Source organism: Nycticebus coucang, chromosome 7 (genome assembly GCF_027406575.1).
Source record: "Nycticebus coucang isolate mNycCou1 chromosome 7, mNycCou1.pri, whole genome shotgun sequence".
Lineage (NCBI taxonomy): Eukaryota > Metazoa > Chordata > Mammalia > Primates > Lorisidae > Nycticebus > Nycticebus coucang.
In genome coordinates, this window is record NC_069786.1 from 116336074 (window position 1) to 116614422 (window position 278349).

A 278349-nucleotide genomic window follows, 5' to 3' on the forward strand; every position below is an offset into this window, starting at 1 on the left:
AGGAAGGCTATGTTAACCAGTGTGATGAAAATATGTCAAATGGTCTATAAAACCAGTGTATGGTGTCCCATGATCGCATTAATGTACACAGCTATGATTTAATAAAAAAAAAAACATAAAAAAGTAAAATATCAGTGTAACCACAATGAGTCCCGAAAAACAAAAAAAGAATAACAATAAAAAAGTAAAATATACAGATGCTCCTTGACTTACAATGGGTGTATGCCCTGATAAACACATTGTAAGATAAAAATGCATTTAATACACCTAACCAACTAAATATCATAGCTTAGCTAGCATTCCTTGAACATGCTCAGAACACTCACATTAGCCTACAGCTGGGCGAAATCATCTACCACAAAGCCTGTTTTATAATATAGTGTTAAACATCTCATGTAATTTATCAAATACAGTACTGAAAGCGAAAATCGGAATGGCCATATGGGTACTTGAGATACTGTTTCTACTTAATGAGTATCGCTCATCATTATAAAGTTGAAAAATTTTAAGTCAAACTATCATACAATTGGGGACCATCTGTAATAATAATAGTGTGTCAGAAGGTAATAAGGAAGAACTATTAGTGAAACACGTAAAACAGGGCGAAAGAATTGGAGTTGCAGCCAGCTTGTTGAGGGAGGGGGATGCAAAGTCAGAAAGTAGGTTCCATTAAGTAGAATGGTCAGTCTGGGTCTCACTGAGAAGGTGCCATCTCATCAAAGTCTTTAGTGAGGTGAAGATTTCAACCAAGTGGATACCTAGGGAAATTGCATTCTAGGCATACAGGACCATGTAGAGCAAAAGCCTTGACAGGCTTGGTATGCCAGAGAAATAGCAAGGAGACCCTTGTAACTGGAGAAGATAAAAGGGGTGATTGCAGGGAGGGTGCAGGATCATCAGGGAAAGAAAATAAGTGAACTTGACTTTCAGCTTTCTGAACATAAGGATGTTTTTCAAACTTTTATACATATGTACAGCTCAAAGTGAAGATAATTTACCCTTTAAAAAGATTTATGTATTGACATGTAAAGACCCAAGGTCATAGTTAAGTAAAAGTAGGTAACAAAACAACATTTATACATAGGATTCTTTAAACTTGAAAAACAAAGAGAGACATAATGTCATGGCTCTATTTCATACACCTGAATAAATTGGAGGGAAACTCTATCCTTTAAATATCAACTTTAGACTGTAGGCTTATTGAAAACAAGGAGTATGTCCTTGCATCCATCCAGTGAGCATCATGCTCCAGTCGGTGGGGATGCTAGTGAATAAGCACTCAATAAGTATATCACTTGAGTTCATGCCTATTTAGTGCTTCCTGACTCCTGTTAAATATGGGTTTCTCTATCTCATTCCCAACCTATCTCTTACAAGCCTGTGTCATTTCTTTGACATCTGGAATGTTTTCCTGTTGGATTTTTCTATTTGCAATTCAAGTCTGAAGTTTAACCAACCAGTGTTGGCTTCCTAGATCCCTTTTCCAGGTCAGTAAATGGCTCATTTTCTGGAGTTTCCAGAGAGGGTTGTCTTCCTGTAGAATTCTTCCTGTTCATTATCCCAGGTGTTTAACCATTAAACTATTGTCCACCGTCTTTAGATCATTTTGATACCAGTTTCTCTACCTGCTTCTATTCCATTTGATGACTACCAGTAAGTTATTTTTTGAGATTGCCATCCAGAGCATGCAGGCCTCTTAGATTCTCACTCCCAGGAACTGTTTCCCAGCTGCCTGTCTGCTGTGAAGCTCTGTTCCCACCAAGCAGTCCCTGCTTCAGAATAGCTTTGATGAGTGACCCGCAGGAGCCATGCCAGAGCCTTAACAGTCACGTAGCAGTCTAGGTGAAAAATGTCTTCAAGTATTATCTGCTGTTGCTCCACCCCCACCCTATATGAAAAGATTAAGTAAATAGTTTCGTTTGGCACGGTTCTGCTATTTTCATTCTTCACATCCTAAAAATGCACATATACTTTGACCGTTCAATAGTCCACAGTGCTAGTAGTGGGGCCTCACTACACTTCGCCTCATTGACTGGTGACACCTCCAAAAGCAGTGTGGCTGCACCTTGTGCCCAGTTCATCCTGGGTGCACGACAGCCACTTACAAACTCAAAGTCAGCCACTTCACACGCACCGTACCCTGGCAAGACAAATCTTCTCTGCTTTTTGCTGAACATATCATTATGTTAAATTTCCCCTTTAGCACAATCCAGACACTGTGTGGTTTTTTATTCAAAATACCATGGTACAGCTTTTCTTTCTTTAAAGATTATTCCCTTTGTCTTGCTATTCTAATTATGTATATTATCCTGCCACATTTAATTCATACCTATTAAAGAGAATGACACAATGGACATTACCACTACCAGAAACCCACTCAAATTGTTGGTTGGATCATCAATATCACCTTCATCTATCATCCCTCAATTATTATTGATATTGCTGTTAGGTTACTCATGAAACAGAACATGTTTATTACCAGCCAACTAGTGCATTCCCATTCCTCCCATATGTAACATAGGACCAACTGGTATTGCTTTGTGCCCTGAAAGCACCAGGTAACAATAATAAATGAAACTGCCAGTCTCTCCTTCTCATGTGGCATTTGGCTGCTTCTGTCTTGAGTAAGGAACTCCTTATCACCCAGGATTCCCATCAGTACTGCTCTTGACCCCTGAGTGGAGACCCACCCACTGTGGTGCTTCCCTACCAGCCTCAACCCTTCTCCCTACCCCCTGATCACCTTTCAAAGTCTGAGGTGGGAGGGGAAGGCAGGATGGAGTGCCAGTCAAGAGGATTACCCTTCCCCTACTCCATTCCCCCTCTCTTGTCACCCATTTCTGACTGGCCCTCGATCCTATCAGGGGTCCATAAAGCTGGGAGGACTCTGGCCCAGAAGAGGGGGGTAGGGGTTAGGCAAACAGGCCAGGGAGGCAGTTGGTTGAAATTTAACCACAATATTCTTGGTCTCTATTGTTCTGAGTGAGGCCCAATATTTCCACAGCAGGATTATAGGATCTGATTAACCATGTTAGACAACAATGCCGAGCTGGGATGGGCTTCCCCTTCCAGCTGCCAATATGAAAAAGTAAATACAACACCCAGATTTCAGAAGGGACTCTCAGCAGCCCCCATGTCCTACTCCCCAATTCTAACCCTGCTACTGATTTTGGCCCCAGAGTGGGGGAGGGAGGAAGAGTGTGGCACTGCATGCTCCCTTAACTACTGGCCCTTGCCCAGCAGGGCAAGTAATCCTGGCACAATCTTCCCAGGTGAGTCAATGGCTGTGTGCTCCCCACACCCTGGAGTTCTTCCAATGTCTCTTCCGGGTTCCCCTAGTAGGCTAGCCTAGATTCTCCAGAACCCATGAGAGCTGGGTGCCGGGGGCTAGCACTCATTCAAAGCAGCCTGTAGGGCGGAAGGCTAGCAAAATCTGTTGGGCTCTAGTTAGAGAAACTGAGTGAGGGTGGGGCTTAATAGCTCAAAAGAGCAACTTAAGTCTTCACTAGAATACTTTGGTGTTACCTAATGACTTCCCATGGGCCAGGGTAGAGAAATGAGGCCCCAGAACTGAGGGGACACAGAAAACAGCACCATAAAGAAAGTCTCAGGAGACAAAGTATTCCTTAGTGGGTTCTGGGATGACAGAACAGAAAGACTTCTCATTCCTCAAATACGAGAGATTCCCTCATGTCCCTCCCCTCACACACTGACAAGCTACCTCATACCCTCCCCTCGCTACACGTTTCCCCTTATGGTGGGACCTCCTGAGACCCTGGGCAAGAGAACAAGGAAGAAACATGGAGAAATAAGGAGGCCTGGATGAGAGTATCCTATGGCAGCTTCCAGGGGGTCACAGCAAGTAGGGAACCTCCTTCCTTCTAAAGTGTGGTGCCCTTCTCTTCCGTCCTTTCCCTCTGTATCTAAGGACCTTGTATAATCCTTAACAACTTGCCAGCCCACACATCTCTGGACATTAGCAACAGGGGACTGGGAACCCAAGGTTCCTGAACTCTGAGTGTGGGGGCTTCCTTGTAGTATGTCACTTAATCCTCCTGAAGTTTCTTCTTCAGGCAAATTAGAAGATAGAAATGACTTCAGAGCAGAGCTTAGAAAAATATACCCTGATTATATCAAAATCCAGTTAAAGTTTTTCCCTTTAGTAGTATAATACCACCACAGTGGTATTTTCTGAGTTAGGGTTAAAAACTGACCCATTGGCTCGGCGCCTGTAGCTCAAGCGGCTAAGGCGCCAGCCACATAAACCTGAGCCGGTGGGTTCAAATGCAGCTGGGACCCGCCAAACAACAATGACGGCTGCAACCAAAAAAAAAAAAAATGGCCGAGTGTTGTGGCGGGCGCCTGTAGTCCCAGCTACTTGGGAGGTGGAGGCAGGAGAATAGCTTTAGCCCAGGAGTTGGAGGTTGCTGTGAACTGTGACGCTACGGCACTCTACCCAGGGCGACAGCTGGAGCCTCTGTCTCAAAAAAAAATGACCCATTTTTTCATAATCCAATGAAAGAATGAAAACAAAAAAAGTGCATAGGAAATGTGTCTGTTAGCACAGACTACATTAATAGCATTAGTGACAGGGAAAGCAGAACAGATAGAGTGAGTTTAATATATTTTTGAGGAAGGGTTATTGAGAGGACTTGGGCTGCCCCTATACTCTCTGGAGCAAATCTGCCTAGTTTTGTAAGAAGGAGGAAATAGGGTGGTGCCTGTGGCTCAGTGAGTAGGGCGCCGGCCCCATATACCGAGGGTGGCGGGTTCAAACCCAGCCCCGGACAAACTGCAACCAAAAAATAGCCGGGCGTTGTGGCGGGCGCCTGTAGTCCCAGCTGCTCGGGAGGCTGAGGCAGGAGAATCGCGGAAGCCCAAGAGCTGGAGGTTGCTGTGAGTCCTGTGACATCATGGCACTCTACCAAGGGCGGTAAAGTGAGACTCTGTCTCTACAAAAAAGAAAAAAAGGAGGAGGAAATAAGAACAGAACAAGTGGAGAGAAGAAAATGCCCCCAGTGACAATGTTAGAAATGAGACCAAATCCAGAGCCAGGAGGAGAGGCATAGCCTTTTCTACTACCCACTCTACCTGCCATCTTTGTACAGAACGGACACATGGGCTGCTGCTTATCTCTCAACAGGCCTGGACTAAGGAAAAGGCAAAAGCTTGGGAAAATGGGAGGTTTAAGTGATCAGGAAGGAAAGAAAAGGGAGTCCAAATGTACCACAGGATAAAAACAAGCAACAGTAGGGCCGAGGATGTGAGCACTTCTTCCCCCAGTGCTGACTGGGCGAGGCCCATGGAAGGGTCTGATGAGGCTAGATGCTTTCTCAGTCCCAAGCATAGGAGCACACATCTCACCCTTTGCCACTGTACACCCCAGGAATTCAAGGGCTAGCTCCTTGGGACTCAGGAGAAGATGGAAACAAGAAAGTTTCTTTGTCCCTTCTCAATAACTTTACTATCCTTTGGAAATACTCCTTGATCCAGGAGACTGGCTGCCTGGTGAATGGAGAAGAGAATGACCCTGATGGGATTTTCTAGGGCCGGGCTTGGGCTCTGCTTTTAAGAGTTGCTTTGGAAATCCCACAATGAGGCATGAGAAAAGGAGGTGCAACTCGGGTAAAGTGCAAAGGGATGAAGCTTTCTGTCCTAGCAGTGTGTGCCTGTCCTAGCTGACTGTGGGGGGACCAGTCAGCAAGGCCAAGTAGGCCTTGCAACCTAGGTGGCGCTATTTCTCTACCTTTTAGGTCAAATTCCTGCAAGAACTTCCTCGAGGTCCTCAGTCCTACTCCTGGTTTGCTGGCTTGCTCGTGTAAACCACCTTATATTATTTTTTTTTCTAAAAATACTCCAAAGCAATTGAAAGAGTCCCTTCTCCCACCAGCCAGCCCCTGGCCCCAGCCCCGGCCCCGGGGAGCGGGTGGGTAGGCGGGGAGGTGGGCCACTGCTTTATTAAACACAGGGAAAACTAATATTTACGGAATAAAATTTATGGAGCAGCCACGAGAATTCGACCCTTTTATGTGCATGTGGAGTGGGGGTTGGGCCAGGCTGGGGGCCTCAGGGAGGGGCCCAAGCCAGGGGGCAGGGCTGGAATACAGTCTGGCTAGGCCAATTTGTCAAAGCAGGGATTTCCCTGGAGTTGCCTTGGGATGAATGATTCTCAACCACCACTCCTAGCTTTGGGGGATAAAGGCTTCAGGGGCAAGAACGCCTAAGTCAGAGCCTCAGGCTACAATGTTTCTCTAAGGACCTATTTAAGCAATGCCCCAGTGGAGGCAGTGACCCTTGGGAATAAAGTGGGCAGCAGTGGGAAGGTTCCCAGTTATACTTTCACTTAATCTTTTTAAAAATTCTCTCTTAAACACACTCTTTTGACAACATGAACAAAGTTATGCTCTTAGGGTTTTACTTACAATTTTAGGGATTCACAAGCCCCTGGTTTCCCTAAAATTAAAAATGCCTGCTCTTGAGACTGTGGTCTTAGAGAAGAGGGATTATCTAGAACCCACATTCTCTTCACGCTTGCTGGGGAGGCCTTTCCATTTTCCATACGGTCTCATGCCTTGTAGACACTGAAATGTGGTTATCCAAATTATGCTGAAAAGAAACTAAAGAAGAAAGTGAGCCAGCTGATGGACCCACAGGGCACACTCTGGGGGTCTATGGTCTAGTGGCAAAGAAAATTTAGCAGCAGCAACTGGGGATGAGCCCTGCTGTAGTTTTCTGACTGTGCACGCAGGAGAAGGGATAGGGGTTAAGTCCTGGAGTCTTCGAAGGCCCACAGGGAGTATAGCATCCTATTACAAGGAGGCAGGAGCACAGGACAATGATGGGTACAGTAGAAGATTGGAAAGAAGGACCTAACATCCTCTGGGAAATATGTTCATTAACATATATATAATAATGCTGTATAGGTTCAAATTCTGGATGTCACTTATTTATTACCTTTGATAAGTCACTTAATCACTTAAAGACTCAATTTCCTAGTGGGTAAACATTGTCTTCCTGATATGACGTTGTGAAGATTCAATGTCAGGTGCATATTACAGTAGCTGGTATACATTAACTACTCAATAAATTTTAAGTTTTTTATCATTATTTTGTTTTTGTTTGTTGTGTTACTCTGTCTCACTTTGTCACCCTCAGTAGAGTGCCATGGTGTCATAGCTCACAGCAACCTCAAACTCTTGGACTCAAGTGATTCTCTTGCCTCAGCCTCCCTAGTAGCTGGGACTATAGTATCTCGCCACAATGCCCGGCTATTTTTAGAGATGAGGTCTCGCTCTTGCTCAGGCTTGTCTCGAACCTGTTAGCTCAGGAAATTCACCTTCCTCAGCCTCCCAGAGTGCTAGGATTATAGGCATGAGCCACCGCGTCTGGCCCATTATTGTTGTTTTTAATTATAATTATTTGATTATTGTTTGATCATCCTTTGCCCATGACCAGGACAGAAACATCTATCCTTTCAGCTAGAGAGGATATATATGAATGTGGAGGCATTTAACCATCAAAAGTAAATAAACCAGAGAAGTTCTCTGTATTATACTCCTGACCCTTTCTTCTACTTAACATTTCCCCAAGAAGGAGTGCTACTTTGGTTCCTATGTCTCCAGGGTAAAGTTTCAGATGTTCTCACCTATACAGGAAAGCCTAGCAGAGGTCAAGGGACTTTGCCAATCCTAGGGTGCTGAAGAGCCAACTTTCCTAAGATTCTGCCTATCTCATGCAACCTTTATATTTTGTCCTGCTAGGCTCTATTAGCTCTGGAGGCCAACCTGTTGTCCCTATGAACTCCTGCAGTTATTTCCTGTTCCTGCCATCCTTTCCTACCTTCCCTAGTTCTTCTAGTTACACGTTATTTGAAGTGGAGTAGAGAACAAGAAAGTAAAAGTTCCTTTTTCTCCCACCCCAGTGGGAAGCTACCTCGGCCTAGTGCTTGAAGCTCTTTGTAATTTCAACCCATACTGTGGTTTAACCTATTGTCTATGCCTTGGGGAAAAAAACAGAAAAACATATTCAAGTTTGGCAAAGGAGAGCAGCAGTCATTTGTCTGTTTTGTGCCCATGATGAAGACAGTTCTTGAGACCAAAGTTTCTGAATGGAGACTTAGCTCAGGCCACAGCAGAAAAGTTTAAGAAGAATCTGAAAGATTGTACTGAGGACACAGACTTCATCCAAAGATAACAATGAGGGGTGGCCCGGTGAAGTGAGGTAGGTTATGAGTTCTACAGAGTAAGTAATCTCAAAAGCAGGGATGTATGAGTGTGTTTTATTATATTCCACACTACAGAGAAAAGTGGGTCTCTCTGTAGAGGAGCATATGGGACTGGCTAGAGACTCTTGAGAAAGACAGCCATAGCTTCCTGAGCATATTGTGCCTAGAGTTCATGGTAGGGTGGTCTCGAGAACTAAAATAAAGGAGAGCACAGGGTTTTCAGAATCTGGCTTCCACTTAAATAGGGAAAGCCAATGCCCAGTGGGTTGAAGCCAAGCTTCCTTTGGTTAACAGTCCTCATTCAGGTGGCCTGTCAACATGAACTTCAGTTCTCTTGCCCTTACAGTGGCCCTCTGACTATATAACTCTGTTTTAGAGGTGTTGCTGTCATGTGAGCTCCTTTAAAGGAGAAGCTTGGAAGCTATGCTCCAAGTCCATCCTCAGCAGCTGAGACCATGCCAGGTTAACTGAAGAGCCCCGTTGGCTTCTTCCTCTTGAGCTTTGACAGCTGAGGTCTCTGCATAGAGCCGGAAGTACCCTAGAAAAAAAGGAATCCAAGTTAATAGGAGTTTTGAAGCAGTTTCACTTAAATTTAGAAAGGAACTTTCTTCCTCTCATGGCTCCTGGTTAGAATAAGACCTTCTTGAAGTATCTGACCTGGGTATTTTGAAGTATATGTCAGGCAGTAATTGTGATATAAATTCTATAAGGAGTATAGAAGTAATTGTGATATAAATTCTATAAAGATTCTAAGAAGGAGATGGCGTATGTCCCTTCTTCCCCAAGAAACAACCTCAAGACCAGCACTGAAAGTGGGATAAGGTGAAAAGGGAGTCAAGGTTCATCATTTAGTACTAGAACTGCAGAGTGGAGGCAGCAAAGAAAGATGTGGCCAACTATGACTGTCCATCCACACATCCACAATTTGGATGCTGGTCACAAACGTCCCTCAATATTGCTGAGGCAGTGTCAACTAAGTGGCAATTCCAGGAGCCACTGGCTCAGAGGCTGCAGATGTCAACCCCTCCAACTCTCAGAACACTATCCAGGAAGCTACTCATGACTCACTGTGGGCTCTTTCTGAGGTGCTGAGAAGGCTGGTGCTGAGGAGACCGGTTGTTCTGGCTGGTTTGGAAGTTGGCTTTCAATTCCTTTCAGGAAGGCACTGCTTGAGGTCTGAGGGTCTCCTGAAATCAGAAAGATCAGTAGGAGATAGCAATAAATGCCTTCTTCTTACTAGGAAGACATTAGCATTTATTAAGCATTCAGATAAAGGCCAGGGTTTGGTACTAATACATAAGCAGATAGAAGCAGCTGCAAATCCAATTCCCAGCTGACTTTCAGAAAGCCCTGTTTCTATAATGAAGATTCCCCAGGGCTACATTCAGCAGGTAGAATAAGAGTTTCCTTGACTAAAATTAGCCTATTGGGCTGGGCACGGTGGTTCACTCCTGTAATCCTAGCACTCCAGAAGGCTGAAGCAGGAGGATCCCTTGAGCTTAGGAGTTCAAAACCAGCCTGAACAAGAGTAAGGCCCCATCTCTACTAAAAATAGAAAAATTAGCCAGGCATTGTGGCAGGTTCCCCATTTCAAGCACCCCATTTCAAGTACCTAGGGTAGTCACATGAGGCTAGTGGCTGCCAAGTTGGACATTGCTAATATAGAACATTTCAAGTGTTCTAGCTCTGTGCTGTTCTAGCTCTAGACAGCACAGAGCTAGACCCTCTAACACTAATCTAGGCAGAACAGATACCTCTGGATACTCACCAATGTCTTGATGCTTGTGTCCCACTTGGAACTCGTGTTTGGTGACTGCCATGTACAGACCCTGCAGATTCAGGACAAAGGGTCTTCCATCGCTGATGCTGCACGCCTCTGGTAATTTCTGTAGAGGAAGGATTCTATCATTGGTTATACTGTATAGCCAGAGAAGAGATCTGATCCCACTGGCAGAAATGACATCCCTCTAGACAAATTTATATTAAGCAGTTAGATCCAATAGAAGGCATCCATATCCAAGCCTGTTGGGACCAATATAAAGACTTCTTGGGGAGTCTTCTCCTCTGAAAGGCAACTCTAAACATGTATCTTTATTTCCTCCATTCCCAACTATGTTTTCCCATGAATACCCTACAGGTCTGTAGGCTCTTTCTTCCAAAGGGGTGACTTCTCAGAGGGCTGTTTGAGGAAATCACCTTCCTTACATTGTCCCTGAGTTGTATAGATTCCTAAACTTCTGTACTTGAGAGAGAAAAAGGATAAAGTCCAGGATAGGGGAGAGAGAGAGAAATGGGAATGACAAACTGAGAGACAAGAAAAAGAATCATGGAGCTGTGATGGTCAGAAGAGATGGGAGACGTAAAGTAGACAGAGCTTTGGAGGCCCGCCTGCCATTTTACGTTCCCTACTGCAGGCCCATTGTGCTTTACCAGAAGCCACAGACTCTCTATGGGGGTGGTATTTCCCTCAAGGGGGTGAAAACTAGTTCTAGAGGGGTGAACAAACATACTCTTTCAAAGTATGAAACACAGATATATATAGTACACATAGTACATAAACAGATTTTTGGTATATCTGTGGCATTAAAATTTCCTGAGAGGGCATGATGGGAGGAAAAAATCTTAAAAGATTTCTTAGGGAAGTAATAATGAAAAGAGGACTGAGAAACACTGCTATAATGATTATTTATCTGTTTCCTTCACTATGGAATGAACCATGGGTTTATATCCACAGCAAAATGCTCGGTCTGGTTGAAGTTTCGTATACTTGGCTGAACTGAGTTGAAGCAATAGCTGAAGACTGAACAAAGTGCAATAAAAACAAGATGAAAGCATACGGTGTCCTGCAGTCCCAAACCTGGCTGTACTTTTGAATTCTGGAAAGGGACCAGAACTACTTCACCTGTCCCTGTGCATGCAAATTATCATGGTTCACACCCAGTTAGAAGATCCCCAAGAGATGGGGCGGCGCCTGTGGCTCAGTGAGTAGGGCGCCGGCCCCATATGCCGAGGGTTTGGCCGGGGCTGGGTGGGTTCAAGCCCAGCCCCGGCCAAACTGCAACAAAAAAATAGCCAGGCGTTGTGGCGGGTGCCTATAGTCCCAGCTGCTCGGGAGGCTGAGGCAAGAGAATCATGTAAGCCCAAGAGCTGGAGGTTGCTGTGAGCCGTGTGATGCCACAGCACTCTACAGAGGGCAGTAAAGTGAGACTCTATCTCTACAAAAAAAAAAAAGATCCCCAAGAGCAGCCATGCCAGTAGCTCCCATGGGAACCCACCCAAGAATCTTGGATTGGCCCTTTTTTGTGCTGTAAGAGCATTCATTTCTGAAAACTCTCAGTGGGAGAAGAATGAATGAGAAAGTATGAGAGACAGGGAAGTAGGTGCTGAAGCATAGTCAGGATTGTGTGTTATCTTTCCCTGAGTATGGAGGTAGCTGAAAAGCTTGATGATCCCCAGGAAATGTGACATACTACTTCAACCCTACCCCAATAAAGACTGTATCAGGCTTAGACTGTCCCTGGAAACTACAGACAACACACCAGGAACCTTGAGTCAAGCTTTGCCGCTAGCCGGCTATGACGGGAATAGTACAGAAGCCCTCTTCCACAGTGTTCTCTGAGGAATGTACTGCAATAGAGAAGGCAACCTCTCCTTCCTTGGTTCAGCTCTCTAGCCTCCAAGCCTCCCACTGCAGATGAAGGTCTTCTCATCTGTAGCCAGAAAGCCCTGAGAGTAGAGAGGCATGCTGCTCGCTGCGCTCCTTTTTTATATCTGGAGTTTCTAGACTCTCACTTCATACTGCCCAAGAAATGTAGCCTTTCTTAGGGTCATTCATACATTGCTTGGTAGGCACTGTGGTGTCTTTTCAAATTGATTAGGCAGAATGTGGCAGTCTAAGGTCATTTCCCCCGTCTACAGAACTGAACAGATACATACATTTGCCAAGGTGATCTTTACCCACCTAGTGTATTTAACCTCAAAATGAAGCACCAGAAATGAAAGGACATTAAAGCCAGTGCTATCCTGGATCTAATGGCCCTTTCTTTATCCTTTCCCTTCTGAGAAAGCTGCTCCTGCAGTTGCTGGCAAAGGTTGCTCACCAGAGTATCCACATGGTCTGACAATTAAGTCATGAACTGATCCTAGAAAAAGCGCTACATACCTCATTGCTGAATATCACTATGGTTACCTTTGAAGCGCTCCCTATGGGAAGCTATGCACTAATGCCCAGCACCTAGTCCACCCTTCAAAGAAATTTTGGAACTCTTTTTCTCAAATGACCGTCAGAGCTGTTGTTGTATGAGGTCTGGCAATTAAGTTCGCAAACTTGCCACCATGCACTTACATTGGCAGCACTGTACAAACAACTCGGTAAGGTTTCGTAATTTTGTTGTATCAGTGTCTCACAGCTGTGTTTGTGTTGACATGTGGCAGTATCTTGCTTAGTTGTATTCATTATTGCTATTGAGTGTTTTTGTGTGTCGTACACTGACAGCTCTGATGGTCATTCGAGAAAAAGAGTTCCAAAACTGCTCTGAAGTGTGGACTAGGCATAGGCATTGGGTACATAGTTTCCCAAGGGGAGTACTTTGAAAGTGACCATAACAATGAAATAGGTAGCAATTTTTCTAGGATGAGTTCATAAACTTAATTATCAGAACTCATATTTTCAGAAAAATACTGGGAACAGAATATTACCACATTTGCTGAACACTCACTATGTGCTAGGCACCACCTTAAGTACTTTGAATGTATTAATCTGTTTTTGTCTTATTCGCTACTCCTTCCCTGGGCTTTAGTACATCCCCCAGGGCATGATAGAGGCTTAATAACTATTTGGAAATGAATGGATGGTGGCACTAGCTGACCCGGTTTGGCTGAGGTACTTAGTCAAAGCTAGTAAGAGGTGGAGCAGGATTAGAATCCAGGCAGTCTGGCTTCGGGGCTTACACATATAATAACAACTCTATGTACTTCTCTGAACAACAGAATTTTGGTCAAAAGGGCAGTCTCAGCCTCTCCCAGGATCACAACCTACAATCCCTCATATGACAAATCATCTGCCATCCAGCTAAGGAACAAACTCTCTAAGGTGACAAGGAAAAAAGTAAATAGATAAAAAGGAGGCAGGTAGTCTGGACGGGAAACCTTAGGGGCTGAGAGGCTAGACCTTTAATCCAATTCTAGCTGTTTCCTATGACCACGGATTTCTTGGGCACCTTTCTCACAATATGCTAGCAGGCAGAGAGCCTGAGCTTGGGAAACAGAAACACTAGTTCTCGGGGCAGGACAATGGCAGGGGCTGGTTGGGGCAGGCGGCACAGATCAAAGAGAGAATGTTAGAGTCAGGACTAAGCAAAGCAAATAGTACCCCCTGCTATAAGTATGATTGAGCCAGGAGCACAGTGTACCAGCCACAAAGCGGGTCACTGCCCAGAGCGGGGAGGGAAAGAGACTCAGGTCAGCTTACTCACATAAAGTGTTCATCTAATTAACCCAGAATCAATTCTAGTCAGCAGAAAGGTTACTGAGATTCTACTACATGGCAGGCATTGCAGGACTGGGGGCAGGAGACACAGATGAATCAGTCCTTCCCTCCTCCTAACAGGTCTGAGTTAATGTAAAGATAAGTCAGAGTTCCTATCTCAGAGTTCGTATTTGCATGTGGGAAATAGGTAGAAACATGTTGTTTTGTTTTTGTTCTGTTTTCTGCGACTTGCTAAAATCAAATGACAAACAGAAGGTAATGGGAATCAAGAGAAGAAGAAAGGGATGAATTTTGACCAAGAGTCCTACAAAAAGCTTCTGAGATACTGATATGAAGGTAAGCCTTGCAAAGTTAGACTCTGCGTGTGCTACAAGTTTGTGAGGCACAAAAGTGTGAAAAGATAGGATGTGTGGCTATATCTCGTGGGAAATGAGACTAGAAGGCTAAGGTCACATTCACTAGATTGATTTTTTGCAAAGGACTTTTTGTTGTTTTCTGAATTAAGGTTGCACCTCTGGGATTTTCCTTTTGTTTCATAAAGTGGCTTTCTCTACTGTATAACTAACCGTTTGCCAAAGCTTCCTTGGCTCCAGACTAATATTGACAATGATGAAACAGAAACTTCCTCTAGGTTTCCTTTTCCAGGAAGTTACACTCACTTAAACTTCTTTAGTACTTCTTCACTACTTCTAGTATAAAGGCACAAGAGCTATTTTACTCTCCCATCTCTAATTCACTAAGACTTTGGATCCTGCTATATAGCCATATCAGAAACTGTAGGAAAACCAAAGTTACAGAAATCCTATAGGGCACTGTATTACCTCTTCTTGTCCCTACTGCAGCCCATGTTGGTTCCTAGGGCCTATAATCCCAGTAACTCCCGGACATCTTCATCATGTCTAAAACTCATTCCCAGTGGTCCAGAAATTCTAAAACTCCCTCAGCATTTGCTGGAGAGACCCCAATGGCCACTTTCAACTAGAATTAAGTGGGTAAGTTTCTCACCTCCTGACTCTCACCCCTCCTTTTCCTCTTGAGACTGTTCCAGAAAAGAAACTTTTAGGCTTGTGCAGTGGCTCACACCTGTAATCACAACACTTTGGGAGGCCAAGGCAGAAGGAATTCTTTTTTTTTTTTTTTGTAGAGACAGAGTCTCACTTTATGGCCCTTGGTAGAGTGCTGTGGCCTCACACAGCTCACAGCAACCTCCAACTCCTGGGCTTAAGCAATTCTCTTGCCTCAGCCTCCCGAGTAGCTGGGACTACAGGCACCCACCACAACGCCCGGCTATTTTTTGGTTGCAGTTTGGCCGGGGCCGGGTTTGAACCCGCCACCCTCGGTATATGGGGCCGGCGCCTTACTGACTGAGCCACGGGAGCCGCCCAAGGCAGAAGGAATTCTTAAGGCCAGAAGAAGTTGGACACCAGCCTGGGCAACACAGTGAAACCTCGCCTCTAGAAAAAAAAATTAGCTGGGTATGGTGGCGAGGACCTGTGGTTCCAGCTGCTCAGAAGGCTGAGACATGAGCCTCATTTGACCCCAGGAGTTGAAGGTTGCAGTGAGCTATGATCAGGCCACTGTACTCTAGCCTGGGCAATAGACAGACCCTGTCTAAAAAAAAAAAAAAAAAAAAAAAAGAGAGAGAAAGTTTTAGAATCCTGGGTAAGGAAAGGCTAGATGCTGATATACTTCTGCTCACCCTATAAGTGCAGGCTCACAGTCTGAGGATACAGATTTAACAAACAGAAGAAAAAGGGAAAACAGATTAACTGGAGCTTTTAGCATCAACCTTTGATTCTGGCACCAGCCTCAGAAACTGGCACTGCTCCAAGGGCCTGGCACTGAATGTCACAATATCACAACTGCCAGGACAGGGCCCCCAACACGTGACTTCCCTAAGGGTAAAAATTCCTCTCCTCTCTTGCAATGTGGCAAACACTGCTGGTCTGGACACAAAATTCCTTTGCTAGGCAGCCCAAGTCTCAGTTTAGGGAATCGTGGTAATGCCCATCATTAGCATCTCTCAGGGATAAGAGCACATTAGAAAACTCCTCTAAGGTTTCAAATTGCCAGAAGGTTTGCCAAAATAAAGAGAAAGGAACAACAAAAATGAGGAAGAGAACTTTAATGAGAAAAACTCTTCAAAAAATACAACTCCCCGGGTGGCACCCATAGCTCAGTGGGTAGGGCGCCAGCCACATACACCGAGGCTGGCAGGTTCAAACCTGGCCTGGGCCAGCTCAAAAAACAACAATGACAACTGCAACAACAAAATAGCCGGTGCTCGGCACCCATAGCTCAGTGAGTAGGGTGCCGGCCACATACATTGAAGTTGGCGGTGAGTTTGAGGAAGAGTTTGAGGTTGCTGTGAGCTGTGATGCCACAGCACTCTACTCAGCTCTACCCAGGGCGACACCTTGAGACTCTGTTTCAAAAAAAACACAACTCCCCCCTCTGCCAACACATTCATATTTTACACGTATTTACTAACATCTATGGTGTTCAAGACTATTTAGATGCTGGGAATATAGTGTGGTGAACAGGAGATAAAAATCCTCCCTTCTTGTTCTCCCTGTAGAATGGGAGGTCAACAAGAAATATACAGCTAATTAAAACTTGTACTCTGTCAGATGGTGATAGTACCATAGAGAAAAATAAATCAGCAAAGGCATATGGAATGAGGGCAGTGATGTGCTACAATTTTAAATAGGGATAAAGTAAGGCTGCACTGAGAGGGTGACATTTCAGAACAATCTGGAAGTGAGAGATGATCCATGTGGTTATCTGGGTCAAGCGACCAAATTTCCACTTTCCCAAGACAGTCCCAGTTTATGTTTATTGCTCCAATTTTATTATGATTATTATTATTATTTTGTAGAGACAGAGTCTTACTTTATCACCCTCGGTAGAGTACCATGGCTTCACACAGCTCACAGCAACCTCCAACTTCTGGGCCTAGGCGATTCTCTTACCTCAGCCTCCCAAGTAGCTGGGACTACAAGGCACCCGCCACAATGCCTGGCTATTCTTTGGTTGCAGCCATCATTGCTGTTTGGCGGGCCCGGGCTGGATTCGAACTCGCCAGCTCAGGTGTATGTGGCTGGCGCCTTAGCCACTTGAGCCACAGGCACCAGGCTGCTCCAATTTAATTATTAATAAGGTTCCCTTTCTCTCCCATAAAGGTCTCGATTTTAATGATAAATTAGATGGTTACCCTATATTAGAGGAAAAGCAGGGCAAGAATGTGAATATGTGTCCATGTTTAGGTGGAATCATGAAATAATATAGCATATTACCTTTTATTCTATAAGATGGGAAACCATTAGAGCTTATGAGTTTGAAATGATCTGATTTACATTTTAAAAGGATCATCCTGAGTGTAAAAGGGCAAGTGAAAAAGTAGGCAGACTTGCTGAGAGGCTGCTACAACACCCAGGTGAGAGATGATGGGGTATGGAGTGGTAGCAGTGGAGGTGGTGAGAAGTAATGAGATTCTAAATATATTTGAAGGTATGGCCAATATACCTTCAAGCTGATGGACTGGTGTAGGGTGGGAGAGGAGTCAAGGATGAATCCACTCTAGAGAGTAAGGTAGATGCTACAAAGGAATGACTCAGAAACCTAAAAGGAGGCTGGGTGCAGTGGCTCATGCCTGTAATCCTAGCATGCTGGGAGACTGAGGCAGGTGGATTGAGGATTGCTTGAGCTCAGGAGTTCAAGACCAGCCTGAGCAAGAGCACGACCCCATCTCTGAAAAATAGCCCAGCATTGTGGCAGGTGCCTGTAGTCCCAGCTACTTGGGAGGGTGAGGCAAGGGGATTACTTTAGCCCAAGAGTTTGAGGTTGCTGTGAGCTATGACTCCATGGCACTCCACTGAGGGCAACAAAGTGAGACCCTGTCTCAATAAATAAATAAACAAAACCTAAAATGAAATTCCTAAATTAAAGGTAACCAGAATTGGCCTCTGAATCTATAACACAGACCTAGCTTCATTAGTAAAAGGAAGAAGGAAAGAGAGTCAGAAGGAAAGGTTAATCCAATGCCCAAGGAAAGCATCAACATTAAAAAAAAGAAAGTTGGCTGGGTGCAGTGGCTTATTCCTGTAATCCTAGCACTTGGGAGGCTGAGGCACTTGGGATTGCCTGAGCTTACAGGTTCGAGACCAGCCTGACCAGAGCGAGACCCCATCTCTTAAAAAATAGCTGGGTCGGGCGGTGCCTGTGGCTCAAAGGAGTAGGGCATCGGCCCCATATACTGGAGGTGGCAGGTTCAAACCCAGCCCCAGCCAAACACTGCCAAAAAAAAAAAAAAAATGTTCCTTTAAAAAAAAAAAAAGATAGCTGGGTGTGTGGCGGGCACCTTATAGTCCCAGCTACTTGGGAAGCTGAAGTAAAAGGATAACTTGAACCCAAGATTTTAAGATTGCTGTGAGCTAAGACTCCATGGCACTGTACCCAGGGTGACCAAGTGAGACTCTGTCTCAAAAACAAAATTGAAAGTAGCTTCTCACTCAAAGGAAGAATAAAGACTATCTAGGAATTAGGAAAGAAATTCTTTTTTGTTTTTTTTTTTAAGACAGAATCTCACTTTGTTGCCCTTGGTAAAGTGCTGTGGCAAGATAGCTCACAGCAACCTCAAACTCTTGGGCTTAAGCAATTCTCTTGTCTCAGCCTCCCGAGTAGCTGGGACTACAGGCTCCTGTCACAATGCCCAGCTATTTGTTTGGTTATTTTAGAGGCTGAGTTTTGGTTTTGCTCAGGCTGGTCTTAAACTCCTGAGCTCAGGCGATCCACCCATCTCAGCCTCCCAGAGTGCTAGAATTACAGGAGTGAGCCATGGTGCCAGGCCAAGGAGAGAAATTCTTAGGAAAAAGGGGAAATAGAAATGTACTTAAGTTCTGTCTTTAAAATCTCAAATTATTGGATTTATACCTAAGGTGGTCTTCTATTTGCTAGCTATGACACTTTGGGCAAATGATTATACTTAATGTCTTATTTTGAGGGAAAGAGGAAAAGACAGAGAAAGAAAAATATTGGGAGTCAGGGGAAGGGGGCCTGAGACTAGCAACATTTTCATGGTAAAGTCTGTGAAAGGATTAATGAGAGAATAGAGTAAGTTCCCAAGAAATGTCTGCTTTTTCCCTTTGCAAGGTACACTGAGCCAAGTAGGCGCAAGAAATGTCCTAATGCTAAAGCACATAGAGAAATCAGGTCTGATCCAGCCACAGGTGGTCCCTAACTTAAGATTTTTCTCTTTTACTGATGACACAAAATCGATAGACATTCATTAAGCTCCTTTGACTTACAATTGGGATAACTCTAAAATTAAATCCATTGAAAATTAAAAATATCATAAGACAAAAATACACTTTGACTCTGAATATTTTCAACTTAGGATGTAACCCCGGTGTAAATCGAGGAACATCTGCATTAATTTTTCTCTACTGGCATCTCAAAGCATATGATATTTTAACAATTCAGTGACTAGTCAGGGCCCAAATCAGGGAGACAGGATCATGGAAATCTAGCTAGTAACCTGAAGGTAGTGCACTATCCAACATCTCCACTCTAGTCTACTCTTCAGTCTCTAGGAAAGACCAAGCATCATGGCTTTTGTATCAGAAGGCCTGGTTTTAAATCCTACTTTCTTTTAGCCTACCTCACCAGAAAAACAAGACCAATACCCAAGCAAATGGTGCATGCTCAGTATGCATCATGTCTCCTTACCTCCTCAAAACGGTTTTTGTTGCTTCTCAAAAATCTCTATTATTCCCCAATTCTTCAGGATCTATCCAAGAGGCCAAAGTTTTACCTTCATTCTATCCACCCTCTTTTTTGGAAAGCAGGTGTAATAACAGAGGTAAAGCTACTACTCTCCGCAGAATTGCATAAAGCACATGCAGGTTGCTTTCCACAACATTTTAGTGCAAGTATTCTACGTGGCCCAGCTTCTCCACCGTTGATTCACCAGGAACTCCTTCTCATCACTTCCTCCTTCCTGTTGTGGCTGGTGCAAAACACTCTGCTATGTCATTTCCATTTTTAAGTTATACAGATTCAATTTGGGCTATTTGGAAAATAGTAAAACATGACCTGGGGATATATCATCCAAAAAGTTAATAGCCAAATTATTTCTGATGGGATTACTTTCACAGTTTCTTCAGGGTCTGAGAGAAAAACAATTAACAGGACAGAAAAATCTGAGAGTGATCTCTAGACTTTTAAGAAACAACCATTTCACTTTCCTTTCTCTTCATTTCCTCATCTAAGTTTTCACTTGGGTGAGCTGTCTCTGAATTCAACACAAATCCAACCCTGAGAGGGTCCTCTCTTTGTCCCTCACAGAATACCCCCCATCAGTTCACCTATCAGTGAACTTTGTGATTAGGGAAAGAACACAGTACCCTAAATACACAAGGCACATTGCCCTTGAAGGGCCGTATGTGAAATCAACGAGACAGCTGACCCCACTCCTGTGTTTGGTCTGATTCAGCTTTGTTTGGGTCTATCCTGCAACTAGGCTTTCCCTGACCATTCTGCCCACCCATGCTGGTCTTGCCATGCTCTGTGACCAGCCCTTGCCCCCTGAGCATCTACTCAGTGCTGGGGTAGAAGGAAAAAGAACATGGAGAAGCCTGAACTTGATCTTGTGTTTAGGAACCTTGCAGATTAATTATGGCATAGGACCTTATAAATTAATTATAGTTTAGGGACCCTGCAATTAAATAAATTTTAGTACAGCTCTTATAGTCCCTCCCCCCTTTTAAAACAAGGTGGGAGAATGAGCATATGCACGTATGCAATCTAGTCAAGTCACTACACTTTCTTCGTGTCCTCCCTCCGGATTGGGATAATCTTGCTGCTTTACTCTCTCTGGAAGAGAGGCTGGAAATACAGTGGAGTAAGATAAAGTGCAGAGTTCAAAACAATTTGAGATAAAGTCCAGGTCCTACTTACATGATTCAGATTTTTCTAGGTCAGCTTGGGGCCTTGCTAGCTCCTTGGACTGCAGAGTCAAAAGAGAGGCGTGGGAAGAAAGGCCAAAAAGAGGGGTCTAAACAGAAGACTCGAATAGTATTGGTGAGATTAATTGACTTGTTTAATGTTTTCTAAGTGCTAGGTACTAGGATATAAATTTTAATACATAATCTCAATTAACCTTCATAGTAATCCTATCAGCTAGGCATTAAAATTATTCTCACATTTTGGATTGTATATGAAACCCGCACATTGTACCCCTTGATTGCACTAATGTACACGGCTATGATTTAACAATAAAAAATAAATAAATACATAAATAAATAAATAAATAAATCTAGATTCTACACACAAAAAAATAAATAAAAATAAAAAATAGATTTTATATCATTAAAAAAATAAAAATAAAATTGTTCTCATTTTATATACAAGAAAACAAAGACTCAAAGACATTAAGTAACTTGACAAAGAAAACAGCAGAATGGGAAGCAGGAGACCCGGGAAGTTGAACTCTAAAACCTACACTTGAACCGTTACACCAAAATGCCTCTTAGACTCACCCAATGAGACATCCATTCCTCCCCCTGCCCTTGACCCCATAAGGAAGTCGGTCCCTGCGCTGAAGTCTAGCAGTACTAGAAGTTAGCTCTCACCACTTTCTTAATCCTCCAAATAGCTCAACAGGTGAGAGAGAAAAAAGACAAAATGCTCCCTAGAGAAGGAAAGCCTTACTTCACCCCTTGAGTATCCTCCAAGTGTACTGGAAAAATCAGAAAAATGAATCTCTGGTATGGGGAAGCTCTAGACTCTGAATCTCCTTTTAAAATAAGTACAGCCCTACAGCCCCTCAGAGTCATAGCAGGAAGGCCCCTCAGCTCTGCCCCAAAAGAAAAATAATGGTAAAGGGAGTGGAAGTGGAGGTGGGGGTAGGGGCAGCTGCTCTCATAAGAGCCCTTTGTGGTGGCTGCCTCTGAAAGGAGGTTTTGCTAGACAAGGTGGAACTTCTCAAGGTGACAAGCAAATGGTACAGACTGAGCTGTGACCCTCTGCTCACTTCTAACCACCCCCTCCCCTTTGGAGGGCCAGAGCCTAAACTGTCCCTGGAGCCCCACCCAGCCCCAGCACAAACCATGGCTTTCTAGTCTGGAGAGCAACTAACGAGTAGCAGAAGGGCTCAGGGGACGAAAGTGGTTTCCGGGGGGGACGGATCCTCACAGCCCCTCAGAAAGTGCAGTAGCAACTCTCATTCCTTCTTTTCTCTACTCCCACTCCTTCTCCAAAAAGAACAAACAGCTCTGTCAGCTCTGGCTCAAGGAGGGGGCTCTGACCAGCCTAGCAGGGGGACAGTGGGTCTGAACATTGGGCAACCTCTCTGAATTCAGCCGCCTCAGCATCCTTTTCCCAAATGGAAATAAAAAAATGTGGTAGAAATCAAAAAGAAAAAGGCATCAGGTTTTTTAACAGAAAGAAAACCACGGCCATCAGGCAGGCATTCTGGCTCTGAAAGCTCTTGATCCCTGCCCTGTGCCACTAGCACTGTATAGGAGCACAGGTTTCTTTTTTTTTGTTTGTTTCCTATTTAGTGGAAAAGAAAAGGCAAGGATAGTCAGCTGGGACTGTAGGGCACAGAGGTGATTTAGAGGACTCAGTAGTTTCCATAGGATCTCCACTACCAAAGGGATTCTCTTTCATTCCAGATTACACGCTTGACAGCTGGGAACACAGCCCACAGCAGCTATGTTCCCCTGGGATCCCTACCCCCCTCCTGCCTGCTGCCGGCCTCTCTGGTGACAGTGTCTTCTCTGCCCTGAGAGAGCTTACTCTATAGCAGTGGTTCTCAACCTTCTTAATGCCATGTCCCTTTAATACAGTTCCTTGTGTTGTGGTGACCCCCAACCATAAAATTATTTTCGTTGCTACTTCATAACTGTAATTTTGCTACTGTTATGAATTATAATGTAAATATCTAATATGCAGGATGTATTTTCATTGGTTGCGACCCACAGGTTGAGAACCGCTGCTCTATAGGGTGACACATCACCTCCCTATACATATACATATAAGGGCCTAATCTTCATGACCTTGAGTAGGTAAAGATTTCTTTCTTTTTTTTTTTTTTTGAGTAGGTAAAGATTTCTTAACAGGACACAAACCATAAAGGAAAATATTGGCAACTTAGATTAGATTAAAATTGGAAACTTCTGTTCATCAAAAGACACATGGAAGAGAGCAAAAAAGCAAGCTACAGAGTGGGAGAAGGTATATATAATGAACAAAGGACTCATTTCGAAAATTTATGAAAAACTCTCAGTAAGAAAAAAGCCACCTCAATAGAAAACCGGTGAAAGACTTAGTCATGTCTAAATGACCAAACATTAGAAAAAATGTACAGAACCTCACTGGGGAAATTAAAACCACAATAGGATATCACCACATATTAACCATAATGACTACAAGGAAAAAAGCAGAAAATAATAACAAGTGTTGGCAAAGATATGGTACAACTAGAACTCTCATATACTGCTTATGTGAGTATAAATTGATGTAGTCATTTTGGAAAACAGTTTGGCAATATCTACTAAATCTAATCATATGCACACCTATGACTCAGCCATTCCTTTCCTATGTATATACCCAACACAAGTCGATAAATAGCTAGGGTTAGTCTTAAAAATGAAATAGTATACACAAATGAAAATTCAAATAATGCTGCTACATTCAGCAACATGAATGAATTTCATTAACACTTTATTGAGTGAAAGAAATCAGACGCAAAAAAATGGTATACCCTATGATTCCATTTATAAGAAGTTCAAAAACAAACAAAATTTATGATCATATTAGAAGTTAGGATAGTGATTACCCTGTGGAAGTGGTAGGTACTGAGAGAGAACAAGGAGGGTGTTTCTGACTACTGAGAATTTTCTAGTTCATGATTTGGGTACTAGTTACACAGCTATGTTTATTTTGTAATAATTCCTAAAGCTGTACACTTATGGGCACTTTTCTATTTGCATCTTATGTTTCAATTTTAAGTTTATTAACAAAAGAAAAATCACTATAGAAAACAGCCAAAAATTTAAACATAAAGTTACCAATACTAATATGAACCTCATAGAAAAACAACTACATGACCATACAAGAGAATAACACAAGTATATTCAAGTGGGGGGAGCAGGGAGGGAAAGGGGAAAAGAGAGAAGGGAAGGGGGGTTGGTAAGCTCTCACCTGATGGATACATTGTGACAGTATATAGCACACCCCCAACTTGAACTTTACCTTAGCAACACAAACAATTATTCTAATTTGTACTTTCATATTAATCTGAATTAAAAATAAATAAATAAGTCAATAAATAAATAGTAAAATAAAATAAACACAGTTACTATATGACCCAGCAATTCTACTCCTAGGTTTATACCCAAGAGAAGTGGGGTAATGAAAATGTTCTGGAATTAGACAGTAGTTAAGATTGTACAACCTAGCTTGGTGCCTGTAGCTCAAGTGGCTAAGGCGCCAGCCACATACACCAAAGCTGGAGGGTTCAAATCCAGCCTGGGCCTGCCAAACAACAGAGAGAACTACAACCAAAAAGTAGACAGGCATTGTGGCGGGCGCCTGTAGTCCCAGCTACTTGGGAGGCTGCGGCAAGAGAATTGCTTAAGCTCCGGAGTTGGAGGTTGCTGTGAGCTGTGACGCATGGCACTCCACCAAGGGCAACAGCTTGAGGGTCTGTCTCAAAAAAACAAAAGATTGGGCAGTGCCTATGGCTTAAAGGAGTAGGGCGCTGGCCCCATATACCGCAGGTGGTGGGTTCAAACCCAGCCCCGTCCAAAACCTGCAAAAAAACAAACAAACAAACAAAAAAAGATTGTACAACCTTGTGAATATACTGAAACCACTGACTTGTATATTTTTGGTATACACTTTTCAGCACATTTCATGGTATGGATTATAACAATTTTTTTAAAGGACAAAAAAAAGATAAAATCTCTCCTCTCCCATTCTCCTTTGTCTATTCTCCATTCTGTTTCCTCTTTTAGGAAAAGACTCTCAGGCTCCCAACAGGCTTCAACTACTTTAAAAGGACTTCAACACAGTCAGTGGAACAGATACCTGTCCAGTGAATGAGCGACTAGTGTTAGCATAGAACGGTGAAAGACCACACGATCTACAGTCAGACAGACCTCATTCTGAAAATAAGTCCACCACATACATGTTCATTTTATGATCTTAGCCAAGTGACTTAATTGTGTTTGAGCCTCGATTTTTCTCACTAAAAAATGAGTAAAATAATTCCTATCAATGAGGGTTGTGACAAGGATTGTTAAAATGAGATAATGTATGTAACATATTAATTCTGCTCTCTTTTTTTATATTTATTTTTATTTTTTTTAATTCTGCTCTCTTGAGAGTTCCTATCTCAGCTACTTGAAGGCAACCAGGAAAAGCACTTTATTTCAGGAAAACAGTATGGATTCTGGAGCTAAACTGCTTATATTCAAATCCCAGGTCCACTGCTTCATCTCTCTAAGTACCTTAGTTTCTCTGTTTACTGGGAATAATACTAACTGCAAGCTCACACCTGTAATCCCAGCACTTTGGGAGGCCAATGCAAGAGGATCATTTGAGGCGGGGAGTTTGAGACCAACCTGGGCAGCATAGTGAGATTCTATCTCTATAAAAAAACAAAAATTAGCCAGGTGTGGTGATGCACGCCTATAGTCCCAGCTATTAGGGAGGCTGAGTGGGAGGATCAAGCTATGGTTATAGTGGTTATAGTGACAGCCTGTCTCTTTTCTTTTTTTTCTTTTTTTGAGACAGAGCCTCAAGCTGTCACCCTGGGTAGAGTGCCATGACATCACAGCTCACAGCAACTTCCAAATCCTGGGCTCAAGAGATTCTCCTGCCTCCGCCTCCCAAGTAGCTGGGACTACAGGCACCCGCCACACCACCCAGCTATTAGACAGCCTGTCTCTTGAAATAATAATAATTTTACTTGTATTATAGAGTTATTATAAGGATTAAATGAGATAATGCATATAAAATGCTCATTATAGTGCCTGGTACATGGGAGGTGGTCAATAAATATTAACTGTTATTACTAATTCAAATCATTAAACAAAATTGTTGAGTATTCCAGATAGTGTGCTGTGCCCTAAGGATAAGACAGGGTTCACTGCCCTCAAGGAGCTCATAGTCTGGTTGGGGAGTCAGACACATAAACAAATAATTGTTCTTCATGGCCAGCCACACACTGGAGCCTTTGATTCCCAGTCAATAGCGCTAGGTCTGAGGCATTACAAACAAAGCTGGATATGTACAGAACAGTGTGGGGTGGGGGCAGCAGTGAACAGACTAACCATGAATCAACAGTAGGTCCTTCTTTTTCCACAAATACCCTGTAAAAATCTAGATCAATAGGCATGCAGACTTTCAGCACTAACTGGCTAAGGGGTTATGGGTGTCTCCTACATTATCTGTGTAGCCCAACTCTTGAAGTGGCTGGTTCTTTCAGGCTTCAGTTTAAACATGACCTCTTGTAGCCCACTGACCAAACCATCACAAGTATTTGCTCTTATAGTAAGTATTCTATTCTTTTTCCTCAAATAATTATGTTAAGTGTCAATTATTTGTTTACTAGTTTCCTATCTGAGACCCTATGATCCTCTAGAGTTCAGGGTCACTCATCCAGCATATATGTACCAACTATCCAGGCTAGGCACTGAAATATGTGCTAGAAATTCAGTTTGAGGGTAGAGACGGGGCCACTACCTTCATGGAGCTTACGGTCTATATTTGTGGAAAAGATTTGGGATTAAAGTTTATCCTAATATTGGCTGAAGACCCCCTTCTAACTAGGCCAGTTAGATATGAGCCCTTGATTGCCAGTCTCTTGCTGAGTCCAGAAAGCAAGAAGCTGGAACTTTGGGAGCTTCTCAATTCTTTCTTCTGTAGTCCTATGTTACAGTGCCTACAGCCAGTGGAGTTTAAGCTAGGGCAAAACCTCAGGTCATTTCTGCAAGTTCTTCCTTATAAAGCTATTTGTATCAGCATTTTAAGGGCAAGTGTGTTCAGTATCAGGCAAAGTATATGTGTGTACTAGCTGGGGTAAAGCGTGGGGTAGGGGATAGACTAAGGGACGCAAGAGTCTTCCTAAGTCCTGTGAAGATGAAATTACTGAACCTGAAAGTGATGAGTCCTTGATACCTTTCAAATTTCAAATTTAGTGCCCTGAATTTGATGGCTCCTCCCCATTGTCTGAACTTCTCTACCCTTGAGTCTCACTTCATCCTAAACTCTGCTTCCCGCTAAGTCAGTCTGAGGTTTAGCGACGTTGAATTAGACCCTAGGAAATATATTCTGCACAAAATCTCTGGGGAAAGGCCAAGCGAACACTCTTTTCCAGGACTGGGAGATAACAAAATTCAAAGGGCTACTGAAAAAGCTGCCTTAATTTTTTTTATTAATCAAACAAGGGTGTATGTATGTGTGCATAAAATTAATGAATAAATACTAGCTTGATAGCAGGAGATAATGTCTCTAAAACCAGAATTAGGGATAAAGCCTCAGGCCACAGAAACAAACACATTTATTCATTTAAGAATCACCTGGTACCTTCGCTGAGCTAGATTATTCTAGATACAAAAAAAATACATGAATGAATGTAGGCTTATCAAAATATGTTCATTTCTCTGATATAGGTCTACATAAAGTCTGCTCAGAGAAAAGAGCAGAAACCAGATGGAATTTTTTTTATCCCTATCAGAGATTTTTTAGCCTCAGCCGCTAACAAACCTATGCTAGAGGCAAACAGAAGCAACTGTATTCACTTGGGTCGGAAGGATGGGCCTGAGGTAAAGGTATGTCCATAAAATCAGAATATATTGAATTGAAAATAGGAAGGAAATCCACAGAAGTAGCCAACCATTAGCCTTGGTCCAAATCATTGCCACCAATGATCTATCAGAATTAATGATGTGACTATAGGAAAGCTGGGAAGAAGAAACAGCATTATGTGGGAAATGATGTTTTGCAACTAAATCTGTATGCAAATGTCCCAGGAAAATGAGATTCCCTGGAAATCTCTGCACTCAGATTGCTAACTCACCCTTATGTTAGAAGAATGCATGTCCTCAGCATTAGTCTTCTTTGCCCCTCTTTGAGCAGGTAAGTATCACATTGTTCTCCTAGCATAAGGACATTGCATATTCTGTAAATATACCGAGGCAATGATCCATGACAGGTTTACCACAGAACAATCTATTATTTGGAGAAAATGGATGTAGAAGAATAAGAGCTCTCCCCGAATCCAGTAATCCTGGGGGAGGGAGGAGGAAACGTATTTTTTCATTCAACATCAAAACGTTGCTATTCCAACCCCTTAATGTGTATTCTAACCATAATAATGTGACATCACTTAGTACCAGCAGTAGGGCTCATTCTGGAATCATACTGATCCAGCCACACTATTACCTTGTTCCTTTGATGACTAGATGGACAGTACAATATAACTACAGAAGGAAACCGTTCTCTATATGAAATACAAATGACTACAAAGTAAACTAAGGGGGCCAGCTCAGTTATGCTCCCTTAATGTCCCACATATCCCATATGTCCCACAAGAGGAATGTCTTCCTGTGGGTGACTATGTCCTGGAAAAGTCAAGAAATGGGGGAACAAATCTGTACTACAAGACACTGACCCCCTGGTCCCAGCCAGTTAGATTAAGGGTCGACATATGACCCAGGAGAAGTCAATCCCTATGCCAATCAGATTCTCTCCACCAGGCATGTGATCCAAAAGCCACGGTGCATGGATGCTAAGCCTTTCTATGTGCCATCGACTCTTCTGGAAATCCGATGAAGGCTAGAAACCCCTTTTAAATGCATAAAACAAAATTCATAGGATTACAAAGGAAACCAATTAATTAAAATACTATTATCCAAATATTAAAAAACAAGTCTGTAATATTATATGTAGTTCTTTATTAACACGTTAAATCATAAGTTCTAATAGTGGGTCTAACAACTGCCATAATTTCAAGTAGTAATGAGCATAAATTATATTTCAAGATATCTGCAGCAAGTATAAAATGACATGAAAATATCTGTGATTTCTACTGGTGACAAAGTCAGAGATACTGCTAATACATGGTGACTTTTTGCTCACATTTATAATTGAAGGAAATGTTAAATTCCAGTCACAGGTTAATGAAAATAAAGATGTAACTTTCCCCCTATTTGATTCATGAAACCCTGAACTCTAAGCACAGATTCCCAAAGGATCCACAGACTCCAGGGTAAAAACCCCTACTCTAACAACTTGTTGGGTAACAGTGGATGCTAAAATGGAAATATCAACCAGAGCCAGCCAAGAGTTAATAACAAGGGAAGTCAAAACCTTTTGTCAGCCAATGGTCTGTATGAATAGAAACAAAGCTGAGAGGGCGGCGCCTGTGGCTCAGTGAGTAGGGCGCCGGCCCCATATACCGAGGGTAGCAGGTTCGAACCCAGTCCCGGCCAAACTGCAACAAAAAAATAGCCGGGCACTGTGGCAGGTGGCTGAAGTCCCAGCTATTTAGGAGGCTGAGGCAAGAGAATCACCTAAGCCCAAGAGCTAGAGGTTGTTGTGAGCTGTGACGCTAAGGCACTCTACCGAGGGTGACAAAGTGAGACTCTGTCTCTAAAAAAAAAATTAAAAAAAAAATAAAAAAGAAACAAAGATGAGAGATCATGAGATCCCAGAGAAAGGAGCTGCCTGTCCAGTTCCTGTGAGGCATGGATAGATATATGAAATTAGGACTGAGAGATGTCCCTGTACCTTTTCAGTAAATCTCCTTTTTACTTAAGCTAATTAAGGAGATTTTCTTCCTGACAATTTGTGAGATAATACTTTAAACAATGTATTCACTAGCACATGTTTATAGCATACTGTGTATATTGATATGTATTAAAACCCTGCCAGATTATAAATTCCTAAATATTTCAGGGCATATTTACCCTCAATTCTGCAAAGCCCATAGCTGCTAATGTCCATCAACCTGCTATAGGAAGTACTATTAATGTCAAATACCTCAGGGAAGAGGGAAAGTTGACTGTCCTCTGCCTGTGTGGCTACACCTGGCAAACAGAGTGATTTATTGGTAGATAGTGAGCTCATCAGAGCTAGATGAAATGGAGGAGGATGAATGATCAATAAAGAAGTCATGGCACTATCTGAAACATCGTAGATCTTTAGGTTTAGGGAAGGCAAGGGCAAGAGAGAGATATAAATGACCAGAAGAAGAAACCGAAGCTGTTAGAGGTCCTTTTGGAGGATGTGTCTTAAATAGATTTTCCATTTTATTGACAGGGCAAAAAACCCAAAGAGCATATACTGTGCCCTGAACAGCTTTTCTGTTATGAAAGTAACACAGAATGGTCAATACCTAAACTCCCACAAGACAAATGTAAATCTGGGGAACAGAATGACCCTCAAGGCTTCTTCAGCTGCTCTTCCCACTCTTTTTAATCCCACTAAGAGCAAACAGAAAAGGAGAAGTGAAGGAATGAGGGATTGAATATTACTATTCATGAAGTGTTTTAAAATGTAATGAGCATGGGATGTATGGTATTTAGTATTTGTTATACCATCTATATGTCATATATGTTCTTTCCGTATATTAAATATTTTATAGTAAAAATATTGTAAGAGACACAGTGAAACTGAATCAAACCAAACATCCAAATGAGAAATGAAAATTATTTAAAACAACCATCAGCAGTGACTAAGCCCAAGGTCCAAGCATGGACAGTCTGTTAAAGGCCACACACTCTCCAGACTTGTGCTACTGCCTGGCAACACTGGACTCCATGTTTAATGATGGGCAAGGATTCTGAGGAGAGGGTCTGGAGAAAAATAAATAAGTTCTGCATACACAGTCACTCTCCAGGAAAGGAAACCCTGGCAGGTTTCAAGGTTAGGAAGTTGAAGTGACAGAAGGCCAAGTGACAGGCCTGAGTTATCTGCCATCAGTTTACCTCAAAATACTCATTCTCAGCAGGGTATCTGCCTAATCCATGGCTGACATGGTGATAGAGGGACCTGACCTGAAATTGCTCAGTGATGACCCTAAACTCTAGTACCTGTGGAAAATTAAACAGGCCTGACTAGGAATTAAGGAGATTCCAGAAAAAGACAGAATATAAGGAGAAAAGAAATAGAGGTGAAAAGATACACTTCAATTCAGACATCAACTCAGACCAGGAGTGTGGTGGTACCACGGCAGAGGTGTGGGTGGGTGCTGCGAGAAGGAGCCTGGAGAAAGATTAAGTATGTATCTGCAGAGGAGTCAAGACAGGCCTGATTGGGAGGAAATTTTCCTAAATGGACATGATCAGGCTTGAGGTAAAGAGCTACTTCCTGAGACTTCTAGTTCCTCAGTTCAGAATTTCTATACTCCGCTGCCCTCATTCCTGGCTACAGTCCAGGTAGTCTGAAATGCCCAGATTGTTTCCAGATAGAGTACATCTCACATTCTTTTGGATCTAGGTTTCACTAAGCAGGAGAGTGACTTAATTTAGCATTTCTTAACTGATAAACTCTTTACTTCCTTGCAGGAAGGCATGGCTTGTGGGAGTAAGTTTCTTAAGTTTGCTAACCCCTACTCAGGCTTGGTTAGGAGGCTAGAACAGGCAGCCCTGACACTGGGCTGACCCTAGGCAAGAGAACAGCTACTCCAGAGTTCATCTCCAGGTGAGGGGATGAAGGAAGGACCAAATCTAGGCTCTGGTTACAGGGCATCTTGAACACCTGCTGATAATAAAACATTATCTGTCAAGGCCTTGGCCCTCCAACCCACCAAAACAGAGAAAAAGGGTGGGAGAGGAATTTTATTTCCTTTGATTTCCACCTCAGAAAATGACAACCCCTTACTCCACCCCAAAGGCAATGAGCCAGAGCAGAAAATCACCTAAGGGAAGACCTAAAGAAAAGACTGACCAAGAGATGTTAAAGACTGTACAGGTCCCACCCTAGAAAGGGAAGATGCGCAGTGGGTAAGGACAAAAGCTAAGGAAACACTTGGCCAGATCAGCTTTCATCCTTTCCTATTTCCACTGAGCCTAACTACCACAGTGGCTTTTGTAAGATCTGTGGGAAAATGAAAAGAAGAGAATGCAAATAAAAAGAGACCAATGTGGTGTATAGAGTTCTAGCCCAATATGCCAGGTCTCCAGTTGTGAGGGGAATATTTTTTACTTAGAAATGATCAATTATTTGGTTACCAATAATCCTGACTGTTAAAAGATCTCACCACCAGTTCTTCATATGTGTTTTTGTGCAATATAGTACAATCCTTTATACCTACCTAATGGTCACTTCACTGCTATCCTCTCTCCACAACATCTCTCACACGATTCATACCTTAGTTTATTAAGACTCCTTAGCCTTTGCCAATCCCTGTGCTGAGGACCAATCTGGTTCAAGAGAGCCCTTCCCACAAGGATGAAAGCTAATAGCCAAGGGGATGATACCAACCATGGTAGGGATTTGTTTCTCGATCGAATTCTTAATAGCCTGGAATCTAGTTCAGGGAGGAGGAGTATGGGCACTATTATAAATGCAGTCAGAGAGCTAGGTTTCAAGGTAGACAGGAAGTACAAAACATTTTCTTTTTCTTTTTTATTGTAGAGACAGAGTCTCATTTTATGGCCCTCGGCAGAGTGCCGTGGCATCACACAGCTCACAGCAACCTCCAAATCCTGGGCTTAAGCGATTCTCTTGCCTCAGCCTCCCGAGCAGCTGGGACTACAGGCGCCCGCCACAACGCCCGGCTATTTTTTGGTTGCAATTTGGCCGGGGCCGGGTTTGAACCTGCCACCCTCGGTATATGGGGCCGGCGCCTTACCGACTGAGCCACAGGCGCCACCCGTACAAAACATTTTCAATGATTTAATGAGGTGGACCAAAGGTAGAAAACCAGATAAAAGCTAGGAGAAGCAATAAATGTGTCAATTAGACTATATCTAAGTTGGGCCTAGGCAGAGAAACTTTTAGAAACTGGCAACAAGTAAGTGGTTCAATAAACCAGAATTTAGATTGCAGGACAGTGGTACAGATTTATTTATTAAGGGGCTTCTTGGTATAAAGCATTTTGCCTCATCCTATAGAAATATTTCCTAAAACCGACCACCAAAGCCTAGAAATCAAGGAACCAAACATAGGAACAGGCCCTGGGAGAAAGAAGGAAACATAGAGCTCCTAAGAGCTCCTTCTTTTTAAATAATTCAAGGCTGGGGGGAAAGTTAAATGACCTACCTTTTGCTATTTATGTCTTTTTTAACTCTTTGAATATTTTATTATATAACGTTGGTAGAATTTTATAAGACTAATCCCCAGGAGACTATCTGAGCAAGCAGGAGAAAGAGAGTTGGTAATGACCTGGGAAGGAGTCTAAAAATAGAAGGTACCACAGAGATATATGAAATTACCACTCAATGGACTCAAATTTTTGGTCACCTGTGCTCTGAAGTCATGCCTAAAACTACATAAGTATTAATTCAACAGATTTTTTTTTTTTTTTTTTTAGATAGAGTCTCACTATATCACCCTCAGGAGAGTGCCATGGCGTCACAGCTCACAGCAACCTCAAACTCTTGGGCTTAAGTGATTTTCTTGCCTCAGCCTCCCAAGTAGCTGGGACTATAGGCACCCACCACAACGCCCAGCTATTTTTTGGTTGCAGTTATTGTTGTTTAGCTGGCCTGGGCCAGGTTCAAACCCATCAGCCTCGGTGTATGTGACTGGCACCCTCACTAAGCTATGTTGTCAAGCCTCAACAGATTATTTTTTGAGGGTCAATTATGTCCTAGGTACTGTTCTTGGCTACTAAGACATAAAAGTAAACAAAGCCTACAAAAATCCTTGCCCTTGTGAAGCTTACGTGTTAGTGGTAGAAGACCCTCAATATTGAGTATCTTACAGGATATTACATACTATAAAAAAAGAAGAAAAAGGAGTAGGGTAAAAGACTGGAAATGTAGATATGGAAGGGTAGGTTGTAATTTTAAATAGGGTAGTCAGGGTAGGCTTTGATGAGAAGACATTTGAAGAAAGATTTGAAGGAGTTAAAGGAATTAGCCCATGGATATTTGGAGGACAAATGTTGATGACAGAGGGACTAGCTAGTGCAAACAACTAGTTAGTGCAAACGCTTAAGGCAAGAGTATGGCCAGTGTATTAAAAGAATAGTAAGATGGCCAATGTGGCCAGAGTGAAGTGAGGATGACAAAGACTGAAGGACATGGGGTCAGACAGGTTATGGGGATCAGACAATATCGGGCTTTGTAAGCTACTGTGAGGGAGCAGTTTTACTTGGTGTAAAATGAAATCCACTGCAGGGATTTGAGCAAAGCAGAGGTATGAACTGACTTAGAACTTTAAAGAATCACTCCAGCTTCCAGGTTGAGAAGAGATTACAGACAGTTCCTGGCCTACAATTTTTCTGCTTTACAATGGTGCAAAAGTAATATACATTCAGCAGAAAGTGCACCTCAGTATTCAATAAATTACACAAACTATTCAACACTTTTATTATAAAATAGGCTTTATGTTAGATTATTTCTTTCAAGTGTAGGCTAATGTAAGTGTTCTGTGCACATTTAAGGTAGACTAAGCTAAGCTATAATGTTCAGTAGGTTTAAATGTATTAAACGCACTCGCAACTTACAATATTTTAAATGTGCAATGGATTTCATCAGGACATAATCCCATCATAAACCAAGAAGGATGTGAATAGGAGAACAAGGGAAGAAAGCCTAGAGACCAATTAGGGTAGAAGCCCACAGACAACTGTAGGTATGTAAGCAAGAAATGATGGTGACTCAGATCAAGGTAGTAGAAACAAAGGCATTTATTGTATTTGTTTTGAAAGAAGAGGCATTAGGGATTTCCTGGTGGATTGGATGTGGGGTATGAGAGAAAGTTAAAAGTCAAACTTGACTACAAGATTGTTAACCTGAGCAAGTAGAAGGACGGAGTTGCTATCAAATGAGGAGACGTTTACAGGAGAAGCAGGCCTGATGAGGTGGGATGGGGAGAAGAAGCAGAAGAAATAAAGACGTTTAATTTGAGTATGTTGACTTTGACATATCTATGAGACTTCCAAGTGGAAATATTGAATAAGCAATTGGATACACAACTCTGGGGCTTGGAAGAAAAAACTGAGGTGGAGATATTGGTATAAAGATGATGTTTAAAGCCATGAAACTGAATGTGATCATTAACAAAGCAAATGTAAGGAAAGAATAGAAGAACTGGGCCCTGGAAGTAGTGCAGAAGAGAAAGAATTCACAAAGCAGTTTGTGAAGAAGTAACTGATAAAGTAGAAAATAAAGCCAGGAAAATGTATTGCTCTAGAAGACAAATGAAAAAAAGCATACAAAATGCTGCCTGTAGACAAAATAAGATAAGAAATAAAAATTATTTATTGGATTTTGCAATGAAAAAGTCCTTAGTGACCTTTTCAAGAAAATTTCAGCAGAGTTATGAGACTCAAACCCTATTTGGAATAGTTTTAGGGAGAACTGAAAGAGAACATAGTGAAAATAGACAACTCTTGTAAGGAGCTTTGTATAAAAGGGGAGCAAAGTAGAGTGGTAGCTGGTGGGCAGATTGGGGTATCAAAAGAAGTATTTTTACGTGTATGTGTGTAGAATTGGGGTCTTGCTATGTTGCCCAGGCTGGTCTCGAACTGCTGACCTCAAGCAATCCTTCTACCTTAGTCTCCCAAAGTGCTGGAATTATAGGCATGATCCACCACGTTTGGCCAGAAAAGGGGTTTTTAAATGGAAAAATAATAGTACATTTGTATGTTAATATAACTTATAGAAAATAAAAATCAAGAACAGAGAATTACTGGAGCAATTTCCTCGACAGGTGAGAAGAAACCTAACGCAGACAGGGCTGATTTGTCTATGCAAACAGGTAGGAAAGCCATGTCTAAGGTATCTATGTTAGCAGGAAGTAGAAGTAATGATTTATGCCTGCAAAAGTACATTTCTAGATGATTCTTCTTTTTTAGGGAAATATACTATGATTTGCTTTAAGGACATATTTGAGAGACACACTCAAGAATTTAAATTGAAATTAGTCTGCCTGGTTGTTATGTTTTGTTTTGCTTTGTTTTCTGACTACATTTGGTTGCATATGCAGATATGGAGGAGGCAGAAAAGTTGAGTTTAAAAGCACACAGCACAAAAGATGGGCAACAGCATCAGGAGTGATTACGACTTACCACAGAAGCTGGGTAAGGAGGGAGGCAAGACATCAAAGGAGTCAAGACAATGAAAAGGAAAGTCAGATTGATGATGGACTGAATCTCTCTGTGGAATTAAAGGAATACTGAGATCAAGTAGAGAAAAAAAGCTGGAAAGACAGGAGAAAGATGTGGTCAGAATGGAGGGTATATAAAATTGAGATGATGGAGGAGTTGCAACTATGGGTGATGGCGAAGTCTAGAGTAGACTCTAGCACAGGGTTTCTCAACAATAGCACTGCTGACATTTTTTTCTTTGTCTTTTTTCTTTTTTTTCAGGCTTAGCCTTTCTCCACATGTTATAAAACTATTAACATTTTAGACTGGACAATTCTTTGTGGTAGGAGCTGTCTTGTCTTCTATAAGATGTTATGTAACATCTTCGGACTTAAGCCCACTATGCTAGATACCAGTAACATCTCTCAAGTTGTGATGTCCAAAAATGTTTCCGGACATCGCCACAGGTTCTGTAGGGGCAAAATCTCCCCTTGTTAAGAAGCACTGCTCTAGAGTATTCTTGGAGATGTCAGTGAATGAAACAGAGCAGGAGTCAAGATAATCAGAGAAGAACTGGTGAAAGTGGCAGTGAGTCAGGTGCTAACGTCCTCAAGAAATGAGTGGGAATAACTCAGAGCCAGTGCATTTCAATAACAATGAAGAGTACAGGATGATATATTGTGATAACATGAGATTCAAAGCCAGGGCTTTCAGGGAGGAATGAGGGAGAATGGTGAGAAAGCACAATAATAGAAAGAAGGAAGACTCAGTGGTAAGAGAACTAGGAGAGAACTTCAGTGCATTCTCACCATGTGAGAATACAGCACAGAAGATGTGTGAAGAGCTTTTAAAGGAAAGGCAGGTTTCTGACCAAGAAGGAGAAAAGTAATGCTCAGAGAAGAAACTGAAGATAAGATTTTGCTGATAATGAACTATAAATTCCAGAAGGCACAGTGGAAGGGTTCAGGAATTAGGGAAGGATAGGGAAAGAGAAGAGATTGGGGAATGCAAGATGTATTTCTCAAACTGGAAGGCAGAATCCACAGGGCAGTCCACTAAGGAGAGGGGTGGGATAGTGGAGGCAGATCTTTAAAACTGGAGAAGAATAAAGATGGATAGAAAGTAAGAATCTACCAGGAATATGGCGCATGCCATACCACACTGTAATCAGGAGTCACACACTGTAATTACCAACCCTACACAAGAACTAATCTAAAATCAAAGGATAGGTTTCTAAGCTTCACCAGCTTTAATACAAGTAAGTCAACCAAACAGACACAAACTGGGGTTTTCAAGGGTCGAGGAGCTAAGGAAACCTTTAAGAAGGGTGAAGTTTATGTTGAAGTTAGTGCAGACAGTACCTAAAGCCCTAAGTAGAATCCTTGGAGCTAGTTAGAAAAGGGCCTTCCTTGTTAGAGAGGATCGGAAATTAGGCTATCTAGGAGGGGCAGAGCAGCTCTAAAGAAGCAATGAAATATGACCGAGAGTCTAGATAATCTGATTTAGTGCTTATACACTCCAGAAAATAATTAGAATGTGTATTCTCAGAGGGACTGAAAATCACTCCAAGCCAGATAGAGTTGAGAAAAAAAAAACTTGGACTAGTGAGGCCAGGAGCCAAACCAATCGACCTAAAAAATGGCAAAGAACTACATCAAGATAAAGAATCGGTGCTGGGTAAATTCATCCATTTCCCTTATTGGCATTTCAGAAAATTCAAAAAAATACTTGACAAATTTAAACACTATAGAAGTATATAAAGAAAACACCTGACTTCTTTACCTCTAACCGACTCCTCCGAGGAAACTGCTGTGATGTGTATTCCTCACAGACTTTTTTCTATTCACACATCAACATACATACACAGAGGTATAGTTTTTTTCCTCCAAATGGGATCATATTACATACATTATTAAGCATCTTGGGTTTTTTAGTTTGTTTGTTTGTTTTTGAGACAGAGTTTTACTATGTCACCCTCAGTAGAGTGCTGTGGCGTCACAGCTCACAGCAACCTCAAACTCTTGGGCTTAAGCAATTCTCTTGCCTCAGCCTCCCAAGTAGCTGGGACTACAGGTGCCCGCCACAACTCCCAGCTATTTTTTGTTGCAGTTGTCATGGTTTAGCTGGCCCGGGCTGGGTTTGAACCCCTCACCTCAGTGCATGTGGCCAGAGTTGTAACCACTGTGCCATGGGTGCCAAGTAGCATCTTGTTTTTTTTTTTTACTTACATTATGTGTGACTATCTTGTCAAAGTATATACGGGGCTCAGTGCCTGTTACTCAACGGGTGAGGCACCAGCCACATACACGGGAGCTGGTGGGTTTTCAAACCCAGCCCCAGCCTGCCAAACAACAATGACAAATACAACCAAAAAATAGCCGGGGGTTGTGGCAGGCACCTGTAGTTCCAGCTACTTGGGAGGCTGAGGCAAGAAAATTGCTTAAGCCCAGGAATTTGAGGTTGCTGTGAGCTGTGATGCCACAGCACTCTACCAAGAGCAACATTATGAGACTGTCTCAGGGGAAAAACAACAACAACAACAACAAGTATACACAGGGCAGTGCCCGTGGCTCACAGGAGTAGGGCACCGGCCCCATATGCTGGAGGTGGCAGGTTCAAACCCAGCCCTGGCCAAAAACTGCAAAAAAAAAAAAAAGAATGTATCTGAGGGTGGCGCCTGTGGCTCAAAGGAGTAGGGCGCCAGCCCCATATGCTGGAGGTGGTGGGTTCAAACCCAGCCCCAGCCAAAAACTGAAAGGAAAAAAAAAAAAAAGAATATAACTGATACTGTCAAAAAAATGTCCTCAAAAATGTATCAATTGGCTTGGCGCCCATAGTACAGTGGTTACAGCACCAGCCACATGCACCGAGGCTGGCAGGTTCAAACCCAGCCCAGGCCAGCTAAACAACAATGACAACTGCAACAAAAAAATAGCTGGGCGTTGTGGCGGGCACCTATAGTCCCAGCTACTTGGAGGCTGAGGCAAGAGAATTGCTTAAATCTAAGAGTTTGAGGTTGCTGTGAGCTGTGATGCCATAGCACTCCATAGAGAGTGACATAGTGAGACTCTGTCTCAAAAAATAAATAAATAAATAAATAAATAATACTACGAAATGTCACATGGAAAGTGTTATTAAAAAGTATCAATTTATCTTTCCATCAAAATTATATAAAGTGCCCAATTCCCTATATTCTTGTCAAAGTTATAATAATCTAAAATTTTCTCAAATGATAGGAGAAGAGGATCTCTTTGTTTCAATATGAACTCCTTTGTTTTTTTTTTTTGTTTGTTTGTTTGTTTGTTTTGGTGTGGGAGATGAATATGGCAGTTTAAGAATAAGGAAAACTATTTTTTTTCTCAATGAGACAGTCTTGCTATGTTTCCCATTCTGATCTTGAACTCCTGGGCTCAAGTAATCCTCCCATCTCAGCCTCCCAAATACCTGCAATTATAGGAGCAAGCTACCACACCCAGCTTGAAAACTATTTTCAAATTCACTTATATGCCTAAACATTGAACCAAGAGGATACCATTTTTTATTAAACAGACTGATTGCTAAATGGAAAGAAACCTGGGAATAACAATATTACACACATATACTTCTGAATGTTTATAATGTGCCAGACACTATGAAAAGCACCCAAGTATATTATTTCATTGAGTTCTCACAACTTTATAAAGTAGAGAGCATTATCATCATTCTACACAAAAAGAAACTGAAGCCAGATAGGTTAAATAACTTTCTGAAAGTCACATGGCTAGTACTTGGGTAGAGCCATGTTTTAAACTCAGACCAGCTAACTCTGGAGCCCCTATGTAGATCAAAGTCTGCTCAACCAAAATTGAATAGCCAGTGAGTACAGTCAGGATTCAAACTCAGGTCTGCCTAACTCTAGAGCATACATATATAAGGTGTTTGTTTAACAGAATTTATATTTCTGCATGAATAATGTAATGATAGCATTGAAAAAAGAATGTATTCCTATCCAATCTTTTTTGGCTCTGCTTTTGGTATTTTTGGTTCTGTTTTGTCTAAGGTTTAAAAAAAATACTGACATTGCCTTGGTTGAACTAACGGCAGAGCTGCTTAACTGTATAACTCCAGTAGAGAGTTGGAGTTGTGAAAATGGAACCAGAGTTGTGCAGAACACAGTCTCCAGGGTCAAACCTGGTAGCCCCAGGACCAGATACAGAATGACTAAAGGAGAAGGGAGAAATTTCTACCAGCAACCAGGCCAAAGGTGCCAAGGAAAACTGAGTGTCCCCTAGTGGTTGAGAACAGCATTGACAACTGTGAAAGGCTAGCTAGATCCCCAGGAGAATTGAGAGAATTAGGGTAGCTGCTGAAGTGAGATCAGAAGACATGAAAACTTTAACTGATGGACTCTCAACTCAGTGCGTTCTCCTGCAAAAGGGTGCAAGACCTCTCAAGGCTACTCTTTGGAGAATCAATGGTTACTTAGGAAACCAAACAGAACAGAGGATAAGTATCACCCAAAACTGAGGTCTCAAGAATAGGATGCCTACACAGTAAACAAAGAAAGCAAAGGAAAACAAGTCCTACTATATGAGAGAAGGCTGTAGAGGATGGGGGAACATACATCAATAAACCCAAGACTAGATAATCAATCCTGGAAACTTCTCAGTAATCTTCCAAAAAGAACTCCCCCCGCCCAAAAAAAAAAACCCACTAGAAAATTAGGAAAACCTTGAAAATGTTCTCAAGGGGGAAAATGATGCTAAAAGAAACCCAGATGTGGTGAATATAAAATGAATGGAATTTTGGATTCATTCCTACTGACAGCCTCTCTTAGAATTGAGGCAAAGGCAATTGCAGACTTGGGAAGAAAGGCTTAAGTTGACCAAATTAAAATGGCCTAAAGCCATGAAGAGACCAGGGGTAAAACAGAAACACACATCAGCTGGGGCCAAAGATAGGCACTCAGAATCAGCACAGTAAATGAAGGAAATGGAGAAGATTCAGCCAATGCATATTCTGGCTAATCACATCTTCTAGTTTAATATTCACCATTTTTTTCTTATACCAATTTTCAAATAATTAGTATGTTACAAAATTAAAATAACAATAAAATGTAAGATACTTCATAAGTTTCTAATAACATACGGTGTTCACCAAAAGTATCAATTGCCAGTATTATCTAAGGTTTGTGCTGTATCTGGTCTCAGTTATTGACTTATAAAAGATGTGACTAAGAAAAAATATCTAGAAAGATGTAGATGGCACCAAGTAAGGAGAGAGTAATGTCCAAACAGGAAAAAGACATTTGTTTTTTAGTTAAAAGGATTCAGTACAGTAAGAAGTATGGAAAATTATAATAGCAAAAGGACGGGGTTGGGGGGGAAGCTACATTCATTTTAACAACTCATTAGATTGCAAACTCTATGAAAGCAAGGACTTTGTTTTGGTCATTATTATGTCAATGCCTTGAGAACAGTGACTGGTATATGAGCATTCAAAGACTATTTAAAAAAGAAATAAGTGCTATTCTACTTAATATACCCTTTCCCATTCTTTTAAAAATATTTCCTGAAAGAATGAATGCTGTTCACTCTAATAGATGTTTTTCCCAATCTCTAAGTAGGGAAAATTATCCTTCAAGGTCTAGTTTAAATTTCTTCTCTTCAAAGTCTTTCCTTATCCTTTCCTGCTGCCCACAGCCCTGCCCTTCAAAAAGCCAAAATTAAATTTTCTTTATTCTTTTTCCCATAGCATGTCACTTAGACCTATATTTGCTCCCATTTCATTCTATATTGTATTATAATTCAGTATTTACATGTCTGACCCTTCCACTGGGTTATAAGCTCTTTGAGAGCAAGGTTTTGGTTTCTGTTATTCTTGAGGCCCCATCTTCTAACATAATGCATTGCGAATAGTAATTATTTAAATAAAAGATGCCAACAAATACTAAGTGACAAATGTTTATTACATAAATGAATTGAAAGAAAGATAATACCAACAAAACTAAGTCCCCTCAGCTCAACGCCTGTAGCTCAAGCGGCAAAGGCGTCAGCCACATACAGCGGAGCTGGAGGGTTTGAATCCAGCCCGGGCCCACCAACAACAACTACCACCAAAAAAAAGGCGGGCGTTATGGTGGGCACCTGTAGTCCCAGCTACTTGGGAGGCTGAGGCAAGAGGATCACTTAAGCCAAGAGTTTGAGGTTGCTGTGAGCAGTGACACCACGACACTCTACCAAGGGGGACAGCTTGAGACTCTGTTTCAAAAAAAAAAAATTAAGTCCCCTCAAATCTCAAGGATAGGAGGCATCATGCCTTGAAGATGGAGAAATGGTCTCCTCTTCTTTCCTACTGGTTCTAAGGAGACCTTAGGTGGTCCCTATGCCAAATGTCAGGCACTGTGAAACCAAAACCATAGAGATAAGTCTGAAAAAGTTCCAGGAAGAGTAACATAATTGACTTGGGGTGGGGGAGGAAAGGATAAAAAAGGAGCGGTTCGGGGCTTGCACTAGGCAGATGACCTAAGAACATCTGAGACTAGACATGATAACCTTCTGCTAACATTGGGAGAGTGTAAACACCCAAGAGGGGAGGAATTGTTTAGCCTGGTCCACAGAGCTCAAAGCAGGAGAAAGGATGAAACCAGGGACAGATCAAAGCCCTGTGACAGGAAAGCCTTCCAAAAGAGAAACTGTTCTCCTTGGACTCAGAGAAAACAATGCCATATACATTTCCACAGATATCAACAAGTGTTATTATCCTCACCTTCAGGCATAAAGGAAGTCTACAACAAATGGATTATTGAAACCTAACGCAAAGAGCCTATGCTTGCAACAGAAAGTCCTTTTACCATTAGTCAAAATATAGCCCCATGCTCAGTGCTATTAAAGCAGTATCCCCTACAAAAAACACTGATATAGGCTCGGCGCCGGTAGCACAGTGGTTACAGCACCAGCCACACACACCGAGGCTGGTGGGTTCGAATCCGGCACAGGCCAGCTAAACGACGACAACTGCAACAACAACAACAACAACAAAAATAGCCGGGCATGGTGGTGGGTGCCTGTAGTCCCAGCTACTTGGGAGGCTGAGGTGAGAGAATCGCTTAAGCCCAAGAGTTTGAGGTTGCTGTGAGCTGTAACGCCACAGCACTCTACTGAGGATGACATAGCAAGACTCTGTCTCAAAAAACAAAAAGACAAAAAAAACAAAAAACACTGATTCAGACTGAACCCACAAGTAAAAGCACCTCATCTTTCAAGAGAAGATGACAGAAGAGAAAGTAGAGAGAGAATCAGCAAAGCAGTGGAACTGGAATCTCACTACTCAGTAAAATGCATGAGCTCTCCCAGTTTCTCAAACTGTTTTTCAGTTTGCTCTAAACAAAAACACCTCTCAAACTGGAGTTTGCTGAACAACTTTTCACTTCTTCCTATTTTCCGTTCTACTCCGAGTCTGCCTGTCTGCCTTCCAGTAACTTTCAGTGGGCTGCAACTGCTAGTGAGTGCAGCTGAGTGATAGTGATATAGGAGATACTCAGGTGTCTTGCTTCAAAGAACTTGTAACCTACTTGAGGGGACAAAATATAAGTATGTGAAAACAGCAAGGAAATAATTGCAAAGAATCATATGACATGCAAGAAAAAACAGGATAGACTATTTATAAACTGCTAATGGTCTGTGAAGTAAGGGTATGATAAGATTGAACTGATAATTCAGTGAGGGCTTCCCAGCAGAGGTGAATTTTCTTCCTAAAGAGGAAAAACAGAAATTGATTGATTGAAATCAATTTATACTTTATAAAAGGTATAAGGAACCTCATGGTGTATTCTATCAAAATTGCTCAGTTAATAGCTGAATTAAATAAAAACCCAGAAAGCTTAAATAATATGCCCAAGTGACAAATCAAATAAGTAGAAGAACTGGGATTCAAATCGCAGTATTCTGATCTCAAAATCCAGTCCAGATGATGGGAACAAGTGCAGGGAAGCAAGAAATAACAATGTCTGTAAGAAAGGTCAGCAGATAGCCTTGGCTGGGACAAAGATACTGTTTCAGTGAATAATGAAAAGATGTCCCCGTCTTCTCCCAAATTATCTCTCTTAAGGAACATTCGCCATACTTACATTAGCAGCAGGGGCCCTACAGGGCACTATCTGTATTTCCCATACCACACACCCTACTCTGGGACCATATCTTCTTCAAAGGTCCACAATTCTCACTCGCAGATGCCTTATTGGTTCTGAAGGCCCTAGAAGCATCAAGATACACATACGGCAAAACTAACCAAGAAGTTATTCCACATATGAACTTGTTCTGCTCACGGCCCCACCCTCCTCCTTTGCCCCCACCAACATTGAGGAAACCAGATGTACAAATGGTTAACAGAGAAAAAAAAAAATCCCACCCAGACCACTTGAAACGCGGCTAGATTGGCTGGGCTTCGAGTCCGCTCAGCAACTGCACCATGACTGCTATTTATAGCCTCTGAGTGCCCAGCCCAGCTTCCAGGTCACTAATTGTGGCCCAGCCCCAAGCCAACCCCCCATACCACCTCCCCCGCCCTGTAACACAGGGAACAAGAAGCAAATTCAGCCTGTCCAGCCCAAGAACACCAGCCAGGAGATCTGAATCCAAGACCCTGTACTATATGATTTGTGTAAGGTATCAGAACAGTCCAGAAGGCTCTGCCTTCATACTATATGTCTTGGAGAATTGAGTTGGGTTCTCCTTCTATAGCAGACTCCTTTTTTGAATTCTCTAAATTCATCCAAATTGAATCCTGAGTTTAGTCTAACCCGTTCACATACTAGAGAGGGGAGATAGGGGTTTTGGCTACCAAGCACAGCCAGCCAACAGCTCAGTAAAGAGCATATCTCTTTGAGTAGGCATCTAAACACCCATGGACTGGTATGTTTGCCTCCTCTTGGGGTTTATGTGTTAAATTATCTACCCATTTATTTATATTACTACTCCAGTCATCCATAGAAAAGTACCCAGGAAGGAGGCAAGCTCAGAACTAAACTTGTAAACATTTTTTCTAGTACCCACTGAATACAATTTAAATGCCCCGTATTCTTAGTTTCAGATATAAGCCTTGAACTTGATCGTTTTATGCGAGTGCTATAAATAATCCCTTCTGATTCCAAGATGCTATTATTTGAGCATCATTCTGTTTTCACCCCTAGAGATGGAGATTTACTAAGATGGGCAATGACCATTTTTTTTTTTTTTTGGCATATGAGTCTTTAGGAAACTCTCCTAAATGGAGAAAAGTTTTTTATAAGGCACAAAAGTTAATGGCAAAAAGACCTCACAAAAAGACACAATGAATCTATCCCCGTTAGTTCTGAACCCATGCTACACTGGGCCAACCGCCTAAGGACCACATTCTCCCCTGTGAATTCCATATCTGAACCCTTGTTCCTACACCAATTAAAATGGACCACTGTCAATGATATCCATATTCAGACCAAAGCACTGGGGCTAGAACTGAAGGAAGAGTTAAGAGGCTTAAACTAAGAATGAGACGTCTCCTTCTTTTCCCAGTGCCCCAACATCCAAACTGTGGTTACCATTCTTCTTAAACTGTCCAACCAGCTCCCAGCCCTCTATATCTTTGACCCATGCTGCCCAAGGACTACATATCCCAATGTCAGTCTTCTCATTCTTGTTATGGGGTTCATTTGGGCCACTGGATAATATGCTAGGGATTCTGGTTATTGGAGCCAGAACCAGAATGCTGCTGTGCTATCTCATCATCACCCACAAATACCAATTCCCAGCCCCAAATGGTCCCAAATCTTTCCTCCCAAGACCACAAAGGGAAAAAAGTTTCCAAATTAAAAAACTAAAACTGGCAACAAAGGTGCCCCATGGCAGTAACCTTTAAAACTGGCCATTAAAGTTTATAAGTCAGACGGGCACCAACACGAACAATCAAGAAGAGAAAAACAGCCCCCTCCCTTGGGGACCTGGAGCCACAGCCTTCCCCCTAAAGCCACAGAGCTGATGTCACAAGAAGCGCTTGCTGCCATCAAGGGCTCTCTGTGTCCCCACTGCAACTATTCACATTGTAGGCAGCCTTTGTGTGCTTGTGTGCTGGAGGCTGTCTGGCAAAGAATAAAGGAAAGGGGAGGGGCAAGGAGTCATGGATTGGTGCATATATGAAGTAAGGAAAGGTGAGGAAGGGGAGAAAAACAACAAATCCCCTCTTAGCCATGAGGATTGCCTGCAATTCACAGGTACTATGAGACTGCCTATGACAGTAGTTTTCAACATTTTTTTCCACCTAACACACAAGAGGGATACCACAGATTCTCATCAGTAACCTTGGTGCAGCATATAATGCTTTTTTAAAAAATTTTTTTATTTTGAGACAGAGTCTCTGTCCCCCAGGTAGAGTGCTGTAGCTCACAGCAACCTTAAACTCTTAGGCTCAAGGGATTCTCTTGCCTCAGCTTCCTAAGTAGCTGGGAATACAGGCACCTGCCACAAAGCTCAGCTAGGTTTTCTATTTTTTGTAAAGATGGAGTCTCCATCTTGCTCAGGCTGGTCTCAAACTCTTGAGCTCAAGTGATCTATTCACCTCAGCCTCCCAAAGTGCTAGGATTACAGGCATGAGCCACCACTTCTGGTCCATATAATGCTTCTTAACTATCTTGGGGTAAAGAGAGAACATATCAGATTTTTTTTTTAGTAGTTTAGTAGTTTGAAAAGACTTTCAAATCATTCTATCTCCCCTACTGAGTATGTACCGCATGAAGAATCATGAGTTTAGGGAGCCTACTTCTCCTTCCCTCCCTTCCTTCCTTCCATGTATTCAACTAATATATTTTGAAGGCTAATATGTGCCAGGCATTGTTCTACGGGTACTGAGGAGACAGCAGTGAACACACAGACAAAAATCCCTGCCTTCATTGAGAATCCATGCGTTCAGAAGGGAGAAAAACAACATAATAAAAAGGTAGAATCTGTGGCATATTGGATCATGATAAATGCCAAGGAGAAAAACAGAACAGGGAAGGGAATAGAAAGTGAGGTGGGGCTGAAATTATAGATAGGATGGCATGGAAGTAAGTCCTCAATTAGGAAGTAGCATTTGAAAAAAGACCCAAAGGAAGAGAAGCAAGGAGGCATGCAGCTATCTGGGGAAAGAGCATTCTTGGCAAAGGGAACAGCAAGTGCAAAGTCCTAAGGTGTGGCACATATGTAGTATGTTCAAGGAACAGTAAGGAGGTGGCACTAGGGTTGGAACTCACATGCCACTGTTCATCACAGAGCTCCCCCTCCATTTTAGGAACTATAGCTCTGAGGAACCTGGGCTGACTGCCTGGTGGACTAAACATCCAGGCCAGGCATGCTCACAGCAGAAAGAACTTAGTGAAAGGGGATATGGGTAGGTAAGATGAGCTTAGTATTAAAGGATTTCTCTTTATTGGAACAGCTCAAAGTTCCTTTGGAGAAAATCTCAACCATACTCACAAGATCCTTGTAAAGAACAAAAGTCATATCCCCTAACTCAGCGGTTCTCAACCTGTGGGTTGCGACCCACAGGAACTGTATTAAAGGGTCACGGCATTAGGAAGGTTGAGAACCACTGCCCTAACTAAAGATGAGAGGGGAAAACATCATTTTAAAAATGACTTTAAAGGGCAGCGCCTGTGGCTCAGTGAGTAGGGCGCCAGCCCTATATACCAAGGGTGGCGGGTTTGAACCCAGCCCCGGCCAAACTGCAACAAAAACAACAAAATAGCCAGGTGTTGTGGCAGGTGCTTGTAGTCCCAGCTACTCGGGAGGCTGAGGCAAGAGACTCACCTAAGCCCAAGAGCTGGAGGTTCCTGTGAGCTGTGACGCCATGGCACTCTACTGAGGACGACAAAATAAGACTCTGTCTCTAAAAAAAAAAAAAGACTTTAAAGCTAAAACTAGAATAGAATTTACTCTCAATACCCAGTGCAATGCTCTGTTATTCATAAAAGTATAGACTATTAAAAGCTGGAAGACAGATTACCTTATCCATTCCCCTCATCTTACCCAATCAGCAGCTGCCAAAATTAGAACCCAGGTTTCTTGCATAAGGAGTTAACACTCCTTAAAAAGCAAACTGGTGAGACCAGCTCTCTCAAAAGAGTCAGATTTTTAAAAGAGGGAACCAGTTCTCTGAAATCCTGCATTCTAGAAATTCTCCTGCAAGGCAAAGATATAGTCATTAGGATTACAGAAGACTAAACAGTGTTCTCTCTGTCCCCTGACCCCTAGAAAAAGTCCAATTATCTCCACATGCAAGGCCCACTGCCCTTTATCTAGATCCTTTCAGCCTCAAATGTCCTTCATGAGACAGAGTGTGGCCGAGCCAGTGGGCTGCAGGTTCTGAAGAATGAACTAAGTCTGCGGTGTGAACAGACATGCACACACACAGACACACACAGTCAGTAGGAAGGAAGGGGCAAGGAAAGCACACACAACACAACACACCAGGGCAGCTGCAGAAAACAACTGCTTGTTAAGTTAAAATTAAACTCTGTACAAATATTGACCTTTGGAGGGGACAGAAACCGGTCCCATATTTACCAGCTTTATAAATGGGACTGACCACAGCTGCCCCACGCGCTTGGCCAGCTTGATGGCAGGATGGGGCGAGGCCACGCTTTGGAGGTGGGGGATGAATGAGAGGGGCAGGAGACATTTTAAACACTCTCTTAAATGTAGTTACTACTGGTAGGTCAAAGTTCCCAAAAGCCTTAAATGAGGAATTTCTAGGAAAGCAAATAAGGCAGTCGCTGAAAAGTAGGGGTCTGAGAAATAGGAATAGAGAGGAAAAAAAGTTTCAGAAAGAAAAGAATTGCTAAAAAGAATGAGAAATATAACAGAGATTGAAACTGAATAGAAAGAGCACTGGGGAGCTTATCCTTTTGAACCCTGGCCCTTGGTCAAATCAAGAGTCATAAGGTAGAAGACCAGGTGACCAATTTAAGTAACCTAATGGAACAATCTAAACTGACCTTACTTAAGTCTTGGCTCTGCCACTTAGTTGCTATGTCACCTTGGGAAACTCAGGCACCTCCAGTTATATAGGAATAATAATGCAAAAACATTTCCCCAATTCACAAAGACCAGAACTAACCATATATATCACACAGAAATAAATTATTATTATTATTAATTCTAACTCAGCTAACTATGCACCTTTACACTTCATACTAGCCAAGAAACTTCAGTCTCCCTAAGAGTAAAGTTAGGGGCGAGAAAGAAGAGCTTGAACTTGCCTTGCAATTGTTAAAAGCCTCCTAAGGGCACACACCTAAACAGGATAACAGGGAGGCCAGCCTTCCAAAATAGGCTTCCAAAGCCATATTCATGTTGCAAAAGGTCCAGATGTGAAGGGGGAGAAAGGACTTGTCAATACCACTGCCCTGAAAGCTGATCTCTGGCAACCCAAAGTTTTTCAGGAACAAACTTCACAGATGCTGGGCAACTTAGCTCTTTTCTGAACCTCTAATGCAGGGGTCCTCAAACTGCGGCCCGCAGGCCGTGTGATTGTATTTGTTCCCGTTTTGTTTTTTTACTTCAAAATAAGATACATGTAGTGTGCATAGGAATTTGTTCATAGTTTTTTTTTTTTTTTGTAGAGACGGAGTCTCACTGTACCACCCTCAGGTAGAGTGCCGTGGCGTCACACGGCTCACAGCAACCTCTAACTCTTGGGCTTACGCTATTCTCTTGCCTCAGCCTCCCGAGCAGCTGGGACTACAGGCGCCGGCCACAACGCCCGGCTATTTTTTTTTTGTTGCAGTTTGGCCGGGGCTGGGTTTGAACCCGCCACCCTTGGCATATGAGACCAGCGCCCTACTCACTGAGCCACAGGCGCCGCCCAGTTTTTTGTTTTTTTTTTTAAACTATAGTCCGGCCCTCCAACGGTCTGAAGGACAGTAAACTAACTAGCCCCCTGTTTAAAAAGTCTGAGGATGCCTGCTCGAATGCCTTCACCCCCTTTTTTTTTTTTTTTTTGCAGTTTTTTGCTGGGGCTGGGTTTGAACCCGCCACCTCCAGCATGTGGGGCCGGCACCCTACCCCTTTGAGCCACAGGTGCCGCCGTGCCTTCACCCTTTTTTGTGCCTTCCTTTACACTCATAACTTTCACAATGAATAATAATAACCATAAAAAGTCTGGATCCATTGCTATATGATAGGAAATCTCTCATACACTCTCTCACTGACACATACACACCACTGTGTCACCAAGAATCACAATTCTGAAAGGATTTCAATTAAAAATACATGAAAAGATTTTGCCAAAATTAGTTGTCCAGTTTTATAGAAAGCCCCTGTGCTTTTATGTGGTACACAACTTATACTATACATCTTAAAATCAGAAGGCAGAAAAAGAAAAAAAAAATCAGAAGGCAGATAAGTGATTATCATTTATGGCACAAGAAAAAGACAATGACTAAGTTAAAGTCGTCTACTCCCCAGCACTAACCAAACACATGTCATTAGTATCTTTCTTTTGACTCTGCTTCACTTGTTAAATGTTTTACCTTAATATATTACAGTTTATATTGTTAAACGTGTGTCATAAAACATAAACAATGTACAGCAGAACCAGGTCAGCAATTCAGGAAGAATTTCCAACGCTGCAGTCTCTGTGGTCACATGACAGGAAGGTGTTTTGCATTTGGTGCACCAAGGAATGGAAAAGGGTAGGAAAATGGGGAAATTATACTCCAGGTGGGGAACCAGCTTCCTTGAATTCTGGTATAATCATTATTAATTTCCATAACCCTCTTTGTCCTTCTTCAGGAGCTCCAGGTAAGTGATAGGGCTCCAGCTTCAGCTAGCAAGCCCCTGAGGCTTTTGTAATTCTTTTCGTTTTTATTTTTTTTGAGACAGGGTCTTACTATGTTGCCCTCAGTAGAGTGCCATGGTAGAGTGCTATGGCATCACAGCTCACAGCAACCTCAAACACTCGGGCTTAAGCGATTCTCTGGCCTCAGCTTCCCAAGTAGCTGGGACTACAGGCGCCCGCCACAACGCCCAGCTATATTTTTGTTGCAGTTGTTTAGCTGACCCCAGCTGGGTTGAAACCTGCCACCCTCGGTGCATGTGGCTGGCACCATAACCACTGTGCTATGGGCACTGAGCTGCTTTTGCAATTCTAACATACAAAAGAGTCCTTTCAGCTTGGTGCCTATAGCTCAGGTGGCTAGGGCGCCAGCCACATACACTGGAGCTGGCAGGTTCGAATCAACCCGGGCCAAAAAATAGCTGGGTATTGTGGCTGGCACCTGTGGGAGGCTGAGGCAAAAGAATTGCTTGGGCCCAGGAGTTTGAGGTTGCTGTGAGCTGTAACACCAGGGCACTCTACTCAGAGTAACAGCTTGAGACTCTTGTTTCAAAAAAAAAAAAAAAAGAAAAGAAGAGTCCTTTCCTCACTCCACCCTTTCCTTACCTCACTCACCTTTCTCATCAGCAAATGAGTCCCCCTCCAAAGGTCTTAGTTCCATCTCTGTAAACTACGGACAAGGAGAGCCAGCTGTCTTTACCTATATGACCCTTAATTTCCTTGCCAAACCTATTATGCTATACCCAGACCAGATAGTATCTTCAAAATATTCCATATTTCTAAAAAAAAAAAGAGGGTTACCATAAGACGGTCATCCATTTAATATTCCCCAAAAAGTTCATCCCTCTCATTCTTAGCACCAGAGAAGCTGAGAACAGAATTCACAGTCTCACTCTTCAAGATCTTCTTCCCAAAAGCTTTGATGAAAATAAAATCAATGGCACAGACAAGGAAGTTTCTAGGCTAGGAAAATGGAGTAGGGGTTGAAAACAAGCATCTTCAAAAACAAAATATTCTTAAGGAGAAATTCAAAGCTTTGAGCAAGCTAAGTAAATCTCTAAAAACAACAACAAAAAAGCCCAAAATAGAACAAGCAATTATAATGCGGTAATTAAACCAGACATGTCCAAGGGATGCTTTGCTTGTGAGGGGTGTCTTGGCTCAACTCAGAGATCCATCCATGAGACCCTGCTGATCCTCTCCCAGGCTAAATTCAGGCTGCTGAAATTCAACACAATTCCAGCAAAATGCAACCCCACAGATTTCTAGTTGAATATTGTTTTGGTGATCTCCTGTTCTCTTCTAGCCAAACTGTTAGATTGGTCTCTCAAAGAAGTCCTTAAACAGATAATGTGCCAGGGCTGATTTCTGTTCATAACATCTAAACAAGCAAGCAAAATATCGTTCTTAGGGGCTGTAAGACAGTAGGGCAGGCCGAGCAAGGTGGCTAATGCCTGTAATCCTAGCACTCTGGGAGGCTGAGGCAGGTGGATTGCCTGAGCTCATGAGTTCGAGATCAACCTGAGCCAGAGTGAGATCTTGTGTCTAAAAATAACCGGGTGTTGTGGCAGGCTCCTGTAGTCCCAGCTACTTGGGAGGCTGAGACAAGAAAATCGCTTGAGCCCAAGAGTCTGAGATTGCTGTGAGCTATGAGGCCACGGCATTTTACCAAGGGCAACAAAGTGAGACTCTGTCTTCAATTAAAGAAAGAAAGAATGAATGAATGAAAGACAGAAGGGCATTTGAATATTGAAGATGACAGCAACATAAGCATTCCATAGGCATATAAGAGGTAATGCTCACACAGGCCTAAGAAATAGAAAATGGAGTCAAGATCCCAGGAAAATGCTCTGATGCAGCCCAACATTAAGGATGAATAGGGACTCTTAACACAGAAACTGGATAAGGTTGGGGCAGGGTGCAAGCACAAAAAATCGACCCACAGGCCTGGAGAACATCTTCACACACAGTGCCCATCTATTTTATACCTGAGGCCCAGACAATACAGAAGTTTCTGATTTTGTAAGAATCATGTCTGCAATCTGGAAACAACTAAATTTCAAGCCTACTGAGAAGCATCCCTCCACTGTAGTCTCTGAAGCCCCTAGAGAAGCAAATAAGGAAACACTGCTACCGGGTACCAGTGAGTGCTGCCGACTTACCAGGCCTAGGAAATGTCTGAACAGAGTCTTATTCAAGCCAAGGGAAAACGCTCTTAAAACACACAAAACTCCTTTGACTAATGTGAGGGGGGAAAGAACCTCTATAATTAACAGAAACTGTCACAGGCATTGGGGGCCTCCGACGTGTACAACGCAAACCACTTGAAAAGGCCTGGTCTTCTAGTAGAAGGCTGGGGTTTGTGCGTGGGGCTCCAACAGGCTGGGGACAGCTTTTCCCAAAGAATCCCACCATATTAAAAAAAAAAAAAAAAAGAAAGAAAGAAAGAGAAGAAAAGGGGGTGAGGGGAGAAAGGAAAAAGCCAAACCTCAGCTTAATGTTTTTCCACCACTGGAACTAAAAAGCAAAAAAGAAGGAGAAAAGTCCAAATGCAACCAGTTTTCAATTAGGGCCTAATTAGAAAGAAAAGTGGCAGTGCTATTACAGATCTGGGGAGGAAGAAATGCAGTCAATGACTTTAGTTTGGGCTGAGCCATCCACTTGAAAGCTGTGATGGTTAGAGGGACAATTTATGGTGAGAGATGGTGAAGGGGAAGGGAGGGACAGAAGAAGAGAGCCTGGGGGCTGACTGATCATGCAAATCAAGAGCCAAAGCAGATAGTCAGAAATACGAGTTGACTGGCTCTGTCATAGAAAGCATCACACAAAGGGCTGGGAGGAGAAATAAAGATCACAACAGATAAAAATCTGACCGGAAGAGGCTTATAAACACATCCCTCTTAACACTCAGGCACTACATAGTACACAAACTATACACAGAGAAAATTTAATCCTGACATTTTTTATATGTAAAGTCCTCTGACAACTTTATGTGGTCTCCCTCTGCATTTCTCCAGCTCCCTACTCATTTCCATTAATGATACACAGAGGCCCAAGAGGAAATGACGCTATCATCAAATATAATTCCTGAATGAAGTGATTTGGATTTGCCTCAGTCCCCAAAAGCAGCCAGTCAAGGCATACCCTGGCTCAGACAGGCTGAGACACCAAATCAAGACAGAGAATCTCAGAATAGCTGGAAGGGCATTTTCTGCTTTCTTTATGACCCCAAAGGACTCAGGTCAATTTTCTATGCAAAGCCCATAACACATAAGAACAAGCAGAAAGGAACTAGAGATGAGCACCCTTATGCATGGCTATAGGAAGGATGGGATCAGCTGGTTCGATTCCACATTTGCAATAAACAAAACAGTTAGATTGGTAGACATGGAATACTTTCTTTCCTTTGCTCTTGCTCTCAGGTACCCTCTCCCTTGTTGATTTAGTTCAGGCAACTTGGAGGAGGGGCAGGAAGGGCCAGGGCAAACATGTCACAGCCTGTAGTGAATAGGGCCAACAGAAAGGAGAAGCAAAGAACAGAGCTGAGAGGAGAGGAAAGGAGGAGAGGCCTCTCTTCCCATCCCACAACCTGGGCTCCGTCCAACACAAAGTTAATTCCTAACCTCGGCATCACCACCCTGCCCACTGCTTGCATGATTTATCCCCCTATCTGCCTGCATCGCCTTTACAAGCCTCCCAGCCCTGCACACCATTATAAAAGCTGTCTGTGCTGCTGGCTCGACCTGGCCTGGCCCAGGCTCCTGCCACGGTAACCCTTCCCACCCCTTCATTTTACAAGCCTTCCGCCATCATGGAAATCTGAAATCCCACGAAAGAACAGTAAACATCACAGGGGAAAGAAAATACCTAGCCAGGCTACTCTGGACAGCAGAGTCACAAATGAATTGATGTCTCTAAGCCAAGTATGAAGGCCTCTCAGCAACAGTGAGCTGCCTTCTTGCCTGGAGTCACCTAGACAGTGACAAAGAGATGCACACACAGATGTGCCAATCCTTTTATGGGGCACAGCCAAGCATCCTGGTGCCCTGGGAATTCCCAGGCTCAAGGAATTAGCCAGAATGTCGGGGCAATTCACAAGTAAACACAGGTGTCAGGTTTAAAGAACCACGTGGAAATGTGAAATTTTAAAGAACGGAAAGAGACTAAACATTATTCAAACCACAAACTAAGAATCAGCTCTTCCACCTTCTATGGGCTCCATTGGGAGGCAGCATGATGCAGTGGAAAGAGCGTGGGCGTTGGATTCAGCTGTTTGGGTCTGAAAGCTGGCTTCATCATTTATTTATTAGCTATATGACTTTGGGCAACTGACATTTTCTAAATCTCTATTCTACTCTCTGTAAAGTGAAGGAATATCAACTTGTAAAAAGGTTCTGAAGATAAGTAAGATTTTCCGCCAGATTGCCTCACATGCAACAGATATAAAAATGATAGCTATTAAGATTATTTGAGATGATCTTGTTGCCCATAGATCAGTGGTTAGGGCACCAGCCATACAACTGAGGTTGGAGGGTTCAAACCCGGCCTGGGCCTGCTGAACAGCAATGACAACTACAACAGAAAAATAGCCAGGCATTGTGGCAGGCACCTATAGTCCCAGCTACTTGGGAGGCTGAGGCAATAGAATCACTTAAGCCCAAGAGTTGGAGGTTGCTGTGAGCTGTGACGCCACAGCACTCTACCAAGGGCAACATAGGTGAGACTCTGTCTCCAAAAAAAAAAAGATTATTTGAGATGTCAGACATCCTAAAATTGGGGGTGAGAGGAGGGGGAGGACCTATTCCTTCCTCATGCAAATTTAGCCTTTTTAATAGATTTTCCCTTTATTCCACGTAAACTTCCCCTTTCTAAATCAGATTCTACCGTTTGATCTCCTGGCCAGAGAATAAGCCAAAGGGAGTACCCAGGGGAACTTGCCCATTATCTTGAGTAACCATGTCCCTTTATAACTCTGAACTCATATAGCCCAGTTCTGCTCGTGGTTCTCCTTACAAGGACCCCATTGGCTCCTCTAGCCTCAGTTTACAAAGATTGCTCTTCTTTCTCTTCATATGCCTCAAGAGAAACTTCCAGCACCCACTAGATTCCATTCTTTTCATGTAATGCTGGACTGCCCTATTACAACAGTCTTAGCCAGAAGTCAGAGTTCATACCTTCCTCAACAAACTCAATGGAGAACAGACACTGGGGAATTCTTCATGAGTCTCTAAGGGTCCAAAATGCTCTGCCAATGAGACTGAGTGCTCCCTAGAGCACTCAGAGTTATTCACTTGGGAGTAGGTAGTGGGGAGGGGGTGGGAGAGGGCAGGAAGAGAAGAGAGCCTTGATTCAGGGAGCCAGACTGAGCCCGCTATAGGCCAGGCTCCGCTGAGGTTTCTCGGGTGAAACACGCCTCTGTGATGGCTATGTCTGTAAAGCGGATGGAAATGCCCATAAAGCCGTATCAAACCCTGTGCAGAGAAGGACAGGGATATATATAGAACCAGGAACCAAAGGGGCCACAGGGGATTCAGGCGGACAGCTCCGCCCAGCCCTTAAACCCGCCCCAGGGAAGAGGGGGAGGCCCAAGGAACAAGCTCAAGAAATGAAGGTTGGAGACAGCCCGGCGGGTTTACGGAGGGAGTGAGGAAATTAGGGGCGTCAGGGACAATGCTGGAAGAGAGCTAATGGCCAGGTTGTGAGAATCAGTGAGGGCTGGAGGAGCCTGGGCCCACTCCAGCACAAGGATGCTGAAGAGCACACTCTGAGTGTTCACAGATCCTGAGATGACTTATAAACCCTCTGCTTTGGTGTCCCACAGTCTTGACAGTACTCTGCTTCCTTCTCAGAACCAATGAGCCTCTAATAAACAGGCTTTCCTTGTCTTCTTCTGCTGTCTCAACTGGCACCTCCAGTTTAAATTAGTCCAGAGGCTGAAATTCTCCATTCCTCACTCCCTTAGCCCTACTTCTAGGCTCCCAGAGAAACCGGATTTGGGGACAAGTGAAAAAAAAAGAAATCTATCCATAGAGAAACATCCTGAAAGATGGAAATCTGTCAAAAGATGAAAAGAAATTCATGGAAAGGAAAGAGAGCCTAACAGAATGAGATAAGAGCCTTAGAAACCTTGGCATATGATAGAATCAGCACTAAAGGAGACAGTGTCACCAAGGATAGAAAGTAAACTAACTGGCTCTTCTTCTACTCCAGTTTTCTGGGATTCCCTCCTCTCTACCAATCTTCTTGCCAAAGAAGGATGTTAGAGGTACAGATCCGGGTGATGGGATGTTAGAAGAAGAATTCTCACTCTGATTACCAGCCCAGTACTACCAATCCCCTACTGTCCTCATCCCCAATTCAGAGAATCTTCCTCTCTGAATCCTGATTCTTTTCCCCAGACAGCACAAGTATGACAATGTTTTGGCGCCACCTGCTGTCCTTTCTTGACAGCTCAGTGGATCCTTGAACTAGATGGGTGACATTTACCTTCCTTAATTCATCATAAACCCTAAAGGAATTGAATCCAAGAAAACAGAAACTATAATATAGGGAATATTCCTACAGTACACATTGGAAAAATCTGATGCCTGGGTTTTCCTCTTTCCTGGGACAGATAACATAAGAACTCCTGTTAGCCAGAACCTTCTCGTGAGATTTTTATTTGGACAGATAACATAAGAACTCCTGTTAGCCAGAACCTTCTCGTGAGATTTTTATTTCCAATCTTGGTCTTTTGAAGTTCCTTTCCCAAGAGTCTTGTTGATTTGAGAAAGCAAATACTCAAAAAAGCCTTTCTGTACCTTAATAGGGTCCATATACATTTATACATATGTGTAGAGACAGGATCTTGCTCTGTCGCCCAGGCTGGAGTACAGTGGTGTGATCATAGCTCACTTGAATTCCCTGGGCTCAAGTGATCCTTCCATGTCAGCCTCCAAATTATCTAGGACTACAGGTATGCACCACCACACCCAGGTATTTTTTTTTCTTTAGAGACAGGATCTTGCTATGTTGGCCAGGCTGATCTTAAACTCCTAGCCTCAAGTGATCCTCCTGCCTCAGCCTTCTAAAACATTGTGACTGCAGATGTGAGCCACAATGCCCAGCTACTTTTTCTGTTTCATAGATAGGGGGTCTTGACCTTGCTCAGGCTGGTCTTGAACTCTTGAGCTCAAGTAATCCTCCCAGTTCAGCCTCCCAGAGTGCTAGGATTAGAGGTGTGAGCCACTGCACCCAGCCTCTATTTTTTAATTATTTATATATCACACTGTTTTCATTTTCTTGTTGTTGTTTTCTGAGACAGAGTCTCACTATGTCACCCTTGGTAGAATGCAGTGGTGTCACAGCTCATAGCAACCTCAACTCTTGGGCTTAAGCGATTCTCTTGCCTCAGCCTCCCAAGTAGCTAAGACTACAGGCACCCACAATAGCCTGGCTATTTTTTTGTTGCAGTTGCCATTGTTGTTTAGTTGGCCTGGGCTGGGTTCAAACCCGCCAACCTCGATGTATGTGGACAGAGCCATAACCACTGCGCTACAGGAACTGAGCCTCATTTTCTTGTTTTTAAACAGAAATTCTAATTTTGCAACTAGATAAGGCGATCTAGTGTTTGTTAACTATATTAAACACTATAATGAAAACAGTGTCACCCAACAAGCAATGACTTGAATAGTTTATACTGCTCTACCATTCCTATGGCCCTTACTCTGGGAAAATATTCTAATATGTAATAAGCTCTTTGAGATATCGGTTCATCTCACAAATACAGACACTTGTTCATTCATTTAAAAATATATTTCTGTACTACCTACTATGTACCAGGCATGAACTGGAGTGGAGGTACAGTGGCGAATAAGTTGTATGAGTTCATACCCTCATGGAGGCTACATTCTAACATCATTTATCTGATTCATAAAGGTGAGTACAGCAATTTCTTACTCATCTTAAAGAATACATTTGTGAACAGCAAAGATCAAGACAAAAATAAAGAGGAGGCGTGGTGGCTCACACCTGTAATCTTAGCATTTGGGGAGGCTGAGATGGGAGGATCACTTGAGGCAAGAGCTCATGACCAGCCAGAGCAACAAAGCAAGACGTGGTTTTTATTTTTAAAAAAATTAAAATTAGCTAAATGTGGTGGCATGGACTGTAGTCCCACCTACGTCGGAGTCTGAGACAGGAGGATCACTTGAACCCAAGTTTGAGGCTACAGTGAGCTATGATCAGACCACTGCTCTTCAGCCTCAGCCACGGTGAGATTATCTCTTTAAAAAATACACACACACACAAAAGAAGACTTTATAAAAAAGGCAAAAATGAAGTAATATAAGAGAAAGGATATACAGAGTAGAGGGCAATTAAAGGGTATATAAAAGGAATTGTTAATATTCATCTGGCTGCATTTTTTCCCTAAGTCATTCCCAAACCTACCTCTAGGAACTGTATGCCAGCTTCCAAGGTCAGCTTCCTCAAACCTCAAGATTTACAAGTTGTTAGTGGAAAGAATGAAGGAGAGGTTATATTTTATTCAATACTTAGTATTAATAGCTTAAATTATATGCAAGTATTTTCCCAAATATCAACTCAGGAAGTACCTGGGGCCCCACAAAATGTACTGTCATCTTGCAGACGAGAGAAAAGTTTCTGACAGGCCCTCCTATGAGCCAGGAAATCAGGTGGAATAGTCTGCCATGGAATCTCAGGGTTGACCATGCATTCTTCCTAATCTTGCTCTCTAACTGTTCCCAAGCAGGAATATACTATACCAATAATTAGGGAAAGAACCTTAAAGAATTCTAGAAAAGAAGTTTCCAGAGCTTCCCTAATAACATATTCTAGTTAGGTAAAAGATTCTTCTCTCTATTTCAACTATATCCTCATTGCTACAATTTAAGTTTATCCTTTCTTGTACTATCTTGAATGAAATATGCAGGAAGGCTGTTTACCATCCCACCTGTACTAATTACTCATACTTAAAAGAAAGAGCTACCATTCAATCTAATATCTGAATTAAATAAATTCCATTGTCCTTGGATTTTTCCTTTTTATTTTATGTCCATCTCTTTTATTACTGTCCTGAGTTCTCTATGGGCACTAAGACCCGATGCATCTTTCAAACATGATGCCAAAATCCTAGGAGCCCAGCTAATGCCAAATACAATGGTAGCATGGCCTGGGGTCCTCATGTTATTCTTCTAATTACAGTCTGGAATTACATTCATGTTTTTAAATACTCAAACTATGCAACTATATCACAATTGGGAGCTCTTACTAGTTAAATCTTTCAGGGGAAAATAGGGGGTTGGGAGCACAATTTCCCACCAAAGGAGCAGAAGACTGTTTTATAGGAAAGAAGTCCTGTTAAACAAGATAGTAGACCAGAGCTAAAGGATCTCAAAAGGGAGTAGCAAACAAGGCCGCTAAGCAGGGAGCCCAGGAAAGTGTTTATAGGGGCTTTATGCTTTGTTGATGGTTATTAAAGAAGTCACAGGAAATTTTACTTTGCTTTCCTTAGATCCACCTCCCTTTTAAGAGCTCCCTGGGAATCCCTCACTAACTTGCCCACAGACAATGACTTCCTCATCTGTCCTTCAGCACTTGGTGTTTATCTCTATTACAGCATTCTTACCTAGGTAAGGTAAGTGTGTGTGCGCTGTCTCCTCTTCTGAGCAATACGCTTCCTGTGGCAGGAATCATGTCAGTTACCTTTGTTCCCCTGGCACGGTAAGGACTTAAAAATGCCAATTTCCTATCCTCTGTGGTACTAGTACAAGAACGTAAACCCAGCGGTATTCAGTAAATGCTGTATAATGATAACAATAACAGCCATCCAGCATGACTCTACTAAGTTATCAGACCAGTTTAGGATATTGGCATGGAAACTCCTTTTTTTCCTGGCCCAGACATTTACTCTTAAGATCTGCCTACTCCTCAACAGTCTCCAGGAAATAGGGTTAGTTTTAAGTTCTAGAAACTCTAACTATTCCTGTTTTCTCCAAGCTAAGGGCCTGAAGGAAGACTGTAGATACCTCATGCATATTGATGAGCCTCTGCGGTCACATGAATATTAACAACACCCTGTGGCTTTCGGGAATAGCAGCCCTGCTAGAAGGTCTAATATTAACCTTGGCTAGGCTGAAAAGGTGGGAAGAGTATATGTCCATACGTCCCCATGGGGAATAATGAGTGGACAGCAAAGTCCAGACTGGGGGTCAGTCTTTATGCAAACACTAGGCACGCAGGCAGTTAAGAAAAGACTAAACATTGTGCTCTATATCCTTGGCACCAGGGGCTCTGTTAGCCCTAAGCAGGAATCCCCAGTTCTCAAGCTTTGCAGAAGTTTGGATGTTCAATTTAGAAAAAAATCATATTCAATTCAGAAAAAAACTAGGAGAGACATTGCCCTAGTTCAATAGCTACAGCAGATGGGGAGGGAAGGTTAAAAGACCACATTGGACAAAAACCAGAATCAAATCATAATGCTTAACTAGATAACAAAGACATATTTTGTCAGTGACACATTAACAGTACTGAAAGATCAGACTGTGGCCTTTCTAGCCCTATACTCTCCATGTCAGTAGTAGACACAGAGAACAATGACTCAGGTTGAAGAGGAAAGCTATTCTAGGACTGAAGCAGTAAGAGACAGAATGGGTCAGGTTCTCCCCTTAGCTACAGATTCTGAATCCAGGTGACATTAGAAAGAATAATGACCATTATTAAAAACAAACAAAACAAAACAAAAAAAAGCCATCAAACCAACAAGTACTGTGAATCAGAGTCAACCAAAGAAACCGCAGCCCTGGAGCTAAGTTCAAAACCTACTTCTATGCCAGAAGACAGAACTATTAAAAAGAAAAGCAGGTTAAGTGGCCCCATGCAGTGGTTGGAATTAATGCTAATAACCTCCCCTACTAATACAGCAGGACAGACTATCCTTACAACTAGAAAAGCACCTCTTTACTATTCTAACCTGATCTTACTCAAAGTTCTTGATCTCTTAGCTCTGCCTGAAAAGCTGACCCAGTCCCTTGCACCCATCTCAGGAGCAACAGAGAGGCCTGTGGGCCTAGCTGAAGTGGTGAGAGGCCACACCTAGGAAGAGGGTGGGGGCTGCTCCTGGGAGCAGTGTTCTGTCACACAATTACCATATTATGTAGCTGTAATAAAAAGAAATACTTGAAGTTTTATTAGTGCCATATAATAAAGTATTTATAGAATTCAGATGGGGGGAGGCAGAGGTAGAGAGGGGGAGAGAAATCGGAGGAATCAGAATTGTTAGCCCTGGCAACAACAACTCCCAGTATTCACCATACTTAGTAAACTTCAAAGCCTTCAGCTGGGACATCAGGCCAACTCTCACTAACCCAGATGAAGGGGACCAAATGTCCACTCCCTCTCCATTACAGAATGTCTCTGACTTCTTCCTGGTTAAGAAAGAAAGAGGAACTAGGAGGAACAGACAGGAGGAACAAGGAATATCAAGAAATCCATGCAAAGAAGAGGTTGAATATGTTGGGGGAGAGGAGAGAGACGGCATCGGTTGAAAGAATGAGTGGAATGTGAGCTTTTAAAGGTTCCATTCTAAAGCTAAACTTCTAAGTTCTCAACATCCAACCTACCTGACAGCTTTGAAATTTACCAAAACAGGTTTTCCATCCTTGTGCTGACCCCTCTGAACACCTCTCACACTCCCCACTCCAACCACACTCTGCATGCATCACCACCACCACGAGAGCAGTGCACCCCACACCTACTCCGACCACACAGCACACACCCATAGCTTCTCCCACACGACCTCCCCCCCATACACACACATGGTTTTCACAGCCACAGTGCACACACAAACAGCATGTTCACCACAACACACTCCTTCCCAAGGCCAGGGGCTGCCTGAATTCCCTGAGCATCTTCCCAACTTAAGACACCTCGAAGATAAAAACATTTTCTGAGTCTACAACCCATTTTAACATTTCAAAATTCTCTATTACCCAGAAAAATCTCCCCAAAGACAGAGAGAGAGAGAAGTGAGGGCTGTGACATTATTACAGAGAAGACTATAAACGGAACAAATATAGTGCTGCTTTATTACAAGGCAGTGTGGGGTTGGTGGCTGGCTGATTACAGGGACACTCCCCAGAACGCTCTGCAGTCCCAGACCTCAATAAAGCCCTTCAACTGAGGGGCAATTCGATCCAGAGGCCCCATAGAATCCCTTCAGACTCCAGTCCAGGATATGGTATCTGCCTTGGTTGAAGATAAGGAGGAAAGCAAACACAATCTAAGAACACCCATGCTTGGCAAAGAACCACTAGGCTAACTTCTCACAGGCAAACACAATTAGTATGATCTGGGTTTTCTGACATCAATAGATTCTAAACTTCAGAATTAAAAAAAAAAAAAGCCCTAGAGAAATCAAGAACAAAATTGATAGATTTACAACTCCTACATGGCCGAGCATGGTGGCTTGCTCCCATAATCCTAGCTGTCTGGAAGGCCAAGGTAGAAGGACTGCTTGAGTTCAGGGGTTCAAGACCAGCTTGAGCAATGACAAGACCTTGTCTTTACTAAAAACAGAAAAATTAGCCCAGCATGGTGGTAGGCCCCTGTAGCCCTCACTACTCAGGAGGTTGAGGCAGGAGGACGACTTGAACACAGGAGTTTGAGGTTGCTGTGTGCTAGGCTGACATCCCGGCACTCTAGCCTGGGCAACAGAGTGAGACTCTCTCAAAACAAAACAAACAAACAAAAAACCACACACACATATCAGGGATAGTGCAAACTGAGGAGTAAGAATGGATTAGAAGATAGAAAGAGAAGCAGAGCAGCTTAAGTAACTAAAGCAAACCATATTACACATAAAACCATAGAAGGAAAGAGTGGGAAATCCACAAGTCCTCTCCTCTGGGCTCTGGGCACACTGCGTCCCTTCTTGGGTGACTCACAGTGGGATCACCTTCACCCCCTGCTTCATGTGGTAAGGGCCTCTTTATAAGGAGACACACCGCGAGCCTTCTCCTCCACCATCCCTGCAAGCCAAGGGAATTGCGTCACTGACCTCCACACACACTCCCTCCCTCCTCTTTCTAGCGGGCCACCACACAAGGGATCTTGTCTTGTGGTCCCTGCGATCCTTTCATCTGGGCTCCAAACCCACTGTCACCTTGGCCCTGAATCACTCCCCAGGAGACACTGGGAAAACAAAGCCGGACAAAGAGTGTCTGGGTCCTATATGGCTAGAATTTACTGATCCCTGCTGGTGAGGGAACCTAAGCTATGCTCTTCCTGGGCAGAGCACAGGAATAATTTTGAACCTGGCATTGGCCGGCCTTAGGACTAGGTTTTCACTGATTTGGGAGATACTAATTCACTCTAGCTCCCAAGAGCTGAAGGATAAAAAGGGTTGAGAGACATTCCCTAAGATTCTAGCTCCTCTGCCTTACTTATTCAGTGGCTGGGGAATTGCTAGGGTTGGAAGAGGGCCAGCAAGTACCCCCCCACCCCCAGCTCTGTTCTCATTCCCTTTGGCTATTCTGTTTTGAGGGTAGCCCCAAGGAAAACATTTTGGCAGCTGAAAATGTCACTGTTTCTCAGATCCCTTTCCAAAACAGAGGATTCCCTCCAATTTAGTCTCAGCTCATTTCCATGTCTCATGGTCCTGACATTTTTCCTTGACCTTCTATGTGATGATACTCCGCTTTGGGGCTTTGCCATTTTTATCTAATTTCAGAACCTGTGTTTTGATGGGCAGATGTAAGATGAGTTATAGGAATGCTGTTTACTTTCTGAGTTTCTCCCTTCTCAAATACATTTCATTAGAACAACACTTCTGAGACCATGTGGGATAGTGGGGGAAACTGTTGTACTAGAAAGTCAAAGGATGAAGTTCTGGTTTCTACTGCAATTACTTGTGGGACTCGGGGTCACTCAATTTTTCTGAGCCAACCCATCGTATCTCTTCATCCTTAAGTAGCCCTAAAGTATGCTTTACGAAAAAAATAACTATGTCAATTCAGCCTTCTTTTCATCTGAGTAGGTAATCAATATTCAATTTGTGTTGAATTTTACTCAATGAATCTAGTTAACAGAGCCAGAAAAAATATCAGTGGTGATATGGCCTGTGATAGAGCAAACAAAGCAGCACATGAGGGCAACTAAACTGAACTCAGAGGGCCCAGGAAAATCTCCTTGAGGATATAACATCTTCACTGGAATCTGAACAATGAATAGGAAGAGACCCAAGGGAAAAGGTAGCCAGGGGTTTCCAAGGATGGTTCTAGGAACTGACATCAGTTCACTGTGACCAAGGGTAGATTTGGAAAAGCAAGGTAGAGTGTGGATGGGAGTAGGGGGTGAGTGTTGCCTAGCAGAAGAGCAGGGGATGAAGATGGGATGTAAGTAGTGGCCAGATCATAAAGGGCCATAATGGTTTATTAAGAAATGTATACTTTACCAATCAGAAGTCATTGAACAGTCCTAAATAGGGACACATGGCCAGATTTACTTTGATCAGAAGCTTCAGCTTCTTTTCTTGATTGCAGGATTAGTGGGGTATTAGAAAGAGAAAAGAAGCAGAGGTTCAGACCAGGCCTACTTCTTACCTTTCTATGGATCCCAGCATGTCCCTTTTCTTCCTCACAGGACTCCCCAGTCCTTTAAATTCTTGGCTTACTTTCCAAACAATCTTCCCTCTCAGCAAAGAAAAACCTTTCATTGTGTGGCAAGTTCTTTCCAGCTAGCTCTCTATTGACCTGAGGTTTTAGTCTCCTTTCTTTAATATTACTCCCTCACCAGCATCCTCCAAATAGGGCTATCAACTAACACAGACAATAATCCACATTTTTAATCCAAGGCCCATTTCTTATCTCTTTCTCAAATTCCATTAACTCTCTCAATATTTACCTTTCCCTAAAATCCAAGAACTCTCAATCTCTGAACAATATTGTTGGCCTGCTAACGAAGACTAAGATAATGCTGACCAAATAGGTCATCAATCTATACAAGAAAGACTTTCTAGATGATAATGACAGACTAGCAAATGAACTCTTCGAAAACATCCATTCCTTTTCTTTCTTCTTTATCTCATAAAGTCCTCTAGAGCTACAGTTTAAGGTTTAGAATCAATACCCTACATGGAAATCATCATGGTCATTATTAACTTTATCTCTTGGCCTTATACGATTTAACTAACCTTAAAATTAAAGAATCTTGGCACTGGGGAAGAAAGCATTCTACTTCAGTGTCAGAACTCTTTGGCATGACTTGGCAATTGAGATCAAATTACGTCTTGCTGCCTGAAATTTCCTTAAGAACCTTATTCTACTCAGCCCCACTGAATAGGTTTAGAGTAGGACCTCTATATCCAGTAGGAAATAGCTCAACTCACTAGGTCTTAAGGTTCTAGAACAATACTATTCAAAGTATGATCAGCAAACTGGCGCTGGTCTGTGAACTCTTTGTAATTAGTCCATGATCAGGTAACCATTTAAATAGAAATTTAAATAGCATTTCATAGAAACACAATGAAAGCATTTAAAAACTTTTATAGCAATTTAACATTGTCAGAACATCCAAACACATGTTCAGAGGGCTTATCTCAGTAAACAGGGCATAAAACAGATTCAGCATTGTTGAACCTGTACATGTACAGATGGTACGTGCTACATACTAGTTATGCACGGTAAGATCATGAGTCAGATTGCTTTGAAAAGCACCGTTCTAGAAGGGAAGAGAAGGGAAGAGAAGAGAGATGCTAGGAGGACTAGCTTTCGTCTTTTTTACCTCTTCTGGGTTCAAGAGAGTGAATCTGCTGCCTATGAAGAACAGGAAGCTGCTCCCACTAAGCCACTGACGGTATGGGGTGAAGATGAGGGCAGGAGTTGGTGGCCAGGTTATCAGGCAATAACAAACTCAGCATCCAAGCACGCGACTTCCAGCAATGCAAGGAGTTTCCTTTGTTTTGGGAAAACAAGAGCTGCAAGAAGCCTCTCCTTGACACGTTCTTGCCTGGCCTCGGGAGGAACCCAACCACCCCTGACACACAAATAGGACAGTCCTGGCCAGTGACCAACAAGCCAGTACCCTGACCACAACCCCTGTTTGCTTTTCCTTTTCCACCACTTCCTCAATTCAAGGGCCACTGTGGGGCCATAGGTAGCTGCCAGCCTAGGTCACCCTTCAAGAACTTCACCCCCCATGACCCACTACCTAGTCCATACAACCCTTCTAATATCCTTTCTACTGCCTACTTTCTCACTATGGTTTGGTCTGAGAGCAAGGGCTTCTGGCCCCTTCCCTAGAGTTGTAGGTAGTTACGCCTCAGAATACCATTCCAGCAAAGGCCATGGTATGCTCTAGCAAACTAAACCCAAGAAGATCAGCATGTAGCCAAGTACCCGAGAAGAATAATATTTGAGGTTTCAACAATCTCAACTATTCTGAATAACTATTTTTACGTTATCTGAGTAGTCACTTGATTACATTAGATCCTCAGCTTCAAGAATCCAGTTATCACCAAGACTAAAATAGATGAAACAGGCTTGGTACCTGTGGCTCAAGCAGCTAAGGCGCCAGCCACATACACCTGAGCTGGTGGGTTCAAATCCAGCCCAGGCCCACCTATAGTCCCAGCTACCTGGGAGGCAGAGGCCAGAGAATCACTTGAGCCCAGGAGTTGGAAGTTTCTGTGAGCTATGATGCCACGGCACTCTACCCAGGGCAACAGCTTGAGGCTCTGTCTCCAAAAAACAACCAAATAAAACAGTCAGCACCGGTAGCTCAGTGGGTAGGGCACCAGCCACATGCATCAAGGCTGGTGGGTTCAAACCCAGCCCGGGCCAGCTAAAACAATGACAATGGGTGTTGTGCGGGGCACCTGTAGTCCCAGCTACTTGGGAAGAGGCTGAGGTAAGAGAATCGCTTAAGCCCAAGAGTTTGAGGTTGCTGTGAGCTGTGACGCCACAGCACTCTACCATGGGTGACACAGTAAGACTCTGGGAAAAAAAAAATTGATAAAACAATGCCCCTACTCATGATGCAAAATGTCAAAACTAAACTTCCAAGGAGTTAACTAGGAATCTTAGGGCCAAAGACCAAAAAAATACACCACTACCTTTGAGCCTATCCCTTTGAGGTATAAACTGAATAAATGTCTCAACCTCTCAGACTCACATGAAAGTGCCATCTAGGACCCAAAATTTCAGGATACTTTTTCCAAGAACTCTGAGAAGTAGGGCTAGCAAGTCCTGCTTATGACTTTACTATGATAAATCAAGAGCCTGGGACCAGCAAACCTTCCTCCGTCTCTGATTAATCAAGGAGCTTACTCTTTACCCTGATGGTACAAGTTTCTATGAAGACTAATTTGTCCAGTAAGGGGAGGGATTTAGAGGTGGGACTCCCCCCACTCCAGGCCTCCTTCGTGCCAAAGAAGGAGGAAACAGAATAAGCAAAATAAAATTCATAAAGTGAAGCAGTAATTACGGTGTGGTCAACAAGAGGCTGCTCCTCAGGCCCATCATTATGTGGCTAAATTTAACACCCTGCGTGGCCAGGGGAGCTGTGCGCCCCGGGCACCGTGTGTCCACACAGACGCCAGCTCTGCCACCTTTACCCGCTCGACAGCCGCCAGGGCTGCCAGAAAGCAGGTCACAATTTTTTTTATAGTCTGTTTACCAAGATGCTGTTTTTACTGCCGAGGTTTCTCTCATTTTATCTTTTTCCCTTTTCCCCAAACAGACTGGCCTGTATTTTCTGTCCTGTTTTTTTTTTCTTCTTTCTCCCTCTCTCAGTACTATTTTCAGAACTCTAATTTTATATGGTATGTCCCTTTTTTTTTTTTTTTTCAGTAAATATTTGCCATAACTAAGCCAGGCACATCCAGTTTAAAAAGCTCTGTCCCACAAAACATCAGGCCTTTAATGATACGCATCTCATTAGCTCGTTCTATGAAAGAGGGTATAGAAAAAAAAAGCAATTACAGACTCTCTCACTTTTTATATCTAGAGAGACCTATACTTATATATGAGGACAAGTTGAAAACTGACATTCTGAGCCCCAATATGAAGCCAGTACAATGGCCATTTGATTCAGGCCTTTAGGCCTCAGAAGCAGTTTCAGGAGAGAAGGGCTACTGGGCTGTTTATCTTTTCAGGTCCACCCAGGGGGTTCAGACACAATCAGTACAGTACATAACTCTGATGTATTAGGGTTCTGTATATCAGAGCAATGAAATTCTGGGAAGTCCTGACACTAAATTTCTAAAAATGGCTGTAAGAAAACAAAGAGGGACAAAAGGATACCAAAATTTCCCTCCTTCAATGGCCACTGAAGTTAAAGAAAGTTAAGAAAATGATCAAAGAGATCCCTTCCAAGTTAGAACTTCCACACCTCCCACACATCATCCAAAGGGCTTCTCCAGTTCAGCAAAGCCCCAGAATTGAAGGGAAGATTTCTTTCTGTACATGTTAGGTTTTTAATGCCCTGAACATAAGGCACAAAAGTACTCTCCAAATACTTGTCTGTGATGTTTTTAAACCCTGCTTGATACTCTTAAGATGGTGAGAGGAGTCCTCGGTATTAAATGTTTTTGATAAGACATGTTAGGAGGAGGAAATAGGTACCTGGATTGAAAGACCCTGCCTGGCTATTCAGGTAGCACATCATGGGGAGTTTGTACATTTCGGGGACCTACATAAAGGTCCAGACTCTCTAGCTTGGTTTTCATTAGATCATTTAGCAAAGACAAGATGATAGAGGATTAATTGATGCTAACTACACTGAAATTGGCATAAATGTATTTATGATCTATGTACAAAAGACTTAATAAAAACAAATAAATAAGGATAAAAAAATTGATGCTAACTAAAAATCATAAGACACTACTTCCTTTTTTTTTTTTTTTTATAACAGAGTCTCATATCTCACAGCAATGGCGTCATATCTCACAGCGACCTCAAACTCTTGGGCTTAAGCAATTCTCTTGCCTCAGCCTCCCAAGTAGCTGGGACTACAGGTGCCTGCCACAACACCCGGCTATTTTTTGGTTGCACTTGTCACTGTTGTTTAGCAGGCCTGGGCCAGGCTCAAACCCACCAGCTTCAGTGTATGTGGCCAGTGCCCTATTCACTGAGCTACAGGCGCCGAGCCATAAAACACTACTTTTGAAATTAAAATGCCAATTTATTAGTTTACAAAGTGAAAAATATCTTCAGCTGCTTTTTCCTGGGAAGCTGACTAAATACTGATTGCTACGTATTAAACATAGAAAAAAGGCAAAAATCAGCAAATAGCTTTAGGGGATAGTTCATATACTTTGCACAAACCAGACATTCATCCTATTCTACTAAACCATTGCTTTTGCATTGTGCTAGATAAATTAATAAATAGAAACTCCTTGGTTTTTCTTTGTTTCTGGATTCTATAAAACTCTGTTACTCTGTTAGTACATCTCCTCAAACATCATGAATTAATTACTTAGTAGTTTTTCTTTAATTGCTTATAAGAGCCTAGCAGTGTACAAGACCAAGAGTTGCAAGAAAGTGATGTGAAGTAAAAGAGAAGCCAGAGTTATTTAGCTTTGAATCACTTTCCTTTTTTTTTGTAGAGACAGAGTCTTACTCTATTGCCCTCGGTAGAGTGATATGGCATCATAGCTCACAGCAACCTCCAACTCCTGGGCTTAAGCAATTCTCTTGCCTCAGACTCTTGAGCAGCTGGGACTACAGGCACCAGCCACAATGCCTGGCTATTTTTTGGTTGCAGTTTGGCTGGGGCTGGGTTTGAACCCGCCACCCTCAGTATACGGGGCCGGTGCTGAGCCACAGGTGCTGCCCTCACTTTCCTATCTTTTAAGTTAGACCTCCATACTGCTCACGAATTGGCCTCAATCTTGCCTACTGCCCACATAAAGTTCCAAACATGGCTGTATCACATGTGATAAGGTAATGGGAATATGATGTAAGAATACTAGACCATAAAGTCAGAGTCCTAAGCACTGGTACCAGATCCTATAACTCTTTGTCTATAGAAGACTTATTTTGTCCTTGTGGACCCTATTTCTTCATAAGTGAACCAAAGTAGCTTTGGTTTCTCTAACACCTGGTCATCCTTAAATGATCTAATGAAAACCAAGCTACAGACTCTGGACCTTTATTTGGGTCCCTGAATGTAAAACTCCCCATGAGGTGCTACCTGAACAGCCATGCAAGGCTGTTAGATTGATAAAATCCCTTCAAGCTCATAAATTCTATGCCTCCAATCTTCTGGACAAGATATTTGAGATTCTGCAATTTCCTTCTTTGAGGTACTAGCTCAGGCCCTTGAGATTGTAACCTAGTCTTATAAGCAAGATGTTTATAAACTGCTGGATGAATTACTTCTGTAGATAGCTAATTTCATCCATTTTATGTTGATTTTTCTTTACTTCAGTATGAGAGGTTACCCCAAATTGGGGGGCGGGGGGAATACTTGCAACTAAATTTAGCAATTTTACTCTGTTCTTCTCCCAGCTCCTGAGGGCTGCAGAAAATAGAATGCAACTTCTATCAACTATTTCTTCTTTAATACAAACAGTGTTATCATCCCATCTAAAAGTTCTTCCTCATTTATAACTTCACCCATACTAAACTGGAACAGGTTCTTTAGAGTAAAGGATTCTAGGAGGGCAATGTATAACATTAGAATTGGTCAGCTTTCAAGCATAAGATTGACAGAAGCCAAAGAGCTTTTGAAGGATTCCCTCAAACCACCACACCTCCGGAAAGCCTATCAGATTGTGTAACAGAATAAAACATCTAATTGTGTCTTTTTCTTAAGCAGCTATTCACCATTCTTTATCCCTCTGAACTCTGAGCTCAAGATCAATCTCTTCCAGAAACACCTTTCCAAACTATCTTGGTAGGAACACCAGATCCCATTCAAGTGAATCTGTTTCTTCCTCCTCTCAGGTAACATATGTATTTTATGTATATATGTAGATTTATATATTACAGTGGCTTAATCTTCCTCAAAAGTCCATCTTTCAAGGGCAGAAAGGATGTTTTAACTTTTAAGTACATCTCCACCATATTTATTATTTTCAACACTGCTTAATAAGTATCACCCATGTAGAGTTTAAACTTATAAAGAGAAAAACAAATAGACCAAAGATCTCCCACAATGAACAAAAAATACTCTTCCTGAGACCTTCTGGTAATTTCTTCCTTAATGGGAGATACCAAGGATGCCCAAGAATCCTGCAGTCTCATTTCCTGAACACTGTGCAGCTAAGCTGACAACCATAAGCTGACTTGTAAGGACTCAATCTCTATAGAATTCTCACTTTTCAATGTGGCTCACTATTCTAAGGAAATATTAGCCATAAGTGAAGTATATAAGAAAACGGTTTATGTGTAAGTTTAAGATTACAAAGCCAACAGACCAGGTAAAACTTAAAGGTAAGGTGTTTGATACTTTTCTTTTCTCTCTTAATTTCTATAACCAGAGACATGTAGGAATGTGAAAGACTCCTCAATGCTAAGACCTTTAAGTTACAACCCCTCATTTGCATACCCTGTCTACAAGATGGTGAGGTAGGTTTGAAAGAGGAAACAAAATGAGCAAGACAGTTCTGCCTTAAGGACTCTATAAGCTCACAGGGAAGGTAAGGTAAATTCTTACAATATAAGACAAAAGTGGTAAGTGACACAGGAAAGATACAAGGCCTTGTGGGAGTTCAGAAGAGGAAACTAATATAGCTTATACTTTTACTTCTGTCCATTTCACTATTTCTATCACAACAGAAAGGTCAGGTAATCATCTGACCCTATTTCTAAGAGGGATTGAATGCCCTTAGAAGAGACCCTAAAATTCTTGGATGAAAAGGCTACATCTCCTGGGGGAAAGAGGTTGAAAGTATGCAGTAATCCAGTCATCTACCTTCATAATATCACCTATCCCTTAGTGCTCTCCACAAATCCCAGAGGAAGGACTAATACTTCCACCACTTTGCTCAACTCCACAGATCTTCATTCTCACACTACCCATTTCCCTTCACCACCACAAGTCTCTCCTTTTCCACTGGCTTCTCATTTGCCTTCAAACACATGTGTCTTTCCATCTTGTTTTGCTTAAGCCACTTCTAGCCATCTCTCATTTCCTTTTCATTGTGAAATTTCTCTGGAGACAGTTCTACATTCATTGTCTCAATTACCTTATCTACTGATCCTTCTTTAACTAGCTAAGTTATTTGAGATGTAATCTGCCTTATTGCCCAAGATCATGAATTGCCTAATGATCTTTTCTGTGTCAGTCAACCACCCTTCTCTTTGGTCTCTCTTCTACATGTGGCACTGTGGGCAGACCTCCCCAGTGATGGAAACAGCATGTGATTTGAGTCAAGAAAAACATGGACAAATCAGCTGAATGGCTTTAAGCAAATTACTTCACCCCCTGAGCCTCTGATTCTTTACCTTTAAAATGCAGATACTACCTCACTCACAGGTTTGTTGTAAGGATTAAAAGTTATAACTTAGATATGGAACTCGGAACTGTGTCTAGCACACGTACGTTATGTACTTTATATCTGTTAGTTCCCCTTTCTTGGCTAATCTACTACTACTCTATTCTGATTCTTTTCCTGTCTCACATTTCCATCACTGGCTGCTGTTGTGATTGTTCCTTAAGTCTATTCATTGGGCCTTTGTTCCTTTCTCCCAGCAAAAAGATACAGCCATTGTCACGGCTTGAAATATCACTCCTTTGGAGAAGATTCCCAAATCTATTTCCACAGGTCCTTTTTTCAACCCAACCTTCAACTCTACTTTTTCAACTCTTTCCTGAGCATTCCCACTTGGATGTCCTATAATCAACTTAAATACAACATGTATTTAAAAAGATTTTCATCTTATGTCTTTAAATTAGCTCTAATTATAAATAAGCCATTTTTTTTTTTTTGTTTAGGCAAAGGCATTATTAAATGGCCATACTGTTATGAATGGACTTGTATGAAACCCTTTCTCTACTAAGGAAAAGAGGAGGGAGACTCAACTGTTGTGATGCACCACAAAATACCCCAGAAATACATGAAGCTTATAGGTTAAGACGAAAAGGGTTAGACATTTACTAGAAATAAGACATCAACCAACAATGCTTCACAAATCTGAACCAAATAAATTTCTCAGACTGAAGATTCAAACCAAATGAAAGAATAATAGTGGATTTTGTGAAGCAAAACAGAGAATAAAAAAGTTTTCATTTTAAGAGAGTTGGCAACTTGCTTTGATTTAAGTAAGATACACGGGCCCCTGAAACACAGTCTGTTAAACTGTGCTAGCCTATCTGGACCTAGATATGGGGGAATGATTTCATTTTTTACAAGCTCTTATAACCCTCTATTATCTTATATCTTACATGCTTGGCCCCTCTAGGAATCTGAGTTTGTAGTTTTTTTTTGTTTTTTTTTTTTTAGCCAGGCCTGGGTTTGAACCCGCCACCTCTGGCATATGGGGCTGGCGCCCTACCCCTTTGAGCCACAGGTGCCACCTGGAATCTGAGTTTGTAACAGCTGGTTTTGAGATTCTTAGGATAAGAGAATTTGAGATATGGAAAAGTCCTTCACTGTTGGGGTTCTTAGAAGCAGAAACTCATCCCTGGGTAATGGATAATTTTATACCATTTGTATTCTCCATATTGATTTCCTTTTTGTTTTCCCTCAAAATTTTTATGAATTTTTTTGTGAAAGCCTGCTGCTGCAGAGCCTGGATCTTGTACTTTACCTCCTTGACGGTGGTGATCCAGGGGTTCACCTCTGGATCCCGCTGGAACTCTAGTTCCTACCTCCTCCCCTCGGCCACTCTTTTTATTTTTTTATTTTGGAGATGAGTCTCACTCTGTCACTCTGGATAGAGTGCCATGGCATCATAGCTCACAGCAACCTCAAACTCTTAGACTTGGGCAATCTTCTTGCCTCAGCTTCCCAAGTAACTGGGACTACAGGTGTGCACCACTATACCCCGCTAAGGTTTTTAGTTTTTCCTATTTTTAGTAGAGATGGGGTCCTGAGCTCAAGCAATCTACCCTATTTTTTGTTGCAGTTGGGCCGGGGCCGGGTTTGAACCTGCCATCCTCGGTATATGGGGCCAGCGCCCTACTCACTGAGCCACAGGCACCGCCCAGGTATGTGTCATTTGAACAGAGACATTATTGCAGTTTGTGGAGATGGATGCAGTCTATGTAGATATGTTCTCAAATTCTTTGGCACATCTCCTAGCTTAATTACACTCCCCTTATGTATGAACTGGACTTAGCAACTCATTTCCAATAAAGAGAAGACAGCCAAACAGTTATGGAATGTCATCCTGAAACTAGGTTACAAAAAGACTACAGCTGCATTCAGTCTTGGTGTCGCTCTCTCCTTCTCTTGAATCACTGGCTCTGGAGGAAGTGCCGTGTGAGCAGCCCTATGGAGAAGCCATGTGGCAAGGAAATGGCTCCTCCTGCCAATAGTCACTTGAGAGCTTGGGTACGAATTCTCTAGATCTTGCTGCATTACCAGCTGACGTCTTAGGTGCCACTTCATGAGAGACCCTGAGGCAGAGTCACTCTACTAAGCTGCTCTGGATTCCTGACCCTTGAAAACTGCAGAATAATCAATGACTGTGATTTTAAGCCATTTCATTTTGGGGTAATTCGTTACTCCATAATAGATAATAATACAGACTTGAAGGAAGTTATACAGACTGACTGGAGCTGCAGTCTTTTTATAACCTAGTTTCAGGATGACATTCCATAATAGAGAGAGCTGGCCATACAAATACATGAAGAAAGAACCTTCCAAGCAGAGGGAACAGCCAATGTAAGGCCTAAGGGCAGGAGATGCTTAGAGTATTAGAAAAACAGCAAGAGGCCAGTGTGGCTGCAGTGGAGTGAGGGAGGGAGAAAATTACAGGAGATGAGGCCAGAAAGGTAATGGAGTCCAGATCACATAGGGTCTTACAGTCCATTGTAAGGCCTTTGCGTTTTACTCTATAAGTGAAACGTTAACCAATGAAGGGCTCTGAGCAAAGGAAGTCTCAGGATATGACATACGTTTTAATAAGATTGATCTATTAGTAATGGGCCAGCAGAAGGTAGGAGGACCAGCAGAAATACAAGTTGAGAAAGCTTTGGCAGGTAAGAGATGATGGTGGCTCAGACTAGTGTGGCAGCAGCAGAGGTGAGAATATTTTTAAGGTAGAGCCAAAAGGATTTCCTGCTGGACTGAATGTAAGATTTGAAAGAAAGACTGGAGTCAGGATGACTCCCAGGTCTTTTGGCCCAAGCAACTGAAAGGATCAAGTTTTCATCACCTTAGATGTGAGAAGGTTGTTGGAAAAGCAAATCTGGGGGCAAGATTGGGAGTTCAGTTTTAGACATGTTGAGTTTAAGGTGTCTATTAGACTCCCACATGGAAAGATTGAATAAGCAGCCTGGAGTTTTAGGATAAAGTCTACAATGAAGATTAAATTTGGAATTCAATTGCTTCTTGGCCTTTTGGCTAAGATCAAGTATTTGGAATTTATCAACAGATAGTATTTAAAGCCACAGTGCTAGCTGTGATCAATAAAGGAGTATGGAGAAAAAGATAAAAGCATTAAGTACTGAGCCTTGGGGAACTCCAACATTAAAAGTAAGAAAGAAGAAGAACCATCAAAAGACTCAGAGAAAGAGGAAGAAAAACAAATGAGTTAGGAAGAATGAGTTAGGAAGAAGAAGGTTGTGGTATAGAAGCTATGTTTAAAAAGCATACCGAGGCTGGGCACAGTAGCTCACACCTGTAAACCTAGCACTCTTGGAGGCTGAGCCAGGAGGATCACTTGAGGTCATGAGTTCAAGACCAGCCTGAGGAAGAGCAAGATCCTTTCTCTACTAAAAATAGAAAACTTAGCTGGGCGTGGTGACAGGTGCCTATAGTCCCAATAACTCAGGAGGCTAAGGCAGGAGGATTGCTTGAGTCCGCGAGTTCACGGCTGCAGTGACCTATGATCACACCACTGTAGTATATATCCTGGATGACACAGTGACAAGGTGAGACCCTGTCTTTTAAAAAATAAATAAATAAAAAGGAAAGAAAGAAAAAAAGGAAAACTGAATGGATAATGGTACAATTCCCCCATATAAGGAATGTTGGGGAGTACACATAGATAATTCATTCTGGACGTGTATAGGATGTGGTATGTGTGGGACATCCAGGTGGAAATAATCAAATATGCAGAAAGAAATGTGGGCCTGAAACACAGTGGAGATATAAAATTGGTACTCAGTGATGTAATAATGATGGTTGACACTAGCTTCTCAATAAGACAATCCAGAAAGAAGGAAAGTGAAGGGTGAGAGGGCCATGGATACAATCTTAGAGAACATTAAGGTTTACGGGGCAGGTTAAGAAAATGGAGAGCCAGCCAAGGAAACCGAGGAGAACTATCTGTGAATGAGCTTAACAGGATGGCAATTTTCAGGTTAAAGGGCTTTCCATCTTCCCCACATCATTGATATAACCCCTAGCTTCATAAGAACAGCAACAAATATCTTCATAGTTTAAAGTATCTGCTACAGAATCAGACTGCCACCAGACAGGGGATGAACACAGTAACTAAAACTAGACAGGATACAATGACCATGGCTACATTTAGGATGCTGAGTCAAATGTCAACTATAGCCCCCAAATTTCTTGGCAACATATTACAGTGAACAGATTATTTAAGTCTTATAAAACATTCAGAATGCAGTAGTGGGGACAATTATTATGCTGCATACCCTCCTATCAAGAGAGAAAAAGAGAATTGCAAAACCTAGCTCTCTTTGCTAAGGGCCCCCTCCCAAAGGAAGCCAACTTCATGCAACTGCCCTGATTTCAGTGTCAAGGGCTGATTCCTAGCCAGGGGTTGCCAGCTGTAGAGGGCGGGGCTCTATTTTGGGCTGCCTGCTGTCCCTGAGCCTAGCCGCCTCTGGTTTGAGCAGCATGCAGCCCCAGTGACTCACACACCCATGCAAACCGCCTGTGGCTCAGTGGCATGGCCTCGGAATGCCAGCCTTAGGCCAGCTCCCTCCTCACCCCATTACACTGGGATAAATAAATAAAGAGCCAGCCAGCAGCCACACAGCCTGATGGCAACCAGATGGAGAGAGAGAGGCAGGGGCAGGGCCATGGGAAGGAACTCCCTCCAGTGGACTAGTCTGAGAATGGGTTACGCCAGCCCATTCATCCTAAACTTCCTCTTTAATACGGTTCCTCTCCCATATAAGAACAGTCCCCAATTCTCTGACTTTTCTTCCACTTCTAGAGGTGCTGCTCAACATTAATCCTAGGAAATGCTCTGTAGGGATCTTGCCCTATTTAAGGATCATGCCAACAGCCACCTCACCCAGCCCTGACTTAAACAGATATTGCCAGTAGTTAGGCCATTGTTGTTTGGCCCCCTTGAGTTCCCTGGAAGTCAGAAATGAGAGACTCTTAGAGGGAGAGGAAAAATAAAAAGACCAAATGTGGGCAAGTAACCCCTGCTCAATCCTTATGCTTCCTCGCCTTAGTATCCTAGAAGCCTGCCTGTCCTACTGCCCCCTGTGCCCTATGTCTACAACCTCTTCCCTAGCAAAAATCCCAGTGAGAATTTTTATAAAGTGACCCCAAGCAATGACCGCATGGCCCCCTGACATCAGCCCTGGCCCCCCTATGCCTTCATCCCAAGCTCTCTCCCTAGTTTGTTTATCTTCCTATTCTATGTTGCTTATTTTGATGGCACATCCTTTCAGTTCAGTCCTAGGTGAACCTATGACCCTTCTGTGTCCTGTTTGTAGGACCCCGGGAAGCAGAGAAACTGAAAAGATGCAGCAATCATAAGAAGTCCTTCAGTCCCAGTAGGAAAACTTTCAGTTCCATGCAGGACATTCTGAGGACAGACAGTGTGCAGTGACCACAGAGGTCACAAGAATTCCATGTTATCCTACCCTTGTGTCTCCCCTAACTTTTGTGTACAACCAGTTAAAGTAGTTAAACAAAACAGGGATCATCCTAGCCGTTGAGTCGAGAAATATGGGAAGTCCTAAACTTAACAGCTACCACTACATGACCTTAAGGCAAGTCGCTTAATCTCTGTGAGATTTCTTCATCTATAAAATGGAAAGCTACACCTACCCTTCTCTCAGATCCTTTCCAGTTATAATAAAATTCGTAAGTATATGAGGCTGACCCACCCAGAACATAGAGGACCAATACTCTTGAAGTTGGTTCAGAAAAAAACCCTTCCTGCACTAGCACCTGGATTCTATATGCTTATAATTTTGCAAGGCTCCCTCCCACCCCAATAGTATGAAAGAGTGAGCCTCCAATTTGACAAATGAGACAACAGTAGCTCCAAAAGAAGTGATTTATCCAGGACAGGCACAGAGGTTCACACATTAATCCTCACACTCTGGGAGGCCAAGGCAGGCGGACTGCTTGAGCTCATGAGTTCAAGACCAGCCTGAACAAAAGTAAGACCCTGTCTCTACTAAAAATAGAAAAACTGAGGCAAGAGGATCTCTTGAGCCCAAAAGTTAGCGGTTGCTGTGAGTTCTGATGCCATAGCACTCTACCCAGGGTGATAGCTTGAGACTCTCTCTCAAAAAAAAAAAAAAAACAAGTGATTTATCCAAAGCTGCAAAATAAACCATAAGAATAGCTGAAGACCCCAAATACAAATCTAACAAGCAACACTGGATCCACAGGCCACCTGCTACAATTTACATAAAATCCCTCTAGCATAGATTTACCACAATGTTCATCCACAAACTTATTGAGAACCTACTACTTCTAGGAACCATGGTCAATGCTGGGGATATAGAGATAAATTCAACATGGTCCTTGCCTCAAAGAGTCCACAGATCAGTGGAGGAGAAAGCCATACTCTTGCAGACAAATAGTAATATAACAAGGTTATAAGTGGTAAAATAAGAGAGAGATATAAATCAAGGTACTATAGTAGCAGAGAAGAAGCATTATCTTTACGAGTCCAGAAAGGTCTCTCAAAGAAGCTGAAGCTGACATTTAAAAGATTAACAGAAGTTGACTTGGCGCCTGCAGCTCAAGCAGCTAAGGCACCAGCCACATACACCAGAGCTGGCAGGTTCGAACCCAGCCCAGGCCTGCCAAACAACAATGACAACTACAATCAAAAAATAGCCGTGCATTGTGGTGGGCACGTGTAGTCCCAGCTACTTGGGAGGCTGAGGCAAGAGAATCACTTAAACCCAGGAGTTGGAGGTTGCTATGAGCTGTGATGCCACAGCACTCTACCCAGGACAATAGCTTGAGGCTCTGCCTCAAAAAAAAAAAAAAAAAGAAAAAGATTAATAGAAGTTTATAAGATAGATAAAACCAGGGCACTGGGCAGACTAGATAAAGGGAATTATGTATATATAAAGGCAAGAGAAAATAGCATTTGAGGAAATTAAAAGCCATTTCATATGGGTGAAGCATAATATATACAGAAAAACATCAAGAAATCAAGCTGAATAGGTATGTAGCTGCTTTATCAGGAAAAGACCTTTCTGCTCAGCCAGGAATAAGCCATGCATTGTTTAACTAAAGGCATGAGATGGGGAACTAGTCCTCATCCCCAGCCTATGGTAAGCTCCCTTAATACCCAAACTTATAGGCAAGTGAAGCGATCTGACAGAAAAATGGTTTAGGAGATCTCTCTCTGTCACAGGCTTAGGTTTAATGGTATCTCCATCCCTAGAAAGACTTGACACCTATTCTGATTCAGGACATAGCAATCTATGTTTTCCTCTCTAGAGTTACAAATCCTTCAGTGGATGGCTGAGCACCCACCTCACGTTTTGTGCTCACAATGTTCAGACTGTAAGCATTACAGCTCAGTCAATGTACAGAGGGAGAACAGAAGGTTTCAAATCAAGTGTTCTGCTTTATGTCTCTCCCAGTGAAAAGTGCTCATTTAAGGTTCAGAAGAAATATGAGACACAGACCCTGTCCACAGGAGCTTACAAATTACTCTGGTAGACAAGACAGAATTATATGAATAATCTCACACAATATTATTACAGCATTATTCACTCACATAATAAAGTACCAGCTTGGGTAACGTATATAATTAGAAAATGGGGCAATAATACTAAGGTACTAACTGTACAACCAACAAGTCCCAGAAGAGTAAGAGAAGGAGAAGATCAATATTGACTGGTATTATCAAAGGTCACTATTATTAATAAACTCCCTGTTTTGGCATTTAATAGATGTTTACTTTGGCCAAACTCAATCCTTAGAAAGGAAACCTAGGCAAGGAGCTTCTGACAGGCCACAATTATCTACTCCCTAGTCATTCCTTTGCCAGTCCCCTTGTATAAACACTGTGATTTTCCACAGCTTACTGTGCCCACAGGACAGTCCCCAAGTGGTAACCCTGAGCTTTTTACCTTCCTCTACTGTTGGATGCTGAAAGGACCTGGACAAGTAATAAGGACTACCCTTCCACTCTGCAGTCCAGACTTTGTGACCAGATCTCAGCAAGCAAAATTTTAACAAGTGGTCAACCAAGCTTTCCAAGGTTAGAGTATTCTAAATGAAATCCCAGGCTACTTTAACAGAGACAGTTTTTTAAACATTAATCAACCCACTCTCATCTCTTACATTCCTTCCCCGTTCACCTCCACTCCATCCTTCCAATGTACATCTCAAGCTTTAACAGACTTTCTATAGACAACTATTTCAGACAAAGGGATTTTTAACCACACAAGCCACCACAATTTGCCATTCAGGCACCTGGAAAGAGAAAATAAAGCAAAGGTGTACAAGGATGTAACAAATACCTTACCTCTACCATAAATTGTTCCAAAAAGGAATTTTCTTCAAATGGCTCTGTCTTCAATCGATCTATAAGGAGAAGGAATAAAAAAAAAAGAAATATGAGTGTTACGATAAGCTTCTTACCTATGAGATGGAAAGGGAACCCAGGACTTCTTGAGAAAGAGAAGAATGATGCAACATCCAAAGACACCTAGTCGAGGAGGGAAGAGTTGAGTACAGGTGGGTAAACAGTTGGAGGAGAGGACAATTAGCAACAAGTGCCAGGTTCACTGGCAGCATCCACTCCAGGAGTTTTTCCTGCCACAAAGAAAAGGTCAAAGTGTATTTTTACTCTGAAGTTGGAGCCATGCAACTTCCTAAACTCCCAAGTTTATGTTGCCTTAATACAATTTGTACAGCTGTTGGCCCCTTTGCAAAAATCTTTCCTTGCCATTTGCCTAGGGCATGTCTGGACTCAGTTATGTATTTTGGTCACCTGGGGTCCCAGCCAGGTACTTAAAGCAGAGAAAACTGTTGCCTAGCATCAAGTCTCCAGTTTCTGGTCAGTACCCAGCACCAATACTGAGGGAAACACCTCTCTAATGCAAATGAGTCTCCTCCTTTCCTTGGCCCTTTGACTATCTATACCACTACCTACCCAACTCCTCCAAGAATGTCCTCTTACCTCGGCTCAATGTAGCCCCACTCTCCTGGTAGTCCTGGATCTCTAGATCTTTCATACGAAGCAATTTTGCTAGCTCCTTCACTTGACACTGCAATGCTAGACTCATGCCCATCAGAGGACGAATCAAATGTTGGGAGACCTTTGATGGAAGAGATATCAATTAGCCAATAGATTCTTACAAAGTACTCCCTAATATTATATGAGGCAGAGGCACTAGAAAGAATACTGAAGAACATGCGTTTTCAAAGAAACTTACAGTTTTACAGGTAAACAATCCACTTACATGAATGTAAACACAAATACAATCACTAAATAAATATACATGGTATTAAATATGTTCAAGGATTTTCTTTGCGGCTCAGATAAAGCATAGGAAGAGTAAAAGAGAGCACCTATGGAGAGAGAACCTCAAGTTGTAATTGAAAGACAAGGATGTGACACAGTGGATAAACGGAAAGTGCCGACTATTCAACTCTCAGCAGAGGCTAAGAGACAAAAGCAGAAGATCTAAGTTACACATAGCCTTCAAGAAAGTAGGTTTGGTGAAAACAGAGTATCCTAGCGGGAGTGAAAGAGAAGACAAAAAGTAGAGAGCTTTGAAGGTCAAATTAGATTCAGACACTAATTAAGACTCATTTCAAGGCTAATGATAGCCCAGAAGGAGCCCAGAGTTTTATTTCCACACATGGAGCAGAGTCTAAAGTTAACATTGTTACAGAAGCCAGCCAACCATCAAGAGACAAACCTAAGAAGGTATAAACCAATGCTCTCTACATATACCTTGCTTTTGTCAAGAGGCAAGAGGAATGCAAGCACAGCCACACTGCAGTACAGCTAGAGTAATGCTCTCCTGTGATAACAGAGCTATGCAGAATAATAACTTAATTCAACTACATAAGGTGTCCATTAGCCTACCCAAAAAAGTAATTAAAATTAATAACCTATTTGTGGCCAGGGGAATTTTTTTTCTTTTTTTTTTTTTTTGCAGTTTTTGGCCAGCTACCACCTCCTGTACATGGGGTCGGCACCCTTCTCCTTTGAGCCACAGGCGCTGCCCTGGCCAGGGGATGTTATTAGAGCTCATCCCCCAAAGAGATGAACTAAAAAGAGCACTATGAAGAAGAAATGTGCAGGCCAGGCTCATGCCTGTAATCCTAGCACTCTGGGAGGCTGAGATGGGCGGATTGCTCGAGCTCAAGAGTTCAAGGCTAGCCTGAGCAAGAACAAGACCCCATATCTACTAAAAACAGAAAAATCAGGTGTTGTGGTGGGTACTTGTAGTCCCAGCTACTCAGCAAACTAAGGCATGAGGGTTGCTCGAGCCCAAGAGTTTAACATTGCTGTGAACTAAGATCATACCCCCTAGGAGGCACCTGTGGCTCAGTGAGTAGGGCGCCGGCCCCATATACCGAGTGTGGTGGGTTCAAACCCAGCCCCGGCCAAACTGTAACAAAAAAACAGCCAGGCGTTGTGGCGGGCACCTGTAGTCCCAGCTACTTGACAGGCTGAGGCAAGAAAATCACCTACACCTAAGAGCTGGAGCTTGCTATCAGCAGTGATGCCACAGCACTCTACCGAGGGTGACCCAGTGAGACTGTCTCTAAAAGAAAAAATATATATAAGATGATACCCTGGCATTCAACCCCAGGGTAACAAGAGACTCTGTCTCAAGAAAAAAAAAAAAAGAAAAAGAAAGAAATGGGGCACCCCTAGCTCAGTGGTTAAGGTGCCGGCCACATGCTCTGGGGCTGTGAGTTTGTACCTGGTCCAGACCTGCTAAACAAAACGAAAAAGAAAAAAATAGCCAGGCATGGTGGTGGGTGCCTCTAGTCCCAGCTACTAGGGAGGCTGAGGCAAGAGAATCATTTGAGCCCAAGAGTTTGAGGTTGCTGTGAGCTATAACGCCATGCCACTCTACCAAGAGTGACGAAGTGAAACTGTCTTAATAAAAAAAAAGTCCTAAATCAGAAGTCAGCAATTTTTTTTTCTGTAAAGAACCAGATAGTTAACATTTGGGCAATGTGGATCATAGTCTCTATTGTATTCAACTTTGCTGTTGTACCATGAAAGCAGCCACAAACAATACATAAACAAATGAGGTGGCTGTGTTCCAATATAACTTTACAAAACAGGCAGCAAGCCAGATTTAGCCCATGGGTATCGTATGCCAACCCCTACCCTAGATCTAAAAAGGAGTACTTTAGACAAGATACCCCCATGCAGACTTGAAGTGAGGAAAAGGAACTACACTGTCCCCATAACATGTACAAGCCGGACTCCTCTGGATCAGAATATGGTGTCTGGATTCTTCAGACTTCTGTGTTTTTATTTTCCATTAATTTTCTAGGTAAATGCTACTACTAAAAACTCTAATCACACTGTAGCTCAAATTAAGAGGAAAAGACTGTTTCCCACATTTCTTTAAGGATAGATTACAAATGGAAAGACAATGTGGGGAAGTGGGGAAGTTTGCACCAGCACCAAGACCCAGGAAATGTAGTGGTCCTGGGACAGAGGGGAAGGCGAGAAATCAAGCCCAGCAACAGATACCAGATACTTTTTTCCATCACATAGCACACTCCAACCTGGCACTATCTCCAAGCTCAGGTCCTTAGAAAAAACTTAAGCCTCCAGGAAATACTGTTCAGAATGTAGCAGAAGTTTAGCTTTGAAAAATGTATTTGCTCTAGACCCAATCTTCTTTTTCCTAGGAATTGTTTTGACTTGGTCCTATTCAAGGAAGATTGGGAGGAAAATTAGGCAAATACTATAGGCCAGTCAATGAATGTGTGGTGGGTTGAATTGAAAATAAAATCCATTGCTAATCAAGGAAGAACATCATCCATTTGATGGCAGTGTTCAAATAGCAGACTCCTAAATTTTTTTTTTTTTTTTGAGATAGAGCCTCAAGCTATCGCCCTGATGTAGAGTGCCGTGGCATCACACCTCACAGAGACCTCTAACTCCTGGGCTTAAGCGATTCTCTTGCCTCAGCCTCCCAAGTAGCTGGGACTACAGGCACCTGCCACAACGCCTGGCTATTTTTTGGTTGCAGTTGTCATTGGTGTTTGGCAGGCCTGGGCTGGATTCAAACCCGCCAGCTCTGGTGTATGTGGCTGGAGCCTTAGCCGCTTGAGCTACAGGCACGGAGCCCAGACTCCTAAAGTTAACAATCAGCTTCTCTCAGGTGGTGGAGGAGGGAGCAATTTAATAGCAATTTCTTTGAGTGATGGTAACTGTAACAACATGAAACATGACAAGAAATAGTTTTTAATTAATGCTATGTCTAATTAAATATGATAATACTATTCTAGGCAAATGACATATTCTATCAGACTCTAATGTCCATACAGAAAAAAATAAAATTTTACCAGTAAGTATTGTAACTGATACAATAATTTCATAGGATTAGATTACATCACTCTGAATTATTGAAGTATAACTCATCCCAAAGTTACATGAACACTAAAATGATTTCCCTCAGATAAGATAGCTTTGTTTTTATCAGACTTAAATTAATGCTGAGTAGAAATCTTGAAAATATGTGTTAACGTGTTAATAAGTAATGCTGGTTAAAATGTGTAAATGATCGAAGCAAATCCAGATACATGATAAAGAAAAATCTTCAAGTACTTTAGGAGGTCAGGGAAGCATCCCCTAACTTACAGACAGCAATATATAAAGAAATACAGTTTATCAAGTCCATTGAACTAATACCTACCTGGTGCCTAATCTGTGCTTTGACCCTATCAGGCCTCTCTGCCCTAAAACAGCTCACACAGTAACAGAGGTCAGGAAGCGTGGTGGATACAGAAGCAGGAGTTGCCAATCTTTCTCAGAGGAAAAGCTATTTATAATTTTCCCCCCAGAGGCTTCAGATTTCCCATAGGAATGTTCACAAGACATCGGCAGGAGAACAGAACAACCGTTTTCAATCTCAACATGAAACATGATGAATGATATAACAGACTGGGAACTAGAAGAGCGGGACGCTAGTAGTCCTGACTCTGACGGCACCTAGATACGAAAATGATTTAATCTCAACTACTCTCAGGTTCTTTGTCTTTGGGGGGTTTTTTGAAAAATCCTAAGAAAAATCAATCTATCTTTTTTAAAAGAAAAATTATATATTTAGAGTTGGAATATTTGTTCTCACAGGTCCACTATAATTCTAAATAGAAATCATATTACATATATTCTCTTATTTAATCCTCACAACCCCACAATAAGGTTGTATCTGGTTTCTCCATTTAACGGGCAAAGAAAAAGAACTATAAAAACTCAATACTTATCTAAGTTAATACAAGTTGTCTGAAAGTGGTGGGGCTCTGTTACAAATTCAAGTCTGCTGGTTTCAAAGCCTACGCTCTTTCTACCACTAAACCTTTGAACGTGACTCCTAGGAATCACAAAATGACCAAAGAAGTGACAAATCTGAAAGTCAAAATACAAAATATCAAGAATTAGAAACTAGCCAGGCTCAGTGGCTCATGCCTATAATCCCAACACGTGGGAGGCTGAGGAAGGTGGATTGCCTGAGCTCACGGGTTCAAGACCAGCCTGAGTCAGAGTGAGACCCCATCTCTAAAAAGCAGCCAGGTGGGGTGGCGCCTGTGACTCAAAGGAGTAGGGCACTGGCCCCATATGCTGGAGGTGGCAAGTTCAAACCCAAGCGCAGTCAAAAACTGCAAAAAAAAAAAAAAAAAAAAAAGCAGCCAGGTGTTGTGGTGGGTGCCTGTAGTCTCAGCTACTCAGGAGGCTGAAGCAAGAGATGGCTTAAGCCCAAGAGTTTGAGGTTGCTGTGAGCTATGACTGCACAGCACTCTACTGAGGGCAATCAAGTGAGACTATCTCAAAAAAAAAAAAAAAAAAGAATTACAAAGTAGAAATAATAGACAACTAGAAAGAGAAAGAGATGAACTTTTCCATAGTGGAGATGGGCTCTGTTAGAAATCATAGACCAGAAGACCTACATATTCCTTAACGTTCTGCAGAGACTTATAAACAATTAGCTTATTAACATGTAGAGGGTGAGGGGAAACTCTCCTGCTCTCCTGTATGGCTAGTTGGAGTTAAGCTACATAATGCCTCTAGAAGACAAGCTGGCATTACAATTAGCAAGACTAAAAAATACAAATATTCCAGGGTCAGGCATGGTGGCTCACGCCTATAATCCTAGCACTCTGGGAGGCCAATGTGGGTGGATTGCTTGAGCTCAGGAGTTGAGACCAACCTGAGCAAGAGAAAGACCCTGTCTCTACTAAATGTAAGGAAAAAAAAACCAAAAACTAGCCAGGCATGATGTAGGGCACCTGTAGTCCCAGCTACACGAGAGGCTGAGGCAAGAGGATTGCTTGAGCCCGAGAATTTGAGGTTGTTGTTAGCTATGACATCACAGCAGTCTACCGAAGGCAACAAAGGCTCTATCTCCACAAAAAAAATAATAAAATAAAATAAAAACTAATAAAAGATACAAATATTCCTTGACCTATTTCACTTATAGGAATTTACTAACATTTTTGTATGCAGAAAAAGTAAACACAAGAATATTCACTGTAAATAACAACAAAAAACTTAGGTATCAGGCAGCTCCTGTGACTCAAAGGAGTAGGGCATTGGTCCCATATGCCAGAGGTGGCAGGTTCAAATCCAGCCCCCGATAAAAACTGAAAAAAAAACAACAAAAAAAAAAACCTTAGGTATCTATTAATTGCAGATCAAATACATGTTGATACATTCATTAAATAAAATGCTATATTGCCATTAAAAATATTAAGGTAGGTTACTGGGCATGTTAGCTCACATCTGGAATCCTAGCTCTTTGGGAGGCTGAAGTGGAGGACTGCTTGAGTTCAAGACCAACCTGAGCAAAAGCAAGAACCCCCATCTCTACCAAAAACACAAAAATTAACCAGGTGTGGTGGTCCATGCCTTCAGTCCCAGCTACTTGGGAACTGAGGCAGGAGGATCATCAGAGCTCAAGAGTTTTAGGTTGCTATAAGCTAGGGTGAGACCAAGGCACTCTAGACCAAGTGCCAGACCAAGACTCAAAAAAAAAAAAATTAAGGTAGGGCTGGACATGGTGGCTCACACCTATAATCCCAGCACTTTGGGAGGCTGAGGCAAGAGGATCGCGTGAGCCTAGGAGTTCAACCAGCCATGGCAACACACCACGATTCTATCTCTACAAAAATTTTTTAACTTGGCCTCCTCCACCTATGCGGTCGCTGCTACCGCTGCCGCCAGGAGGACCTGGGGGAGGACGATGGCCCATGAGGCTCATCGTAGACAACAGGCGGCGATGTCCGCAAGCCAGACCACAAAGTTATCATTGTTGGGTTGGATAATGCAGGGAAAACTACTATACTTTACCAATTTTCTATGAATGAAGTTGTACATACATCCCCTACAATAGGAAGTAATGTAGAGGAGATAGTTATTAATAATACACGTTTCCTCATGTGGGACATCGGTGGCCAAGAATCTCTTCATTCTTCCTAAAACACTTACTATACTAACACAGAGTTTGTAATAGCTGCTGTGGAAAGTACAGACAGAGAAAGGATTTCTGTAACTAGAGAAGAACTCTATACAATGTTAGCACATGAAGACCTAAGGAAAGCTGGATTGCTGATGTTTGCTAATAAACAAGATGTTAAAGAATGCATGACTATAGCAGAAATCTCCCAGTTTTTGAAGCTAACTTCTATCAAAGATCACCAATGGCATATCCAGGCATGCTGTGCTCTTACTGGTGAAGGATTGTACCAAGGACTTGAATGGATGATGTCACAATTTAAGATTAGATGATCTCTCCTGACCTGACCTCTTCTCATAGACTTTGCATAAATAAAGTGCTGGACTTTACCTGAAAGTTGCAAAAATTAATGGTTTATATATATATTTATAATAAACTGATTTAAACTTTTTTTATAAGAAGATAAATTAAGACTACTTATTTGAAAACAAAGTTGAAATCTCACCTTCTAATTTGCTTTCCCATTAGCTCCTTCCACATTAAGTTATTAAAGCTGTGATTAAAATTCATTACATTTTTCCTGTAATGAATCCTCTCAGGAAACTGTGTAGTTTGTGGAAGTATGAAGGGAGAGGAAGATGTTTTAAACTTTAAGAGCTTTATTATCAGTATAACCCTCCCTAGTTAAATGTTCTTTTCTTGTTCCATTAAGTCAAAATACAAGTCAGCACAGATATTCAGTTTCTAATATTTTGAAATGTAATGTTACTTATGAAAAGTATTTTGTGGGCGGTGCCTGTGGCTCAGTCGGTAGGGCGCCGGCCCCATATACCGAGGGTGGCAGGTTCAAGCTCAGCCCCGGCCAAACTGCAACCAAAAAAATAGCCGGGTGTTGTGGCGGGCGCCTGTAGTCTCAGCTGCTCGGGAGGCTGAGGCAAGAGAATCGCTTGAGCCCAGGAGTTGGAGGTTGCTGTGAGCTGTGTGAGGCCACGGCACTCTACCGAGGGCCATAAAGTGAGACTCTGTCTCTACAAAAAAAAAAAAAAAAAAAAAGGTATTTTGTATCAGGTCGTGTATGTATTGTGTATATACCTCACTTTCAAGTTAGTGGCTTTGATTCACATTCTACAGAAAAGCAAATAATACAAAAATTAATAATATCCTTAGTTATAACCATAATGAGATAAGTACTGGCATTGGTGTTAAATGCCATTTTGTACTCTTCTTTATGTTCTCTGTATTATATTAACCAACCCCCAAAATCATTGAGCTACTCTTTTAAAAAAAAAAGGAAAAGGAAAAAGCTTTAAAAAGTTTTTTTTAACTTATCCAGGCATTGTAAAAAATGTCTGTGGTCTCAGATGCTCTGGAAGCTGAGGTGAGAAGATCACCTGAGCCCAGGAGTGCAAGGCTGCAGTAAGCTATGATTGCACGACTACAGCCTGGGTAACAGAATGAGACACTGTCTCTAAAATAGTGTGTGTGTGTGTGTGTGTGTGTGTGTGTGTGTGTGTGTGTTTAGGCAGGTCTTCTAAATGTATTGATATGAATGATCTCCAAGTTCTGTAATTAAAAGAAAAAAGCAAGGTACTAAAAAGTGTGTACAGCATGATACCACTTGTGAAAATATACATATATAATATACACAAAGAGACATGCATTTGATTGTGTGAGGATACACATACAGCATATTATAGATGTCTGTATATAGGCATATATAGTTTTCTTTAAGAATGCACAAGACGGCTCAGTGCCCATAGCTCAGGGAATAGGGCGCGGGCCACATACACCAAAGCTGGCGGGTTGGAGCCCAGCCTGGGCCTGCTAAACAACAATGACAACTGCAGCCAAAAAATAGCATGGCGTTGTGGCAGGCGCCTGTAGTCCCAGCTACTTGGGAAGCTGAGGTAAGAGAATCACTTAAGCCCAAGAGTTTGAGGTTCCTGTGAGTTGTAACACCACAGCTCTCTATCAAGGGTGACATAGTGAGACTCTGTCTCAAAAAAAATAAAAAATAAAAAAACAAAAAGAATGCACAAAACACTGATATCAGTAGTCACTTTAGAGAAGGAAAATAAGGGACTAGAGAAAGGGATCGGAAGGAGACCTATTTTTTCACTGTATATACTTAAATGTTATTTGAAATGTTTGCCTTTTGCATGAATTATCCATTTAAAAGAATAAAAAACAAAAATGTGTAGCAAACAAAAATTATGACTGTGTGACCTCACAGACACGCACAGAAACCTGAGATAGTATCCGCCTACATCCTTGCCAACGTCCACTGGCTCTAACTCTTTCCTTTGCAAAGCTCCCTTAAGGTTCAGGGGTTTCCCTGGGAGTACACTCTTTTTCTGGTAAATATTTTAACTTAAAGCAAACTTGTTAATCAATTGTTCAAAGCTAATTTCTCCCCATGGCCAACCAAGACTCATCCTTCTGTAAACACTATTGCCTCTTTCCTTATTATAGCTTCTCAATTAGAAGAATTTGCTTGGAATAGCTAGTTTTTCTTCACATATTTTCTTCAATTATAATATTAACATACAAATGTTCCTTACAGTATTCTTTTAAAAGAAGAAACTTTTAGAGCCTATAAGCCAAGGAAAACTACTTCTGTATTCACGCTACACATTCTGAATTTCCAGGTCCATGTAAAAAAAAAAAGGAGACTAGCAAAGTCTGCCCAAATGGTTTGGTCCCAGAACGATCATTACTAAGGGAACACTGCCCTCTGGTGTTACTTAGAAAGCTGCAGGGGTTCTAGGGAAAACAGGTAAATTCTCTAAAGCACACGGAAATTTTCACCAGAAATTCAATTAAAATCAACAAATGTGAGTGACTACTATATCCTAAGCACTATTGATAGGCCTGAGAAACTCAGAGATGAATTAGAAGTAGTTCTTCCAGCATTCAAGACTGGCTTTACCAGGTTCCAGATAAAAAGTAAACATTAGTGAACAGTTTCTCAAAGTCTTCCTTTCCAGTCATATATTGATGCCAAAGGTAGACTAAAAAAAGGAGATAGCCTAGCACTTTGGGAGGCAGAGGTGGGAGAATTGCTTGAGTCCAGGAATTTGAAACCAGCCTGACCAAAATAGTGAGACCCTGTCTCTGCCAAAATTAGAAAAATCAGCTGAGCCTGTTGGTATGGGCCCATAGTCCCAGTGACTACAGAGGCTGAGGTGGGAGGATCACTTGATCCCAGCCCAGGAGTTTGAGGCTACAGTGAGCTATGATGACACCACTCCACTCCAGCCCAAGCAACAGAGTGAGACTCTGTCTCAAAAAGACAAATAAATAAATAAAGAAGGGAAACAGGAAATGAGGCCCATTTGTCTTCAGCTCCCTCTGCTGATAAAACTATATCATAGGCTGGGCACAGTGGCTCACGCCTGTAATCCTAGCACTCTGGGAGGCCAAGGCGGGTGCACTGCCTGAGGAGTTCAAGACCAGCCTGAGCAAAAGCGAGACCCTGTCTCTACTAAAAATAGAAAAACTGAGACAAGAGGATTACTTGAGCCCAAGAGTTGGAGGTTGCTGTGAGCTATGACACCACTGGGGCAACAGCTTAAGACTATCTCAAAAAACAAACAAATAAATAAATAAATAAATAAACCATAGGCCTCCCACAGAAAACCTATCCTCTGAGTACTAGTGACCGAAGCCCTGTCTGTTATTCTAGCAAACTAGTTCTTAATGTCAACTCTAAGTTTCTAATAAAACCTGGGATACACAAAGCTATCAGTGAGTATAGGACATTACCTTCCTAGTCCCTGAAAATATGCTTTCAGGCCAGACCAATCTAGGGTTCAAATTCTAGGTCAGGGGTGGGGAACCTGCAGTCTTAAGGTCACATATGGCCTTCTAGGTTCTTAAGTCCTGAGTTTTGATTGAATCTAAATTTTACAGAACAAATCTTTTTATTTTTATTAACACATTTTTATTTTTTATGTTTTTATTTTATTTTTAAAATACCAAAGAACAAAACAAATTTTCAGTGAAATAATCCTCCCAGATTGAGTAAGCCATAAGAACTAAATTGATAGATGCAACGATCATGATTTAGTTCTAATTTCCCTCATTGGGCACCATAAGGCCAGTTGGCAATAGTTTTTGTTTGTTTGTTTGAGACAGAGCCTCAAGCTGTCACCCTGGGTAGAGTGCTGTGGTGTCACAGTTCACAGCAACCTCCAACTCCTGGGCTTAAGCGATTCTCCTGCCTGGGACTACAGGTACCCGCCACAATGCCCAGCTATTTTTTAGTTGTAGTTGTCATTGTTGTTTGGGGCAACAGTTTATAAGGGTCAAGTTCACCAGTCTGTTATCAGTTTTGTTTTGTTTTGTTATCAGTTTTTGACAATACTGCACTATTTCTCTTTGAAGTGGAATTTGAGAATAGTTGCACAACTCAATAGTATTTTTTAATTCTGTCTACTTAACAGCCCATCATGTCCATCATGTCAAAGAAGACCAAGAGAATGGTGGAGGAATAAAACAGATTTCTTCATGAGGATCAAGAATTGCAATACCATCTTGTTTCTGCTGAAAGTAAGATGATTTGTTTGCTCTATGACATGGCAACATCAAAATTAAAGAAATTCAACGCTCATATAAGAACTACAAATGCTCTTGTAAGGACTACAAATATTTTTAATTAGAGAAAAAAGTTATACTGCAGAAATTAAAAGACAAAAAGGAAAAGCAAAGACAATTCTTTTAACAGCAATAAAACCTAGAAACAATACCCCTGAACCAACTTATAAAGTAGCTTATGTACTTGAGAAAAAAGGAAAGCCATTCAGTGATGTAGAAATTGTAAAAGAATACTGTAGGATACTTAGACCCTAAAACACTTCAAAGTACAAACAACTGCCTCTTTTTTTTTTTTTTTTAGACAGAGTCTCACTATGTTGCTCTTGGTAGAGTGCCGTGGCATTTCAGCTCACAGCAACCTCAAACTCTTGGGCTTAAGCAATTTTCTTGCCTCAGCCTCCCAAGTAGCTGGGACTACAAGCACCTGCCACAATGCCCAGCTATTTTTTTGTTGCAGTTGTTTAGCTGGTCCGGACGGGGTTTGAACCCGCCACCCTCAGTGTATGTGGCTGGCACCGTAACCACTGTGCTACGGGCGCCAAGCCACAACCACCTCTTTTAAGGAAAACCATAACTGACCACCAGCATGAATTAGCCTTCAACTTAACAGAACAACTTTATGCAATACTTCATAAGGAAAATCATTACTCTATCACTTTGGATGAATCAACTGTTACTACTGACTCAGCACAGGTTTTATACTTCATTCAGCTCATAACAGAAGATTTTTTTTTTTTTGCTGAGAAGAGTTATTTCCTTTGGGCACTCTTGCAAACAGAACAAGGGGAAGAGATAAATCTTCAACAACTTTCAAGATAAATATTGTAAAATTGGACTGAATTTGGTAAATTTAGTATCTATATGTACAAATGTTGTACCTTCAATGACAGGAAAACATGAAAGGTTTATTGCTCAGATAAAAAAGTATTAACAGATCCAGATACTCTCCTTTCTTTTCATTGTATCTTGCATCAGCAAAATCTGTGTGCTAAAGTTACCATTTTAAGTGACACTTTGCAACATGTTGCAAGTATCATCAACTATATTCCTACAAGTGCAATAAAGCATGCTCTAGTAATATGCTAAAGTTGAATAAGGAGGTATTCGGTGTGGATTTGTCATATCATTTTTAAGTGCATTGGCTATCACAGGGGTAGGTGTTAGCAAAATTTTATCTCTGTGAGAACACATAGTTAAATTTTATGAATAACAGGCTTGGTGCTCGTAACACAGTGGTTATGGCCCCGGCCACATGCACCAAGGTTGGCAGGTTCAAACCCAGTCTGTGCCAGCTAAACAATAACAACTGCAACCAAAAAAACCAAAAAAATAGTTGGGCATTGTGGCCAATGCTTATAGTTCCAGCTACTTGGGAAGCTGAGACAAGAGAATCGCTTAAGGCCAAGAGTTGGAGGTTGCTGTGAGCTGTGACACCATGGCACTCTACCAAGGGTGACATCTCAAAAAAAAAAAAAAATTATGAAGAACAGAATTAGCAATGTGAATCACTAAAAGAAGATTTCTACAGGAATACAGCATTTCTGTGTGACATTATGTCAAATCAAAATAACTTGAATATTTCTCTGCAAGGTAAAACTAAGTCTACATATATGATATGTAGCAAAAAATCCAAGCATTTAGGGAAAAAAACTATCTTTTTTCAAATATTTCTTCAAAAGGAAATTTCAGATGAATAATTTCCCCAGTTAGCAAAGGCCACTAATAAGCAGGATGATATGTGTCAATCATTTGAAGACTACCCAGTTATTATAGACCTATTAATTGCAGTGAACAGTGAAAGATTCATTGACATTGAGAATCATGACATCACATTCAAATTAGCATTTCAGCCCAATGAGGCACCTGAAAAACTACAGATGAAATCAATTGAGCTCTCAGTAGATGCTATTTTAAGGACATTGCTTGACGTTAAGGAAGATCTGATTGAAATATGGAAAAATGCAGAATACCCATGACTTTGACAACATGCCCCAGAAATGCTTTCTTGTTTTTCAACCACTCATTATCGCCACTCTACATTCTGTTACCTAACCAAATCAAGATGCCTTCAAGGTCACAAATGACTGATATCCATCTAGGGATCAACCAAAACTGATGACCTCTGTGCTGCAATCAAATATTTAAATGTTTTCCGATAAAAAGCAGATACAATAAACTAATTAAAAGGTTGTTTAGCCTTAAAATTAACAGTTTTCATTTTTTGAAATTACTAAGTACACAGTAGTTACATTTTTATAAAAATAATGTACATTTTTAAGTATATCTAATTGAAGTTTCTCAAATGTGGCCTTATTTGATTTTAGCTAAATCAATGCAGCCTTCCAACATGAAACGGTTCCCCACTCCTGTTCCAGCTCATTCATGTATAAGCTGATGACTTTGGACCTGTTACTTTTCTTTTCTTTTCTTTTTTTTTTTTAGAGACAGAGTCTCATTTTGCCGCCCTCGGTAGAGTGCCATGGCATCAAGTTCACAGTAACCTACAGCTCTTGCCTCAGCCTCCCAAGTGGACACGTTACTTTCAATTTTAGTTTCTATTCTGAAAAACAGGGATAATAATACTTAGGCTAATATGAAGGTGGTGAGTTATCTTATCTTAGTGACTGCTCACAGTTAGTTACAGATGGAACTCCTTGCTCTACTTTTTCTCCTCTTCTCACTACTGCACTTGACTAGTCTTAAAAAAAAGAAAAAATAATAATACTTATCCTTCAAGACAGTCATGAATTAAACGATGAGATAATGGTTTCTTTTGTTTTTATTTTTTGAGACAGAGTCTCAAGCTGTTGCCCTGGGTAGAGTGCCATGGCGTCATAGCTGACAGCAACCTCAAACTCTTGAGCTCAAGCAATCTTCTTGCCTCAGATTTTTTATTTTTAGTAGAGACAGGGTCTCACTCTTGCTCAGACTGGTCTCAAATTCGAAAGCTCAAACAATCCACTCACCTCAGCCTCCCAGAGTGCTAGGATTACAGGCGTGAGCCACTGCGTGCCTGGCCAAGATAATGTTTAGAAAGGAACCTAACACTGGTACATATTCTCTACCCTGTTACCAGAGTGATCTTGATAAATTACAAATTGGATCACATTAAATCCCTGGGTAAAGTTTTTTGATGGATTCATGTTGCCTTTGGGATAAAAATCTAACTTCATTAGAAACCTTCAAGATCTGTCCACTGCCTACCTCATTTCTCATACTTTCCTATAGATACTTTAATCATGAAGTTCCTGAACTTGCCCTATCCTTACACATCTCTGCATATCCTACCCAGAGTGATTTTTCTCTTTACAGGAAGTCCCCAAGTTACAAATATCCAACTGACTTGCTCTTACGAACAGAGGTTATTACAGGTAATAGGTAAATGAACCCATTCCAACTTACATACAAATTCAATTTAAAAACAAACTAAAGGCCAGGCATGGTGGCTCAGGCCTGTAATCCTAATACTTTGGGAGGCCAAGGCAGGTGGATTGGCTGAGCTCACAAGTTCAATACCAGCCTGAGCCAGAGTGAGATCTCACCTTTAAAAATAGGTAGGCATTGTGGCAGGCACCTATAGTCCCAGCTACTTGGGAGGCTGAAGCAAGAGAATTGCTTGAGCCCAAGAGTTAAGAGGTTGCTATGAGTTGTGGTGCCACTACTGAGGGTGACACAGTGAGACTCTGTCTCAACAAAAAAAGAAAAACAAAAATCTTTTTGCCCTCTGTCTTGTTAAAGAAAGTTTTCTGACTGGAGAAGAATTTCAAACAAGGTCTGCAGAAAAATAAGAGCACCTAAAGCTTTCTCTCAAAAGAAGTTGGTCTCCCTCTCCCCATCCCGTATTCGAATTATACTTACCAGAGAAGGACGAGCTTGGATGCAATGGAAATTCCAATAGAAGGGGAGACCAGACAGCTCACTCCGCACCCGTAAAATCAGTGCCTCTACCTCACGATCACAGGAGAAGGTAGCTTCACTATGGTGAGCATTGTCCTTCAACAGTGGGCGAAGCAGATTATCCAAATGACAGAGAAAAGCCGCAGGGGGAGCAGACAGCCGCTTGTTCAGCTCCTAAAGGGACAACAGGTGTACAGAGTGGGAGTGATAGAAGGAAAATGACTCCTTTCTAAGTAATAGCAAAGGAAAGCCTGGATAACATGAAGACAATGGCATGCAAGGAAGGAAAGTTAAAAACATCAGAAAGGGAAAGAAGAAAACAAAGAGAGACACAAAGATCAACTGGCCTACTTCACAATTCTGTCTTGTGCAAGACCAATTTACAGAAGGCCTGTATAGATTAGATAATAGAAATCACAGCATGCATTATCATGCATATGGAACAGAAACTCTCTTTCTCCTGCTGCACTCACAGAGCCTCATGGGCCCCGGTATGTGCTGGTCAGCCCCTACTTCCCCAGCACCTGTGCCCCTTACACAGAATCTGCCTCATTCGACACCCCTTCTACCTCACTTGGTGTCCATGCCTCCATCACAGAGGCTGCCCTGCTGATCCTGACTGATGTTGCTCTTCCACCCAGGCCCCTCTATGCTGCCCTGATGGTACTGACAAGCCCGGCAGCCACACTCTTAGGCAGCCTGTTCCTGTGGCGGGAGCTGCAGGAGGTACCTGTGTCCCTGGCTGAGGGTTGGCAGCTCTTCCTGTCAGCCCTGGCCCAGGGTGTGCTGGATCATCACACCTATGGTGCCCTGCTCTTTCCAAGGATAGAGCCCTGGGCCTCTATCCTTGCTGGCTGCTCTTTTGGAACATGCTCTTCTGGAAGTAAAGTCTGCCTGCTGGGGCATGCAGGTTAAAACAGGGACTCCCCAGGCACCCTATTCTGCCTCTTCCTGGGAAATAAACAAGTATTTGTTTTCAGCTAAAAAAAAAAAAGAAAGAAAGAAAGAAACTCTCTTTCTCATAAATGTAAGCCAGCACACACACAAGAAAAGATCCCAAGGCTATGGCTAGAAGTACAGGGTATTGATCGGAATTGTCTTAACCCAATTCGGCCTTCCTTGGCAACTACAGGCCAGCAAGCTGGCTGATGTTAATGTCCTCTAACACTCACAAGATAAGAATATTAGCCCCCAACACCCCACAACAGCACTTCCCTTTCTACTTACCTTGGCTCGCTGGTTGATCACACTAGTGTCTACCTGTTCATACCACACCTGTTGAAGATCTGAAACCATCAAGGCATATCCCTGCTTGGTGATATAAGCCTTGACCAAGAGGGAGTTCTCCGCAAGCTGCAGCCATGCCCATGGCTGCATCAACAGGCCCTGTTCCAGTTCCTCCATCTGCAGGAAAGTTCTAATTTAGCAGAGTACCTTCAGGGTCATGTAGGCCTAAGAAGAGCACCACTCAAACAGCTCTCTGTCAACTGAAAATCTCTTGAAAATGCTCCCTGATAAAACAAAAGGCATGAATTAATGTTCTCCCAGTACATACCTAACTGAGCACTGACCTCTTAGGCACTAAAAACCTATTTAAAATCTTGATGGGTTTTTTTTTTCTACATTAAGTTCCTAGAGGGCAGAAAATCTTTCTTCCATAAAGTTCAAGGTTCAGCATATTGCTATTAGTATCTCTATTAGAAAATATAACAATGTGGAAACTTAAACCATGCTTGTTGCATCTTTACCACATTCTTAATAAGTAGTCAATACTACCCTTTCCCAAAACTAGAAGAGAAGGAATAGTTCTTGTGCTATAAAATATTAAGTGTCATGGCCAGGAAATTCAAATTATTTGATCATTATCTAAAAACAAAGCTTTAAGGACGGGCACAGTGGCTCACGCCTGGAATACCAGCACTTTGAGAGGACGAGGTGGGTAGATCGCCTGAGCTCAGGAGTTCGAGACCAGCCTGAGCTACAGTGAGACCCCATCTCTAAAAACAGCCAGGCGTTGTAGCAGGTGCCTATAGTCCCAGCTACTCAGGAGGCTGAGGCAAGAGAATCACTTGAGCCCAAGAGTTAAAGGTTGCTGTCAGCTATGACGCCAGAGCACCCTACTGAGGGCAACAAAGTGAGACTCTGTCTCAAAAGTAAATAAATAAATAAATAAAATAAGATAAAAACAAAGCTTTAGATATGCTCAGGATAAAAAAAGTAAATCTCTAAAACAAATCCTGATCAAATTAATGCATGTGAATCCTCCGGTATATGAAAATTTTGTGTGTACATGCATGTATGCATGGGATGGGGAGAAGAAGTCCATAGCTATCATCGAATTCTCAAAGGGATTGAGACACAAAAAGAAAAAGAGCTAAAGGTGCAATAGAAAAGACCCAAATCCCATTTAAACAAGGACCTGAATAACTAGGAAGTCATGAATACAAGGCACAGCATATCACTGAGATAGAGAAACTAAATCAAGTTCCACTTAACTCATTCCCCCATTTCCCCACCCCCACCAAAGGTATTATACACTGCTGCACTGTCTGGAACCCCTGGAAACTAACTTTTCTTTGTCAATAGCTAAAGTAGACTTGGGCGGCGCCTGTGGCTCAGCAAGCAGGGAACCGGCCCCATATACCGAAGGTGGTGGGTTCAAACTCGGTCCTGGCCAAACTGCAACAACAAAAAAAATAGCTGGTTGTTGTGGCAGACACCTGTAGTCCCAGCTACTAGGGAGGCTGAGGCAAGAGAATCACCTAAGCCCAAGAGCTGGAGGTTGCTGTAAGTTGTGATGCCACGGCACTCTACCGAGGGCAACAAAGTGAGGCTCTGTCTTTAAAATAAATAAATAAATAAAATAAAATAAAGTAGCCTTAACCTAGTAGATGTTCAGTAAATACAGCTGGTGACAGAGTTTTATTACTTTTCCTAAAGGGGAAAAAGTGATTAAATTCCCTTCATTATTCCCATCTACAAATACACAACAAACAGAAGTGCAGGGGTGAGAGGTGTGGAACCTAAAATACAAAATTCTAGACTTACCAAATTCCTTGGTAAGTCTGATTAACATTGTCATAAGAATGGAAGATTTTTCCAACCATAACCCAGTTTTTGATGCACTGCCTTGTGACATAACTTGATCTGCACAGTAACTGCACAGGTGTAATACTACCCTGTTTCCCCTAAAATAAGACATCCTCCGAAAATAAGACCTACTTACAGGAAAGATAAGACGTCCCCTGAAAATAAGACCTAGCGCATCTTTGGGAGCACACCTTAAAATAAGACACTGTCTTATTTTCGGGGAAACAGGGTATGTATTAACCTTGTATATATGTTGTATATTTGTATATATATGTATATTTGCAGCAGCCTCAAAACCTTGCATTTGGAAGATGGTATTTCCCTCTTTTCCCACGTGCTGTTCCTACTGGGAAGAAATGTTCTTGGAAATGTTCTTCACTGGACAAGAGATCCACATTGCCTAAGGTGACAAACACAAATCAAAGTCACAAATCCCTTTCTGTGATAGGGACTCCCCAGTGTACACTGTAAGAGTCATCAAAATTGGGTTTATCATTGGGTGTGGTGGCTCAGACCTGTAATCTGGGAGGCCAATGCAAATAGATTGCTTAAGCTCACGAGTTCTAGACCAGCCTGAGCAAGAATGAGACCCCATCTCTAAAAACTAGCTGGGCATTGTGGTAGGTGCCTGAAGTTCCAGATACTTGCAAGGCTAAGGGAAGAGAATCGCTTTGTGCCCAAGAGTTTGAGGTTGCTGTGAGCTGTGACGCCACGCACTCTACTGAAGGCGACAAAGTGTGACTCTGTCTCGAAAGAAAAAAAAATTGGGGCTTATTATTCTAGTCCATTCCTTCGGAAAGCAGGGAAGCATGGAACCCTCAAATTGTTGGATTTTTTGTTGGGAGAGGGGGAGACTGGGGGTGGGGTGTGTACTTAAAATGTGGCCAGGTGCTGGGCGTGGTGCCTCACCCCTGTAAGCCTAGCACTCTGGGAGGCCAAGGCAGGTGATTGCTTAAGATCACGAGTTCGAGATCAGCCTGAGCCAGAGAGACATTGTCTCTAAAAATAGCCGGGCGTTGTGGCGGGCGTCTGTAGTCCAGTTCCAGCTACATGAATGGCCAAGGCAAGAGAAATGCTTAAGCCCAAGAGTTTGAGGTTGCTAAAAGCTGTAACGCCACGGCACTCTATCGAGGGCGACAAAGTGAGATTCTGCCTCAAAAAAAAAAAAAAAAAAAAAATGTAGCCATGAGCAACTAGCCCTACAAAAAGGTCTGATACATTCAGCATCAGACCTGGCCGGCTGCTCTCACCATGAACCTCCGGTTCTTGTGCCTGAGCCCTTTAAATGTCTCCTTTTCTTTCTTCCTTCAAAATAGCCTTTAATATTGACTCACTGATTTAGTACTCTTGAGTGAAGAGGTGGGGCTCTGGGTGGCAACAGCGAGGGTAAAGTTCCCTTAAACGAAGTTGCTCAGTCCCTCTCTTAGGGCAGTTCCTCCACAACCCTGCAGAGGGCAGCAAGACCCCAAAGACCATCAGGCTGGGCCACGCCCTGTCCCTGGGGGCGCATCCTCTGTTCCAGTACCACAGCCCCACCTCAGGAGCCCTGGCCTGGCGTCCAATCAACATCAACCCTGGCTAGAAGTCCGTCCGTTTGCAGGACCGACTGCACTAAGGTAAGACTCAGGACCCTTCAAGGGATAACAAAGCCAACCAGTCGCAGCTTTGTCACACCAAGCAGCCGGCGGAAGAAGACTGTACCCGAAACCCCACAAACCCCGCCGTGTCGCCGGAAGCGGTCTGCGCACGCGCGGACCCGCCCACTCCCGGAGGCCTGCCCCAGATCCCTGGACACACGCGGACCTTCCTGGGAGAAGGCGCCCGCGCCAAACCAGACCCGTAGGTTCTGAGCATCCTCTCGCTGCCCAGCTCCTGCCCCTACTCGAGCTCGAGCCCACCTACCGTCCGCTACCGCGAGGGCTCCCTCCTTCCTCGCGACAAATAAGCCCGCCGGCGCAAATCGAAAGGCCAAGAGTAAAGCCAGATTACCCCCCACGTGGGAGGCGGGTCTTGGGGCACGGGGCGGAGCGCAGGCTCGACTTGGGCGGGGCTTTTGGGCCCAGGTAGTGAATTAAAGCGGCGCCCTGAGCCGACCCAGTATCTTGCTGGCGGAATAGAAAAATCACAGGAAAGAGGTTCAGGAGAGGGAAGCCAAGGTTTGGGTTTGTCAAACTTGTTACTTCTCTTCTCTTCCCTCCTCTATAGGTCCGGTTTTGTCTTGTTTTATTTTAAGGTCCTCACAAGCACTATAGCCCTTTTTTTTTTTTTTTTTGAGACAGTTTCATTTTATCGCCCAGTCTCCCCCTCTCCCAACAAAAAATCCATCAATTTGAGGGTTCCATGCTTCCCTGCTTTCCGAAGGAATGGACTAGAATAATAAGCCCCAGTTTTTTTTTTCTTTGGAGACAGAGTCACACTTTGTCGCCTTCAGTAGAGTGCGTGGCGATAAAGTGAAATTGTCTCAAAAAAAAAAAAAAAAACAGCTCACAGCACCTTCCAATTCTTGGGCTTAAGCAATTCTCTTGTCTCAGCCTCCTGAGTAGCGCCCGCCACAACGCCCGGCTATTTTGTTGTTGTTGTTGTTGCAGTTTGGCCGGGGCTGGGGTTGAACCCGCCACCCTCGGTATATGGGGCTGGCGCCCTACTCACTGAGCCACAGGCACCACTCCTGCTTTGCATTTTAATTAGTAATTACATGTTTTTTTTAAAAACTGTAAATGAGGGCTAGGCGCAGTGGCTCACACCTGTAATCCCCAGCACTTGGGAGGCCGAGTGGATTGCCCGAGCTCATAGGTTCCGGACCAGCCTGAGCCAGAGTGAGACCCCTGTCTCTAAATAGCCAGCGTTGTGGTGGGTGCTTATAATCCCAACTACTTGGGAGGCTGAGGCAAGAGGAACACTTGAACCCAAGAGTTTGAGGTTGCTATGAGCTGTGACATCACAGCACTCTACCATGGTTGACCAAATAAAACTGTCTCAAAAAAAAAAACCCAAAAAATTATAAATACCTCAAAAAGGCAGGGACCTATCTTATTTCATATCTGTAGTTCCAGGATCTTGCACGTGGGAGGAGCTCAATAAGTACTTGTTAAGTGAATGAATGCTGGGGTTCAAGTGGCATTGAGTAGTTCACAGGCAAAATCTCATTCATTTATTCACAGTCCATGTCCTTTGCTCTGAAACAGGCCGAATTAAGAGAAGGAAAGGTAATACACCGTGTTGGGGAAATGGGCATTCTATGTGGACTCATGTTAGACACACACACTCATACACCCTCTCCCTAAAGGCAAGTAGAGCCTGGGAGGTAACTCCAGCAAGCTAGGAATTAGACTAAACTAACCAGAGCAGAAAAAGGAGTCCTAGTAATTATTGGGACCTAAGCCCTTCTCTGCTAGATTCAGGGCATGGTTCCCTAGAGCCAGGCAGCAAATCTGACATCTCTCCTGGCTCAGAGGACCCTCCTTCCTCATCCGCATGGTCTTCAGGCAGCGGGCAGAGGCAACGGAGAAGCTGGGGGATGCAGGGACACAGATTTTGGATAGGGAAGGGAAGCTCGTACTCTTGAGCAGCCTTCTCCCTGGACTTTTGCAGCACCTGAGCCTCTTGGGCAGTGAAAGGCGATGGCAGCCCTTGACCCAGGCCTCGCTCAAACAGTGTGCCTGCAAAAGAGAGGTTGATTAGGCCACTGCCCAACCCAGGGAGTGTGACTTCCAGACCACTCACCAATTTGCTAAAGCTTGACCTCAACTTACCAGGAATGGTGTTCTCTAGGAGGAAGCCCAAAAGTCCAGCCAGGAAGATGGGCTCTGTCAGCAGCGAGTGCAGTAACACATCCAAGGGGCTCCAGCCTACAAAGGGTTGGGGCCAGGCAGAAAGGGAACTCATCCTATATCTAAGGCTAGGAAAAGTTATCCTTCCAGATCTAAACCTAAGTCTTAGACTAGGCGTTCTTCTGTACTCTTTCCTGGCTTTCTTAACTTCTGTACTACTGCCATTTTGGAGCTGATAATTCTTTGTTTAGGACAGTCTGTGCATTATAGGATGTTTAGTGGCACCTGTATGTACTAAACACTAGTAACAATCACCCCTTCTCCCAATAATAGCAGCAAAAAATGTCTCCAGACATTGTCAAATGTCCCCTGTGGGCCAAAATCACCCCCAGTTGAGAACCACTACTCTAGATAAACAAAGCTATTTGCTGCTCTCAGGATATATCTTTTTTTTTTTTTTTTTTTTGTAGAGGCAGAGTTTCACTCAGTAGAGGGCCATGGCATCACACGGCTCACAGCAACCTCCAAGTCCTGGGCTTAAGCGATTCTCTTGCCTCAGCCTCCCGAGTAGCTGGGACTACAGGCGCCCGCCACAACGCCCGGCTATTTTTTGGTAGCAGTTCCGCCAGGGCCGGGTTTGAACACACCACCCTCGGTATATGGGGCCGGCGCCTTACCAACTGAGCCAGAGGCGCCGCCCCTCTCAGGGCATATCTTATGGCTTCCTATATCTATGTCTTTGTTTATGATGGTTTCTCCATCAGGAACTTTTTCACCAAATACTTTTAAAACTTACCATCCTTCAAGACCACCCACATTACTGGATTACCTCAAACAGAAGCCATCTCTCTTGCCACTAAGCACCACAGCTCTTTGAACCTTTCTTGTTATTTTCCTGCACATCCCATCTCTTTTACTAGACTGTAACTCCTAGAGGCACCTTTGTATCCCAGGTGATTAGCATGATCCTCAGTAAATATTTGTTAAGCAAAGGGATGAACTACTTACACCAAAGCTCAGACAAGGGTGTGGGGCCAGAAGTCCAGAGAGCCTGAAGCCCCAGCCCCTTGCTTTCCCACTGCTGAGCAACTCTTCTTCCCCTCCCCACTCCACCCACCTGTGCTGAGTAGAACTGGGGCTTCCCGAAACCATCTTGGTAGCAGCAGGGCCATGAAGATGGAGAAGCCCACAATGAAGACATTCCGCCCAGAGTCAATGTCAGCCAAGTGGAAGCTGGAGAATCCAGTGGACAGAACCACTGCCTGGGTCACCCCCAGTACCCCACCTGTCTCGTGCAAAAGAAATCAAGGGGGGTTGGAGAGGGCATGTGCAGCACAGGGCATTGCAGGATGGGCAGGTTGTGATGAGTAGAGAAAACCAAAAGGCTAATTTCTGATTCTACAAGAAGCCAGGTGGCCAGTCAAGAGGCCAACATGCTGGACTGAGAAATTGAGGGCAGCTGACCCTTCCATCCAGGGAGGCTATTTAGAAAAAAAGAATGGGCCGGGCGAGGTGGCTTATGCCTGTAATCCCAGCACTCTGGGAGGCTGAGGCAGGTGGATTGCCTGAGCTCATGGGTTCAAGACCAGCCTGAGCCAGAGTGAGATCCTGTCTCTAAAAATAGCTGGGCATTGTGGCAGGTGCCTGTATTTTCAGCTACTTGGGAGGCTGAGGCAAGAGAATCGCTTGAGCCCAAGAGTTTGAGGTTGCTGTGTGCTATGATGCCACATCACTCTACCAAAGGAGACAAAGTGAGACTCTGTCTCTAAAATAAAATAATAGGCTCGGCACTGTAGCACAGTGGTTACAGGACCAGCCACATACACTGAGGGTGGCAGGTTTGAACCCAGCCTTGGGCCAGCTAAACAACAATGGCAACTACAAAAAAAAAAAAAAATAGCCGGGCATTGTGGCAGGCACCTGTAGTCCCCACTACTTGGGAGGCTAAGGCAAGAGAATTGCTTAAGCCCAAGAGTTGGAGGTTGCTGTGAGCTGTGACGCCACGGCACTCTACCAAGGGAACAAAGTGAGACTCTGTCTCAAAAATAAAATAATATAAAATAAAATAGTGCAAATCTGCACAGCTTGTTGGGCCACAGTAGGCAGCACTAGTTCAATACCAGGCCTCTTGTTACATCCACTCACCAAGCACAGGTTGCGGGATGGTGGTGAGGAGCTGAGCCAGTCTGGGGGAGAGCCCAAGCCCCACACAGAGTAACCCCACTAAGTGGGCCACTCGCCGAGATCCAGCCTATGTGAAGAAGAGACACTAGAAACAACTACTTCCTCGGACTGTTTCCAGGTCTTTGCCTGGCCAGCTCCTTTTCAGCATTTAGATACCAATTCAAGTGTCACCCTCCCAAAAAACATTCCTGGCCACTCTATCTAAACTTGCCTCCTTACTCACTAGCCTGATTTTTCTTAATAGCATTTATCACTCTGAAATTTTCTTCACTTTCCCTTCAATTGTCTGCCTCTTCCTCTATGAAGTCCCCAAGAAAACTGGACTTTAGGAGACTTGTTCTTTAGCCCAGCCTGATATAATGCCTGATGACTGAAAGAATCAGTACCGATTTATTCATATCCCCACACACTTACCACTTCTAGGTATCTCCCTTAGATAATTGATGTGACGTTTCTGACCAGAGTTCTGGGCACAGCTGGTGATCAATCAGTGTGTGTTCCTTCTCCTGCACCCCTAGTTCCTGCCCTCCACCCTCACCCCAAGTCCACCTACCTGGATAAGACTCACTGTGCCCACATTAGGAAAGCTGGATGCAGTGCCCATGGGGCTGCCCAGAAGCCCAGCCAGCACACTGCCCAGCCCCTCCAGGCTCAGCCCTCGACTGCAGGCATGTGGTGGAGGAGGAGGTAAGTGCAACAGCTGGCCACACAGGGCATAGCAGCCCAGAGAGCTGGTGGAAGCTGCCAAGGCCATGGAGATGCCTGCAGCCAGAGCCCTGGGTGTCAGCAAGGGCCAGTCCCACTCACCTGTGGAGGGAGAAGGCACCAGGTTGGGGCCAGACTCAAGTCAGGAACATCCTCCTGCCTCTAATAGCCTGTGCTACATGATTGCCACAATGTGTTTAAAGATAATGTCTTAGAATAAAACCACTGAATTCTTTTTAGAGAAATTAATCCCTTTCCCATGGTCTACAGGGTCTTCTGACCCTTCCCTCTCTCTCCAGTTTCATATCCTACCACACTCCACCTCACTTCTTTCACCAAGACACACTGGCCTTGTTTTAGGCTCTGTACTTATGTGCTCCTGACCACCACAGGGCCTTTGCATATGCTATTCTCTACCCAGAATGCTCTTCTGTCCTGCCTTTGTCCAGTTAGCTCCTACTTATCTTTCACATCTCAGCTCAATAATCACTTCCTCAAAAATGCTTTTCCCAACTTCCCTGCTGAAGTCAAATTCCCTATTATAAGCTCTCCTCACACAATGTATCTCTCTCCCCTTGGTTACACTTACCATAATGGCAATTTTTTTTTTTTTTTGAGACGGAGTCTCACTTTGTCACCCTCAGTAGAGTAGCTCACAGCAACCTCAAACTCCTGGGTTCAAGTGATCCTCTTGCCTCAGCCTCCTGAGTAGGTGAGACTAAGGCACCCACCACAACACCCAGCTATTTTTTTAGAGACAGGGTCTCACTCTGACTTAGACTGGTCTCAAACCTGTGAACTCTGGCAATCCACCTGCCTCAGCCTCCAAGTGTGCCAGGATTACAGGCATGAGCCACCACACATGCCCCCATGATGGCAATTTTACATTTATTTGGGTGACTATTTAATTAGTATCCGTGTTCCCCAACAGACTGTAAACTCCATAAAAGCAGGTTCGGTGTCATGTTTATAACTACATCCCCTGCCACATGCCTAGCACATAATCATCGCTCAACAGAGCCTTATTAAACTGGTGAATGAGCAAATTTCACATACAGTGCCTCAAAAACAATCTTTCTCCATAGGTTACTAACTCAAATGCCCATGTGTATGGTAACATAAGTGTGTAAGTTGGGTTAGGAGTAGCAGTAGTGAGTGGTGGGTATGTGTTAACTATAGATGTCTGTCTCCCAACACTGTCCCTAATAAAACACCTGTGGTAAGGATCTGAAATTTCCCATCAGATTGGCAGTTTCTCTCTGTGTTTTGAGAAAACACAGGATTTGACTCAGGAATGAAACCCTTTAAATCTTGAGTTCAAAGAAATAGGCATCTTTATTTGAGTAAGAGGGTAGACTAGGATAAAACCTACCTGGGTGAGGCAGCCAAAACCACGGTGCCTTGGTTGGGGCAGACAGCTCCAAGGGTATAGCGGTAAGACCCAGAAGGGCAGAGGCAATCCATACACTGGCCACAGGGATCAGCACCTGAGGGGCAAGACGAGTCAGGAGAAGAACTCCTCCCCCAGAACATTCTGAGCCAGCCTCAGAGAGTGAGACAGAGGCCAAAAGGTAGGGGACAAGCAAGCATTCCATGGCAGCCCTTCTTGACCTCCACTGCCCCTACCCAGACTCCTACATACCGAGAGTAGCCGGAAGGTAGGAAAGTGAATGTGAGTCGAAGAGGTCAAAGCTGGCTTCCAGGGGCACCGGGGTAAGTGGCAGGAGCCCAGATGCTGAGAACAGACCACCATGAGCAGGATAACCCTAGGAGAGAGAGAAGGAGCTTTAGGAGTAAGAGGCAGCAGACATCCTAAGGGTGGTAATGGAAGTAGGAATGGGCAGAATACCAGAAAAGGGGATCCCAGAGAAGAAACCCTCCACAGATGGGGTAGAAGGCTCCCTGGGGAATAGCAGAAGCAGTGTGAAAGTCAAGACCAGATGAATTAAGGAAAAGTCCTGGATACCAAATATAAAGTGTTGTCCCTCTTTAGGTTGCTGCTGACTGACAGGGCCAGTAGCTCTGCCCTCCCCTAGTCCCACACTCCACCAGGCACTGTCCCATGCCTCTGAGGACTCACGTACATCAGGGCCAGGACCCAGTGGGTGGAGCAAAACTGGGCCACCTCCCTGTAGGCAGACATCCCTGCCACAACAAGGCTGGGGGCCAGCACCAGGGGCCCACAGTGGGGGAACAAGCAGCCCGGACTCCCCAGCAACCCCAGTGCGCCCTGCAGCAGCCCAGACACCACCACTGCCCCGGACACCTGGGAGAGGAGAGGATGGAGAGAAAACATTCTGCTCAGTCAAGCTGACCTCAGCCTGGACTTCCTAACTAACTAGGTACAGGTCCCTTCCCAGACTCCTTACCCAGAGCATCTCGGTCCCTGCATAATGAAAACAAGAGCCTCCCCAGGCCTGGCCACTCTTAGCCCTCCTGCTTCCTATCTCATGTGCTCACCTCTCGAAGAGAAGTGTTCCAGAGCTCCAGGTCATGGCAACCAGGCCCCCTACACAGGTGCAGCAAGAGGGAGGCTGGGGAAAGTTCAGGGCATGGAGAAGAAAAATAAAGAGGATGGAAACCCATTGCTCTATAGTCCCACCACTGCCCAATCCCAATCCTGTGCCCATCTACACCTGTATGGTCAGATGAGCACCCAATCCCACCTTTACCCCTTGCCCTTGTTCTGTGCTCACAGTTTCCAGGTGTCTCTATGGCCAGAGGCAGCTTTTGGTTGGTCAACACCAGAGCAGGAATAAGGAACTCTAAGGATGGAGCTTGGACAAGAGGCAACCTGTAGGAAAAGCAGCCTCAGCAGATCTGGAAATGTGGCAGCCAATAGGACTTCCCCATCCTTCTCCCCAGAGCAGTTCCCCTCACCTGCTGCCCATCCAAGTTTGCAGGACAGTAGACACACCACATGAGAAGAAGCTGGAAGCCAGAAGCTGAGAAGGGGAGTAAGAGATTCCTCCTGGGGCGAGACTGTGAAGCAGGAGCAGATGGGAGGCACAGAGCAGACAAGCCAGGACCAAGATATGCTGCAGGTGGAGGAACAAGGAGAGGGAATCTTCAGAAAGAGGTGGAAATACCTGTTTCTAGAGGCCTTCTCATGACACACCTTCTCCCTCAAATACCCTCTTCAGCTGACACCAACTCCTGCACCTGTGCCTCTTACCTGCAGAGCCAGAAGACAGCTGAGGCCCCAGGGTGGAGGCCCACAAAGAGAGGCCCAAGAGTAGGAGGTACTCTGAGGAGCAGGCAGCTGCAGGGGAGCCAGAACATCCCTGGAGCCCACCGATCGGAGTTGTATGGGATGGGGGAGTGATCGGCTCATGCTGCCCTGCCTTTTGTCTTGTCTTGGTTGCTCTGGGCCAGAGTTAAGTAGAGAGAGTAAGAGGTCAGAGTTTGGGTGAAATTAGGGAGGGGGTGGGAAGGCATGGGGGTGTCAATGAAGCAGAGCAAAGGGATGAGGAATTCGGGGCAGAACACAGCTCTTTCACCTTTGCCCAGCTCTTGTGCAAATTCCATCAGCCATTAACTGGAAAACCAAGTTCTGGACTCCTCCCCCAAGAATCTTCATCCAGATTCCCTGCTTCTAGACCAGTTCTGGAAAGCAGGATAGGAAGGGTGGGGAGGACACCCGTTAAAACAACCTGGGGAAATTTTGCAGGCTGTATCCCCTCTCTCCCACCACCAACATTCAACTATTGCTATTAGATCCATAGTTTTGTTTTTTTTTTTGTAGAGACAGAGTCTCACTGTACTGCCCTCGGGTAGAGTGCCATGGCATCACACGGCTCACAGCAACCTCTAACTCTTGGGCTTACGCGATTCTCTTGCCTCAGCCTCCCGAGTACCTGGGACTACAGGCGCCCACCACAACGCCCGGCTATTTTTTTGTTGCAGTTTGGCCGGGGCTGGGTTTGAACCCGCCACCCTGGGCATATGGGGCTGGCACCCTACTCACTGAGCCACAGGCACCACCCAGATCCATAGTTCTTAACCTTTTTAGACCAAGCCCCCTTGAACTACATGACAACAACAGCCACAACACCATATAATGTCCTCACTGTAATGTAGAAACAAAAGTAATTTACAATAACATGTATTTTATTATATGAAATTTGGCACAATTAAACAGAAGATAATGAAGTAGTCCAATCCCCACATCCATATGCAGAATCGCTGTGGATACAACAGCTACAATGCCAGCTGATGCTAGTGCTTTGTCATCACAAGCAGTGTTTACACTGGTAATCTGATTTTCCAAAATGGAGGACAAACTCTTGGTAAAGTGCTGAGCAAAATGAATTTGTTCTAATTTACATGGAAACCCATTCCTGGCAAGCTGAGTCTTTTTCCAAAATGTACAAAAATTAATTATTTTTACATGTTAAAACTACTCCTAGGCTTAAACAGACTTTTCATATACATGATCACCAGCCATTCAAACATTTTAGCAGGTCCTGAGCATTTTAGGATGTCTAGTATTCTGCCTGGGCCAACTACAATAACAATAGGATCCCCTCCAAACATAAATTTCCAAAATGCCCCCTACAGGGCGATACGACCCCTCCTGTGAGTGATCTTCAGCAGTTCCCTGTACCCTCAGCTGAGCTGCCCAGACTGTTTTTATTTTTCCAGTAATGACCCAGGCTTGGAGTTCTTAACAGTTCTTGAAGTTGTTAAACAGATATCATGTGACTAACCACCATATGTCAGGCTGGTGAGGCGGTCAGGAATAGGAAGAAGCGTCCTTGGGGCTTCCTCTCAAGGACCTCATGGGCCACTGCTGGATATACAGCTGGGCCACTCCCTGCAAGGCCTACTTCAGGATCCCCAATGAAGGTGCTCACCCAGAACACGACAAATAGTGCCAACCCTAGGCACAAGACAGGCACCGTTTACGTCCCACAACACCTCAAGTTGAGCAGCACTAGGGCCCCATGATGTTGGGAGCAGGGATGACGGGAAGTTGGAAATAGGAGCCTTTGACAATAGGGAAGTTCTGAAATGGGAGTCAGAGAAAATGGTTTGCAAAATGACAGGATCAAGAAGTATAGAGGCTTGGAAGACAGAAGAAGAAAAGATCTTTAAGGACTGCTGCAGAAGAAAAAGTCCAGGCCATGCAACTGAACCTTTTATTGAAACCTCAGTTCTACAAAAGCGTGAAAAACCCAAATACAAAGCCAAGGCCAGAGGGGCCTGGGAATAGATCACCCAGGACAGGAACCAGAAGAGAGGGAAGCCTAGGAGCAGGGCACTAAGAAGAAAAGGTTGGAAGACAAAAGGTCAAGGCTGCAGGCCCCAGCAGTCCTTGGTTCCATTAGACTACATCTAAGGGATGGGAACAGAGAGTTTCCCATCTCACTCGGCCTTCCTTCAGTAGCTCCCACTTGACCCTGTCAGTCCCTGGCTTTCTTGCCCCAGGGACATCACACAGGCCATGTCAATTATTTCCTTCCTCCCCTGACCTTACTTCCTGCATCTCCCAACTGAACTCAAAAGCAAAAGTCTAGAAGAGCCCAAGAGAGGCAAAGAGATGGGCTTCTCCTATGTCCATCATAACATACACCTGGTCACTGGGCGCAAGTTTTCCCTGGCACCATCAACAGTCCTGGGCAAGCAGCCAGTCACTGAGGTCTAGGAGAGTGAATGACCTTCAGTCCTTCTGCCCCACCACCCCTTAAGCTTCTACCCAGGACAGGGGAACCCTCCAAGGACCCAGAGAGGTAGAGGATCTAAACCAAGCTTTGCTCCTCCAGGTTCTCAGGGACTCCCAAATCCTCTTAATGCATTCCTCAGAGCCCTACCTAGCCTGGGAAAATAAAAGACTTGAGGCGTGCCAGCTCCATGACACTGAAAAGGGAACATTGCTCGGGCTGGGGTAGGGGTGGAAGCCCTGGGCTCCAGGGCCAGGGTGCAGTCAGGCCATGGGTGTGGTACCAGGGACTGGGAGGCGCAGTGGGGACTGTATGATTGGGGTGGTGGCAGGCATGGCAGGTCGGGGAATCTCTCTGGAGCTTCTGACAAAGGGGACAGTTATGGAGAAGAATGGAAGGGGCAGGAGGTTCTGGGGGAGGCAATGGAGGGGGAGTCAGTGAGGCCAGAAGACTGCCCCAGAGTGAATGCAGCCCTATGTTGCCTTCTGGGCAGCTGGAGATATTAGCAGAAGACAGCAGGCACTGTGGTACAGAAGGTACGCAGGGTTCCAAGAGGCACCAGGAAGTCAGTCCAAGGTCAGGGGGACCAGGTGGAGGGCTACATGACAGCCCCAAGGACTGGTGTATTACAGCCACTGATGCCACAGCCAGGGCCACACTGCTCACATATGCCACGGCTAACAGGCAAGACAGCTGCAGGAGAAGAGATAAAAAAGAAACAGGATTCAATTAGTGTGTCCTTAACACACTAACCCCTTATCTCAGACTTGTGTTCAAGTTGGAACTCTCCATAGACATTTACAGCCCAACATGCCCATCTATTCCCAAATGCTATCTACTTTTAAACCCCATCTTCTGAGTCTTTCAGCAACTGCTTAACATCAACTCATCCTACATACCAGCCCACAAAAGCTACCTATCCTTCCTAGCCCTTCCTCACCTTTACCAACCGCTGACAGAGGGAGCCCAGGGCCAGCTGCCAGGTTGGTTGCTCCAGCAGCACACACAGGTCTGTGTAGGTGTACCAGCCCCGCCGCCGTCCCTGCTGCTCAGCCACACTGGTGGAAAGAGAACAATGACAACAGAGAGTCACAGATCTCCTGCAGCCAGGCCAGTGTCACGCTCACACTCCTCAGGGCCCACCAGAAAGCATTGGGAGCTTGTTAAACATACAAATTCCTAGGCTACATCATGGTCCAGAAAATGAGAGGGAGACTAAGAGATGCATTTTCAATAAACAGCTCCCACCTTCCCAAAGATTATTATGAAGACAGATAGATTTGAGAACCACTACCTCGATGATTATCTTTTTTTTTTTTTTTTTTTTTTTTTTTCAGATAGTCTCACTCTGTTGCTCAGGCTAGAGTGCCATGGCATCATCCTAGCTCACAGCAACCTCAAACTCCTGGGGGGGTTCAATCAATCCTTCTGACTAAGCCTCCTACCCAGCTAGGACTAAAGGTACCCACCACAATGCCCAGCTAATTTTTCTATTTTTAGTATACATGGGGTCTTGCTCTTGCTCAGGCTAGTCTTGAACCCATGAGCTCAAGCGATTCTCTCACCTCCACCTCCCACAATGCTAGAATAACAGGTGTGAGCCACTACGTCCAGCCTATCTTTCTTGTCTCCTCCTTCCCCAATTACACAGATACCCTGCTCACCTCCTACAGCTCAGGCCTCAGTTCCCAAATCCCTTGAGCTCCTCTTCCCAACTCCTAGAACCTACCAGCTCTCTAGCCAGCTGAGCACCTCAAAGATCTCCCGAGGGTCAGTGTAGAGACGCCAATCCTATGGGTAAGAAGAGAGAAGGATGCCAAACTGGAACTGAAGATATGAGCCACAGACATTTTATAACAAGAGCCATAGCAGAAAACTACAACCACTACTAAGGCTAATGTTTATTTGGCACTAACATGTGCTGGATACTGTCCCAAGAGCTTTTATGTATTAACTCATTTAATCACTACCTACCTGGCTTCACATTATACACTCTGCTGTTAAGGGTTAAATGACCTTAACATGAGAAAAGCCCATGCCCACAGAGAACTCAGAGTGTAAAGATAAAGAAAGTTTGAAAACAAATACTCAAGAGCCCAGCAGGATAAGCTCTGACTCAAGAGTGTGCCCTAGGGGGGGGCCTTGGCTAAGAGAGGAAGGGAGGAAATGTTCTACTATTGGCCTCACTGCCCTAGGAAGCCCTAAAAGTTGTGCTTAGTTCTGAAAGGGTGGGAATAGAAGATACTAACAAAAAGGTACAAGGAAGACAGTCAAAGAAAGAAGAAACAATGGAAGTCTGAGAACAAATGATGCAAGGAAAGTAAAGATGGGCCAGGGCGATGGAGAGAGAGAACAGCTAGCTACTCACCATGGCACTCAGGAAGCCCCTCTCCAAGGCATTAAGAGAGGGTACAGCCATACCCCCAGCAGCTCCCCATTCGTCATTGAAGACCTCCTCCTCCTCCCCTTCATCATAGAGGTACTTACTGGCCACCATCTGCACAGGAATCAGAAGTGGTGTCAAGAGAGCTCCCACCAGGCTCCTGGCTCACTAAGGAGATGAAGGGGTAGGGGTCATCTCACCATTGAGATCAGGAACAAGTCAGAGGATGACACATGCTGCAGGTAGTCTGGGTTTCGATGCCGGAGCCGTTCAATGTACACCAAAGCCAGCATCATAGCACAGGGGGAGATGCATGCCTCCCTGGATATTGCAAAGAACCAATAATTAAACCCAAGGGTTCTTTGGCTCTTACAATTCACACTCATTTCTATCTTTACATTTTCTATTTAGAAATAACCATTCTTCTCTCTCTAGGACCCAAACAATCTCATCCTACCCTCCTTAATTCCAGGCTCACCGGGACACATGCGCTACATATTTCTTCTGGAGTCGGCGAATAGGGCTGGGGGCTGCCTTCTGGAGCAGTTCCACAGCAATGTCTGCACAGGACAGAAAGAAGGCAGAGTGATTGCACGGCTCCACCCACCAGTCCTCACTGCTATCAGTAGTCCTCCCCTTGCATCTTTTCTGAGGCCTTGAAGAAAGGACCATGGGAACAAAATAGAGATCAAACTCTCCCACACTGAGACAAAAAGGCCATTCCAAGTCAGAATTTCAGCTCATTCTAGCAAAAGGCTTATTTCCCTGTCACTTAAAATCAATCCCAATTTGTCTTTTACTGTTGTTCATCCTGAGAAATAAATATGCCTTTTTTACTTGGGGAACACGTAATAGAAATCTGTGGAAATTTTAAAGTTTCAGACATGCGGGCAGCGCCCATAGCTCAATGAGTAGGCCACCGGCCACATACACCGGGGCTGGCAGGTTAAAACCCAGCAGCACCAGGTAAAACAATGACAAATGCAACAAAAAAAAAGCCTGGGATTGTGGTGGGCGCCTGTAGTACCAGCTACTTGGGAGGCTGAGGCAAGAGAATTGCTTGAGCCCAAGAGTTTGAGGTTGCTGTGAGCTGTGACACCATAGCACTCTACCCATGGCGACAGCTTGAGACACTGTCTCAAAATAAATAAATAAAAGTTTCAGATATGTAAATCAAGAGTGACAGACTTGTGAGACAGCAATGTTTTATTACTCATTTGGGCTATAAGAATGAATGTAAACTGTGCTCTTGACTCAAGTATCAACGAGCTAACTATGAAAAACAGTGCCACTCGTGGGGTAAACCTCCAGTCATTTGATGTCTACTGACACCCAATTTTCATGCTCCTGGCTTGCCCAGGCACACAACACTGCCTGACCTGCCACTGGGCTGGAGAGTTCCTCCAGGCTACAGTCGGCTTCCCAGTCCCAGCCATAGTAGAGTCTCCTGCGAATCCGGGCACTTAGCTTCTGGTGTCCTGGGAGGAACTGAAACAAGGCAGGAGGGCGGTGGAGGGTGAAGGATAGAAAGGGTATGGAGATCCTGGCTCCTGGCTGGAACGAGGTGTGCGAGAGGCAGGCCCGGTTCACCGAGACCAGCTCTCTGGATTATCTGCCAATGGCAGCCTGGTCCTAAAAGAGAGAAATAGCCTCATCCCACCGAGAGGTCCTGTGAGAGGTTCTCCCAGGAGGGTCCCGGTCTGGCCACCTCTAACCCCGTTCCTATACCCGGCAGCTCTTCCTGAGGGCCTAAGAGACCGGGGCCTCGAGTAGGCACTGCTCGAGCGGCTGCCGCCCAGTCCTGGGCACGGCAGTCAGGGGAGCCCGCAGCGCGGCCCCACTCGGGACGGGAGGGGAGTGCCCGGGGTCTCCCTGCTCCGAGCGCCGGGAGGCTGAGGAGGGGGCGGGCCGCGCGCTCACCGTGAAGTCCTGGAAACCGGTGAGAGAGAAGGTGACTTCTTCGTCCAGTAGGAGTCCGGCCACGTCCATAGCGCCGCCAGCTGCGGCCCTGCGAAGGTGAAGGAAAGGGAACCAGTTGTAAGTGGGCCTCAAAGCCGTCCTCGCCCGCCTGTCCTCCTGCCCGCCGGCCTCCCCGCAGCGGGCCGCCGCCCTCGCAGCCCCCTCCCCTCGCGCTGGCGGCGACAGGCGGGGCCCGGCAGGCGGGTGCTTCTTCCTGTTCCGCCCTGGGCGCAGCGCGGGGTAGGAGGCCTGAGGCGTCGGACGTCGGTGTGGCGCTCAGCTCAGCTTGCAGAGTAGAGAGGAGCCGGACTGCCAGGCTCAAGTTCTGCCCGCGCTGCATCTACCCAGCGTTTACAAGCCGCGGGGGTGTAGCCGGCGAGTCAGCGCCTGGCACTTCCTGCCGCCCGCTTGGCCCAGCCTCTGGCTCCTGCCGCGGGGAAACAGCCGGACCCGAACTACTGGTCTCACAGAACTGAGCCCCAGGCGCCCTTGTCTGAAAAATGGGGACAGTTTCCAGGGACCACGCCGCACTAAGGATAAACGCGCCAGGCACGCCTTTTTTGTAGCGACGTAGATGTTAATGTGCATAAAATGAGACTTAGAACGAGTTGATCCCAATTGTTTTTTAAAAGGGAAGACAAATACACAAGAAAGGCGGCGCCTGGCTCAGCGAGTAGGGCGTCGGCTATATACACTGATGCTGGCAGGTTAGAACCCGGCTCGGGCCAACAAAAACAACTGCAACAAAATAATAGCCACGCATTGTGGCAGACACCTGTTGTCCCAGCTACTTGGGAGACTGAGGCAAAAGAGAATCGCTCAAGTCCAAGAGTTTGAGGTTGCTGTGAGCTGTGATGCTACAGCACTCTACTGACGATGACAAAGTGAAACTGTCTCAAAAAAAAAAAAGATACACAAGAAACTGTGGACAAGATGGAAGAGAAACTTATTTTATGCCATACTTTAAGTATGGTTTGAAATTTTAAACCCAATTACATATTTTGTAGGGCTCCTGCGATGATAGTAAATACAAAGGGTCAAAAGTGTTAACACGCCCCCCAAAATAAAAAGCATCTGACAGGGTTTTATTTTTAAGCTCACCTCCCGCCTCCCATCTCACATTTGAGGAGGGGAGAGTAAAGAACTCTTGACACGCGAAGACTGGAAAGAAGTTTATGGAAAGAGATGAGTAGGTGAAACTGTTTTCGAGTCTGTGGAGTCACGCGCTGGTGTTTGTTTACTCGTTGAGGGGGAGGGAACTAGGAGAACGAGTGCGCTGAGTAATGGGATGGCCACCGCCCTTCCCAAAATAAGCAGATTCAACCCGGGATACCCAGCATCTGGAAGCCCACTTCCTGCCCGTCCAGTCGGAGATCACTCCGGAGACACGGGGCCAGCGCCAGATTTCATAGCCACCCTGTCCACTCTTCCAAAAGAAAACGGGCCCGTCTGCTGGACCCTGACCCGGGATCACGACTACAACAGCCAGAACACGTAACAGCTTAGGCGCAGGGGCATTAGCAGCCACCTGTGCGCACGCGCGGACCGCCCTATCCAGGCAGTTAGGTCGCGTCACGCGACGCGCCCGGCGCCCGCCGTCACGTGATTCTGGTCTGCAGCCTCTGCTTTCCTCCGCTTGCGCCCCCTTCCGCCTGACGCGCCCTCGGCGGCGGCCGCGCAGCCCTGGCTCCTCGCGGGCTCGGGCGGCGGCTGCGGCGGGGCTATGGCGAGCGGCGGTGGGGGTGGTAACACCGGCGCGGCTGGGGGCCCGGGGATGGGACTGAGCATCGGCCTGGGCCTGGGTTTGGGCCTAGGCATGGGTGAGGCCACCGGCGAGGCGGAGGAGGAGGCGGCCACGGCCGAGGCGGTGGGACATCTGGCCACGACGTTGTGGCTGCGGCTCCGCGGATGGGAGGCGGTGCTGGCGGCGGCGCAGCGGCTACTGGTATGGGAGAAGCCGCTGCACAGCCTGGTCACCGCGGCAGCTCTCAACGGCCTCTTCTGGTAACGGCCGCGGAGGAGGGGGGCGGGGCCGGGTTGAGCGGGGGCGGAAGGGGCCGGAGTACCAGTCCCCATTCTGGGCTGTCACTTGGCCTGTGGGAACGATCCATCCCCCAGTTTCTGAAGGCTGGTGTCCGCCTAGATTATCCCAGTCCTGTGTCTCTCTGTTGGGAGTTAGGCCTAGAGGTGCTATTCCCTCATCAGTGGGCGCTTTTCTGCCCTTTGAAATGGATGTAGGTGCCTCTCACCCACACACCGCTGAGGTGTGTGTTTCTCCCTAAGGTTGCTGTCTTCGTCGTCCCTCCGGCCCATCTTCCTACTCAGCGTCTCATTTTTGGCCTATTTTCTGCTGGATCTCTGGCAGCCTCGCCTTTTCCCTGATGTTTCAGGTTAGTGTTTCTCAGTTCCTTCAGTAATCACCGATTAGGTACTTGCTTGGTGCCTGATCCCGCAAGATGGGGTTGAATGATGATGAGGGGATGTCCAGAAGGCCACCTGCCTCCTAGGCACACCCTCGCCCCTGCTCCCATTTTAGGAAATTACCAAAAACAAGAATTTCCCCTTTTCCAAAATTAATATTATGGTGTGCGTATTGGTTAAGACTGTGGTGTCTGCACCAGATTGCCTGGATTCCATGCCCTGCTCTGCCACTTACCCATTTGAATGACCTTAAAGTCAATCTGTTTGCCTCAGTCTCCTTATGTATAAAAGAGGGGTGATAGAACTTACTCCATAGAGGCCAGGTGCAGTGGCTGGCACCTGTAGTCCCAGCACTCTGGGAAGCTGAGGCAAGTGGATTGCCTGAGCTCACAAATTTGAAACCAATCTGAGCCAGAGTGAGACCCCATCTCTAAAAATAGCTGGGCATTGTGGTGGGCACCTGTAGTCCCAGCTACTTGGGAGATTGAGGCAAGAGAATTGCTTAAGTCCAAGTGTTTGAAGTTGCTGTGAGCTGTGATGCCACAGCACTCTACCTAGGGATACAAAGTGAGACCCTGTCTCAAAATGAAGAAAGGGGGGGGACTTATTCCGCAGAAAGGTGAAAATTAAATGAGTTAACACACATTATATGCTTATTGTAGCATTTCACACAATAGGAGTTATATAAATATGAAGTCCTCGTTTTCCTTGTTATCTACATGTTTACTTAATAGTTATTTTGGAGCAACTAGAGGCCAAGCAATGTATGAAATGCTTGGCATACTAATATGAATAAGATGTGTTCCTATTTTTGAAAAGGGTGAAGTCTAAAGAAGGAGACAGAGACACAAATAGCAATAACATATAGTACATCCTGCATTTGGCATCTGAAGAAAGTGCTCTGGGACTGCAGAGAAGAGACATCTATTTCCACCTTGGAGTGTGTTTCCGTAGGCCTCTATCACTCAATAATCTGTCCCCCTTCTCTCTCTATAGCATCATCCCCAGAGGAGCCACACTCTGACAGGTGAGTCAGGCTACCTCTTGAAGACAAATCCTGTCTTGTTCGCTGGTGCTGATGTCACCATGGAGCAGGGCAATGCTGCAGTTTTTGCAGGCACAGGCCCCAGCATAGTGAATAAACTGGTAGTAAGCCATAGAGTTGTCTTGGTCATAGACTCCAATGTATGTGTTTATGTGCCTGTTCCTTTTGTAGGAGAGGGTTGGGTCCTCCAGTCTTGCTTCTGAGACCAGGACAGCCTGCTTTGGGGAAGTGGGGTTATCTACCTTTTTAGACTGAAGATCTCATTGCCATTCTCAGAGGGATTTGAGTGTTTAGAAAGCTGGTGTCTGAGGCCTCCAGGGGTCATGTCATGTCTCCCCAGTGAGGGTGCGGGGTCAGGAGCCCGGCCGCACCTGCTGAGTGTGCCCGAGTTGTGCAGATACCTGGCTGAGAGCTGGCTCACCTTCCAGATTCACCTGCAGGAGCTGCTGCAATACAAGAGGCAGAATCCAGCTCAGGTAACCTCTTCTATGTAATACAACAGTTCCCTGCACTGGGGGCAAGAGAAGAGGGTGATAAGGGAGGAGTGATGTATCAACTCTCTTGTTGGAGTCCCTGAAGGAACTCGGGGAGGCCTGGGTGCTTCTTTGAGGGATCATTCACAGTTATTCCTTGGTGCAGGAGATAGGCTTGCTTAAGAAAATTAGGTTCTGGGCAGCACCTGTGGCTCAGTGGGTAGGGCACCGGCCCCATATTCCAAGGGTGGCAGGTTCGAACCCAGCTCCGGCCAAACTGCAACAAAAAAATAGCTGAGCATTGTGGCAGGCACCTGTAGTCCCAGCTACTTGGGAGGCTGAGGCAAGAGAATCGCCTAAGCCCAAGAGTTGGAAGTTGCTGTGAGCTATATGACGCCACGGCACTATACTGAGGGCAATAAAGAAAAGAAAAGGTTTCTTTCTACAAAAAGAAAAGAAGATTCTGAGGGCCTGACACTTTGTCCTGCTAAGGCAGATTGGGTGAATTATAGATGTTTGGCAGTGTCTTTTGCAAACTTCTTGAATTGATGACCTTGAACATCTTGACTAAATTGGATCACACAATTCCTTGAAGGTGTGTCTTGTCTTTCCACTAGCTGAACAATAGTTTCTTACCCAGATCTTGTGTTGTTCTGTGCAGTTCTGTGCTCGAGTTTGCTCTGGCTGTGCCGTGCTGGCTGTGTTGGGACACTATGTTCCAGGAATTATGATTTCCTACATTGTCTGTGAGTAGAGTCTAGCCCAACCCTTCTCAAAGCTCGCTGGTGTGACTTGGGGTGGGGGGACTAGCTCTGTCGGCTCAGTTACTGATTTGTGGAGGTCTTCAGGGATGTTGTAGTATTGGTAACAGAGGAAGAGTCATCTGGGGAGGAGAACAATGGGTGTAGAGGGAAGAGGTTAGCACAGCCTTGGAAAAAGACTTTATCTTCCTTCAGCCCTTTCTATTTAAGAACTAGGTGAGGGCGGCGCCTGTGGCTCAGTCGGTAAGGCGCCGGCCCCATATACCGAGGGTGGCGGGTTCAAACCCGGCCCCGGCCAAACTGCAACCAAAAATAGCCGGGCGTTGTGGCGGGCGCCTGTAGTCCCAGCTACTCGGGAGGCTGAGGCAAGAGAATCGCTTAAGCCCAGGAGTTGGAGGTTGCTGTGAGCTGTGTGAGGCCACGGCACTCTACCGAGGGCCATAAAGTGGGACTCTGTCTCTACAAAAAAAAAAAAAAAAGAACTAGGTGAATGAGGGCCCTTAGGAAGTTTGTATAGGGAATTCTGAGTGGACTTTCTAACCCGTAGTGCTGAGTATCCTGCTGTGGCCCCTGGTGGTTTATCATGAGCTAATCCAGAGGATGTATACTCGCCTGGAGCCCCTGCTTATGCAGCTGGACTACAGCATGAAGGCGGAAGCTGATGCTCTGCATCACAAACATGACAAGAGAAGTAAGGGGCTCCTTAACCCAAAGTGGTAAAAGTAGGAGTGGGAGGGTCTTAGCTTTTGGCTTATGAGATGCCGTGGAATTGAGATCTCCAGGTCCTTGACCATGTTTGTCCCCAACCCTTTTCCATACTTGGTCACTGCCCTACTGCCCTTAATTCTCTAGAGCGGCAAGGAAAGAACATTCCTTCAGGAGGTGATGAGCCACTGGCAGAGACAGAAAGTGAAAGCGAGGCAGAGCTGGCTGGCTTCTCCCCAGTGGTGAGGTTTGGGGAGATGGGTATGGCAAACAGAAGGCTGGGGGAGAATCTGTCTGCTTTAGAGTTGCCACTTCTCAAGGGTGTGTGAGCCAGAGGTTTTGGGAGAGAGCACACCCCTGAAAAATTGGTTCTTTTATCACCCATTATGTTCATCCTGTCTCTCCTACAGGTGGATGTAAAGAAAACTGCACTGGCATTGGCCATTACAGACTCAGAGCTGTCAGATGAGGAGGCTTCTATCTTGGAAAGTGGTGGCTTCTCTGTATCCCGGGCCACAACTCCACAACTGACTGATGTCTCTGAGGGTATGGGTGCTACTTGCTCCTCCTTAGCTTCCTGTTCCCTGCTATGGGGTGCTGGTTCTCTGGCGCCCTGTCAGTGTTTTCTCTGGGGAACCAACTCTCTAATTCTGCTTTAAGCTCCTGAAACACCCTAATAAGATTTTGTCCAGCATTCCCTATCTTGAGTTCTCATCCTTGAAGTGCTTAGTTGTTTTGGCCAATTGGAGTAGCAGGTTTATTCCTAACCCTGTGTTCTCTGCACAGATTTGGACCAGCAGAGTCTGCCAAGTGAGCCAGAGGAGGCCCTGAGCCGGGAGCTGGGGGAGGGAGAAGAGGCAGAGTTGGTACCTCCCGAAGACCTACTGGGCACCTCTCAGACCTTGTCTAGGCAAGCCCTGGACTCAGAGGAAGAGGAAGATCTGGTAGCTAAGGAAACCTTGCTTCGTCTGTCATCCCCCCTTCATTTTGTGAACACACACTTCAATGGAGTAGGGTCCTCCCCAGATGGAGTGAAGTGCTCCCCAGAAGGACCAGTGGAGACGCTGAGCCCAGAGGCAGTGAGTGGTGACATCAGTGCTCCACCCAGCATCCTGTCACCCCCAGTTTGCCTTGCTGAAAGTGACCCTGTCCCCTCCTCCTCCGTGTTCTCACCTCTTCCCCAGGACTCACCCCAGCCCCTGCCTGCCCCTGAGGAAGAAGAGGCACTCACCACTGAGGACTTTGAGTTGCTGGATCAGGGGGAGCTGGAGCAACTCAATGCAGAGCTGGGCTTGGGGCCAGAGAGACCCCAAAAACCCCCTGATGCTCCACCCCTGGGGCCTGACGACCATTCTCTGGTACAGTCAGACCAAGAGGTTCAGGCCATGGCAGAGCCATAAGCCATGGGGAGGGAGCTGCAGGCATAGCAGGGCTTCCTGGCTAGTGGTGTCGCTGTCTTCTCCTTTCCCTACTATGGGAAAGGGCGATGCATGGGGAAGCTGGCTGTCAGACAGTAGCCAGTCCACCCTCTGCCTGCCTGCCTGCTGTCCCGGGCATGGTGCAGAACCTGTGCCTGGGATTGGTTTTAAGTTTGTAAATAATTTTGCATTTGGGTTAGTGGATGTGAACAAGGCTAGGGAAGTCCTTCCCACAGCCTGCTCTTGCCTCCCTGCCTCATCTCTATTCTCATTCCACTATGCCCCAAACTTTGGTGGTCTACCCTTTTCTTTTTCCTCCTATCCTCAGGGACCCGTGCTGCTTTGTCCTCATGTCCCATTTGGTTGTTTAGTTCAGGCACTTTATACTTTTTCTTTCCTGTCTCATGTTCCTTTGCTTTATTTCCCTGCTGTGTCCTGTCCCTAGCAGCTCAATCCCCACCCCTTGCCAGCTCCTCCTTCCTAGTGGGCACTGGCTAAGCTGTAGGGAGTTTCCTGGTCTGGGAGGTAAAGAGTAAACATAGGGTGGTGGGTCAGGCCAGTAGTTACACGCTTCGGTCACCAAAGTCTGTGTAACCTCCGCTGCACCCTTGCCCAAGTCCAACCTGGCCTTTCATGATGGAGGAGGAGAGTAGGAACAGCACATGCACCAGCCCTTGATTAGTGAGCACATTCTCTGTCTTGTTGAGATAGGGGGTGTCCTTAATGTCCTAGGGAGAAAGGAGGAAACCTCCTCTGGGCCATGGATGGTCCAAGTGTGGTAGAACCACTTAGGAAGTGGACAGTAACATCTATATGGGTGTCAACTGGAAAAATAAAGTGTTGATTGGCTAGAACTGTTGCTTGCCTACCTGCCTGCCTCACCATGAGCTTCTTCCCACACTGCGCTTTATCCCCTTTTCACCCTTACCCTCTTCACCCCAATTGTGTTCCTGGCTGTTTATTTACCTCGGTGCAAAACAAGGCCAGAGCAAGGATTACCCAACAACCCTAACTTCCCCTTAGCCATCTTTCCTGACAGTGTGATTTGTTTAGTGAGATTTAGCATGTGCGAATAAAGCGTATGGAGGAGGAAATTGCCTTGTCTTCCCAATCAGTAGAAATTTGGGGCCATAACAACTGTCTTCTACCATGTTGCCTACAATCCTAACACTGTTTTCTTAAGTCTTTACCTATCTACATATTAATAATTAGCTCACTCAGCCCCAATTTATCTATACTAGGGAAGCCAAACAAGCAAAAGAGGTCCTATACATATATTGGAACTGATTTGGGGCCAAGGAACAGTAAAGATAGTATCTAACACTGAATACATAGTAGGTGCTTAGCACTGTTCTATTTGTATATATTCACTTTTTTCTTCACAATATATCTGGTATACATTATTAACTCCATTTTACAGACAGTACTTTCCCGAAGGCCACAAGTCCTAGTCAGAATCCAAGCTGTTTGGCTCTAGCAAACACGTGGAACAGTAAGCCCTTGTCCATTAATAGGACACAAATGGGAAAATGCTCAAGGAGGTGGGGAACTATAAAGAACCATTTTGGGGGGCAGGGTCTGTGGCTCTGAGTGGCGGGTTCAAACCTGGCCCCTGCCAAACTGCAATAACAACAAAACAGCTGGGCGTTGTGGTGGGCGCCTATAGTCCCAGCTACTGGGGAGGGTGAGGCAAGAGAATCAACTAAACCCAAGAGCTGGAGGTTGCTGTGAGCTGTGATGCCACCGCACTCTACCAAGAGTGACAAAGTGAGAATCTGCATCTAAAAAAGAAAGATGCAGAGTCTCACTATGTTGCCCTCAGTGGAGTGCTGTGGTGTCACAGCTCACGGCAACCTCAAAACTCGGGCTGAAGTGATTTTGCCTCAGCCTCCCAAGTAGCTGGGATTACAGGCGCCTGGCTATTTTTTTGTTGCACTTGTTTAGCTGGCCCCTCCAAATTCAAACCTGCTGCCCTCGGTGTATGTGGCTGGCTCCATAACCACTGTGCTATGGGCGCCGAGCCTATAAAGAACCATTCTGATATCCTGATTTCATGATGTCTGGACTCTTAGCAATCCTTTCTCTTTGGGGAAGAAAAGCCCAGAAATGAGCAAATGGGCTCTTTTATGAGTTCATGTCCTCAGCCTTCAGATAAGCTACCATGTGGCAGTGCTGCCTTTATTTATTTTTTTTTTTTTTGGCAGTTTTTGGCTGGGGCTAGGTTTGAACCCACCACATCCGGCATAAGGGACCGGCGCCCTACTCTTTTGAGCCACAGGCGCGCTCTGCCTTTTTTTTTTTTTTTTTTTTTTTTTATTGAGACAGAGTCTCACTTGGTCACCCTCTGTAGAGTGCTATTACATCACAGCTCACAGAAACCTCAAACTCTTGGGCTCAAGTCATTTTCCTGCCTCAACCTCTCAAGTAGCTGGGAATACAGGTGCCCACTACAACACCTGGCTGTTTTCAGAGATGAGGTCTCACTCTTGCTCAAGCTGGTCTCGAACTCCTGAGCTCAAGCAATCCACTCATCTCAGTCTTTCAGAGTGCTAGAATTACAGGCATTAGCTACCATACCTGTTAGCAATGCTACCTTTTTGAGGTTGACTTATATGCCATGTCTTCTATAAGTGTGAGAAATTTTCCATTTGTTTTACATTTGCCTGAGAGAATTTTTCAGGGTTGGCTGAGGCCTTGACCTGTGCCATTAAGGTTGAAGGAACATGTAAGTCTGCAGGGGTCCTCAAACTATGGCCCACGGGCCACATGAGGCAGTGTGATTGTATTTGTTCCCATTTTATTTTTTTACTTCAAAATAAGATATGTGTAGTGTGCATAGGAATTTGTTCATAGTTGTTTTTTTTAACTATAGTCTGGCCCTCCAATGGTCTGAGGGACAGTGAACTGGCCCCCTGTTTAAAAAGTTTGAGGACCCCTGATACAGAATTCAGAGAATGGAAAAACAGTTTTTTAAAAAATATTCACAAAGGAATGAAGAAAAACAGTTCCAATCAACAAATAAGCAGTTTAAGAAAAAAATAGAATTACCCAATCAAAAGACAATGGTTGACCTGTGCCCTACCTTTAATCCAGTTTCTTGTTAGATGTGCACTTTGAAGATAGAACCAGAAGACTATGGCTGGAATAAAACTTTGGAATTCCAGGCAGGTCAGTTCTTGGCATTCAACTGTGATCTGACAGTTGCTACATATTTGTGATTTTTTTCCATTATTAGGTATCTAGGCTATTTCATGCCCCATGATGAAAGGGACAAGTAGAAAGTTTTCATATTGCAGTAAAAGAAAAATAAGCAGAAATGTGAAAACTGGGCAGCATCAGGTGGCTCCTGTGGCTCAGTGAGTAGGGCGCCGGCCCCATATGCCGAGGGTGGCGGGTTCAAACCCAGCCCCGGCCAAACTGCAACCAAAAAATAGCCGGGCGTTGTGGCGGGCGCCTGTAGTCCCAGCTACTCGGGAGGCTGAGGCAGGAGAATCGCCTAAGCCCAAGGATTTGGAGGTTGCTGTGAGCTGTGTGACGCCACGGCACTCTACCGGGGGTGATAAGGTGAGACTCTGTCTCTACAAAAAAAAAAAAAGAGAAATGTGAAACCTACAAAATCATAAAAGTCCAGCCTGAAGGAAGAAGAGTTGTCCACAGTTTTACATTGGGGGAGGAGCAACTGCACCTCAGTTCACTATGTGTTCAAACAGCTAATAGTGTAATAAGGCTGCTCATAAAATTAATTTTAGGCTTCATTAAAAGAATTGTCTCCAAAACAAAGAAGGCAATACTTACTAGTGTACTGTGCTCAAGTTAGAATACTGCCAGAGGACCGCTTGCTTTGCTCAGAGAAATTGACAGACTGCAGTGTGTCCAGGAGAGGACTACAACTGATAAAGGCTGAAAATTGTCATACAGCATCTTGTTGAAGAAACTGGACTCTTTAATTGAGGAAAAGAGAACTGAGCTGGGTCAAGTCATCTGCCTTCAGACCTCAAAGGTTTGTCCATGGGAGGGCAAGAATTTAAACTTTTAAATTGAGTTTGATAATATTGCTTGATAGACTTTAGTTTCTGATAAAAGGATATTGCAAAATAGTAGATTTCTTTCTTTCTTTTTTGAGGTAGAGTCTCATTTTGTCACCTTCGATTGAATGCCATGGCATAACAGCTCACAGCAACCTCAAACTCTTGGCCATAAGGGATTCTCTTGCATCAGCCTCCTGAGTGGCTGGGACTATAGGCACCTGCGACAACACCCAGCTAGTTTTAGAGATGGTGTCTGGCTCTGGCTCACGCTGTTCTGGAACTGGTGAGCTCAGGCAATCCACCCACCTCAGCCTCCCCAGAGTGCTAGGATTATAGGCATGAGCCACTGCACCCAGCCCAAAATAGATTGAAATGATCTTCACAAATGCAACATCAAAAACAGTGATTCTAGCAATAATTCAATTATGGCAGGACAACATATCACCAAGTTTTGCTGTTACTGTCCAACTAAAGTCTGCTTGAACTTGTCTTCCTCCATCTAGGTCAGTGGTTCTCAACCTTCCTAATGCCGCGACCCTTTAATATAGTTCTTCATGTTGTGGTGAACCCAAGCCCTAAAATTATTTTTGTTCCTACTTCATAACTGTAATTTTGCTACTGTTTTGAATCGTAATGTAAATATCTGATACGCAGGATGTATTTATTCAACCCCCAAAGGGGTTGCAACCCACAGGTTGAGAACTGCTGATCTAGGTATTTTGTTGGGTGTCACTCACTCACTTTTTTGGTACTCTGTTCACTCATCCCCAGGCAGTTTCACCCATTTACTTTCCACTTATCTACTAATAACCTCCAAATCTTAGTTCAGTTCTTTTCCCAGAACTTTCAAGTAGGCATCTCTACTTGAATGCCCCACGGGTACTGCTATGGTTTCAATATTTATTCCTTCCAAAAATCATGTTGACATTTAATCACTAATGTGCATGTATTGAGAGGTGGGGCCATTAGGAGGTGGTTGGGTCATGAGGTCCCTGCCCACACGAATGGATTAGTGGATTAAAGGGTTATCATGGGAGTGGGACTCATGGCTTTATTAAGAATGGGAAGCACGCTCCCCTCCTTTTGTAATGCCCTACATCACCTCAGGTCTCTGTAGAGAGTCCCCACCAACAGGAAGGCCCTTACCAGAGGCAATCCCTTGACCTTGTACTTCTCAGTCTCTATAACTATAAGGAATAAGTTTCTTTATAAATTACCCACTTTCAGGTATTCTTTTATAAACAACAGAAAACAGACTAACAGAGAGTGCCTTCTGCTCTATATACCAAACTGAACACATCCTCTTTCCACTCTGTATGACATTTCCCACCTCCCCCAAACAGAAGATTTTTTTCTGTGTTTTCCATCTTCTTGTTGGCACCACTAATCACGAAGGCCTACTTCTCCCTCTTCCCATACCCAGTCAGTTGCCTGTTGGCTGCCAATTTGGTATCCTGATGATTTCTTGACTCTGTCACCTCCATCACAACCCTGACACTCTCCTCATCTCTCCTCTGGTGTGCTGTGGTAGTTTCCCTGCCCACATTCTTGTCCCCCACCCAAGCTTTGGGTGATGGCTAATGAAGTAGTTAGTGTATTTATCTTAAAATACAAGTCTAATGACTTTTCTGCAATTTAATATTAACTAAAGGCTCTCCACATGCACTGGAGACTGGCAGGTTCAAACCTGGCCCGGGCCTGCTAAACAACAATCACAACTGCAACAACAACAACAAAATAGCTGGGCATCGTGGAGGGCACCTATAGTCCCAGCTGCTTGGGAGGCTGAGGCAAGAGACTCGCTTAAGCCCAAGAGTTAGAGGTTGCTGTGAGCTGTGAAGCCATGGCCTTCTACTGAAGGCAACATAGTCTCAAAAACTAAAAATAAAAAAGAAAAGAAAAGAAGTCTGAGATTCAACCCTGTCTTGTCTTGCCTGCTCTTTGCAGCAAAAGCAACCCCCAAACAGCTTGTCCAAGAGGCTGCTCAGCTGTGCTGCCCTTCTCCACCCCTGCTGGATGTACACATCTTTGCTTAACAAAAGCTTCACTTGTCTTTTAAAACAAGTAAATAGAGTTTGGCAATTGGTACATGTCTGATTATGGTAAATATGTTACCTTTGTTCACTAGAGGGAATAGTAGCTAAAAGTTACAATAATCTACAGATTTGAGAGTTCTTTTTTCCTAGCTAGTTTAAAGGCAACACAAACAATTACTTTTTTTTTAATTTTTTTATTAAATCATAACTGTATACAATGATATGATTATGGGGCATCATACACTCACTTCATAAACCATTTGACACATTTTTATCACAGTGTTTAACATAGCCTTTCCGGCGTTATCTCAGTTACTGTGCCAAAACATTTACATTCTACATTTACCAAGTTTCACAAATACCCCTGTAATATGCACCACAGATGTGATCCCACCGATTCCCCTCCCTCCACCCACCCCCCCCTTCCCACTTCCCCCTATTGTTAAGTTGTAGCTGGGTTATAGCTTTCATGTGAGAGTCCCAAATTAGTTTCATAGTAGGGCTGTGTACATTGGGTATTTTTTCTTCCATTCTTGGGATACTTTACTAAGAAGAATATGTTCCAGCTCCATCCATGTAAACATGAAAGAGGTAAAGTCTCCATCTTTCTTTAAGGCTGCATAGTATTCCATGGTATACATATACCACAATTTATTAATCCATTCGTGGATCGATGGGCACTTGGGCTTTTTCCATGACTTAGCTATTATGAATTGGGCTGCAATAAACATTCTGGTACAAATATCTTTGTTATGTTGTGATTTTTGGTCTTCTGGGTATATGCCCAGCAGAGGAATTACAGGATTGAATGGCAGATCTATTTTTAGATCTCTGAGTGTTCTCCATATATCTTTCCAAAAGGAATGTATTAATTTGCATTCCCACCAGCAGTGCAGAAGTGTTCCCTTTTCTCCGCATCCACGCCAACATCTCTGGTCTTGAGATTTTGTGATATAGGCTAGTCTCATTGGAGTTAGATGATATCTCAAAGTAGTTTTGATTGCAACACAAACAATTAGATCTGTAAATTCAAATTTGCTGGGTTTGGACTAAAGTTTTTCTGAGTTTAAGGTAAGATTGTCCAAGTAGCTTGAACTTCTGTGATTGCATCAATTATCTTGTTATTTGGAAAATTTTTCACACAGCTTACAGCAACCTCCAACTCCTGGGCTTAGGCGATTCTCTTGCCTCAGCCTCCTGAGTAGCTGGGACTACAGGCACCCGCTACAATGCCCAGCTATTTTTTTGTTGCAGTTTGGCCGGGGCTGGGTTTGAACCTGCCACCCTTGGTATATGGGGCCGGTGCCCTACTCACTGAGCCACAGGTGCCACCCATACATGTGTCATTTTATTTGATCTTCACCACTGCACACTGATGCAGGAATTCACTTTTTCCTCATTTTACAGAACAGGAAATTGAGGCTTACTGAAGTAAAATGACTTGCCAAAGTCACACAGCTGCTTGTGATTACAGTACTGTTTTTTAGTATTCTGGTATTCCCACATAGCTTCATATTTTAAAGTACCAAAATAGAATTTAAGTTTGGGGTAAAATCCTGTCTACATTAAAAAGAGGAATCTGAATTCTGGATCGTTTATAAATGATAAGCTGCATTAAAATTTTGAACACATGAACGTTTATTTGTTTGCTTGCTCACATTTTTTGAGACAGAGTCTCACTTTCTCACTTTGTCACCCTTGGTAGAGCGCCATTGCGTCATAGCTCACAGCAATCTCAAACTCTTGGGCTCAAGTGATCCTCTTGCCTCAGCCTCCCCAGTAGGTGGAACTATAAGCACCCACTACAATGCCTGGCTATTTTTAGAGATGAAGGACTCACTCTTGCACAGGCTGGTCTCAAACTCCTGAGCTCAAGTGATCCACCAGCCTCAGCCTCCCACAGTTCTGGGATTACAAAAGGGAGCCACTGCACCTGGCCTATGAAGCTTTAAAACATTGTTGCATTTCATAGACTTGAAGAGAAGGAAAAAATGTCAATAGACAAAATAAGCTTTTGTTGGAAGAATAATTATTCTAGTTCAAAGACTCTTTAAACAAGTAGATGCAGGAACAGGAAAACATAGAAAACTAGTATGGGTTCTCTGCATCAGAATCTCAATCTATATTCATTGAAATTAAAAAATAGTGATACAGACCAGTGATGTTCCTTTTGAAAAAAATTAGAGAGGCAATTGCAATGCCCCAATTCTTGGCCCCAATTCTACCTGAATGTTATTTAATGGTATCTGTCTTGGTGGTTTTCCTCCACAATGGATTCTTAGAGAAACAGTACAGGAAGAAAGGGAAGGAAAAACTAAGACTTGTTAAGTGTCATGTCCTGTTCTTACTCATGTTTTAGCTTATTTACTCACCCATGAAAACCTTTTAAAGTAGATATCAAGTGCTACCATTTTCAGAAAAGAAAACTGAGTTTGGGTGGTGCCCGTAGCTCAGTGGTTAAAGCACCTGCCACATACACCAGGGCTCGTGGGTTCAAACCCAGCCCAGGCCTGCTGAACAACAATGACAACTACAACAACCAAAAAAAAAACAAAAAAAAAAGCCATGGGTGGTGCCTGTGCTCAGAGGAGTAGGGCACTGGCCCCATATACCGGAGGTGGCTGGTTCAAACCCTGCCCAGGTCAAAAACAAACAAACAACAAAAAAAAACAGGCATTGTGGTGGGTGCTTATAGTCCCAGCTACTTGGGAGACTGAGGCAAGAGAATCGCTTGAGCCCAGGAGTTTGAGGTGGTTGTGAGCTATGACGGCCACAGCACTCTACCTAGGGCAACAAAGTGAGACTCTGACTCAAAAAAATAAAAAGAAAAAAAGAATATATATATATATGCCCTCTGAAGATAGTGTATTAATTATTTTTATATGTCATATCCATTATATTATTATTAATTTTGTTATATCAATTAGATGTTTATGTTTTTTGCTTGTGTTTATTTCCACCTCCACCCCCATTTGTGTCTTTATTTTGGTCTCTGTCTTTCATGGAAGAGACTTCCCTCAAACCTTGATTTGCTTCTTCATATTTGAGCAGAGGCTCTTAAAGGGCGACTGAATGATCACTAGAACTCCTTGGCTGGTATCTTCTTTGTAGGGTGACAAGGCAGAGGCACCCATCTTCTTGGGAACCCCCAAAGCCAATATCTGTGGAGCTTTTAGGCTGTTTTCTCTACTACAGAGAAGAACCAGTAGTGTCCATCCAGGGGAGCATAAGCTGGCTTCCAGAGCTCTCGAAGCCAGGCAGAGGAGGCTAAGGTTTCTCCTCCTCTCTACCCTCAGTGGTGTCTGAGGACCTGAAGCCCAGGGTCCCTCTGACTCATTCTCTCCACTGCCTGCTCTTTGCTGGGGTATGACAGGGGCAGTCACTTGCTGCTCAGGCTAGAGGAGGGAATCTGGGATCTAACTGCTCCCTACATAGACTTTAAATTTAAGCTCACCCTTCTGTTTCTAACCCTTCTTTCATCCCCACCTTCACAGGCACTGGACCCTCTAAGTCCTGAGCATTTTTGTGTCCCTCCAGTACTCATGGGCCTGCACCTGTGCATTGCATTTATTTATTATTTATTTATTTTATTTATTATTATTATTTTTTTTATGCAGTTTTTGGCCGGAGCCAGGTTTGAACCCGCCACCTCTGGTATATGGGACTGGCGCCCCACTCCTTTGAGCCACAGGCGCCGCCCTATGGTTTGCATTTAGATTTTAGCTTCCTCAGATCCTTGGTCATCTACCCCTCGTCTGTTAACTTTGTAGCTTTCAAATGTTTTTGTCATATCTCCATGTATTATTTGGCTTCTGTTTTCTTTATTCTCTTACTGTTTCTTTTTCTTTTTTTTGAGACAGAGTCTCACTATGTCACCCTCGGTAGAGTGATGTGGCATCACAGCTCACAGCAACCTCCAGCTCTTCGGCTTAAGCGATTCTTTTGCCTCAGCTTCCCAAGTAGCTGGGACTATAGGTGCCTGCCACAACACCCGGCTATTTTTTTATTGCACGTATTGCTGTTTAGCTGGCCTGGGCTGGATTTGAACCTGCCAGCTTTGGTGTATGTGGCTGGCACTGTAACCACTGTGCTAAAGGTGCTGAGCCTATTTTTTTGTTGTTGTTGTTGCAGTGGTCATTGTTGTTTTAGCAGGCCAAGCCAGGTTCGAACCCACCAGCCCCGATGTACCCCAAACAACGACGGCTGCAACCAAAAAATAACTGGGCATTGTGGCAGGTGCCTGTAGTCCCTACTTGGGAGGCGGAGGCAGGAGAATCACTTGAGCCCAGGAGTTGGAGGTTGCTGTGAGCTGTGATACCATGGCACTCTACCCAGGGTGACAGCTTGAGACTCTGTCTCAAAAACAAAAAAACATTCTGGCTCATGCTCAAGAGAGCGCTCCAAAGATTTTATATTTTGAGTTCTTCAAGGCTTTGGTTGTCTGAGTATTCATACAGTGGGAATGGGGAGAGAGGTAGTATTTATCTTTGTTTAGTATGCTCCATACAAGGTTCCTTGGAAATACTAAAGCCATTGATAAATGTAGAGAGAAACAAATGAATAAATCTCTTGAAACGAAGTGATTATCTCATGCTTGAAAAGAAATATTTAAAATCTGACAAACAAAATGAAAGCTATTTTTCCTTTTTTTTTTTGAGACAGAGTCTCACTCTTTCCCTGGGTAGAGTGCCGTGGCATCATAGCTCACAGCAACCTCAAACTCTTGGGCTCAAGTGATTCTCTTGCCTCAGCCTCCCAAGCAGTTGGGGCTACAGGTGCCAGCTACAACACCCAGCTAGTTTTTCTATTTATATGTGTATTTATTTATTTATTTATAGAGTGCCATGGCATCATAGCCCACAGCAACCTCAAACTCTTGGGCTCAAGTGATCCTCTATCCTCAGTCTCCCGAGTAGCTGGGACTACAGTCTCCCAAGTAGCTGGGACTACATTGGGCCCACCACAATGCCCAGGTACTTTTTAGAGATGGGGTCTTGCTCTTGCTCAGGCTGGTCTCAAACTCCTGAGCTAAGGAAATCCACTGGCCTTGGCCTCCTAAAATGCTCGGATTACAGGTGTGAGCTACTGAGCCCAGCCCTTAGTTTTTCCATTTTTAGTAGAGACACGGTCTCAGTCTTGCTGAGGCTGGTCTTCAGCTCCTGAGCTCAGGCGATCCACCCTCCTCACCCTCCCAGAGTGCTAGGATTACAGGAGTGAGCCACCACACCAGACCAAAATAAAAGCATTTAAAAAGTCCTGGAAGTAATTTAAAACAAAAACAAGTAGGCTGAGTGTGGTGGCTCACACCTACAATTCTAGCACTCTGGGAGGCTGAGGTGGGAGGATCCCTTGAGTTCAGTAGTTGGAGACCAGCCTGAGCTAGAGTGAGACCCTGTCTCTAAAAAGAATAGTTGGACATTGTGGTGAATGTGGGTAGTCCCAGCTACTTGGGAGGCTTAGGCAAGAGAATCACTTGAGCCCAAGAGTTTGAAGCTGCTGTGAGCTGTGATGCCTTTTAGCAAGGGCAAAAAGTGAGACTCTGTCTCAAATAAATAAAGTTTTAAAAAATGCCATAACGCCTCTGGGGTTAATGTCTTTTCAAGGCCACATTAGAACAACACCACATCAATTTCTGCAGGCTAACATTACAGAGCCATAAAGCCTGTGCTTTTATCAGTACTGGGTTGTATTGAGAGTATCAGACAATGGTCAAGTAGGCTTATTAGACAAAGTCTATCATCATATGAAAAAAACAGAACAATCATCTTTTTTGTCTTTTTTATAGTTTGGGATAAATTTTTCTTTTACACATGGATTGTGGGAATAAGGGAAGTTTAACGTCTTAAAGAAAAGTGGTTTTTTTTTTTTTCAAACTGCACGTTGAAACTCATTAATAGCCTATAATCCCAGCACTCTGGGAGGCCAGGGCGGGTGGATTGCCTGAGCTCACAAGTTTGAGACCAGCTTGAGCCAGAGCGAGACCCCCACTTCTAAAAAATAGCCTAGTGTTGTGGTGGGTGCCTGTAGTCCCAGATACTTGGGACACCGAGGAAGAGAATCTCTTAAGCCCAAGAATTAGAGGTTTCTGTGAGCAACAATGCCCCGGTACTCTACTGAGGGTGACAAAGTGAGACTCTGTCTCAAAAAAAAAAAAAAGCTCAGCGCTTGTGGCTCAGCAGCTAGGGCAATTCAAACCTGCCACATACACTGGAGCTGGCAGGTTTGAATCCAGCTGGGCCTGCCAAACAACAAGAATTGCAATAAAAAATAGCCAGGCCTTGTGGTGGGTGCCTGTAGTCCCAGTTACCTGGGAGGCTGAGGCAAGAGAATCCCTTAAGCCCAGGAGTTTGAGGTTGCTGTGAGCTGTGATGCCATGGCACTCTGCTGAGGGAAACATAGTGAGACTCTGTCTCAAAAAAAAGAAAAAAGAAACTCATTAATAGGATAGTGAGATGGGAAATCAATAGTGCATGAAAACAAGCATTAAAAAATGAAATATTGGCTTGGCACAGTGGTTAGGAGCTAGCCACATACACCGAAGTTGGTGGGTTCAAACCCAGCCTGGGCCAGCTAACCAACGATGACTGCAACAAAAATAGCTGGGCATTCTGGCAGGCACCTATAGTCCCAGATACTTGGAAGGCCGAGGCAAAAGAATAGCTTAAGCCCAGGAGTTTGAGGTTGCTGTGAGCTGTGGTGCCACCGCACTCTACCGAGGGTAACATAGTGAGATTCTGTCTCAAAAAAAAAAAAGAAATGAAATATTGTAGAATAGAATACCAGAGTGTATCAAACACAGTAAGGTCAAGTTTCAGTTTTGTGCCTATGTGTGTGTGTGTTGGGTATAAAATGCAGTTCCTAATGTGAGTAAAGGTTTAAAAGTTTGAAAACCACTGACTTAGATCAGTGGCTGCAAAGGGATCAAAATCATACACAATTGCTTAGAGCAAAAAGATTAAAATGAGGGTTTTGTCCTCAAGGAGGAAGTTGAGGAATGGCTTCTGGGTAGGCCACCAACACAGTGGGCTACAAAATAGATTTGACAAAATGGTCTTTGATCCTATTGCTCTCATTCTCAAAACCCAGGAGCTAAGATAAACGCTTTATACAATTTTCACAGTTGTGTGACTTTAAAAGATTCGACACCTGTTTCATTACTTCAAGCTTAGGAATGGTCCAAATATCATCAAAGTCATTCTTTATTTCTTTTTTGAGACACTAATTGACTCCCAAAGATCTATTCCCTTCCCTGACAAAAAATTAAAATTTATCTGGGCACATGTCTGGCCACCCAGTTAAAGACTGCATTTCCTGGGCGGCTCCTGTGGCTCAGGGAGTAGGGCGCTGGCCCCATATACTGGGGTGATGGGTTCAAAATCGGCCCCAGCCAAACTGTAAGGAAAAATAGCCGGGTGTTTGTGGTGGGCGCCTGTAGTCCCAGCTACTCGGGAGGCTGAGGCAAGAAAATCACCTAAGTCCAAGAGCTGGAGGTTGCTGTGACGCCACAGCACTCTACTGAGGTGGACAAAGTGAGATAGCTTCTCAGGAGCTACATATAATCATGTGACCAAGCTTCCCAGGAGCTACATATAATCATGTGACCAAGAGCCAGCCAATGCAACATGCCCCCAAATGCACATTCGGTCATGAAAGCAAATTCAGTCTGTAGTGAAAGCGAGTTGTCATGCTCTTATATGGAAAGGGTATGCATTCCTTTTGCTTTCCCCCATTCTATAACTTGGAAAAAGGACTCATCTGGGACCACATGGACAAAAGCAACACCTTAGTAATTCTGAGGTAATTTGAGGTCGCTGTGAGCTGTGATGCACTCTACCCCGGACAACAAAGTGAGGCTCTGTACACAGATTCTCTTGGCCTCGATTCCAGATTCCCAGGAAAGAACTGATTTGCCGTATGTAGCAAATGCTTCTGATGTCATATGACTGCATCTGCTGGGCCCATCTCTGACTTTAGCTACTGCTGTAGTGGACAGTTCCTATGAGTCCTAAAGGCTTCCCACCACAAAGCCCAGACTCAGTATTTCTATCTCAGGGTTTCCTCTAAAGCTGCCGTAGCAATCAACTTGCATACAAGTGTGACAGGCCCATGGGAGGACACAGTGCAGGATTTGCCAGATGACCCAAGTCAAGGCAATCTCAGTCACAGCTTAGACTTTTATTTGAGAACCAGAAAAGACAGTTTTAATTTTCACTAGCTTTAGCACTGTGAGGATGTAAAAGCAGACACAGAGGGAAACAGAGCCAAAAGTTGGAGATGAAAGGGAAAACTGAGAAGAGGGAGAAAATGACCCCTCATTTCCAATTGTCGTCTGACTTATCTCTCCATTTTGGAGGACACTGCTCAGCTTTAACCTTATTTCATCTGTTTACTTGTCCCATGTCCAGACTTATCCAATGAAAAGAAGGCACTCATAAGGGGTGAGAAGCACGTGAAAAGCAAAATGTGAAGCTGGAATACCTCAATCTGGAGCTTCTTAATGTAGGAGGACATCAATCTACAGACTCTCATAATTCATTCAAGTAACAGTTTATAAGCACTGAGAATATTCTAGGCTAGTGTTTTCCAAAGTATGGTACATGGGCAATCTGTGTCAGAAGTTCTTTGAGTGCTTCCTACTGAATTAGAATCTCCAGGATCCAAGAATCTGCATTTAAACTGCCTCGGTAGGAGATTCGAATTCACACTCAAGTCTGAGAAACACACTGTTCTAGGCACTGTTAGGTGCTGGGCCCTAACACAGAACAAGGTAGAAGTGGTCTTTAACTTCCCAGTATATTCCAGCTAGTTATAATGAAGTGCTTTGGGTGTTAAAACAGAAGCAGGGAGATTACATAGCAGGTGTGCTAGCTCAGACTGAGGAGAGCATCAAAGCTGAAATATGGAGGAAGGATCTGCAGCGCTGAAGAGAAATCTAGATGGCAGAGAAATTCAGGAATTGCCAGCTCCTGGAAAGTAAATGCAGGGGGAGGGTGTAGAGTGAGAACTGAATTGTGAAAGACCCTAAACCATTTCAGCCCAGGCCTCAGAGAGACCTTTCGTGAAGTTACGCCCTCGCCCAGAATCCTGAAGCCGGCAAGGGCCATCCATTCGCCTCGGGACAGCACCCGGCCTGGCGGAGCAGGGATGGGCGGGACTCAGCTCTGTCGGGACGCCCCCCAGCTGACAAGAGACTGCGCGGGACGCGCCCGACCTGCGTGATGACGTCAGTGCGCCCGCGCGCGCCGAGGGAGGAGTGGGAGCCGTGGGCCAGCCGGCGCTGAGGCTCCGGTAACACGGGCTGGGCGGGGAGAGGAAGGGGCGGGGCACGGAGCCCCTCAGAGTGCGGGGTCGTAGTCCGGACCCGGGGCGGGAGCCCTGGTGATGCTCAGCACTAGCTTCTTCTCCCAGCAGGCCCCGCCTGGCCTCGAGATGGAGTTTCCGGACCTCGGGGCTCACTGTTCGGAGCCGAGCTGTCAGCGCTTGGGTGAGGGGCGGAGCACGTGGGGGCGGGGCCGAGCGGAAAGGATCTTGGAGCTGCAAGTTCGGCCAGAAGAGTGGGCTCTGGGAAGAGAAATGCCAAAGAAGGGCGGGGCTCGAGGTTGGGGGCGGTGCTGAGGGGCGTGGCTAAGGCGGACTAGGGACTCTGTTGTTTAAGGCCGTATTTTCCTTCCCGAGTGGGAGGCTTGAAAGGTCCCTTTGGACCTGCAATTTGACCAATTCCCTGCAGATTTTCTGCCGCTCAAGTGCGATGCCTGCTCTGGCATCTTCTGTGCAGACCATGTGGCCTACGCCCAGCATCACTGTGGATCTGCTTACCAAAAGGTGAGGGGGCGATCCTGAGGTAAAAGCTGGCAGATGGAGGATGCATGCAGAACCCCCCAAATCTTTCTGCTTCACATTTCCTGTCCAATAACGGTATTGTCTTCCTGAGGCTCAGTCAGTGCTGGGGAACATTGTTTTCTTGGGTGTTTGTGGAGGCATAGTCAAGTTCTTTCAGGACTAGAGATTTGTTGGACTGGGCCACAGACTGACCCCTGCCCCTTGCCTGTAGGATATCCAGGTACCTGTATGCCCCCTGTGTAATGTGCCTGTGCCTGTGGCCAGAGGGGAGCCCCCTGACCGCGCTGTAGGAGAGCACATTGACAGAGACTGTCGCTCTGATCCAGCTCAGCAAAAACGTAAGGTAAGCACTGCAGGGGTCAGCCATGACCCAGTTGGGACTACAAATGTTTGGAAACATAAGCAGCTAATTCCTGTGATGGGGTTGGAGAAGGGAGTCAGTCTTTTTTTTTTTTTTTTTGAGACAGAATCTCACTATGTTGCCCTCTGTAGAATGCTGTGGCATCACAGCTCACAGCAACCTCAAACTCTTGGACTTAAGAGATTCTCTTGCCTCAGCCTCCCAAGTAGTGGTGACTGCAGGTGCCGGCCACAACACCCAGCTATTTGTTTTGTTGTAGTTGTCATTGTTGATTTTAGCTGGCCCAGGTCAGATTCAAACCTCCCAGCCTTGGTGTATGTGGCTGGTGCCCTACCCACTGGGCTATGGGTGCTGCCCTGGGAAAAAAAAATTTTTTTTTTGAGACAATATCAAGCTGTGGCCCTGGGTAGAGTGCTGTGGCATCATAGCTCACAGCAACCTCCAACTCTTGGGCTCAAGAGATTCTCTTGCTTCAGTTTTTCTATTTTTAGTAGAGATGGGGTCTTGCTTTTTGCTCAGGCTGGTCTCAAACCTATGAGTTCAAGCTATCCACCCACTTCAGCCTCCCAGAGTGCTAGGATTACAGGCATGAGCCACTGTGCCCAGCCCAGGGAGTCAGTCTTGGTAGAGACAAACCTTCCCACTTCACCTCAGATCTTCACCAATAAGTGTGAACGCTCTGGTTGCCGTCAGCGGGAAATGATGAAACTGACCTGTGAACGCTGTGGGCGGAACTTCTGCATCAAGCACCGTCACCCACTGGACCATGATTGCCCTGGGGAGGGACATCCAACCAGCCAGGCAGGGTAACTGCAACCAAGTTCTCTACTTGACTTTAAGATCATCCCGTCCTAGCTTTTTTTTTTTTTTTGTAGAGACAGAGTCTCACTGTACCGCCCTCGGGTAGAGTGCCTGGTGTCACACAGCTCACAACAACCTCTAACTCTTGGGCTTACGTGATTCTGTTGCCTCAGCCTCCAGAGCAGCTGGGACTACAGGCGCCCGCCACAACGCCTGGCTATTTTTTGTTGCAGTTTGGCCGGGGCTGGGTTTGAACCCGCCACCCTCGGCATATGGGGCCGGCGCCCTACTCACTGAGCCACAGGCGCCGCCCCCGTCCTAGGTTTTTAAACACCCTAGCATCCTCTCCTAAGCCTTGGATGAAATGGAAATAAAGCTTCGTAAAAAAAAAAAAATCATTCCATCCTTTTGGAACTGACTGAACCTCTATCATTACAAGCTGGGAAGCTTCAACCCTATCCTTGTTGGCTAGGGGAGTCTTTTAGTATCCTTTTCAAGAGCATATTTTTCCCACTATTTGGAGGAATTCCCCTCCTAACTTCCTGAGAAAGGGTTGTTCTTGGAGGCATGCCAAAAATGTCTCTTCCCTACAGACTTGCTGCCATCTCCAGAGCAAAAGGTCTGGCTTCTACAAGCACCATTCCCAGCCCAAGTCGGACCTTGCCTTCCTGTACCTCTCCTAGCAGGTAGGCCTGCCTGTTCATCCTTTCTCCCTTTTTTTCCCCTTCACATCTCTGACCTCAAACCTCTTAAATATCTGCCATAGAGCCACAACCCAATCTCCATCCTGGACAGCCCCTCCAGTGATTGCTTTGCAGAATGGCCTGGTGAGTTGGGCAGAGGTTGAACAGACAGAAGCAAGCACAGAAGCCAAGTGCCCTGAATCTGTAGTCTTCTACCCGTGTGTAAGAGAGTAAAGTCAAAGAAAACTGGTTTTCTTTCTCCCTTTACAGAGTGAGGATGAGGCTCTGCAACGAGCTCTGGAAATGTCCCTGGCAGAGACCAAACCCCAGGTTCCAAGGTATCTATTGTCTGGTGACAAGAGAGAGGGTAGGCTGTGGGCAAGGGCTCACTTGGTGGTGGTGGGGGGAACATGCTGACCTAATGCAAAATAATCATTGGCAACTTGGACTTAAAAATTAACTGTATGACTTTCTTTTTTTTTGGCCGGGACTGGGCTTGAACCCACCACCTCCGGCATATGGGGCTGGTGCCATACTCCTTTGAGCCACAGGCACTGCCCCTTAACTGTATGACTTTTGTGAAGTTCTTTAACCCATAGAACCTTCATTTTCTGTATAAAATTAGGTCAATACTAATACCCACCTTGCAGGGTTGCTGTGAAGATTGAGATAATACCCAGAAGTGCTCAGCACCATAGTGCTTAACACACAAAGACCAAATGGTCACATTTTAGATATTACCATCATCCAACTTAAGCTATTTCTCCCTCCCAGTTCTCAGGAGGAAGAAGACCTAGCTTTAGCACAAGCACTGTCAGCCAGTGAGGCAGAATACCAACAGCAGCAGGTATGAGGATGGGGTCCTGTGCTAAGAGGCAATAAGAAGTTGGGGGTGGAGATTCTGGGGTAGGAGTTCTTCTAAGTGGTGATCTTTGGAATGGTGGGTATCCTTTTGTGTTCAGTATGACTTCAGCCCTTGCTGATCTGCACTCTGAAAGAAGGGCCATCTCATTTCCTTAATGTCATACCGTCTTCCTCTCCTTTTCCTTTCCTCGCTCCAGGCCCAGAGCCGCAGCTTGAAGCCGTCCAACTGCAGCCTGTGCTAGGGCCTTGGGCTGGGGAGGGAGGCTCGGCTGAGCAAGACTGTGGCCCTCACATCTCTAGGGTACACAGGGAGAGGAGGCCCGGAGCAGCAGAGACAAGCAGAAATAATGTGGAGGTGGCCTACAAGAAGCCTATGGAAGGAAGGCCCTACTAGCGTTCCAGCTGCATGGGAAGAGAGCAGCTAGCACCTGTTCCCTGGTAGGGCCCTCAGGGGATGTTGCCAGGCCCCGCTCTAAATTCTCTTCATCATGTTGTCCCCCTAATGCTGGGGCCGCCCCCACATGTAGTGGGCAGGGAGAGGCCTGGAAAAAAAAATAAAGGATCTCAGCAGTCAGTAAGACACACAGGTGGTGTGGTTCTTTCTCCTTTCCAACCCCAAACAGAAGTCTTGGCAAGAATGCTCACCTGACGTTCGAGGCCCACTGCCATATCCTACTCAGAAAGTCATCATGAGCCTCACACAGTCCACACTTTTATTTTCTCAGACAGGGCTCTTCTGAAGGGTTTCTTCCCTCACTGTAGCTAGCACCAAACCCCAAGACCCAAATGAATTAAACCAGGGAAAAGGTATATATTTTATTCCCCTCTGAATTAGCTTTGAGAAGGAAGTATCCATAACTTTTGTCACCGGGCCATGTTCTGGGGCTGAATGTCTTCAGAGACTTCTTCCTGTCCCTGCTGCTGCAGCTGCCACATACCAGCATACACTCCACCTCGGTACAAAAGAGCCTCATGCCTGGGCAAGGAGGAAAGTATAAGCCAAACCATCAGTTTTATTCCAAGGCCCCTTGCCTCCAGCCCAGAGGACAGAAGGGATGAACAGGGGAGATCCCCTCCAGAAGCTCTGGCACTAATCCCATATATCTCTTACTGTCCTCTCTCCACAATGCAGCCGTCCTTAATGACAAGGATCTGGTCAGCGTTGACCACAGTTGAGAGCCTGAAAAGTCATATCAGTTACTCAGTAACCCATCAAAGTAGGCCCATGATGCCAAGTGCCCCAAATCTGTAGTCTTGTACCTGTGTGCAACAACGATGGTGGTGCGCTTAGCACAGACTTTGGCTAAAGATGCCTGGATGGCCCTCTCATTAGATGTATCCAGTGCAGATGTTGCCTACAGAGAGGTCTGGGTAAAAGTGCTCTTGCCACTCAAAACCCCCAATGGAAGGAGGATGCAGGCTGCTAGCTGAGGGCTCAGGGCTACAGAACATGGCTTGAGAACTGCCAAGTGTTTCTGTGAAACATGGACTTGTGATATCTATCGGGAGGAAGCAGTGCCTAGCAGGAATGGCTTGGGCACATTCAGTAGGAAGGAGGAGAGAAAGTTGCCCAGGACTCACTTCATCCAGCAGAATGATGTTTGGAGCCTTGAGAATGGTGCGAGCAATGGCGACACGCTGTTTCTCCCCACCACTCAACTTCAGTCCCCGCTCGCCCACCTGTGTCTCATAGCCTGTGGGTATTGCCCACCATCCCTAAGTTAGTCACACATAAGAAATGTGGTTCCTTTGACCAGACAGGCAAGGAAGGGATGGAACAGGGGTCAGAGGAATTAACAGGACCATACCCTGGCAGGGAAGGGGATTCTGCAGAGCAACTTCACCTTCAGGGAAAGCCATAATGGTGTCATGGATGCCTGCAGCTTGAGCAGCAGCTTCAACCTCATCATTGTCAGCTGTGACACGGCCATAACGGATATTGTTGGCAATGGTGTCATTGAAGAGGACAGTGTCCTGGGGCACGACTCCGATATGAGACCGGAGAGAGGTCTGAGTCACCTGGGCAAGAGACCACACACCTTGACCTGTGAGATAGCTCCCCAGGCCTGGGAGGATGGGCTCACAGGAAGCCCATGGGATAAGAGACCCCAAGTAAGAATCCTGCCATCACTACCCAAATCCTAAATGTATGGGCCAACTGCTCAAACTGTTTCCCTATATATATAAAAAATAAATAAATAAATGCTTTCTCTACCAGCCTCACCACACTGCTACAGAAGATCTTTGTACTTTGGCACCAAACAAATCATTCATAGGACTGCTTTACTTGTGTAACTGCAGGTTATATGCTGCTAGAAGGGCCTCAGCTTTTTGTAAAGGTAATACCTCCTACTCGCTTTGGACATGCAGCCCTTACCATTCTTCCACATACAGATCCCTAAATGACAATCTTCTCCCAAGCGACCTTACCTGTGAAATGTCTTGCCCATCTATTCGGATACAGCCAGAGCTGATGTCATAGAAGCGAAACAGCAGACGTAAAATTGTGCTCTTCCCTGCCCCAGATGGGCCCACCTGTTGCATTGGAAAGAGAAGAGGAAGTTCTCAGATCCAATGGCTTTTAAGGCTTTATCTCCAAGAGGCCACCAATGTCCATGGAAACTATAACATTCAGTCCTGTCTGGGATAGGATGTTGCCTGTTATGACAAGGCTTTCTGACCCCACAGCATGGGTCAAGAGTCACCATGAGCACTGAATGAGGGAAGCTTGAGAAACCTGAGCCAAGTGGCTTTGTCTTTTCTCACCAGTGCCAGTGTCTGTCCAGGCATCACAGTGAAAGAAACATCCTGCAGGGTCTCCCGTCTATAAGGAAACAAAGGCACAGTCAACAGACTCTTGTCACTAGAGCTGTTGTACCCCTCTCCTGGCCTGGCTCTAGTCCTAGGTAGCAGTGGGCAAAGAAGTAGGGAACGCAGGAAGGCAGTGTGCAAATGGACCATAGGAAAGGAAAGAAGGCAAAGGGGAGGGCTCACCCATCAGTGTAGCTAAAATGCACATTTTCAAATTCAATCTGGCCCTTCTGAAAGTGAAGAGGCCCTGCTCCAGGAAGGTCCTTCACCTGGAATAATGCCACCCACTCAGTGCTGCTGTTGCTGACCTGGTATTCTCTAGGCACAAGAATTACCACATAGCTCTTCCTACCCCACACCCCACTCCTCTCTCTTCACTCACTTCTATCTCCTCTCTCAGCAAGTCAAACATGTTCTCCATGTCAATGAAATTGGTCTGGATCATCCTGCGAGAAGAGTGCTCATTAGAGCTCCTCTGAGTAGCCAGAAAATAGCAGTATATTCCAGACAGGTGAGGGCCAGGGGTCAGGTTACCTATAGTAGGTACCAAACCAGTTGAGAGGCATGTACAGCTGGATTATGTAGGTGCCGAAGAGCACAAAGTCCCCGACCTGTGAAATCCAGAGAAGGTGACCATGTCACAAGGAGCCTGCAGGCTTTTTCTGTCACTCACTCCACTTCCCACCCAAGAGCCTACATAGGCCCCAGGCCCTTCTCTCCTGTCCCCCACTCTCCTGTCCATGATTCTGCCTCACCTGTAGCTTCTGCTCAGTGACAAAGTATGCACAAAGCAGAGACCCAGCAAGGAGCCCGAGTCCAATCACCAGATTCTGGGTCTGATTTAGTACAACCAGTGAAGCAGTTGACTTCCACTCCAAACCCTGAGGGCAGTAACAAAAGATGGAGGAATGTCCCATACACACCACCATTTAAACGCATACCTGGGCCCAGGCATCTTTGACTTCACCACCTGAATTTTGCTCCTGGCCATGGCAAGTCCACCTAGCAGCTCAATGCTCTCAGAAGGCCTCAAACTAGCATCCTCACCTGATATTTGTTTTTTGGTTTTTTTTTTTGTAGAGACAAGAGTCTCACTGTACCGCCCTCGGGTAGAGTGCCGTGGCGTCACACGGCTCACAGCAACCTCTAACTCTTGGGCTTACGCGATTCTCTTGCCTCAGCCTCCCGAGCAGCTGGGACTACAGGCACCCTCCACAACGCCCGGCTATTTTTTTGTTGCAGTTTGGCCGGGGCTGGGTTTGAACCCGCCACCCTTGGCATATGGGGCCGGCACCCTACTCACTGAGCCACAGGCGCCGCCCCTCACCTGATATTTGATGATGGCCTCTTGATAGCGGTCCACTTCATAACCCTCAGCGTTGTAATACTTCACCTGATGAATTCAAACCACTGCTATTTGGCATTGGCACCACACCACAGCAATCAGATCCCTCTCTCCAAATCCCCAATCCCTCCTTCCTGATTTTCAACATCACACTCACAGCTCCTCCTTAGCCCCAGGGATCCCAGCCACATTCCTCCATATCACACTACTACCACAGGGGCCTGTTACCGTCTCAAAGTTTAGCAGAGAGTCCACTGCTCGTGCTCGGGTAGCATTCTCCTGTGTGTTCATAGCCCGGCGAAACTTGGCTCTCCACTCAGTGACCACAATGGTCAGGACTGGAGAGTGACAGGAGGAGGGGAAGGATATCACCACAATAGTAGAGTTCAAGTGTGATATCCACTACCTGCAAGGCCTCCAGTAAACCTACATTAGAGCCTAGGGACCCAGATCCAAGGGCTGAGAGCCTTGAGCTTGCTGAGGTAAGGAGATGTGTCCAAGACATCTTTGCAGCCTATACAAAGCGTTGTGTATAGAAAATGCTTCTGGTGAACACATGAAGGCAAGCTGTATCTTGTCACACAGATGAGGTTCCTCTTTGACCTGCATTCACACTGGGGACCTAATGTGAAAGAATGCCTTTCCCTAGCTCTTCACCTAGCTTAAGATCAACTTGATAGATGAAGAGACCCACCATCACAGCATGAGCAGTAGAAGCCCATTCATGTCCACTGATCTACAACCTTCCAAAGGTGGGTCACCTGAGCAGGGGCAGAGTTCATGCCCGAGGGAGTCCCTATGTAGTTCAGGGAGCTGGGATCACCCTGTGGTGTTACTCACTGAGGTAAAGACTCATGCACAGGAACACAATGAGGCCAAACCAGGCATTGAAGAACATGCTGAAGTAGATGATGCCAATGATGATATCGGCCAGCGTGGGGATGATATTGAACACCAGGTAGCTAGGAAGGCAAGTCAGGTGACAAGGAAAGGTTCAGGGGCTCAGACACAGCAAACCTGCCTCTAGGAGTTTCAGTGTACTGTTTTGTTTCCAACAACTATAGACTAGACCCAATCTAAATTGATTCCACCCTCAAGAGGTAGATAGCTAAATCCACCATAGCATGCCCAATGACAGAATTCTCTTTAGTGATTATAGGAAATGAGATCTTCATGCATAGGTGAAAATATATCTTTGTAATATCTTACTAATAAAGCAACATCAAGAATGATACATGTCATGATACCATTTGTTTTAGGGAAAACCTCCATAATACTGCACATACAGTATGCATTATATGTAAACATGCAAGAAAGCAGAACTCAACATACTAAATAGAATGGGAAGCTCTGGAGAAATGAGTGACATTCAAAAGAGGTTTGCGGTCTGTTATTTGAATCATTATGAGAGCATGTATACAATAATGCTACAATTAGGAAAACTTCAAAGCTGGAGAGACAGCTCCTTGGGCTGGGTCTGTTCTACTGACAGCCCCCCATCCCTGCCCCTCTATCCCCACCCTCCCACAAGCCTTTTCCACTAGGGTGGCACCTCAGCAGCCCTGTGACACTGGACGTGCCCCGGTCCACGATCCGAAGCACCTCCCCTGTGCGGCGCCCCAGGTGCCAGCGCAGTGAGAGCTCGTGCAGGTGGGAGAAGAGGCGCAGCTCCACATGCCGTGAAGTGAACTGCTGCACCCGGATCCACAGGAACGTGCGCAGGTTGCTCACGAAGCCTGGGGGGGAGCCAGGGGAGGCCTCAGCAGGGCTTGGGGGCTGAGGGACGTCAGCCCAGCACCAAGATGCGAAAGATCTGAGAGAACAAAGGGGCCTGGGGGAGGAGTGCTCTAAGAAGCATGATGGCAGGGGATGTCTGTGGAGGGGCCAACACCAAGCAGGGCCAGTGAAGAGTCACTCATACCTGTGCTGCCAGTGCCACCCCCCTGTAGGAACTTGAGGAAGACATAAGTGGTAACAGTCCAGGCCAGGGAGCTCCAAGGTTCCTTCTCAGTCAGCAAGTTCACTATAGAGAAAATAAATCACAGCTCACTTATGGCACCCAGGGCTCTCTAGAGGCAAAACTGTCCCAGATTCTTTCTGATCATCCAGCTCCCAACTCTGTCCCACCTCCCTAAGAACTGCCCAGCCACTAGGCCAAGGTAGGACCAGCATTTACTGAGCTGGTGCTCCTTCTTCCTCTCACCAATGTCCCTATAGAAGATGGGCACCAACACGTTGAGTGCCCGGTCCAACCCCATGAGCCCCAGGCAGATGAGCACAACCAGCTGCAGAGCTGGACTCCCCCGAGGCCACAGGTAGCCACTCAGTAGGCGGAGCTTCCTGCCAAGGTCTCTCCAGGTAGACCCTTGCTCTGTTGAGTGAACCTAGGATGGTGAAACACACAAGGGAGGGGAGCTCAAAAAGTACACTAGCCAGAAACCCTCTATGGAAAATGTATCGGGTTATAGCTCCCAGGTATCTTAGACTTGTAAGTGATTGCTGATGTGGTCAGAAAAACTTGGCTTGGCACCTGTAGCTCAGCGGCTAGGGTGCCAGACACAAACACTGGGGTTCAAATCCATCTGAGGCCTGCCAAACAACAAGAACAACTGCAACCAAAAAATAGCCAGGCGTTGTGGTGGGTGCCTGTAGTCTCAGCTACTTGGGAGGCTGTGGCAAGAGAATCGCTTAAGCCCAAGAGTTTGAGGTTGCCGTGAGCTGTGATGCCACAGCACTCTACCCAGGGCAACTGTCTGGGTAGAGACTCTGTCTCAAAAAAAAAGAAAGAAAGAAATAAAAGGTCACAAACAGATTTGGGAAAGTAGTAATTCATTATGGGGGGAATGGATAATGACAAGCAATGAAATTAAGATAGACCTCACAGTAACGGGTATACCTGGCTCCTTTCTACATCTTGTTCCTCTTCATAAATCTTCAAGGTGTAGGGGTGGGGACGAAGTCCAGGGGCCCAGAGACCCAGGATAAAGAGCCCACCAGAGACCACATAACGCAGCACCCACAGGCTAAACTGAACCTAGAATGAAACATACATGTGGAGAGTATCATGGAGGGCCAAAATTCCATTGTATTACTACTCATAACAGGGCTGGGACTGGAATAGGGAACACACCCAGCTTCTCAGGAGGCACCTTTAAGCACTTATAGGCTTTGAAAAAAAAAAAAAAACCCACAGTGACTCAGCATAGACACACCCCACCAGCTGGCTATCAGCTCCCAAAGCTTGGAGCCAGTACGACCAGACACTCAGTACTTCTTCCCAAGCCCTACTCTCAAATGTTTCCCCTCTCCCACAGGGTCCCTTACCTGCTGGCCCAAGTCCTCCCTTTTCCACCACCACTGTGGGCTGTTCCAAGACACCAGGGCCAAGTTCTCGGCTGTAAACGCCACAGTCCAGAAAAGCAGAAGACCTGGGCTGTGCTTGAGCTTGATCCAGACGCCCATTGCCAGATTCTGTCGTGCCTGGCTCCGTTCCACCATGAGCAGCCACAGACCACAGGCGCTGGCCAGACTCTCCAGTACCGAGGCCAGCAGTAAGTAGCCTGGCAGCGGAGTCCCCCGAGCAGTGCCCACCCGGCCAGCCAGGCGGGCTAAGGGCAGTGCCACCTGCAGTGAGGCCAAGAGAAGCTGCAGCACATAGGAAGCGACACGCGGGCCTGCCCCCAAAGGCAGCGGGTCAGCGCCGACTGGCTGCTCTCGATGCTTGCAGGGAAGACCCAGCACCAAGGCCAAAGCCCCCAGGGCCATCAGCGTGGAGGGCAGGAGCGTGAAGAAGAAGCAAGGACTCAGGCCGTTCTGTGCCCAGGTGGGACCCACCGGCCCTTCGGCCTCGCAATAGTTGCCCACGGTCACCATGGCAATAAGTGAACGCCGTCCGAGGCTGCAAGCACTGTGGGACCGGAGAATGGGATCGGCAATTCAGAGAGGGATGCGGACGCCGGGCTGCCTCGCATCATCCAACCCCTGGGATCGCGGGGGTCGCGGGAGGGACACACGTGGACCCGGCCTCCCCACCCACTCGCCTCGCGCACGCGCGCCACCACGCACTCACGCAAGGCACGCACGCCGTCTCCGCCGTACCCCCCTCTGGCTAGCTGCCGGGGACACTACTGCCAATTCCAGGCCTACAGGAGTGTTTGGTGTCCGACCGCGTCTCTCGGCAGCCCCGCCCACTGTGCCGTCCCCACCCCTATCCAGGGTGCCTATGGGCCAGATGTCCCCGAAGGGCGGGGGCAACGGTGCACGTGTGGAAGGCAAACTAGAGGGACAGAAGCGGCTTGGTCACGTGCCCAGGGCGGGAAATCTGACAGCGCGTCGGCCTGGAGACCTTGACTTCTACAGAACCGTGGGTCGGAAACGGCCCTTTCGCTATCTGGCTAGCGCCACACAGCCGAGCGACAGAATAGGTCCGTTTTCTTCCAGATCCCTGCCTAGTCCCCAGGCACCTGGAGAATCACTCCTCCGCGCAAGACAACAAGAACCCGCGGCCTGGTCAAAGTCCCTTTATTAAGGATTATCAAGCTGTACACGGTCCTCACCCTGTTCTCTGTGAGTTCGGGCAGCATAATTCACTCTCCCAAAGCGGACCGGAGCTGGGTGAGGGCTGGGCAGAGAGTAGAGCTGAGTCCCAGCATGCATTGCGGCAGCCCAAAGTCTAGGGCGAGCCCATGGCCCTTCCATCACCTTCCAAGGGACAGCAAGATGTAGGCCAGAGCTCTCTTGCTGGGACGCAGGCAGCCGAAGTCACAACCCAGCTCTGTCTGTCCCATGTGCAGGTGGTGAGGGGTACAAAAAGCAGCAATGGGGGCCCAGGAAAGCCTCAGTCTCCCAGGGCCCCGTCCTAAAAGTTGGAGAGGGCAGCAGAGACTTTCCCATTTTTCTCTTATAGGATGACCTTCTTTCTTAGTGTCACAAGATAGGTAGAGGGAAGCTGGGAGCAAGGGCCTTCACCCCAACGTAAAGCAAAAGCTGAACAGAAGGGGAGCAAGCGAACAGAAGGGGAGCAAGCAGCACACACATGCCAGTGATGTGCAGGAAGTAGGTGAGCTGGCTCCAGAACTGGGCAAGAACTGGGGGTGAGGTAAGGGCCACAGCCTGAGCTGCTCGTCTATTTAAGAGTGAGGGATAGACTGCAGGGGTTGAGGGTCCAGGCCCAACCTTCCCACTTCACAGTTGGCACAGATTCTCCCTGCTTGGCAGCTTCTGCAGTGGGCAGCCCTCAGGAGACTTGCAGGGGTGGGTGCAAAGGTGGCAGTACGGGGGCTGGGCTGGGAACCAGTTTCTAGCACCACACTCCGAGCCAAGGGGGTCCTGGGGATGAGGCTAAAGTCCTGTGTGCCCCTGGTTTCCTAGGCCCCAAATTCCTCTCCTGGGGCTGTGGCAAGCCCAGTGTTGGCACCTCCCTTGGCCAGGCACGACACACAAACACCACACACGTGGAGCCAGGCAACACTCAGAGGAGCCCTCCTATGGCAGGCAGATGGGATGGCAGGGCAGCAGTGGCCTCCATCCTAGGACATAGGGACCCTCCTCAGCCTTGTCTATACCTGTGGAGGGAAAATGATTGGTAATGGAGATTGTCTTCAGCTATCTGCTTGCCAATAGAGTCCTGGAGGTAAGGAGAAAGGAAAGCTTGATTCTTGGGGAGGTAAGTGAAGGAAAATTCAAGCTATGGACTTTGTAGTAATTGAGGGAAGAAAGGAGAGTGTATTTTGTTTTTTGGGGTTTTGTTGTTGTTTGCTTGTTTTTTAAAGATAGAATCCACCTCTGTTGCCCTAGGTAGAGTGCCATGGCATCATAGCTTACAGCAACCTCAAACTCTTGGGCTCAGCCTCCCAAGTAACTGCTACAGTGCCCATCACAACACCCAGCTGGTTTTTCTATTTTTACTGGAAATAGGGTGTGCTGTTGCTTAGCCTGGTCTCGAACTCCTGAGCTCAGGAGGTCCACCCACCTTGGCCTCTCAGAGTGCTAGGTTTACAGGCATGAGCCTAGCCAGGGGAGTGTATTTTGGAGGACAAGGTGCAGTATCTTTACACTATGGGTGGTGACAACAGGGAGAGCACACTTTGTTTCACATGAAAAGCTGTTACCTCAAAAAAAAAAGAAAAAAGAAAAGCTGTTACCTCAGCCTGCAAATTACTACTTTGGACATTTGTTCTCTGCCAGAAGAGCCCGGAACCTCTTACCTTGTGCACCTGGGGGGGAAGCTCGTCCTCCGAGCCCTCTTCAGGCACGGGCTCAGGGTGCCTTGATGCTGACTGCCCATCTTCAGCCCAGCCTCCAAGAGGTAGCCGAGAGAAGTGAGAGGGAGCCCGGGGCACTGTGCCAGGATCTAGAGACAAGTAAGCATATTCTCACAAGAAACAGAAATAACCATGAGGAAAAGGGTTAGGGGCTGCTCAGAAATTTGTAGTTGGGCCCGTTCCCTCTGACCTCTTTCTTCCCTTAGAGAGGCCCCAGAAGAACCACCCTTCCCTGAAGGCTCTGTTTCCTCCTATACTCCCATTGGATACCTGTGATACCCCCATAGCGCCTCTGGAACCCCCCGTGCAGTGCGGTGGTCTCAGGAGCTCCAGGTCGGGGTGCTGCACAGGGATAGCTGGCAGAACGGGGGATAGGCTGGGGGGCCCGGGCACCCTCTGCCCCCTCTTCAGGGGCACTCTCCCCACTCTCATCACTCTCCCGGCGGTGCCACACATGCCGCTCAGGCTCAGCCTGGGCCTGCTGTTTGTGGAGCTGGAGAAGTCGGAAGGGGGTTTTGTTAGTGAGGAACAGATGGATGTCTGTCTTGAACAGCTACCCCCACCATGGTATCAGCCAGGTCTCATTTATACCCCTTCACCTAGAATCCTTACCCAGAACACCTAACACATTAGAAGTGTATAACACACTTTAATGGTTACATTCTCAGCATATCTCTGGAAAAACCCTTTCTGTTGTAGATTGTAATGGCCTTCATTTTACCTATTCATTTAATTAAGAACAAATTTATTTGTAGTTGCTTAACTGGCCAAAAAGATTAAAAATTTAAAAATAAAACTGCTTGAGGGTCTAAGTATCAGACACTCTGTTAGATGTTAGAGGTACAGCAGTAATGCCAGCCCTGTGGGGCGTATATACTGGTGGAGATGGGGAGGGTAAGCAATAAACAATTTTTGTTTTAGAGACAAAGTCTCACTTTGTCACCCTTGGTAGAGTGCCATGATGTCACAGCTCACAGCAACCTCCAGCTCTTGGGCTTAGGCGATTCTCTTGCCTCAGCCTCCCAAGTAGCTGGGACTACAGGAGCCCGCCACAACACCCAGCTATTTTTGTTGTTGTTGTTGTTGTTGCAGTTTGGCCAGGGCTGGGATCCAACCTGCCACCTTTGGTATATGGGGCTGGCACCCTACTCACTGAGCCACAGGCGCCACCCAATAAACAATTTTTTTTTTTTTTTTTTTTGTAGAGACAGAGTCTCACTTTACAGCCCTCGGTAGAGTGCCATGATGTCACAGGACTCACAGCAACCTCCAGCTCTTGGGCTTCCGCAATTCTCCTGCCTCAGCCTCCCAAGCAGCTGGGACTACAGGCGCCCACCACAACGCCCAGCTATTTTTTGGTTGCAGTTCAGCCGGGGCTGGGTTTGAACCTGCCACCCTCAGTATATGGGGCCTGCACCCTACTCACTGAGCCACAGGCGCCACCCTAAACAATTTTTTTTTTTTATTAAGTCATTTGTACATAGATCATGAATACATTTATGCCATTATGGGATTCAATGTGTTGATTATTTGTACGAATAAACAAATTTTTAAAAAGCATGTCAGATGGTGCTAAATGTTATGTAGAAAAATGGAACAAGAAGATTCTGGAGAATGGGCAAGGGAGGCTTTTACTGAGAGTGGTCAGAGAGTTTCAGGGAAAAGGTGACCAACCGCAGAGACCCAAAAGAGGAGGGAGCCATCTGTATACTTCAGGGAAGAGGATTCTAGGCAGGGAAAACTATGTATGTTGAAAGCCCAGGATGAGATACGCTGGGCTAAAAAGGAAATTAAGAAAGTATATATGAGAATGGAGATTGCAGAGAAAGTAAATGGCAGAGAAGAGATTGGAACCCTGAGCTTGCTCCTCTGCAGCAAAAGCCCTCTACCCTATTTGTCAGCTGCCCACTCACCTGGTGCATATAGAGAGCATGCAGGCTCATCTCAGTGGAAGCATATTCCGACAGCACCAGGCTTTGTAGCTGTCCTTCCCACACACTGCTCCCGGAGCTGGCTGTCCTGGCATCCACTCTGTCCCTCCCAGCACAGACAAGACAGTAGTTGTCAACATTTCTGAGACCCACACAAGATGCCCTCCCATCTTGGACCACCTTTACTCACCCAGAGCCTGTCATGGTGCTGTGAGCCCGGCCAGTGGGGGCCTGCCCGGGCTGCAGAGGGGAGAAGGAGCGCAGGGCAGAGGCAACTTCAGCCCTGTGTCTGGAGCCCTGCAGGTCTCTGGGCAGAGGGGGGCCCCGGCAGGATGAGCCAGCTACCACATTGGCAATAAGGCTCAGTGGCTATGAAAGAAAGAAAGTGGTGGGTAAAATTCTCAGGGCAGGAGTCTGGCCTCCAGGTCCCTCAGTATTCTGAACCTCAGGACATAACAGAAGAAAACTTTTCACCCTAGGCCCGATTCTCAACTCCCAGCTGCTGCCCGTCATCTCCCAGTCCCAGGAACACACCTCAGACTCAGATTGTAAGGACTGGATGGATGTAAAGAGGGCATTTTCAGGAAGTAGACTCCCTTGGGCAAGGCCAGCAGCTGCTCCGTCCCGCTGAACTTGCTCCTTGAGGAAGCCTAGGAAGGCTGTGCTCTCACGTGGTGGCTGCCAGCCAGGGTTGGTGATGGCAAAGTGCATGAGTGACAACTCTGTCTTTCCATCCTCAGCTTGCTGATACACAGAGGCTTCTGTCTGCCCACCAGATAGCCACTGCACAAGGGAGACCACAGTAAACAGAACTTTCCTCTTATAGGAACCCTCCCCTGCACCCTTCCTGTTAGGGACAAGCCTTTGTCCTGGAGGACAGAGACTGCAATGCATTGTTGCATCTTAGCCAAGGGCCCCGGTGTTACCCTAGGAGTGGCCACATGTTGGCCAGTTGCTTGTACTGTGCCTTTCTCAAGGAAGCTTGGCCATGGGGACAAATTAAGCCCAAAATCCAGCCCAGGCTTCTAAGCAGTGTGTCTCTGATACAAGACTACCTTTTTGTGACTTGTTGGCTAAGAAGGGATGACTTTTTGCAGCTTACCCAAAGACACTGTGTGTGCCAGCATTATCCCTGGCCACATGCCCTGCTCTTCTACCAGTACCTGGGGATGACCATGCTGGCGAACATCCATTTGAGCAAAGGAGCAGGTATCTCCAACACCAACAACCTCCACGGTGAAATTGCGAAAGAAATCTATAATCTCCAGGGCCCGGGGGCGCAGGCAGAATATGAGGATAAGTGGGGTGACAATGGGACTCAGCAATTCCTCCAAGATGAACACCTAAAAGGGAAGGGACTAAGGTCACAAGACAGTAGAAGGGAGGCCAGCCCTCATCACCAGGCTACTAGCCAATCTCTAACAGGCCCTAACTCCAACTCCACTCACTGCCTTGTACTGGAAGAGCTGGGCAAACTCGTCCCGGGTCTGCGAGCGGTGGGCATTACCCTGCCAGTGGTCAGGCATGTAGTGGATATGAGCGAGAATCACGCGGAGCAGCTGCTCGGGGCAGAACACCATGTGCTGGTCCGGGATAAAAGACCTAGTAGGATCAATGTCATGGTGAGATGTAAGCTTTTCCCCGGAATGCTAGTCTGCTTGCTTCCACCTGCTGCTTTGGCCTACCTGCACACGGTCACGGTGACCCCCAGGAGTGTGACGGTGGTGAGGACGTGTTCCACAGCCAACACATCTTCATCGTAGATGGTGAGGGCAATAAGCACAGCCAGGATGGAGCCAGCAAAGAAGGCTCCATTCTTGGCCAGCAGTGTCAACAAAGGTGACAAGAAGCAATTCATGTACTTGGAAGCGGGCTTGTAGCCTCGATTGAGGCGGGACTGCAGCTCATGCTCTAGCTCATTGAAGTGGCGGAGATAGCAGCGGCCATAGAGTGACCAGCAGCGTGCTCCCAGGGCCCCTGGCTCCCGTTTCAGCACCTCAGCATAGCTGAAGAAGGCATAGAGGATTTGCCAGATGAGGATGAGGGGGCATAGCAGGAAGTTAGCGATGCCAATCCACAGGATGCGGTTGCTGAGGCGCTGGGCCAGCTCTAGCCGTTGCCCTCCACGTTTGTACTCAGCCTTGAGGCTCCATTCATTGAGAAACAGAGAGCCAGGGCCCCAAAAGAGGATCAGCTCAAAGTTGTACTTGAGGCCACGGGTGAAAAAGACGGCCTCCCCAAGGCCAGGCAGGCGGAAGCGCAGAGGCAGGAGGGATTTGTTAACCAGTGCCACCATGTAGTTCTGGAAACGAAGGATGCGGTGGTAGATGTCCAGCTCTGTCAGCTCACGTTTGTGGATGCAGATCTGGTGCTCTTTCTGGGTCTGCACTATCCGGGCCTGCACTTCCTGCCATGTGCAATATGGAAGAGCAGACTGCAGGGTGGGGTGGGGAAAAGACAGGTATGGAAAGTAGGGTTATTGCCTCGGCCCCTTGCCCTGCATGAGATTTGAGGCTCAGGGTCATGTACCAAGCCGAGTGGAGATGCTTCAATGACAGGTAAGGTCACCTGATACCCAAGAATAAAACTATCCCTTCTATGATATCTTAGGCTGTGGGCTAACTGCCCAACTTCCAATCTTACCATGGGGATGCGCAGAGCATGCAGGTAGAAAGAATGGATTTCCCAGTAGCAGCAAATGTTATAGATGAACTTGATAAGCCGATGAATCCAAAAGACACCAGCAATAACCAGGATGGTGATAAGGGAACCATTTTCCTGAATCCTGGTGGGGAAAAAGAGAGGAGGAGGGTGGTCCTTGAGGAAGTTGTTTGGCAGACATGCTACTGTTCTGAAGGATTCCACTAGGCTGAGTCTGAGGCTGTGTTCTTGGGCATGAGTCGCTGCCTCATACTCTACTCCATTCCCCACCTCCTAACACAAAGGTTCTCAACCTTCCTAATGCTGCAGCCCTTTAATACAGTTCCTGTGGGTCACAACCCACGGGGTGATAACTGCTGTCCTAACAGAACTACAGGCTCTACTTTCCTGACTTGTAGCCCTTACCTGGCACTACAGACTTGGGCGGGCAGAAAGGCATCTGGCAGAGTGACCTTGATGGGTTCAGTAGGGTGAAGACTGTGGTTCACCATCTTGTTGGCAAATAGGATGTCATAGTCTACACAGCTGACCAGGAAGGTGGTGAAGGCAACCACAAAGAGGAACTGCCTAGGGATTTGGGAAGAGGGGTGAAGTCTAAGAGTCAGAGAGGCACCAGTGAAATAAAGCAGGAAAAGAGAAGTCTGGAGTGGCAAAGCAAGACTGTGGAAATGGAAGGGGCTGGAGAACTCCCAATGGGCTCTCTCTCTACCTATAGGACCTTCTCAGATGTAAATCAGCTCCTATGGTTTGCTCTTAGCCTCGGTGTCACGGAATTAGCTTGCTTTTCTCATCCCATAGTAATCTCTGCTACCACTGGATGCTTTCAAAGGTTTTAACATTGTGGTCTCTCCTTTCCAGTCCCTGATTTCCTTCTGAGATAGTAGTTAGAAGACCTTTAGGGACCTGAATTCTTTCTTTTCTTTCTTTTTTTGAGACAAAAGTCTTCCTCTGTTGCCCAGGTTAGAGTGTAGTGGTCATCGTAGTTTACTGCAAGCTCAAACTCCTGGGCGCAAGTGATCATTTTGCCTCAGACTCTTGAGGACCTGGGACTACAGACATCCACCACTGCACCCAGCTAATTTTTCTTTTTTTTTTTTTTTTTTTGCAGTTTTTGGCTGGGGCCGGGTTTGAACCCGCCACATCTGGTATATGGGGTTGACACCCTACTCCTTTGAGCCACAGGCACCACTCAAATTTTTCTGAGACAGTCTCACTTTGTCACCCTAGATAGAGTGCTGTGGATTCACAGCAACCTCAAACTCTTGGGCTTAAGCAATGCTCTTGCCTCACCCTCCCAAGTAGCTGGGACTACAGGTGCCTGCCACAATGCCCTGTTATTTTTACAGATGTGGTCTCACTGTGGCTCAGGCTGGTCTTTAACCTGTGAGCTCAGGGCAATCCACCTGCCTTGGCCTCCTGGAGTGCTAGGATTAAATTTTTCTGTTTGTAGTAGAGATGGGGTCTGAGTGGCAGGCTGATTTCAAACTCCTGAGCTTAAGCAATCCTCCTGCCTTGGCCACCCAGAGTACTAGGATTACAGGCATGAGATATCATGGCTCCCTGGCCTTGAACTATTTTTTCCCCTTTGGTATAATACCATATGGCTTCTCTCTCCTAGAAAGTCTCTATCCTGCAGCAGACCAAAGGTGCAGCCAAAACAGAAAATGGGCTTTTATTCTGGAGGCCGAGGAGAGTGGATTGCTTGAGCTAATGGGTTCGAGACCAGCCTTAGCCAGAGAGACTCTGTCTCTACTACAAATACAAAAAACTGGATAGCTGGAGCCCAAGAGTTGGTGGTTGCTGTGAGCTATGATGTTGCCATGAGGAGGCAAGAGGATAGCTGGAGCCCAACCTGCCATCCTGGCTATATGGGGCTGGCGCCCTACTCACTGAGCCACAGGCACTGCCCAAGCTTTTTTCCCTTTGAGACAGAGTCTCACTCTGTCACCCTGTGTAGAGTGCCATAGCATCTCTTAGGCTTGAGCCTAAGCCTAAGCAACCTCAAACTCTTAGGCTTGAGCAATCCTCTTGCCTTAGTCTCCCAAGTAGTTGGGACTACTACACCTGGCTAATTTTTCTATTTTTAGTAGAGACGGGGTATTCCTCTTGCTCAGGCTGATCTTGAACTTGTGAGCTCAAGCAATCCACCCACCTTCTGGAGTGCTACGATTATAGACATGAGCTGTCATGCCCGGCCAGGAAAGCTTTTCTCATAAGAAAGGTGAAGCTGTAAGTTTTGTTGCCACACACAGTGCCTGAACCTATAATAGTCTGTAGAATTTTAAACCTGGGACTGAACTGAGTTGGCAGGTAGGGCTGGGGTGAGTGCTAGGAGAGCAAATACTAAAATGTATCCTTCCCTACATCATCTGTTCCTTCTTGTACTTACATGAGCTCAAAGATCTCCCCAATGAGCATACATGTGAAGCCATTCTTTTGGTGTAGGTTATAAACGTGTAATTGTTAAGAAAAAGTGGTCAGTAAAGATGGAAGAACATAGACTTTGGTGTCATACACCTGAGCTTAAGACCTGGCATTGTGGCTTTCTAGCTGTGTGACTTTGGCCAAGTTTTTTTTTTTTTTTTTTTGAGACAGAGTCTCACTATGTTGCTCTCAGTAGAGTGCTGTGAGGTCACAGCTCACAGCAACCTCAAACTCTTGAGCTTAAGTGATTCTCTTGCCTCAGCCTCCCACGTAGCTGTGACTACAGGTGCCTGCCACAACGCCCAGCTATTGTTTTGTTGCAGTTGTCATTGTTGTTTAGCTGGCTGGGCTGGGTTGGAACTGCCAGCCTCAGTGCATGTAGCTGGCACGCTCTACCCAGTGAGCTACGGGTGCCACTCTGGCCAAGTCTTTTAACATCTATAAGCTTTGTCCACAGTAAATTAAGAACAATAACACCTGTCTTAGTTCTGTGTTAAATACATTTGAAACAATATATTTCAGAATGAGGTAAAACATACTATGATTATTAACATTTCATCAAAAAGGAGAATCACCCTCCTTATAAATTAACACCACAAGTACATTTAGATACGAAGCTCTCAGTAAATGTGGGTTATCATTATTTTTGATGATCGTTATTTCACCAGCCTCTTTCAGCCTCAGGATGCGCTCCATTGCCCCTTCTCGGGATTGGAGTCAAACTTACCCAACTTCCCATCAGAGACCTGGCTTAGAAAGGGGCTAAAGATCCCAGAGCTCCACCACTGACACACAAAGGATATTCGAGAGAAGAAGAGGTCAAGGTTTTCAATGTGGTGCCAAGGTGCTGTGGGCATAGGAACAGATATGTAAGAGCCCTAAAGGGACACAAGCCCCTTGCTCCCTCAATGTTTCTCCACCAACTCTCCCTCACATCCCAGCTCTAGCTGTCTTGTCCAAGAACTCACACTTGCTCCCCTCAGCCACATGCACCAACAGGTCTTCCTCCCCTGGGGGTGAATCACTGTAGGAAGCCTCTAGGCGCTGGTATTCAGTGTCAAACTGTGCCATCACCAACGGCCCCCTGTCCACTTTGTCAACCTGCCAGTGATGAGGAAAAAGAGACCCTGGTTCAGAACCAGGTGCTGCCTGCCTACTAAGCCAGAAGGAGTAAGAATCCTTGGGCTTAGTCTCCACTACCAGTCTCTTTAGCTTAAAGGCAGAGGAGAAGTAACCTGTAGAGTGCAGCCAGTTCAGAATTTGGGAGGCCTCAACTCTGGTTTGTCTTTTCCAGAGCCTCAACTGGGTGTTTACTGAGGATGTCCTGGCCTGAAGCCAGAATCTGCCCCAAAGCCAGAATGCCCCTGGGTGGGAGCAGTTTCATATTCTATTCAATGGAAAGAGGGGTCCCTCCCTGTCCCTCCTTGGGACAACTGTGGTCTCCCAAGAGATTAACAGATTGGAAGCACTTTGTAAACAAAGGTTTTAGATAAGCACAGGACCCTACCAGCTTCATGGACAGTGTCTGCTCCACTCCAGCTGTCTATGCCCTGGCTCTGTAGCTGCTGGAGAAGGTGTCAGGCCCCAGAGAGTGCAGAGTGGGGACAGAAAGGAAGCACCCCCACACCCCACTAAGAGGAGGCCCAGCTCGGGGCAATGGGAAGAGACACCCTGCCACCCTAGGACTATAAGCACTTCCTCTGGCTGTGCTATCCAGGGCCACTCATCCAACTCTAGGGTCCCAAGAAGTAACTAGTAGCGCTGCCCCAATGGAGACTAAAGACTAAATTTGTACCGGCCTGAAGCCAGGCACCCTCTCTAGATTGTTTCTCTACTGCCCCACCTCAGCCTCATAAATTAGGCATGATTTGCAGGGTCCACAAAAACCCCACAGAGTCTTTCCTGAATAGGACCTTTCTGATCAAACCCTTTCCTAGCACCAAAGACCCAGCATATGGGCAAAGTTCCCGGATAGGAAATCCTGACCAGGACAGTGTAGATCCCAGATTCTGGATGAATGTGTGGGTCCCTGTAAATCCCTGGAGCCAGACATGGTCGAGATGGTACTCACCTGTCAGTGCAGACCCTGGGGGCCGTGGATTTCGGTCCAGCCTGGCCCTGGTGGGATTCCCTTGGTTAGTGAGAGCCCTGCCTCTCAGAGAAGTCACCACTCATCGGGTTAGTGTGGACCCTGGGCCCATGAAGCCCTGGGTGGCCGGGCCTGGACTCAGGGGATCCTGCGGATGTTGGAGGGTTCGAGCCAGTGCTACAGTTGATACCCTGGGTGGGCTGGGTTGCCTCCCTACACCCAGCCACCGCGACTCGAGCCCAGCGTGCCCTAGGGTTGCCCAGCCCCAGGCCAAGGGCTCAGCTCCCAACAGCGGACAACCGAGCGCGTCCCCATAGCTCGCGCGCGCTCCTGCCCGCGCGTGCCCGCTATCAAAACATTCTGGTTGCGCGCCCCCGCCCCACCCGCGGTGCTCCTTCCCCCGTTACCGGCCGCGAGCTCCCTTGGAGCTCCTCAGGCACTCCTGGCCAAGCCCGACCCGGGCCCAGGGATTCCAATGGCCAGTCTCACGTTTCACCTCAGGAACAGCAACCCGTGTGATTCCAGGAGCTCTGTGGGCTTATCTGGGATGGCCCGGCCCGGAGTGCTAGGCCCGTCGTCTGCCACTCACTGTCACCCGCAGTCAGTCTGGCCAATGAAAGTGGGGGGTGGAGACACGACGGCCAATTCCTGGCTTCGGGGCGGGACTAAAGGATTGAGGCGGGTCTTGGGCAGTCAGAGGACCAATAGTGCGCTCTACGTGGGGCGGGGCTCAGGTGCAAGCACTGCCGGTTGTCCTCTTTGCTGCTCCGTAGTGACGGGGATTGTTGTGGTGTTGCAGAAATCCGGCCTTGGAACTGAAGACGTGCGTGCAGCTCGGTTCTTGGGACATTTGGTGCAGCTTCTGAGGGCGGGGGCGAGTTGACGCAGTTCAGTCTTTGCTTGTCGCTCGGGTAACGAAGAGGAGACGATTAGGCAATCTCAGGGATTTAAATTCTGTTGACCTCGATTTGGGACCTGGACGTCCCCCATGTGAGCCCAGACTGGGCCTGGAGAAAGTGGACTGGGTCAGGTATTTACCCCACAGCTGACTCTTGGCCGCAAGTTAAGAGCCGAGGTGCCCTGCGGCATGGTGGAAAGCAACTCAAGCGGACAGGAGACGCAGCAGTAGCATCTTGCTTTAGGGAGCTCTTGTTTCTTAAACCCTTCTGCTCCAGGAGCTGCTTTTAAGTAACTTCTGCTCAGCCATGTTGCCAGCTCCACCTCTTGCATCGGTCTCTCTGTTTGACCTCAGTGCGGATGCTCCAGTCTTTCGGGGCCTGAGTCTGGTGAGCCCTGCGTCCGAGGAGGCTCTTGCCCGGACTCTGCGTACTTCCTGTTCAGGTACGCGGGAAAATTTGGGCTGGAGCCATGGGCAACGTTGACAAGGCTCTTAGGAGTTTATCGCTCCTCCAGTTTAGGAGCTAGCGTTGACTAATCTTTATGTTGGATAAAATTTGTTTTAAATTCACTTAATCTCTGGGTATTTCCCAGCAAAACCCCTCAGCTGTTTCCAAACTACCTTCAAAAACGCTTCAGAAGGGCGGCGCCTGTGGCTCAAGGTGGGTAGGGCGCCGGCCCCATATACTGAGGGTGGCGGGTTCGAACCCGGATCCAGCCAAACTGCAACGTCTGTCGTGGCGGGCGCCTGTAGTCCCAGCTACTCGGGAGGCTGAGGCAAGAGAATTGCCTAAGCCCAGGAGTTGGAGGTTGCTGTGAGCTATGATGCTACGGCACTCTACCAAGGGCGATAAAGTGAGACTCTGTCTCTAAAAAAAAAAAAAAAAAAAAAAAAACACTTAAGAATTCCTAGGTACATTTTCCAAATTCCTAGATGTAGTCTAAATTTAACTGGACTCCAGTCAAATCATTCCTTTTTGTCGAATATAAAGAAGTTTATTATTGGTGTTTTATAACTTCATTTTGTCTTTGGCTATGTGTTTTCTTGCACTTCTCTTCAGACAAACTGCACACTGTTACTGGAAATGTAAACTAAAAAAAAGCATCTGGAAAGTAGTTTTGTAGAGTTAATTTTTTTTTTTCTTTTAGGCCGAGTCTCACTTTGTCACCCTCGGTAGAGCGCTCTGAGCATTATAGCTTACAGCAACCTCAAACTCTTGGGCTTAAGCGAGCCTCTTGCCTCAGCCTCCTGAGTAGCTGGGATTACAGGCACCCGCCACAACGCCCAGCTATTTTTTTGAAATAGAGTCTCACTCAGGCTTGGGCTGCTCAGGGCAATCCACCGGCCTTGGCCTCCCAGAGTCCTAGGCTTTACAGGCATGAACCACCCCCACTCCCAGCCCTAGAGGTTAAATATTTTAAATTTACCAGATATTATTTTCTATAGGATTCCACTAAACAAGCTCTTTGGTTAACTTAAATACATTATTTATATTCATTTTACATATACCTTTCAGGAGCATTTTTACTGCATAAAGTGATTGCTGTATCATTTATTTTGTGATTATTAGATTGTAAATTCCTTGAAGGACAGGTTATGCCATCTCTTTCTTTTGTATCCTCCTCTGCCTTGCATATCAGACACTGATTATAATTCCAGGCACTGTGAATTTAGGTTCCTTTTCTATCTCCAATTACTCTTTCCTTATTTAGGTTCAGGGGAGAGGGAAAGCCCAGAAAGAAAACTACTAAAAAGTCCTATGGATATTTCAGAGAAGTTATTTTGTTCAGCCTGTGACCAGATCTTCCAGAACCACCAGGAACAGGTAAAAAGCTAGGGTACAGAGGTAGATGTTAGAAACAAAAGTGTAATGATCAGTGGGGAGAGATAGGCATTTGATGTCTTAAATTAATAAAGGTCCATGCTTTGACTGATGCAGTTAGTGTTATGTGGTCATACTTCCTGGAATTCTATTGTTTGTCTTGGTTAGTATGCAAGGGCAGGATGGGGCATATATCCACCTTTTGCTTCCTTTTTTGTCTTTGTACCAGAGAGAACATTATAAGCTTGATTGGCATCGGTTTAACCTAAAGCAACGTCTCAAGAACAAGCCTCTTTTGTCTGCCCTGGATTTTGAAAAGCAGAGCTCCACAGGTGATGAACGATGGGAGGACATGGGGGCAGAAGGCCCTACCTAGTTTAGTAGGTTGAAGAAAGATCAAAGATTGGGCGGCGCCTGTGGCTCAGTCGGTAGGGTGCCGGCCCCATATACCGAGGGTGGCGGGTTCAAACCCGGCCCCGGCCAAACTGCAACCAAAAAATAGCCGGGCGTTGTGGCGGGCGCCTGTAGTCCCAGCTACTCGGGAGGCTGAGGCAAGAGAATCGCTTAGGCCCAGGAGTTGGAGGTTGCTGTGAGCTGGGTGAGGCCACGGCACTCTACCGAGGGCCATAAAGTGAGACTCTGTCTCTACAAAAAAAAAAGATCAAAGATGTGTATCTCATGTTGCCTTCAGATGATCTTTCCAGCATCTCAGGTTCAGAAGACTCAGATTCGGCCAGTGAAGAGGACTTGCAGACACTGGATGAGGAAAGGCCTGAATTTGAGAAGCCTTACCGATCCCAAGGCTTCTACCCTCATCGGGTTCTTTTCCAAAATGCCCAGGGCCAGTTTCTTTATGCCTACCGCTGTGTCCTAGGCCCTCACCAGGCAAGTGATGGTACAGATTATGTGGTCAACCCTGGCCTTTTATATAATCTAAGAGGAAGCTTAGATTTCCTCTTAGTCCAGTCCATTTCTCACTACTTTCCTTTCTTCCTGTTGAGTGTGGGTATTACACTTGACAACAGTCTTAGATTGAAACTGGCCTGTATCTTGGAAATAAAGTATAATAGAATTAAATTTAGAAATAGATAAATCTCAGTTTGAATTGTGGTTCTATCACTTCATCTTGACAACCTCACCAAGCCCCCAATTTTTTTATTTACCAAATGGAAACAAGTCTCAGATTGTTGTGTTAAATGTGTTAATGTAGATGAAGCACTTAGCACTGACAATTGGTTTCTTGCTCTTATTGAATGCAACCGATAGAATGTTTTTGCTGCTTCTTTGTCATGTAGGTTCCCCGACAAGAGGCAGAACTGCTGCTACAGAACCTGCAACGTGGAGGTCCCAGATACTGCGTAGTGCTCATGGCTGCAGCTGGGCACTTTGCTGGTGCAGTATTTCAAGGGTAAGAGGGTGCTGTTTGGGGGTAAGGATGCAGTGGAACCTATTAGCCTGGGAGCACCAGCTGATCTCCATTACTGAGTCTGTGCTTTCTACAGTAGAGAAGTGGTGACACACAAAACGTTTCACCGCTATACAGTGCGGGCCAAGAGGGGCACAGCTCAGGGACTTCAGGATGCCCGAGGTGGGGCGCCACATTCTGCTGGAGCCAATCTGAGGCGCTACAATGAAGTCACACTATATAAGGTGAGTTAGGCCTCCCAGATCTGGTGGTCCTATAATCCATACTTTTTTGCTTCTCAGTTCAACTCATTAAATACGACAGTAGGACTCCTATACCTTCCAATTTTTGTTATTTCTGGGTAGACCCAAGTAGAATAGGGATCCCAGGAGTCTTAGTCCTCTTTCTCCCTTTATGTTACCTTCTACCTCCCACTCCTTGCATATGATCTGTGGGCCTCTTTTTTTGGTTGGAAATTTAAAAATAGCTAGTGAAGATATGCAGGACTGAGGTACTCTCTCTTGTAGGATGTTCGAGATCTACTGGCAGGGCCAGACTGGGCTAAGGCATTGGATGAGGCTGGGACAATACTGCTGCGTGCTCCCCGCTCTGGCCGGTCCTTGTTCTTTGGAGGCCATGGGGCACCCCTGAAAAAGGGGGATCCCCGACTTTGGGATATCCCCCTTGTCACCCGCAGACCCACCTTCCAAGAGCTACAGCGTGTGCTCCAAAAGCTGACAACCTTGCATATTCATGGTGAGCCTTTGAACCAGATCCTCAGATTCTTTAGACTTCCCTATACTCTCCAGCATAAGCTTCAGTTCTCATTTGTATACTCAGAGGGTTTTTTAGCTCTTGGACTGCCGCCCAATTACATGTTCATTGAGAGAAACCTGGGCTGGCTTCTCCTTAGCTAAGTTTGAAAAAGATATTGTTTTATGGCAGGAGAAGACCCTCGGGAAGCAGTCAGATTGCACTCACCTCAGAAACACTGGAAGACAGTGACAGTGGAGAGGAAGAAAACTACTAAGGCAGAAAGAAGAAAGGCCCCTGCTGATGAAAATGAGACACATGGACAGAATGAAGAATCTCAGAAACATGGTTTGAGTACTATCTGGCAACTGTCAAATGTATTTGGGTTTCTGTCCTAGAATTTCAGTGGCAAATTTCCTACTCTCATAACTGACCTATTTCTTTATTTATAAATGTCCTTTTTTTTTTTTTTTAATTTGAGACAGAGTCTCACTTTGTTGCCCTCAGTAGAGTATCATGGCGTCATAGCTTACAACAACCTCAAACTCTTGGGCTTAAGAGATTCTCTTGCCTCAGTCTCCCAAATAGCCGGAACTATAGGTACTTGCCACAACGCCCAGCTATTTTTCTTTTTTTTTTTTAAGAGATGAGGTCTTGGGGCGGCGCCTGTGGCTCAGTGAGTAGGGCGCCGGCCCCATATGCCGAGGGTGGCGAGTTTGGACCCAGCCCCGGCCAAACTGCAACAGAAAAATAGCTGGGTGTTGTGGCGGGCGCCTGTAGTCCCAGCTGCTCTGGAGGCTGAGGCAAGAGAATCGCGTAAGCCCAAGAGTTAGAGGTTGCTGTGAGCCATGTGACGCCACGGCACTCTACCCGAGGGCAGTACAGTGAGACTCTGTCTCTACAAAAAAAAAAGAAAAAAAAGAGATGAGGTCTTGCTCTAGCTCAGGCTGGTCTTGAGCCCCTGAACTCAGGAAATCCACCTGCCTCATCCTCCCAGAGTGCTAGGATTATAGGCGTGAGCCACTGAGCCCAGTCTATAGATGTCCTTATAGTACACTCACATACAGTGTCTGTTTAGAAAATTGGGGTATTATAGCAATTTCAGAGACATGTTCAGTGATCTTTCCAGATCTCCTATTATCTCTTTTGTTCATGAATGTTTCCTGAGTACTTAAAAGAATCCTAGCATGGAGTAGGGATCTCTCATAGTTCATCTTTTATCAGATGCTGTGGTTCTGAGCTAAGGGCTACTTCATGCTTTTCTCTGTTGTGCATCATTCTAAGGCTACTTGCTCATATGTATAGTCCAGGAACTTGTGCCTCTGCATATCTCCTTCTTAGCCTGTCCTTGTCTGTGCTGAGAGCCTCATTTCTGCATGTGATAGAATGGACTTAGCTATTGATGTGCTACTTTAACTGGCTGGCAAAATAAAAGCACTTAATTTCATTTCAGGATGATCTGGATTATCTCTTTATAGACAATTATTAGGCATCTGAGGTAGCCCAAATACTTCCACCCTCTACTTATTCCTTCAATGGATTTCACATCAGATTTTTTTCCTAGGTTCGGAGTCAGAGGGAGAAGATGGTTTCCAGGTAGAGTTGGAGGTAGTAGAGTTGACACTGGGGACCCTGGATCTTCGTGAGTTTGAGGTATTGCCCAAGCGAAGGAGGAAAAGAAGGAATAAAAAGGAGAGAAATCAAGACCAGGAGGCTGGGGTGAATATGACTCTTGCCCAGCAATTGGAAGAAGATGAGCCTTTCTCACAGTCAGCTCAGGCAGCTGCAGCCCCCTTGGGCCCTTCACTGGATGACTCCAAGTCCCCTGGTCAGCCAGAGCCCTGGGATGTGCTTCTAGCTGCTTGCCGAGCTGGCGATATTGGAATGCTGAAGCTCCAGCTAGCTGCTGGCCCTGAAGACTCTGGAGTTAAGTCTCTGCTCAGTGCCCCATTGGGCGCTAGTGGCTTTACTCTTCTGCATGCAGCAGCCGCAGCTGGAAGAGGCTCAGTGGTTCGTCTGCTGCTGGAGGCAGGTGCTGACCCCACTGTGCAGTAAGTAAGGGCATTTGGGGTCTAGAGAGGATAATTTGGAGGATGAAGTTGGTATTAGCTACTTGACAGTATTCTGTTGGTCTGGTTGGGTGATGTTCAGGCAACCTGAACCCATTTTTTGGGTTTTTGCACCTAGAGATTCACAGGCCCGGCCACCTTATACTGTTGCAGCTGACAAATCAACACGTAATGAATTCCGAAGATACATGGAGAAGAATCCAGATGCCTATGATTATAAAAAGGCTCAGGTCAGCTGGAAAGGAAGAAGCAGAGTGGGAAAGCGTCGAAAATCCTGGCTAGATCCTTACTACTTCCTGGTAGTTTTATCAAGGATAGCTTGTGTAATATCTTCCAAAAATCCTCCAGGTACCAGGGCCACTGACACTAGAAATGGAGGCACGGCAGGCTACACGGAAAAGGGAGCAGAAAGCCGCCCGGCGGCGACGGGAGGAACAGCTTCGGGAGCAGCGGGAGCGGGAAGAGCACGAGCGAGAAGAGCGGCAGCGATTTGCAGCCCTCAGCGACCGAGAAAAGGTGAGGCTGGAGGTTTTCTGTTCTATAGCGAGGCTTCCTTAGAGGTCTACTCCCTTCCCCAGTGTGTGGCTACCACTTCTTGGGCACCCTGTTTACCACTGGGGCCTCGTGCTTAACACAACTTCTTTTTCCCTCAGAGAGCTCTGGCTGCAGAGCACCGACTCGCTGCCCAGTTGGGAGCCTCTTCCCCTCCAATCCCTGATTCTACAGTCCTCAATGCGCGGTATGGGCTGGGGGTGAGTGAGTAGGTAGACTACACTGTTGTAGGGGCCATTTTGGGCAAGTGTAACCTACATAGTGTTCAGAAAGGTGGTTGAGAGGATTTGAGATGTTCTGGGAACCTGGGATGTTTCTGGGGTACTGTCCAGCTATTTTTCTTTCTGTTGTTCAGACGCTGCTGGAGTTGTGGGGCATCCCTCCAAGGCCTCGTTCCTTTTCACTACCTCGACTTCTCTTTCTGCTCCACACGTTGCCTTCAGGATCATCGCCATCGGGCAGGGAGGCCCTCTTCCTGATCTCTTACAGCTCCACCTGGCACCAGCTCTAGGCTCTGAGAGGGCATATATTTACACCAGCCCTAGGTTTCTTCTTTTCCATGAAACCAGGGCATATAAGAGTGAAGGACACTCAGGAACCAGGGGAAAAGACAGGGCCACAGAGGTGTGTGGAGCTGGTACTATCTCTGGAACTTTAATCACAATAAACTTTGGCAAGGAATCTGCACTCGTACTTACATTCAGAGGCATTCAGGCCATTGGTTCCTTATGGTCACCGTGGCCAGGACCGAGGGATCCTGCCCACTCCAAGAGTTACCTTTCTTTCAGTGCCCACTTAACTCCATTGGTTCAGAGATACTTGGTGTATCTGCTGAGAGGTAATAGACATATGTCTTATGCAAGGTGCTATTGAGTATAGGCTTATCCAAAAACAGGATTTGGGGCTGCGCAGGCACATTTTCTAGCTCTAGCAATGTGAGTTTGTTGAGGCCTCCCCTAGGAAACAGCAGGGGTCTTGGCACGTAGAGGGTCTGTTGTGGCCCCTGCTTTGTCCAGTACCGGCCCAAGTTAAACCCATTGATCCAGACTTGGCCCTGAGAGGTGAGAGGGGAGAGCAGAAAAAAAGAATCAGCTTTCTAGGGGAGTAAAATTATCCCCTTTTGAATTTCTAATCAGAGGATACTTTCTGCTTCCCCTCTCCACTGCCACTACCCCCACCCCCAGCTACCACAATTAGCAATACCTTCGTCCATCCAGGTAGATAAAGAAATGTGTCCCCAACAGGGCCTAAAACTGGAAACTTTGTAGAGTAGAAGGTGGGGCCAGAAGGAGTTTGAGGTTGTGAACTTTTTGGCAACTGGAGGGGAAACCACCACTTTACAAGGTTATCAATTTTCAGAGGGAACATCATCCACCTGGTAAGGATTGTTTGCCCTAGAATGGGTGGTTCTAATAGGCCCTGTAGAGAAGGGAAATGAAAAGGCATCACTCACTAAGCTCTATGGCCAAACTATACCTAATCAAGCCTTGGGATGCAACTAGGCAAAGTTAGCTCACCTTGAAGTCACTTCTGTTAGACCCAAAACTGAGTCTACCCATGTTCTCTAGCAAGATATCCAGTCTGGCTCCTAGATTCCCCATCAAAAATACTTTATGTCTCATATTTCGTTCCAAAACACCCTGGAACACCTGTGGATAAGAGATAGGATTTATGGGCCAGGTGTGCTGGCTCACAACTGTAATCCTAGCATTCTGGGAGTCCAAGATGGGAGGATCCCTTCAGCTCAAGAGTCTGAAACCACCCTGAGCAAGAGTAAGACCCTGTCTCTACCAAAAATAGAAAAATTAGTTGGGTGTTGTAGTGGGTGCCTGTAGTCTAAGCTATTTGGGAGGCTGAGGCAGGAGGATCGCTTAAACCAAGGAGTTTGAGGTTGCTGTGATCTAGGCTGATGCTACAGCACACTAGCCTGGGCAATGGGGACAGACTCTGTCTAAATCAATCAATTAATCAATAAAATAATAAAGCAGTGAATTCATTAAAAAAAGAAGAAATAGGCTCAGCGCCTGTGGCTCAAGTGGCTAAGGCACCAGCCACGTACACCTGAGCTGGTGGGTTTGAATCCAGCCTGGGCCCACCAAACAATGAGGGCTGCAAACAAAAAGTAGCCAGGTGTTGTGGTGGGTGCCTGTCGTCCTAGCTACTTGGGAGGCTGAGGCAAGAGAATCGCTTGGGCCCAGGAGTTGGAGGTTGCTGTGAGCCATGATGACACAGCACTCTACCCAGGACGACAGCTTGAGGTTCTGTCTAAAAAAAAAAGAAGAAATAGGATCTATGAAAGGAAGGGCTCAACATCAGCTCTGAGTGGCAAAGGCATGAGAAACCACATTAGGATACTTATTTGGTGGGCAAAGAAAATGTAACTCATTTGTTAGTACTCATCCTTTCTAGAACTCTATACTGAATCAAGCTCTCCCTCATCCCAGCTTATCCCTGGACCCTCTGCATATGTGAGCAGGCAGTTGGGAAAGGGTAAATATGGGAAACTTAAGGCTAAGGGGTGGTGGGGAAAGGAGGAAATTGGGGCTCACAGTTAGCCTGGAATTAGATTCTCACCCCATCCACCATCACATAGGCACGGTCATGGACTCCATTATTTGGCACCCAGAGTGGTGTTGGCTCAAAAATGGTATGGGTCAGATAGGTCCGATACAACATAAAGCCATGGTCCTGGGTGTGGAAGAATGAGTACTTAAGATGAATTGAGAGATAAGCAAGAATACTGGGGAAGATAGGAAGCTGGGAGGTTGCCTTCCCTACCAGATGTGGGTTTATGCCTTACCTGTTTGACAGCCTCAAAGGTCATTGGCAAGATTGAACTGATGGGCCCTTGGGGGCATAGAAAGTCTAGGAAAGCCAGCAAATCCCCATCCTATTAGAATAGGGGGGCAAGAATCAGAATGAGAGAAAGATTTCTGGATAGAGGATAGGAGAGGATAGACTATTTGAAAAATAAAGGGTTACTATCTGAGAAAAGATGGAGAGGAACTTACCAGCTGCAGAGTCAAAGGTCCAAGATTCATCTTGGGGCTGGGGGGAGGTAAAGGTCCCAAGGGAACTTCCTGGAACTGAGCCCAAATTCTCTCAGGAGCCATAGGAAAACCAGAGAAACAACACCTATTCCAAGACCCTAGAGCAGGTTCTTAATCTGGGCCCCAGGGAAGGGCCTGAGGGGTCATGAAGACCTATAATTTCATACACACGTGTTTTTTTCCCACATAGTCCCATGAGTGAGTGGAAAATGCTTCCATGGGATGCTCAGAGGGCTCTGTAGGCTAGTCAACAACTGACCAATTTATGGGACCCCTTTAGAATTTGGGCCCCATATTCTCCCCCCACCTCAAATTAATAAAAGCCTTTAGAGTTTAACAAAGTGGTAGGGCACCTTGCTGATGATATTTCGAAGAGCAAAAAGTTTAGGTGTGGGGTCCCCTGCTTCGGATATAGGTGCATCGTAGTCATAGCTGGTAGTGATTGGAAGGAAGCGTCCCTTCTCATCAGCACCTGAGGTTGAGCCAATTTAATTAATTCAACATAACTTTTGGATGATAGGCACTAAGCAAAGAGCTTCATGCAGAGAATTTTGCAATCAGAGGGCGCAGTGGTAGCCACATTCACCTTCTAGACATTTTAATTCATCTAGCCCTTAGATTCTAATTCTTTGTTTCCTCCCTGCTTCTGCCCCAGAGACCATCTAGACTCACCATTCCAGTATCCAAAGTTGGTGCCACCATGGAACATGTACCTGAAGTGGGGGTGGGGTGTAGATAAAAGCTTACTCATTGAATCTTAACTTTCATCCCCAACTCCCAGTTACAGATTTAACCCCAGTGTCTTCAATTACATGTTCACACTTGCTCCCAACTTGAGCATTTTCTCTAGTCCTCTGATTACAGCTGGAACAGAGCGGGTAGAATGATTCTGGCCCCAGTAATCTAGCCAGCCTGTGTAGTACTCAGAGTTCACCTAGAGTGAAGTGAAAGGAGCTGTAAGTGAGACAGAAATTGAGCTGGACACATTCCGATCCCTGATTCTTCTTTGATTTCCCTCCTCTCTGGCCCCTCACCAATGGCCCATGGGGTTCATACTTCCGAAGCAGGGTAAAGATTTTGGTCATATTATCAGCTGCACAAAGGAGGCAAAGGAAAAAGATAAATATCATAGAAGACATGTCTCCTCCCCCTACTCCACTCCCAACCCTTGCTTAGAAGACCTGGACCAAAATCTATAGTGGTATAGACTCCCTGGAGGGAGCCACATTTGAGTCCTTCAGGCCCATCTGTGGTAAAGAGCAAGATTTTATCTCCTAGTAGTGCACGGAAGAGCCCAGCCAGGTGCCTCATGTAGCTGAAGTCGCAGGCCTTGTAGCTCCCATATTCATTCTCCACCTGCCAGGAGGAAGGAAAAATGGAGCCGAATAATGAGGTAGAGGTCAAGGACCCCTTGTACTGCTTTCTCCTTCCCCAGCCAATCTCCTCCTTGTACCTGAATGCTAATGATGTTGCCTCCATTGTGGTAGAGCCATGGATATATCTTGGGCAGCAAGACTTTAAACCATGAGTCTACCGCATCAAGGAAGTCTAAAGGAAAGAGCAGCGCTTTGCACATTAGGAGCCACCACCACCAGCATAGCCCTCATCCCTAGCGTCCTTACTAGTGACTTGAGTGCTGCCTATACTCTAGGCTGCTGTTTCTGTCCTCACACACAAAGAAATCTTGTCAGAAGATAGTCTTAACCCTAAGCATTTATATATTTGCATGTCAATGAAATTTGAACACAGGAAATTTTTAAAGTAGTGTTTCTTAAACACATAGCACAGACCTATAATTATATAATCAACTCATACCTGATAGTGCTATGGAAGGGAAATTCACAGAAATGAAGAAAGTCTGACCTGTATTCTGATGTAACTGAAAGATCATCACACAGGTTGAGCATCCCTAGTCTGAAATGTGAAATGTGCCAAAATCTGAAACTTTTGAGTACTGATATGATGCCATGCTGTTGAGCTTTCTGTTCCTCATGCCATGTTCTTTCCCATCTCTGGGGGCCTCAGAATATACTGCTCCCTCTATCTGGAATGTTCCTGCCTCACTCTTCACCTTCCCAGTGTTTTCTCTTCCCTAGAAGTCAACTGAAATGTTACCTTCTCAGAAAAGCCTCTTTTTTTTTAACCCTCCTAAAGTCAACCTTCAAGAAAAGCCTTTTCTTGGGACTGCAAACTAATACAGAAGTATGGAGAATCCTCAAAGAACTCAAATTAGACCTCTCGTTTGACCCACAGTCCCTCTACTAGGCATCTACCCAGAATAAAAAAAATTATTTAATCATAAAAACATTTGCACTAGAATTTTTATCACAGCTCATTTTACAATTGCAAAGATGTGGAAACAAGCTAAATGCCCATCAACTCAGGAATGGATTAACAATCTGTGGTATATGTATACCATGGAGTACTATTCAGCCCTAAGAAAAAATGTAACTTTACATCTTTTGTATTAACCTGGATGGAGATGAAACACATTCTTAGTAAAGTATCACAAGAATGGAGAAGCAAGTATCCAATATGCTCAATTTTATTATGAAGCCAGTACATAATCTAACACACCCACACAGGAGAAAAAATTCTATACAAGTCAGTGGAAGGGGGAGCGAAGGATGGGAAGAGGAGGGGAGACTGGTGTGCTCCCACGTAAAGGGCACAAAGTGAGAGTATATGGCACAACTTTTGGGCGTGGGACACAACTACAAGAGGGACTCTATCTAACAAATTCAAATCTTGTGACTTGGTTGTTTGTACTCTCATAACAACCTGAAATGAAAAAAAAAAATAATAATAAAAGAGCCTTTTCTGACCACCCTACCTAAAAAGGCCCTTTCTATTATTCACTTTCTCAACTCCTTGTTTATTTTCTTGCATATTTTTTATAGCTTGCAACAATCTTATTTATAGGGTTTTTTTGGTTTTGTTGTTTTTTTGGAGACTGTTCCCTGGGTGACATACTTCTGTATTGAGCCATGGCATCATAGCTCACAGCAACCTCAAATTCCTGGGCTCAAGAGATCCTCTTGGCTCAGCCTCCTGAGTAGATGGGACTACAGACACCCACCCCAACACCCTGCTAGTTTTTCTGTTTGGTAGAGACTGGGTCTGGCTTTTGCTCAGTCTGGTCTCAAACTCCTGAGTTCAGAGAATTCATCATTCGTCTTGGCCTCCCAGAGTGTTAAGATTACAGGCATGAGCCATGGCACCCAGTCTAACAGTAAATATCTGAATGAAGACCTACAAGTTGGGAATGGTCTTGTCTGCTTTTGGTACCCAAATGGTTTTGTTGTTTGCTTTTTTCTATGTTAAATCTTTTGTCTCAACTCACCTGGATCTGAGGTTCTCAGATGAATGTTAGGGTTTCGAAGCAACCAGGATGGGAGACCACCCTGAGACAAAACAAACATAAAGACAGCAAGGAAGCACAGTAGGTATTGTGGTTTGGGAGTGGGTGAGGTAAGAAGGGAGGAAGCTGTATATAGTGCTGGAAATAGCCCTTGAATATGGGCAAATGAGAGTAGTCTAGGAACTGTACATAGGTAGCTTTGGTTGTGTCCCAGCTAACTCACCATCTCCCACTCTGCACAGATGTAAGGTCCTGGTCTCAGTATGACCAACAGGTTCGCTATAGCTGCCTCCTTCAGAAAGGCAATGAGGTCCCGGCTGCCATTAAAGTTAAAGACCCCAGGCTCTGGCTCATGGTAGTTCCAGGGCACATAACTGAGAAAGGAAGAGGTTAACAGGGCCCAAGGTGGGGAGATGCCAGGAAAGCCTAAGGGCTCAGGCCTATTGGGGATCTTCAGCAAACGACTGGGAGGTCCTAGCCGGCCCTTTCCTACCCTTGCCCTAGGAACCCTGGAGCTCTAACTCCTCTTCAAACCGAGACAATCTTTCTTCCCCATCCCCTTCCTAAGCGGGTGTTAGGAAGAGCAAATCCCACCTTCCCTCCACTACTCTCGCGAGCACTTCTTACAACTGAACAGCGTTGAGACCGCTCAATCGCATCTTCAAAAGCCGGTCTGCCCAGAGCACACGAGGCACCCGGAAGTAGTGCAGGCTGCCAGATACATAGCGGAACGGGACCCCGTCCAGTAGGAACCTGTCATGATCCGGATCCACTATGAACGACCGAGTGTCTGCCTACAAAGGGAAAGAGATGATTCTCAGCAGAAATCTGAGTGAGGTTCAGAGTCTGTCAAGGGCAGAGAATATGGAACAAGCCTTGCCGATGTTGTTGCTGAGTTCCTCTCATCGGCCGGATCTAATGCCACCCTACCCTACCCGGCCGGCCAGTTCAACCTTCTCATCTCACCTGGGAAAGCAGCAATGCCAGGAGCGGCAGCAGCAAGGAGGGAAGGCAGGGCGGCTTCTTGGGAGCCATGGCGCTTACGGGGCTCCTCTAGTTTGAGACCGCTGTCCGACCATCACGTGTCGGATTCCTGGGAGGGAACTTCAGCGAACAAGGGGGCGGAGACCACCTCAAGTTGCCAGGCGGTTAGCCTGAACTTTGTCTCCAGCCTGCAGCCACCCGCTACTCTACTAGTTTGTAAAATCCTCTACAATACATTTCGCTACTCAAGGTGCAGTTCAGGAACCAGCTTCATCAGCGTCACCTGGGAGCTTGTTAGAAATGCAGAATCTCAGATCCTACCTCAGACCTACAGAATCAGAATTTGTATTTTAACAAGATTCCCAGGTGATCCTAAGCACATCCATAATTGAGAAGTACTGCTTTACTAGTCTGAGCTCCCTGAGGGTGGGGAGTGCCTTGTTCATCTTGAGCACAGGGCCTGGCACACAGCTGGTTAAATCTAGATGAATGTTAGAACTAAGGGGTAAAACCAAGTTCAGAACCAAGGGGAACCGTCAGGAAATCTTCAAGGTGTTTAGGAGTGTGGAAAGAGGAATTAGGTTACAAGCTGGACCTTTTTCCTGGAGAGCCCTCTTTCGCAAAAGAGCCCATCCTGGCCATTCCATCTTCTTTGGAAGTGCACCCTTCTCCTACTTGCCTAGGCAAGAGATGTCAAAGACAACTGCTTGGTGCCAAGGCTCAGAAATTTGTGAATTTCCATAACCTCCTGCCTTTCACTGTCCCAAGCCTGGGTATGAGGGTCAGGGTAATAATAATAATTATTATTATTACAGTTTGGTGACACTTAGGGTTATTGCATCAGATACTATGCTAAGGACTTTACATCTCACTTAACCTTCAAACAACTCCATGAACAGATAATTATTCCCATTTTACAGATGAGGAAACTGAAGGACAGAAACATTCAGTAACCTGTCCAGTGGTAGTAAGGTTACACAACTACTTACATAGAGCTGAGATTTGAACTAGTCAGTCTGGCTTCACCGTTAGTGGATTTCAACCTTAGATTCTCTTATACATACTTTACAGCTACGAAAAGTGAGGCTGAGAGAGATTTAGTAACTTGCCTGAGATCACACAGCTAGAAGTCTGGTTCAAGACCCTGAGCTCTTAATCACTGAGACTAGAGGTAGTGGGATACAGGTATACAGGTCAGAGCCTCAAAGATTGTTCGGGATAAAAGCCCTAGGAGTCCAGGCTGTAAGCACCCGCCCCTTCCTGGAACCCCCTGGGGCTGGACAGTAGTCAGTCGCTTTCTGGCCCCAGCGCGCCAGAGGTATGAGGCCTCCTACCTCTGACATTGGGAGATGGAAGTCCTGGGGGCCTCGGGCCGAGCCCGGCTTTGCTCCCCTTTGGCGCAGGTGCCTGCGTCTTGACCCCTAATGAAGGCCAAGTAGGGAACCCTTACCCGGGTCGTGGGACCCGTCCACCCCCACATCATCCGGACGCCCAGCGGTTGCTAAGATACCGCAGGCCGTTACTCCGGCGCGGACTGATGATGTACCCACTACTTCCGGTCCCTAGCGCTTCACTCCTTCCCGAGAGGTCAGTGGGGAGTCCTGTCCCGGAGACCTCGGGCTCTGCGCGCCGAGGCCGGAGGTAGCCTCTGCAAGGGGTGACGGCACCTCCTCTGTAACTGTGCCCTCTCTTTGGGCCCGCTGGTCTTAGGAGCGGGGACTGCCTAAAGGTGAGCAGGGATTGGTAGTCATTGCGTGTCCAGAGCTTTCAGGCACCTGACCCCAGCCTTGTTGGAACCGGCTTCGCCAGCGCCAGTTTTCTCTAGATGGGAATATAGGTTCTGAGATCTAGGCCTGGGCTCCCCACCTTGGTACTTCGGGGCTCATGTGGACTGTGCCAGATTTGCGACCCTGCCATTGTTTTCCTTCCAGCATGATCCGCTGGGCCTCCAAGTTATCGCCTGGAAGAAACCACTCACCCTGGATGAACCCTTCAGCACCCTCAGACCACCCTTGAGGAGGATGACTGAGACATTATGGGGCACGCGCTGTGTGTCTGCTCTAGGGGAACTGTCATCATTGACAATAAGCGCTACCTCTTCATCCAGAAACTAGGGGAGGGGTGAGTGTTGGGAAATTGTTTAACCAGTTCCTAGGGTTATGGGTCATTGAATGATAAATGTATGCACATTTTGGGGGCACAGGGTTTTATCCCTATTTTCTAATTCACCTGACAGCTGCGTGGTAGCCAAGAAGGTGGATTCTGGAGCTAGGCCTCCTAAATCCACCGTGTGTGACCTTGATAAATAATGGTTTTTTCATCTGCCTAATAGTGATGATTATCATGCCTTAGTAATGGAGTTGTGAGGATTAAATGAGATAATGTATGGAAAATGTCTCACCCAGTGCCTGGTTCATAAGCACTTGATAAACATTGGTTCTTATTCATTTAATATTTGTTGAGCATCTGTCACATGCAGAGCACTGTATTATGACCATAGGACTGCGAAGATTTCTATATCCCTGCTGTTGAGATGCTCAAAGTGTAATAATCTTCTGACTTCTTTTGGAGCCACATCTTGGGAGGGTTTCTACTAAATGGAAGACAGCACCTCCCTCCCAGGGAATTCCTCTGGGTCCATGCTATGTGGGAGATGACATGGTCCTTCACTGACCCCTTTGACCCACAGTGGGTTCAGCTATGTGGACCTAGTGGAGGGGTTACATGATGGACACTTCTACGCCCTGAAGCGAATCCTGTGTCACGAGCAGCAGGACCGGGAGGAGGCCCAGCGAGAAGCAGACATGCATCGCCTCTTCCATCACCCCAACATCCTTCGTCTCGTGGCTTACTGTCTGAAGGAGCGGGGTACTAAGCATGAGGCCTGGCTGCTGCTACCTTTCTTCAAGGTCAGAAAGACTGCTGTTATGGAGAAATTTGTAATAGAGCCACCTACCAAGGGCTGTGTGGGCAGTCAAGCATGTTAGGAAGCAGGGGCCATGTCCTGGGCTTGGCCACTTCAGATTTGGGTTTGAGGTGTGTATGGTGAAAAGTTGGTAGGCTTTGGCATAGGGGAGGGATTGGTCCCAAGGAGCAGAGGCTCCAAAAACATCTCCAACTGTGAGGAAACTTTTATTGCAGAGAGGTACGCTATGGAATGAGATAGAAAGGCTGAAGGACAAAGGCAACTTCCTGACTGAGGACCAAATTCTTCAACTGCTGCTGGGTATCTGCAGGGGTCTTGAGGCCATTCATGCCAAGGGTTTTGCCCACAGGTCAGTAGGAAGGCCCTGTGTATTTGCTGCAGTGGAAAGGAAAAGCCTCACCAAGAAAAATTGAAGGTCTCTGCTCTCCTAAGAAACAACCTGGGCTTGGCACCTGTAGCTCAAGTGGCTAGGGCACCAGCCACATACACCGGAACTGGCGGGTTTGAATCCAGCCTCGACCTGCCAAACAACAATGACAACTACAACCAAAAATAGCTAGGTGTTGTGGCGGGTGCCTGTAGTCAGCTACTTGGGAGGCTGAGGCAAGAGAATCGCTTAAGCCAAGGAGTTGGAGGTTGCCGTGAGCTGTGATGCCATGGCACTCTACCCAGGGCGACAGCTTGAGGCTCTGTCTCAAAAAAGAAAGAAAGAAAAAGAAATAGCTTGCATGATTATTTTGCTTCCTGGGGTTTCAGCCTCCCTGTCCCTGGATGCTCATGCGCCATTTCCACTTCCCTACAGGGACCTGAAGCCCACCAATATCTTGCTTGGAGATGAGGGGCAGCCAGTTTTAATGGACCTGGGTTCCATGAATCAAGCATGCATCCATGTGGAGGGCTCTCACCAGGCCCTGACCCTGCAAGTAAGAGAATCCCCAGGTTTCTTTGCCCACCTGTTCTCAACCCCAAACCCCTTCTGGTGCATGCCCCAATCTGGTCACATGACTGTGGCTTGTGCTCCACTTTTGAGCTGTGGGGCCACTGTTCCAGGACTGGGCGGCCCAGCGATGCACCATCTCCTACCGAGCTCCAGAGCTCTTCTCTGTGCAGAGTCATTGTGTCATCGATGAGCGAACTGATGTCTGGGTGAGGAGCATGTGGGTGGGAATCTGGTTAGGGAGGGGTGTGTAGCTCTGTACCTACTGTGATGTAGAGAAGTAGGTCTTTGGTTTCTGTTGCATGGGGCCCCAGGAACCACAGTATGCCCCCATCTCCTTGACTTCCTTCCTGGGAACTGTCAGTGATACCATACTCTGTTGCACAAGAAGTGGTATAATCCTTTCCCCTGAACAGGGTGGGTGCAGCTCAGTGTTGGTGCTGAAGGCCTTGGCTAAAGCAAGGGCTGCAGAGGCCTTCAGCTTACTGAAGTTTCTCTGGGCCCTGATGGTGGCACGTGGCTGAGGTTGGCATATTCTTTTTAGTTTATGTAGTCTCCTTTCACCACAGAAGGGGAACAATGTCACCTCCATTGGTTCCTTTCCAGAGATTAAACAAGTTATACTTAGTCCCTAGGCTGTGTGCTGTATGCCATGATGTTTGGGGAAGGCCCTTATGACATGGTATTCCAGAAGGGTGACAGTGTGGCCCTTGCTGTGCAGAACCAACTCAGCATCCCGGAAAGCCCCAGGTGAGCAATATGAATGGCACCAAGCATATCAGACCCCTCTGGATTACCTGAGTTGGCACCTCAGCAAGAGGGATAATGTCTTCCAGTCACCTTTCCCTCCTCCCTTCACAGGCATTCTTCAGCAGTGCGACAGCTGCTGGCCTCAATGATGACTGTGGACCCCCAGCAGCGCCCTCACATTCCTGTCCTCATCACTCAATTGGAGGCACTGCAGCCCTCAGCTCCTGGCCAGCACACTACCCAAATCTGAACAAACCAGTAGCCACGTTGACAAAGTGCCCTCTTGTGCCTTGGAAGGAGGCACACATCTTCATTGGAAGCTCCATCCATTCTATCAAGGACTGCTCTCTGATAGGACCAGGGGGTAGGGACATATTTGCTCTTTGGCCCCCAAAAGCAACAGCTGAGTAAAGAGCCTGACTAAGTAGTGGTGGGGTTGGGAAAATGGCAGAATATGGTCCCTGGCTCAGGACTGCTGAGCTCACATCATGTTCTGCTTCCAAATTCAGGAGCAGGAGAATGTATAAACAGAAGAATAAAGCAAAACCAGTTTGGTGTGGATCTTAGTCTCAACGTTTCTGGAGAGAAGAAGTATAAGGGGTCCAAAGTCTGGTTTTCATTTCCAAAGGAACAGCCTGGGATATAGTCGGCAGGGGTGTGGCTTCATCATTACACGTGAAGAGGCTGGTTCCTTACCACTATCTAGTTGGTTGGCAGTGGGCATGTCTTCAAGCTTGTGCTAGTCAAAAACTTAAAGCTTGGGCAGTGCCTGTGGCTCAAGGTGGTAGGGCGCTGGCCCCATATGCTGAAGGTGGCGGGTTCAAACCCAGCCCCGGCCAAAAAACAAACAAAAAAAAAAAAACTTAAAGTTGCTCTGCCATGAGTTGGCTTCTACCTGTGACAAGGGCTAGAATTAGGGCCCCCTAAAAGCATACTCAATTAGTTCTTTCATTCCTTCACTCCCAGGGGTGGGTAGCTTAGTCAAAGCAACCCAACCAGTTTGCTAGGCAAGGGCTTCTAGGTGGAGACACTTGAAGTTTTAGGACAGCTACATAACAGGTCTCCCATCCTCAGCCTGGGGGGAAGGGGAGTGGAGGTGGCAGCCATCTTGGCCCATGTCTCTCTGAGGTGCTAGTTCGTACCTGGTTAATGATTAATGAGTCTGTGTGGTGTGGCAGTATCCAGCTGCCACTTCCTGCCTGCTCTGCTGAGTAAACAGGCCCTGTAATAGCTGGGCTTGAAACCTGTTCCCAAAGGAAGGGCACTGTGTTCCTGAATCACCAGGGACGGTAGGCAAAGGTAGGGTTGGCATCTCCTATGTCTCCTACTCTTGAGATTGAGGTTTCCTCCCCTCAGCCATACCTGCCCAACATGCTGACGTCAGAATGTGTCCTGGGGTGCCCATTAGCAAAGTTGAAATTTTCCCCAGGGCCATAGCAGGAGGCTCCCACCAGCTAACACAGAGGCAGAGGCCAGAAAGAAAGCACAAACAGGGAGATGACCTGACTTTTAATGGCATGGCACAGCCCCAGCCCCAGCAAAGCAGCAAGACAGGAAGCTATGCAAAGCTGCTGGGAGTTGCAGTGGCGCAAACAACCTAGGAGATCGCCCTTGTTCCTTCCCATCCCCCAAGCTTATGACGTGGCTTCATGCCCAGGAACTCTGGGCCAGCCCAGCCCCATTTCCAAACCTTCATAATGCACAAAGGATCTTAGGCCAAGCTTTGTTTCCAGAGCTGGTGAATGCAGAGGCAATAGGAAGAACAGGGTAGTAGTCCAATTCTTAAATATAGAAGCTACTAGACTTAAACTTATACTTGGAAAAGATGCGAGGGGACTCATATTCTTCAATAGTTGGTGGTTGGACAGACAGGTCCAGGATTTGGTCCTCATTTCCTTCCTATCCTGGGAGCCCCTATGACCTTACATCAAGGTCCCGGGGCCATGCTTCCTGGGCCTGGCAAGGGCCTCTTGGCAGGTCTCACTGTTAGCCAGGAAGGGAAAAGGATCATGAGCAGCAAACAGTGAGGGCAGCAGCAAAAAGAAGAAGGCAGTAGAAGCTCAAGCACTCACAGAAGGGACAAGAAATCGTGCAAGGATACTATTTATTTCGAAAGGCTTTTGCAATGAACATAGTGGAGAGTCTCCAGGCAGCTATTTTATTCTTCTCCCTCATCCTCATCCTCATAGGAATCGATGCCCACTTCCTCATAATCCTTCTCCAGGGCAGCCATATCCTCCCGGGCCTCAGAGAACTCCCCTTCCTCCATGCCCTCACCCACATACCAGTGCACAAAAGCCCTCTTGGCATACATCAGGTCGAACTTGTGGTCCAGGCGGGCCCAGGCCTCGGCGATGGCGGTTGTATTGCTCAGCATGCACACAGCGCGCTGCACCTTGGCCAGGTCACCCCCCGGCACCACAGTGGGAGGCTGGTAGTTGATTCCAACCTTGAAGCCTGTGGGGCACCAGTCCACAAACTGAATGCTGCGCTTGGTCTTGATGGCAGCAATGGCAGCATTGACATCCTTGGGCACCACATCCCCACGGTACAGCAGGCAGCAGGCCATGTACTTGCCGTGCCGAGGGTCACACTTCACCATCTGGTTGGCAGGCTCAAAGCAGGCATTGGTGATCTCAGCCACAGACAGCTGCTCGTGGTAGGCCTTCTCTGCAGAGATGACAGGCGCGTAGGTGGCCAGGGGGAAGTGGATACGGGGGTAGGGCACCAGGTTGGTCTGGAACTCTGTCAGGTCTACGTTGAGGGCCCCGTCAAAGCGCAAGGATGCTGTGATGGAGGAGACGATCTGGCTGATGAGGCGGTTGAGGTTTGTGTAGGTAGGGCGCTCGATATCCAGGTTGCGGCGGCAGATGTCATAAATAGCTTCATTGTCCACCATGAAGGCACAGTCTGAGTGCTCCAGGGTGGTGTGGGTGGTCAGGATGGAGTTGTAGGGCTCGACCACGGCTGTGGAAACCTGGGGGGCTGGGTAGATGGAAAATTCTAGCTTGGATTTCTTGCCGTAGTCAACAGAGAGCCTCTCCATGAGGAGTGAGGTGAAGCCAGAGCCAGTGCCCCCTCCAAAGCTGTGAAACACCAAGAATCCCTGAAGTCCTGTGCACTGGTCAGACTGAAAGGCAAGAAAGGGAAGGAACAATTTAGGGAGGGGTCTGAGGGACTCTTATCATCTGGCTTCATAAAGCCTAAAATATCTCAGAAGTCAGGTCAGGGCAAAGACTAATTAGTATGCCATGGCCACAACACACTCTGAAACATATACAGTTAGAGCTGACCCCCTGAAATGGATCTGAAAAAAATGTTCCTGGTCATAAGCATAGTCTCAAAAACTCCCCCACTTCCTAGACAAATTCTTACCAGCTTGCGGATCCGGTCCAGTACCGGGTCAATGATCTCTTTGCCAATGGTATAGTGACCACGGGCATAGTTGTTAGCAGCATCCTCTTTCCCAGTGATGAGCTGCTCTGGGTGGAAAAGCTGTCTGTATGAGCCATTTCGGATCTCATCTGAAAGGGCATAAACCACACTGTTAGGGCAAAAACCACGAGGCTGTGCTCAGAAGGGACCTTCCTCCCCTAGGGTGGTAGCTGTGGCCAGATATATGGAGAGCTCATCCTTCTGCCAGGCTGAGATAGCAGAGTGTGTGAGAAAGCCAGACCTGCTACCCGGGCCAGCCTAAGATCAGCTTGCTTTCTTCAGCTTAAAAAAGGAGTTTTCAGGGCCAGGAAAGCCAGGTCTAAACACCCTCTCTCTGGCTCATCGCCTGTAGCTCAGCGGCTAGGGTGCCAACCACGTACACCAGAGCTGGCAGGTTCAAACCCAGCCCAGGCCTGCCAAACAACAATGACAACTACAACCCCCCCCCCCAAAAGAAAATAGCTGGGCATTGTGGCGGGCACCTGTAATCCCAGCTACTCGGGAGGCTGAGGCAAGAGAATTGCTTAAGCCCTGGAGTTTGAGGTTGCTGTGAGCTGTGACACCATGGCACTCTACCAAGGGCAACGTAGTAAGATTCTGTCTCAAAAATAAACAAAATAAATAAATAAAATAAATATCCTCTCTCCAGAGTAAAGCTTTGAGTCTCTCTCTAGCCCCCTCAATTTTGCCCCTTCTTCTCACCAATTACAGTAGGTTCCAAATCCACAAAAACTGCTCGGGGCACATGTTTTCCAGCACCAGTTTCACAGAAGAAGGTAGTAAAGGAGTCATCCCCTCCACCAATGGTTTTGTCACTGGGCATCTGCCCATCAGGCTGAATCCCATGTTCCAGACAGTAGAGCTCCCAGCAGGCATTGCCCATCTGGACACCTGCCTGCCCCACATGGACTGAGATGCATTCACGCTGAGGAATAAAGAAAAGAAACATGGCGTAAGCCTCACATCCACAAGTCCTCACCTCACAAGCCTCTCTTCCACCCTATCACCTACCAGCTGGTATGACTCAGCTGGCAAGAGTGGAGATTGGGGATGGGCAGAGATGAGAAGAGAGGCTCTTAGCCTGCCCAGGCTCCCCTGCACAGGACTCCCCAGCTGAAGGCACCCAGGAGGGCAAACCAACAACCCCTTAGCCTACTTCTCAGGAAATTTGTCAAGTGAGTGCTGTGGCTTCACATGACTCTGCTACATTCATAGGACACTCAAGGAGGACAGAGAGGGCAAGTGCATAAGAGACAGACGGAAGCATTTAATGACAAGGATAAGAAACTTTTCAGCTGCTCCTGATCTCTACTGCCCATAAACCCAGCTTCTCAAGAGACTGACAAGAGAAAGGTTTCCCACAGCTGCGAGTTTACAAGTAGAGTTTAAAGGCCCCTGACTTGATTAATTCTTTGCTTTGAGGAAGAACGCTAGAATTTCACACAACCCTTTTCCCCTTTCATCCTGTGGGCTGCAAGGTGTCTCAGCCTTGCAGTCTGGCATCAACTGACCACACTGACCATGAGGATGCCCTCTTCCCTCACCTTTAAATCCAATTTGACTCAGAGGATCAATCCCATCTGGCTCCTCTCCCCACGTCCACCCCCACACCCTGAGTGTCTTCACCACCTTCATCCACTGAGCACGGAAATAGCAGTGGTAATGTGGTAGGCGCAGACGGCAGAGGCGGGCAATAAGAGTGGTGGGTACTGGGGCACTTGCCGCCTTAGGCTCAGTTCCTGCCAGTCTGAAATTAACCCTTGAAGCACCAGTGCCCGCAGGGCCCGCGCGCGCCTCCCTCCCAACACCGACATGTCGGGGTGACGGTTTCCAAATACTCAGAAAAGGAAGTGGAACCTGAGGCAAGGCCCCAGAGGTAACCGCCTTGCCCTGGGCAGGGTGAGCGCCGTCCTGTACCCTAGCCCTCCCATCCGGTCTCCCGCTAAAGTCTTTCCAGTTACATCCCAGCTCACAGCGGGGATTGGGTTTCGGCCTCCGCTCCTGAGCTATAAATAACACCACTACCACCCCCCGCTACCAAACGCACCTCTTTCCCCTCCCCCACCCTGGCCCCGGCCCGCGCCGCAGCTCAGCGCCAGCTGTCTCTGCCCGTCCGCGCACTCGCCCGCTGGCTGGAGAGGGGCCGGCTGGCCTCACGAGGATGAACCCCATTCCCGCCACCCCTGTAGGCTCAGAAGCGGGGTGCTGAGTCACTCGCGGGGGGTGGATGGGTAGAAGGGATACATAAACAGAGGAAAAGGGGATGCAGCACCAAGTAACTCGACCCCCTTCCACCTTCTGGTGTCCAGAACGTGCTCAGTCAGTTCCGGGGACTGGGGAGTAGGGCTGGGGGACACCCATACAGGTCTTTCTTAGCTCGCCGAAAGGACCGGGCGCGGGATCGCGTGACTCTCAGGAGGTCGGGGCTCAAATGCTTGGCGAGGCAGGAAGGGACCGCTAAGAGGCTCCTCTCTGCTGGTGAAGAATCCTACACCACTCCAGCCCATCCCCAGCCTCCGAAGGAGGACAACATGCCCCGGACAAAGTCACCAGGAGGGGATTGCGGAAGGGAGATGCAAAACCTTGCACCTCCTCTAGACCTGGAATGCCCGGCAGAGGTCCCCAGGGATCCCTGGAGGGAGAGTTCTCCGAAAGAGAGGGGCAATTCCAGGACAGGCACGATCCCGGCGGGGATGCACTCACCATGGTGAGCTAGTCCGGACGGTGCGTCTCACGTTGAGTCGGGGTGACGGGTCTCAGTGAGAACTGCGCTAGCTGCAGTGCCGCACCGCTCTTATAGGCGGGGACGGGCCTCTGGCGCCCACTCTCTCACTAGGGGCTGGGCGGCCAGGAAGCCACGCCCCCGAAGGGTAGACGGCCCCCCGAGGGGTGGGGCCAGGCCGGGACCCCGCCTCCTGCCGCTCCCGGGTCCCTCACCTGTCGGGCGTGAGTTAGGAGTAGCGACCCCGCCTTTAACCCTTCGTTCCCGGCTTTGAGACGATACTCTAGGCTCCTGAGGTCCGTAGCAGACACGCTGGATGCAGTGACAGGTCGCGTCCAACCTGTACCTGAGTCATGGAGGCGCCGGTCGTCTAGGTTTTCTGATTTAGGCCGAGTGCCCTCTAGGCCGTCCTTACCAGCGAGCTGCAACTGGCCTTCGCCAGTGCCTTCCCCGCCCCTCCTCCTGGGAGGCTTCTTCGGCCCGCAGTGCCTCTCCGGCCCTTCCCCAGGGATCCCTTTCCAGCGGCACGCCGCCTGCTGGTCCCCCGCTGGGGCGGCAGGCCCTCGCCGACGCCGGTGGGCGGCTGAGGACCCGAGGCTGCACAACCTGAGCCCCAGGTTGCTGATCCCTTAGACTCTCCTGTACAGATGAGCCCCGCAGCTTATCTGCCAGGGCCGACCCCAGGAATCTGCTGCGACTCGCCGGCCGCCCGCTGGTCAGTGGCCCCGTCATCAGTGCCGTCACTATTAGTGAACCCTCGCTGAGGCCACCTGCCCGCTTTCCTGTTGCCAGACTACCCCGTGTAACCTTGGGCAAGTGACTTAACCTCACTGAGTTTGACAATTTCATCAGTGAAGAGGAGATAATGATTCCATCCTGGAAGTGCTGTTGTGAAGTCAGAATGTTGACTTTGAAGAGAAAAGACAATCGAGATTCTGATATCATGACTGATTTTGATTTTCCCATCGTTTTCTGTCTCTAGTCGGAGGTCAGGATCTGTGATCTGCGTCTTTTTTTTTTTCTTGTGCGCTCTCTATCTTAATGGCCTCAATGTTCTGCCCCAGACCTCAGCAGAAGCCAGTCTTTCTTCCTAGGGTTCTTTCCATTTCTTGCAAGAATAGGCCTTTTTGAGCTACTTCTGCTTTTTCTTACTTGCCTTACATTTTCTCAAGCCCTCTTATGCTGCTGGTTAGCACATCCTTAAGAACTCTTTCTCCCAGGCTGGTCACTTTTTTTGGCAGTTATTTGGCTAGGGCCAGGTTTGAATCCACCACCTCCCGTAAATGGGCTGGCGCCCTACTCCTTGAGCCATAGGCGCTGCCCAGGCTGGTCACTTCTTGAAAAGGGTTCACCTGCCTCTCCTCCCATAGCATTTCCTCACAGCTATCTGATAATACAACAAAGTATCTATAAAATAACTAGTAATGGCAACTTTCTATCAACAAAATAGCTAATTGGCACTTGACTTAGGCAAGATGTGGGAACTGATATGGTGAAAGATGACAAAGTCTCCCCAGTAGACTTTCCATCTAGTTAAAAGAATAAGATTCGTTGATTGAAAAAAAGAAATTAAGGGGCAGTGCCTGTAGCTCAAGGAGTAGGGCGCTGGCCCCATATACCAGAGGTGGTAGGTGGTGGGTTCAAACCTGGCGCCAACCAAAAACTGCAAAAAAGAAAAGAAAGAGAGAAAGACATTGACAGGGGCATATGGTGAGGCTGCTTTAGGGAAAGGAGTTGTGGTCTACATAAAGGAAGGAGCCTTCATGATCACAGGACACAAGGCATCCTGCAGACCATCTCTGACCCTGTTTTTTACTTGTGCACCCTCACCCCAGCAGAATAAATATTGTAAGACACCTGAGCTATCTTAAGCAAAACCATAAATCTCTTTGTCTTTCAGGTGCAGATTCTTTGTTTGTAAAAGTGACATAGCATCTTCAGATTGTGCATATCAGAAGGATTTAAGGATGTGTGCATTCACGCCAAAGCATTGTGTAAGTAGCTATCTGGGTTCTTGGAGCACTTTGTTCACATTTATTTTAGTGCCTATAGAACATCATGCTGTGTAGTTACTTGTGTGCATTGCCGTCTTACTAGCTAGCAAACTGTTGAAGGTATAGACTATATCTTATTCACCTTTGTATTTCTAGTTCCTTATATGGTACTCAGCACACATGGTATGCATTTGCTAGGTGCACATCAGATGAATTGTTTCACTTCAGAGATGGGACTAAAATTTGAATAAGAACTCTAAGAAGCCAGAAGTTGCAAATTGATGATCAGGCCAAATCCCCTCTTAGAAATGATTTTTTGGTCTTCACAGTGTGTTAACCCCCATAACATTTAGAATATGAAAAAAGTTAGAAATTATCATGGTGTTGGGCCATACCCCAAACCACCCCTCAGTTAAGAGATTCTCTAGAACAGTGTTTTTCTTTTTCTTTTTTTAATTTTTTTTTAGAGATAGAGTCTCATTTTGTTGCCCTTGGTAGAGTGCTGTGGTGTCACAGCTTAAAGAAATCTCCAGCTCTTGGCGATTCTCTTGCCTCAGCCTCCCAAGTACTGGGACTACAGGCGCCCGCCACAACACCTGGCTATTTTTTGTTGCAGTTTGGCCGAGGCCAAGTTTGAACCTGCCACCTTCAGTATATGGGGCCGGTGCCCTACTCAGCTGAGCCACTTTAACCTATAGTTAAAAACTTTTTTTTATCTCATGGCCACTTTAACCTATAGTTAAACTTCCATGAACACTTAAATTACGTTGATCAGTAAAAAAGAATACATTTACTGTGCTTTGAACTTCTTTTGAAAATAATTAATGATATTTAAAAATTTTCATGGCACATCTAAGATCCTCTCATGGCACACAGTTTGAAAATCACTGCTTGAAGATAGGGCAAAGGGGGAGGCCGTAGCTCAGTGGGTAGGGTGCTGGCCACATGCACCAGGGCTGGTGGGTTCGAACCTAGCCTGGGCCAGCTAAAACAATGACAACTGCAATTAAAAAAATAGCCGGGAGTTGTGGCAGGAGCCTGTAGTGCCAGCTACTTGGAAGTCTGAGGCAAGAGAATTGCTTAAGCCCAAGAGTTTGAAGTTACTGTGAGCTGTGACATCATGGCACTCGACCCAGGGCGACAGCTTGAGACTCTGTCTCAAAAAAAAAAGGAGATAGGGCAAAGAATATATTCTCCCTTGGAATTTAGGGGCGGTGCCTGTGGCTCAGAGAATAGGGTGCCGGCCCCATATACCAAGGGTGGCGGGTTTGAAGCCGGGCCCGACCAAACTGCAACAAAAAAATAGCCAGGCATTGTGCGGGTGCCTGTAGTCCCAGCTACTCCAGAGGCTGAGGCAAGAAAATCGCCTAAGCCCAAGAACTGGAGGTTGCTGTGAGCTGTAACGCCACGGCACTCTACCAAGGGTGACAAAGTGAGACTCTGCCTCTAAAAAAAGAAAAAAATTTCCAGAAGGAAGGTAACCCTGGCAATTCCTTGCTTTTAGCTCTTTGTGCACTTGGAGAGCTCTACCATGGCTCACATTAGCATATCCTCTGCTTTACTACTGACCAAGATACTTCTTTTATTTATTTATTCATCTATCTATTTTTTTGAGACAGAGGTACAAGCTGTTGCCCTTGGTAGAGTGCTGTGGCGTCATTGCTCATAGCAACCTCCAACCCTTTGGCTCAAGTGATCTTTTTTTTTTTTTTTTTTTTGCAGTTTTTGGCCAGGTCTGGGTCTGGCCAGGTCTGGCCAGGTCTGGTGCCCTACTCCTTTGAGCCACAGGCACCGCCCTCAAGTGATCTTCTTAATTTTTCTTTTTTTTTTTTGAGACAGAGTTTCACTTTATGACCCTTGGTTGAGTGCTGTGCTGTCACAACTCACAGCAACCTCAAACTCTCGGGCTTAAGTGATTCTCTTGCCTCAGCCTCCCAAGTAGCTGGGACTATGGATGCCCACCATGCCCAGCCTCTCAAGTGCTGGGATGATAGGCATGAGCCACTGTACCCAGCCAATCCTCTTGCCTCAGTTTTTCTTTCTTTCTTTCTTTCTTTTTTTTTAGTCAGGGTCTCGTTTTTGCTCAGGCTGGTCTTGAACTTGTGAGCCCAAGCAATACACTCACCTTGGCCTCCCAGAGTGCTAGGATTACAGGCATGAGCCACTGCAGCTGGCCAGTGACCAAGATACTTCTTGCCATCCCTGCTACCATCTCCTCATTCCTGGATGCCTGCAGTAGCCTCTGCCCAGCTTCCTGCATCTATTCTTGAACACCTAGCATGCATTCTCTACACAGCAGCTGGAGTCATCTCTCTAGAACACCAATGCTTACTTAAAACCTTTCATCGTGTTTATAATAAAGCTATTCTCAGGCCTGCCTGTATCAGGAGAGATAAATTTGCTGCTATTCAATTTCTTGCAAAGAGAAGGATAATACAAATATAGATATCACATTTGAGTGATATATTAAATTATTCAATATTCAAAATTTAGAAGAAGCTGAAGCATCTCGTGATGTCTTCCACTCCTCTTGGCTATAATCTTATAATTAGTGCCTATTCCCCTAAGGTAAATCCCTCAATACAGTCCTTTCTAGCAACCCTAGAAATTGCTTTTTTCAGAGTTTATTTCTCATGTACACTGGTAAAGATGTGTATCCCTAATCCTTCATAAATTAGCTAGAATTGTCATAATGAAGTCAGCATACAAAAGTGCTTCTTTTTTTTGAGACAGAGCCTCAAGCTGTCCCCCTGGGTGGAGTGCCATGGCATCACAGCTCACAGCAACCTCCAACTCTTGGGCTTAAGTGATTCTCTTGCCTCAGCCTCCCAAGTAGCTGAGACTACAAGTGCCCACCACAACACCCAGCTATTTTTTGGTTGTAGTTGTCATTGTTGTTTGGCAGGCCTGGGCTGGATTCGAACCTGCCAGCTCCTGTGTATGTGGCTGACACCGTAGCCGCTTGAGCTACAAGCACGGAGCCTTTTTTTTTTTTTTTGCTTTTTGAGACAGAATTTCACTCTGTTGCCCAGGCTAGGGTGCCATGGCATCAGCCTAGCTCACAGCAACCTCAACCTCAAACTCCTGGGTCCAAGGGATCCTGCTCAGCCTCCTGAGTAATTGGGACTACAGGCACTCACCACAATGCCCAGTTAATTTTTCTTTCTTTTTTCTTTTCCCTTAAATTTTTCTATTTTTAGTTGAGACGAGTCTCACTCTTGCTCAGGCAGGTCTTGAACTCCTGAGCTCAATCAATCCTCCCGCTTTGGCCTCCCAGAGTGCAAATATCACAGGCGTGAGTCACCACACCAGGCCCCCAAAAGGCTTCTTATATGTATTTGAATAGTGTGTAGACCTTTTTTATTTTTTTATTTTTCCAATGGTAAGATAGTATTTTATTAGACAGAAAGGAATACAGACAGTAAAAAGCACCAGAGTTTCTAGCAAATGAGAAGACCCAAGTTGGAAGTCTTCCCTGTGTAGAACTTTTTAAAATAAACAAAAAACACAACTTTTGGACATCTTAAAACAAGAAAATCACACATTACTCTTGTGTTTTTTGGGGACAGATTTTCATATTGGTTTTCAGTAAATTTTTATCTATGATAATTCATTAAGAGTTCAGTAGCTTAATATTGATCCTGCCTTGATACAACATGAAGTTCCTACCACTGCACACAGTTTTAAGAAACCTTTAAGCCTGACTCGTGGGATATAAGCATTATGTTTATCTTATCTCACAAATGCATGTGCAATGTATAATTATACCTTCGGAATTCAAAAATGGTCTGCAAAGAATGAGCAGAGACACCAGATCAAGGTTCTTTACACTGGTGAGATTCTTTCTACCTGATGAATTCTTAAAACATTTTGTCTTCTCGGGCGCCTGTAGTCCCAGCTACTCGGGAGGCTGAGGCAAGAGAATCGCCTAAGCCCAGGAGTTGGAGGTTGCTGTGAGCTGTGTGAGGCTACGGCACTCTACCGAGGGCCATAAAGTGAGACTCTCTCTAGAAAAAAAAAAAACAACATTTTGTCTTCTGAGAATTCTTTATCACCAGATAGCAGTTGGGGATATGGGAGGAACTAAAGCATGCTGTTTTGTGTCTGTCTAGATCATTACATACATTTTTTTATTTACTCCTGCTTCAACATACATTTTTTAAGGGGTCAGGAGTTGAAGATTTATTTTCTCAAAAGCTTTCATGAATTTAGAGCATTCCAGCCAATATAATAAAACCTGCTAATAATGTCAGATTTTGGCCAGGCGTGATGGCTCATGAGTCTAATCATAGTACTCTCGGAGGCTGAAGCAGGTAGATTGCTTGAACTCACAAGTTCAAGACCAGCCTGAGCAAGAGTAAGACCTTGTCTAAAAACATCTGGGTATTGTGGTGGATGCCTGTAGTCCCAGCTACTTGGGAGGCTGAGGCAAGAGGTTGCTATGAGCTATGGTGCTACGGCATTCTACTGAGGGTGACAAAGTGAGACTCTATCTCAAAAAAAAAAAATGCATATTATACTGTACTGAAGATAAGGGGGACCACTGCATTTGTTTGGTGGTATCTGTCCTATGTACTGGCCTGTGGGGCACAGGAGGGCAGAGGCACCTCCATGTGCCCATGCTAGACAAAGGGAGGTCCCAGGAGGAAATTGAGTAGAATGGCATGAGATTTCATCACATTCCTCAGAACAGCATGCATTTTAAAACTTATGAATTGTGTACTTCTGGGATTTCCCTTTTAGAATTTTTGGACCGTGGTTGACCAAGGGTCACTGAAACCATGGAAAGAGAAACTGTGGGTTAGGAGAGACTACTGTACTATGGTTTCCAAGCAGCCTTAGGATCCATTTGAGGTTAGTGGTCATGCCTTTGGAAGATCCATCAGCATGCTTCTGGGGTTTTCCATAGCCACTGTTCAACTGATGAGTGTAAGCACAGAGATGCTGAAGAAATGAATTTGACCAGGGTTGTGGTTCAGTCCAACAAGGTTGCTGAAGCTACAGGCAGGCAGGAGAGTTAAGGATATGCAAGGGAGTGACCCTGACTGGCCATAGCATTGAAGATTGGGAGGAAGGAGATAAAGACACAGGAGGGGCTGTGGGACAGTGAACATTGAGTGCAAAAAAGAGTCCCAGATGAATCTTAATTCCACCACAAATTAACCCCTGTGTGATAATACCAGGATACCAGAAATTTCAGTTTCCTTTTCTCCATCATAGGAAAGGGAGACTGTGCCTTGCCTACCTCACACAGTTGTAGAGGGACTCAAAGGAGTGAAGGTGCCTTCAGGATCATAAAGCAGGATATAGATGCTAGAGATTCACATTTTCATTTCAGAATTTTGCCTAAGGCAATAGGGAGACTCCTGTGGTAACATAATGGAGACATAAGGCCAGGCTAGAGAAGCAGTGGAATGGAGGAGACATTTAAGAATAGCCTTGAGACCTTGCCCATACTCTTGCTTTGCCTGTTGACAGCGACAGCGATTCTGGACTTTTTTACTTTGTCTGATCCTCAAAACACTCCTCTCTCCATTCTACAGATGAGAAAACTGAGGCAAAAAGAAGTAAAGTGCTAGTAGGTATTAGAGGCAGCACTAAAACCAAGCTCTGGTTCCCTTTGTTTCAGGACATTTGGAGTTTCCACCCAGAATGCCCTGAGGCTTTGATCTCTGGCCCAAGGACTCATTATTTCTGGATCACTGCAGACACCTTCTCAGCCCCATCCACACTCCTCTTCCAGCCCAGGGGGTGGCAGCAGGGCTGGAGCACAGGAGGCTTGATTTCTAAATCCTCTCCCATCTGTGATGTCCAGCCTGTGCCATCAGGAAATGAGATACATGACTGATAATAGATCATATGGGACCTGGGACCTGGGGGCCTGTGTTGGGGGTTACTAACCCTGCCTCCTCCTCTGCCCATGCCACTAGGATCCCATTTCCTGCTACTTTGTAACTGAGTCAACAGGCTTCCCCTTCTAGGGCTGTGAGTTGACCAGAGAGTAAAAGGAGGCTGACCGGATGGCCATGGGAATAGTAGGTAGAAGATAGAGGTCCCCAGACTGTCCCCATTTATCCATCATGGTGAGCAGAAGTTGAGGGCTGAGCAGGCAAAGGGGGTCACAGTGGGCCCAAGATGTCTCATGAAGGGGAACCTCAGAAGTCCAGGTGCTCACAGGGTACAGTGTGTGGTGAGGTGGTGAGAGAGAAAGAGACTTCAGACGTGAGTGTGGCCCCCTAGGTGTGCCAGTGTGGGGGGCATGCTCAGCAGGTGTGGAAGGGTAGGTTGATGGTATACTCAGTATGTGCAGCAGAGCTCTGAGTTTAGGGGTGGGAGTGTGGGGTAAACAGGACTGGAGCAGGATGGGGAGCCACTTGGCTGTACTGGCTGAATCTCCAAACTCTGGGCCCTGCCACAGATTCACCCATGGGCTCTGGTCCACCTCCCACCTCTGCCGATACATCCTGCATGGAGACTGCTACCCTCTGACTTCTCCCTTAGCCCTGCCCATCTGCTACAGCTTTGTCTCATCCCTCCTTCCAGTTACAGATCAGTATGGGAGCCGGTGAGGAGAGAAAGGGAGCTGCTCCCATCATGGAGAGCTGACTGTGTTCAAGGCTCATCTGATACCTTTTACCTGTCTCCTCACTGGGCAGGATAGAAGAGAAAAGTTTGGTTAAGAACATAACTGGTGCCAGGATGTTCCTGCTGTGAACTTCTTGGTTGTATTCATGACCTTGAGCAAGCTGCTTAATCTCTCTGAGGGTCAGTTTCCTCATCTGTGAAATAGGGGTAACAAAAGCACCTACCAAAGGCAATTATTCTAAAGATTAAATGAGATAACATAAGTGAATGGGGAGCACAGTGTCTGACTCCTAATTAGTGCTTAATAAATGGGAGCTAAACAATAACAACAAAGTCTGCTGGATATGAGATTATTCTATTTCTACAGTCAAGAAAAAGGTTCTAGGGAAGTTGAGGTGCAGTAACTTGTCCCAGGTTATAGAGGGATGAGAATTTGAGGCTAGGTCTGTGTGACTCCAGAGGCTAAGTTCTTCACCCCAAATCTTTTGCTCCACAGTATGAAGCATTGTTCCCCTAGAGGCCACAGACCCCTTGTGTAGGCCAGCAGTTCTGAGGGGCCAGAATGATGTCTGGCTTTGTGGTCTGGGTAGCTCAGATGTGCAGCAGCCAGCGGTGGCCTTGCTAGGTAATTGGTGAGTTGAGTTAGCTTTCCCTTCTGGACCTGGAATTTCCAAAGTGCTTGAGTTCCTAAATTTTTCCCAGCTCTACTCATTACTTTCTCTTACTATGACACAAGGGTTTGGGGTGGGAAGTTGGTAAAGAAACCTGACATGTATGGTGTCCCCTAGTATGCACTCACCAAGCAGTGGGCTGGGTGCTTTCATTCATTCTTTTGTCAATCCTCACAGCCATTCTAGAAGGTACTCTGACTATATTATTGCCCTCATTTCACAGGGGAGAACGTCAACAATGAGGTTAAGGCTCATGATCAAGACAAATAGAGAAGTAATGGGGCTATAATATAGAATATTTAATGGATCAATCCTAGTCATCTAAAAATCATAAGAAGTCAAGGCCCTCGTGTCATATAAAAAAGTCAGTGAAGGGTGGCGCCTGTGGCTCAGTGAGTAGGTTGCCGGCCCCATATACTGAGGGTGGCGGGTTCAAACCCAGCCCCGGCTGAACTGCAACCAAAAATAGCCAGGCGTTGTGGCAGGCACCTGTAATCCCAGCTGCTCCGGAGGCTGAGGCAAGAGAATCACGGAAGCCCAAGAGCTGGAGGTTGCTGTGAGTCCTGTGACGTCATGGCACTCTATCGAGGGCGGTAAAGTGAGACTCTGTCTCTACAAAAAAAAAAAAAAAAGAAAAAAAAAGTCAGTGAAGTGTATGTAACATTTATGGAGAAAATACCCTCAATAAAAAATTATGACATACTTGGGCAGTGCCTGTGGCTCAGTGAGTAGGGTGCTGGCCCCATATACCCAAGGTGGCGGATTTGAACTTGGCCCTGCCAAACTGCAATAAAAAATAGCCAGGCATTGTGGCAGGCACCTGTAGTCCCAGCTACTCAGGAGGCTGAGGCAAGAGAATCACCTAAGCCCAAAAGCTGGAGGTTGCTGTGAGCTGTGATGCCACGGCACTCTACCAAAGGCGATAAAGTGAGACTCTTTCTCTAAAAAAAAAAAAAGACATACAGGTATTTCGAACATGCAAAAAGGTATAAAAAATAATGTAACAAACAGCAGCTACCAAGCTTGAGAAACAGAATCCCTTTCCAATTGCTTTAACCACACTCCCCAGCCAGAGAGAACCATTATTCCAATTCCAATGTTAATATTTTCTCATGTTTTCTTCATCTTTTTTGTTTGTCTTTGTTTTAGAGACACAGTGGGTCTCATTCTGTGGCCCAGGCTGGATTGCAAGTAGCATCATTATAACTCACTGCAACCTCCAATTCCTGGCCTGAAGCCATTCTCCCACCTCAGCCTTCTGAGTAGCCAGGACTACAGGTGTGTGCCACCATGCCTAGCCAACTGCTCTATTTTTTGTAGGTTCAGGTCTTGAACTCCTAGCCTCAGGCAATCTTCCCACCTCAGCATCTCAAAGCGTTAGGATTATGGCTGTGAGCCACAGCATCCAGATACATCTTCATAGTATTTTTCTTTGCTTCCCTACCAATGGCTCCTAATTTCTTTTTGAACACAGGTGGCTGTGCACTGCTAGGTTCATTGTGCTCTGCTAGATTCATTCGATCCCCTCAATGCTCCTTATGGAGATGCTTAGGCACTGAACAAGACTCTATAATCTTAGAACTGCCTACATTTTTCTGCTGTCCCATTGGGTTTTGGCTCACCCCCTAGAGCCAATGCCTGTTGGTCCTCCATGCCACCAGTAAATGCTTAGATGTGAGAGGTGGGGCAAGGAGAGAAGAGTCCAGGAAACTTGTCCCTCAGTCAGAGAATCACTCAAGGAAGACAGGCAGGAACCATGTCCAGGCATGATAGGCTTGTCTCTGCCAAGGCTGTTCTGTGCCCTGTGCTGGCTCAGCATGAGTGTATCTCAGTCCACATGGGGCAGGCCAGAATGCAGACTGGCACAGGCTGCTGGGAGCTCTACTGCTTGGAACATGGGATTCAACCAGATGGGCAGATGCCCAGAGACAAGACCTTTGGGGAAGGGTACAACTCCTTCAACACCTTCTTTAGTGAAACTGGGGCTGAAATACATGTGCCCCAGGCAGCGTTTGTGGATCTGGTGCCCACCATGATCAGTGAGTGATGATCAGCCCCTGCCATGGCTATGTCCCCAAGTACCACAGCAAGACCTGCTGTGTAACTGGAGGGCACGGAAGCCTGTGGTTATGCCCTCCTAGTTGCTGTAGCCAATTACAACCCCAAATGTACAGAAGCTCTGTCACTCAGCCCTGAGTTCCAAGGCCACCCCATATCCCGTCCCATTTCTTGAAAACACATTCAGGCAGGGTAATAGTGGTGGCTGACATTGAAGCAAAACTGTCACAGTGGCAGCAACAAGCGGGGGTTAGGGGCTTACATCCCAGTAATCTCCATCAACACTCAACACTTTCTGATGAAGATAATTGTCCTTTTTTCAATTCTACTTTGTTATGCAAGAACAACTTCAAGATTCCACTTCCAAATGATGGTGGCCCTTAAATCCTTTCCTATGGATTTTCTACAACCCCTGCTGGGATGGGGGAGATGGTTTAACCATTGGAGGTACTAGAACCAGGGCAATCCCTATCTCACTCTACCCCAGAAAAGTCAGTTCTCAATGTCTCCCTCAGCTCTGTCCCTCTTGCAGTCTCCTTTCCCCAGACTTAGTGTCACATCTCAAGTCTGGATGCTGGGAAGGCAACCCAAAAGTTAGCAATGGCTGGAAGCTTGTTACCCTTTGGCTAGAGAAGCCAAAGGATGAGATGTGATGCCAGAGCCTTGGAGCTGGGACCACCAGGAAGGAGCTGGAACCACTGCAGAGCTACCCAGAAGGAGCAGGTAGGACCTTGGAAGGCATGAAATTTGGCAGGATTCAGAGCCATCAGAAGCCACTGGCTTTACAAGGGAATTCTCCCTCCCTCCCACCCTCAGTCTTCAGCCAGTGGGTTGTATCTGCTGCCTCTAAACAGTAGCAAGACAGTAGGGGGACCCAGGGCAAAGGGTGAGCAGTCCATCAGGACAGAGCAGGGAAGGTGGGAAAGGATCTCAGAGAACAGGCAAGTCACCTCGTTTATCTGCACTGGGCCCAGTACTGGGGAGCCCCTCAAGACCTGTGGGAAGTAAAAATAGAAATGGAGTGATTTGTTCCCTTCCTCTCTGGCCCCATCTCCTGTCCCTGTCACTCTTCCATAATTACTTTGTAGTAAGTAGAGAATGAACTGGAAGTCACGGGACAGTGGGGGTTTAGAGAAGAAGACAGGACAGGCATGCCTGGCTCGGCAGCTTGCTCCCTTCTGGAATGATTTCCCAGAAAGAGGAAGTATCCTCAACTCTTCTTTGAGGTTCAAGCTTTTAGAGGAGGCTCTTTCCTAGGAAGGGAGAGGCCTGTAGTTGTACATGTGTGTGGTGGGGGTGGGGTAATGTAATTCAGTGGATGTATTTAGAAGCCCATTTTGGATTAACAAACTGTGGTATATGTATACCATGGAATACTATTCAGCCATAAAAGTGGAGCTTTTGAATCTTTTATTTTATTTATTTTTTTTATTTTTATTTTTTGTAGAGACAGAGTTTCACTTTATTGCCCTCGGGTAGAGTGCCGTGGCGTCACACAGCTCACAGCAACCTCCAACTCCTGGGCTTAGGCAATTCTCCTGCCTCAGCCTCCCGAGTAGCTGGGACTACAGGCGCCCGCCACAACGCCCGGCTAATTTTTTGTTGCAGTTTGGCCGGGGCCGGGTTTGAACCCGCCACCCTCGGTATATGGGGCCGGTGCCCTGCTCACTGAGCCACAGGCGCCGCCCTGAATCTTTTATTTTATTTTATTTTATTTTATTTTTTTGTGGCTTTTGGCCGGGGATAGGTTTGAACCCGCCACCTCCGGCATATGGGACTGGCGTCCTACTCCTTGAGCCACAGGCGCCGCCCTTTGAATCTTTTTTTATTAACTTAAGAACATTCTACTTAGTAAAGTATCACAAGAATGGAAAAACAAGTGTCCTATGTACTCAGTACTAATACGAAAACAGTAGACCGATAAATACACTGCCATACAAGAGAAAAACACAATTAAACTCAAGTAGGTGGGAGAGGGGAGAAAGGGGGAGGATTGGTGTGCTCTTACCTAACAGGCACAATGTCAAGGTATATGGCACACCTCTTCCTGGTTGAAGGACACAGCTACAATTTGGACTTTACCTCAGAAACTCAAACAACATAAACTACTTGTCTATACCTTCATATTAATCTGAAATAAAAAAATAAATTTAAAAATTCATCTAAAAAAATAGAAACCTATTCTGATTGAATAGCTCAGCTATGTCTTCTAATTTTTTTTTTCACTAAAATGACATGAAAGATTTCTATCTATCTGACTTCTATCTCTCAATTGGTTTCAAATTTGGGAAAGGAAGAGTGGTTAGTTTGGAAGCCCTTCAAATTCCAAGAAGTAGTTATCATTTACTGAGCATCTAACATGTGCCGGACCCTGTGTCCACATGATGTTTATCCTGAGGACTGTACAGATAGTATTTTGTACTATTCTGAATTATTCTGGAATGAAGCTCATAGGAACAAAGACTGGGTCTGTTTTCTCTGTTTTACTCTCAGTGACCCAAATGTAGTCTGACATAATAGATGCTCAATACATATTTGTTGAATAAACTTGTTAAATGAATGCCTTTTTTTTTTTTTTTTAGACACAGAGTCTCCCTTTATCACCCTCAGTAGAGTGCTGTAGCATCACAGCTCACAGCAACCTCAAATGCTCAGGCTTAAGCGATTCTCTTGCCTCAGCCTCCTGAGTAGCTGGGACTCCAGGCGCCCACCACAACGCCTGGCTATTTTTTTGTTGCAGTTTGGTAGGGGCTGGGTTTGAACCTGCCATCCTCAGTAATGGGGCTGGCACCCTACTCACTGAGCCACAGGTGCCACCATAAATAAACATCTATTTTACAGATGTGCAGACTGAGGCTCAATGAAGTTATGTGACTTGTCCAAAGTTACTCAGCTAAAAAATCGAAGAGTTAGGGTTCAAACCCAGGCTAGCCTGGCCAGAGCTTATGCTGCTACCTATCCTTTTCCTCGGATGCCTTCATTTCTTACACATAGTGGTTCTAGACACCACAGAGACGCCACCTCTTCTGGACCTGCCAGGTCTCTACTGCCCAGACTGTGACTCAAGTACCTCAAGGGCAGGGAGGAGGTGACTCTTGATTGTGTCTTGGCTAGACTCTGGGTAGAGGGCATCAGGTGGGGCGAATGGCCTCAGCTTCTGGGTCTGAATGGAGGCAGAGGCTTCTTTGGGGGCTGGTTTTGGGGCTATCAGTGCCCTTTAGAAAGTACCCCTCAACAACTCATAGGAGGTGGGGTGAAGGCCTGGAACAGGTCAGGAGAGAGGGCTGAGATGGAGGTGGAGTCTTTACCTGCCAGTATGGCTGGGTATCCAGCCCTCTGTCCTCTTTTGTCTGCTGTACCAGTCAGCCCACCCTAGGTGGCTGTATGGTCATCTCCTCTCAGACCTCTGAGGCCTTCCAGCTAGTAATGCTGCTAGCAGGCCCTGGCAGGCCTGGGTTGGACTGGGTGTGGGTGTGGGGAGGTGGCAACCCAGGCTTACTGGGCATCAGAGAGCACCAACCAGCCTGGCTTCTGGGGACTCCTCAGTGAAGGAGAATGCTTTCATCCCTGACGCTCCTAAAGCCAGGGTAAAATTACCTCCTGAAGGCAGACACAGAGACTGGCTTAAATTCTGCCCAATAAATTCATTCCCTGGCCTCTGATGTTTCAGGAACATGCCTGCCTCCAAGGCTATGTTCTCACCCCCCGTCCCTCCCAGCACTGACTCTGTGTCTTTTTTTTTTTTTTTTTTGAGACAGAGTCTCACTATGTTGCCCTCAGTAGAGTGCTATGGTGTCACAGCTCACAGCAACATCAAACTCTTGGGCTTAAGCGATTCTCTTGCTTCAGCCTCCCGAGTAGCTGGGACTACAGGCACCCGCCACAATGCCTGGCTATTTTTTGGTTGCAGTTGTCATTGTTGTTTAACAGGCCTGCCCAGGGCTCAAACCCGCCAGCTTTGGTATATGTGGCCGGTGCCCTACTCACTGAGCTACGGGCACCGAGCCACCTACTCTGTCTCTATTACTTGTTTGGCACTTGGCATGGGCTGCCTTGGTACAGTAGCACTTGGCTTCTTATTGATGACTTAGTTCCTCAAATAGATTTCAAAAATTATGTATGTCTTTGAACAGTTATTATGTGTACATGCTTCAGAATTCAAAAGATACCAAAAAGATTTATGAACAAGGACAATATCTCCTTCATCTTATCCCCTTCTTGGTAACTACCACTGTTAATTTTTTTGTTAGTGTTTCCTTCCAGAGATTTGTTTTCTTTTTTGAGACAGAATCTCACTTGGTCACCCTCAGTAGAGTGTCGTGGTGTCATAGCTCACAGCAACCTCTAACTCTTGGGCTATAGGTGCCCATCACAACACCTGGCTATTTTTAGAGACAAGGTCTCGCTCTGGCTCAGGCTGATTTTGAACCTGAGCTCAGACAATCCACCTGCCTCAGCCTCCCAAGTGCTGGGATTACAGGTGTGAGCGGCTGCTCCTGGCTCCTTTCAGAGACTTCTACATGTATATGGGTTGAGTATTCCTTATCTGAAATGTTTAGGACCAGAAGTGTTTTGGATTTGGGAATATTTACATATACACAATGAAATATCTTGGGGATGGGACCCAAGTCTAAACATGAAATTCATTTATATTTCATATATACCTTATAAATATAGTGTAAAGGTATACAGTATTTTAAATAATTTTTTTCAGGAAACAAGTTTGTATAGAGGAGGTCAGGTGTGGAATTTTCCAATTGTGGTGTTATGTCAGTGCTCAAAAATTTCAGATTTTGGATTTTTGGATTAGGAATACTCCACCTGTGGATGGCACCCGTAGCTCGGTGGTTAGGGTACTCATCACATACACTGAAGCTGGTAGGTTCTAGCCCAGCCTGGGCTTGCTAAACAACAATTACAACAAAAAAAATAGCTGGGAGTTGTGGAGGGTGCTTGTAGTCCCAGCTACTTGGGAGGCTGAGGCTAGAGAATCGCATAACCTCTAAGTCCAAGAGTTTGATGTTGCTGTGAGCTGTGATGTCATGGCACTCTACCGAGGGCGATATAGTGAAACTCTGTCTAAAAAAAAAGAATACTCCACCTGTATGATTGTGTATCAATAACACATAATAACTGTTCAATATACACATTTAATACACACCTTGTTCTACACCTTGTTTTTTCAGATAACAAGAAATCTAGAAAATGGTCCATGTTAGTAACCATAGCTATGCCGCATTCTTTTTGGTGGCAATATTCCATTGTATGGTGCCATTATTTATTTAACCTGTCTGCTATTAATGGGTAGATTGTTTCCAATCTTTTTTTTTTTTTGAGACAGAGTCTCACTATGTTGTCCTCAGTAGAGTGCCAGTGGTGTCACAGCTCACAGCAGCCTCAGACTCTTGGGCTTAAACAATTCTCTTGCCTCAGCCTCCCAAGTAGCTGGGACTATAGGCTCCTGAAACAATGCCTGGGTATTTTTCTTGTTGTTGTTGTTGTTGCAGTTGTCATTGTTTTTTTTTTTAATTAATTAATTTATTTATTAAAGTTTTTTGGCCGTGGCTGGGTTTGAACCTGCCATCTCCAGTACGTGGGGCCAGCACCCCATTTCTTGAGCCACAGGCGCTGCCCCTGCAGTTGTCATTGTTGGTTTGCAGGCCCATTCTGGGTTTGAACCCGCCAGCCTTGGTGTATGTGGCCAGCACCCTAACCACTGAGCTTCAGGTGCCGAGCCTGTTTCCAATGATTTGCTATTAAAAAGAATGTTGCAACTCTTCTAGGTCCTCCTTCCTACTACGTACAACCATACATTCTTAGACTCGCTGGGTCAAAGGTTATGCATCTTTAATTTTGATGCACCTTATCTTGCTCTATTTTAGAAATTATACTAATTACCTACCTTACCACTGTAAATTTATAAAAATGCCTGTGCCCACAGTCTTGCCCATACAATGTATTAAGCTTTTTGGTCTTTGTCAATCATCCATTAAGTGAAACAAAACTTTTGTGGGTGGCACCTGTGGCTAGGTGGGTAGGGCGCCGGCCCCACATACCGAGAGTTGTGGGTTTGAACCGGGCCCTGGCCAAATTGCAACAAAAAAATAGCTGGGCATTGTGGCGGGCACCTGTAGTCCCAGCTACTCGGGAGGCTGAGGAAGAGAATCGCCTAAGCCCAGGAGTTGGAGGTTGCTGTGAGCTGTGATGCCATGGCACTCTACTGAGGGCAATAAAGTGAGTCTCTGTCTCTATAAAGAAAGAAAACTATTTTGTTGCAGATTTTGTTCCTGGTGTGAATGAGATTAAGATTTTCATCTGTGTAAGAGCCAGTCTTTCCTCTTCTGTCATCTGTGCCCTTTACCCATTTAAAAGTTGCTTTGTTTGCCTTTTACTAATCTGTTGGATTTCCTTGTGAACAAAGGAAATTAACCCTTTGTCTTCTAGGTGTGTTCCATATAATTTCTCTCAGTGGTCATTTGTCTATGTCCCAACTAGATTTTTATCTCCTTGAGCACAGGGACTGGAATTTAAACCCCTTTGTATTCCTATGCCTTTATTGTTTTGGACAGTTTCACTTTGTTACCTTTGGTAGAGTGCCGTGGTGTCAGAGCTCACAGCAACATCAAAGTCTTGAGCTTGAGCAATCCTCTTGCCTCAGCCTCTGGAGTAGCTGGGACTACAGATACCTGCCACAAAGCCAAGCCGTTTTTAGAGATGGGGTCTTGCACTTGCTCAGGCTGGGCTTGAGCTCCTGAGCCCACCTACCCACCTAGGCCTCCCAGAGTTCTAGGATTACAGGCATGAGTCACAGCACATGGCCTTATATTCCTATTCTTTTTTTTTTTTTTTTTTTTGAGACAGAGCCTCAAGCTGTCACCCTGGGTAGAGTGCCGTGGCATCACAGCTCACAGCAACCTCCAACTCCTGGTCTCAAGGGATTCTCCTGCCTTCGCCTCCCAAGTAGCTGGGACTATAGGCACCTGCCACAACGCCCAGCTATTTTTGGTTGCTGCCGTCATTGTTGTTTGGCAGCCTGGGCTGGATTCAAACCTGCCAGCTCAGGTGTATGTGGCTGGCGCCTTAGCTGCTTGAGCCACAGGCACCGAGCCATATATTCCTATTCTTAATATAAAACCACATACACACTAGGTGCCAGACAAATGTCTGTTAAGGTAAGAGAAGCAAGAAGAAAAGGACAGAGATTTGGTAGATTTTGGAGTGACTTAACCTAACCCTTCCTCTTATACCATGTCTAAACCATGTTTTAGCCCTAATCTTTGGGCCAGTCAGGACTCCTAAATAGCAGAAGATCATTCTGGCCATTTAAAAAATGCCCCTCCCATGGGCAGCCCCTATGGCTCAAAGGGGTAGGGTGCTGGTCCCATATGCCAAAGGTGGCAGGTTCAAACCCAGCCGTGGCCAAAAAACTGCAAAAAAAAAAAAAAAAAAAAGCCCCTCCCCCACATCCCAATTAGCACAAGGCTCAGCAAACAGGCAGGCTCCAAGGGAAGCTTGGGTAGCCAGTGCCACAGTCAAGGTTAAGGCACAGGACAACCTGTGCAGGAGACTCCTGTCCCCTCCACTCCCTGCAGTGACTACCTCCCCACTCCAACCTCAGGCACTAGGGTTGACATTTTCTCTCCAAACACTAGAGCTTGCTCTGTTGGCTCAACAGCTAACATCAGGGCTACAGAAATGAATTCTCAAGGGCCCTGCTTCTCTGTGACTTGGTCCAGATTCATAGTCCCAACTGGAACATGGATAGGCACAGCTTTTGTCTTTTGCCTGGCCCCTTATAGCTGAAAAGTCTGGGCAAACAATTTTGGAGCTTTGTGGTAAATGGTGGCCTGCCTCCCATTAGGGCCCATGCAATGGGACTTCCTCACATGTAGGCAGGAGGGTCAGATGGCAGGTGGCCAGAAAAACTGGACAAAGCACATCACTTTCCTTTCTCATGTCCAGCCCAACCCCTTCTCTTTTTTTTTTTTTTTTTTTTTTGTAGAGACAGAGTCTCACTGTACCGCCCTCGGGTAGAGTGCCGTGGCATCACACAGCTCACAGCAACCTCTTAACTCCTGGGCTTACGCGATTCTCTTGCCTCAGCCTCCCAGGCAGCTGGGAATACAGGCGCCCGCCACAAAGCCCGGCTATTTTTTGGTTGCAGTTTGGCCGGGGCTGGGTTTGAACCCGCCACCCTCGGCATATGGGGCCGGCGCCCTACTCACTGAGCCACAGGAGCCGCCCCCCAACCCCTTCTCTTTGGAGAAGTGTCCGCCTAGCTTTTCTGGACTCAGTGTAATCATTACGGAATTGGGTCAATAATGGGCCAATCTTCTCATGATGGCAGAGAGGATTATACTAGTAATGCGTACTATGTACCTTGTCTCCTCTGACTTTCAAACAACACTAGACACTGCTTATATTTAGTGAAAAAACTGGGTCCTCAGAGGTCTTCTCAAGTCTCACAGCAGTGCCAGACTGTAAACCCAGATCTGTTTCCAAGTAGGCGGTAATGATTGGTTCCAGCTTATCAAGTTCCAGCTCTGTGAAGGCAGGGAGTGGGCTGCCTCCTTCTTTATACATTCTGGAAACATCTAGTTTGTAGATAGTGCTCAACTAATGCTGTGCATTGGCCTGGATAGTATCAAGCAAAAGCTAGGTCTGGAAGTTTCCCTAACCCTCTCACGAGGCCTGAACCCTGGAATTGTTTTGAGGTGGAATAGGCCCATTCAGGATGGGCACAGGAAACACTTGAATCTGAGGAATTCCCTTTTACTGTCCCCTTTAGCCTCACCTCCCCCAAACGTCTTCAATCAACAGATTAAATAATCTGTTCATTATTTAATCATCCAATGGATGTTTTTGAGCCTTATTGCTGCCCAATACACTAGTGAGAAAAAAAGACACAATCCCTGCCCTGTGGAATTTACATTCTAGAAAGGGAGGTGAATGGTTACGAAATAATCAAGCCAGTAAATGGTAATTTGTGGCTTTGACAAGCGTGATGAAAGAAACGCCATGAGATGTCATAAAAGGCAGGTCTGACTACTCAGGAAAGTCAGGGCAGCCTCTTTGAGAACCTGGCGCTGGAGCTGGGAGCTGAAGGAGGGGAGGAGTTAGGCCCTGAGGGTAAGCTGAGTCTTCTAGGTGGGTAAGCCCAGATCGTTAACACGTTTATAAGAAAGTGACAGAAGGCCTGGGGCCGGGCAGCTTGTTTGTGGGCTGCCCCTGCTTCTGCGTTTGCGCGGGTGCATCCTGTTTGGACTGAAGGTGCAGCCATGTCCCAGGTCCCATCTGAGGATGACGTAGTCCTGGTGCAAGCCCAAAATAGCCGGCTCCGCCCCCTTCTCCCAGCAGCCCCTGCATTTCGCCCCCCTCACTCCGGCCCCGGGACAGGCCAGCCGGCTTGCCCTGTGTCTCTAGTAGTTTCCGCGCCGCTGACGCTCGCTTGCGCTCACAGCGGGGCCGGGCGCGTCCTACGCAGCAGCCGCGAGCTGGCCTGCCGGTGCCAGACCGTTCCCGGCGGGGGGCAGGGGCGGGGCGCCGCAGAAGGCCTGGGACTCCCGGCGGAGGAGGTGCGGCCCGGGGTCCTGGTCAAGCAGGGGGCCGAGGGCCAGGCTGCTGGAGTTAGAGGACCCAGGATAGGGCTCCCCGGGCCTGGACACCGAGATAACCCTTGGCCCTGGCCTGCGGAGGCAGATAAGGTTGCAGGAAGGAGCCTAGTCACCGGCCGCAAGTAGAGCCGGCGAGCTCCGCTTCCACCTCGGAGCTCCTCCCGCCACCGGGAGTCGGGCGGTCTCCCGCCGCGGGGAGGGGCTCGTGGTTCTTTCTGCCTGACTCCTTCTCTCCTGCAGCCCCAAGGAGGTCCGCCTGACGACTGAGAGTTGCCATGGCATCCTACTACGAAATCCTAGACGTGCCGCGAAGTGCGTCCGCTGATGACATCAAGAAGGCGTAAGTGCCTCTGTGTGCATCAGAAAACCTCTCACCCTCTGCCGCCCACCACCATGGGCACTTGAGTGACACCTGTAGGTGTTTAAGGGAACCAGGTCCTTAGAAAGCATGGCGGGGGTGGGGGGTGTTTCCCTGACAGTGACACATGTGTGTGGTGGGGGGCGAGACCTAGAAGAGCAGAAGGAGAAGGGCAAGAGAGTGTGAAGTTCTGCTGGGACCTGCGCTGTGGGTCCTTCACCAGTGTACATTAGCTCCCCTCCTCCCCGCCTCCCCACCTCCCCACCTCCCCGCCTGTTCCAGCCGGTGGACTTTCTCAGGATACAGTGCAGAGATGCCCAGACATTATGAGGAGGAGAGTGTCCCACTACTCTCCGTAGCCATATGTGCCCTCGACCTTTGCAGCCTGGTCCAGTGAGTGCAGGGAGGGGTTAGGAGGCATGTCTAGGACCCCACAGTAGGATGCCCTGGCAACTCTCACCCTTGCATCATCATCTGCTCATAATATGCAGTTACAGCACTGGCAGCAGAGCAGGGAGAGAGGAACTCCATTAAACATGGCAGCAGAGGCAGACTTAGTAGCTGGGAGGACTGGGATCCAATGATGAAAGGATAATGTTGGGCTGGTGGGAAAATGGGTCGCTCTGTTCCCTGGTGGGAAATGCCTGCATTTGTCTCTGATCTTCCTCTCTGAACCCGTTTCCTGCAGGTATCGGAAGAAGGCGCTTCAGTGGCACCCAGACAAGAACCCAGATAATAAAGAGTTTGCTGAGAAGAAATTTAAGGAAGTGGCCGAGGCATATGAAGTGCTATCCGACAGTAAGGGCTGGGGGCAGGGCCCAGCATATCACCCTCACTTCATGCCCCATTTTCGTCCTCCCAAAGCCATGCCTCTGTCATCCCAGTCTGCTCTGTGCTTTTTTCCAGCCTGACATTTAAGTTCCCCCTCAGTCCCCAGGGACAGCTCAGTGCCTCTCCCCAGGGTCTGGCAGGAGCAATGTGGGTCCTGGCAGGGGAAGGAAGCAGGGCAGTAACTGATGTGTGCTGAGCTCCTCTGTGCCTGGCACTGCTAGGTGTAATCTCCATGAGTTCTCGCAGCCATTCTGCGAGGCAGGTTTTATTTCTCCCATTTTCGGGTGAGGAAACTGAAGCTGAGAGGTGAAGTAACTTGCTCAAAGCCATAGACATAGAGTTGAGATATGAATCCAGGTCTGCCTTTTATTCCTTCACTAAAAAAGTATTCACTGAATGCTGTCAGTGCCAGGTACTAGGGAAACAGTGGGTAGGGGAATTGCACACACAGAAGGGGCATTGTCCTTGTCCTGAGGGTTATCATATTCTAGTCGGGAAGACAGACAGTAACCAGCAAATATGTTGACATAGTCATAGGCTGTGAAGAGTTTGCCAAGGAGAAAGGTGTTGGTGTGATAGGGAGTAACAGTTACCTGTTTGGTTATGGTGGTCCCAAAAGACCTCTCTGAGGAGGTGACACTTAGGCTAAGCCCAGAGTAATATAACATAGTGATGATTAGCTTGGCGCCTGTGGTCCCAGCTACTTGGGAGGCTGAGGCAAGAGAATTGCTTAAATCCAGGAGCTGGAGGTTGCTGTGAGCTGAGATGCCATGGCACTCTACCCAGGGCGACAGCTTGAGGCTCTGTCTCAAAAAAGAAAAGAAAAAAACATAGTGATGATTAGCTAAGATTTATTGAACACTTTCTGTATGTTGGGCACCATGCACCCAATGACATGGATTATGTCATTTGGTATTTCAATAACATATTAGGTGCTGTGATTATATTAATTTTACAGGTGAGGAGGAACCAGCTGTGTGAGGGACTGAGCTGCTGCTAAAACCCCTGTCCTCTCTCTTCTGGGGACTCTGCTTCCCCCACTCCCAGTGTCAGTCTCTGGGCAATCCTCTGAGGGTCCTAGCTTGGGAGGGAACCCATTGTCCCACAGGGAGGGAGAAATGACCTTATCTCTCTTTGCAGAGCATAAGCGGGAAATCTATGACCGCTATGGCCGGGAAGGGCTGACAGGAGCAGGTAGGTGGAAGGGTGGGGCCTAGGGATGGAAGTGGGGCAGGGAGGAGGGGGAGGACTGGTCCTTACCTTAGGTGGTATCCCCTGGCTGAGGACAAGATACCTGACTGAAGCCTGCTCCTTGTCCTGTTTCTCCTCCAGGAACTGGCCCATCTCGGGCAGAAGCTGGCAGTGGTGGGCCTGGCTTCACCTTTACCTTCCGCAGCCCTGAAGAGGTCTTCCGGGAGTTCTTCGGTAGTGGAGACCCTTTTGCAGAGCTGTTTGGTAAGTGGACTCAGGAGCTCTCTGAATGGCTCACTTTCCCCATATGGGCTTGTGTTTCTGTTGGCTGGGAGCCCTTTAGGTAGGAGGCTAAGAGGATAGGGGAATTACACACACACAAGATTTGGCAGGAACTGAGTCCAGTGATAGCTGCAATAGAACCTTCACACATGCCAGAACCCATGTGATCCAATAGTGACACTTCACAGACTTGCCTTATCAAGTGACAGCAACAATAATACATTGTTAGACCTCCACAATAACAGCCAAAGGAAGACTCAGAGCATCATGTGACAATAATAACATTACACATAGCAACAGATACCATTTTTTGAATGATTAATGTGTGCCAAGTACTTTACATCTCTTAATCCTATAGTGAACCCTGAGACATGGGTAATTTTATCCCTATTTGCAGATGAGAAAATTAAAGCACAAGTAACATGCTTAGAGTCACACAATAAATGACAGAGCTGGGACTCCTAGCTGTGTCTCCCGGTCATCACACCACGATTATCTGCCTACACTGAAAGAACAAACTGCCCTGCCTTCCTCTCCTTCCCTCTTACTTCTTTTATTCTTTATTGTAAACAGAACTAACCAGTGAATGTCTCCATGTGCAATGTTAAAAAACAATTTAATTTGTAAATAAGCCCAACCAAAAATAGAAAAACAATCAGCAATTTACACAGTTGCTTAGCAGTTTGTATTTTTAGACTTTTAAAAGTGGAGTTCACATTTCTTGGGGGGTAAGTCTCTTCACCAGTTGACTGTTAATCTGCTTATTTGTTGCAGATGACCTTGGTCCCTTCTCGGAGCTTCAGAACCGGGGTGCCCGACCCTCTGGTCCTTTTTTTAGCTTCTCTTCCTCCTTCCCTGGGCACTCTGGTAAGCACTGTCCCTCTCACCTTTGAGAACTCTGAGTCCTGGAATCCTGCCTCTTGCAGCTGTGTGGAAGGCTCCACTAGTGTTACAGCCTTCATCTGACAACCTCCCTCCTCCTCTGCCTTTGTCTCGTTGCCAGATTTCTCCTCCTCATCATTCTCCTTCAGTCCTGGGGCTGGTGCTTTTCGTTCTGTTTCTACATCTACCACCTTTGTCCAAGGACACCGCATCACGACACGCAGGTGAGGGTTCCTTCTGGGGCCATAGAGCCGGGCATGGTCTAGGGTGGAACCATGAGCTATGTGCAAGTAGAAGGTCAGCTTTTTGAGAGCAGAGCCACAGTTTGTATCATCCATTTTGGTGGCCAGAGTGGGACCGCCTGTAGGATTTGGTCTCTGCTTGTTGCCTGAATTGTGGTGTCTCCCACAGAATCATGGAGAACGGGCAGGAGCGGGTGGAAGTAGAGGAGGATGGGCAGCTGAAGTCAATCACAATCAATGGTGAGGAGCGGCTCTGCCACCCAGGCCCTGGCAGGAAGCCCCAGCCCCAATCCTTGAAGCCCTCACCCCAAACTGCTGCTTGTGAACTCCTTTGGGGCTGGAAGGGAGTGGCAGCCACAGGCCAGACTGGCAGGGTCAGAGATGGCAATCCTAGGGAAGAGACAGAGGAGTCTTAAGAGAGGGGGTGCCTTATATTTGCAAAGCACTTGATTATTTTTAAAGGATTTGTACACATACAGGGTTGACATAAAGTTCATGTGCAGTTTACTATTTTAAATTTCACATGAACTTTATTTCTACCTGTATAATGTCCCCTGTATCCCTAAAGTACCCTGGGAAATAAGCAGGGTAGATAGTGTCCACCCAGTTTTTATTTGAGGAGATGGAGCTGCAGTATGTTTAAATGACCCTAATGTCCAAGTAGCCCAGGCAATGGAGACCCTTTTGCAGAGTTCTTTGCTACCAAGCAAGGTATAAGCCAGGAGTCAAACTCAGGATGCACAATTCTTGGAGCAGAGCTCTTCCCACAAGACTGTATTGTACAGGATTGTCGCCATGGCTAACCTTTCACGTCTGCCAACTCTAGGAGCATTGAGTATCAGGTATTTCACCTAAGTTGTCTTATTTAATCATTGGAATAATTTGAGTAAGTAGGTGCTATCCTCATTCCCATTTTATAAATGAGGAAAGAGATGCAGGGAGGATGAGTAACTTGCCTAAGGAAAAGAGCTCCAACATCACATGGCTGAATACTTCTCCATGTTCATAATCACACCCCAGGTGCCCAAATGCACATGTACCAATTGCAAAGGAGAGGTTATACATGGTCAAAGTCATTGCTTCGTGAAGCAGCCAGACAGGATGCTCCTGCCCTGGGTTGGGGCCTGATGGTGCCCATGACTCGTGCAGGTGTCCCGGATGACCTGGCATTGGGCTTGGAGCTGAGTCGTCGTGAGCAGCAACAGTCAGTCACCTCCAGGTCTAGCAGTACTCAGGTCCAGCAGACACCTGTTACACAGCCTTCTGACAATGACTTCTCTGAGGAGGATGAGGACCTGCAGCTTGCCATGGCCTACAGCCTGTCAGAGATGGAGGCAGCTGGGAAGAAACCGGCAGGTGGGCGGGAGGCACAGCAACGACAGCAGGGGCGGCCCAAGGCCCAGAACCAGGATCTGGGAATGGGGGGGACCCATGAGGGCGCAAGGGGTGAGGCAGCCAAACACAGCCCATCCCCAGAGGAAAAGGCCTCCCGATGCCTCATCCTCTGAACACCAGGCCCAGCTCAAGCCAATTCGGGTCATGACTGGAGTCTGGCTTATCTGTTGGGAGAGCAGAGAAGGGCATGGCTGTTTACAGAGCCTGTCTCCAGCTCCATGCTCCCTCCATACGTTTCTCTCCCAGGCCCCCTTGCACTCCAGTGTGGACTTGGGATTTGCTGTGCTCAGCCCAGGCCTGATAAGTCCCTGGGTGAAGGCCAGGGTGGGGCATCAGGGCAGTGGAAGGGCCTGAGGAGCCAGGATGTACTTATTGGATGGGGAGTTCCTGAAGGGTAATTGGTGGTTTGGCCTCGGACTTTTGTGCCCAGGTTTTTGCCACCTGTGTTGCTGATGGTGTCAAGGAAGGAGGACTTGGCCTGGGTTCTCTGAGCTCGAGTTGGCAGCTGCACTGGAGAGCAATGCAGGCTCTCCTTGTCCAGCTGCAGACTCCCCCATTCTGGTTTCTGTGCAGTGTTAAGCTCTGACCATCTCTATTGCTTCCCTTCTGGTTTTGGTTCTCATTCCTCCCACTCTTCTCTCTGCAACTGTCTGCTGGCTGCATCGCTTGCTTTCAGGGCCATTCATCTGGTTAGGACTCCCTTCTTCCTTCCTTGAGAAGGCCTCAGTGTGGCAAGGAAGATGCTGGGGCCCATAGGGCCATGAGGTCTTCTGGGGAGGCTAGCTGGGTGGGGCAGGAGCCTCCAGATTCAGAGCTGGAGTCCATTCCTCCTCCTCCTTCCTCTTGCTGCCTCAGCCTGCCCCCTGCCTTGGGCCCAGGCAGAGGTGAAGCTGGCTAACCCTGGAGAGGTGGGATGGGGCCAGGGTGACCCAGGAGGGAGTCTAGGAGGGGTCTGTACCCCATACTTCCCCACCATGCTTCAGGGCTCAGGGAAAGGCCACACCGCTAGCCGAGGTCTGCATGTTCAGCTACATCTCCAAGGCTTGCCGCTGACCCTCTCTCCTATCACCCCACCCCCGCTCTCTCCCCAGATGTGTTCTGAGCTGGATGTCCCGGATCCAGAGTCGCTGCACAGTTCCAACAAGACAGTGCCCTGCCCCACGTGCTGGGAGGGCCCTCTCCATTCCTCTCCCTAACCCATACTGAGTGTAGAGCCGGGGCCTGGGTGGTGGGTGTCGGCTGGCGGCCAGGTGGGAGGCGACATAGTCGTCGTCTGTGCAGGCTCTTCCTTGGGTGGTTAGTTGTAGCGCTTGAGGACTACAAATCCCAGAATGCAGTGCACCCGACCTCATTTCTGATAGGTCACACTTGGGAACTGGTATGTGGTGTGGTGCTGTGCATCTTGGGACATGTAGTTCTAGTCCAGGTCAGCCTCTTACTGCCAGGCAGGGAGATCTTGTCTTTTCATTTGTCCCTGGAGGCCTGGTGAGAATGTGGATGATGGGGGGATGATCAGAGAATTGCCATTCCCCTGACACATTTGCTAGCCTCAGGATTAGAGTGGTCATATCAAAGCCCTGCAGCATCTGGGTGAGGTTCTTTTCCTATGGGCAGCCTGGGGTTTGAGGAACTGGCCAGAGGAACCAGCCAGAGCCGTAGCAGGTCTGACTAAGCTGGGTGGGGCCTCAGAAGTCTGAATTGTGTGGACAGGCAGAGAGCCTGGAAGGGAAGAGTGCCCTTGAGGGGTGTGTGTGGGTGTGTGTGTGGCTGGGACTGGCATGTGATGAGAGCTCGGGGCATGCTGCTGCTTGTTTGGCTTTCTTTGGCCTCTGACCCTGCTGCCCATTCTTTCTCTCCATTATCACAGATGAGCTGCCTCTCCTCCTCCCTGCCTGGGGACCCCAGTGGCCAGGGAGGGGAGTGGTGGAATCAGCCCTGTAACATTGAGCCTCAGAGACCTATCAAAGCCAGCGGGGCTGAGCTCAGACTGAGGGAGACACTGGAAGTCAATAAAGCTGAGTTTTGAGAGCTCAGTGGTACACTGTGTTCTTGTGCTGCTATTTTCCAGGGTGGCCCAGGAGGGGCACTGTGGGACCATGGGTGACACTTCAGGCCTCATAACCTCCCTTTATGCCCAGAAGGAGGTACATGCCTTGTCAGTTGATAGCAGAAGTCCTCTTTTGATCAGGTCAGCCTCCCCAAGTATGTTATAGAACTATAAGAACTGCTTATAGTCTTTGTCTTTGCCTCTTGGGGCCTACACCAGATTTCCCTGGCAGCCAATGTTCGCCTTAAATGGAGCCCCACCATCCAGTAGTCCACAGCACAACTAGGAGTCCACAAAATTAATGGAAAGCATGAGGACTACAGAAAGCTGATACCATATGGCTAAACCTTTAAACCAAATGTACCCCCAAGGCCCTTAGACTAAGCCTCTTAGCAGGTTTCCTTATTTTCTAAGCCTTGGGCCAGGGCCACATGGCAGATCTTCTCCACTTCCTGAATTAAGTCAGGCCCCAATTCATCAGAGGCCAGAGTGGAAAAATGCAGATATGCCTATGCTGTCTCCAGCCACAGGCAGTCACCTTCCCTGTCCCCTCACGGCCTCTTTCCCCCTCCAGGTCAGGCCTATAGTGTACTCTTTTCAAAGTCCTGAAGCAGCCTTCCCTGGAAGAGGAATTTCAAACCTCTGTCCTGAGAGGGAATCTGCTTAAGTTTGCAGGATGACTAGACCAGAGGAGGATCTGTAGTCTGCATGCTGGTCCCTTTATTCCCTGCTCAGGGCAGATGGTATGGCACTACTTTTTGTTTGAGGAGACTGGGCTTCAGCATGATTAAGTGGCCCTAACTACCAAGTACCTCCGGGTACAAGGCTCTTTTCACCTTGTCTCTCTTTCCACCTTTGTCCAAGGGTACCTCTGGCAGGTAGGAGCACCTTCAGGCAGGTTCTGGGAGCGGAGGCATGTCAAAGGGAGAGAGTGTCCCCAGGTGAGCACCTGTCTTGCATTTCATAGGCCTGGCTTAGAGTCACTATCAGAGTTTTGCTGTAGTTTTTGCCTAAGGTGTGGCAGGAACTTTGTCAGTGTCAGCACCACCTCATTCAGTCCTGACCTCAGTCTTGCACAACTCTGCACAAACGTGTTATTCCTGAGGTGAAGGCCATGAACAGCTGCCTAAGAACCATGAGGAGAGGCAATAGTAAGGTTAAGCTGTCTTGTGTTCGAATTCTAACCCCACCACTTAACAAGTCGTGCTGTCCTGGGCAAGCTCTGTGCTTTGTAAAGTGGAGCTAATCATTGGTAGTATTGTGAAGAGTACACAAGCTAATATACATAAAGTATCTTGGAGACTGCCAGCACAACATAAAGAGTGGCTGCCTCACTGCTGTTAGCTCCTGCTCAAACCAGGAGAGCCTGGTGCCCTCCCACCCCACTCTCTATACCCCCTCAGAGAGGCAGCAGGGCCGGGGCTGGAGCTGGAGTCTGGAAGCAGAGCAGACAGAACCGTGTGGGAGTCTGGGTTGCAGCTGCACAGACAACACACTAACTTTATTCACACTGATACAAAAGTAGATTTTTCTAGAAATGTTTGTTAGTGCCAGAAGGAGAGACGGTGAGCAGCATGTGTGGGAAGGCAGTGGGAAGAGGCCTGAGTGTGGGGGCAGGGGTAGCAGAGTGCGAGAGTGGGGTCAAGGAGGCAAGCTGGGCAGCAGGAGCTGGGGCTGGCGACTCTGCCCTGTCCATCCACACTGGGGTATGGGGAGTCCACACAGACATGTCAGGGGCATTCCAAGCCACGAGAGCTGGGCCAGGGAACTTAGGCAGGAGAAGGCCCTGGGTAGAACTGCCCTGCTGCCCTCATCCTCTCCTTTCCTGCCAGCTGCCCCATGGGATGCCCCAGACTGTGCATGCGAGAGGCTGGGCTTCCTTCCACACTCTTAGAAGGGCTGGGATTGTCCGAGAGAGCCAGGGTGACAGGTGGGGGAGCAAGGAGTAGGCACAGAGACAAATGCTCATACAGGCAAAGAGGGAACAGAGGCCAGGCTGCCCACCAAGGGGCCCCAGGGGCCTCACTGGGGTAGGGCCTTGAGGATGGCATTCACCTCCTCCGCAACAGCTGTCAGGGCAAATTCAAACTGGTCCTGTAGAAGGACAGTAGCAAGAGAGTCATAGAGAAGCCTGGCCTCTGCTTTGGCCCCAAGGGAGGATTGGGGAGTGCAGGGCTGGTCCCTTGGGAGAAGGGGGAGTCCTGGAGGAGGGAGCGGCAGGTGGGAGAGATAGTCTGCTGCTAATTTTGCTGGAGTGACCAAGAATTGAGTGCTAGGGGAGAGTGGCAACCAGGGTCAGGGCAGGGAGGTATGGTCACCTTAGAGCGGACGAGCCCAGGCCGCTGGTCACGGACATGTTCCAGTGTGGCGGCAATGTCAATCTCCTTCACTCCTGGAGATGGGGGGGAGGGAGGGGCACAGTGTTGCTCAGAGAGGATAGGACCCACGAAGCCTAGAGCACCCTATGGTGGGATTGGCCAAACCCTGGAGGAAAGACACCTTGCTCCTCTGTGAGCTCCTGGGGCCCTGAGTGCTGGGGAGACTCTGAAAAGGGCTTGGGGGCTACAGGCATCATGGGCACACTCCTTACCTTTTGCCATGCGGTTCAGTACCATGTCAATTAGGATATAAGTGCCAGTCCTCCCTGCACCATCACTGAAACAGGAGTTAGTGACAGGTTTAGCTTGAGACCAGCAGAAAGGGAGAGCACACATGGAGGTTGGGGTGGGGAGGAGAAAGCTGGTTGGTTCAGGAAGGGTGTAAATGAGCCAAGGATGAGGGAAAGGTCGTTGCACCTGGGCCCTGGGTCGTGGGCCTTGAGTAGGGAACCTGTGACTTGTGGGTGTCACCTGGGCAATGGGACAACTGAAAAGGAGAGCCATGGCTCAGTCCTGCGATGGAGACAGCAGGAGGGAGTGGGGGCAGGCCTCTCCAGCTGGTGACCAGGGTTTTGTTCAGATAACCTTTTATGCAAAGGGCCAGACGATACATAGTTTTGAAATTGTGGACCATATGTGGTTTCTGTCACACATTCTTTTTTCTGCAACTATTTAAATATACACCATTATAAAAAAAATAGGTGGTGGGCCAGATTTGGCCCATGGGCTCTGCAGTATGCTGGTATCAAGGGCACAGGCAGGCAGTGTGCATAGGAGATGCACATGGGGACCAGACAGGGCAAGAATCAAGAGTCCCAAAGCCAGGGCCCTCTGGCCTGAGATGCCCTGTCCCCTTCTGTCTCCACCCACCTGCAGTGCACGATGATGGGGCAGGAGCGGCCCCTGTAGCACTTATTCACCTTCCTGCAACAAGAAATAGGTGTGAGGACCAGTGGGCACAGGCAGGGAAGGAAAGGGGAGCCGAAACACACCATGGGCCCGTCTTTCTTCCTGTCTCCCCAGCTGCCCAGGGCAGGAGGAAAGAGGGCCAGAGAAAGGAGTCAGAGCTGGAGGCAAAGAACCAGACCTGAAGTGGGTGGCACTGGGCTTGCCTTGTCACTGATGACCTGTGTGCCCAAGCTATGCACCTGGAACTGATTTAACTTCTTTGAGCCTGTTTTCTTACCTCTAAAAGGTGGGTAATAGTAATAGAAATTTTCTCCTTAGCGTTCTTAGAATGGTCAAATGAGATAATCCAAGTAAAGTACTGTGGCACCTGTGGCTCAAAGGGGTAGGGCGCCAAGTAAAGTACTAAGTGAAAGGTCTGGCACATGGTAGGTACTCAATACATAGTAGCTACTATTAATTATAGTATTGAAGAGTATTAACAGCTGCCTCTATCAGAAATCCAACGGGGTAGGTTTTCCAGGGTGTCAGTCTTGTCACATCCCTGCTCTGACCCTCTGCCATCCTCTACAACCACCCTGGCTGTTTTCTTCTCTACTCAGGCTCCTCAGGGCCCTCACCACCTGTGATGTCAGTTCTCCCTGGGCACAGATCCTTTGGCCAGGGAAGGACAACCCCTCAACTCTGAATATTGTACTGGTATTTGTGGAGCAGCCTCACCTCAGCATTCTGTGACTGATTTACATTCCGACTTGGGGTCCACTTGGACCTCAGACCCTTCTCTGCTGCCTCTGACCACAGCTCAGCAAGGAGCAGAGGGTTTCTCCTCTCAGAGGCCTTTGTTCCTTATGTTCTGCTTTAAGAGTTACCTGCAGATTCCTGTTACCCACTCCTGGCCAGGACTTGGGAAGACCTTCTTAGGGATTATCAGATTGATTCAGGGGAAGCTTAGAATTTAGCAGTCCTCCAGCTAAGGGGATAGGTGACTTTGGATGGTTTTCTAGCACATTGGCTGGTATGTCAGAGGGCTAGCGTTGAACAGTAGTCACAACAATGGTTTCTAAACTCATTTAATAATAATGGCAATAGATAGTATCTAGAATTAAATGAGTCCTTGTTATGAACCAGGCACTTAAACTACTTACATACTACACTCTGTTAAATCTTGTAACAACCCTCTGTGTGTCATCATCCTCATTTCACAGGTAAGGGAACAGAGGGAGGTCAGAAAACCTCAGGGTCACTTTCTCAGACTTCTTTTGTTAATTTGCCTTCCCTTTGGTGGACCTTCATCAAACTGCATATATTAAGCAACAATTAATTTGTTCTGTAGGTCTAATGCCAACTAAAGTTACATAACTCAGGCTAAAGCAAAGAAACCTTTTCGCTTACCTGTGTAGCCTTAAAACTGATCCATTCACTAGTTCTATCAGGATTTTTTTTTTTTTTTTTTTGAGACAGAGTCTCACTTTGCTGTCCTTGGTAGAGTGCTATGGCATCATAGCTCACAGCAACCTTTAACTCTTGGGCTTAAGCACTTCTCTTGCCTCAGCCTCCCAAGTAGCTGGGACTACAGGCACCCACCACAACAACCAGCTATTCTTAGAGGCAGGGCCTCACTCTGGCTCAGGTCTTGAACCTGTGAGTTCAGGCAGTCCACCCACCTCAGCCTCCCAGAGTGCTGGGATTACAGGCATGAGCCACCACACCCGGCCTTATCAGGATTTTTTTAATGGAAAAAAAGGAAGTAACTCCACTACCCTGGCATTGCTTTCAAGATGCCTGTGCCTCAGGCCCCAGGGACCTTACTTAGAAAGTGTCTTGAGGTTTATACCCAGGTTTCTAACCCAAGCTCTGCTCCTCTGCCTAGCACCTATAGACCTCAGGCCAGCCTGGCAAGGGACAGAGGAGCAGGAGAAGGTTGCAGTGTGGGTGGGGCCTCTGCCTCTGCCTGTGGTGGCAGACTTCCCAGCCACCTGTGTGGGGGAGGGAAAGGCGGGGGATGTTGGAGGCCTGGCCTAGTGTGGGAATCAGTGTCACAACAGGGTAAGCTTCCTGTCTCAGCCCCCACCTGCTGCACTGAGTCCTCTGGAGATCCTCTGCGCACTCCATTTGAACATCTTTACCTCTTCCCTGTGCCCTTCCCCCCAGCTCAGGGTGGTTCCCAGCCCCATTGTCCTGTCTGTCCATGCAGCAGCCACACCTGCCAATGATCACTTTTGTGACTATGCAACTGGAGTGAGAATACTAGCTGCAGATCACAAAAATGACACTGGCAGCTGTGAGGGAGAGAGAGAAAGAGGGAAGAAGGGAGAGGGAAGGACAGGGAGAGGAAGAGACAGAGAGAGAGGCAGGGCAGAGAGGTGGAGAAAAATAGGGAAGTGAGGAGAGAAGAAGAGACAGAACAACTGAGAGATGCCAGGAGGAAGAAATGGAGATACAGGAGAAAGAGGGAGACAGAGACATGGAGGAGAGAGAAGAGGAAAAGATAAAGAATGTAACTCAGGGAGATACAAGTAGGAGTAAAGAGACAGGGCGAGGAATAAAGAAGAGAAGATGGTAGGAGGGAGAGATGGAGGAAACAAGAATTGAGCATAGGGCTGGTGGGAGGAGGAAGGAAACAGAAAAGAGAGACGGGAGGCCAAGGGGAGAGAGTGAACAACGGAAGTAGGGGAGCTGGATAAAAGGCGGGCTCTTCTCGAAGGACTCAGAGAAGCCAGACACAGAGAGGCAGGGAGGAGAGGGCGTGAGCGGGAGAGCAGAGAAGCGGAGGGAGACCAGGCACGGAGCTGGCCCTCACGGTTGGGGAGGTGTGGGAGGGTGGGCACGGCCAGACGGAGCACCTGTCCTGGTTTGGGGGCAGGAGGGTGGGAGCTGGAAGGCTCACACCAGGGGGCCCAGGAGGAGCCGGTGGGCTAGGGGATCGTGGGGCGCCCCGGCTCCAAGCCCCCTGCTCCGGTGCTGCTCTCCGCCGAGGCTCCTGGGAGCCTGCCCAGGGCCGTCCGCGCCGCGCCCCTCCAGCGGCTGGGGGCGCCCGCGGCGCTCACCTGCGGAAGTCCAGCAGGGGGCGGGTGGAGGCCGGGGTGCCCTCTGCGGGCCAGCTGAGGAAGTGGAACTGCGTGAGCGTGCGCGTCTCTTGCGTCTGCACGTTCTTCAGGTAGAAGCTGCGCACCAGGAAGTCCTCGCACCAGATGTGCTCCGACACCAGGTTCACCTGCCAAGGGGGCCAGACCTGAGGCGGAGGGGCGCCCCTGCCTCCGCGTCTGCGAGCACTCTCCTCGGTCTTTCCAACACCCCCCTCCCCCAGCCTTCCAGGTGGGCTCAAATTTCAAGTCCTTCAAGAGGGGTACCCAGCCTCTCTCCCCAAGGGACCCAGCTGTCTCCAAGAGAAAAAAATGGCTGGCTGTCACTTATCTACTGCTCAGGACTACTAGTAGCATCCCCACCTAGACAACTGTTGCAGTGAGCTGTTTGAGGTCAAGAGTTTTTCTTCTTCTCACAGGGTGTATCCAAAGTGTGTGTCTGTGCTACGTGTAACATAAACGTTGATGAAATTCTTTTTTTTTTCTTTTGATGAAATTCTATAATGGATTTTTTCATTAATCACGAGCAGGACCAATAAAAGGCTTTTTAAAAAGACTGTTGAAACCTCACTTGGTGATGAAAAATACTATCCAGGCTCATCTGGGGATAAGCTTCAGTAGTGTTCTTCAGGTCTCTTATCCTACAGGGGAATCACCTCCCATTTGTCTAATCTCTTTCTCCTTTTCTCACTTTGCTTCTTCCCAGTTCCTCCCTACTTATCCTCTCTCCAAATGAAAAAGTTTGTTTCTATATTTATTTATTTACGGCAAGGTTTCACTGTCACCCAGCCTGGAGTGCCATGGCCCAATCATAGGTCACTGCTGCCTGCAACTCCTGACCTCTGCTGATCCTCCAGCCTCAGCCTCCTGAGTAGCTAGGTCTGCAGGCATGCACACCATGCATGGCTAATTTATTACTATTATCGTTGTTAGTAATAGTAGAGATAGAGTCTTACTGTGTTGCCCAGGTTTGTCTCAAACTCCTGGGCTCAAGCAATACTCCTGACTTGGCCTCCCAAAGTGCTGGGGATAACAGGCATGAGCCACCATGCCAGGCCTATTTCTATTTTATCTAAGCAACAGATGTGACTAGTGGTATTTCTTCTTTGGTTTCAGTCACCAAAAAACTAAGGCTCAATTTAAGTTTACTTATTTCCCTTGTCTCATACCCTTTGCTCTTAGCTTCTTACATCAGTTTTGGTGATTTTTTTTTTTTTTGAGACAGAGCCTCAGGCTCTCGCCCTGAGTAGAGTGCTGTGACATCACAGCTCACAGCAACCTCCAACTCCTGGGGCTCAAGCGAGTCTCCTGCCTCTGCCTCCCAATAGCTGGGACTATAGGCGCCCGCTACAACACCCGGCTATTTTTTGGTTGCAGCCGTCATTGTTGTTAGGTGGGCCCAGGCTGGATTCGAACCACCAGCTCAGGTGTATGTGGCTGGCGCCTTAGCTGCTTAAGCCACAGGCGCTGAGCCCAGTTTTGGTGATTTTATAGTTTTATTTCTGTACCTTTATTATAAGCACCTACAAATATTTTTTGACCCCAGACAGGACATACATATATGTATATGCATGTGAATTTATGTGTATATATATGTACATACATTCATATATATTTTTTAATTCTTTTGAGACAGAGTCTCACTATGTCGCCCTCAGTAGCGTGCTATAGCATTGCAGCTCACAGCAACCTCAAACTCTTGGGCTTAAGCGATTCTCTTGCCTCAGTCCCCCTTGTAGTTGGGACTACAGGCACCTGCCACGATGCCCAGCTATTTTTTTGTTTGTTTTGTTTGTTTAGCAGGCTTGGGCCAGGTTCGAACCCACCAGCCCTGGTGCATGTGGCCAGCGCCATAACTGCTGAGCTATGGACACAGAGCCCATCTATGTTTTAATAAACCATCATTCACTTTCCCCATGCCCATAGTCCCCTTGCTATGGGGTCCTGCTGACCTCATATACATGGTAGAGAGAGGAGCCCTCATCTGGCCAGTAGCGGTCACACTGCTTGACACCATCCTCCACCAGTGGGGTCAGCATGACAATGACAGTACAGCCATTCTCCCACACCATCTGGGGATAGAAACCCAGGTAAGCGCCACTCTAACTTTCCTGGGAATTCCCTGGCTAGCCACAGGACCCTAGAGAAGTCATCCCTCCATGAGCCCACCTGCCAGAAGTCTGCGATGGTATGGGACAGTGGGCCCTGAGTGGCTATGTAGGCTGGCATCCGAGGGTCGTGCTCAATCTGGGGGCAGGGAAGATACATTGTGAGCCAGAATAGGAAATACTCTATGGAAAAGCTTGGTCAAAGGGAGGAGTCTAGGGTCTGGGGAAGGCTGAAAATGCCTCGTTTACATGCTAGGATTATCAGGCCCCTCAATTCCAGTGGCTACAGGGGAAAAGAATGTTTAGGGGCAAGACAAAGATGGGGCAGAAGCAAGGGCTGGAGTTAGGGCCACTCACAATGGGGCTGGCGTTGATGTAATCGCTCCGAGAAGGGCTGCTCTCCACTTTCAGTTTGATGCGGGCATGGTCATCTGCACAAACCCCACATCCCACCCCAGATGACCCTCTGGTTGTTGGAGTCCTGGCACTTCTACCACTCAGGCTGAGCCAGGAGCCCAGCTCCTCCCACGAGCTCTCCAGAGCTCCCAGCAGAGAGAGGGCTGGGCCATCTTTGCCAGCAGGGTTTACTCACAAGGCAGGAAGTCAGGATGGCGGTTCTTTTTGACGTTGCCCTCCCCCTGTCCAGTGGTGCAGGTGTTTGGCTCTGCTTGGTAGGCACACAGAGCCTGCCACTCCTTGGCCAGGCGGTCCCGGTTCCGCAAGTGGTCCTCCATGTATGCCTGCAGGGGTAGTACAGCCTGGCTGTGGTCTACACTGCTAGTCCTGCCTCTTCTACTATGCTGTTTCCTCACCCCCTCTGGGCTTAGGCGCTGTCCTGACCAGAATCATGTGTCCTGTGGAGATGTCCATGTTGGCCTGGGCAGGCTCCTCACACCAGGATGGTGTGCTGCTGTGGGAACTGGGGCTGGCTTGGGCCGCATCGCTGAATTGGGAGGACACACTGCTCACCCGCGAAGGCTCTGGTGGACCCTCTGCCCGGTTGAACAGGGACTTTGTGGCCATGTGCTGGCGGCACAGGTCCTGCAGAGGAAGGGTCAAATAAGGTTCAAGAGTCCCCTGAAGCCTTTCAACAAGGCCTTGGGTTCAAGTGTGAGCCCAGGTTTTAAATGAAATCCATCCTCTCTAGGGTAGGGCATTTTGCCCATACTCTCATCTTTTTCAGGGTTATTCTACTTGGATGATGTAGACATCATCAAATGATGACAACCTCAAATATTACAGAGTGCACTCTCAGAACCCCAGAATCATGGCACTGGGAAGAAGCTAAGATCCATCTGCTCCCAAACCTCATCCACTCAAATATGCCCCCACAATCCCTCCACTGGGGCTCTGCAGCCTCCACCTGGATGTTGCCATGGATGGGAGTTCATCCTCTATTCAACTCCCCCCCTTACTCCATGCAAGACCCAGATCCCCAAGGCTCTTGCATTGCCTCTCAACAAGTTCCAGGGGCCGCACACCTGGTATTCAAAGGTAGTGTCACCATGGGCCCCCTCAGGCCCCAGGGCTGCCAGGCGCTCCTTGTCCCGCTGCCGTGCATGCTGCCGCACACACAGAGCCACCGCCAGAGCCACCAGTAACCCAGCCACACCTGCCAGGGCCACCAGAGTTAGCAGAACTGAGCGCATGGGAGAACTGCTGTGTGTGTTTCGAGGAAGAACAGCAGCTGCCTCTTCTCTCTGTGGAGACAAGGCTAGAATGAAGGGGGCAGTGGCAGCTGGGTTTAGGAGCTGCTCCTTATTCCTATCACTTGCCTTACTCCCTGTTAGGACATCTAGGGCAAAGCTGGGAGGGTAAGGCTATGAAGGTATAGGCAGAAGGGCTCAGTTGCTCCTCCTCGACCCTCATTGCACTCAGCTGCACAGTGCCAGAGACTCAGTGGGTGACCTTCGCCAGGAGCATATGCACTTAAATATGGACATAGAGGAGTGGAGAACCCAAGGAATTGAATATGAGGCATCAGTGTTGGGTGCAGAATAGAAATGTATTTTGAGTGTAATGTCCTTTCTGCACGAGGTTTTCCTTTGAATTTAGAAACTTCTCTCTAGAAGGCTAAGGACATCTCAGCTGGTTGCTATCAAGCACCCACCTTCCTGTAGCGGGACAGGGAGTCTGGGAGTGGGTCCTATGGGAGGAGCCACCCGCGCCATCTGCTGGTCAGAAGGAGAACTGCAGGGGGAGGGGCTTTTTGGGCAAAGGCCTTGCCCACCAAGTTCAGTAGTTTTCAGCTTCACTTCTCCCGTCAAGTTCACTCCGTGTCTTGTGTGCAAACTCAGCCTCTGGGGCCTTGACTGATTCTCCAGTTAGTTCATACCTGTCCTACTCCTGTCTGCAAGATCTGGAGCCCTGTCTGTGCTTCCAGTTCAGACTTCACCAGCCCTGCAAGGAGGAGGCAAGTCAGGCTCTCTCCAGCCTCATGTGGGCTCTACCCCAGGTCAGGCTATGTTAGGTAGCAGGCAGGGCCCATGTGGGCTGGGAACATCAGCCACGAGCCTGGATATATTCTAGTAGGGACAGGCCGAGCCTGGGGCTAGGGCCTAGGGCTGAGGTTGGGAAGGTATTTACCTGCTTGCTGGGTTACATCAGCCAAAGACAGGTTCTGTTCATTGTGTCGGATGCGGAAGGTGAGGGCTGGTCCCACCACACTGCCAAATAGGATTTATGTTACTGCCTTATCCACCCTAGACTCCAGACTCTAAAAGAGAAGCCAGCTCTGGGCTTCTCCCCATTAGAGGTTGGGGCTGGAGCAGATCAGAGAAACCCTACAGAGGCACCTGAGGTCAGGAAGGTGCTGGATGGGGCAAGCAGTGGGGTTAAGTGTGGCTATACCTTCAAAATAGTGGGGAGCATCTCCAAACCCAGAGCTTGTCTACCCTTTCTCCCCTGAGCCCTTCTAGCCATTTCCTTGCTCAAGCTGCCTTCTAGATCTCTGCCACCACCCCAGCATGACAAAACCTACCTGATGTTGATGAAGCTGCCCGAGGACACGTGCACATGCTCAGCCAGGATCTCCAGCAGCTTCACCCCTGCAGCCAGGCCCAGGGGCCTGGAGATGGGACACAGGCAGAAGAGGGAAAGTGGGGAACCCTCTCAGTCACTTTCTTAATATAGGCCACTTCCAGCACTGCAGAACACCCAGCCATCTCACTATCTCCTTCGCATCTGGATTTCTCCTTTCTGCTCTCTGCTCTCTGCCAGGTGGGCCAGCCCCACCCCCAGCAGACTGGAAGGGAAGGCTTCCCCAGGCTGAAGCCCTTACTTCTGATCAGTGACGATGTAGCCATACTCCTCTGCAGATGGTCGAGCTGAGGTCTGTCCTGCCACTGTGGGATGGCTCTGGCCCAGCGGACTCTTCTTCTCCAGAAGGACAGGTGTGGCAGGGGGGCTGGCAGCTTTGGGAGGCTTAGAGGAGCCAGGGACCGGCACCTGCCGGACTTCATTAGAGGTGGGGTGTCCAGGCAGGGAGGGCGATGGGGGTGGAGGCTCTGCTGTGTCTCTGCCCTGCTCTTGTCCCTCCATTGTCTGTTTAGAAGAGAAGATGAAGGTTTGGCCTTTGGATAGTGGTGGGACTGTGGGTAGGGGTCCATACCTTGCACAATGTGCTCTCCACAGTAAAGCTCAGGACTTGCTTAGCTTTCTATCCCCAGGGCCCAATGTAGGGCTGGGTGCAGAGAGGGCACCCAGAAAATGTGAGCCAAGTGGATGAATGAATGAATAATGGGTTGAATGAGTGGGAAATGGTCAGTAATAATTCATAGGAGATGGGGCTGGAGTGAGAAAAACATCCAAAAAGAGAGAAGCTGGGTGAGGGTTGAAGATAAAGAGGGAAGCAAAGGTTTTTAGACTTTTGTTTAGCTACAAAATCTTAGAAGACCAACACGTGAAATGAGAGCAGAGCCCCTCTAGCAACAGGGGTCAGGAGCCTGCCTGCTTGCAATTTCCCTCTTTCCCTAAGAATTCTCACAGCATGTTCTGATTGTAGTGAAAAGTGCAGTGAATTCTGGCTTCTGGTCTTAGCTTTGTCATCAACTTGACGTGAGACCTTAGGCAATGATTTGCAGTCTCTGGGCTTTGGTTTCCCCAAAATGAGGGGCTGGAGGATGCAGATTCTGGGTCTCAATCCTGAGATTTTGACAAGGGGGTGTGCTACCCCAGGGAATTTATGGGTCAAGGAAGCGCTGGGAACTCACTTTCTTGATATCAGCTTCAATATTTACAATCCCTCCTGCAGAGACAGGAAAAATAAGAGTCTGGGAAAACGACCAAGGCCAACGTCCACACAACACAGGTGGGAGAAAGGGTCAGAAACTCTGAGCCTGTCACATCTGCTGTGATCTCTTTCCTTTCAGTCAGTGACCAAGACCCTGTCTTTGTCTCATCCTAAGTATAGTCTCATTTTTCTTGCCTCCTCCTTATAATTCATTGTTTTAATAACTCCTCCCTCTGTCACTGGCCACACCTTCCAATGGCCCTCCTTAGGAAGTCATTGTCACCAACCCACCCTTCCTGATACCTTCTTATCCCTGTTTATACCCTCTGTTGGCATCTTTTCCCATTACTTCCACCCTCCAGTCTTTCCCTAGTCTGTCCTCAGCTCACTACCCTGCCCTCCTGCTGTGTTCTATGAGATGGGGGTCTGTGCTGGCAATGACCCCCTATCTCATAGAACTCTTCCCTGCCAGGCTGTGCCATGTGGTCTTGAGAGGTGGGGCGAGAGGCCTCCATGGAGCTAGGATGTGCTGGGATCTCTGCCCTGAAACTCACCCAAATTTCTTCCTGTGCCCTTGGGCAGTAACTGCAGCAGGGTCAAGAGGGTGGAGAGCTGCTCAGGGGTCAGCTGGTGCATCTCCACGCCATAGCCTGCCAGCACAGCTGCCAGCCTCTGCAGCGTTGAATCTACTAAGAGCCAGATACAGAACTCAGGGTTGATGGTGGGGTGAACTTGTGGGACACAGTTGGGATGGGAGGGAACTAGCACACTTAAGAGATTCTGCTCAACCACCAGAACACCAATGCCCTCCTCTTCCCAGCCCCTGCCCACACTTTAGGGCAAGGTCTTCCTGGGCCAGGGCCAAATTTCAGGCCTGTCATTGACATCTTGACTCTCTACCCAGAGAAGAACATGTCAGCTCCACTCCACACCATGTCCCATGGCCTCCCATAGATCAGCTTGTCAGCAGTTAAATGTATGAATGTCTTTAACAACAAATTAACAAATGCACGAGTAGTCAGGAAGGAGCCATATCATGGTTCCCCCAAAGCAACTTCCGCAGGCAGCAGGCAGATGCTGAGGACTCTGTTACCTGGCCGCAGAGCTGGTGAAGTGGGTTTCTCCCCATGACCTCCTGGTCGTTCCTCCTCATAGCCCTCTGAGGGGTCCTCTGCCCAGCTGCTGCCCCCTTGCTCTGGCAGTCTTGGTGCTCTGGACCTGCTGGGCACTGGCAATTCCTGGGCCAGGTAGAGCAGCCCTGAGTCCTGGAAAAACTGAGCAGGTGAGGGCCCTGAAAAGTCCCCGTAGGAGTGGCCAGGGTGGTCCCCAAACATGCCCTTGGAAGCAGCTCTGCTGAAGGGGGCAGGGGCTTCAGCCTTAGGCAGGGGATTGACACTGACCATCCCTGGGGAGCCGTTCGAGCCCCGGGAGCCATCACGGGAGCCAAACTGTGGAAACCAGAGATCTGGGTAAGAGCAGAAGTCAGAGCTGGAGGATGGGGGTTGGGGTTGGGCCAGAGTGGAAGGCTCACCTGGTGGAACAGGTAGGGCTGCAACAAGGCAGGTTCATAACTCAGGGCAGGGTGGGGAGGTGGCGGGGGCAGCAGCAGATGCTCCAAGAGCGGGTGCAGCAGGTCAGCCTGCAGAGAGTACAGGGGGGAGCCAGCCCCAGCTCCATCCCCACCCATTGGTGGTTGTGGAAGCCGCTGCTGGGCAGCAGGGACAGAGCCAGTGGGAATGCCTTGTAAAAGCGGCTGCCCAGCGGGACCAGGTCTCCTGGGTGCCAAGCCAGACCTGGGGATGAAAGCAAAGTGTGTGTGTGTTTGTGTGTGTGTGTTGTGCTCACCATGTGGGGTAAGAACATAGAGAACCTGCAAGGCAGAGATGATGGCAGCCAGACAGGCTCAGCAGTTTAGCATAGGCCTAGCCTCTTAAGAAACCAGGTAGCCTCAGGGGAGGGGAAGGGAACCAGATGGGCCAAAGCTATCTGCATCCCAGGTATCTACCTCCCAGAGGTATCTGCCTGGGTCTTTGAAACGCAGCTGCAGATGCTGGGAGTTCACGAGGTTAGGAGTGTGAAACAGCTAAACTTCTCTAAATGGGTTGTGGCTGCAGTTGGCCCCACTGCCCTGTGGGCCATATCCCCACATCTATGGCTCCCCAAGACTATGCTCAAACATTCAGGACTGCTCCATTCCCTGTCAGTATGACTTTTTCATTTTGGTATCATCATCTGGACTCCAGTGACCTCAATTACTTTCTTCTGCTTTGCAGGATCTGAATGATGCCTTTAGTTTAGAGGCTCTGACCACAAAAAGATGATGGTACCTCCTCCCATACAGAAGTCCTCATAGTAATGAAACTGAACATTAAAAAACTTCAGTCCAGGCTCAGTGTCCATAGCACAGTGGTTACAGTGCCAGCCACATACACTGAGGCTGGCGGGGTTTGAACCAGGCCAGGGCCTGCTAAATAACAATGACAACTACAATAAAAAAATCACTGGGCATTGTGGCCGGCGCCTATAGTCCCCACTACTTGGGAGACTGAGTCAAGAGAATCACCTAACACCAAGAGTTCGAGGTTGCTGTGAGTGTAATGCCATAGCACTCTAGCCAGGTGACAGCTTGAGACTCTTGTCTCAAAATAAATAAATAAATAAATTAATTAATTAAATAAAAATGTCAGTCCAACAAAATTCTAATCTGTTCCTAATGATTATTTTGACATCTCTCTTAAAATATCCAGTGTCAAAGTTTTTAGAAACATTTTTTTAAATGCTCTGTTTTTTTGGGTCCCCAGGGATGAGCTCAGCTCCTATTGGGTATGTGAGCATGCCAGGGAGTGGCCATCCTTGAACTTCTTTTACCTGTGCCCAACATGCTGATCTTGGTACTGCTTCCTTCTCCCTTCCCTCCATCCATCAGGAAGACCACAGACCCATTCTAGAGTTGTCAAGAAAGTTTGCCTACCTGTCCTTTGAACGGGGCTCTGTGGGGTGGAGCCTGGGGATGCGCTCCATCTCCTGGGAGATCACATACTGGGTGAGATCATCATGCCAAGACAATCCTGTCAGGGGAAAGGATAGGGTGAAGTTGGCTTGAGAGCCTGAGGATCCAGTAACAGGGGCTAGTCAGCAGGAGTCCTCAAATTTTTTAAACAGGGGGCCAGTTCACTGTCCCTCAGACCGTTGGAGGGCCGGACTATAGTTTAAAAAAAAACAACTATGAATAAATTCCTATGCACACTGCACATATATTATTTTGAAGTAAAAAAACAAAATGGGAACAAATATAATCACACCACCGCATGTGGCCCGGGGGCCGTAGTTTGAGGACTACCCAGAGGACAGAGTAGAGGGGCAGTGGAGGGGTCCAGAGACCCAGAGAGTGATATGAGCTGTCCTTGTTCCCCCCTCAGGCGCAGCTCTTAGAGTCAGACTGCCCATGTTTGAATCCTGCCTCTCTCATTGATGTGCTGTTGGGCAAATTGCTGCACCTCTTCAAGCCTCAATTCCCTTATCTGTAACATGGAAATGTAGACTTCCTAATGTTTTTTGATAATTAAAATAACACAGGTACATATCAGATGGTTAGAATAATGCCTATCACATAGTGACTTTTAACAAATGTTGTTATCATAATTTTACTATTGTTATTTTTTTATTGATTCTGAACCTCAGTTTTCTTTATTTTTAAAGTTAATATATGTTTCAGGAAGATGTTATGAAGATCAAGTGTGGTTGGGAAGATTAAAGTGCTTAGAAAACTCTAAAGCACTACATACATTTTAAACCCTTATTCAGCGGTTCTCAACCTGTGGGTCGCAACCCACAGGAACTGTATTAAACTGTATTAAAGGGCCACAGCATTAGTAAGGTTGAGAACCACTGCCTTATATCATCACTATCATCGTTGTCATCATTATCTTATTGTGAGATGATGACTCTTTGACTCTTTCCTCCCAAACTCTGCTCTCTGGAAAGGTCAGCTACCTATTCTAAAGGAATATTCTCTCACTCTTCACCCTCATTCTTTCTTCTCTGCTTCTGGATTTATAATCTGTGTTATTCTTCATTCCTATTCTGGGATCAAATAACACCCCTACCTCCCTTCTTGCCTATTAACATTAAGCGAACTTCCCGTGTTCTATTTAAAGCCAATTCCACTTGAGCACTAGATTTCATCCCGTCACCTACTCAAGAACATCTTCCCTGCAATTCTCTGCTCTTTCCTACATTATTATTTTCTTTGTTCTCTACTGAATTATTCCCATTAGCATATAATAAACATAAAGTAATTTTTTCCTTTTTTTTTTTTTTTTTGAGACAGAGTTTCACTCGGTCACCCTGGGTAGAGTGCCATGGCATCATAACTCACAGCAACCTCAAACTCTTGTGTTAAAGCAATTCTGTTCGCTCAGCCTCCCAAATAGATGCTACTACAGGTGCTTGCCACAATGCCTGGCTATTTTTAGAGACAGGGTCTCTATTTTACTCAGGCTGGTCTTGAACTCATGAGTTCAAGCAATCCACCCGCCTCAGCCTTCCAGAGTGCTAGGATTATGGGCATGAGACCACCATGCCCCACTTGCAATTTTTTCTATCTGAAAAGAATTCTGCTTGATCCCACATTCCCCTCCAGCTATCACTCCACTTCTTTGCTTTGCTTCTCTCCAAGACTCCTTGTAAGAGTTATCTATACTGGCTATATCCAATTCTTTTCTTGCCATTCCCTTTTAATCCACTCTATTCAGGATTTTATTTCCAAATATTCTATCAAAGCTGCTCTCATCTATATCACCAGTGACTTCTGATGTCTGAATCTGGTGATTGATCCTTGCATTTCATTTTAATTAACCCATCATGATCATTTGATGCTGTTGACTAGTCCCTCTTCCTTGATATACTTTCATTTGGCTTCTAAGACATGGAACTCTTGTTTTTTCTCCTACTCCCTTGGCTTCCACATCTCAGTTTTCCCTGGATGGTTCCTCTTCTTCTCCTGTTCTCTTAATATTGAATTCCCTAGGTCTTGATCCTTGGTCCTCTTCTTCTTCTTCTTCTTTTGTTGTTGTTGTTATTGTTGCAGTTTGGCTGGTGCCGGGTTCAAACCGGCCACCTTCGGTATATGGGGCCGGTGCCCTACTCACTGAGCCATAAGCGTCGCCCTGGCTGGTCTTCTTCTTTATAGGCACTCAATCCTTTGGTTACCTCATCCACCTCATTAATTTAATTACTCACTATATGCCAAAGAATTTTCAATTTGTGTCTACTTCAGACTTCATTTCTCTCTTTCCCTCAAAATTCAGTCTCATATACTCAACTCTCCCTCCATTCTACTTGAATAGACATCTTAAACTCAACATATTCAAAACATAACATCTCAAGTTGATCCTTCTGCACTTTTCCCCATCATTAATGACACCTCCACTGATGCAGTTATTCAGGCAATGAAACTTTTGACTCCTCTCTTTACAACCATATCCAATATTTCATGAACTCATGCTGACTTAAAATATATGCAGAATTCTGCCATTCTCGGGCAGCGCCTATGGCTCAGTCAATAGGGCGTAGGGCGCTGGCCCCATATACCGAGCGTGGCAAATTTGAACCTGGCCCCGGCCAAACAGTAACAAAAAAGTAGCCTGGCATTGTGGAGGGTGCCTGTAGTCCCAGCTACTCAGGAGGCTGAGGCAAGAGAATCGCCTAAGCCCAAGAGCTGGAGGTTGCTGTGAGCTGTGACACCACAGCACTCTACAGAAAGCGACAAAATAAAACTTCTCTTAAAAAAAAAGAGAGAGAGAGAATTCTGCCATTCTTCATTACTTCCCTGCAGCCACTCTGCTCCAACCTATACCTTTTACCTGAGCTATGGTGGTAGCTTATAATCATCTCCCTGCATCAATCCTTGATTCTCTGTATTCTATTCTCAATACAGCAGCAAGATTCCATGCTCAATACCTTGCAATGATTTTATCTTTTAGATTAAAGCCAATGCCACACATTCTCCTATGAGGTGTTCCTCAAACTTGTGCTCTTGCCTTAAGGATTTTGTCCTAGCTATCTGGTCTTTTTTTCTTTTTTTCTGAGACAGAGTCTCACTATTTCACCCTCAGAAGAGTGCTGTGGCATTACAGGTCACAGCAATCTCAAACTCTTGGGGTTAAATGATTCTCTTGCCTCAGCCTCCCAAATAGCTGGGACTTCAGGCACCTGCCACAATGCCCAGCTATTTTTTTGTTGTCGCAGTTGTCATTGTTGTTTAGCAGGCCCAAGCCAGGTTTAAACCTGCCAGCCCTGGTATATGTGGCCCGTGCCCTAACCACTGAACTACAGGCACTGAGCCTACTGGCCTTCTTGAAACATTCTTCTTTCCATAACCCCCTGGCAAACTCCCTTACCTCCTTAATGTCTGTTTTGATTTCATAGTTTCAATAAAGTCCATTTGGACCACCCAATTTAATACTGCAGCTTCCTACCTTACCACTTCTAATTCCTTTATCCTGCTGTAATATTCCATGATTTATCTTCTAACATAGCATATGTTTTCTAATTTATTTGGTGTATTCCCTCTACTTATTCCATAAGCATAAACCTTAATAAGCAGAGTTCTTTGTTTTATTCCCTGATCCATAGCAAACATCTAAAACTATGCCTGGGACATAATAAATACTCAATAAATACTTATTGGATGAGTGAATTGAATGGATGGTGTGTTCTTCTGACAGAGGACCCCAAGATTCATGGTTATGGAGCACTCAGACTGTACTAGGGGCTGAGCCTAAAAGATGGATGCTGGCCTTTTCCAGTGACTTCTTCTAGAAGCCTTCTTTAGCCTCCTCCAACGAGTCCAAATGTGAATAGCCCATCTCTAGGGTTCTACCTCTTACTCCTATCTTGCCTCTTTTTCCACAGGATTGGGGAAGATGAGGCTCCAGAGTGGGTGTGATAGAATGTTCCATGAAGAGAAATTCTCAGGCCAGGTTGCGCCCCACCTCCCCACCCATATCTAACCAACTTCCAATCTCTCTGCTCACTGCACTTAGACCTTACCTTGGGACATGAGTTGTCGGAGCACACCTTGTAAGCGCTGAAGAACTGGGGAGGTGACTTGCAAAAGGGGCCGGGCCTGCCCCACACCCACTTGGCACTGTCCAAACAAGCCATCTAAGAGCACAAAAGTCATGTCAGCAAGTGGCTTGAACAAGAGGCTTCCAAAGTTCAGGTTGCAAATTGACAGCACTTTCCACCTTCTCTCCCAGCCTCAGAGCTCTGCTCCTCCAGACCAATCCCTCTTCTCCCCAAAGCCAGTAGCCCTCCCCATTTCTGGTCCTACCCCATTGTTTCTTATTCTATCCTCCCATCCTGTAAGTTCTATGCCTGGGCTTCACTCACCCTGAATACAGACTTCAAGGTGAGAGCAGAGTCTTCGATCAAACAGACAGCCTGTGGAGGGACAGGTTGGGAAGGCTCAGAAACTCACAATCATAGAATGGTAAGAGGATGGACAGGCTGGGAAAAGACTGTGGCCCAGCCTTTCATTCTAAAGAAGGCTTTAAGCTAGGCGTAGAGTGGGGAAGAGGCCTGTACTTCTTAAAAGAAGGAAGCATGAAATCTGGCTTTGGATGTTAAGAATCTGTAAATCTTGAACCTTAAAAGCCTCAGTTTGCTTAACTGAGTGATGAGAAGAAATCTTCCAGGTGCATGGAGGCGGGGAGTAGGAAATGGGACTTCCCTTCCCAAATCTCCATTCAAACTATGATGGCCTGGAACTCAGAAAAGGTGGAAACCCTAGCACACTAGCCCCCGTATGGGGAAGGGGTAAGGGCGAGTGGTCTCTAAGACCGTTTCCCACACTGACCGCCACCCCACCCACAGCCTCTGACGCTGTCCGTGGTGTTGAAGCTTTGAGTCTGGCGCGGCCAAGGACTAGCCTGAAGGCAGTTACCGGACAAGAAGGGGTAACAGGATGAAGTCTCCACAAGAACTGACTCCTCCGTTCTATCCTGTCAACCCACAGCGTCACAGGAAGTACCCTGCAGTGGCCTTCAAGCCCGGGTGGGGAAACAGGGCGCCAGGTGGCGAGGCTGCGCCCCTTCCCCCACGCGCCGCCCTCCCACCCCCACCCCCCGGCCCGTGAGTCAGCGCTGACTGTCTCTGTCCGCACAGACGTGAGTCAGCACCAGGCCTGGCTGTGGGGAGGGGGACAGGAGAGGACCCTCCCTCTTCCTCCTCTCTGCTCCCTCCCCCAGCTGTCTCCCTATAGGAAATCAGATCTCAGCAATCCGTCTCTCTAGAAGCTCTAACCCCTCTGTCGGCTCAATCCGTTTACTGGAGCTGGGACCCCTGCCCGAGACCCAGGCTTTTGCTGCCCAGAGATCTTCGTTCTCTCTCCCTCCCGCTACTTCCCCGCCCCCTCCGCCCTCCCATTTCTCCAAGCGGATCACCACCTTCCCGGCGCCTCGGCGCGACTTGCTTCTCCTATGGTCTTGAAACTGGTCTCTAAATCCCTCTGCCCACCTGAGCCCTCAATCCTGCTCCTGAACCCACAATCTTCCCGAGCCCAATTCTCTTAGGTCCCGCCCCGAATTCCCAGCCCCACCTCCAGGCCTACGCCCCTTTCCACCAGACGCCCTCTCACCTTCCCCACTCCAAAGTGCCTCTCCCCTCCCCCGACATTCTCTACCCGACCTTCCTACCTTCTGAACACTTCACCCCACGACCCCACCGAGTTTTGCTCCCGGCCCCATATTGTCCCCCTTTCCCCCAGTTTCCTCCTGACCGTGGGCACTAATGGCGCTGCAACCCCCTGGGCGGCTGCTGAGCAGCAGGAGGCAGAGGAGCAGCCGGAGACCTCCGGATCCCCCGAGACCCTCAGGCCGCCGCGGGCGCCTCATCCTTCCCGGCTCTGGGCGCTCGCTCCCCCACCGGAGCCGCAGCGACACTGGCGGGGGCCTGCCAGAGGGGCCAAGGCGGAGCCTGCCGCTCCCCACCCACCTACGAGGCGGGGTCTACATGCCCCTCTCGCGGCAACTCGGCGAACCGCGCGCAGGTGGTGACGACTTCTCCACCCCCAGCTGCTGCGCTCATTGGCGTCACACTTGGCGTAAAAGCCTTGTCTTAGCGGGGGACCTACACAATCTTTCCATCCTCTATCAAATAGTGGGTACCTCACTCGAGTTTCCACTTAGCCCCACCCCTTTTTGACCTACACTTCTCTTCAAGGACCACCACCTTTATCTCCCAGTCCCAGGGTTGGCAAAAAGGGTTACAGTTGGGTAGGGGCCAGGAAAGCTGGGTGGGTCTGGGAGTATAAACCCTAAAATGGGGAGCATAAAGGGATCGAATAGTCATCTTTGTTAATGGTCCTGGTGTCTTCCTTAAGAGGAGGAATAGTTAGGCATGTGTGTCTGGATTACAGTTCTGACAGTGCCACCTACTAGGGGTGTGACCTTGGGCAAGTTCCTTAACTTGTCTGTGCCAGTTTCCTCATTTGTAAAGTGGAGGTGCTCATGGTTCCTACCTCACAAGGTGGTTGTGAGGAATATGTGAATTAAACTCAAATAGATCACTCAGAACAGTGAAGTACAGGTACATACAAAGCACGATACATCTTAGCTTTTGTCATTAACTTTGACTCCCCTTTCTCTGGGCCTTGCCTACCATGGACGTATCAACAATTTTATGGTTACTATGGGTTGTAATCTTAGCTCTCTGACAGGCCAAAGTGGCAGGATTGCTTGAGCTAAAAAAAAAAAAAAAAATAGAAAGAAAGAAAAGCTAGCCATGCATTGTGGCAGGCACCTATATTCCCAGCCCCTCTGGAGGCTGAGGCAGGAGGATCCCTAAATCTGGGAGTGTGAGGTTGCTTGAGCTAGACTGATGCCATAGCACTTGGGCCTCCGCAACAGAGTAAGATTCTGTCACAAACAAAACAAAAAAACCCCACTATGGTTGCTACCCGCAAAATATATTTCACATCAGGCCACTTCTCTCCATCCTCACCACCATGTCTGAACGACTGTGCTCTTGGCATCACCAGCTATTGCAGTAACCACCTAACTGGTCTTTTGCTTCCACTCTTGTCGCCCAATAAGCAGGGAATGAGCTTTCTAAAGTTAAAATTTGATCCTTTCACTCCCTGGCTTTACAGTAAAACGCACACACACAAAACGCAGAAGTGCATAGTGAATATTCATAAACTCATCTTCTAGATTTAGCAGTTGATATTTAACCATATTTGCCTCTTTTTAGTATTCAAACATGAATGATAGACATCATGATATTTTCTTTAGAAACATTTCAATATGCATCTCCAAGAAACAAGGACATTTCTCCACATAACCAAAACACCATATGACGCCTAACAAAATTTACAATAATTCTCTAATGTCATTAAATGCTCAGTTCATATGCAAATTTCTCAAATCATTTCCAAAAATGTCCTTTTTTTGGACTGTTTTGTTCAAGATAAGGGTCAAAGACCACCATTGCATTTGGTTATATTTCTTAATTCTTTTTAAATTAGCATAGACACCATCTCCCATCACCCATTTTTGATATTTTCTTGTTGAGAGATCAGATGAATTTTTCTTTAGAACTCCACACCTTCTGGATTTGTCTGATGGCTTCCTTGTGGTGTATTTCCCTGCATTTCTCCAGTGTATAACTTGTTTATCTTTTGTATTTCTCGTAAGCTAGAAGTTACATATGAAGTCTTGATTGGATCAGATTAAAGAATTTTATTTTTTTTTATTTTGGGTTATTGTGAGGGTACAAACAACCAGGTCACAATTTTTGAATGTGTTAGGTAGAGTCCCTCTTGTAGTTGTGTTCCACACCCAAAAAGTGTGCCATTCACTCCTACCTTGTGCTCTTTAAATGGGAGCACACCAATCCCCTCTACTTTCCCCCCTCCCTCATTCTTCCTTCTCCCCACTGGAATAGAATTAAGTTTCCTCCATATGGATGTGCGTTAGATTATCTGCTGGCTTCCTGATAACATTGAGTACACTGGATGCTTGTTTTTCCATTCTTTTGTTACTTTATTAACACAATTGTGTTTCAACTCCATTAGACTTATACAAAGGATGTAAAATCACCATCTTTTCTTACAGAGATTAAAAAATTTTTTAAGTAAAATACCTTTGGCTGGGTGTGATGACTCACACCTGTAATCCTACCACTCTGGGAGGCTGAGGTGAGTGGATTGCTTGTGTTCACAAGTTCAAGACCAGCCTGAGCAAAAGTGAGACCCCCATCTCTACTAAAAATAGAAAACCTGAGGGAAGAGGATTGTTTGAGCCCCAAGAGTTGGAGGTTGCTGTGAGCTATGATGCCATGGCACTCTACCCAGGCCAACAGCTTGAGACAGTCTCAAAAAAAAAAAATCAAAATACCTTTCCTTGTATCCTTCAGGAAGTGCATGATGGCAAGCTGTTCCACTATTAGTGACGCTAAAATTGATCACTGGTTTAAGCCAGATCTTTATATGTAAAATTATGCTTTCCTAATGTGACCAGCATATAATCTGTAGGATGCTATGATATTTTGGCTCTGCGAGAATATCTATTCCCCCATCAAATTTTAACCAAATGGTTTTACTGTTCATTGATGATCCTTGGCTAAATTATTTCATTAGAGGTTTTAAAATGATGATTTTTCTAATTTTGTCATTCTGTTTACATGTATTAGCTGCCTTAATTTTTTTTTTTTTTTTTTGAGACAGAGTCTCGCTTTGTCACCCTCAGTAGAATGCCATGGCGTCTCTAACAGCAACCTCTAACTCTTGGGATCAAGTGATTCTCTTGCCTCAGCCTCCCAAGTAGCTGGGACTACAGGTGTCCCTACCACAGTGCCCAGCTATTTTTAGAGGCTGGTCTTGAACCTGTGAGCTCAGGCAATCCACCCTCCTCTGCCTCCCAGAGTGCTGGGATTACAGGCGTGAGCCACTGTGCCCGGCCTAGCTGCCTTAATTTCATAGAAAAGGAGTCTTGTCAACTGGGATGAGTTACTTTGAAGTATAACTCCAACTGGAAAGGTAGCATAGATTCTTAGTTTTTATTTATTTGCCTAGCAATGAGTTGTTGTAGTGTAAGAGTTACCTAAAAAAGCGACAAATACATGAAAATCATTTTTCTTGAGTATTATATTCTTTCTTGAGTATGATGATAAAAGTATGAATTTTTATATATTCTCTGTATGTCAATCACTGTAATTATTCTTTTTTATATTCAAATGGTTCCAGATTAAGCCAGTGAAAGCTTTTTGAAGCTGTCTTTGGTGTCCTTTTGAAACATCCCATTAATCATTAAAAGCTCCCTGGCTTTCTGTCACTCCAAAGATGTACCAAGTTCATCTTTTTTATTCCCTGTTGTAGATATGAAGCAGCCATTTCTCTAAAGAGGGTTGGCAGCTTTTAGTAAAGGCCAATTTTAGGGACCACAGTCTCGGTCTTAGGAGTAATAATGGCTGTTCAAGTAAATATATATTAGACTTTCTTGTGGTATCCTTTATGGTTTTAGCTTATCTTTTTCCCCATTCTTTTATATTTTCATATCTCACTCTTGATATCTTCTTTTGAACTATATTCCAGTTTACTAACATTTCATTCAGCTATGTACCATATTCTTTCTGTTAAACCAAGATCAGTCCTGAACTTGGCCAACAACAGGTGGTACACTCAATCAGAGTAAATCAGAAGGCTTTTGGAGGACCTGTTTATAAAGGTATGGACAGGGAGACCTTTGTCAATTCACAGCTGGTCATGGAGGGAGCCAGGAGAATGTGCACCTTGGCTTCTGTCTCTTTTTGGCCTCTGAATCTTCCAATACCTACAATCAGCCAAACCCAACCAGAATCCAGAGAGAAAGAGCCTCTGGTTGATGCAATTTATAGACATCAACCTGGGGACATTAAGCAGGGTAAAGAAGGATGGAGCATGACTATCCTTGGGGATAGACCATCCATGGGAAAATGGGGACTCTGTAGCATAGCTTCCACTCTTGCCCTTTGTTTGGATGAAAACCTCTACCTTTATCACAAATGACACACACATCTCTTAACTGAGACATACTTTCACATGAAACCTAAAACATCGTCCAACACCAGTTCTCCCAATATAAAGTAGCTGGGAAGAGAAAAGTGATTTAAAAAAAAAAAAGAAAAGAAACTTCCATGCCAACTTTTTTTTTTTTTTTTTTTAAGACAGAGTCTTCTGTGTCACCCTGGCTAGAGTTCAGTGGTATCATCATAGCTCACTGAGACCTCAAACTCCTGAGTTCAGGTGATCCTCCTGGCTCAGCTTCCTAAGTTGCTGGGACGACAGGTATACACTATCACACCTAATTTTTCTATTGTTTGTAGAAATGGGGTTTCCCTCTTGCTCAGGCTGGTCCCAAACTCCTGACTTCAAACCATCCTCCCACCTTGGCCTCCCAAAGTGATAGAATTATAGGCGTGAGCCAGAATGCTTGGCACATGCCAACTTACTTTATTTTTCATTTTTATATTTATTTATTTATTTTTGAGACAGAGTCTCACTATGTCGCCCTCAGGAGAGTGCCATGGTGTCATAGATCACAGCATCCTCAAACTCTTGGGCTTAAGTGATTCTCTTGCCTCAGCCTCCCAAGTAGCTGGGACTACAGGTGCCCACCACAATGCCTGGTTAGCCAACTTACTTTAAACATAGATTCTACAACCCTTGCTTCTGTAGCTGGTCCAGAGACCTAAATTGATAATCACAACTTCCTTATTCTTCCACCCTTTTTATGGTCTTCTTACCTTGTTCAACACTTTGACTGGATGAGATTTTTGAACTGGTGGTTTGAGGCAAATCCTTATTTCTGCAACATCTGAGTCTTTGATGTTGCAGGCTTTATTTGGTATCGATAGTTGTCTACTGACCCAGGACTACTGGAACAGATAATAGAAAGAGCCTGATGTGAATCCTTTTGATTCCATTAATAATCTTTGCCCAATTTTATAGCAGCAACTCAACTTCCCCTGGTAATTGGAGTCAATCACTGTAGTTAATATAATGACACCCATATCTGCCTATTGGTTCAGTGGCATGAGGAACCCAAAGTGACTTAATATAGTAATGACAGTCCCCAGTTCTACATTACCACACCTGTGGTGAAAGCACTCCTACCTTTGGTGGCATGACCTGAAAACTCATCAGTCAAGAGAAGGGAAGCACATACTGAATTTCTTCAGAGATTCTGAGGCATAATAGACAGAGGGGCCACTTTAACATTTATTCCTTGGTTTCAGAATCCGTGGGGATGGATATATATTTGACTTTCTTGTGGTATCCTTTACAGCATACTGTAAGTTCACTAATGGTAAGAAGTATTATGAACAGGGAAGGCAAATCAATATCCAGAATATAAATCTTTCATTATATGGTGAAAGGAATTCAGAATAAAAATCTGTGATCATGTTGCTGGTGGCCATATGGAGGGCTCAATTTTGTTTTCTACTATTGGCAAATTGGTAATCAGGTGTGGCTGTAATCATATCATTCTTGATGTGAGGGAGGTCTATGTTGTAAAGCCAAAAAATAGCCTCAATTCTTTTTACAATATTCATTAGTACATGGACTCATCAAGAAGCACTGGGGTGGCTGGGGAAAGAGGATGACTGATAGGTCATTTCATTTGATTTATTGACAGGGTTCTCCACAGTCCATGTCTTATGATGGTCATTTGCTCAGGAACCAGGACTATCTTCACACTCTATGTTCATTCTCACTGATCCATTTCAAACCTCCTTGTCACAGATCTTCAAATCTTGTTCTACTCCAGTCCCTCATCATCCAGCCGGCTTGTTAGTCGTAAACACTGTATCAGTATAGGCACATGCCTCGGATCTTCTCTTTTGCAATTCCTAGTGGACACCCAGATACTAATAAACATAGAGTGGATTTCTCTTTACTGATATGATCTGCAGGCATTTCTTTCTTTCTTTCTTTTTATGGCTATAACCAGAACCACTCAGACTGCATTCTCTCCCTCTTATTCCCCCAAAGGGAGAGAAGAACGATGGTCAATGGCAAGTGGCAATTGTAGTAAAGCAACACCGAGAGCCAGCTTCACGCTCAGGAGAGAACGCGGCGCCTCCTCCTGGTGGTTTCCGGTGCTCTACACATTCAGAGAGACTTCTCTAGTAATGAACTGTAGAAATGATCCCTGAAAAGTATGTATAGTCTTTCTGCAGACATTTCTGAGTTGGGTTGTAACCTAACAGCCTTCCACTTACAGCTGAGCTTCCTTTTTGTGCAGAAGGTCTGTAAATTAGGACTGCACTTTTTCTTCCTCTGCAAACTGGTCATAGAGAATTCCCTATAGGCCATAAATAAGGTTGTGGGGGAGGCAGTGAATCAGTAGGAATTACTTTTTTGTCCAGTTCTTCTTGGGCTCAGTCTTATATACATCAGATCCATTTAACAAAGGAATGCTGTGATGAACAAAAGGCTATTGTCTTTTTTTTTTCTTTTACTGTGGTGAGTATCTCCAAGGTAAAGTAATTTGTTTCACTTTTTTTTTGAACCAGGGTCTCACTTTGTCGCCCTGGGTAGAGTGCAGTGGTGTCATAGCTCACAGCTACCTCAAACTCTTGGTCTCAAGCGATTCTTTTGCTTCAGCCTCCCAAGTAGCTGAAACTACCAGGCACCTGCCACAACAGCCGGCTATTTTTTTCAGAGACGAGTCTCGCTCTTGCTCAGGCCTGTCTCTAACTCGTGAGCTCAGGTAATACAACCGCCTCAGCCTCCCAGAGTGCTAGGATTACAGGAGTGAACCACCGTCCCTGGCCCAATTTCTTTCACTTTAAAGAGGGGCTCTCAACATGCCACAGGCAAGTAGGTCCCTAGATACTTCATTAATATGAGAACTCTAAACTGTTTCATTCTCTGTCTCTCTCTCTCTCTGAGACTGGGTCCTGCTATGGTGCTCAGGCTGGTCTTGAACTCCTGGCTTTAAGCAATCCTCCTACCTCAGCCTCCCAAAGTGTGGAGATTACAAGTGTGAGCCATCATGCCTTGTCAGAACTTTCTTGAGATTCTTCTTCTACGTGTGTGTCATGGCCTCTAGGATAATTGCTACACCCTGCTTAGGATATCCAGTTAGCCCAATATTATCAAAATAATGGACTAGAGTCATTTTCCATGGGATATGGTCTTAGTTCAGGCTGCTATAAAAAATTATCATAGACTGGATGACTTATAAACAGGAGAAATTTATTTCTTACAGTTCTGGAAGCTGGATGTCTGAGATCAGTGTGTCAGCATGGTTTGGTTCTGGTGAGGGTTCTCTCCTGGGTGCAGACTCCTAGCTTCTCACTGTATTCTGAGATGGAGGAAAGAGGGCAAGAGAGCTCTCTGGCATCCTTAATCATGACCTACTTCCCTCTTAAATGCCCCACCTTCTAATACATTGGAGGTTGGATTTCAACATATGAATTTTGGGGAAACACAAACATTTAGCCCTTTGTAAATATCAAACCAAAAAAAAGGTCTTTCCAGACCGTATTTTTATATAGAAGAGGAGGGTTGACATAGCCCTGGAGTAAGAAAGTCTTAGAGTATACTATTGTCTCTGCAATGTGAATGCAAAACTTCTGTCTGTCTTAATAAGAATGGAAAAGAGAAAAAGAATTTTCTAAATCAGTGTTATCTAGTAGGACTACAATTTAAAATTATATATGTAATCAAAAATGTTCTAATAGCCACATTTAAAATATAAAAAGAAATAGGTGACATTAATTTTAATGTTTTACTTAACCCAACATATAAAAAAATTGGTTTGATATGTAATCAATATAAAAGGTTATTGAGATGTTTTGCATTCCTTTTTTTCAAAGTCTTCAAAGTCAGAATCAGGGCATATTTTACTTACAATACATTCCCATTTGGGCAAGCCGTGTTTCAAGGGCTCAATAGCCATATACGAGCCATATATGGTTACCATATTGGTAAAAGAATCAGTGAAATTCTAGATCAATGGTTGAATATTAGGTTGCAGAGCTGCAATTTGCTTTGTCAACCTGCCAAGGTTATTATAATCTACAGTTATTCCTCACACTCCATCTTTCTATTTCACAGGACAAATTTGGAAATTAAATGAGTATGTGACAGGAATAGCTACCTCTATATCTTTCAAGTCCTTGATGGAGGTATGAATCTTTGAAATTCACCTAGGAATGCAAAATTGCTTTTGGTGCATACTTTTGGAAGTGGGTGGCAGTTACAGCGCTAAATCTGGTTTTTTGACTTTTTTATTTTCCAAGATAGAATCTCACTTGGTCACCCTACATAGAGTGCTGTGGCATCAGCCTAGGTCACAGCAACCTCAAACTCTTGCGCTCAAGCTGTCCTCTGGTCTCAGCCTCCTGAGTAGCTGGAACTACAGGTGCCCACCACAATGCCTGGTTAGTTTTTTCTTTTTCCAGTCAAGACAGGGGGTCTTACTCTTGCTTAGTCTGTTCTTGAGCTCCTGAGCTCAAGCCATCCACCTGCCTTGGCCTGCCAGAGTGCTAGGATTACAGGCATGAGACACCATGCCCATCCAAAATCGGGTTCTTTGAAAAGAAAAAGAATCAAATAGGAATTCTAAAACTAAAAACCAGAACTCTCTCCCCCTAAATTTTTTGAGATAGGTCTTGCTCTGTTGCTGGTTTAGAGTACAATGGCATCTTCATAGCTCACTGCAACCTCAAATTCCCGGGCTCAAGTGATTCTCCTGCCTCAGCTTCCGAGTATCTGAAACTCCACTAATTTTCCTATTTTTTTTTTAGAGATAAGGTCTCACTGTGTTGCCCAGCCTGCTCTTGAACTCCTGCCTCTGCCTGCCAAAGTGCTGGGATTACCAGTGTGAGCCACTGTGCACAGCCTAATGGTGTATTTTAAATGTCAATTACTGATAGATCAAGTTGATTGATAGTTCTTTTCAAGTCATCTGTAGCCTTCCTGATCTTTTACCTGCTTTATCCATCAAATACTGACAGAGAGGTATTGCAATATCCAGCCATAAAAATGAATTTTTAAACTTTTCCTTTAAGTTTTTATCAGTTTTTAGCCAGGTGTCATGGCAGGCACCTCTAGTCCCAGCTACTTGGGAGGCTGAGGCAAGAGAATCGCTTAAGCCCAAGAGTTTGAGGTTGCTGTGAGCTGTGATGCCACAGCACTCTACTGAGGGCGACATAGTAAGACTCTGTCTCAAAAAAAAGAAAAAAGATATTATCAGTTTTTGTCTAGTGTATTTTGACATATTTTGTTCTTTCAAAAATCTTTTATATTACTTCCTGTGGTTTCTAGTTTCCTGTCAAAAATTATAGTTTGGATTTTATATGCTTCAATGTAATAAGCACAGTTATTTTGCACTGGGACCACTGGAATCACTGTGAGTCTAATTGTGTTACCTATTGTGCTGAGTATAGTATTTGAAAAATTATTTGTACAAATAATTTAATGTCTTAGAGAATTCTCATTTGCTTCTGCAGGTACCTAAAACACTAGCCACCAGTTATAACCTTAAACCAATCTCAAGGCCTGCTGCCATCTGAGGAAGGGCTGACTTACTTCCATTTTATTTTTATTCTTGGAGCTTGCTTCTTGGTCCAGGCCAAAACAAGGAGAAGTTTACTAGAACTCTTCCATTCACAGGTCCTAAGCTGTGACATCTACTCCTCTAACTCCACAGGCTGTCAAAATCAGTCTTTCATCTGCTTGTGGAGAAATTTCCCCAGTCCAGTGCAACCTTAAACCTTGGGTTTATCATCTCTGGATTCAGTTGCTCTCCTGGACCTCAGCCTGTGTCAGTTACTCCTCACTTTCTTGTTTGCTCCGGGATGCTTTTGTGATTCGGTAGTAATTTTCTATCTACCTTTTAAAGGTATATCAGACACCACTTATGGCTGCATCTTGCATTTTCTTAGCCTGCCTTTCAACGCCAGCCACTGCTGCAGCCACCAGCGCCATGCAGGCAGTCTGACGTCGCCTGCCTCACCTGGGCTGCACACCTCTGGTTTCTGGTTTAAATCTCTTCTGCTACCACAACATTAAACACCCATGGGAATCTGCTGAGTGATTCTCATGTATGAAAAACCTGGATGTATGAGGAGGTTAACGTCCCATGGTGTAATTCTTGATCCCATGGGGGAGAAGAGCTAGCAGACAAATACTTTTCTTTAGAGGAACAATTCTGAGCTACTCTTGTACATGTAAGAGAATTCCCAGAAGAGCCGATCCCTGCTTGTCCTCAGCACCCTCTTTGACTCCTCCCTTTCTCCCCCTCTTCATCTCATGATGCCTTCCCAAACTAAACAACCCCCGTGCCAGCCCTTATTTCAAGCTTTAACTTCAGGAGGAATCTTTCTAAGACAAATTGTTTTCAGCAGGGGCTTAAGGAGTATAAATTACCTAGTGTATCATTATCAGAAGCAGAAATTGAGAAAATTGAGATATTATAGTATATTTATACATCGAAAAGCATCCAGGAGGAAAGTAATGAAGTAGGAGAGAGAGAGGAGAAAACCTCTATTGTGACATCTTTGAATAAGCTTCCAGTTTTAACCCTTGAGAGTAAATCCACTTTCTTTTCCCCAACCAGTCTTCCATATGTCCCTGTTCTGTGAGTGGCATTATTCCCCCAGCCAAAACATCTGTAAATTCAGGTAATGTCTTCTTTCTCCAGTAAAACCCAGTCATCTGTACTGGTGTCCTTCAGGCTGCTGTAACTAATAACAGACTTGGTGACTTAAGCCACAGAAATTTGTGGCCTTGAAGTTCTGGAGGGTAGAAATCTGAAATCAGGGTGTTGGCAGGGTTGGTTCCTTCTGAGGGCTGCAGGGGAAAATCTGTTCCAGGCCTCTCTCCCTGCCTTGTTGGGGTGGCCTTTGTCTCCCTCTGTTTCTTCACATCACCTTCCCTCTATGCATATCTGTCTTCAAATCTCCCTTTATTTATTTATTTATTTATTTATTTTGAGGCAGAGTCTCGATCTGTCGCCATCGGTAGAGTGCCATCGTATCATCATAGCTCACAGCCACCACCAACTCTTGGGCTCAAGAGATCCTCTTACCTCAGCTTTTTCTATTTTTAGTAGAGACAGGGTCTTTCTTTTGCTCAGGCTGGTCTCGAACTCGTGAACTCAAGCAATCCATCTGCCTCCGCCTTCCATGCTAAGGATTATAGGCATGAGCCACCATGCCTGGCCAAATCTCCCCTTTTTATAAGGACACCAATCACATTGAATTAGAGTCCACCATAATGACCTCATCTTAACAAATTACATCTGTAACAACTCTATTTCCAAATAAGGTCACATTCTGAGATACAGGTGATTAGGGCTTCAACATATGAATTTGAGGGGGACAGAATTCAATACATAATGCTTGCCAATGCTTATTTACTCACCTTCAAACTCTCTCTCATATCTGTCCTCCTCCGCTCATGTTCAGGTCCTCATGTGGCACATTCCACCATCAGAACATTCTAAAATGTTTCCACCCTTCTCCAGCTCCCTAACCCATCCTTATACAGAAAAGTGAGGCTATTATTCTTAAGCATCGCTTTCAATGTTTCATTCTCTTGCTCAAAAAACCTTTGGTGTGTCCTTGTTTGTGAAATAAGTTCTAGATCCTAAAATCTGGTCCTCATCAATAAGAACTAAACCTATTTTCCTTTCTAAAATTCCCATCTTTCCTACCCACTCAATCTGCCCCATCAGATTATTTAATATCCTGATAGGTTTTATGTTTCCAGTTTTCCGTCTTTCATCTTTCCCCCATGTACCTTTGTTGAGGAGATGTTAGCCTGGCGTGGCATGGACCACAGAGGAGAATTTAGATTTTTAGAATAAGGTGGACAAGGTGTGTTGTGAATGGGGGAGTTTCACATAAAGGGAACTGCCTATACAAGGGCCCAGGAACATAAACCAGCTGGGCATGTTTTGGGAAATACAAATAGGGATGAATTGCTGGAACAAATAGAGTGGCAGAATGGGGGAAGGACCACAACTCTGAAGAAGTTGATGAGGCAAGAACTTGAATTCTCTGTGGGCCAGATGAATTGCTGGGACTTTCCCCCCACAAATAGGTAGGTAGTAGGTGACTTATCACCAAATCCATGGCAGTGGACACTTTGGCTTGCTCATAACAGTATCCTCAAGGCCTAGAAGAGTGTCTGTCACATTGTAGGCTTAGTCTAGGATGACCCAAGGACACACTGAGACAAGAACTTGAGTAGGTAGTTTGTGTGGAAGATGATCCCAGAAATCACAAATGAGGGACAGGGAAAGTGGTTGCAAAAGAAGAGAAGTCAATTAAAGTGATTTGTTGAATCGGTTACCATTGTGGGCAACTGTGAATCTCACTGGGGACGCTCTGAAGAATCATATTGAATATTCCTCAGAATTGTCCACTAAGGTCTGGAGGAATCTGGGATATTTGGGTCCTAAACTCATTTATTTAGTGATTGAGGGTTGTCTTTGGGGATGTTAAATCCTAGGCACTTCAGCTCTGAAAATAGGGCATTCTGGTGTCTGTTTGTTGTGAGCACAGGTGGTCAGATTAAGCTACCAGGAGCAAACCAGCAAGAACCACCCAAATGTTAAATGTGTGCCCTTTGACCTTAGGACTGCTCTGTTTGTTCTTGGGGGCAGGATGGATGGGGCAACCTGGCAGGGGCCATAATGCAGGAGGTGGAGACTTGCATTAAATAGTAAGGGTCAAGCCTGTCTGACACGGGGATGAAAGAAATGACTGTAGGAAAATATGTAACTCACCTCCCCATAACATGAAGGATGGGCAACTAGACCACACAAAGTGGCTGGGGTGTGGGTGGGGAAGGCTGCCATGTCAGCTGTGGTCCCACTCTCACTTTCCCCATTTCAGAAATGGTCAATGGAAGGAAAATAAGGGGAAAACTGGCCTTCCATCAGAGACCTGTGCCCTCTTCATCCTCACCCCTTACCCTGGTCCTGCTTCTCTCCCTTTGTGTACTCTGGCCAAGCTCAAATGCCACCCACCCTGCCTCAAGACACAGTCACAGAGAGTGTTTACATGAAATTCTACTTTAATGATTCAGATTTCGGTCATGCAAGGACTGTCCCTCTAAATGGGAATGGGAGGGCATTGGGGCAGCAAGGGTTTACTTAAGTCTCAGTCAGCAACAAGATTTCGGCCCACAGTGGGAAGTGGCCTAAAGATGCCCTAAAAGAAGAAGAAAAGGGATTTAGAGTCTGGATGTGGGAAGGTGGCCTCTCCCTCCTCCACCCTCCTTTCCTAAATACTTCAATGACAGTCTGATTTGAGAAAGTCTTCAACACAATGACACACCCACTTATGGAGAGCCTGACCCTTGGCCTCCGAGTATAGGTCCTTCTCCCCCCATGATTTTCCTTTAGGCCAAGGCCTGGAGAATTGCTGTACCTTGTTTGCTTTCTCTGAAGCACCAGGGCAACCAGTCCCTCACAGGTAGGTCTTTGTCACTTAGCTCTGAATACGTTGCTCAGCAACCAATCTAGGTTTAAGATGTCCAGCTGCCAGATTATGGGAATAGGAACCTGTTTCCCTGGAGAGCATGAGGAGCCAGGACTCCCTATGGTACAGGCTGCCCTTAGTGTCATGAACAGCCAACCAGGGCTTCTTAGCTTCCTGCCACCACCTGAATCCAAGCCACCTCGGTCTCTCTGACCAGAACGATCACCTCCTTATAGACTTCTCATTTTTCACTCTTGCTTTTCTTATAATTTATTTGCCAACATCACTAGGGTGGCCTGTTAAAATCATCTATCACATTGTGACATTCCCTTCCTTAACATTTCCTGGTTAACTTCCCACTGCTCTTAGAATAAAATTTGAAACTTTTGCCATGGCCATCCATGAGCCCTGTATGGTCAGTCCTAGGCCTACTTTTCCAATCTCATTTTCTGCCACGGGCTTCTCTGTCTTTTCTCCAACATGCTGTGGTAGTCTTGTCTCAGGGCATTTGTAGTTGCAATGCTTTCTGCCCGGGATGCCCTTCCTTTGTAGCTTCCTCTGGCTGCCACCATCTTATAATTGAGGTCTTAATACCCCTGCAAAAGAACCTTTTTGCAATGTGGAGGGATGTGATGTTTGCAACAGTCCAATCCCTACTGCAGTCCTTGAAAAGAAAGGCACAAGCTGTGCAGGAGAAAGAGCTGGAAATCAGACATGTGGGTCCAGGCTTGGCTTTGCCATGAACCTGTTATGCAGCCTGAGTAAGACCCATGACCAGCCTGGGCCTCAATTTGTCATCTACAAATATAGGTGGTAGTACCAGATAGGTGGCTTCCAAAGTGGATTCTGAAGAGTTCAAAGATCCCAAGGAGATGCCTCAAAGCCTTGCCCTAGTGACTTACACAGGCAAGGGTGGGGTAGGGGGAGGCTAAATATCAGGGCCTCTGGGATGTGTCTCCCATTCCATTTATCCAAGGGGACCTTGTTATCTTATATAGTAGAGCATATACAAGGAAGAATATGATGAAAAGGAGAATATTTTATCTAACTTTGGAAACTCTGCAACTTTCTTTGCCTATTTTAAACTCAGTTCTGTGCATGATCATATAGATCATTTCTTCCTTAGAGGCTCTCAGCACCTCTCATGTGGGTACTCATATGGGAACCCATGAAGGATATGGGAAAGTGGGGTGCTCTTTGATTGGGAAAGGAAAAATTCTTCCTTCAGCTTACCCATTCTCACTCCAACACCCATTCCCTTCTTCTCTGCCTCCTTCATTTAAACAGATCCTTGGTGATTCCAACCTCCCTAGGAGAAGTGAGACCCTCACCTTGACAGGGTTGGCCACTTCTCGCTTCAGAGCCTTTGAAGCCATTCTGGAGGGAAAGCACTGATCTTTGTTCACCTTGGCCACAGGGCTCTGTGAAGAGGGAAGCCAGGAATCAAGAAGGCAGGAAAGGGTGAGAGGACCCCAGAGGGAAATGATAGGATAAAAAGTGAAGGCTTCACAATTCTTGAGAGGACACATGGGACTCACCTTAGGGAAAAGGAGTCGAAGTTTCTCCTTTTGTTTGCCCCTAGAAGAGACAGAGATGACAAACAGGACCTAGCCTTGCTAAAACCCACCTCCTTCCCTTTTCAGACATTGCTAATGGATCTCAGAATTGTTCCTTGCTGGTGCCAGACAGGACCTCTGAGTTAGTCTCCTAATGGTGCTTCCAGCAGGCGGCTCCTACCTGCAATTTTCATACCCATTCCTTTCCTGCTCTGTCTGTCCACCTGACAACATGAACCAACCACAGGCCTCACTCACCTCCCCCCAGTGAGTTTAGTGGGAAAAGCTGCCTTCTCATCCCTCAGGCATGGATCTTGGGGGTTGATGTGCCCCATTTGGGGGATCATCACATCTTGAGTGATGTCATCCTTCCAGAACAGACCTGCAGGATGAAAGGATGATGTGAGTTGACATCTGTGACACTCTGACCCACTCTAGGGACCAAAAATGACCTCTCTTTCAAGTACATATAGGATCGCACTTTGCAGAGAGACTTAAATGATACCATGTATAAAAATTGCCTAGCACAGTGCCTAGCATGTAATATTCATTTAGGATTATGATTACAGTCTCTGTGCTAATCCCTTTGATGCTATTGTGAGGATTAAGTGAGTTTAGGCTGGTAAGGAGTACGTAGGAGACTCCAAGGCAGTGATTATCAAACTTTAGTGTGCATTAGGATCTCCTGCATGGCTTGTTAAAACAGATTTGTTTCCCACACACAGTGTTTCTTATACAGTAGATCTGGGGTAAAGCTCAAGAATTAGCATTTCTAACAAGTTCTCTGGTGATGCTGATGCTACTGGTCCAGGGAAACACTTTAAGAATCACTGCTCTAAGGCACTATGCACATATTAGGCATTAGTAGTAATGATATAAACTCAAGGCAAATTTCCTGTCTCCCCCCACCCATTCATGAAACTGTGCTCTAAAAACAGGGTTGGCCATCTGTCACCAGTGTCCTCTCCTCAGTGTACTTCCTCTCATTCCTTCTGTCATACAATTTTCTCTGCTTCCTACTCAGAGGCAAAAGTGTGTGTGTGTTCTCCTGGCTGGGCATTAAAGAAGTCCTGGCTCTGGAAAAACTCAGATAGCACCAAGAGTTGGGATTAGTCCCAAGGAGGTAGGTGCTGGCCTCTTCCAGAGGCTTCTTCTAGAAGCCTCTGCTAAGCTCTTCCAGGGCATTCATGTGCAAGTATCCCACTCATCCAGATCCAGCCCTGCTCCTGTCTCACTACCATCCCCATGAGGTGACCGTGACAAGAAAGTTTTAAGTAAAACTGTCCTTGGATCACATAGCCTCTCACTGTCTTCTCATTATTTGATCAGGCCCCAGCCTCTGTTCTCCAGCTTTTACTTACCTTGGGGTACAATCTGCTGGAGTATGACTTGTAAATTCTGGAAGACTGGGGTGGTAAGTCCTTGGAGGGACCAGAGCTGCCCCACTCCCACTTGATCCTGACCTTCTATGGGCAAATAATAGTATCAGTAAGGTGCTTGTACAGCAGCCTTCCAAATTCCAGTCAAAAAATCAGCTTCCTTGTACTGTCACTCCTTGATCTCCTTATCTCTGTTCCCTGCACTAGGCCCCTTCACCCTCTGCAAGTCCTCTTTTTCATTTTTCCCTTCCTCCATCACCACCTGCTATGTTCTTCAGCCCTCAAACCTTATTCACCCTTGGTACTAACTTCCAGGTCAGAACCAAACTTGCAAGCAAAGAACAGCCTGTGCAAAGGTGAGCAAAGGATAATCAGATGGGTAGGTGGGGTATGTGGAAGCCGGTGAGCTGCGTTTTAGGGAAGGCTTTAAAGCCTGGAGTGGTTAGGGAAGTGGCCTGGAATCCTTAGAAAGACAAAGTATTGGTATATAAGGCTTGAGGATCTGTATTCTCCTAAAGCCACAGTTTGCCCAACTGTGCATAGGAGTAGGACAGGAGCCAGGGAAGATAACCCTGAGTGATACACACACTGGATAGAATAGGGTTGGAGGACAGTCTCTTTTTTCCACCGTGGAATTACCATGAGTCATTCTGGACATGTCTTAAGGGAATTCTCCTACCCAAGACAATAGATGTTAATAACAATGTCCTGGCCGTTAGAGGTAGTGGAACCTCCGGCATCCTGCAGAGAAGAAACAGAGCTTTGGGAAGGAGAGCTGTTTCTCGGAGTCAGCGCTTCCAGGATGCTGGAAAGAGCTGCTGGCGCTGTCCGTGGTGCTGAGAGGGTGCGGAAGCCTGGAGTGACGGTGGCGCAGTGTTATTGAGGGAGACGCGTCTCCAGGAGACTTGGCGATTCTCCTCCCACCCACCTCCTCCCACAGTTCTTCGCGAATCCTCTGCATTGGCCTCTAAACCCAATAATCGGAGGGGATGTTGGGTGTCAGACTAGGCGTTTGCGCTCTCTTTCCCATGCGCTCTGCGCAGGAATTCTCGAGTCTGCGCAGTGCGTCTCTGAATGTTCGCGTGAGTCCGCGCGGTATCTCCCCAGATTGGCCCAATGGGTAGGGGGAGGAAGAACTATGGCTCCATTACCGCTCCTTCGTGTTTTACTCTGGCTTAGCTTTCCCCTTCTTACTGGAAATCGGACTACGACCGCCAGACTCTGTGGGCTTATAACAAAGCCCTGGCTCTTCTCTGGAGCCACGAGCCTGATACCCGTGGAGCAGGGCTCCTGTTCCCCTGCAGACTACTCCGCCCTGGTCGTCATCTCTTTCCGGGCCTTTGGGGGCGTCTTGCTTCTCTTGTGGCCACATAGATCAGTTATACCTCCCCCTGCCTATTTGTCTTCCCAATTTCCTCCCAAGTCCTCAATCCCCAATCTCCCGCGGAGCCCACTACTCTTAGGTGCCAAGCCCACACGCTGAGGCCCATCCCAAGCCTACACGTCTTTCTGCGAGACACTTCCTACAGTTATCTCTTCTCACAGCCCCAAGCAAACTTCTTTCGTCCTGAGTTTACTAGTCTTGAAACCCCCGACCCGCTTCCCTCAGGATCACTCCGTGGTACTGCCCGCACCGCCCACTCCCCACCCCCATCCAGTTTTCCATCTGACCGTGGGCAGTAATGTCGCTGCAGCACCCCGGGCGACTGTTCAGCTGCAGGAAGCAAACAAGCATCCGGAGCCCCCAGGAGCCCCCAGGCCAGAACAGATGCAGCATCTTCCCCAGCTCCGCGCGCTCTCTGCCTGCCCAAGCCTCAGTGAAGGTAGCAATCACGGCAGTAACCGCGGAGAGAGGCTGCAGCTGCCCACCTGCTAGCGGGGCAAGATTTGCATAATCCTGCCCCGCAGCTCCACCAATCGCTAGTGGCCTTGCGGACGCCTACCCAACTCCCGGGTCCTCCTCCCGCCTCTCCCCACCCTACACCTCTTGGATTCCTGACCCTGTCCCTTTTTGACATAAGCCTGTCCAAGGACCACCTCTTCTACTCCCTGTCCCACGGTGGGAGAAACAGATTGCATATAAGATATCGGTGCAAATTGTACCTACCTCACAAACTGTGTTGGGAAAATTAAATATGAAAAGTAGGCACTTAATGAAATTAATTTTTATTATCCTTGACACTCGCTTTATTCTTGCTCCCCTAAAAATCGTTAGCAATCATATGGATTCGACCGGTAAAATATTTTGCACATCTATCCACTTTTCTCCACATCCACTGCTACCACCCTGGCCCAAACCACAGGGCTCTTTTGAAAAAGTCCAGCTGTTGTAATAACTAGCCAACTAGCTGATCTCTTGCTTGAATTCTTGTGTACTTACAAGCTACTTTGTGAGTTTTCTAAGCCATAGATTGGCATTTCAATATTTTTTCATTAAGTTTAATACTTTTATTTAAAATTTTCAAATATTAAAAAGAGAAGAATCTGATTAACACTTATATCTATTACCCAGATTTAATTAGATTTTTATCACAACTGCTCCTTTTTCTTACTGAAGTATTTAAAATTTACAGACATGACATTTCACTCCTAAATAATTCGATATGCATCTCTCAGAATGAGTTTCCTACCTAACCACAATGCCATTGTGACATTTGTAATAGCCTGAATAATGGCCTCCCAAAGATGTCTATGTCCTAATCTCCAGAAATTATGAATATGTTTCTTTACATGGCAAGAGGAACTTTGCAAGTGTTATCAACCTTAGAAGGTGATTAACTTTAATTTAATTTAAGTTTTTGAGACAGATCTTACTCTGTCTTCCTTGGTAGAGTGCTGTGGCATCACAGCTCATAGTAACCTCAAATTCTTGGGCATGAGCAATCCTCTTGCCTCTGACTCCCCAGCAGCTGGGACTATAGGCAGCTAGCAGCCAGCTTTTCTATTTTTTTTTTTGTTTGAGACAGAGTCTATGTTGCCCTTGGTAGAGTGCCATAGTGTCACAGCTCACAGCAACCTCAAACTCTTGGGCTTAAGTAATTCTCTTGCCTCAGCCTCCCAGGTGGCTGGGACTACAGGCGCCCACCACAACACCTGGCTATTTTTTGGTGATAGATTCCAACCCACCAATTCTGGTTTATGTGGCTGGCACCCTAGCCACTGAGCTACAGGCGCTGAGCCAGTTTTTCTATTTTTAGTAGAGCTAGGGTCTGGCTCTGCTCAGGCTGGTCTCAAACTCCTGAGCTCAGGCAATCCATCCACCTTGGCCTCCTAGGGTGCTGGGATTACAGATGTGAGCCACCTCACCCAGCCAGAAGGTGATTAACTTTAGATAGGGAAATTATCCTCAATTACCCACTTGGGCTCAACGTAATCACAAGAGTCCTTATAAGAAATAAGCAGGAAGGTCAAAGTATTTTGCAAGAGGTGAAAGTGATCCAAGGAAGGGGCCACAAGCCAAGGAATGCAGACATCCTCTGGAAGCTGAAAAGGGCAAGCAAATAGATTCTCTCATTAGGCCTCCAGAAGGAACACAGCCCTGTTGACACCTTGATTTTAGACTTCTGACTTAAAGGACCATAAGATAAATTTGTGTTCTTTTAAGCCAGTACATTTGAGGCAATTATTTTACAGTGGCAATCAGAAACTAATAAACATCTGAAAATATTTATGATGATGCTCTAATTGGTTTGTGAATATTTTCTCTGAGTCCAAACATTTCATTTTGATTCTCTCTCTCTCTTTTTTTTTTGGGGGGGTGGGACAGAGTCTCAAGCTGTAGCCCTGGGTAGAGTGCCCAGCATCATAGCTGACAGCAACCTCAAACTTTGGGGCTTAAGCTATTCTCTTGCCTTAGCCTCCCAAGTAGCTGGGACTACAGGTGCCCACCACAACGCCCAGCTATTTTTGTTGTTGTTGCAGTTGTCATTGTTGTTTTAGCTGGCCTGGGCCAGGTTCCAACCCAGCAGCTTCGGTGTATGTGGCTGGTGCCCTACCCACTGAGCTACAAGTGCAACCCATTTTGGTCTTCTTAATAGTAGCTTTCGAAGAGGAAAATATTTTATTTTTGATGAAGTCCAATTTATTAATTTTATTGTTTTATGGCTAATGCTTTTCATGTTCTTAAAAATGCCCACACAAATTCACTAAGACCTTCTTCCATTTTCTTCCCAAAGTTTGGTTATGCAGGCCTCATAAAATTAGTTAGAAAGCACTTCTTTTTTCATGTTCTGAAAGTTTGTGTATGATTAATACTACTTTTTTTAAGCATTTGGCTGTGGAGTTTCTTTGGGAAAGTTTTATTACAATTTCCTCATCTGCCAATATCTGTGGGTCTACTTCTAATGACCATCTTCTCTTGTGATTTTCATTTTCTTACTTATTGGCCAACTTTTTGGCCTTATACTGGACATTTTGGGCTGTGCACTAAAAGCCTCTGAATTAAATTATTATCCTTTAAAAGATGTTGAGTTTGTTCTGGCATACAATTTTTTTAACAAAAAACCTTGATCCTGTGGAATCCTGGTTAGGGCAGGAGTATTTAAGTTCTACTATTAATTCCAGCCTGCAGTTCCCAGTCCTGAAATATGGTACTTATACTAAGGGGTTGTTTTTTGAGATTTCTTTCTTTTTGTTTTTTTGTAGAGACAGAGTTTCACTTTATTGCCCTCGGTAGAGTGCCATGGCGTCACACAGCTCACAGCAACCTCCAACTCCTGGGCTTAGGTGATTCTCCTGCCTCAGCCTCCCAAGTAGCTGGGACTACAGGCGCCCGCCACAACGCCTGGCTATTTTTTTTTTGTTGCAGTTTGGCCAGGGCTGAGTTTGAACCTGCTACCCTTGGTATATGGGGCCGGCGCCCTGCTCACTGAGCCACAGGCGCCGCCGTTTTTTGAGATTTCTTATTTCTTTCTTTCCTTTTTTTTTTTTGTTGTTGTTGTTGAGACAGAGCCTCACTATGTAACCCTTGGTAGAGTGCCATGGCATCACAGCTCACAGCAACCTCAAACTCGTGGGCTTAAGCAATTCTCTTGCCTCAGTCTCCCAAGAAACTGGGACTACAGGTGATTGCTACAATGCCCAGCTATTTTTTGTTGCAGTTGTCATTGTTGTTTTTAGCTGGCCCAGGCTGGATTCAAACGTGCCACCCTTGGTGTATGTGTCTAGCACCGTAACCACTGTGTTCCAGGCACAGAAATGTCTTTTCTTTTTTTTCAAGACAGAGTCTCACTTGGCCTGGCCAGAGTGCCATGACATCAGCCTGGCTCACAGCAACCTCAGACTCCTGGGCTCAAGTGATCTCCTGCCTTAGCCTCCCAAGTAGCTGGGACTACAGTGCCCACCACCATTCCTGAGTAATTTTTCTATTTTTAGTAGAGATGGGGCTTCATTCTTTTTTTTTTTTTTTTGGCCAGGGCTGGGTTCGAACCCACCCCCTCTGGTATATGAGGCCGGCACCCTACTCCTGGAGCCACAGGCACCACCCAGGGGCTCCATTCTTGCTCAGGCTGGTCTCAAACTCTTGAGCTCAAGCAATCCTTCCACCTCAGCCTCCCAGTGTGTTAGGATTACAGGCGTGAGCCTCTGCCTGGTCATCTTTTGGGGATTTCATTGTAAACCCCAAGGTATTTACCAAGACCTTCTAATTCTATGGGTCACAAACTCTAAATTTAGTCTTCCTAACACTCTGACAGTTGCCAAAATCCCTGTTCAGATATTAGACTTTTCTACCAGTTTCCTTGAAAATCTCACCCTGCACATGTCACGTGCCATTTAGAAGGCAGCTAAGCATTGGAGGGGAATTTAAATGCAGATTTCTTTTGTTTTTGTTTGTTTGTTTTTTTTTTTTTGAGACAGAGTCTTACTTTGTTGCCCTTGGTAGAGTGCTATGGCATCACAGCTCACAGCAACCTTAGGGGATTCTCTTGCCTCAGCCTCCTGAGTAGCTGGGACTATAGGCGCCTGCCACAACATCTGGCTATTTTTTGTTGCAGTTTGGTTGGGGCCGGATTCGAACCCACCACCTTCGGTATATGGCACCCTACTCACTGAGCCACAGTGAGTAGGGTGCCATATAGTAGGGTGCTGCCCTGTATGCAGATTTTGAATCTCCCTTTTCATAGCTTACTCATTTCCCCAAATTTATTCGTCAACTTCCAGCTTCTCTAGCTTTGCTATATTCCAAACTCTGGTTCCTCAGCCAGTAAGATTGCTATTTTCTGACTGAGCTCTATTTCCCTGTGAACTGTGGAATATCTTTAGGGGAAACACCTGTAAAATGTAGAACTTACCTGATGGGCTTCCTCTTTTTCAAGGATTATAATCCCTCTGGATTCTGGTTCGGCACCCATAGCACAGTGGTTATGGCGCCAACCACATACACCGAGGGTGGCAGGTTTGAACCTGGCCCAGGCCAGCTAAACAACAGCAACAAAAAAATAGCTGGGTGTTGTGGCGGGCGCCTGTAGTCCCAGCTACTCGGGAGGCCGAGGCAAGAGAATCGCTTAAGCCCAAGAGTTCGAGGTTGCTGGGAGCTGTGATCACGGAACTCTACCAAGGGTGACATAGTGAAACTCTGTTTCAAAAATAATAATAATAATAATCCCTCTGGATTCCTGACTCTCATTTAATAACCATGCTTTCATAGAGTTTTCATATTTTGTCTAGGGCATATATCCAGTATTGGCAGGCCTGTCTGACACAAGCACTTTTATTATGCCAGAAACTGGAGGTTTATCTGGTTATCATCGATTGTGTGCTGCATATATTATTTTTTCTTTTTTTGAGACAGAATCTCACTATGTTGCTCTTGGCAGAGTGCCGTGGCATCACAGCTCACAGCAACCTCCAACTCTGCCACAATGCCCAGCTATTTTTGTTGTTGTTGTTGCAGTTGTCATTGTTGTTTAGCAGGCCCAGACCGGGTTCCAATCCCCCCCACCCCGTGTAGATGTCCGGCACCCTAACCACTGAGCTATAGGCACCAAGCCTGCACATATTTGTAAATGATTTACAGGAATAAGTTGAAGCCCAGGAGCAAATGAGTGTGAACTCCCTTTGAGAAGTGTAATGCTCCAGGAGAAAGGGAAATACTGGTCTTTGGATGGGCTGCACAAAAGTGGAGGTGTTCTTTTCTCCATTTTAAGATTTCAAACTATCAATAGAATAGCTAACAAAATGATAAACATCCATAACCATTGCATTTCTTTTTGCTGTTCATTGGAGGGGATTCTAATGCTGAGATTAATATGCTCAGAAGACTGAGCGGGTTCTCACGCCCAGTGAAGCTGGAGCTCACAGGAAGGAACGTCCTTCCCCAAGCTCATGCCTATAATCACAGTCCCAGCACTTTTGAGAGGCCAAAACAGGAGGAATATCACTTGAGGCCAGGAGTCAGAGACCAGCCTGGGTGACACAGTAAGACTTCATCTCTACAAAAAAATTTTTTAAATTAGTTGGGCATGTGCTGGACACGGTGGCTCATGCCTGTAATCCCAGCACTCTAGGAAGGCCAAGGCGGGTGGATTGCCTGAGCTCACAGGTTCGAGACCAGCCTAGACAAAAGCCAGACCCTGTGTCTAAAAAATAGCTGGGCATTGTGGCAGGCACCTGTAGTCCCAGATACTTGGGAGGCTGAGGCAAGAGAAACGCTTGAGCCCAAGAGTTTGAGGTTGCTGTGAGCTATGACGCCATAGCACTCTACTCAGGGTGATGGAGTGAGACTCTGTCTAAAAAAAAAAAAAAATTAGTTGGGCATGGTAGTACAGACCTGTAGTCCTAACTATTCAGGAGGCTGAGGCAGGAGGATTGCTTGAACCCAGGAGGTTGAGGTTGCAGTGAGTCACAATGGCACCACTGCACTCCAGCTTGGGCAATGAAGGAAATCCTGTCTCTTGAAAACAAAACAAAACAAAACCACAAACTACCATAAAGTGTGGCAAGGCAGGCAGTTAACTATTGAAAAAAGATTGCAATTCAGCTTCAGTCCTACCCTGCCTTACATTCATACAGTAAATGATGTCTGGAAGGAGATGGGATATCAAGGGGTTGTGTTGTTCCACATCCCCACCTCAAGTGTTCCCCCGGTTCTGATCTTACATATTTTACTTCAGAGGCTTTGGCTAGGGCCCACTGTGTTGCCTCCAGACCAAACAGTTTTTATGAGAATCCACTTTCAGACCCAGTAGCTGGTTGTCCTAGAACTGCCTCCCTGTAGTGTAATGAGAAGTAGGGGGATAGGAAAGCTCGAATTGCTACAAAGTTTTGCTCAGAGAGCGAAGCAGCTTAAAGAAACTAAAATGGGAGGAAAATGGGATTTGGAATTTGTGTGTATATCTGCTGGATATGAGTTCCTCCCCACCCAAACCCCAATACATAACAGCCTCTAATAGTAGTCTTGATTGGGCAAATCTTGAGGCACAGTGACTCAGCAATTACCTACAACAAGCCTCCACTTGGCTTCCGTGTTGTGATTTTCTCTTCCTCCCTGATTTTCTCCTAGGTACAGAGCTAGTCAAGGACCTGGAGCCTACAGAAGAATGGCAAATTCTAGTTTGCATGCTCAGCATCACCATGGCAACCAGTTCTCATTAGGGGGTTGCCACTTAGTGCTCATGATGTCATCCCAGCAACCAATCCAGGTACAAAAAGCACAGCTGCCATGGTGACAGGAGTCAGAGCAGTTTCCTGGAATCTGACTGAGAATCCAGAGCCCCCTGAGATTCAGGCTACTTCTGAGGTGAGCGCATGGCCAGCTGGAGTGTCACGGCCAGCATGCCACAGTCTTCCTGCACCAAAATAACAGTTCCTAACACGCCTATTGGTTCTAGTCTCGCCCCTATGGAAACATTCTCCAACAGTGTTAGGTACTCTTTTTTTTTTTTTTTTTTTTAAACAGACAAGGCCTTAGGCAGGGCTCAGTGGCTCACATCTGTAATCTTAGCACTCTGGGAGGCCAAGGTGGGTGGATTGCCTGAGTTCAGGAGTTCAAGACCAACCTGAGCAAGAGTGAGACTCTGTCTCTAAAAATAGCTGGGCATTGTGGCAGTGCCTATAGTTCCAGTTACTCAGGAGGGTGGGGCAAGAGAATCACTTGAGCCCAAGAATTTGAGGTTGCTACAAGCTATGATGCCATGGCACTCTACTGAGAGCAACAAAATGAGACAGACAATAAAAAAAACAATAGGTACATTAAAATAACCATTTTGAAGTGTTTCAATAATGTCAAAGAAGGAAGGAAAGAGGAAGCAAGGAACAACAATAAAAAAGAGATAACAAATAGAAAATAAATAATAAAATGGTAGATGTAAACACAAATACACTAATAATTGTACATAATCTAAACATATTGATTAAAAGGAAGAGATGGCCAGAATGGTAGGGGATTTTTTCTTTTTTCTTTTCTTTTTTAAGAGACAAGGTCTCGGGCAGCGCCTGTGGCTCAGTCGGTAAGGCGCCGGCCCCATGTACCGAGGGTGGCGGGTTCAAACCCGGCCCTGGCCAAACTGCAACCAAAAAATAGCCGGGCGTTGTGGCGGGCGCCTGTAGTCCCAGCTACTCGGGAGGCTGAGGCAAGAGAATCGCTTAAGCCCAGGAGTTGGAGGTTGCTGTGAGCTGTGTGAGGCCACGGCACTCTACCGAGGGCCAGAAAGTGAGACTCTGTCTCTACAAAAAAAAAAAAAAAAAAGAGACAAGGTCTTACTCTGATGCCCAGGTTAGAGTGCAATGGTGTGATCGTAGCTAACTACAGCCTTAAACTCTTCAGCTCAAGCAATCTTCCTGCCTTGTCTCCTGAGTAGCTCGCCCAGCTTATGTTTTCTTTCTTTTTTTCTTTTTTTAAGAGACTGTGTCTCAGTATGTTGCCCAGGTTGGTCTTGAACTCACGGCCTTAAGTGATTCTCCCACCTTGGCCTCCAAAAATGCTGGGATTATAGGCGTGAGTCACTGTACTTGCCTCTATCCTACAGAGTTCTTTTCCTCAGCTTTGCATTTTCTTCTTTTGTCTCTCTCTCTCTGCTTCATCTGGGTAGTGTATTCTGATTTATACTCTATATACAGTAGTTTATGAATGAATCTTCTATTCTGCTATTTATTAATCCTATCCCATGAATTTTTTGTTGTTGTTGTCTCAATTTTTGGCTGGGGCTGGGTTTGAACCCACCATTTCCGGCATATGGTGCCAGCGCCCTTTTCCTTTGAGTCACAGGTGCCGCCCCATCCCACAAATTGTTAATTTGGGTAATAGAATTTTTAAATTCTAGAATTTCTCTTTGGTTCTTTTCCAAGTTTGTTTCAGAAATTTTACTGATTTTTAGTTTTCTGCCTGTGTTTTCTGGTTTGTCTTTTATTGTCATGAACGGAGTAAGCAGAGTTTTTTCATGTGTATCTGGCGTCACTGTTTTTCTACTACTTCTCACTCATGTTGTTTCATCTTCTCTCGGCACTCTTTTATCTTTGATGGTTTACTGAACACAGTGTTTGAAAAAAATCAGAAATAATTTGAGAGCTATCTTAACATTACATTCTTTCTAGGGAGAATTTTCCTCTATTTCTTTCAGGTGTTGGGGGCACTAGTGATCTAAGACCATCTTTGTCCATTTTTAGGATCCCTCAGTGACTTGAAGCTTGACTGATTTATGAACAAGAGCTAATGTACTTCTCCCTTCAAGGGTGTAACTATTTGTGGTCACAAGTGAAAATGGAGAGGCTTTTTGTTCTTTTTGTTTGTTTTACATCAGAGACCTTCCTCTTCATGGGCTGTGAATTTCTGCATTTGATTCTCTAATCTGTTTGACAAGTTTGTCAAAATTCCAACTCAGACTTTCAGCCTCTTCTAGTCAATCAGCAAACTTCCCCAGGCAAGAATGATGCCGTACACTGGTCTTCTTGTCTCTCTGGATTCTGTCTCCTCCTGGATATTGACTGGTGGCCCCATTAATTGGAAAGCATTTATTATATTTTATCCATAGTTTTTAAGTTGTATATCACATATGACTTCCTTCCTTCTCGAACCCTTTCCACCCATCTCTTTACTTCAGCCATCCTGTGGAAGCCACATGGAAGCAGATATGACCTGAGAGTACCTTGCCTCAGTTGCCTAGCCAATCTCTAGCCTTCTGCCCTAGGACTTACCTGTTTCTTCAATGAAGAGAATGCAAGAATTTACTTAGCCAGGCGGCGCCTGTGGCTCAGTGAGTGGGGCGCCAGCCCCATATGCCGAGGGTGGTGGGTTCAAACCCAGCCCCGGCCAAACTGCAACAACAACAAAAAAATAGCCTGGCATTGTGGCGGGTGCCTGTAGTCGCAGCTGCTCGGGAGGCTGAGGCAAGAGAATCACGTAAGCCCAAGAGCTGGAGGTTGCTATAAGCCGTGTGACGCCATGGCACTCTACCGAGGGCAGTAAAGTGAGACTCTGTCTCTACAAAAAAAAAAAAAAAAAAAGAATTTACTTAGCCATTCTAATGGTTTCCTTGACCTATATTATCTTTATTTTTGATCAATAAGGGACAGAGTGGTTAAATAAGCACTCCTGTCTGCTACGTCCTGGGCAAACAAATCACAGGCATATTCGACCTGGCTTCTCAAGGGTCCCCAATGAGCTCGAACTTCAATTGTCCATAATGGTCAGCAGTTCAATGACCTTGGGTTGGTTTTCTCTAAATTCTGGTTTTTATTTCTCCCTCTCCACCTCTGTTCTTTAGTATCATCTCTCAAAATAAACCACCTACTTAAGCCCAATCATTGGGCCCTTAAGAGGCAGGTGTAGAACACAAACTAAGTTGTCTTCAGCAGAAGAGTTGGTATAAATTATCAAGTCTACCATTACCAGGAGTGGAGATCAAGTCTCCCGATGTTGTTCTTCTCTTTTTAAAACATGGGCACTATTCCAGCATGTCTGTAAGTTTATGGGAGCTGTCTAGTAATAAGGGGAAAATAACAGTAAAGAAAGGAGAGTTGAGAATTACTAGAGTGAAGTGATATTCTTGAAGAAGCCTCTGGCTTTCATGCCCAGGAGTAACCAGTCCTCTTTCCCAAACCATTCCTTCTCCAGTCATCCCTATTTCTGTAAAAAGCACAATTATTTTCCCAGGCGATATGTCTCTAAACTTAGGTGTGGTTTCTTCCTTTATCTCTCCACCAAAACCCAGACAGTTGCCAAGGCCTCTCAACTTATGCTTCAGTATATTTCTCAGAGATGTCTCCTTTCTATCCACCCCGTCCCTGCCTGGTTTCATGTGCTGATAACCACATATAAGTCACTGCATCACTTAGCTCCCTCTTTCTCCCACTCCACTACTCTTTGATCCATCCTTTAACTGTGTTATTTCTGAGACTACAAAACTTTAGTGACTCCCCAATGCCTCTTAAAAATAAGGTCTAGTGGCAGCGCCTGTGGCTCAAAGGGGTAGGATGCTGGCCCCATATGCTGTAGGTGGCGGGTTCAAACCCAGCCCCGGCGAAAAACTAAAACAAAAAAAAGTCTAAATCATAAAGCCTGGCCCTCTACCATCAAGTCTAAATGTGCTTTTCCAGAGTTGCCTCCAGCTGTTCCAGATTTGATCATTCACCAATACATTGTCCGTACTTTGATATTGTCTATACATCATCACTCCCTACTGATATCCAAACCAGACCACAAAGTCCAGTTCAAAAATTGCTTCCTCTTGGGGTCTTTCCCTATCACTCATTGGCATGTGAAATCCAAGATCACAGACTGTCAGAGCTGAAAGGCACGTTTGTGAGGATATAATTCAAGACTGATTTTACTGATGCAGCAATACAGTCCTGTAGTAGTTCTTTTTCTCTACTATACTTATTCAACTCCACTCAATATATATTTGTTGAGTACCTGTCCTGTACTATGCTAGTTACCCAGGTCATAGATATAAGTAAATCATATACACTGACCCCAAGGAAAAGCAGTCATGTACATACATACAACACATAAAGTCAAACATCAAGTTTGCACAGAGGAGGCAACAGTGAACTCTGGGGGAGATGCTAGAAGAATCATAGAAGGCACAGTGAGGGAGAGTTTTTTATTTTATTTTGGGAGGGACAGGGCCTCACTCTGTCACACAGCCTGGAGTTCAGTAGCGTAATCATAACTCACTGTAACCTAGAACTCCTAGGTTCAAGTGATGCTCCTGGCTCAGCCTTCCAAGTAGCTAGGTCTATAGCTACCATACCCAGCTAATTTTGGGGGTTTTGTAGACACAGGGGTCTTGCTATGTTGCTCAGGCTGCTCTTGAGCTCCTGGCCTCAAGCAACCCTCCTACTTCAGCCTCCCAAAGTATTTGGATTCAGGCATGAGCTACCACACCCAGCCAAGGAGGGGATATTGAGCTCGTATTTTTAGGATAAGATGGGCAAGATATGTTGGGGTTATTTACAGGTAGAGAGAACTATGAACATAAGGGCTGAACAGTGTGAGACAGCTATGCCCAGTTTAAGAAATAGAGTGGTCCTGGATTGCTGGAGCACCTACACAGGCAGAAAGGAAGAACATCTTCAACTGAGATGGCAGAGGTCAGCATAGGACAAGATCTTGAAGGCCATGTGGACCAGATAAGAAGCCTGGACTTTTTCTTGTAGATTGGTCATGGAATAATTCCAAACTCATGGGAGCAGAGACTTTGTCTTGTCTGCCATTTAATCCCTTGTGTTTAGGACTGAGTCCCAAACATAGGAGACTGTCTTAGCTTGGATTCACCCCAAAAGAGACTTGATTGGATGCAGGTGTTCAGATGTCAGGTCATCCCCGAAAGCACAAGCGAAGGAAGGGGAAGGTGAGAGAAGGGAAAGAGAAAAGCCAAGAAAGAGCATGTTAGCGAGTAGGTCATAGCTGTGGGTTATTGGGAATAAACTCTGCTGGGGTCCCTTGAGGATCCATGTAGAACTGGTCTCAGATTGACTCTACCACACAAATGACACACTGGAATATTTATCCACTTAATGCACTGCAGATTACCTCTGAGGGTGTATAAACTGGACACTTTAAGGCTGTCTGGTGCACAGCTATTCGAGTTCCCAGGGCTTGTGCTGCGAAGCTGTCAGCACCTACAGACACTGTCCACCTGCTGCTGCAGGTGATCTCAGAGACGGGCAGCAGATATGAGGCAAGACACCTACCAAGTCTGCTGCACAGGTGTTCAACTCCTATTGCATGAATACGTCGATGTATGTCTTATTCCCTGACTAGTTTCTACTGCCTTGAGGCAAGAACCTCTATACATTGCAGTGGCCAGGCACAGTGAAGCATAGTGCTTTATAAATGTGGGTTGAATAAATGAAAAGAAAATGGTCTGGGCACAGTGGCTCACGACCGTAATCCTGGCACTCTGGGCGGTAGGGCGGGAGGACCACTGGAACTCAGGTGTTCCATACCAGCCTGAGCTAGAGGAGAGACCCTCTCTACTGAAACATAGAAAATTTAGCCAAGCATCGGCTCGGTGACTGTAGCTCAGTAAGTAGGGCACCAGCCACATATACTGAGGCTGGTGGGTTTGAGCCTGGCCTGGGCCTGCTAAACAACAAAGACCACTGCAGCCAAAAAAAAAAAAAAAATAGCTGGGCATTGAGGGCTTAAGCCCAAGTTTGAGGTTGCTGTGAGCTGAGATGCCATGGCACTCTACCGAGGGTGATGTAGTGAAGAAAATTTACCCAAGCATCATGGCATGTGCTTGTAGTCCCAGCTACTCAGAAGGCTGAGGCAGGAGGATGGCTTGAGCCCAGGAATTGAGGTTGCAATGAGCTTTGATGCTGTTGCTGCACTCTAGCCAGAGCAAGACTGTCTCCAAAGTATAAAAAGAAAAAAGAAAAGAAAAAAAAACATATGGGATGGTGCCTGTGGCTCAAAGGAGTAGAGCACTGGCCTCATATGCTGCAGGTGGTGGGTTCAAATCCAGACCCAGCCAAAAACTGCAAAAAAAAAAAAAAAAGAACATTAAGTGTTGTGGGCCAGCCGTGATGGCTCACGCAGGTAATCCTAGCACTTTGGGAGGCCAAGGCAAGAGGATTGCTGAGCTCAGGAACTTGAGACCTGTCTGAGCAAGAGCAAGACCCTCATTTCTACAAAAAAAGAAGAAGAAGAAGAAGAAGAAAACATATGGTAGTAAAAAAGGAGTCAACCTAAATAAAAATGTATTATTTAATAATAATAAATTTATTATTTAGGGATCAATCTAAATAATAAATGTGTACTCACAAGCAAAAATGCAGGGGAGAGGACACGTATTGGCAGCATCATCAAGGCTGTACAACCAGAGGAGTGTTTCAGTTTCTCTGCATCTCACGGTGGGAGGGGTTGGTACCTTCCCATCCTATGTTCTCCCATTTGCGAGGGTCAAATGGGCTGAGTATAAAGAGGCTTTGAAGAATATAAAGCTCAAGTCATGGGTCCTGCTACACTTTGGTTGGGTTGATCCAAAGTGGTTGGACTCTCCTTTCCCAGGAGCAAACTGACCAGAGACACCGAGTGCTGGATGTGCATAGCCTTTGGTTGCAGAATTATCTTTGTGGAATCTTGGGATGGGGCTGGAGTAACTGTCCTCCAGGGGTCCCTAAAGCTAAGAGGATGCCAGACCTCAGAAGGCAGAGCAAGGTCTGAGGCCAGCCTCACTGTGGGTCTGGATGGTAGGATTTCCTTCTACAAGGGGAGGAAGGCCAGTAAAAAGCATCTAAGGGCTGTGTGGGGATGGCTGCCTTGCCGGCTGGGATTTCACTCTGCTTTTCAACTGCGTTAGAAAGGACCATGGCAGTAAAAAGGCATCTGAAACCAGGCCTTCAGGCAACGGGGACTTGCTCTTCGCACTCCCTACCCCAACCATCTCTGGGTTTGGTTCCCATCTCTCCCACCTCTCTCACCTCAGAGAGCCCCAACCCTACCCCTCCTACCTCTAGACAAGCCTGGGGAAAGAGCTTTCTTGGAAATCAACTTAAATATCCAGATGTAGGGCAACCTGAAATAGCCCTTCTTAAACATCAGGGAAAGTGTGGGGTACAGGCAGCTTCCCATGAGGCCTTAATCAGGTATGAGGCCTTAAACAGCTTAAAGGAGTCCTAAGATTGGAAGAAAGCATCAGTTAATGCACTGAGGCAGGGGTTGTCACACCCTCCCCAACCCTCCCCCACCAAACACAGGGCAAGTGTTAATAGCAGTCTCAAACTGAACAAACGCTGAGACCAGTGACTTGGGCCCATCACTGGTACCCCATCTCTAATCCCACCTCCTTCCCAGGATTTTCCATTAGACTCATTAGGGCTGGTCACGTCCCCTGAGCCTAGAGAAGAAAGAACCATGGCAACCAGTCCCCATCACGGGGTCAGTCACAGGACTAATGATGCGGCCCAGCAACCAATCCAAGCTAAAGAGCCCAGCTACCATGGTGACAGGGATGGCACCATTTTCTCTGAAAGGGGTGAGGGGTTGGAGCACCTCTGAGGTTCAGGTTTCCCCTGATGGAGTCCAGGGAGGAGTTTCCCAGCTCTGCTACCACAATCTTAGTCCAATGTATCCCCAGCTCCCCCGACCCCTGACAACCCAACAGCTCCAAACAAGTCAACCTGTTCCCAGTCTTGTCTGTTTCAAATCCATTGTCCAATAGCATCAGTGCATCTTGATAATGGGTTTATCAGATTGTCCTACTCCCTTCCTTAAAAATCTCCCAATGATTTCCCACTGTACTTTGAATAAAAGTCCAAGCCCCTGGTGGCACCTGTAGCTCAGTGGGTAGGGTGCCGGACTCATACACTGAGGCTAGCAGATTTGAACCCGGCTCAGGCCAGCTAAAACAACAATGACAACCGCAACAACAACAACAAAAATAGCCGGGTGTTGTGGCCAGTGCCTGTAGTCCCAGCTACTTGGGAGGCTGAGGCAAGAGAATCACTTAAGCCCAAGAGTTTGAGGTTGCTGTGAGCTGTGATGCCACAGCACTCTACCCACAGCTACAGCTTGAGACTAAGTCTCACAAAACAAACAAACAAAACCAACAACAAAAACAACCCCCTATTTGCAGACTATAGGTCCAAGCCCAAGTAGCCCTGGGTCTATCCTTTAAGCTCATTTGCTGCCACGGGCCACTCTGCCTGTTCCTGGAACTTCCCGGAATTTCACCCAACAGCAATTGTGTTTGAAAGTCTTCCCTGCCTTGGGGAATCTTCCTGCAGATCTTTCCTGGCTGCATCCTTGTCATTTGGCTAGGCTCAAATGTCATTTCCTCAGGCCTTTCTTGGTGTCAAGGACAGCCCAGCCTCTCGTGGAGTCCCTGAGGAGTGGGGGTTGTGCCGGGGGGGAGGGCCAGGAGGCAAGAGGCAGAGTCTAGCTCCAGTTCCATGCCTGCCCAGCTTCCTAAGAAGGCTGGAGGTACTCAGGGAGTTTTCCATCTGGGCTCCAAAGGGCTCAAGGGGCTCTGGGTCCTCCCCCACTCAAGGAGAGATATGCTTGCACATTCCATGTCTCTGTCTCTCTCCTCTCCTCACACACGTATACATTTGTATATACCAGTATGTGTAAGTATGGGTGGGGATTGGGGTCATGTCATACTCAAGATACTCCTATAGAAAGCCCGTTTTTTAAAGCTCGGAAACTCTCTGAAGCAGACTTCTGCAGAATTCTGTGCCTGTCCCTGGAAGCTCCCCACCCCCCAACACCCACCACCGCACCCACCCACTCCACCACCCCCTCCAAGCGCCCACCATCAGCAATTGCTGAAATCTGAAAGGGAGGTAGCCAAGGTATGGGCGCCCTCAAGTGGAGAGATGGAGAATTTCCTTCAATCCAGAACCACATTGTCTTTAATCCTTGCTGCAGCTGGGCAAGTTGGCATTATTGCATTTGGAAGAAAGGCTTGAAGAGCTTAAGTAATGTGTCCAAGATCACGTGTGGGAACAAGCAGGCCCAGGATTGGGCTGTGTGGAAAGTCCTGTTCCTTACTATCTACCAGGCCCATGCTTCCAGCAGGTTCTCCTCAAGGCTCTGCTCTCAGGGAAGCCCTACCAGTCCTCCCTCAGCCAATTTATCCCCCCTTTTCACTCCCTCTTCAATAGGCCCTGGTGGGCCCAGCCTTTCTAAACAAGGCCAGACCTCCACCTGTCGCAAGGCTTCGATGTCTTTGGTCACCTTTTGGTTCAAGACCCCTGATACCACTTCAGGGTTAAAGAATTCACCCCTGCTTATCCTGGTCACCAGGCTCTAAAGGGATGGAGGCCAGGAGGCAAGCCAAGGGTGAGGAGATAAGGTGCACAGCCCAAAGGAAAGAGATGGAGCAGAAACGAAGCACTGTAGAATCACTGAGGGAACCCTCACCTTAAGGAACTAAGAGTCGAAGTTTCTCCTCATGTTTGCCCCTAAAAGACAAAGATTAAGCCGGCAAGAGCAAACAGGAGCCATGCTTTCCAGCTCAAACCCTTTGCAGACATCACTAATGGATCATGGCTTTCATTCACTGGACTCTGGACAGCTCCTATCTGCAGCCCTAATGCTGTGGCCTTTCCTGTCCCTCTGTCCTCTAGACACATGCAGCTTGGAGCCACCACAGGCTCCACGCACCTCACCCGGTGGTGGTGGTGTCGGGAAAGGGCTGCCTGCCCACCCCTCAGGCAGCCCTCTGGAGTATGGAGCCTGGTGTGTGCTCCGCCTTCTAGGTCCTTCCAGAACAGTCCTGGAGGACCTGGGGGAGTCTTAGAGCAGTCTGATTGCCCCACACCAGAAATGAGTGATTAGAATTTCTCCTTTCTCCCGCAGAGTCTGGATGGGGTACAGGTGTTAGCCTTCTGCCCGGGGCTCAGGGATTATACCCTTCTCTTATTAGCTCCGTGGTCCTGAGAAACTTAATAAAACTTGCTGAGCCTCCATTTCCTCTGCCATAGGATTGCTAGGAGAAGTAAAGGACATAACGCGCGTACGTTTCTTAGCAGCCTGCTTGGCATGTTGTAGGCGATGGCAATCTTTTCCTCCCAAGGAGATGCCCTCGCCTCAACCCCGTTTCCCAGGCCGCGGGGAAGCCCGGGCAGGAACAGGACTCTTCCCCAAGTCACGGCTGCTCTCGGTTCCTTCCGCCTGGAGACGCCCACCCCCAGGCGCCCGCACCTCCCCCTGGGCGCTCTCTCAGCGTCTCTTGCTTCTCCCAGGGCCTCTGGGCCCTGCTCCAAATCCTTTGGCCTACCCCAGGTCTCCCTCCATTCCTCCTGCCGAACCCCCAATCTCCCCTTGAGCCCACTGCTCTTAGTTCCCAACACCACCTTCCGATTTTTAAACTCCTGCCTCCAAGACGCCCTCGAACCTTCCCCACACCAGGCATTCCCCAAGCTTCTGAGCGTTGTGCACCCACCATCCCGCAGTCCCTCCTCCAGGTCTCCCCCCGCCCCCCACTGTCCTCTCCTAACATTTTCTCCTGATCATGGGGACTAATGGCGTCCCAGCCACCTGGGCAGCTGCTCAGCAGCAGAAAGCTAAGAATCAGAGGCCTCCTCGCGGGTCACCATACCCGCCTCCTATCTCCCCCCACCCACCCCCCGGGCCGCTGTGTCTGCAGCAGCACCGCTGCGCGGCAGATCGCGGGCTCCTGCTAACAGGGACCCTAACCCCGGCTCTTCCCTGTCTTGGCGTCAGTGGTCTCATCTGTAAAATGGGCACCTTATGAGGATGACTGTGAAATGAAATAAAATCATGGACAAATGTGAGTCTAATTCGGCTTTCGTGAAGCTTCAGCCTCCCTGGTATTCTCAGACCTCATCCTGTGCCCCATAAGTGGGTGGGAGACTGGAAACCCAGAAGGGATGAGGCCTGGTCTGGTGAAGAATCAGGAGCAGAACCCAGGAGACCCACTTCACAGGCCACTAGTGACTAGAGAAGAGAAAGCCCAGCTACTCCCAGGGAACAGAGGCTGCCCACTCCGACGGGGCCTCTGAGGCCCTCGGGGGCTTCCTGTCGGCCATCTTGACTGGGAGACGTCAAGGTGAGACACAGATGCCGTTCCTGTGCCTCTGAGATATCAAGCACTAGAAAGACTATGATTGTGTTGAGGGCTGCAAGACCCAGGCCACCACCCTCTGTCAGGAAAGGTCTTCCTCAAGGACACGATCACCCCTGGTAAGAATCTCCTAGAAAAGAGGCACCTTAGGAATTCTCAGGGGAGCACCCGGTGGGTGTAGGGTGTGGAAGAGCTTAAGGACTTACAAGAGTGGGCTTTCAAGATATGTGCGTGTGTCCCTGTGTGTTTATAAGTGTGTATGTGTGTTTATATGTATCAACGTGTTTACATGTATCAGCACGCATGTTTGTGTATGTTCATGTGCATGTATGTGCAGAGATGTGCCTGTGAACATGTGGAGTTAGCCATCCATGTCTCTGTGTTCCACATCTGTGGATTCAACCAACCTCAGATTGAAACTATTTCGAAAAAAACACATAATACAAATAAAAAACCATGTAGTATGACAGCTATTTACATAGACTTTACATTTTATTAGGTATTATAGGTCATCTAGAGATGACTTACAGTATACAGGAGGATGTGTGTAGTTAGATGCAAACACTACTTCATTTTATATAAAGAAACTGAGCATTCTTGGATTTTGGTATCCTCAGGGGTCCTGGAACCAATTTTTCCATGCATTCCAAGGGGCAACTGCATATGAGTGTGCCAGTGTGTGTGTGTCTATGTGTATGTGTATATGTGCTATATTTGTATTCACTATCTCTTGCTACATAAAAATTTACCCCAAAGTTTAGTAGCTTAAAACAATAAACATCTATCTCCCGATTTCTATGGATTGGGAATCTGGGAAAGGCTTAGCTGGTTATTTTTGATTCAGGATGTCTCATGAATTTGCAGTCAAGACGTCACCCAGTTGGCCCCAGTCATCTGAAGGCTTGCCTGGGGCTGGAGGATCCACTTGTGAGATGACTCACTCATCCTCCTGGCAAGATGGTGCTGGCTGTTGGCAGGAAGTCTCAGTTTCTTGCCAAGTCAATCTCTCCATATGGCTGCTTGCACGTCCTCATGATAGAGCAGCTGACTTCCTCCAGAGTGGATGACCTGACAGAGAGAGGCAAAAGTCACAATGTTTTTATAACCTAGTCTTGGAAGTCACATACCATCATTTCTGCCATATTCTATTGACCACACAGACCGTTGCTGATACACTGTGGCAGAGGACTGCACAAATGCAGGAATACCAGGAGGTGAGGGTCACTGGAGGGGTCATCTTGGAATGTGTGTCATGTGCAGTAAGGATTCTTACTAAAGTCAGCTCTTGTAATGTATGTTTGTGAATTTGTACGTATATACATGTGTATTTATATTTGGGGTCTTGTATGTGTATATATGGATGAATATATATGGATAGGTTTGTGTTATATGTGTAGATATGTGTATTATTTGCACTGTGTATGTGTGTGTTTGAGTGTGTGCATGTGTGTATTTGCTTTTGTGCACATGGTTATGAATATGCATTATGTCACATTTGTATGTTAGCATATGTGTTCGTGTATGTGGGTATATCTGTGCATAGATGTGCATGTATGTGTGTGGCTGTATGAGTGTATGTTTGCAAACATTGTGTGTATGTGAGCATGTATGTATTTGTGCCTGCGAGTATGTGTTGTGTGTCTTTGTGTGTATAAATGTCTCTGTGTAGATCTGTGTGTATCTGTGTAGGTATATGTTATGTTCGTGTATGTGTGTGAGGTGTGTGTGTGTAAGTAGGATTATTTGTGTGTGCACGAGCATGTACATGTTGTGTTTGTGTGTATATATGTGTGCTGGCACACACGTGCAAGCTTAGAAATGTCACCTGCTATGTGAAGGAAAGCCTCTGTGGAAGGAAGAAAGCCTGGAGCCTGGAGTGAGGAGACCCAGGGAGGAGTCCCTCTTATTTCTGGGGTTGCATAAATGTGGAAAGGACTTAGAGCCTGGGAAAAAACTCTCTCTTGCATTCTGGGTATGTGACTCGATGGTCCTCTGCATTTGGCTCTCCTGTGCCAAGCCCTTTTTTGTTGTTGTTCGTTTTTATTTGAACATTTCTGTCTTTCCTAAGCTGTACGAAAAGGCCGCGGTGGAGAGAGTTTGGTGGAGAGCAGCGTCGCCTTGTGGCAGGCCTGGGGAAAACAAGGGGAGCGCGGCAGAAGAAAGGAGTTTATTTACCTCTCCGGTCTCTCTGCCTAGTGTGAATTCTAAACATCCAGGGTTAATTCGATAAGAAGGAAGTGCTACTTTACTACCAATAATCTAATCACCTTAAAAGCCATTCCTCTCCGCTTTCGATTTAGAATATCTCTGATGTCAACTTTTAGAGCTAAGTTTATGCTTTTTTCTTTTCCCTTTTTAAAAAGTATCTTTGATTGTGGGAAGTAACACAGATGAATAAAAGCGGATAGAACATGAAGGTACAGCTCAACAGATTATTAGAGTGGCCAGCCATGTAAATTCTACCCAGTGACGGGGCTCAGCACGTGGTACCCCCAAATATAGCACCCTGGCATATGGAGTATTTTAACCTGAAGGACAGAGCAGTCCCTCGGACCTTCGCTCACCCTTCCTCGGGGAAGCAGGTCATAAGATCCTCCTGTGAGAGGAGCCTTTCCTATCCCGGGAGGACACAGAGGAACCTAACAAATGGCCCTTGCTAAGTTTCCCCAGTCTATTACTCATACTCTTTTGGGGGGGTAGGTGGACTATCATATTTTTTTCACTACTCTCCATTTTTCATCAAACCTACTCTAAAAAACATTCACGTTTAACTTTCTTCAGGTCTTCATTTCCTTATGAAAGCTTCTGTGTTACATAAATAAACCTATATGATTTTTTCTTGTTAATCTGTCTTGTGCTACTGGGGCTCCAGCCAATGAACCCAAGAGAGGTAGAAGGAAAAGATATTTTTCCTCTCTGGCAGTTTCTGGCAACCCGGAAGGGACAGCTGGGACATCTCACTCCCTCTGGAGCCTGCAGATGGGATCTGGGGAAAACTAATGAAAACCAATAAAAGGTAAGGATTCTTACCGAAGTCAGCTCTCCTAGTGCCCTGTCAAGAGAGGAAGGTGGGCGGCTCCTGTGGCTCAGTCGGTAAGGCGCCGGCCCCATATACCGAGGGTGGCGGGTTCAAGCCCGGCCCCATATACCGAGGGTGGCGGGTTCAAGCCCGGCCCCGGCCAAACTGCAACCAAAAAAAAAACAGCCGGGCGTTGTGGCGGGCGCCTGTAGTCCCAGCTACTCGGGAGGCTGAGGCAAGAGAATCGCTTAAGCCCAGAAGTTGGAGGTTGCTGTGAGCTGTGTGAGGCCACGGCACTCTACCGAGGGCCATAGGGTGAGACTCTGTCTCTACAAAAAAAAAAAGAGAGGAAGGTGAAAACTTCTTTCCCTTCCTTTCTTAATTCAATTAGCAGGTGAAAAATACCTATAATAATTCTGTGGATTGTGAGTTCCTACATTTGGTTTTGAGATGCCCATTGATTATTGATCCTTTCCTTCCCAGGGGCAGCTACTGCTTTCCAGTTTGTCTCATTTTGTGTTCTGAGAGCATGGCTTGGCTTCTACCTGATGGGGTGTGCAAGTTATTGATTCTTGCATGTCCAGGTGGCCAACATCAGGTCTAGGCCCTAAGGATATGTCTGGACAGAAATGAGGGTTGTAACCCATTTGTAACTAGCATCCTGGGGGCTGTGCTGCTGCTCCTGATATCTAAGTCTTTCCTTCTTTTTCTTTTTTTTTTTGAGACAGAGTCTCACTATGTCACCCTGAGTAGAGTGCAGTGGCGTCACAGCTCACAGCAACATCAAACTCTTGGGCTTAAGCGATTCTCTTGCCTTAGCCTCGCAAGTAGCTGGGATTACAGGCGCCTGCCACAACACTCGGCTATTTTTTTGTTGCAGTTGTCATTGTTGCTGGGCTGGCCTGGGCCAGGTTCGAACCCACCAGCCTGAGTGTATTGTGGACAGCACCCCTACCCATTGAGCTACAGGCACCATCTTTCTTTTTTATGGCTATCTCTAGGAGTGGGTTTGGACTTTGCCAGGGCTACATCTTTTGTACCCTTTTTGGAATGCTTCTTGCTTTCACAGTCAAATTATAAAAGGCTTATTGGTTTTGGTTTGAAGTCACCTGATAAACACCTCTGGTTTAAAAGAAAAATTAAAAATTAGGTGGCACCTGTGGCTGAACAGAGTGGGGCGCTGGCCCCATATGCCACAGGTACAGGTTCAAACCCAGCCCTGGCCAAAAAAAAAAAAAAAAAAAAAAAAAAAATCAAAAATGGAGTTTAATACTGCCAATTATGTTTACTGTTTGTCCTAGCTGAAACCCAATAATCAAATATATTTGAAAGGATTTTTAAAAAAGAGGTGCATAAGATCAGAAGATCATTGGCCTAAATGGAGGCAGATATTCAGAGCCTAGGGATTTCTTTCTTTTTTCTTTTTATAGTTGTTTT

At 46.1% G+C, this 278349-nt stretch overlaps 14 protein-coding genes, 1 long non-coding RNA gene, 1 other non-coding gene and 1 pseudogene across 49 annotated transcripts in view; 7 read left to right on the plus strand and 10 right to left on the minus strand.

Annotated features, from left to right (window-relative positions):
• Window positions 1–7272: 7272 nt before the first annotated feature.
• Window positions 7273–102359, minus strand: NHEJ1 (non-homologous end joining factor 1). 3 transcript variants are annotated; one of them, XM_053596560.1, is made up of 8 exons: window positions 102259–102311; window positions 98494–98777; window positions 97228–97440; window positions 82296–82434; window positions 81639–81697; window positions 9993–10053; window positions 9293–9411; window positions 7273–8762 (listed from the first exon to the last, which is right to left on the minus strand). In XM_053596560.1, the coding sequence occupies exons 2-8, from the start codon at window positions 98668–98670 to the stop codon at window positions 8688–8690; spliced, it is 843 nt and encodes a 280-aa protein (XP_053452535.1). In that variant the 5' UTR covers window positions 98671–98777; window positions 102259–102311; the 3' UTR covers window positions 7273–8687. The 3 variants fall into 3 exon arrangements, with proteins under 3 accessions (XP_053452535.1, XP_053452534.1, XP_053452533.1); XM_053596559.1 differs by having other exon boundaries at window positions 7274–8762; window positions 9993–10110; window positions 98494–98670; window positions 102259–102359; XM_053596558.1 differs by having other exon boundaries at window positions 7274–8762; window positions 9993–10110; window positions 102259–102310.
• LOC128589828 (ADP-ribosylation factor-like protein 5A) lies at window positions 88617–89105 on the plus strand (annotated as a pseudogene).
• Window positions 102360–103506: 1147 nt separating the features above from the next.
• SLC23A3 (solute carrier family 23 member 3) lies at window positions 103507–111998 on the minus strand. 4 transcript variants are annotated; one of them, XM_053596552.1, is made up of 13 exons: window positions 110516–111998; window positions 110191–110381; window positions 109896–110053; window positions 109712–109809; window positions 109476–109549; window positions 109100–109281; window positions 108658–108781; window positions 108388–108502; window positions 106864–107117; window positions 106272–106377; window positions 105244–105411; window positions 104109–104204; window positions 103507–104015 (listed from the first exon to the last, which is right to left on the minus strand). In XM_053596552.1, the coding sequence occupies exons 1-13, from the start codon at window positions 110541–110543 to the stop codon at window positions 103723–103725; spliced, it is 1887 nt and encodes a 628-aa protein (XP_053452527.1). In that variant the 5' UTR covers window positions 110544–111998; the 3' UTR covers window positions 103507–103722. The 4 variants fall into 4 exon arrangements, with proteins under 4 accessions (XP_053452527.1, XP_053452526.1, XP_053452528.1 ...); XM_053596551.1 differs by having other exon boundaries at window positions 109688–109809; XM_053596553.1 differs by lacking the exons at window positions 109100–109281; window positions 109476–109549.
• A 144-nt stretch (window positions 111999–112142) lies between these two features.
• On the minus strand, window positions 112143–118467 carry CNPPD1 (cyclin Pas1/PHO80 domain containing 1). The gene is made up of 9 exons (XM_053596557.1): window positions 118122–118467; window positions 116982–117447; window positions 116441–116549; window positions 115540–115621; window positions 115262–115382; window positions 115047–115175; window positions 114408–114469; window positions 113619–113736; window positions 112143–113371 (listed from the first exon to the last, which is right to left on the minus strand). The coding sequence occupies exons 2-9, from the start codon at window positions 117048–117050 to the stop codon at window positions 112829–112831; spliced, it is 1233 nt and encodes a 410-aa protein (XP_053452532.1). The 5' UTR covers window positions 117051–117447; window positions 118122–118467; the 3' UTR covers window positions 112143–112828.
• A 119-nt stretch (window positions 118468–118586) lies between these two features.
• Window positions 118587–124940, plus strand: RETREG2 (reticulophagy regulator family member 2). 2 transcript variants are annotated; one of them, XM_053596556.1, is made up of 10 exons: window positions 118587–119024; window positions 119304–119410; window positions 120438–120468; window positions 120827–120962; window positions 121621–121705; window positions 122268–122411; window positions 122573–122667; window positions 122836–122971; window positions 123212–123504; window positions 123610–124940. In XM_053596556.1, exons 1-10 carry the CDS (start codon window positions 118744–118746, stop codon window positions 123823–123825), a joined length of 1524 nt encoding a protein of 507 aa, XP_053452531.1. In that variant the 5' UTR covers window positions 118587–118743; the 3' UTR covers window positions 123826–124940. The 2 variants fall into 2 exon arrangements, with proteins under 2 accessions (XP_053452531.1, XP_053452530.1); XM_053596555.1 differs by having other exon boundaries at window positions 123212–124940.
• Window positions 124941–139118: 14178 nt separating this feature from the next.
• On the plus strand, window positions 139119–143037 carry ZFAND2B (zinc finger AN1-type containing 2B). Of its 5 annotated transcripts, none has more exons than XM_053597031.1 (10): window positions 139119–139195; window positions 139316–139391; window positions 139635–139729; window positions 139959–140090; window positions 140763–140914; window positions 141503–141595; window positions 141676–141736; window positions 141863–141930; window positions 142367–142439; window positions 142757–143037. In XM_053597031.1, exons 2-10 carry the CDS (start codon window positions 139337–139339, stop codon window positions 142802–142804), a joined length of 777 nt encoding a protein of 258 aa, XP_053453006.1. In that variant the 5' UTR covers window positions 139119–139195; window positions 139316–139336; the 3' UTR covers window positions 142805–143037. The 5 variants fall into 5 exon arrangements, with proteins under 5 accessions (XP_053453006.1, XP_053453008.1, XP_053453009.1 ...); XM_053597033.1 differs by having other exon boundaries at window positions 139131–139195; window positions 139319–139391; window positions 142654–143037; XM_053597032.1 differs by having other exon boundaries at window positions 139139–139195; window positions 139319–139391.
• A 118-nt stretch (window positions 143038–143155) lies between these two features.
• ABCB6 (ATP binding cassette subfamily B member 6 (Langereis blood group)) lies at window positions 143156–150975 on the minus strand. 3 transcript variants are annotated; one of them, XM_053597018.1, is made up of 20 exons: window positions 150682–150975; window positions 149937–150519; window positions 149509–149646; window positions 148816–148996; window positions 148534–148635; window positions 148165–148348; window positions 147453–147574; window positions 146841–146950; window positions 146595–146660; window positions 146023–146148; window positions 145802–145878; window positions 145650–145713; window positions 145451–145536; window positions 145223–145280; window positions 144887–144991; window positions 144301–144475; window positions 144038–144150; window positions 143717–143811; window positions 143568–143636; window positions 143156–143432 (listed from the first exon to the last, which is right to left on the minus strand). In XM_053597018.1, the coding sequence occupies exons 2-20, from the start codon at window positions 150483–150485 to the stop codon at window positions 143321–143323; spliced, it is 2532 nt and encodes an 843-aa protein (XP_053452993.1). In that variant the 5' UTR covers window positions 150486–150519; window positions 150682–150975; the 3' UTR covers window positions 143156–143320. The 3 variants fall into 3 exon arrangements, with proteins under 3 accessions (XP_053452993.1, XP_053452994.1, XP_053452995.1); XM_053597019.1 differs by having other exon boundaries at window positions 150678–150975; XM_053597020.1 differs by having other exon boundaries at window positions 150653–150975.
• Window positions 150976–151118: 143 nt separating this feature from the next.
• Window positions 151119–162554, minus strand: ATG9A (autophagy related 9A). Of its 7 annotated transcripts, none has more exons than XM_053597014.1 (17): window positions 162477–162554; window positions 161963–162009; window positions 161399–161456; window positions 160860–160992; window positions 160695–160738; window positions 159857–159921; window positions 157873–158034; window positions 157450–157591; window positions 156492–157240; window positions 156255–156408; window positions 155970–156149; window positions 155341–155589; window positions 154997–155175; window positions 154789–154906; window positions 153146–153368; window positions 152819–152964; window positions 151119–152176 (listed from the first exon to the last, which is right to left on the minus strand). In XM_053597014.1, the coding sequence occupies exons 3-17, from the start codon at window positions 161405–161407 to the stop codon at window positions 152171–152173; spliced, it is 2559 nt and encodes an 852-aa protein (XP_053452989.1). In that variant the 5' UTR covers window positions 161408–161456; window positions 161963–162009; window positions 162477–162554; the 3' UTR covers window positions 151119–152170. The 7 variants fall into 7 exon arrangements, with proteins under 7 accessions (XP_053452989.1, XP_053452988.1, XP_053452986.1 ...); XM_053597013.1 differs by having other exon boundaries at window positions 162388–162525; XM_053597011.1 differs by having other exon boundaries at window positions 161963–162128; window positions 162388–162506.
• On the plus strand, window positions 162456–170160 carry ANKZF1 (ankyrin repeat and zinc finger peptidyl tRNA hydrolase 1). Of its 6 annotated transcripts, none has more exons than XM_053597004.1 (14): window positions 162456–162854; window positions 163156–163321; window positions 164591–164703; window positions 164930–165032; window positions 165392–165585; window positions 165996–166108; window positions 166203–166350; window positions 166633–166861; window positions 167051–167212; window positions 168423–168909; window positions 169046–169157; window positions 169276–169443; window positions 169581–169679; window positions 169835–170160. In XM_053597004.1, exons 1-14 carry the CDS (start codon window positions 162456–162458, stop codon window positions 169988–169990), a joined length of 2649 nt encoding a protein of 882 aa, XP_053452979.1. In that variant the 3' UTR covers window positions 169991–170160. The 6 variants fall into 6 exon arrangements, with proteins under 6 accessions (XP_053452979.1, XP_053452981.1, XP_053452980.1 ...); XM_053597006.1 differs by having other exon boundaries at window positions 167051–167206; XM_053597005.1 differs by having other exon boundaries at window positions 166206–166350.
• GLB1L (galactosidase beta 1 like) lies at window positions 170110–178395 on the minus strand. 3 transcript variants are annotated; one of them, XM_053597021.1, is made up of 17 exons: window positions 178209–178395; window positions 176857–176983; window positions 176518–176684; window positions 176114–176264; window positions 175873–175933; window positions 173983–174077; window positions 173711–173885; window positions 173564–173622; window positions 173342–173463; window positions 173202–173242; window positions 172883–173001; window positions 172491–172565; window positions 172280–172369; window positions 172054–172167; window positions 170997–171128; window positions 170683–170898; window positions 170110–170533 (listed from the first exon to the last, which is right to left on the minus strand). In XM_053597021.1, the coding sequence occupies exons 2-17, from the start codon at window positions 176923–176925 to the stop codon at window positions 170264–170266; spliced, it is 1956 nt and encodes a 651-aa protein (XP_053452996.1). In that variant the 5' UTR covers window positions 176926–176983; window positions 178209–178395; the 3' UTR covers window positions 170110–170263. The 3 variants fall into 3 exon arrangements, with proteins under 3 accessions (XP_053452996.1, XP_053452997.1, XP_053452998.1); XM_053597022.1 differs by having other exon boundaries at window positions 176857–176994; XM_053597023.1 differs by having other exon boundaries at window positions 176857–177164.
• A 54-nt stretch (window positions 178396–178449) lies between these two features.
• Window positions 178450–182048, plus strand: STK16 (serine/threonine kinase 16). Its single transcript, XM_053597029.1, has 8 exons — window positions 178450–178603; window positions 178806–178995; window positions 179564–179783; window positions 180016–180149; window positions 180603–180723; window positions 180851–180946; window positions 181366–181487; window positions 181599–182048. Exons 2-8 carry the CDS (start codon window positions 178910–178912, stop codon window positions 181735–181737), a joined length of 918 nt encoding a protein of 305 aa, XP_053453004.1. The 5' UTR covers window positions 178450–178603; window positions 178806–178909; the 3' UTR covers window positions 181738–182048.
• Window positions 182049–183577: 1529 nt separating this feature from the next.
• On the minus strand, window positions 183578–187790 carry LOC128589995 (tubulin alpha-4A chain). Its single transcript, XM_053597024.1, has 4 exons — window positions 187626–187790; window positions 185625–185847; window positions 184863–185011; window positions 183578–184617 (listed from the first exon to the last, which is right to left on the minus strand). The coding sequence occupies exons 1-4, from the start codon at window positions 187626–187628 to the stop codon at window positions 183646–183648; spliced, it is 1347 nt and encodes a 448-aa protein (XP_053452999.1). The 5' UTR covers window positions 187629–187790; the 3' UTR covers window positions 183578–183645.
• A 20522-nt stretch (window positions 187791–208312) lies between these two features.
• DNAJB2 (DnaJ heat shock protein family (Hsp40) member B2) lies at window positions 208313–219883 on the plus strand. Of its 4 annotated transcripts, none has more exons than XM_053597026.1 (10): window positions 208324–208527; window positions 208807–208906; window positions 209613–209722; window positions 210896–210949; window positions 211088–211210; window positions 212003–212095; window positions 212232–212334; window positions 212522–212592; window positions 213502–213708; window positions 219196–219883. In XM_053597026.1, the coding sequence occupies exons 2-10, from the start codon at window positions 208842–208844 to the stop codon at window positions 219261–219263; spliced, it is 894 nt and encodes a 297-aa protein (XP_053453001.1). In that variant the 5' UTR covers window positions 208324–208527; window positions 208807–208841; the 3' UTR covers window positions 219264–219883. The 4 variants fall into 4 exon arrangements, with proteins under 4 accessions (XP_053453000.1, XP_053453001.1, XP_053453003.1 ...); XM_053597028.1 differs by lacking the exon at window positions 219196–219883 and adding an exon at window positions 214839–215775; XM_053597025.1 differs by lacking the exon at window positions 219196–219883 and having other exon boundaries at window positions 208313–208527; window positions 213502–215775.
• Window positions 217268–237600, minus strand: PTPRN (protein tyrosine phosphatase receptor type N). Of its 5 annotated transcripts, none has more exons than XM_053597002.1 (24): window positions 237283–237600; window positions 235896–235946; window positions 235554–235667; window positions 231472–231568; window positions 230032–230293; window positions 229901–229948; window positions 229594–229765; window positions 229055–229189; window positions 228481–228515; window positions 227550–227812; window positions 227250–227336; window positions 226856–226935; window positions 226605–226669; window positions 225751–225969; window positions 225110–225310; window positions 224862–225009; window positions 224627–224700; window positions 224331–224408; window positions 224114–224233; window positions 222126–222292; window positions 219043–219096; window positions 218385–218449; window positions 218113–218186; window positions 217268–217888 (listed from the first exon to the last, which is right to left on the minus strand). In XM_053597002.1, exons 1-24 carry the CDS (start codon window positions 237395–237397, stop codon window positions 217817–217819), a joined length of 2796 nt encoding a protein of 931 aa, XP_053452977.1. In that variant the 5' UTR covers window positions 237398–237600; the 3' UTR covers window positions 217268–217816. The 5 variants fall into 5 exon arrangements, with proteins under 5 accessions (XP_053452977.1, XP_053452976.1, XP_053452974.1 ...); XM_053597001.1 differs by having other exon boundaries at window positions 229594–229774; XM_053596999.1 differs by having other exon boundaries at window positions 229055–229186; window positions 229594–229948.
• Window positions 237601–243494: 5894 nt separating this feature from the next.
• LOC128591126 (small nucleolar RNA U3) lies at window positions 243495–243711 on the minus strand. The gene has a single exon (XR_008381540.1). It is a non-coding gene; the product is annotated as a small nucleolar RNA U3 (small nucleolar RNA).
• Window positions 243712–250566: 6855 nt separating this feature from the next.
• RESP18 (regulated endocrine specific protein 18) lies at window positions 250567–255808 on the minus strand. 2 transcript variants are annotated; one of them, XM_053597656.1, is made up of 6 exons: window positions 255592–255808; window positions 253903–254007; window positions 252800–252923; window positions 252524–252563; window positions 252219–252406; window positions 250567–250715 (listed from the first exon to the last, which is right to left on the minus strand). In XM_053597656.1, the coding sequence occupies exons 1-6, from the start codon at window positions 255695–255697 to the stop codon at window positions 250658–250660; spliced, it is 621 nt and encodes a 206-aa protein (XP_053453631.1). In that variant the 5' UTR covers window positions 255698–255808; the 3' UTR covers window positions 250567–250657. The 2 variants fall into 2 exon arrangements, with proteins under 2 accessions (XP_053453631.1, XP_053453632.1); XM_053597657.1 differs by having other exon boundaries at window positions 252317–252406; window positions 255592–255803.
• A 19138-nt stretch (window positions 255809–274946) lies between these two features.
• The window catches only part of LOC128590328 (uncharacterized), a 19251-nt gene continuing 15848 nt past the window's right edge, over window positions 274947–278349 (plus strand). The window contains exons 1-2 of the long non-coding RNA XR_008381256.1: window positions 274947–275107; window positions 276817–276909. This is a non-coding gene — a long non-coding RNA (uncharacterized LOC128590328). The remainder of the gene's footprint in view (window positions 275108–276816; window positions 276910–278349) is intronic.

Coding starts and splice junctions, on each gene's coding strand:
- NHEJ1 (XM_053596559.1), bottom strand. CDS start 98,670: ATGGAGGAACTGGAACAGGGCCTGTTGATGCAGCCATGGGCATGGCTG. Junction 97,441..98,493: donor TGATCAACCAGCGAGCCAAG/GTAAGTAGAAAG, acceptor TTGTCCCTTTAG/GAGCTGAACAAGCGGCTGTC. Junction 81,698..82,295: donor TGGGGCTACATTGAGCCGAG/GTAAGAGGACAT, acceptor TTCTCCTTATAG/ATCGATTGAAGACAGAGCCA.
- SLC23A3 (XM_053596551.1), bottom strand. CDS start 110,543: ATGGAATTTGCACAAGAGCTGGGCAAAG. Junction 110,382..110,515: donor TGCACAAGAGCTGGGCAAAG/GTGAAAGAGCTG, acceptor ACTCTGGCCCAG/AGCAACCAAGACAAGACAAA. Junction 108,503..108,657: donor CTACCTTCCGGCTACTCTCG/GTATGTAGGAGT, acceptor CTTGCCCCTCAG/GTGCTGATCCCTGTGGCCAG.
- CNPPD1 (XM_053596557.1), bottom strand. CDS start 117,050: ATGGACGTGGCCGGACTCCTACTGGACGAAGAAGTCACCTTCTCTCTC. Junction 115,622..116,440: donor ACTCTCCAGCCCAGTGGCAG/GTCAGGCAGTGT, acceptor TGTCCTGTGCAG/ACATTGCTGTGGAACTGCTC. Junction 115,383..115,539: donor TATGTAGCGCATGTGTCCCG/GTGAGCCTGGAA, acceptor TGCAATATCCAG/GGAGGCATGCATCTCCCCCT.
- RETREG2 (XM_053596555.1), top strand. CDS start 118,744: ATGGCGAGCGGCGGTGGGGGTGGTAACACCGGCGCGGCTGGGGGCCCG. Junction 122,668..122,835: donor TGGCTGGCTTCTCCCCAGTG/GTGAGGTTTGGG, acceptor TCTCTCCTACAG/GTGGATGTAAAGAAAACTGC. Junction 122,972..123,211: donor ACTGACTGATGTCTCTGAGG/GTATGGGTGCTA, acceptor TTCTCTGCACAG/ATTTGGACCAGCAGAGTCTG.
- ZFAND2B (XM_053597030.1), top strand. CDS start 139,289: ATGCTCAGCACTAGCTTCTTCTCCCAGCAGGCCCCGCCTGGCCTCGAG. Junction 139,730..139,958: donor GTGGATCTGCTTACCAAAAG/GTGAGGGGGCGA, acceptor CCTTGCCTGTAG/GATATCCAGGTACCTGTATG. Junction 141,737..141,862: donor TTGCTTTGCAGAATGGCCTG/GTGAGTTGGGCA, acceptor CTCCCTTTACAG/AGTGAGGATGAGGCTCTGCA.
- ABCB6 (XM_053597018.1), bottom strand. CDS start 150,485: ATGGTGACCGTGGGCAACTATTGCGAGGCCGAAGGGCCGGTGGGTCCC. Junction 145,714..145,801: donor TGGTTTGGTACCTACTATAG/GTAACCTGACCC, acceptor CTCTTCTCGCAG/GATGATCCAGACCAATTTCA. Junction 143,433..143,567: donor TGCATTGTGGAGAGAGGACA/GTAAGAGATATA, acceptor CTCCTTGCCCAG/GCATGAGGCTCTTTTGTACC.
- ATG9A (XM_053597014.1), bottom strand. Junction 157,241..157,449: donor ATGCTCTGCGCATCCCCATG/GTAAGATTGGAA, acceptor CCCACCCTGCAG/TCTGCTCTTCCATATTGCAC. Junction 156,150..156,254: donor AGCTCTTCCAGTACAAGGCA/GTGAGTGGAGTT, acceptor CTTCCCTTTTAG/GTGTTCATCTTGGAGGAATT.
- ANKZF1 (XM_053597004.1), top strand. CDS start 162,456: ATGGCCAGTCTCACGTTTCACCTCAGGAACAGCAACCCGTGTGATTCC. Junction 166,862..167,050: donor GACAACCTTGCATATTCATG/GTGAGCCTTTGA, acceptor GTTTTATGGCAG/GAGAAGACCCTCGGGAAGCA. Junction 169,158..169,275: donor ATGATTATAAAAAGGCTCAG/GTCAGCTGGAAA, acceptor AAAATCCTCCAG/GTACCAGGGCCACTGACACT.
- GLB1L (XM_053597021.1), bottom strand. CDS start 176,925: ATGGCTCCCAAGAAGCCGCCCTGCCTTCCCTCCTTGCTGCTGCCGCTC. Junction 172,370..172,490: donor GACCTTTGACTCTGCAGCTG/GTAAGTTCCTCT, acceptor CTATTCTAATAG/GATGGGGATTTGCTGGCTTT. Junction 172,168..172,279: donor CCTTTGAGGCTGTCAAACAG/GTAAGGCATAAA, acceptor TTCCACACCCAG/GACCATGGCTTTATGTTGTA.
- STK16 (XM_053597029.1), top strand. CDS start 178,910: ATGGGGCACGCGCTGTGTGTCTGCTCTAGGGGAACTGTCATCATTGAC. Junction 180,724..180,850: donor ACCAGGCCCTGACCCTGCAA/GTAAGAGAATCC, acceptor CCACTGTTCCAG/GACTGGGCGGCCCAGCGATG. Junction 181,488..181,598: donor AGCATCCCGGAAAGCCCCAG/GTGAGCAATATG, acceptor CTCCCTTCACAG/GCATTCTTCAGCAGTGCGAC.
- LOC128589995 (XM_053597024.1), bottom strand. Junction 185,012..185,624: donor TTTGGAACCTACTGTAATTG/GTGAGAAGAAGG, acceptor ATGCCCTTTCAG/ATGAGATCCGAAATGGCTCA. Junction 184,618..184,862: donor TGGACCGGATCCGCAAGCTG/GTAAGAATTTGT, acceptor CTTGCCTTTCAG/TCTGACCAGTGCACAGGACT.
- DNAJB2 (XM_053597025.1), top strand. CDS start 208,842: ATGGCATCCTACTACGAAATCCTAGACGTGCCGCGAAGTGCGTCCGCT. Junction 208,907..209,612: donor GCTGATGACATCAAGAAGGC/GTAAGTGCCTCT, acceptor CGTTTCCTGCAG/GTATCGGAAGAAGGCGCTTC. Junction 212,593..213,501: donor GAAGTCAATCACAATCAATG/GTGAGGAGCGGC, acceptor TGACTCGTGCAG/GTGTCCCGGATGACCTGGCA.
- PTPRN (XM_053596999.1), bottom strand. CDS start 237,397: ATGAGGCGCCCGCGGCGGCCTGAGGGTCTCGGGGGATCCGGAGGTCTC. Junction 230,294..231,471: donor GAGCCCCGTTCAAAGGACAG/GTAGGCAAACTT, acceptor TTTCATCCCCAG/GTCTGGCTTGGCACCCAGGA. Junction 218,450..219,042: donor CCCATCATCGTGCACTGCAG/GTGGGTGGAGAC, acceptor CTCCTGTTTCAG/TGATGGTGCAGGGAGGACTG.
- RESP18 (XM_053597656.1), bottom strand. CDS start 255,697: ATGCTGCATCTGTTCTGGCCTGGGGGCTCCTGGGGGCTCCGGATGCTT. Junction 252,407..252,523: donor TTCGACTCCTTTTCCCTAAG/GTGAGTCCCATG, acceptor CCCTCTTCACAG/AGCCCTGTGGCCAAGGTGAA. Junction 250,716..252,218: donor GGGTGTTGGAGTGAGAATGG/GTAAGCTGAAGG, acceptor TTCTTCTTTTAG/GGCATCTTTAGGCCACTTCC.